Below are 288358 nucleotides of genomic sequence, written 5' to 3'. Positions count from 1 at the left end.
ACTTGCAAGTACTTAAATGTTATTAAAATCAATGGTGTTTAGGCATACGTTTATGTCCAAATAGCTGAGTCTTTATCTTCAATGCTAAAATTAATTTATAACATCATTAACTGAATCATGACTATTTTGGCTGAGTGTTATAATGGTTAAAGCTTGTATTTTAATTGACATTTGTATTGTTACTGATAATATTGAAGGATAATTTTGCTGTGTTTTTTATAGTAGAGTAGGCAATAACTGAAGTATGTTCCTGTTTCTCATCCTTTTCCTTAATTTTTACCCTTTCTTAAGCAAAAATAGTTATTTCAAAATGTCTTGAGTCATGAGTTTCCTTGCCTAGTGAAGTCCGTAACTGTGTCTGAAGTTTATTTCACTCCATAGTTAATGACTCAATTTTCCGATGTGGGGCAGTAAGAATTGCCCTGTTACTCTGAAAGACCACAGTGTTTAATAGCAAAATGTTCTTGTTATTTGTTTCTAAGTTGTCATTCTCTTGCAGGCAAAACTGTTGAAAATGCACTTATTTCTGTTGCTGGAGTCACTTTACTAAGGGAACAGGTTTTTTGTCTGTGTATTGCCAGGGAAAAGAAAGTAGCAGGAAAATATCAATGAAATAGTTCAGTAACATTTTGAGGCTTCCTGCCATGTGTACTTACAGTCATGAGAATTTAGTTAGAGACTTGAATGCTGAGGGGAAAAAAAGGGCTTTGTTTAAACTAGAACTAGCAACGCAATGTTTGGGATTCTAAAATCTTTCTAGTTTGCTCTTGGATGGGTGGGTATTGGACACAACTTTCTTTCTTTTCAAGTTGATTTTTTTTTTTTAGTTTGTTTAATTTGCTTCTTCAATAAAAAGTGCCAGCCTCTGTATGTGACTTGCCCAAATTTTTTTATTACTTTTTTGTTGATGCTTAAGTCATCCCTTGCATGGTTTCTTTTTATCATTTGTTTATGCTTTCCTGTTTTCCTTCTAATTTTAAATATTTACTTGATTTCCAACAAAAATAGAGGAAATAAAGAACATAATTTTGCAGTTTGCTAATGATTAAGCACTGCTTTAGTTGAACAATTATAATGCTTCAAATATGAGTGTTATGATGGAATTAATTATACAATGCTTTGGACTAGTTTTTGTTTTCAATTGTTATATGGCTGATGTTTTGTCTTATTAAAGAATAACATAGAAAATATTTTCTCTTCATATATATTTTGCAAATAAGAAACAGCTCATTTGCTTATAAACCTAAATGGCAATCACCTATTTTTTTTTTTTTTTTTTTTGGAAGATTTGATAGCCTCCAAGATAACCCTCCCATTGCCACAGGTTTTGGTTTCTTCTCATGTGCTATGTTTATCCTAGGAATTAGCATCTGTAATATAAAAAACATTTAACTCTTTTCTGATTTTCTGTTTGTGTTTGTTAGGTTTGGTTTTTTCTGCTGCTTATTCTTATAGAACATGTATTCAAAATATCTGCATGAATAATTATCCATTCTGACCTGAATATTTGTCACACTGTGAGAAGAAGTGGCTTGGCTCACATGTAGGCAACCTTGCATCACAGCTGTATTATTGCTCATATGGGTGATTTAGGTACAAGAGACCTGTAGAATCTATATGTAGTAAAAGAATACATATTTTGTACATAACTTGAAACAAATGGGTCTTAAAATTTCTGCTAAATTAAGAAATTGGAGCAGTAATGCTAGCAGTTCTTCCTGGAGTAGTTATGAGACAATAAAAAGTGAAAATCATCATTAATGTTTCATCTCAAACAACTATTAGTTGCTCATGTTTATTTTGACTTAAATTGCACAGTTTAGAATTGTTCAAGAGGGCTGCTTATTAGAGCTTACAGTTTGATAGCTTTGATTCAGAGTATCTTTGTGTCACTTATCTTCTGCAGTGCTTATAGTGGAATTTTATTTTGGAAGGCTGTTTTGAAATTTCTAAGGAAACTTGCTTGCACTAAGCTCTCGAAAACACATCTGCATACGCATTTGGAAATTGGTGTTGTTTTTGAAAGATGAGGCATTACCAAGTTAGAGTTGTTCCATAAATCTGGCAAAGGCACCAAAAAAAAAAAAAAAGTCATCCTGAGATACTTTGTTTAATTAAAAGAAACTTTGAGCTCCAAGGGGTAGAAGATACCTAAATTCTGAGTCTCTGTAAACACAAATCCTCCCTGAAAACTTTTTTCCAGACCCTGCAAATTAAATTCTTTTTATCTTAAATATCATGTCTGAGGGCCGGTTGTGTCAAGACTGTGTTGAATTTTTATTCTTTCTAATAAAGTGACTATGGATTGAGATTTTCTGCAGCAGAAAGAAGGAAGGTGAAGGACATGGGTAACGTATTTCAGGTCAGCAAGAGCTGAGATGAGGATTGGGCTGACAGTATTCCAAGATCAAAGATACTGGTTGTTTCTGCTTTTTTCAGTAGTGTAGTGTTTTAATAGATATTGAATATTTTCTATAACCACATCTCTTTATATTATGAGTCCTTTAAAATGAAGATGTCAGAACCAGAGTTAATAGTGTAAAGCTGAAATAAAGGCACAAAATCAAAGTAATTACTTTTTAAAACTGCAATTTGTATCTTGTTCCCAGGATTTTCTCTTATCTACATATAAATGCAAGATTTAGCCCTTACTTGATAATGCCTTTTTCCTTCATTTAAACTTTTAGACACGTTTTACTTATTTGTGTTATAAGCTTACTAAAAACCTTTCACTTTGAACTTTTTAATTTTAAAACAAAACAATAATAAAAATTGCAGCTGGCTTAAATGCATCTATTTAAATTATCTTTTTAATAATTTTAAAGACTGAGAAGTGTGTCTTGCTGTGTCAGAGCAAGCAAATCTTTTTGCTTAGACTTCATATTTGTTGTTGCTGTGTATGCTTTTGATGTTCAGGGTAGATAAGATTTCCATGTTGTCACACCTGCCAATGTCAAAAACTTACGAGTAAGGTTGCTACTCCAACCTTCATTATAAAAACTGATGCATTGAGACTAGTATGAAGTGCAAAGTTTGTAGCATGTTTTAGGGACTGATAAGCACTGTTTATTTTTTTCTTCTGCTCCTGCTGACCCTGTGATTTATGCCTACTGCTAACAAATTAGAATAATTAAGTCAGAAGGGATCTCTGTAGGTTATCTGATCCGACCTCCTGAGCAGAGCGGGTTCAGGTTCAAGGTTAGCAGCTTCAAGGTTAGATCAGGTTGCTCAGGCCCTTGTCCTGCAGAGCTTTGAAAATGTCCAAAGCTGGGGATCTCACAACCCATCTGGTCACCTGTTAAAGGGCTTAACTACTGTCACTGTGAAGAATATTTTCCTCATACCTACTTTTAATTTCCCCCCTCGCAACTTGTGAACATTGCCTCTTATCCTACCACTGTAAGTCTCTGAAAAGAGTTTGAGTCCATCTTTGTAATGATCTATTGTATGATGGAAGGCAATAATTAGGTACATGTATAGCTTTGTCTTCTCCAGGTTGACAGAAAATAGCTCCCTTGGCTTCCCCATGTATGTGATGTGCTTCAGCCCAAATTAACTTGGTTCTGACAGGCTCACTCCAATTTCCTTATAGCATCCTTCTTCCACTGAGGAGCCCAAAACTGGATGCAGAACTCAGGGGGGAGAGTTTGTTTGGTGAATTGGGTTTCTTTGGTGTTTCTTTTTATTTGTGTGTGTGTTTGTTTGTTTGTTTCAAACTTTGATAGTAGTTGTTCTGTTTGATCCAGCAAAACCAGTGTAGCACCAGAGAAAGCAGAGTTCTTCATTATACTTAGGCACAAGCCTCCCTGAAGTCTTGTTAACAATAAGCACAGGAACAAATGAAAAGTTCTGTGTCCCTGAACTTTAAATAGAACAAATGATCTTCACTGGAAATTGAAGCAACATGTAGTCAGAAAAAACAACCACAATACAACAACCCTGGTCTGCTTTCAACCCCTGTCTACTGTCACTGGGCTTTATGCCACTATTTATATTGTCTCAGATAATTCAGGACAAAGTACTGAACAATATTTTAAACTGTAGTAACTACCCATAACTTGTCTAGCTCTCATATGAGGAATTTCTCACTTGAAGAATGTTAAGCAGTTGTGAACGTAACATATTTATCAATTTAAATGAAATTGCTTGCATGAGTTATACTTCTATATCTCACCCTATATTTAGGAGTTAGACATCTTTCAGGCATGAGACAAGTCTAGTGAGTGACTGAAAATGCCAGTACATAACTCTAACATCCATTTATTTAAATAGGTATCTGAAATGAATTTTTAAATTAAGTTAAATTGTCACTGTTCATGTTTTTGAATTGACACTAATTATAAGTTATAAAGGGCCAATTGACTGATAACTGAGTGAGAAAATTTGACAGGAAAAAAACACATGGCATTGCTCTCCTTTAATCACAATTCATATCTGAGTCCATAAAAATTGTCCTCTGCCTGATAATTAATAAAAGGTTGTATTGACAGCTTTTGCTTAGTAAGATCTAAGGGAAGAGGCAGTGTCTTTCTAATGCAACGAAAGAAACAGTAACCCACTGAAGCACTGAGACTAGTCATGTTTTCCCCCAATATTAGTAAGTCTAGTAAAAGATGCTACCTCTCTAAATACCTGTCTTATACTTTTAGACTATCGTAGTTGTGCTCACAGTGCTACTGCCTTAAGTCCTTACATATATTGACTGTTTCTTATAAAGAATTCTTTTTCTCTGGACTCTGAGGACAACCGCTGAAAAGGGAACCACACAGGTCGTCCACTCACCCCTCCCCCCCCCCGACCCTCCCCACCCCCGGAGGGATGGGGAGGAGAATCAGGAGAATGTAACTCCCATGGGTTGAGATAAGAACAACCCAGTAACTAAGGTATAAAACAAATCACTGCTGCTACCGCCAATGATAATATTGATAAGAGAAAATAACAAGAGAATACGATACCACCGCCGAACGAGTTCGACCCCCCCTGAAGAGAGAGAGGGTGCCCTTCCGGGTAACTCCCAGTTACCTCTCTGGGCATGACGTGCTGTGGTATGGAATACCTCTTTGGCTAGTTTGGGTCAGGTGTCCTGTCTCTGCTTCCTCCCGGCCTCCCCTCGTCCCCAGCAGAGCATGAGACTCACAGAGTCCTTGGCCAGAATAAACATTACTTAGCAACAATTAAAAACAGTCGGTGTTATCAGCTCTCTGCCCAGGCTGGAAGTCAAAACACAGAGCTTGTACCAGTTACTAAGAAGGAGCAAAACGGCTCCTGGTAAACCCAGGACAATATGGCAGTGTGATCAGATTACTGTCATCAGTCAGTTGTGTGAACAAATTACCTCTAGCTTGGAAAAGGTGTGCTTTAAATTCTGTGCAATATAGAGGACATTGAATATTTTCTTTATGTTTAAAAATGTTGCTGATTAGATTTGTAAGGTCAAGTACAAGCTGTTGTTTCTAAAAATCAGCAATAATTTTTCAGTGCTTAACCAGAAAAGAAGCATTCTGTTCTTTGAGTAAAATGTAAGAACAGGTCTAACCTTTTTCCTGTTAAAATCATCTTGAAGTGGGCATATAATTAGATTAGAAATAATACTGCAGAAAAATGGATAAAGAAGGTTTAGAACTGTAACAAAACAATACTTATTCATAGACTAGCAGTTACTTGCCTGCAATTAGCGTGACTATTTCACAAAAAGCAGTTAAAATCAAGAAGACTGAAATTTTTCATTTAACACACCTTTATGTACACAATCATATGTAAACATAGTCACATGGATGTATATGTTTCCATTTCAAATTAATATATCCAGCAAACATTACAATTTTTTCATTATATATAGCTTTGTGATATGTGAGTCTTCGTATGGTTTGACCAAATGTATTTTCACTAAAACACAAAACCAGATACACACAGTTTTAATTTGAATTTACAGAGTTTGACCTTTTGGGGCCTTTCATGGCAGTCATGAAGTTGAGGTCTCCTACGTCCTAATAACAAGATATCAAGGCAGCTCAGTATATGAAATTCTGATTAAAATATGATTGTTTGCAGAACTACTATATGTCTGTGTTTCTGTGTTTCCCAGAAACTTCATCTTTTTCTGAAAACCTTATCTTCACAGAATTTCAGGTCTTGGGCAATTTTTTGGGTACTTATGTGCATGCAGAAATTCAGTCCAATGACACTTGTTCATATTCAGGTACAAACTCCAACATGTTGGACCAACATGCATATGACAACTTAGGTTTTTCCTTTATGCTTTTAAATTTTAGTGCGTAAGGAAAATCAACTTCTCAGATTTCCTAACGGTGAAACAAATGTACAAATTTGTACAGATTTTAGTTACTGTATTTTAAATACTTATTTTTCTCTCTAGTAGGCTTTTTAAAATTTTTTCTTGGTATTAATTAAAAAAAAAAAAGCCCTTCAGGAATTCTGACAATCATAGCAGGTTAACTAGGCTAACATATACCAGAAACCGATTTCTCCAGCAATATTTTAGCTGATTTGTTTGGAAGTAGTCCATGAACTGAATAGGGAGCTCTACAACATTGCATAAGTTCATGAAAGATCTTTTCACCAAAGCCTTTCCTTGTATTATGTGTTATTGCTGTATTTTTTTCTGAAGTAGTAAGGAGACAAATTTTAGTCTTTGCAAGACTACCATCAGCAACTGTGTTAACTTGTGTACTTTCAAATATTAAGTTTACCAAAATTTTAGGGTTTTTGTTCAGACAATCTGCAAAGCAAAGCTGTAGATCTTGCCTAGGTGAACATATTGCAAAGTAAATTTTGCAGTATATGCAGAAAAGAGCTGCTAATTCTCTACTGCCTTTTCCAGTAGAGAACAGGTTCCACTGCTGCTGGTAACAGCTTTCATTTGCCGATGAGAATCTTCAGGGATCTGTGTGGTTGATGCTGTTCAGAAAATACTCTTTGGATCCTCTTCTTGTCTCAAAATCAGTGTTGCCAACCTTCTTAGGAGCTGGAGAATGAAGCTGCTAAGCCACTGGCCATCATATTTGAAAAATCATGGCAGTCAGGTGAAGTTCCCAACGACTGGAAAAAGGGAAATATAACCCCCATTTTCAAGAAGGGGAAAATGGAAGACCCGGGGGATTACAGACCAGTCAGTCTCACCTCTGTGCCTGGTAAAATCTTGGAGCACATTCTCCTGGAAGGCAAGCTAAGGCACATGAAAAACAACAAGGTGCTTGGTGACAGCCAGCATGGCTTCACTAAGGGGCAATCCTGCCTGACCAATTTGGTGGCCTTCTACGATGGGGCTACAGAACTGATGGACAGGGGTAGAGCAGTTGATGTCATCTACCTGGACTTGTGCAAAGTGTTCGACACTGTCCCACACGACATCCTTGTCTCTAAATTGGAAAGACAGCAATTTGATAGGTGGACCACTTGGTGGATAAAGAACTGGCTGGATGGCCGCACACAAAGAGTTGTGATCAATGACTCAGTGTCTGGCTGGAGACCGGTAACGAGTGGTGTCCCGGAGGGATCGGTGTTGGGACTGATCTTGTTCAACATCTTTGTTGGTGACATGGACAGTGGGATTGAGTGCACCCTCAACAAGTTTGCCAATGACACCAAGCTGTGTGGTTCGGTTGGTACGCTGGAGGGAAGGGATGCTATCCAGAGGGACCTCGACACGTTTGTGAGGTGGGCTGATGCCAACCTTATGAAGTTCAACCATGACGAGTGCAAGGTCCTACACCTGGGTCAGAGCAATCCCAGGCACAGCTACAGGTTGGGCAAAGAAAAGATTCAGAGCAGCCCTGCGGAGAAGGACTTGGGGGTGCTGGTCAATGAGAAAATGAACATGAGCTGACAGTGTGCGCTTGCAGCCCAGAAAGCCAACCGTATCCTGGGCTGCATCAAAAGGAGCGTGATCAGCAGGTCGAAGGAGGTGATCCTGCCCCTCTACTCTGCTCTTGTGAGACCTCACCTGGAGTATTGTGTGCAGTTCTGGTGTCCTCAACATAAAAAGGACATGGAACTGTTGGAACAAGTTCACAGGAGGCCCACGAGGATGATCAGGGGACTGGAGCACCTCCCGTATGAAGACAGGCTGAGAAAGCTGGGGCTGTTCATCCTGGAGAAGAGAAGGCTGCGTGGAGACCACATAGCAGCCTTCCAGTATCTGAAGGGGGCCTATAGGGATGCTGGGGAGGAACTCTTCATCAGGGACTGTAGTGACAGGACAAGGGGTAATGGGTTCAAAGTTAAACAGGGGAAGTTTAGATTGGATATAAGGAGGAAGTTCTTTCCTGTGAGGGTGGTGAGGCACCAGAATAGGTTGCCTAGGGAGGTTGTGAATGCTCCATCCCTGGCAGTGTTCAAGGCCAGGTTGGACGAAGCCTTGGGTGAGATGGTTTAGTGTGAGATGTCCCTGCCCATGGCACGGGGGTTGGAACTAGATGATCTTGAGGTCCTTTCCAACCCTAACTATTCTACGATTCTGTGTAAGGGAGAACGTATATTTTCCACTTACTGTGCTAACTCTTAGCATCTGGGAGACCCTTCACTTTGTGAGGTGTAATTCTGTAGTTGTTTGTTGTCTTTTAAATGGCTTTTTATGTGTGACTAAGAGGTTATGAAGCTTTCTATGTTTTTGTTTCCCTAAAGGGATTGTGCATCTTTGGTTGAAACTATTAAGTATGTATCTTAAAAATCCTGTGTAATTTGTAAAAAGATACCAGTTTAATTAATTTATTGTTTGATTAGGTATTGGCCCACCTACATATATTCTTATCATTTCAGTGTAAAACTGCCATGGACAGGAACAGCTTCCAATAGACCAGGTTGCTCAGAGTCCCACCCAGCCTGGCCTTGAACACTTCCAGGGATGGAGCATCCACAACTTCTCTGGGCAACCTGTGCCAGTGCCTCACCACTCTCATAGTAAATTTCTTCCTAATATCTAATCTAAATCTTCTACTCTTAGTTTAAAGCCATTATTCCTTGTCCTATAAGTACATGCCCTTGTAAAAACATTCTATCCTATGTTTACATTTGTGGTGATCCTAATCAACAGCCTTTTGTGAAGTTCAGGGACCTTAAGTTAATAATTGCAGCCACACCTTTATCACTTTTTAGACACATTGCAAAACACACCTTTCTGCAGAAGCCATGTCACAGTAATTGAAAATATATACCTTTAACAACTTTAAAGAATTAGAGAAGAAAACAACCCAAAATGCTAGATCTGAAACAGCCAAAGACAGATGTAAAAACAGAAGAGCGGCTGTACTGGGTCAGACTTAAATTCTGTCTAAACCAATGTGTTATCTCTCACAGGAGCTAGCAGTCCCCAGGAATAAAAAACAAAAAACAAACAAACAAACAAACAAACAAAAAAACAACCAAAAAACATTGAAAGCATGTAGAGCTTCTTCCCCAAGTATTCTGTTAGCCTTTAGTGATTTGTAGTTTAGGAATTTTCTGATTCCTCCGTGTTTAGTAGCTGAAATAATTTTTTTGCATGAAGTAGTCCAGTGTCGACTGAAGCTTGCGTGAACTTTTAGCATGCAAAACATCCCACTGCAAGGAGTTTCACAGCTTAACTAGATGTTGCATGAAGAATCAGTTTCCCTTGCTTGTTTTGAAACTGCCATCTCTGAGCTTCTTTTGATACCCCCTACTTTTTGACAACTCATTACTGTCTTCAGCATTCAGATACTTTGACAGTGTGCACTAGAAATGCCTAAGATAGATGAATGAGGTGTTTGATGATAATAATTGTTTTGATATTTAGCATCTGGTATCTAAAATCTATGCATACTGTGTCTTTGGGTGATTTGGTCTTTGGGAGCCAGATGTTCATTGTAGTTCCTTTCAACGTGTTTCTGGTTTTGTCTCTGACATCCTACTGTAATGTATTAATATAAGCAATTTGGCAACTACTCAGGCCTTTAAATAAACTTTAAGAAGTTGGAGAACTATTGCATCTCTTGTGGTGCCAGATTAGTAGCTATCTGTATGTGTTTCCTTTCCTCTTATGCAAGGGTTGCTTTCCCCTTTTTTATTTTTTAAAAACTTATCTTTTATCATTTTTACAATAAACAAAATGCAGAAGAACATTTTTAGTTAAATTTTTAGCAAAATTAGTAGCTATTAAACTACAGTAAACCAAATCCAAAGTACATTTTTCCTGTTAGGTTTTATAAAGAAAATAATTCTTTCTTGCTTTATTTTCTTTCAAATACCTCCTTCATATTTTTTGTCAGGAGATGTTTGTTGGAATTGTGGAAGAACAATTTTGAGATGGCTGAATCCAGGAAACAATTTATAATTCACAGTTGCTGAGAAGAAATAAAAAACTTGACAGTCTAATCTGACTTCTTTATCATACATTCTATCAACTATAGACTCTCATGAGTTCTGGTTTGATTTTCCATCGTAATATTACAGTCAATAACTGATTTCATCACTATTTAATTTATTTTTCTAGTATTTTGGATAATTTTATTCATTTTTTGTTTGCTTTTACAGACAAAGAAAAATTCAAAATAATTTTGTCCTCCATCATTTTTACCTCATTGTTTCTAGTCAGTCAGCGTGAAGCACAAAATCTTGGGGCACTTAAAATATTTGTCAGGTTTAAGACAGTTTTCAATAATTAACAAGAAATTGAATTAGAAATGTGGAAATAGATTTTTATTATTTTTGTCTTATGAGACAGAGCTGTACAAAGGAAATGCACTATAGACTTCCATTTAGTCAGCCATTGCTTCTGAGCTGTATATCAGCTGCAGCCGTGTCCTACCTTTCCTCCATGGTGTGCAGCTAAACTACTGTCATTAAGTTTATCTACTGTTTGGTGGAAATCAGGTGGAAGTTAATGATGGGAGTCTGAGCAATTAGAGAAAGATCTGAACTAGACTTTTGTTAGGCTCTTCTGCAAGTAGAACTAAGAGGTGTAAAAAAAGGTAATTGAGTCTGAATGTAATTTCAAGCTAAGCCATTGCATAGAGCATACTATTGCTGTTCCACTGAATCTTCTTGTGTAGACATAGTTCATAGAATCATAGAATAGTTAGGGTTGGAAAGCCTGTCTTCATAGTTCTAAGAGAAAAGTTTCTTTCACCAGTGTGTTTTTGTGTGTTTTCACATCCGCTCTACTCTGCTCTCATGAGACCTCACTTGGAGTATTGTGCACAGTTCTGGTGTCCTCAACATAATAAGGACATGGAACTGTTGGAACAAGTCCAGAGAAGGGCCCCAAGGATGATCAGGGGTCTTGAGCACCTCCTGTATGAATATAGTCTGAGAAAGTTGGGGCCGTTCAGCCTGGAGAAGAGAAAGCTGCATGGAGACCTCATAGGAGCTTTCCAGTATCTGAAGGGGGCCTACAGGGATGCTGGGGATGGACTGTTCATTAGGGACTGTAGTGATAGGACAAGGGGTAACGGGTTCAGATTTAAGCAAGGGAAGTTTATATTGGATATTAAAGAAGAAATTCTTTCCTGTAAGGGTGGTAAGGCACTGGAATGGGTTGCCCAGGGAGGTTGTGAATGCTCCATCTCTGGCAGTGTTCAGGGCCAGGTTGGATGGACAGAGCCTTGGGTGGCATGGTTTAGTGCGAGGTGTCCTTGCCCATGGCATGGGGGCTGGAGCTAGATGATCTTAAGGTCCTTTCCGACTCTAACTGTTCTGTGATTCTATGACTCTATGATTCTATAGTTCATGGTAAATGAAGACTTTTACTACACTGATTTTAAACACAGTATGTGAAATAAAGAAAACAGTAATGAATATGACTAGCTAACAATGATATTGATTAATGAGGTAAGTCAAGGCAAAGTCCTTCAGTTCTAGATAGATAGTTTAATTTTATTGAATCTAGAATATGTATCTTAAAGTATTCTTCTATTACTGAAAACATCTGCTACGTAATTAAGAATTACTATAATTATATTTTGATTCAATACAAAGTTGATAGTTGGAAATACGTTATGCTTTATATATTAATTATTTCCACATTTTTTTATTCTCTAGTGTTTTGGCAGGATATAATGGTACTATCTTTGCATATGGTCAGACAGGCAGCGGCAAAACTTTCACCATCACAGGAGGAGCAGAATGTTACAGTGATCGAGGCATCATTCCCAGGACATTATCTTACATTTTTGATCAACTGCAGAAGGTATGGGGCATTGTTTTCTGTTTATTTTTAATGTCTGGTTTACAAATACTTTATTGCAAAAGGCTGCTTTTATAATAATGTTAGAGGAAGCCTTATAATTAACGCTGAAGAAAATATCTAAGTTGATATGATACGTTATGCCAGAGTCTTTCCATGCGTCAAATATTCCTTATCTCCTTACATTGATTTTTCTAATAAGTAAATTAGAAAATTTCTTATTGAATAGAGCCAGTCTTCTTAGTGACCTGCAGCCTACAGGTTGTAAAAAAAGCTAAAGTAATGTGTCTTATTTTTTCCCCGATATAAGGGGACTGTGAGACACAATGGTAAGTGGCTGATGATATGGTGGTTGGCAGTTGAGTTATAAGAACTTTTTGAAGGAGAATGTGGGAGGATGTGTGTATGTGTATCAGATTATAACCAAAATATTGTAGAATTATTTCAATTTGACATTTGTATGCAATGAAGTCAGCGAATAAGTGAAAGGATGCACCACAGTAGCACACTTACGAGTGTTTATTATGTTTACAAGAAGTTTCTTTTAGTGGAAATGTAATACTGATATGAGTAAACATAGCCAATCATTTTTGGGCTTTCATAACTACAGGAGGCTAAAGGGAAGAAGAGAGGAGTCTGGTGTAATATATGTTTTATTTCTTCATATGCTTCACCAGGTCTATGAGTCATTAAAGATTAATCTTCCCATTTTAACAATGCTTTTTAATTCAACAAATTTAAATATTATTTGACATTACCATAAATCATTACATTTGTACTGTTATACTGTCATTCATCTAATAGGGGGCACTAATTCTTACTCAGTAAGGGTATATGTCTCAATCACATTAACATGCCGTGTCTGAGTAAGGGTTAACATTAAGGGTTAATATTTAAGTAACTACCTTGGCTCTTTCGAAGTGTGGCTTTTAGAGGTAAATGTACATAGCATGTTGCAGGTGCACAAAAGCTTGCTTTTGTGGGAATGGGAATAAAAAAACAAAGGAAACCCATGATCATGTTGCCTTAGACCTGCTGTTGAACTCACATGACCCCACGGAGGACTTTTGTTGTGAGGGGTGCACAGGTTGATTGTGCAATTGCCAGCAACATAGTGTCAACACCAACATTCTTTCTTAGTGCTAACTATGTAATAAAAATAATATAGGATTGAAAATAAATACTTTATTTGCTGCCTTCTCAGCACATAATTTCTACAAAAATCAAAATGTTTGTGTTTCCATTTTCAGCCTGGGTTTTGGATGAAAGCTCTGCTTAGTTATGCTTATAGTGATATTTCTGTCTGCTTGTTTCCAAATCTTTGTGTTCTTTTCATACATTTTCTTTCTTGGTGCATCTTAGAACATCTCTTCTTGCTGTTTTATCTTTCCACCTGCCTTTCTTTTCATAACTTTCCCTTGTTTCATTTCTTCTTTTCTATGATTGTGCTTTGAAAAGTGCTGACATAGTGAGGAAAACATCTGCCTCCTAAGCCTAAGTAAGATGAAATAGGACTGAACTCAGGGACACAAAATACAAGACTGCTGAAGCTCTTGCTTACACTGAGAGTGCAATTTAAAACCAAAGAAACAAAACCTTCTCCAAATGAGAAGCAAATCAAGCCTTTTGTTTTTAATAACTTCTCTTTTTAATTTATTGGTCAGAAATTCCATAGTTTCCTGTAACTTCTTTACTACGGTTTTTCCATTCATCTGTAGCATATCTTTTTTAATGGTGTCCCTTGAAATAATGGACTGTCATTATCAACTGAAAAAAACCCTGGGAGAAATAACTATTCAGTGAAAACTAAAGGTTTATATCTCAAAGTATTTTGCAAAATAACTGTAGTAGATTGGATTATTAAACTGCTACTGTAAGTGTGATATGAGTGCTTTCACAGGGGCTTCATCTGCTGAAAAGAAGTGACTAATTTTCTTCTACTTTGGAAATCATAGCCCATTATTTTGTGGTTTATGTTGTTTGGATTTGGCTTTGGGGCATGAGAAAATTCTCTCTGCAAAATCCAGTTGTGTTAAGTTACATTTTGGCAATGCGAAAAAAGATGATTACAGAAAACAGCCAACATCATATACAGTGCTTAAGTGTTATAATAAAGAAAGTGGAAAGAAGTAAGTGCCCAATGTTTCTAAATGAAGTAAATCTTTGGTTTATTTTTGTTGTTGTTCTTCGTTTATTGGTGGTTGTTTTTTTCCCAAGCTTATTATTTCTATCCATAGTATGAGAGTTTACTTCTTTATAATAACATTCTTCTTTTTGTCATAGAAGTGAAGAATGGCCTGTTGTATGGTTCTGTAAGCAGGCTGCCATGTTCTAAGTGTATACAGACTTTTCTAGATACTAGGAACCAACAAAAAAAAAAGCCCAGACTAAACTCATGAGTGTGGGGGGATTTGGGGAGGACTTTTGTTTTGAGGGTTTGTGTATGTGAGTTTTGATTAGGGTTTTTTTTGTTAGTTTTTCCTTTTTGTTCTTGAGTCATTATACATATGGTAACAGAAAGCATAAAAGTATCATGAATTGAAGATGTAAACCATACTCAGGAAAAGAAAAAGAGAATGAGGAAGCAACATAAAAGCTGTAGTGATAATTTGTGTGCAGATCTAGTTCTGACTTCTCTTTATAACTCTAACTTCTTTCTTGTTTTTTCTTTTTTTTTTTTTTTTTTTTTTTTTTGTTATCCAGGATAGCAGTAAAGTGTATACAACTCATGTTTCCTACTTAGAGATCTACAATGAATGTGGTTATGATCTGCTAGACCCAAGACACGAGGCCTCCAGACTGGAAGATTTGCCGTAAGTAATAAAACTACAGAGAATCATCAAAACCAACAACAGAAATAATTTTCATATGCTTTGGGGACTTTTTTGAAATTGTGCTACAGATAGAAGTCTTAATTAACTCAAAATACTTTGTTTTCTCAATTTTTTCAACACTGCCTACATTTTCTTTTATTTTTGTACGTATAGAGCCTAGGGAAACCAAACATGAGTAAGTGAAGGTGAAATTATTAGAAATGTATTTTGATACTATGCAGACAAGATCTATTTCAACCACTCAAAATATGAGAGAAAGTATACTTGTTTTGATCCTGATATGCTTGTTTTGATCCTGGCAGCCTGTCTCTTTTTATGGCATGCACATGTGTGTGTATGGCAGAGACATATGTAACAGGCAGCATTTCCTTTCAACAGTAGGGAGGAAAATTCCCTGCTTCTATTTTGACTTTTTCCTTCAAGGATAATTATTTTTCTAGAATAAGCAATTACTAAGTAAGGTGTATAACAGACAGAAAAGGCCACAAGGAACTCCAAAAAATGATATATTTACTTCAGAATGGATGATTGTTACAACAGTTTTCATTGATAAAATAAGACCTAATACTTGGAGAAGGGTAGTAAATAAAGGTTTGTAGGTCATGAACACATAAGCCTTGTAAAATTAAACATCTCAAAATTGGTTAATGTATGGTGATTCATTTAAATTAAAGAATAACTACCTTTTATGTATTAGTCAATTTTAAAAAGTAAAAATTGACAGTGAATTTGGGATAAAGCACACTGGGATAACTGGTAAACTTATGTAGTGTATACTATTGCAGGATGGAGTTTAGCGAGATGATAAATTCTCTGCAGGGTAACTGATCTTAATAAGTGTTTAATGGTTTTACTGTACATGGTCATTATTATTTCTAGTTCATAATGTGACAAAAAAGTAGGTACTGTACACTAAAACTTTACATTAACCACTCATATTTAGCATTGTGGAAAAGTATTTAATTTATTAAAATATTTTTCATTTTTTAAGATAGCAATTTAGGGCTTCAAAAAACTATATAATGTCATTCTGAGCTAGAATAGGAGTGCATATTGCAGGAAAGTGTAGTTGTATGCCTAACTATATTTTAGTTACTTGGTTCGTGTAAGTAAATAGTAATCGCATATTTTAAAAAATATCAGGTGTTTATTACCTTAAATATATTCATTCTTCTGAGAATTTTATGTGCTGAAGACCTTTTAAGACTTAGTGTTAGTAAGGAAAATACAGAAAAATCTAACTTCCTCAAGTTTGTCTGAAAGCATGTATTTAATGAGAATATTAAAAATAATTTATGGGTTTTGTACTTTGGAAGGGTCATATTATGCATAATTTCCTGTTGAACTCCACGGTGGATCATCAAGTTTTTAAGCACCATACAAAGCCAAATGCAGGGGTTTTATGCTTAGGTGACTATTAGCAGTCTGTGTTGATATTCTCCCAAGTATGTAAGATGGACAAGAGTGTTGAAGGAATGTGTCATTTTAGAAGAGTAAGCAGATTAGCTATTCTCATGAAGTATGCAGATTGCTTTGGAACAGTATTGTTATCCATATTCATGCAGAAGAAAGGGGTGCAATTTTAATCAAAGATATGTACTTCTGCCTAGCAAACTTTATGTTGAAGACCTTCCGTTACCAGTTCAATGGAATGAGTAAACACAAAGTGCTGGTATTCAGGTAATAGAGGTTAGGAAAATGAACAACAGACTTCTTGATAGTACTTGAAAACAAGATATTAAAATTGTATTTGATGTTCAAGGCAAAGTGAATAATGTAATTTTTTTAAGTTGTCCATTGTATCTAATCATGGCATGATTAGATTTGGAATCTGAGCTCCTGAAGTCAAGGTTTTGTATGTAGCCATCCTTTGTATATTCTGTTAACTATTAAATTTTCATCTTAATACTGCTTAATGGTTTCATTAGTCTGATAGATGAGAAGGGAAGAAGGACTCACAAAAAAATCATGTTTCTAGAAAGAAATTCCTGACAAATGCGTGAATGTAGTTTATATGTCTATGTCTATATGTATATGTATATGTTTATACATTCAAATAAAGAATTACACAATTGTGTATGCATATGTAGGTATGTACACATATACATATTTATGAATGCATAAATATGTATTATGATTCTAATAGGTACAGATTTGAAGCTGTTATTTTCACAGGAAAAAAAAAACAAGTTTTCATAATGTTTAGTTCTAATGGTATTACATGTAGCCCATAGAAGATATCATTTGATATACCTTATTGTTTCATAATACAATATGCCTTAGTTTACAGCTGTAAGTTGTTTTGTTATGCGAAGCTGACAGTGTTTTAATTTTGTGACATTGCAGCGGAAACGCAACATATGCAGATGCAAATACATCTGAAGAATCTTACTTGCTGGAATGCAAAAATTGAATTTAATACTGACAATCTAATTTTGATGTAGCTGCAAAGAGTTCTGTGTTTGTACAAGGAAATTATGATTGTTTTCAAACATGTAAAAAGTATAAAGCTATTGCTATGAACTATAGCTGGTAGAAGACTGAATTCTTACTGACATCTCTAGTTTTCATAAAAGATTTGCAGGACTTCTCAAATTAGGAAAATTTTTTGAAGCTCTTAATTTGCTCTGCAGTTGTGCAAGAGGCCTTCTCCTCTAGCAGATTCTTTGTTGTACAATGTATTTGTAATTTACATAACTCCATGATACTGAGTCAAATCATTTTCACTTTAGTTATAATCTATCAGCACAAACTCTTTTTAACTAGTTTGTATTATTTATTAAGAAATAAGATTTTTTTTGGCACTGAACAATAACACAAAAATTAAGATTGTAGAACTGTTAGTCATAGATTAAGTTAGGACAACCAATAAATTACCATTTTACGTGTCCAAACTATGGAATGTGAAGGCAAACTAAAATTAATGCTCTTTCACCTTAAAACTTCAGTCTTTAAAACTGCAGTAGTTGAGGAGCTACTTTATTGGGAGCTCACATAACCACTCATCTGGAGGATGTGGCATGGGAAAGATGGAATCTAAGCTTCCAGTCAGTGTGATTCCCCTTTAACAGGGAAATACATTAGATGTATGATGATGACTTTAAAAAAAACCAACCCCCCCCCCCAAAAAAAAAAAAAAAAACAGTTAATTTATATTGGATCCTCTGAGAATTCATTTTCACTTTATGCTCCAGAAAGATGAAGTCTATAGCTTAAGTGAACTCAATTCCATGAAAAGGAAGACACTTTAAGAGCCAATTAACTTCAAGTATCAACAATGATAACTATATCAGTACCTACTAGGATCAAGCAGTACTGTTATACTGACCCCAGGGAACAGAAAATATTTTCACTTAAAAACCTTCCTGTAACTAAATATTAATTAACTACCTCAAATGAATAACAAAACAAACAAAAAAAAAAAAAAAAAAAAAAAAACCAACCAGACAAAAAGTAGCTAAAGGAATATTTTTCAATTTAGAGGAAATATATTTTATATTTTTTATTTGGTCTGACTTTTTTTTTTTTTTTTTGTTGCAAATAAACCTGTTTGCTGTCTCCAGTCTCAACACTGTTAATGCCAGCTCTTCCCCTTTTCAGTGGCTGTACCAACTATGTAATCTAGAAACTGGCCACCACCCATAAATCTTCAAAAACTGTATTTTCAGTGTTTTGAGAATTACTAACGGTTTAAAATTTCTAAGGCTAATAATGATATTGCTCACTTTTTTCATATGAAATGCATTTTGAAAAATGAAGAGTGCTCAATGTGTTACTACTAAATACTAAGTAGTACAGATTAAGAGAATACAAAGGTTTGTACATATATGGTTTTCTGACGTTAATAAAAAGACAGCTGAAAACTGTTATGAATCATTTTTCAAAGATTTTGTTCATTACATTTCAAAGAGATGTGTAAAATAAACAATATGTAATGTATGCTGAAGTTATTCCTATCCAGATTTTATGTTTTTACATGAAAAACAGTAGGAAGAAGTGAGTGAGACTTTTCTAAGGTCGCTTTTCTAAAGGCGTTGGATGAGTAAATTGATTCAGTTTGAATCATTACTGTGCTGTTCAAGGCTACTTTTGAATATCAAAGTATTTTTTAACAAACACTTTTTGTGAGTGACATTACAATGCAAATTGTAACAGATCTTACATAGTTTGTTTGTCCATGACCCACCAATTTCATAGTTTTGGTTCTAACTCCTTGTTCTGCAGGGTACGGTGAGGGGGCAGTGAAGACAGTGCAGGGCTTTTTTCAGATCTCGGTAAGAAAGGCCTGACAACAGATGGCTTAACAAAGTAACTGCTTTGATAAGACAGAATAAGAAGAGGAATATGGATGGCAAGTAAACCTTACATCCCATGGGATGCTGCCCCCACAGCCCTCTGCATTCTTGCAGCATTTGGTGGAGCCTAAATGATTTCCCTGTGGTGCACTGCACAGAGCAGCTCAGATCCTGTTCTTGGAGAGACAGGATCCCTCCATTCAAGCTATGATATGATTCCTTACAAGGAAACAGCTCAGTTTCTAAAAGGCATTCTTATGAGAACTTCTTGTGGCATCTTTTGATAAAGGCAAGGCCATGCAGGGGTGTAATGACCAGGTGGGAGCTGCCTGTAAGTCTTCTGCTAGGATGACCTGGCTGAATTTATCCTGCAGGCAAGGGGTCTGTGCAGCAGGACAGGGGCCTGAAATGCTACACTGTACATGCAACATGGCAAAGGCTGTGTCTGCTCCCGTTAACTGTTACGTAGATCTCTAACTCCTAAATGTAGAACAAGCTGACAGTCAGAAGCAGTACACAAGCAAGAACACGCACACTTTTTTTCTTGTCTCACATGTAGAGTTTGTTGGAGATTGTGGGAAGGATTTCCTATCACAATATGATGTGTCAGAAGAACAGATTACACTAATACTCATCTCATAGTTCTGTCATGTCTCACAAGCTAAGGAGATTATGCTCTAGGTCTGTACTTGAATGGGAAATAAAATCTCTGGGCTATTGAAAGCTGTGCTGAATAGCTGAGTAACTGTAATCTTGCCTCTTGAAACAGTGTTGACTTTGTCCTCTGATGTGGTATTCAGGGAGCTATACTTCTGAGCTATATTTTTTTGGATTACATATAAAATGATGATTATTCTTTATTAAAACCTGAAGCTCCCTGCTACTTTAAACAGGATTAATGATAGCTATCCATTAGTTTATTCGGTTCTTCTGAACAGACTCCAAGATGCATGCTTTCTGCTTTTCTCTTTTATCTTTGTTCTAAATTTATTATTGGCTGAATAGGCTTCTCCTGAAGCTGAAGTATTACCACTATATTCTGCTGATGTGTTGTCATAGAAGGTAGGTATCCTCATATAACATTTATTTACATCATTATTTTTAAATACTTATAAAATTTTTGAGATTATTTTAGATTTCTGCAATTTTAAACCCCAGACACAAATGATAGGAAACTTGAATTTTTAAATTGTTCTTTTCCAAAACGTTTGAAGTTTTTTTTTATTAGTATTATGAGGTGATATTAATTAATCAAAGGAAGTTTTAACTTCATTGTTTCCCAGTAACAGGAATATTATAAATGAAAAAATTCAATGCATAAGGCTCTTTTGCATTAATGGCAGCTCAGTTGAAGCAGGAAAGGGCCTGAGTTAACAACAGTATAAAAAAGGCTGATCCCATCCTACAGGTTCCCCAGGCAGTCCCAGATTCCATCCATTAAACCAAATGGAAATGATTCTTTGTTTATATAGGCTGCAAAACCTTGTCTCTGCCTTCTTTTAGTCATTATGGATAACTTAACAGAGCTTTTCCACTCCAAGTTAGGGCTATGAGATTTAAAGATTTCACTAATAGAATGTTCCATAGAAATCTATGATCATAGTATACATTATAGCACTATAAAATATTTCTTTTTTTTTATTTTGGAATGTGTTTCTGAGAAAGTTTTGACAGATGCGTCTCAAGATTTGCAAATTTAGGCTTCCATCTGGAAGTCCTCCAAGGAGCTGCAAGGCCCCAGTATAGGAGGCTGTCACTGGTTTGTGATGTCTCCACTGTCTTCTTTCTTATATGATAGTCCTCCAGGGCTTCTTGTCCAAACTAATATCTTGTCTGGAAATTATTTATAACATTGATCAAAATGTGGTCTGAAAAGATCCTTAAAAGTTTAAATACTATGCCAAGTGTGCATAATAAAACAACATTGTCTTCCTAAATTATAAAAAGAGGTAGATGACACTCACCATGTAATTTCAAAATATTAAAATTAGTCAAAGCATCACACTGTAATGGGAACCACTCTGGACTTTAGCATGCGATGCACACACTGATGAAACTGCAGGCAGAAAATAACTTGACATTATCAAAACTGTTATGTGAGAGCAAAATTCTGCTTTTGGGTTTATGCTATGAATGGGGAAGTAGATTTTCATGACTGTACTGCTGCTCTTAACCTATCACACAAAAATAAGGCCTTAGGTGAGAAGTAATCATATTTAGAAACACATTTGTTATGATTACTAAAGAAACATTATGTTTGCTTTTACATGTATTTCTTCCTTTCAAATAAGGAGTGTATTGCATTTTGTTCAGATTATTTCTGTATATTCATTCCAATGGTCTGACCATCAGAGTGTGAATTAATTCCTTTATATTTAAGAGTAATACTATGGAATGCTGCTTAGCTGTGAAATTTTATTCTGTCCGTTTTGGGGAAAGAAAGCAAAGCAGAAAAAAGCCCAGCCTGTGTGCTGATCTTTTGAGGTCCCTTCCAACCCTTGGGATTCTGTGATTCTGTAGTAATTAAAATGCAAGTGCTAGAGATAGCAACTCAAACCCCATACTCCCTCTTGTGGTTAATCTTGAAGATTATGGGAAAAAAACCCCACAAACCAAACCAAACAAAAAAACAAACCCCAAACGTATATGTATATATATGTGTGTGTGTGTGTATATATGTAAAGTATCATCTATACTTTATAAGTATCATCCTGTTAGGGTGGTGAGACACTGGAATCGGTTGCCCAGGGAGGTTGTGAGCGCTCCATCCCTGGCGGTGTTCAAGGACAGGTTGGATGAAGCCTTGTGTGGGATGGTTTAGTCTGAGGTGTCCCTGTCCATGGCAGGGGGTTGGAACTAGATGATCTTGAGGTCCTTTCCAACCCTAACTATTCTATGATTCTATGATACTTAAAGAAAAAAAAAGTTTTTTTAAAAAAATCTTTTTAAAAAGTTATGAGTTGCTTGTTGTAAACTGTCTCAAGAACATATAATTCACCTTGAAGAACATGTCATTCATCTTCAAAATTCACGTACTGCAATTTTAATAAAATCTTTACTCTGTGAGTTTTCCAAATCCAGTGATGCAACTACTTGGCTTCCATGTTGGATACTATGGAATGCCCTAACAAAGGAGACCCTAGTGACTACTCACTAAAGCCAGTAAAGTTTAACTCTCAGTAACCTGATCAAAAGAAAAAAAAATCTTATGTAAAAGGGTTACTTAAATAAGTGAAAAAGAGTTTCAGTGTTACTTAGTAGCTTTACTGGAACCTTTGTCATATCCTTGATACTTCCATCTAACTTCCTTTTTCTGACCTTTTAGGCTTAAAGTACAACTAAAAGCATTTCTAACCTCAGTGACAATGAATAAAATTGTTTGCTTGTTTTTAATTTAAGAAAGGGATCATTCACAGTTGTAGTTACTACCATTTGAGAAGAGTGAAAAGAGAAATAATCTTGACAAATGCAAAGTTATTATAAAAATATTGGCTACAGATGTGTTGATTCTGAAATATATTCCATGCCTATTTATTTATCAAGGTTATGGTATGCTTTATTATAACCGGTTTGGGGTTTAAGATGTCACCTTTTACGCATAATCAGAATGAAGTATTGTCATGGCACGGAACTAAGATTTCCTTAAAACAGTCCTAGTTTTCATTTTGTGTTTTTCTTCCTCCACGTAGAAAAGTGACAATAATGGAAGACCCTGATCAGAACATTCACCTGAAAAACTTGTCTCTTCATCAAGCAACCAATGAAGAGGAAGCCTTAAACCTACTCTTCCTCGGAGACACCAATAGGATGATTGCTGAGGTGAGATTGCTGCTGTAAATCTTACTTAACACCACCAGAGTTAAAATTGTCAGAAAACTCTCCATGTAAGATGTCTAGTTTGGAAGTCTATGGAGATAAATTAGTAATTATCTTCTTTCTAAGTATATTTCCACAGGGAAATTAAATAAGCATTTCTCTGATAATAGCTGTCACTTTGCAAAAAGCTTTCTCTTTTCCCTTAGTGAATCCGATTGGTGGTTATTGATGTCATAAGTTACTGCAATTAAAATAAGTAAGAAAAAAAATTGCTCATAAACCATAGACTGACTTTTGAATGTGACTTACATCAACATACGTATGCATTTAAAGATTAGAAAGCATGGTTTTACAAAGCGTTGTCAAATAGTCCCACAGAAGTACTAAATTGCCTTTGAAGTAGCTAGTATCAGAGTTAGCAGTTCCTACTTTTTTCTTCTTATTGCATAAACACATTGTGTCATGTGTAAAAAACCAAATGGTAGTCTGAAACACATTCAAAATAAATATTTGACGATAATCAGAGACATGGGTCTTCTCACTGATTCTGGAAAATTCAAAGGAAGTGTTTCCATATCCAAAATCTGTAGGGTTTTTAGGTTGGGTATTTTTTTCTTATCTTCATCATTGGAAGTGGAATGTAAATATTAAAAGTGTACTGTTAAATGTGAGCACTGTCAATGTGTCTTTACTAAACACAGCTAATTCTATTTTAGAAATTGTAGATTTTCTTCCTCTGACCAAAAATATATATAATAAATTAATGACAAGAAAGATATTTAACATGTATGAAATAGTCAAGTAGCTATGTGTTCTTTCTTTCTAACCATGTACACCTGGACACAGGGGAAGAAGCGTTTCAAGGGACAGATCACTGTCCCTTGAAATAATATGCCTGAATATGCCTCTGTGATACAGAGTATTCCTCATGCTTTTTTAGTATTTCTCTTAACATAGCAGCATAAGGTAGAGCCAGTAGCTTCCCAAGAGCATGCACAGATTTCAAAACTGTAATCTTTATGTGAGATTGATATGTCTGAACGCTGCAGTTACATGTACTGTTAGCATTTGCCTTTACTGAAAAGCTACTTAATTTTAATGAGGATGGGTATGTTTTAGTGTGTGGTTTTGTACCTATAATACTCCATTGTTCAAATTTGGAAGGCAGCTCATGCTACACAGCATTTATTGCATCATTTCAAATGTCTGGAAGCAGTAACCTTTTGGCAATGCTTAAGTATGTTTATTTCAAAAAATAATGAAATTTCTAAACATTTAAAGATAATTGTGGGGACTGACTTGTGACCTCTGAATTAGACTCATTCCTTTTGTATTTATTTTTATTGTCCATTAGTATTCTTAGACATATATTTAGAAAGCTACTGGTAATATGTGAATGCATTGGATGAAATTTGAAAAATAGAACTTGAATATGTGAACATATGAGATTAAATGACACTTTTGCCAAGAAGGCATATTATCCTTGTTAGAGCTGCATTCCAGAACCTATTACAATTTTCTGCTTTCCTTATTGCTGTCAGTTGTTAATTTATTTCCAATCTGACAAACCTGTTCTATAGTATTATTAGCACCAAACAGCATTATCATTTTAGCACAGGTGCTTTCATTTCCATGGGTGGTAAAATAATCACTGGTCATATGTACTACTTTGAATAGTCCTTAGAGTGCTTTGGGATTTGTACAGATAAAAGGCAGTGTATAATGTAAAGTTTAATAATATCCTAACCAGGGAATATTAATTGCTTACCTCAGTTAACCATGTGCTAACTGTGAAACTGCACTAGTAGTAAAAACTGCAAAGTACTAAAGTAGTGCTTTTAGAAATCAGGGAAGTGTCAGATTGTACCTATTCTGATACTTACATTTCCGTAGCAATAGGTTTTCAATTTCAACTGTCAAGTGTACTTAAGTACACACCTGAAAAGCCCCTTCACTTGTACCTTATTAATCAGAAAAGAAACCAAAAATGTATGAAGAACTTGCTCATCTACCAGATATAAAAGCAGGAATCTCCTGTTTTTCAACTTACATAGCCTTCTAAATAGAATGGTTCTGTTGGAACTGATGGGGTTTATATTCATTACGCAGATGTAGACACATCTTTCAACAAAGAGTCTCTGCTCCCTTAAACTTGCAGAGACTTATGACATTCTCTGCTATAAATTAATAACGTGAAAATATCAGAATGTTCTACACATGAGTTTCAGCCAGAGACAGAAACTGTGTTATATTGCTTTATTATCATTCTTATAGGGTACAATGTCTCTTACCTTACCATCTAAACTGTGAAATGACTGAAGCTTTCAGAACTTGTTCCTACAGGTATCAATCTGATTGTACCTTGAGACTGGAGAAAATTAATTTGATATCAGCTTTGAATGCTAGCCCTGCTTTTCTCTTTCACCTTGCCCTTCTTTAAAAATCTCAAAAGTTGGGAGGGAGAAGGAGGAAAAAGAAACCCTCCTTAAAATGTAATTTTGTACATTTCCACTGGGACATTCTCTGGAAAAAAAGTCAGGGGGAGGTGCTCAGAATCAGTGTTTCTTCATTTATGCCTTGGTTAGTTATGAATTCACTCACACAAGAATATCATGTTCTCCTGACGTCTAAATATTTTGATTCAAAGAGTAAAAGATTCCACTAGAACTGTATAAACTGTCAAGTGGAGATGGTTTGCAATATGGGCTGAATGGCTACATTTATCACCTGTGAAATCTTTTTGTCCCAGCTGTCTGGAACTTTTTTCTGTAATTTCTGTGTCTGAGTGTATTTGGCAGCTGTAATCAACAGCAGCTTCTGTTAGTCTAATGGTGGTTTTCAAACAGCTTTTCATGTGTTTTTCTCCCAGTTAAGAAACTTTTTCCTTCTTAGGTCCTCAATTATTAAGAACTCAATTTAGACCAGTAGCATCCTATTTCTGGCTATTCTTCTTAGTGAAACCCATGTTTATAATAGCAGCTGAAAAAAATTAAGGATTTGAGAAATATATACATTCTTGTACAGGGAAGAACTCTTACAGTGTTTCTTGGTTTAAGGTAGAGAATGATATTAAGATGGATAACTTAGGCTCCAGCAAGTTTTTTGACTTTTCATGACCTTGTATTCCTGGACAGAAACATCCAACTTGAATGTTTCTTGTGAAATGGCTGTGCTGCCGATTCTCATTTAAGTAGAAATCACCTTTTTGCAACTGTTGTATAAATAGATATAATGGTTTAAGTCACAAAGCTTCTGTACATTTTTCTTTTAGTTTCAGCAAACATAGGTATGTTCTGGTCCTGAAGAAAAGGGAGTCTGGGTTGTATGGTTTGAAATAGCTCTTTACATACTTTCCAAGTTCAAACGAAACACTGATGCTTCACCAAATCATGATCTTGAAAGAAATGTTACTGAATTCCTCTTTTACCATGACACAAATGGGCAGCAACAGATGATTTGGCATTAATTCCTTTGTAGTGTTCACGTGATATCACAAAGCATCTGAAGTCTGCTTATGTGGTTTATGATGTCACAGAATTCCTGGAAAAATTATTTACTTGTAAATAACTGCAGCTCATCATTTGTTCTATATAAGTTTCACAATAGCAACCACCTGCTGAGGGCCAGGACACTCCCCTCTTTCTCTTTTTTTCCTTCATCACATCAAATTAGTGTGAGGATGATTTCATATACATATGGTTTGAATACTGCTAACAATGCCAAAATGCACTCTGAAAGCCACTAGAGGAACCTTGTAGTAGGCCCTGAGACACTGTCCAGAAAATATTGTTTGTTTTCAGTTTTCAAATTTTCTTTATGGCTGAATGGTGGTACTCAGAAGTTGCCTATGTAAGGCAATAAACATCAAACAAACAAACAGGCTCATTTTTGGGCTGAAGATGCTGGCAACTAGTTACTTCTGTTGGTATGTGGTTTGCATCTACTTGTGTGGTAAAAGTAGCAAAGTGTGTGGGATAATGACTGCAATTAACATTTCAGGATCACATCCCATTTAACAGTTTAAATTTTTATTACTTTATGCTTCCTGCAAGAGTTCTAATTGAGCTATATACCGGAGCTGCAAAGTGGAGATAGAATCATACTGTAAAAAGGAGTATCAATGTAGTAATTAAAGCATGGTTCTACTCTGAAGAAGGTCTTTATAAAAATAGCAGTTTGGGATGCTAGCCAATAACTTCCAGATCAGCTTCACTTATTAAGAAGTTGTGGGGAGAAAAGCAATGGACCCTTCCAGCAAAATCTGATAGAGCATACAAAACAAATTGTGGTTAATGTATAGCTATAGCCAATAAGGACCTAATAGGCCAGATATTGCCCTGAGTTTTTGGAGCTCAAAATCCTGACATAATTTTCTTTTATACTTTAATGTATTTTTTTTTTTCCCCGTGATGAGGTTAAGCAGGTGTGACTAAAAGCACATTTTAAAATATGTGAGTGTTTGCTGCATTGTGAAACTTAAGTTTGCTTAAGAATGCTTTTTCTGAAGAATGATGATTTTTTTTCTGCTTCTTTCACGGCAACCTATACTTTGTGCTTCCATAGCTAGACCTGTATTGATATTTGATCTGGCTTAAACTTGTCTGCAGTATAGTATGACTGATGCTATGACTGTAGTGCAAAATGTCCTCAAATATCAATTCTGTTAAGGAGAATGTCCTGAAATATTAATCCCATTGTGGATTTTGATCTGGAAAAATAAAATATCCTTTCCTACGGCACAGAACTGCAACTAGTAAAATTGTAGCTCTCCTAGTAAAATAAGTGAAGCTGGCTCTGATTATTCATGGAATCAGAATTGCTGAATAAAGTACAATTTAACAGCATAAAATATTTTCTTAGTATAACTGCATTTTAAATATGTTTGGGACTCTTTTCTTGCTTGACACTTTTCCCTGAGCCTGTTTATTTTCATTTCCATGCTGCAAGTCACTGTCCCATCATTTGTTCAGCGTAGCCTCTGAAGGTAGTATAGCACATAACTGCACTCATTATGAAATGATCCTCAGAAACTAGGCAGTTAAGCAGAAACAGTGGCCTGCCTATATTTTTCAAAAATTTCTCATCTTCGTAAACTAATGATCAAAACTCTTCTCCCTCTCCCTCTGAGCTCGGATTTATTAGGTAAAGCCGCCCAAAATAAAATAGTGCTAAGACTAATTTCATTACAGAATTTTCACCTGCAAACATTTGTGGTTGCTGCACACCACCTATTTGTTCACGTGCTGTATGCTGCCATTTTCAATTATCTAGCAGAGCTGCTTTCTACAGCTTCACTGTGACTGAATTGGGAAACTGAGCCAGGTTAAATATCTATGGTTTGCAGACATATTTTTTTCTTTCTTTTCTCTTTTCTTTTCTTCTCTTTTTTTTTTTTTTTTTTTTTTTTTTCCATTGAGCTGGATCAGTTCCTAGGAAAAGTTCAGTTGTGTGGTCATTATTAAGGTTGTGAAAAAAGTATTGGGAAATTAAAGGGGAGACAGTTCAACCAAGAGGTATAGATGTTAATATTATTCCTGGTAAAGGATTGTTCAGCTTGCTGTTAAGCAAGCCTTTCTGTTAAGATCTGTCCTTTCTGGATGTACTGCCTGTTAAAGTATCTTGGAACAAGGATAGTTGCTTGGTTTCTTGCAGTACCATTTGTCCATATCAAAGTTATCCAAGTATTTGGCCAGATTTGAGTGCCAGGTAAACCCTTTTGGGTTCTTGCATATTTATTATAGACACAATAGCTAAAAAAATTGTATAGGTGATTTCAGTTGCCAGATTATTGAGCTATACAAAGCTAAAATTATTTAGTAAATAAACAGTAAGAGCTGTTCCTTTCTTTGCCTTGTAGACCCCAATGAATCAAGCCTCATCCCGATCTCACTGCATTTTCACTATTCACATCTCTAGCAAGGAACCTGGATCTGCAACTACTAGACGCTCCAAGTTACACTTAGTAGACCTTGCTGGATCAGAACGCGTTGCAAAGACTGGAGTTGGAGGTCACCTATTGACAGAAGCCAAATATATCAACCTTTCATTACATTATTTGGAACAGGTAAAATTGAAACAGTGATGCAATTTCTCCCTTTTCAACATTGCTATTTAGCAATGTGCAGTGTTTCAGAAATCCTGATTCTAATACTCAGTTAGGATATTTATTGCATTTTTTAAAAATGTTTGAGTTGATAGCTCTTAATTTGAAATAGGATTTTAATTTAGGGAAAACTTAACAATTAACCGGTAAGGTTATGGTAGGTATAAAGGGTAGTATTTTAACAATAGTTTTCTTATTTTATTTTCAATGCTTAAGATATTTACAGTAATATTTCTACTAATAATGTTGTTTTGTAATTTTCTTTTCCTTCCACAGCTGGGATCAGAATGTAGGAATCATTGAACTAAAGTGACTGGGGTTTATTTTTTTTTTGGTTCAAGCATTGTGATATTGTATTGTTTTATTCCTCAACCAATGTGAATCTTCAATCTTTCAGATAAGAGTTACCTCTGTTAGTGTATTTGTGGACTACCACAATTAGTTTTGTACCAATAGGACTCTCAGATGCAACTGCAATAATAATAATACATTTCCACAAATCTTTATCATTCAGCTGTTGTTACTGAGAAAGATTTAGCATGTTGATTTAAGGCATACTAAAATTCCTATCATCCTTTGGTTGTTGTTTTTTATTTTTACTCTTTGGAAAAGGCAAATATTGAGAAAGTAGGTTAATCCCAAGTAGTCTGACCAATTGTTTATTTTTTTTTTAATGAAACGAATAAATTAAGGTAACTGTGGTGAATGGAAACATTCAAGATGACATATTGCAATAGAAAGATTTGGTCAATAAATTATCATTATTATAAACAGTAATTATTATTATTATTGTAATATTGCTGTTGCTGCTGCTATTATTATTTTGTTATTGTTGTTACTATTATTACCATCATCATTATTGAGGTTTAATTATTTTTCCTTCACTGATCTGATATAGTTTTCTCTTCATGACTGGAAATATATGTTGCATCTTAGGATCCTCAAAATTTTTTATGAATGCGACAAGTGTGATGGTGAAGGCTGTTCACACTCGCCTTCTTTTCTAGTACTCATCTCTTCTTTACACCACCCTGATAGGCATGGTTTGTATACAATAGCATTCCTTCTTTTGAGGTATTTCTTTTTGGCTTAGTATTTGTGGCATTGCTTAAAGACATTTATGCCAATTTATAAAAACAGTGCACTTTACATTTATGTCTTCCTGATCTCTTGTGATCTTTTGTATTCTAATGCAGTAAAACATCAAGGGTAAGAAGCACTTGAGAACCAATGAAATCTCTTTTGTGGATGCTGTGATATTAAGTTGCAATCACTGAAGAGTTTCAAGTGTGGATTTCAGACATTACACCTTCTAAGACAGAATACATAATGTTGTTTTCACAGTACAGTAAACACTGTTCCAATTGCCAGAAAGTAGTTCTTTTTCTGAATTCTGATGGAGAATATGGTATCGTTTCTTAAGGCTTCTTTAAAAATTTCTATATACAACATTAGCAGGTCTGTGAGCCTGTCATTTTGTGGGAGAAATAAGGGAATGAGAGGGAGAAGAAAAAATGCTCAAAACTAAAATTTAGATTTGTCCCTTTTAATTTAGACTCCAGTATAAGTGTGGCTTACACAAATTTACACTTGAGGAAATTAATAAAAACATAAAATTTTGTGGGTGTCTGTATGTCAAAATTCTTTAAAATTACAGCTAAGAAATAGAACTGATTGTTCCACTTACTGTGAAGAAACTTTTTCATTTTTGTGTTGTCTTTTTCTGTTAACAAAACCAAATCCTTAGATTTCGTTTAATCTACAATCAGAGATATTTCAACTGCCAAAAGAAGAAGCTTAAGGCACAGCAGGTGGCAGTCAGTCATTTACTATTACACTAAATCTTTTTCGTACTCCCCCCCTTTCTTCAAATTTTTATCTTACAGAAAAAGTCTGTATTTCAGTTGTACTCATGGGAAGTACAACTGGCTGGGACTACGTGTTTGTAAAAACAGTTTTCTAATACTGAATAGAAGTCTACTGAAGACAGTAAAAAATCTTTTTTGTTCAGTGGGAATTGGGCCATTAGTTACTGACCTTGCAGTAACCAACATTAAAGTACAAGGATTCCTCAAAATCAGCTTATTTACATGCTCTAGCAGTTAGTTATCTACTGGTGTTTTAGCTTTGAGTTACGCCATTTCTAAACACCTTGCATAATGAAGTAGTCATGTAAAATTATTTCTGTCAAGATGACGATGGGAACACAGTTTTGTGTTATCACACTTGGTCTACTTGTTAAATATCCATAATATGTTAAAAAACCTTGTATACAGAGCTATCAACTGCATTTATATCTTGTATATCATATATACATCTATCATATATACGTATCATATATGGAGAGGTACCTGATAACTCTGTACCTACAAAGGCATGCACCCCAAAATCCCGCTCTTTCAGAACTCTCCTTTTTCTATTACAAGTTCCTTGACTGGATTGTAAAGGTTGATTTAGTGATTTAGGTGAGGTCTTATTAAACACATCATCTTGTGAGTTGCATTGTCTCTCATATGACAGTTCAGTGGCTTCTGCATTATGAGAGCTGGCCACTTCAGTGCCAGTGTGGGAGGGTTCAGATTCTTCCTGGGCTACAGGTTTTCGGCATGAACTTCTGAAAAATGAACTTCTCTGTAACGCAGCTCCCATTTTTAATGAAAATAACATATTTTCCCTCTGGCTCTTTTCCCTTCATGTCTATTCAGATAGTAGTCCCTGTGTGGCAGAGACTGAGAACATGTTTATTAACATACACGCTAGACTTTGAGGTTTCTATGCAATATTATAAACTAATGGTGATATATTTCCGTCTAGCAAGTTGTAATAAATAAGAGTTGAAAATCTTGGTACAAGAATGGGTTTCTAAATTCCTTTAAAATATAGTTATTTACATATTATGTAGTTGACCTTCTTAGGGCTGCCAGTGTAAGATTTATAGAAATAAGACCATTAAAGACCATTGAAGACCATTAAGAAAAATGGTCAACAAAAAAAATGATACCAAGTTTTCTAAAATAATGTTTTTTAAGTGCAGCATAAACAAAATGTATGGTGTGGTGTGTTACTGGTGTGTAACATTTACAAAAAAAAACAATTCCTAATCATTTTGGATAGCTTGCACAAGTCATATAGCTACAGTTTTTATGTGTAGTTCTTGGCCAGATAATAGTTAAAATATTTGTATCGCAACAGATCATGGGATAATCTAGCTTTTTATTTAATAATAATTAGGTCCCATAAAGTAAACAGCTGAGAAGGAAACTGAGAATAGTAGGTGTACCATTTCCTTTTTTGCCAAAGCATGCGTATACTAAACTGAATTATTTCTTTCCATCAGTACATTGCAATCATGCACTCTTTTATTTGAGTTTTGTTTTTCAAGATGCTTTCTCAGAAATAAATGTATTGATCCCTCTAAGAACCATATGCTTTAAGAATGTGTAATATTAAAAGCATGCTTTAGCAAATGTTAAGGAAATTTTTACTTGAATGCTATTCATACTTTATTACTGTGACAGAAAAATATGAGGAATATTTTCAGTAAGTTCCTGTGTCTTAGGAAAGTCTGTGGATTTTGGTTTATGCTGCTCAGTTTCTATGTTGCTGAGAGGCTATAAAGCTAGGGTATGATAAAATTATATTTATTTGGTCTTTCAGGTCCAGATCCTACGAGGACGTATAAGCACTCTGAAATTTAAGTTGAAATTATTTCCATAAAATCAGTTTGCAGCTAACTGGGTGTATAAGTATAGTTCTGTTGTATCAGAAGTCTGGATTCCTGAGCAGATTTTTTGTTCTTTTTATGTATCAATCATTAATAGACATGTAAAATTAAATGTTTTTTCATTTTTTTTTTATTACTGTTTCAGGTAATAATTGCCCTTGCAGAGGAAAACCGGTCCCACATTCCTTATCGAAACTCTATGATGACCTCAGTGCTAAGAGACAGCCTGGGAGGAAACTGCATGACTATCATGATAGCAACGCTCTCTATAGACAAACGAAACATATATGTATGTTATTTCTATCTATTTTCAACAAAAAAGCTTTCACTTCTCTAAAGATCCTGCTCTTCTGACTTTTATTACAGTTTGTAATTTAAGTGTATGCTTTCATTTTTATCCTTACAGAAAAACATTTTGAATTTGTTTCTAGGAGATAATTTTGTCAGTGGAAATTTCAATAAGATGTAGATAAACCCTTTAACCCTTTAAGAAATGTGCTTTTCTCTAAGTAATCTCAAGCGACACTTGGGAAACAAAATGCACTTAATAATGATTTTTTTTTTTATTATTTACTGTTTTCCTGATTAATAAATCATTGAGAACATAATGGTAATATCTATAACTGCTTACTTCTTTGGAGTCATGATTTCATTGAGTATGACAGAAAACTGGAGAGTTTGTTGATGGGGGAGAGGGAATTAGATGGGGTGATTTGAGATTTTTTTAAATATTTCTAATACTTTTATCTCCCTTCACTAATTTCCTGTGCTGAGAGTGTATATAGTGATGCTTTCTTCTCTTTGTTTACCAAAAGAGCTGTAGCATTTATCAAGTGCTGTAGTGAATGGGGCCAAATCTGGCTGGTGACAAGCTGTGTTCTGCAGGGTTCCATTCTCGGCCTAGTTCCGTTCAATATATTGATGAATGATCTGCATGCAGGAGTTGAGGGCACCATTAGCAAATTTTCTGACGATACCAAACTGGGAGGTGCTGTTGACTCTCTTGAAGGACAGGAGGCCTTGCAAGAGGAGTCTAGATGGATTGGAACACAAAGACAAATTGTGACAGGAGCGGCTGGAGAGCAGCCCTGCAGAAAGATCTGGGTGCTGGCTGGCAGCAGGGTCAATAAGACTCATCTCTTTTTCACAGCTTCTTTTACTTTTACATATACCACCCTAGTCTCACTTTCACAAAAAAAAAAAAAAAAAGGTAATTTTTTGCTTTTTCCCATCATTCAAAATTTTTTACCTTCTGAGGCTTTCTTACCCTTTAGTGCCAGTTGGGGACTCACTTGAAAAACAGTTGATCAGGGGATTGACTGGGTCAATAAGAAATGTACTAGGATTTGACATTTTATATGTCACTGTCATTAATATGCTACGCTAATTTCCCTTGAATATCCTTGGTTTGGAACATGAAATAACAGATTATTTCAGTAAAATATGCAAAACCCAGAAATGTCGTTTGATAACTTCATTATCAGTCTGTTCTACTTACCTCAGGGTGCAAAGGTAGGTGAATTTTTATTTTTTTTCCTGCTCATTGTTTATTTTTCCTCCAGGAATCAATATCGACCTGCAGATTTGCACAGCGAGTTGCTCTTATCAAGAATGAAGCAGTTCTTAATGAAGAAATTGACCCCAGATTGGTGAGAGTTGTCTTGGGGGAGAGGGAATGGGATTGCAATAGTTTGTGTATTAAAACACTAAGAAACAGTGTCAGTCCTTCCTTGAGACTGGTCCGAGGAACCAATTAATTTCTGCCTCTACCTTTTCTTTTTCTTTTTTTTTTTTTTTATTTCATATGTAGGCTTTATCATAGCAAATCACACAAAACTTTCTTCCATGGCCATAGAAGCCTTTGACTGAGGCTGAAACGCATGCAGGCTCCTACATTACTACCTTTACCTCATCCTGTGGAGCTATACTCCATGAGTTTGGTATGTCTAGCTCTGCAGGATCATTTAGCAAGTAAAGCAAAAGTGGACTTGTGAGAGTAGAAAACCATCCCCTCTTGTGGAAAAGGCAGGGAAACACAGGTACCTAGATTTTATATGGCTCTGTGCTCATTGAGGAATTTTTTTCCCATCTTAACCACCTAAAGTATATTTCCAGGGTGCAACTTGGTTATTCGGTGAAGAGCTTGACTACGTTTTCTTTTCATTAAATCAAATGCCATTTATTTCCAGTATTTATCATCTGTAAGTTGAATGAATGCTTTATAAAGGGAGTGCATAATACCTCTTGACATATCTGACTTGTGTAAATTATATTCTTCATAATGGAGACTTCCTGGCTGTGTATCTCACTAAGAAGATGAGCTTGTGCCCAATGTACTTTATAAGCAACTCAGCTTATGATCAAAGCATTTGTTTTAAAATGAAAACCAAATTGCTGAGCTTGAATTAATTCTAATTTCCTCTGGCATTCAATATTATGCTTCTGTAGATTTTTTTTTTGTTTTAATAATACTTGAGAATCAGTCTTTATCCATACACCGAAAATTGTATTTATGTTGTTGTCTCACTATGGTTAACCATCCTAACAATTTCAGCATTGAACAGGGATGGTGCTGTCAGTTCAGCTTTTTCCTTTTTATACTCCAACCCCAAATTTTGTTTTATTGACTCACTAACTGGCACAGACTGTATCAAAGTGTGCCACCAGAGTGAGGCAACATAAAATCAGGTTAAAATGTTTGACCTGCAATATTCTTGAAGCACTCTTGCAACATCTGTACTTAACAAATAATAATAATTAACAAATAATAAATAACAAAATAATTAACCTTAATGGATTCTTATATAAAATATTCTATGTTTGCTTTTCATATTTATACTAGTAAATGTGTACCCAGTAAGTTTAGAATTAAAAGAAATAATCATATGTATGTTTAGATTATTTTGAATTTTGATGTAAAAATACTCAAAGTTAGGAAATCATGGTTAAATTTAATCATTAAAAGAAATACAAATGTTTGAAGGAATTTTAACATCCAGTGCAAATGTGTCATCAGTTTCGACAGCCTTGTTCCTAGAAAGTGCATGCAATAAAGAATTATTAATTTTTCCTTGAAAACTTTCTTCTCTTGAAAACTTAGTTTGCACAGTGAATCGGTGTATTCATACCCATCTAAAAATATCATTGGATTCTTGATACATTTGAGCCATTATAGGGTGATGTATTAATAAAAAGTTCAATCATAAAGTATCCATGAACTTGCTCATTTATGTTTTAGACTTAGGGGTTTCCATATTGTCCCTGCTTTGTAGAATTTGGCCTTGGGAAGCTGATGATTTGCAAAATACCATTTTACACAGACACTTTTCCCAAAGGTACAGGCTCCGATAATGAACTATTTTAAAATGAAGTACAGTTCTCCAAGTTGCTATTGCAATCATTACTATTCATTAATGCAATTTAATGTTAACTTATAATATTTATTTATCATTAGCAATGGATACATCCTATAATTATAGTATGCTATAGTTCTAATAAGAGTGAAATGTTACATGCAAGTGAGGAAAAATTAAGATTAAAGTACTAAGATACTGTTTTGGAATTTCTCTTTCTTTAGAAAAATCACTTTTGGTGTGTATTTGTCCTTTCTCTAACAAAAACATCACTTATATTGCAAATGTGTTTTGGTTACTAACAGGCAAAACTGGTAGTCAGAAAGTCATTTTTATTCCTATGGCAAATTATTTTTTCTTTTGCAAATAATCTTTTGAACTCCTGTACAGCCATGTCTTCTAACACATAGAATTTACAGAGTTTGGAAGACTTATCTTGTTTTTATAAATGGAAAAGGAAAAAAAATGAGCTTTGTATATTTAAGGCATTTGGGCTGTTTTTAAAAAGGAGATGTTTAGAAAAAGAGAAATTCAAAATTTCTTTCACTCAGCCTTCTAATGTGAAAATCATAAACTAGGTATTAATCTGTTGGTGATGCTTGGTTTCTGCCTTGGTGTTTGTAGATTATTGTCCAACTGAAAAAGGAGATCCAGGAGCTGAAGGATGAGCTTGCACTGGTGACTGGCAAACAAAGAACATCAGAACTTTCACAAGAAGAGCTACTTCAGTAATGGCTTGCACTGTTTTCAATTTCTTCTTTTGTGGTGATATTTTCAATCAGCTTCTTTGGTAGCATAAATATTTTAATTCGTCTCAGAATTTTAAACTTCTCTGAGTGAGAATAATAACGTGAAGTTAGGTGCCAGGTTAGGATGGCAGTTTTCCATGAAAAGCTATATGAGGCTGCTGGCAGTGTTTTTGCAGCCTCAGCTTTGAGGAAGTGGAGTAAACGCAAAGGATGGGAATGCCTGTCAGATGCCAGGCAAAAAGAAGTGCTGTATAATAGTGCAGAATGAAAAAACAGTCTTTCACAGAATCGAATAGACAGAGTAAAATTCAAGAAATATTCTTTTTGCTGAGAAGGATCCTGCTGCACTGTTAGTTTGATGTAGGCCAAGAGAAATCTTGCCTTTCTGATACACAATCAATCAATGTCTTAAAAGCCAAATATTAGGGGTTTTTTTCTACTGAGCATGCAGTTGAAAACACATGATTAATTCACATAATTATTGTAATATCTTACAGATTTTTGTAACAGATTGATAGAATAGGTAAAAACTTTCTGTATAATCTAGAAGTGTTTATTTAGGTCTAAATGTTCACAATGACAAATTCAATATCCAGTTCTGAAAATTTAGTTGATTCTGTAGGATGAACCTATTTAATATCTCTACCTCACCTGTGTAAAGAAAGTAGAAACTGTCTAGAAACTTTGGTTAGTATATTAATGGTAACTACATTGAAGCTCTGAGAGATTTTAGCCTTAATTTGATTTCTCTTGGAACTGATCCAGAAGAAAGCTAAAAATGCTAATAGTTTCCCCCGACATCCAGCAGATTCTGGAGACATGAGTACAAGCTTCAACCTTGAAACTTGAGTTTCTCATGTATATTGTTGTCATTAATTCTTAGTTTTGATTGTTTTATTTAATTCAGAAACTAAAGACATCTCTATCAAGGATGGGGAGCTAGGTAGCATTATGTATATATTTTGTGTACATTGTTAATCTGAGTCATTTTCAGCATAGACAGTTACCAGTATAATCTTCTAACCAGAAATGTCCCCTCAGTTCCTACTGGGTTAATATTTATTTATCATTCTGCACCAAGAACATAACAGGGTAACACTCAATGTGACAAAATCAAGACATAGAAAGAAAATCATAGAAATAATTTATTTATTTATTATTTATTTATTTATTTATTTAACATGTAAAATTAAATGCCCTTATTGGATGGTTTCTTTTTACCCTGACAGAACTAGTCTTTAAGAAGAGGAATGACTCTCAATGACTATTCAGATATAACTTAAATAAGATATATATAGTCATTTAATGATGCACTTCCCTAACATTAGTATTAAAATTTGTCACAGGAATCTTCCACTGTAGTCTTGTTTGTTTTTCAGTTTTTATATGTAAACTAGGGGTTTAGAAATAATTTCGGTTATTTAGGCCACACTCATGAATCTTACTTTCCAAGATTTCTGTTTGCCGTGAAAATGGGAGTCTTACAAATGCAAATGGGTTCGCAGTTAATGAAAGTGCTAAATATGAATATGCAAAGAAAAGCTAGGATTGTATCCTCTGCATAGAGCTGCACTATAGCGTACATCTGGGAGGCCTTGTTCCAGAAATATGTGACTAAAAAGTGTGTCAGTTAGTTTTCCTTTTTATATATGTAGCACAATATATAGTGCATTACATTATGTGGAAAGGTTTCTTCTGAGATCATGGCAAGTAATTTTGCAGCCCATTCCTTCACAAATTAGCAGGTAAGATACTTTAATGAGTTTCTACCTGTGAGAAGACACAGAAGGAGAAATAACTTTCAAGTACCTCAACTGAATTAGGACAACACAAAATTTTAAGTTTTTTTAAGCGTATAATTTATCTTTACTTAGGCTTACTTGGCATGTGTGTTCATTTTTTCAGAAACAAGTTCTTTCTTGGTACCTACACTGTGCAATTAAAATATAGAATAAACTTTAAGTACAGCTGACTGAGGTACAATACTTTTCTTGAGAACCAATAATAAAAAAGGACATCAAACAATTAACTTCATCGGTCATAAATTCTATGTGGTTACCTTGTTCAAAGATGACAATTTTTAATACAGACTGAAAATGGAAAAAATAATTGAATATAGAGTTTTTATGGGTAACAGTTTCAAGCAGAGAGCAGAAGGTACTGCTAGAGAGTAGCTGTCATACCATGAGTCAGACTGGTTTATTAGTGCTATGTGCTGCAGTTGAATAGAATGTTGAGAGATCAGGCAATCTTTTTTTTAACAGTTAAGCGGAGTGTTCACAGGTAAACAACTGATGTGAGCTAAATACCTTAATGAAAGTATCATGAAATGATAGTACAAAAGCCACTACTTCAATGAAAATATCTTTCTGAGGTTTTAAACACGTATGCATTTTGAGCTAGCTTTAATAGGATGAAATATTTGTGACCATGATGGCTTACATATGCCTGAGTCTCCTGTCCGTAAGTGTCCTGAGCATGTATGAAAATCAACAGATAATATCTCAGTGTTCTGTCTCCAGTTAGAGCTATCAATGCATAATACAGTAAATCTTTATGACAGTTCTGTTTATTGAGACTGGCCATCTGAGTTTGGAGCTACTTGTTATCTGGAGAGTTTGTTCAAATTAAAGAATAAATACAGAAGTAAGTAGTCCAAATAGACGTATTGACCTGGATGAAGGCTGATAAAATCATGTTTTACTATTACTGGAAGATATTTATGTTGTTGTTCACATCTAGTTTCACATCTCTAATGAAACCTAAGTAATATTACTTATCAGGAGACGTATGGATCAGATTGTTATGACAGACAGAAGAGGAAAAGAAACATGCCATAGGTGATAATGCGGCATGTGTTGCACTTTATTTGGAGTGGTTTTAAGGGACTGGTGCTGTAGGGAATTCGAAACAGAAGAAATTATTAATTTTTTTCTATGATTGTTGCTTTTTTAATATGCCAGAGAGGAAATTATAATTAGGGTCAGTATGGATTTCAAATGCTGTTTAGGCGTTTCTGCTTAGTTAGGATATCTTCTGTTTAAACTTAAACAAACTGTATCTTGACATGTATATGTATTGTATGTATATATAAATAATCCAAGTTTACATAGTTCTTTTAAAAATCCTTTAACAAAAGTCTTAATCTGATTCATTTTATTACAAAGTAATTAATAAGAAGTGTTACTGAATATAGTCTCATTAAAAAAACGGTATGTGTTAATTCTTCTGATTCACTATATGTATTTCAAACGAGGTTATACCAATATTAATCTGCTTGAAAGCATTTTGTGCCAAATTTTTATTTATTCTTTGGTTTGGAACACAGATGATGAAAGGTACAAAATATGTTAATAAAAAATCTAGGCACCAAGTATATATTTATTTTGTTGTCTCAGCATAAGGCTCTCTGTCAGGCAATTTTCAGTAGAAGGTGGGTGCCAAAATGAAACTGGGTCCAGTGGTACATGTGTATATCCGATGATATTTTTAGTCTAATAAAATGGTTATAGTAATACATAGGGTTTTTTCTGTCTACATGTGTTGCAGGCAATAAGTGTTAGTGATTGCCCTGGAAATAAGTATTAATATTACGTTAAAACTATATTTTATATGTTTCTTGGAGTAGTAAATCAAGAAATGCCAAACATTTCCTACAGTAATGAGCTTCATTCCACTTGTTTACTTTCAGGGATCTACTCTCTCCAGTTAAAGTTGCTAGATGTTGGAAGTTAGTATGTTAATAAGCTGTGGTTCATTCTTCATCACTTTATTTTTTGTTTGGTTTGTTTTTTTTTCCCTCACTTAAACAAGTATGTTCAGGGATTTTATTTTTTTTTCCCCATTATTGTTATTCACATAATGGAAGGGAAAATATATCCTGTCAAATAGGCTTTCCTCATAGCCACTACAATTAATGCCACATTGTTATTCACCAAGTTTAAAACAAAATGGAAAACACGCTCTTGATTTTTATGCTGAATGCTAAGTTATAATACAATGCAGTTTTTCAGTCCTGTGACTAATGCTACAGATGTCTGGGATTCTTACTTCAGTATTACGTATTAAATGGTAATGTCCTATTTTTTATTTTACTTTTTTATTTTCATAAATATTATACATGAATTCTGCTGTTCTCATTTTGTTTATTTAAAAAGCACAGCATAAAATGTTCAGCTAGACTACATAAGTGGTTCAGAATGTAGTTCATAAAATGCTTCCAAAATCTGAATGGCTTGCTTTGGATCTTGCCATCTACTTCCTCAGCTGTAAATGGCTGATTTCTAAGTATTTATTTGAGTTTGAGAATTAGCTTCTTGTTTAGAGGAGAAAAAAAAAATATAAAGGAACACTTTGGACTATTTTTTAAAAATATAGAAAACGACATCATACATCCCAAACAAAAGGAAATCGTACTCTTACTTGCTTCTGTATTATGCTTTAAAATAGAATTAAATGGCCTTCGAATGATTTATTGGGAGTTTTGGGTGGGGTTTTTTTTGAGAAGCATGCCAAAGTAAACGGGCAAGTCTTTTTTGTTTGAATCATTTGGGATTTTTTTAACAATTTTTGTTGTTGTTGTTGTTGTTGTTGTTATAATGATCTCACTAGCAATTTACAATGTGTGCCCAGAAAGTCAGGATTTCAAATCATGATCCTGTGTTCCAGAGCACCCACGCTTCCAGAGTTTTTGCCAGCTGGAATTCTCTAGGAACAAGACTGGAAGTACTGGCTTAGCACTTTAATTTATTAATAACTTTACCTTATTTCTTTCAGATACATATGTTATTACAGAAACTTCTATTTTTCACTTCAACAGTCATATATTGTTCATCTCACTCAAGTCCTGGATATCTCATTACTTCTTTCTGTCTTTCATTTTCCTGTTTCAACATTGTGACATCTGTATGCTATCATGTTATTAACAGTATCACACTGTTGTATGATATAGAGCTTTAACAGTTACTCATGCTTAAGCTATTGAACAAATGGTTTCATTTACAAAGCAGAGCAAATGTTCTTATTTACTGATGTCAGTGTTCAATTTCATTTGCAAGGTGGAAGAAAGAAGCATATTACCTTGCCTTATGTCAACACAGCTCTGCAGACAGTGGATTTGTGCAGAAGTTAGCAGATTGACTGGCATAAGCTGTGTAGGCAAAATCCAAGGGGAAAGAAGCTACCTTAGTTATAAAGTAGTCTTAAAATGTCTCACATTAGCTTCTAGCTTAGATGCCTGGTTTAGAATGCTATTAAATCAATGTATTTCTCTAGAGGGCATTTTTTCTCTTACATGATACAAAACCTTTAGTGACAGCACAGGAAGTTAAATTCCTAATTGCAGGTATGTAAGCTGGGTGCTTAAAATAAATGTAAATAACTTTTCTGTGGTCTTACTATTTTGTTTCAAGACCTCTTGTCATAGTTTAAACCCACTCAGCCACGCAGTTTCTACTCCCCCGCCCCCTTTCTTTCCTTCCCCTCACCACCCCCCACCCGCTCCCGGAAGGGCGGGGAGGAGAACCGAAAGAATGTAACTCCCACGGGTTGAGATAAGAACAGCCCAGTAACTAAGGTATAACACAAATCGCTACTGCTACCGCCAATAATAATAATGATAAGGGAAATAACAAGGGAAGAGAATACGATACCACCCACTGAAACAAGCCCGACCAAGAGGAGAGAGTGCCCTTCCGGGTAACTCCCAGTTACCTCCCCAGGCATGATGTGCTGTGGTATGGAATACCTCTTTGGCTAGCTTGGGTCAGGTGTCCTGTCCTTGCTTCCTCCCGGCCTCCCCTCCTCCCTGGCAGAGCATGAGACTCACAAAGTCCTTGGTCAGAGTAAACATCAGTGTTATCAGCTCTGTTCCCAGGCTGAAAGTCTAAACACAGCACTGCACCAGCTACCAAGAAGGAGAAAAATTGACTGCTACTGCTAAACCCAGGACAACACTGGAAAAAAAAAATCTTATTTAAACTGATCACATTTTACATCAAAACTATTGAGAGATAATTTAAAATTATTTGGCAGTATTAGCAAGTTTGGTTAATTGAGAAGATTGGGACAGTATGTACTATGTCCTGTTTTCTAATATTCAGAAGTCATCTAATATTGTGTGGTTTCAAGAAAGGTAATGAAATACAGGATAACTGATATTAGTGAGGTATATGGGGAAAAGATAGCATAGCTAAATTTTATTATTTAGACATTTGAAAAAGTCTTGACAGTCTTTGAGCCAATTTCCAAATGTATATGTTCAAAAGCAGCTTTTTGAATCTCACTGAAATTTGTTGAATGCTCGGTCAGCTGAGTTGCATCTGGAAGTGCTGCTAAATACCTGCTTGCAAATTTTGGCACTTTAAATACTTTTTGAAAATCACTTTCTTCTGAACTTTTATGTCTAATTAATAACCTGTAAATGTCACTTTATGCAATTTTTTTCAGGACTGCTGTCTTCTATATTTTAGAAATGTCTCTGTGTTCATCCATATGAATACTTTTCACTTCCTTAAGTACCTGTTATGCTTGTCCTACCTTTGTTTTTACGTTCTTGCTATCTTCTACTCAGAGATATTTATTTTTTTTTAAATTTTGATAAACTGAAGCTTAGTGTTTTTTTGCAAGTTGTAGATATACTCCAGTGATTTGAATCTGACTACTCTCATGGCCACAAATATTAGCTGGCAGTAAGTAGCATTTTGTTATGTATGTACTTTTGGTCTGCTATTATAAAGTGCTATCGAAAAAGGAAATTATCTACTCAGCAAGCTACTTGTCATGTTTCTTTAAAAAAAAAATATTGTATATGAAGTGTTAGTGCAGGCATTTTTCTCCTGTATAAGCCAGTCTTGATCTCTTTATAGTCTATGCCAAATCTCCCGTTGACTTACTTGTGCAAAGATTTAGATCTGTGTGCGTTTCATCATCAAGCTGAATGATTTTCAACTGTGTAGAAACTCTTTACATCTGTTTGCCACATTGTAGCCATCTAATTCAGAAGAATCTCCTCAAATAAGAAAGAGCAGAAATGGCTTTGCCCATATGCTTAACAAAAAGGAAAGGGGGGCTTCATATCTATAATAGGGCTTGTATGCTTCTCTACTGTGCAGTGCAAGTGTTTAATGGTAATCATCTTTAAGTATGTTACTGTTTGTTTGATTACTTTACAAAATTAGAAGCCCTATTTTCAAAATTTTATTTTCAAGTGTTTTAGTACCCTTACTTCTTATCTACTAAGGGAATTGTGTGAAGGCTTAGGTAACCAGTTCCACTATTTAGTTACCTTAATCATTATTGTTTCATCTAGTAGTTAACCCACTTTAGTTAAATTAGAGGTTAAGCAGGTATTTCTGGAATATAGAATATAGCATTGTCCTCTGCATATGTCAATTATATGTTAGGCAATTACTTTCATGTTCACTACCCACCAGTAATGTATTACAGCTCTTCTCAGGGCAAGTTCAGATGTGTTCTGTGTAATTTATCTTTCTTTTCATGTCATTAGTGTGGCCTGAAAACATGGAAATAATGCCTGGAAATACATTCCCTTTTTCCTTCTGTCCTCCGCAGCATTATTGACAAAATTTGCTGCTTAATATCTCCATGGTCTTCCCATACTGATGCACACTTGAAGCTAACTTATGCAGATGGCTCTTATTAAATATAAAGGCAATCCTGCTTCATATCATGTTTTTTAGCATCTTTTTAGGAGATATGGAGTTAGTTACTTTTTTTTTAGTAACATAGACATAATAAAAACACTTAAAGATAATTTTAAAAATTAACATATAAAGAAATTGGTATGAAGTATTCTACCAATAGAAAAGCTATTGCAAAAGTCTAGGTAAACAAGCTTTTTTAATTGAAGCAACATATCTGATTACTGCAAGTGTTTCAGTAACTTCTTTGTTTGCAGCTTATTATTTTTCATAAACTTGGATTTCCATTTTGCTTGTCAGAGTTCACATCTAACACACAAAATTAATTGTTCTTTAAGTGAACTTAATTTCGATACATAATATAGAGTGTCAGTGATCAGGGCAAAAAAATAGTGATCAGTTAAAAGGGAAGCTCTCCCAGAAATGAATCATGACACAGAAAGCAAGGTCAAAATGAGTCCTTCCAAATCTGTGTTTTGAGACCATGCATCCTGTATGCTATTGAGAGCTCTAAACTTTAAAAACATACTCTCAGTTGGAAAGGAGTGCTTTTCTGATGCATTTCAGCTGTGTAATTTGCATCATGGTTCATGCAAACGTATGACTGATTCAAAAGTGGATTTTCTTTTTCTAAATATGGAAGTCTGTTATTTAATAGATGGGTGAAACTGAAGTAGCACAATGCTCATCTAAGCATTCTGGAGCTGGGCTATCAGAAAAATTGCATGGAATCTAATGTAGTGTGGATTGAAAGCTTTTGTGATTTATGTGTGGTCTAAATTGTAATCAAGGTTCATTAAAAAAGAATTTCTGAAGGGCAGAAAGGAGCAGAAGAGAAATAAAGTTGATAATATAAAAGCTGCGAGCTGCAGTACAGGGTTTGTTTACATTATTTGCACAAAAACTGTAAAGAGAGAAATGCTAGACCAAGAATTTGGGCCTGATTCACAGTTACCAATCAGAGAGCACTGTTAGTTTAACATCTTTCCATACCGACTGTTTATGACTGGTTTACGATGAGTTTTCTTCCCAGCATCAATGTCAGAACAGACTCATGCTTGACACAGGTTGTGTTTGCAAAGTGATTCAAACTCAGCTGGATCAACACTGTCATACCTTTCTTTTTTGTACTAGGTTAACATATGAAATACCACTATCAAAATGAGTTTTAAATTAATCTCATAAATGACTTGATACTGTTCCCTAGGCATTCACTTAGAAAATTTTTGTTTGTGAAATTTTTCACTCATGTTTTCTGGTTGTTTGGGGATTTTTCTGATGAGAACTGAGAAAGAAAACTCTATTCTTTGTTTACTGCTGTTTTCCACAGAAAATGGGTCTTTGCTTGATACTTCCATATTCTTCCTCCTTTGGGGAATTTCTGTTGGGAAAACTATTCTTCCTGATACAGCAGGATTCTGGCAATAGGCTTCAGCACACCCTTGATCTTACTAGTATAAATTAGGACTGCTGTTCCCAGGGAAGAACCTCACAGCTCTAAAAGGAAAAATAGAGGTATATGAAAAATCCCCTTTTAAAGCTTCATCTACTGTAATAAAATTAATAATAAATATTTAATGGTCTGTAACTTCCTTTACCTAACCGACATACAAGAGAAAAGGAAAAAATGGGGAACTATTTTGGTTATCCAGAAATTAAAAAGAGACATCTTCATCTGATTTTAAATATTATTTTTTTTCTGTTATGTGAAATTACCTATGATTATCCATGCTCCAAATTTGATTAGCATAAGTTCTGCATGGAAATGTTATTGAGAGCCTTAGTATGCTGGAAGTAATGAAGAATGCATTAGCTGGCTTGCTAATGCTATTAACTGCAACAAATAAAATACTATTAGTTTAATACTTGCTTCTACACAGAAATAGATTTTTGGCAGTTATAAAATACACTTTTAGAGCTGCTTTTATGTTAGTTTAGAACTTTCAGGGCAAGTATCTTGTGGTTAGATACTTCTATTTCAGATCAATTTAGCCTTTTCTGATGTAACTGACCAGTATAACAAAAATACCTCAAATTTATAGAGTTTAAATTGACCATCTTACATTAAATGAGTATCAAATTTGAAAATTAAGGTACATGCTGCATATTTCCACTGGAAAATTCAGCTATTTTCAATTCTGTGTTTGCAGTTAACCCCATAATTTCACTGAATTTCAGTTAATTAACAGTTTCCATCATTGCTTTTTCCCGTCAAGCTGAGTGCAATTCCCCTTTCTAAACTGAGCAGTGAGAAGACTGAGTATTTTTTTAAGGTGTCTCCAGTGTGAAATAGGATTCCTGGTGTGGATCTTCAGGCGATGGTATGGAGACCATCTCTTTATTCAGGTTTCTGCTCCAGTGAGTCATTTTTTTTCCCCCCTTCTCCCATGATTGTTTATAGTCTCCTTTATTCTGCGAACATCTCTGGAAATGGATTGGAATTAGTGTTGTTTTTTTCCAGAGAGGACTTCTGACAAGGATATGTAGAGTGACAGGACAAGTAGGAATGGCTTTAAGCTGAAAGAGTGTAGACTTAGACTAAATATTAAGAAGAATTTTTTTACTTAAGGGTGGTGAGACACTGGAAGAGGTTGCCCAGAGAAGCTCTGTCTGCACCATACTTGGCAGTGTTTGAGAGCATGTTGGATGCAGCTTAGAGCAACCTGGTCTAGGGGAGGGTGTCCATGGGGTTGCAACTAGATGAGCTTTACAGTCCTTCCAACCCAAACCATTCTATGGTTCTATAATTCTATAAATCACTTGAAAAATAATGGTTCAGTTAACTAAGATCTGTTTATTGAGAAATTTCAAGTTTCATCTGTATCATATTGTCAGTTCATTTTTTACCTTTGTTTAATAATTCAGTGTAGTGGAAGAATTCCAGAATATCCAGAGTGTTGTCAGACTATGTTTATTATAGAAGAGTTCTGGTAATTTTTACACAGAAACCTAAAAAAATGTGAAGGATGCAGTGATTTCTTTTGCTGGTATTCATGAGGGTTATCATTGTTGCCCTTTTTTTATTCTTTGTTTTGGTCTTGTTCATAGTGTTTAGACTAGATTGGTCTATTTTTGTTCTAATTCTTAAAGGTGAAATTTTACAAATTTATCAAAAAATGCACTGAAGATTCTGCTACAATTGGCAAGGAGGTTGAATTGGTTATAATTTCTGATTTACATCCTGCTATTTGAGACTTGACTCAGTCTTCTAGTGCTCAAATATCTTTTGGCTTCTATGTAGTCCTTTGGAATAAAAAAAATTAATTGGGCTGTTGTGTTTTTTCAAGAATGCCAAACACATTAAAGGTAATGTAAGAGAAAGGAAATAGCAGCTCATATCTATAGCTACAGCTTGTCTAATTTGTTAGTCTTAACAAATTAACCTTGACTCCTGACTGGTATGATAATAATTTTGAAGAAAATAGAGCATTATTTTACAAGAATTTATTTTTTTTTTCTTCTCTTGAAATATTTTAATTTTGCTCAGTGTTATTCTGGTAATGGTAATAGTGTAAGTTAGTGTAATTTTTTGATTGATTCCCATAGCCTAAGTTGGTCATAATCTGAGTATGGGTAAAACTCTGGCAAACAAGGTAAAGTTAAAATATCTCCTATCCATTTTCTATTTCAAGATTCAAGGTCCATTTTTATAAATTATTTCATGTATTCGTTCTAGACAGTCTTTTTATAAAAACTTTCATTTTTACTTCTTTCCTCATACTGAAATCTGTAAGGTGCTTAAGGCAGTGACAAATACTGACTTTCCCTGTGTTTGTATCACATAATGAGAATGTATCACATTCCAAAAGAATGTATCACATTCTCATTAGTAGTATTAATTCCTCTCTCTTCCCAATGCTTACACAAATGCCTGCCTCCACATATAAAGGATTAATTCTCCTGCTTATTGTGCTTAGTGCATCTGCAGAAAATACGAATAATCTCTTATCTAATCTTGGCTTCTGTTCTGGTGGATTCTTCATGCAGAAAAAATCATGTAGCAACATGTAAAATTTTGCTCTCTTTTACCCAGTAATTTTTATAGTCTCTTAACTCGAGAAGCAAGTCAATGCCAGTTAATTCCTCTGTAACTAATATTTTTCTTTAACTGTCTTCCCTTTAAGACTTCCACATGTACAGCTCACATTTACTTCAGGGAGTGTTCTATAAATTCAGAAGTTGTGAATTTTGCACATATGAGTGGTATAGACAACATACCACATATGAGTGGTATAGACAACATACCTCTTGTCTGTTGACTGAAATAATGAAAATGGGAAAACGTAGTTTATCTGAAACTAACTGAAAGTTGCTCTCTGTTTTTCTCATCTTTTCCTCCTGCTTTGAGAATTGACAGTTCACAATGGTGAATTCTGGAGGAGATGAATAACCAAAACTCTCTGTTATGTTTTCCAATTTTTATTCCAGTCTTAAAGCTACTGATTTTTGGATATTTATCACCTGAAAATAATTCTTTTTTTTTTTTTTTTTTTTTTGTTTGTTTGTTTGCTGTGTGTCTCACCATTTAACCCTCCAGCAGGGAATTGTTACTAGAATATATAGTTATGTGAAGAATCTTAATAATAGAAGTCTTACAAAGCACGGCAATATCCCAACCACCTACTTCAGGGTCAACTTTAGATAATTATAATGCCTGAAATTTCTCTATGTGGTTGAAACAAAGTGTTTCAGATAATCAAATGGCCACAAGATTCCCAATCCTGTTACTGAAGAGGATAAACGACTATTACATGACTTTCGGAAGTCTTGTGTATTAATTGAGCAACTCAACTATTCCAAAAGAAACACTAGGCACAGAGATGGTCCTGAACTCCTACCCTTCTCAGGCAGCTGGGTACTTGATGCAGGCATTGTAGATAGCTTGGCTCACTCAGGTTCAGAACCTAATGTAATCTTTGGAGGGTAATATTCTAAATATACATTTAAAATCATAGAATTATGGTTATAAAATTTGTCATGAACCAGGAAACCTTTAATCTGAAACCGGTTTATGGAGTTTGAACTTGCACTTACTATTTTCCAGAAATGTACTTTAGTAAGTGGGCTGAGGGCTAGTTTTGGTTTAGAAATCTTTTGCCCTTTTTCTTGAGGATGCTCTGCCATGCATCCTGGAATGCAAGAACTGGAAAGGTAGTGAAAGCGTGCAGGAGAAAATCTGTCTGTCCACATAGCTGTGACATCCAGCCCAAAGGCATGGTATATTATGCCTGTGTAGCTATCCAGTCTGAATATTTTATTTTGCATTTGAAAAAGCAAGAGGATGATTTTCAGTGCTGGATTGTCTTATGAAGACTGAATTGCCAAAATAAGAATTGGTTTTCCCTAATGGAAGATGAGATGTTTGTTAAATAAGAACAAGTTGCAAGAGAATAAAATACTAACTACATTTCATTAGTCAGAAGAAGAGCAGTAAGTCTTTTTTGATACAGATATTTATAGATTTCCAAGATAAGTTGCTGCGCTTGGTGATTGGAGCAGATAATTTTCTGTATGGAAGCTGTTCTATCTGCTGACTCTTGTAATAGGAAAGGAAGTTGAGTTTTCTTTTTGCATGAATAATCATATATATTTAAAAATTCTATGCCCAAAGCCTCTAAATATTTAGTTTTCTGAGAGGGCAGGCTTTAGTTCTTTTAAATTATGGGGCGGTAGAAGAAGAGAAGGTTTTAAAATAAATGGGGAAAAGATTACTCATTTGATGCTTTCAGTTCTAGAAGTATTCCTTAGCATGTACAAGTGTGTTCTGATATAAAGTTATAGAAGCTACAATATCAAATCCAGATTTTAGTATCAGGAGCAAAAGTGTATTTAAATTGCATGGAGCTTGAAAGAAAATAGCCTACCAATGTAAGTCATCCTGGGAAGTCTTGGATTGTATTCCACACATAACCTCACAGAGCTGTCTGCATGTTTGTGGGTTTTTTTTTTTCCTTAAAAATTCTTTGTATTTTTCAGGTTAGATGAGTTGATTGGAACATTTCTTAAAGACAATGATCCTCACAGCGCTTTGGATGTTGGTACTGACATGCGCAAGATCAAGTATTGCTTTGTTCATATGAAGGTATTTCTTTTAAACCTAGATGGAAGCACAGCTGGCACTGAAAATAACTTGAAGACATTCAGGGTTGAAAAGTGTTAAAAATAATACAATACAGTTGGGAGGCATTGGAAAAAGATAAAACAATTGAACTGTGACATGCTTAGAGGACTGATAGGAATTTGAAATTTAGTTGGAAAAATTCAGTGGCATTTTGTGGAAACCCCAGCAAGGATATCTCTGTGTATTCATATGTATTCCCAGCACTATGAAGGCTTTATTTTGGACAAACTATATTGAAAGAGAGAAAATTAAGAATAAAAACATTGTATCCCTGAATCTGTTACACTAACTATCCTGACACTGTTGTAAGCTCTCTTAAATCACTGAGCAAACAAAATACACTTAAACTAGTAAAAACATGTGAAATTAATAAGAAAAGCGATAGAAGATAAGCTTTTCTGTAATTTGGGATATAGTTTTCCAATATAATAACACACACATCCCCGATCTTAATTTATTGTCTTTAAATAATTAGGTTTTAATTACAGTGTTAATAATGAAAGTTCTGTAATACCAGAGAACACTGGAATTTATATGTAGAAAGAGTAAATTGTACTTTTTGTAGTGAAGATAAACAAATATAACTCATCCCAAGTGCATATACGCACTTAAAGTGCATGTAACTTCAAGTCGATGCATGGCATGATCTTGTTCTTTCAAGAGTCTAGAAAGCCTTACCTTTTCTAGCACAGCTAGATGCTCTTAGGGAAGCATGAATACGTAGGTGGAGCTAAAGTTAAAGGAGTGTGCTTTTTTTTTTTTCTTCTGATAGGAACTAATAAATCATTCAAAGATTTCTGATAGAAAATGGCTCTCACAACACTCTTCTGAAGAAAAAGATACCAACAAAGAAGCAGAAGAACTGAAAAAAATGAAAGAGCTTCTACAGCAAAGAGACAACGAAATCAGTATCCTTTGTGAGGAAAAAAAAAATGGTTGTAAGCTGATCTGGCTGCAACGTTTTTTGTGTGTGTGAGAGAGGCATTAGCTGCTGGAAGGAAATTTTCTCTACTAACCCCACTGTGTTAAAGCAATTACTCAGTTCCCAGCTTTTATGTGGAAGGTCTCCTACTTTGCACCTGCTTCTTTTTCAGTTGTGACTCAAACCAAAATCCTGCATCCAAGCACCACTTAGCTTTAGAATGGTCCAGCCAACATCCAAATACTGTGGATCAGGCCACGTCTAAAACACTCTCCTGAAGCAAATTAAACTATTTTTTAGAATAGGAAACTGCTGCTATATAAAGACCAATTTATTACCTTACAAAGAATAGAACTTCCTGTTAGTGTTATTTTTAGCCAAATGAAGTGCTGTTTTGGGGATTATTGGGCTATTTCCTTTATAACAAATATTAAGTTTGGTCTTTTTACGTGTAACTTTAAAATTTAAATTAAAGCTGAAGTTTTTTGCATATAAAAATACTAAACTGCTCAGATATCCATTTCACTACCTCACAGGAAATACGAGTAACTGCACTGTTGCACAATAGGTTGGAATTATTTTTAGCAGGTTGACAGAACTGTGGGAAGACTACAGCATCACTATGCCCCTAACTTTGTGACTACTTGGTGGCTAAAGTTTGACTATGGCAGAGAACTGAAAAAATAGTTTTGGTTTTATTTTGAGTTTATAGGTAACAGATTCTTTCACAGTAAAAAACAAACTCAAATGCATTCTTTGTGTTCAACAATTCTGGATCAATTTTCATATGTCAAAGGAGAATGGCATTTTACACTGGGACGTAGCATGCTCCCAGTCTGAATTGAGGTGGCAGGAAAACTTTCCTATTTCTGCTCTATTACAGAAGATAAGATATCCATTTTCCAAGAGCCACTTTCAAATAAGCTTAGCTATAATATTCAGTTAACATTCCTTTAAAAAAAATAATCTTCAATTTTAATGTTATTTTTGAGAAAAGCAAAGCATCTCTATCAGACACACTTGCATTTGATAGATATATACTGCTTTGCAGAAGTACAATAAACTTGTGCAAATCCATGTTAGAGTTATGGAGGAAGAATGTAAGAACTAAGACTTTGAACACAACACTGATTTACAGAGTCTGCAGCTGCTAAGTGACTGTACATCATCATCAGAAAATTAATAACATGTCTAATGTGATGAAGTAGTGGGAAGCATGGAAGCTGTTTAGTCAATAACTATGAGGTGCTTCTTGCCTGTGGTAGCTAAGAACTCTTGTAGCAACTGAACTGTAAAGTGTTTTGTTGTTACTACCTAGTCCAGTTAATAATAGTCCCTGAAGACTACTTAGATTTTCTGCTGTTCATTTAGAAGATTAATTAGGATTCAAATGAATAGCATAGCAAGAAATGTATCACAGGGACTTCTGTGGTTTTGGCTGAATGCACACGGGATTCTTTATTATAAGCCCTCTATAAACTGTTAGGCAAAATTAATTTATACCAAATGTATTTCCAGTAAATACATAGTGTTATTGGAAGAAATTTCCTAAAGACCTGTTCTGCATTTTAGTAAACCTTATTGTGAAAAGCTTGTAGATGTGATTCACTTGCCAAGCAATCTGTAAGTTAAGGGTTATTTTTCTTTTATTTGGAAATTCTGTTTATCACAGAATTTAAAAAATAAAAAATAAATTAAAAAAAAAAGGAATCTCACAAAATGGCAATAAGATGCTAAAATTTTAATTCCTATTTGTCTGTAAATGCTTTTATCAGACATTGACTGAATGTCAGTTCTGGTCAGTGTGTGAATTTGTTACCATTTAGTAAAAATGAATCTGCTGTTTGGAAAAACTAAGGTGGATGAGAGTATGCCATTCACATATAGGCTTCCATACTCTGAATTGTTCCGCTTGGTAAGCTAACTAACTAACTAACTAAATGAAAGGCTTAGGGATAAACAAAATGATTGTTATTTTATAATAAAGGGGTCCTTAATGATTTCCTTAATATATCTTGCAGACATTCTGGTAAATATGCTAAAAAAAGAAAAAAAGAAAGCACACTATGCTCTCTTCCAGCTTAATGCTGCCTCTGCTGGTATACCATGTGCCGTGCCTTCATCAACAGATGATTATTATTTGTCTGTAGGTAACTGATAACAAGTTTTTATCTCTTTGTCCTGGGTTTACCAGGAGCCGTTTTGCTCCGTCTTAGTAGCTGGTGCAAGCTCTGTGTTTTGACTTCCAGCCTGGGCAGAGAGCTGATAACACCGATTGGTTTTAATTGTTGTTAAGTAATGTTTATTCTGGCCAAGGACTTTGTGAGTCTCATGCTCTGCCGGGGACGAGGGGAGGCCGGGAGGAAGCAGAGACAGGACACCTGACCTAAGCTAGCCAAAGAGGTATTCCATACCACAGCACGTCATGCCCAGGGAGGTAACTGGGAGTTACCCGGAAGGGCACAGTCTCTCTTCGGGGGGGTCGAACTCGTTTGGCGGTGGTATCATATTCTCTTTTCTTGTTATTTTCTCTTATCATTATTACCATTGGTGGTAGCAGTAGTGATTTCTGTTATACCTTAGTTACTGGGCTGTTCTTATCTCAACCTGTGGGAGTTACATTCTCTTGATTCTCCTCCCCATCCCTGTGGGAGAGGGGAGGGGCGGGGCGGGGGCGTGGGGGTGAGTGAACGAGCTTTTGTGGTTGGGTTTAAACCATATTCAGTAAAATTTAATAGGTGAGCATATCAAATACTGTTCATTGAAAATAATAATTATTTGGGACAGATGGTTGGCAAGAGGAATCTGCCACAATGATGAAGTATTGTATTTAGTTAATAAGAAAAAGGAAATATACTTGATTTCCATCCCGTTCAGATAATGGGTTTTAAATGCATATCTGCCTGGGTAGTATATTTTTAGGTAAGACTTTTATGTGATTCGATTGCACATTATATGGTTTTCTCATTCTGAAGGTAGCTGGAAATCAACTCTCTTCTTTCCAGTCCTCTTTTCAATCACTTTTGGGTCAGGGTCAGGTATGTCATTATACATGGATATGAAAATGATGAAGCCCTCAATAATCAAAATGCTTCGCATAAAAAGTGAAAGTCCTTCCTTAGGTTCACTTTTAGCTAATTTATTTTTAAAGCTTTTGGTCATGTTGCTTGAGTTATTTTTAGATTATGTAAGGTATCCATATATCTGTGCATTCCGTAAAATGGCCTGACATTCAGCTGCAAGTCAAGTCCAGTAGTGTTGGCAGAATTTAGACTTACAATCTTCTGTAATATATATCTGTTATAATGATATGCTTTTAAAACATTATTTCTTAAAATGCTTGTGGTGTTGTCCTCAGGGAGTACGTAGATGAAAGACAAATAGCAGTAGAAACACTGTTAATAATACAACACATTCAGCCTTGCCAGTATCCCTTAAATCCAGCCTCAGGAGACCAGTTGTCTCTGCAAGAATATAACTGAGTGTCCAGGCCCTTTCATGCCTTTGTGTCTCTGAAAATGACAGTATTTTCTACCTAATATATAAATAACTTTATTTTTTTCCTTTTCTTTGTTTAATTTCTTAAAGTTCTGAAAGTAACAAGTTTCAATATTTATCTTCATACTGTAACATTTAGATTTTAGTTCTTGTAGACTGGAGGTTATATATTTTTCAAATCAATTGGTAGTGTTTTCACAATTTAATTCTCCATGGTGCCAAGAGTAAAATTTGAGTAAAATTCACTGTTTAATACTTGTAAACATATACAGACAGTTCATCAGAAAATGTTGGAAAAGGTCTCACTGTGTACTTATACTTTATATAGGTATTTAAGAACATACAGTAATAGTTAATTTTAAGGCCAGAGGGCTGGAGGGGAAAGAAAAAAAAGAGTGTGAGAAAAGTTCTGAGAGTCAAAGTCAGTAAAAAGAAAGCCAGTATTAGGACAAGCAGTCTATATCATGATTGGAAAAATAAAAAAACAAACAACCCTCCCCCCGCCCCAAAAGAAACCAAACCCACAAATAAACCTCACCAGGGAACTATTAATAACAGATCAATATCAAGTGAAGAAAAAAACCCTATATCCATATGAAACATTTCCCTTTCTTTGTAAGCAAGTTACTCTTTTGAGATCCTTGGCTGCAAAGTACCATAAACCGTCAAGTAGTTATTACTATTTTTCTGTCTTCTTGTAAATCTATGACAGTGCAAAGATACATTGGGGCATTCCTTGGCATCCAGAAGCTCTTAGCTCTGCTGATGGCTACGATATAGCTCTCTTTCCTATTGGACTCAGACATGAACACATTTGTATGCTTCAGACTTGATTAATCCTGTTTGCTCTATCAAAGAATAAAGCAAAATGTCTTGAGAGAGCACCATCTGGAAAAGCATAATGGTCAACCTACATAACAAAATAAGTTATTTGCAAACAAGTAATTTTAATACTCTGATACCCACCAAATACATAGTCTGACTTAAGGTTTTGCTTTTAACCTTCCAATTTCTATATGGATTTGAAAATCTTTCTCATCATGATAAGTTTTTGACAGCCTATTGCAGCAATCAGATTGTCAACTGGCTGGGGAGGCTTGTGAAAGAATGGGAAAGCAGTTTGATAGAGACCATTGCAAATGCATGAAATGTTCTCAGGAGTTAGGAGTTACCATAGACCTCATCAAGACTCATAAGTGATTCTTCTAGTATTTTCTTGCACTCTTCAATCTATGGTTATTAAAGAAATTCCAGATACTTGTATTGTAACCCCAAATGTTATAAATACTGAATCATGCGCCTTGAAAGACGAGCTTAAATATTCAAATTAGATTCCAGAAGAGGGAGTTTTAAAAAATATGGAGATATTGGTAATTACTGTTAATATTTTGGAAAACGTATTCTGCATACTAAATTTTCAGAACTACCTAAAACCATTCCTAGAACCTGATTTTACAAGATTTTAAGGGTATGTTTCACTTCAGCCAAATAAGGATTACCACATGATTTAAGTTTGTGCTTAAATCTATAGAAACAGCAACTCAAACCTGCAAATTATATTGACCAGCTAGCATGGATTGTATAAGTGAGTTTTTATAGTGCTTAATTGGAAAGGGTTAACTGTTAAACATTGCCATTATCTTTCCTTACATCATCTGAGCTAGTTATTTATTACAATAAATAACTATATTCTTGCAAATCGTTAGTTTCAAGATCCACATAATACAATTTCCAGTAACTGTAGACACATTTATGTTGCATAGTTGCATGTTTTCTCTGTTTTCTAATTGAATTGTTCAAATAAAAAGATTTAATGGTGTCTGTAGGTTCTGGAAGAGCTTGTGGTTTTGTTAGTAAAGAAGAACATGCCTCATCCTAGGTTATCATGTATAACTTCAACATATTCATAGCTTACATTTCTGTATCCTGTTTTTTATGTATTTCATGAGGATTTTTTAACTGCGACTTTTCATGCTGAGATTCAGACAGGACAGCTGGCAAGTAGAAACTCAGATTTTGTTAGTGTTCTAGTGTCAAGGGATTTTTTTAACTATTTAAAGGTTGCCAATTATCTTTTAAGATTGCTTAGTAATTGAAATAACAGCCAATTGTCACAGTTGTAATTTTCTTTGGGTACTATAAAACTTCAGTGGGATTGTGACCCTATTAGTTATTATAGAGGAGATTGCATGCAGGAATGGGATAGAAATTACCGTACACAGCAAGCAGGAGGGAAGTTAGAAGGAACAAATGAGTATACAGCAGTTGTATATCATGAGCTGCATACATGTGAAAGAACCAGAACTATGTCTAAGAACAGAATGCTGAAGTAATTAGAAATTGAAATCTTGAATGTTCGTAGTTATCCTGATTTCTGTAAAGGGGAAATCCTTTCTTAAGCTCTCCACTGTTTTAGATATGTGATTCAGGAAGAGAATTAAGAAGTCATTAACATAATCAGACTAGCAAAAGGCACTACACAATCCTGTGTTTATTGATTAAACTGAGTGGTCAGGATGAAGCATAAAATACTGCTTTAAACTGAAAAAAAACTCAAAAAAAAAACCACAAGACTGTTGAAAGAGAGTATATTAAAAATCTTTCTTCATGTTTTATATCAGTCCATGATAAAAATCAGGAGGAATCCTGCAGAAGTTTGTAATGGATTTTTACAGTGGGTGCTTCACATATTCTTTAGAATTGTATAACACTGCCATTCTGCCCCTTACCATACTGGATACTAGGCTAGATTGATCTTTCATGTCATAGAATTACTGAAAGGTTAGGGATGGAAAGGACCTTAAGGTCATTTTGTTACAACAGTCAGTAATAAAATAATTTCATGCTGTTTCTTTCATGCTAGATTTGCTGATGCTTTTGTGTCATAAAGTCTCCAGAGTTACTCATCTGTTACCCAGTTAAGCAGAAAAAGTAGTTTATGCTGCTAAATTTATGAAAACTAGATGAATTATATGAATAGTCAGCTTTGTGGAGGCAAATTTTATTTCTCTGTGTAGGAAAACATGTATTATCTCATAGAACTGCTAGCTCTGTATAGTGTAACTTATTTTTACCGTTTTCCCCAAACACAAAGAGAAACAAAGCCCAACACCCCAGATTTTTTTTCAAAGTAGGTCTTTGGGTCCCATTGTATCATATTTTCCAACTACTAATAAATACTAAGTTTCAAGGAGTTGGTTTAATTTTAAACAGGTTTTTTTTCTGAACAGATATCTCTTTAATTGCTTGTTTAACTACATATATAAATGTATCATATCATATATATGTATGTCATATATAAAATTATGTCATTAGTAAAATACTGTCAAACACAAGGTTTGATACTAGTGGAAGACCTATTAGGAAGGACTGAAACTGGGCATATGGATTGCTGCTGTATTTTGTGTTGTGATTTTTTCATTGTATATTACAGCCTGTATTAGGATGTTTTCCTTGATGATTACAGCAGAGAAACACACAAGTGCAGTGTCCTACTCATGCCCTAGGTTTCGCTGATTACATTGGGTTACACAGTATTGAATTCTTCAGCTAAAATTAGACCAGTTTATGTGCTGATGGATTTGTTTTTCTTGGATCCCAAAAGACATTTTTTAAGAGGGAGTGGTAAGTAGGCTGCCTGCAAGCAGTGGAAGGCTGCCTGCTGCTGACATTTTGACATGCCAGCTCCCATTACTGGGGAGGTTTTATGGATTGCATAAGACAGTTAGCTTAGAATGAACCAACCAGAACTTTTTATCTTAGTCCAAGCATTACACCACAAAAGGGGAGAACTTACTTTTCAATACCCATCTTCATCACAGAACACTCTGAAGTATAAACCCGTATCTACATGAGTAAGAGTGAGCAAAATACTAACATACTCAGTAGCTGCTATTTATTGCATCATAGTGTCTTTCATAAATCTGAAACAGACATAACTCGCTGACTACAAATTTAATTTATGTTTCAGATGAACATTCCAGAAAATGCAAAGATAAGTTATTGACATAATAACCTGAGCTTTACAAATTCCTCAATTATTTCATTTTTAATACAATAATTTATTTAATCATAAAGTCTCTACTGCAGGTTTAGTTCATAACTCATATTTGGTAGAGATATTGCATGTGAAGTCCAAATTCAAATGTAGAACTATATATAACCTTTCTCGGGAGATGGTGTCAATTATTACAAATTACAAAGTTTCAGGATAAGTCAAAATATGAATGAAGGAAAAAATCCGACTTCATCATATATGTCACGGGAGCGCTAAATATTTTGTTGCATTTTACTTTTATCATATTATGTCACTTCTGTACAGATAAGTCTTATTTTAGAATAGGTCTCAGACTGCTACTTGCTTCTAGCATAATTCTGTAAGAGACATATCACACCATTTTTTCTCCTGCTGGATTAGGCTTTTTCCTGAAATATAAACAGTTTGGTTACTAGAAAACAGCGTGAATATTGTGACATTAAAAAACCACAATAAATCTTAGTAGTATATCTTAGTTGTATATGCTGATGGATTTAAGAGGGATTATTTTGCTCTCACAAAAGGTTTTATTAGAAACATGTTTGCCAATTTTTAGCCATTTTATCTTTTATTGAGAAGTTGTAAGTTTTTTGAGAATTTGTTGAAGAACATAGCTGCTATGTATCCCATTCAGGGTTTAAAATCACTTTTTGCTAGGCTTTATGCAAGCATGTACAAAAAAGAGCATTCCTACTGAAAGGACTGACAAGCTGACTTTAAAATGAAAGGTGGGAGAGATGGTTTCTATAAACCGATGGTGATCATGAATAGTGGGAAAGTAGTGATGATAACAGACCAACTGCTCAATTCTGAAAGCTAAATATTTTCATCTTGAAGTAAGACTTCTCAAAATATTTATCTTGGCTATTTTATATATTTATGTAATAATCTGGGGGGGAAAGCTTCCTTCTATTGTTGGAAAACCCACAGAAAGCTCCCTGATGGAAAAAACTGACTGAGGTTTTCCACCAGAATCTATATCCTACAGTTCAGAAAAAGGCAGGTCTCAACTCTCCAGAAAAATTAAGTGCTTTGCAAACTTTTATGTTTCTTGGAGCATTTTCTGTGTCCCATAGTGCTTTGGAATATTGGGGGACAGACTCTTGGCACTGTGCTCATGGCAGGTCTTTTGTCAGCGAATAGATCTACCCGTTTTATTACTATTTGGTCAGCGAAACAGCTCATTGGTTCATTTAGGGTATTGTTCATACTTACTCTTGGTTTTTCTCATTAGTCAGAAATGAAAGTATGTGCTATATTTTCTGTTACAGGTCCAGGAAAAAGTATAAATTCAATTTTCTTCAGCTGAACTTCTACCAGTTCTTAGTAAACCATAGTGAATATGTCATTGCTACTGTTAAATTTTTTTTAACTAATATTTAAAATAAGATGTGTTGTTTTGCTAATTTCTTAAGTATTAAATGTCTTCTATAGGGTAAAGTGATTATTTGCTATAATAAATTTTTCGTTATTGCCAAGTTTAAGGACCAACCAGGAAGTATCAGAGTTCACTGCTTAAGTTTTAGGCATTTTAAAAAGCCTTCAAAACAAATTCAGTAAATGTTAACAGTCAGCATGTGCTTTTGAACAATTTTATAGGAATTTGCTTCTGGTAAGTTTAACAAAGTTATTTTCTGGTATCTCAAGCCACCAAATATACAATGTATTGCTATGGCTCCAATTTATGTCATAAATATGAAAACATATTTATCTTCAGGCACACATTTTGTAGCATGTAATTGTGGCAATTTTTTAATTTGTCATGTGCTTTTAATGTTTTGTTAACTTTGACTGTCTTAAAGATCACAGTTTTATTTACATTTTTAACACTGTGAAATGAACAAAAAGTAAAAACTAAAATTCAAAATAGTTTCTAGAACAAACTCTCTTTGAAAGTACATTGATTGCAGTAAACACCAAGAAGACTAACTCTGAATTTATAAGAGACTTGTCTAACTTCTGGGTTTTGCTTTTTTTGTTTGTTTGTTTTATTGGGTTTTATCAAAATCTATTTTTCTATGTGTACTGCTTCCAAGAGCTTTATTTTGTCGGAATTCACAGTGAGTCCACTGTGAGTTTTCTTGAGTGCAGACTTCGAACTGAACTCACTGAGATTAGTGTACAGTAGAAAATGAAAGCATTAAGAAGTTTGAGGCTCTGTAGAAACATCTATGTAAGCAACAACAGATGACTATTCTTTGTTGCCAAGAAATATAAATACATGTTGTAATATTTAAAGTTAAGCGAGCTCTTGCAATTGGTATTCCATGATAAAGCCCTGAGTGTTACAATTTTTGTCATCCTAACTGTTCATAAATATGAACAGGGTTATTTTTAAGCAATGAAGCCCAGATTTTGCTTTTTGGAGCTAAGTCTCTATTTGCAACATCAAAGGCAGATTTTCTAAATTGTAAGGATTTAATGAGAGTAGGGAGTGGTTTATTACAGTATTTTCATTAATTTTTTAGAGATGTTGAAACTTTATTATCTTATATGTTTAGAATGCTGTTATGTAAAACCACGTATTGCTTATATGACCATCAACAGCTTTTTCCTTCTCCACATTTATTTACAAAAGATTTCTGGTTTTTCTAAGATGCCCATCGTGTCTTTCTTTCCACTTCTCAGCTGGGAATCTCTTCTGATGTGGAAAGTATGTTTGGAAGCTTGTTAAAGATGCTTTTTGGCAGTTTTTACTGCCCTCCTCTTGAGTCGGTTTAGATGGGGATACTTTCCAGTGTTTTTATGCTAGTTTACTGTTCTCTTATCCAGATTAGTCTGCTGAAATGTAACCTAGTGCTCCCTGGAAGTTCTCTACTATTTCAAATTTTCTTGGCTTCCTGATTCATTAGCCGTATTTTGGCTGTCTAAAAATGCTATTGGATACTTCAGACTAATTTGTTAAAGATGTTTTTTGTGACTGAAGCTCTTCAGCTCTTGATATTTTTGAGGTAAAATATGCTTATGAAAGTTTCTGTGTACTTGAAGAGTGATTGAATTCCTTTATAGATTGACTGTCAGGTTTGGCAAATGCATCTGTAAAACTTCCATGTTGTTATTACCATGGACATCAGTCCCAAGAGCCTGCGTGCCTTTTAATAGAGCCAGTACATGCACATCATGTATGCATGCATACAAAATACAGAAGATTAGAAGGTCTTTCTATTAGTTTAATCTTTAGATATTTCTGTGTAGATACTGCTAATTCTGCTAAATAATAGAATAGTCTAGATCTCTGATTTGCTTTTGTTTGTGTATTTAATATAAAAAATGCCTTTTCACATCTTGTTCCTAACAGAAATAGATACTGTCTTCAGAGACTAGTCTCAGCATATTTCAATATAAAACCAAACTAGATATTATTGGAAATATCCCACAAGCCCCTACTTTTTCCTGATATTTGCAATATATTTAACAAGTTAAATTTCAAAGTTTCAGGCCAGTTTCATGCTTCTGTTATTGTACAATTTTTCCATTGTTATTGGTGGAGCTGTGACTTTTTTCCTCAGTAAGAATGGGCTTTCAAGTTTTGAATGCTTTTGCTGAAAAAAAATCAAACATTGTGCATTCACTTATCTCTGATATATCATCTTTCTGTCTTTTACAGTTTTAACTCTTGGAACATCTATTTAGTAACTGTGCGTTTGTTTTGTTTGTTTTCAGCTACTATTGTAAGTTCAGAAACATAATTTTTAAAGCATAAATTATACTATGGGGGTAATGCAGTATTTAGGTTAATTTGAGAAAATTTGGGCCATTGTTTAATTTTGTCCGAAAGAGTAAACAAATTATTGGAGAAGAGCCATACAATTACAGCGGAGTTGATATTTGTTTTTCCGTGATGTTATGCAGTAAGTTTGGTAGCCTCTAATTCTAGATCAGGTAAAAGCTCTTACTGATTTTCACTGTAGGGCTGGTCTTACAAATCCATAGCTGCAAGCATCTACTGGGCTACACTGAAAAGAGTCTTTTGAATGTATGGCTAGATGTATATAACACGTCAGTGAAAGCGATATAAAAATGAAGTTTGAAGTGGTAACTCTAATTCTCTCTCAAAATCACTGCCTTTAAAACAATGAAGTCAATGTGCAACTAACTTTTTCCAACAGAGAAAATGTTATCCAGGATGTCTCCAAGTGATAAAGTGACAAAGTGATAAAAATCTTTTTTTGCAAAGAATATATTTTTTGCAAGTGTTTGTGTATCTGTTTTACCCAAGAATAAAAGTAAATGTATTTTCCATTCCCTGTTTATTATGTATTTGCTTCCAGAGGACAGGCAGTAAGAGAAAGTACCCTAAAATGTTATTCATGGTTTTTCGTTATGCTGATTGATCGGTTTTGTAATGTATACTGCAGATTTCCAGGAGATCTCATTTGAGGCCTTTATATTTAAATTGCCTTGACAGATTGTGTAACTTCTTTATATTTTTATTTTTCTTAAGAATTTCTAAATATTTTTTCCTGCGAGGTTTGTATTCCTGGGGTAAAATCATAGCAGTACTTCAGAAAAGTGTGTAAACTTTAATATTGTAAGGACACACACGTTCCTGTGCCACTGCCAAAACAGACAGCACCCCCTTCTGGGCATAAAAATGCTGGAAATAACCTGCATTGGTTACTTCATAGGAATGTCTAAAGCCCCAACCCAGACTGGTGTTTGATACCTTGTGGCTGTTTGTTTTCTTGTCGGTGTCTATTAATAGTGTTTAGCTAAAGTATTAAAAGAAACAATTTAGTAGCTCTTCTAGGTTTTAGTTGCTATCATAATTCTGTATGTGTACATGGCCAATCACTTTTTATTTTCTGAATGTTAGAAGTTGCATCTGCTGCAAAAGGCAAGATCTTTGGCCAGGCCATTGTTTCAGAAGTGTTTTCTCTGTTGGCCTTCTCATGAGGTGCCCTAGAGCTTTCTAGTACTAGCTTTCCAAACTGTTCCAAGTCTGCTTTTCTCTGGATTTTTGAAGGGAGGAATAGATTGAAGGGTGCCAACTATTAGAGGACATATATGTTTGTATATTCCTATGAGTGAACTTGTTACCTGAGGTTTTTAATATTAAATCATTGCATTTATATTTAGATTTAAAAAAAAAAATCTTGGATGAATTGTGTCTTGTTTTGGTCTTTTGAGTAAATAAACTTGCTGGGTTTTAAATTCCTATCATAATGTCTAAAGCAGTAGAGGGGGGGGACTCAAAAAATGAATAAGTGAAAAGATTATAGGCCTTTTATTTTCTCTCTCATACAGTTTCTGGGCTTCTTTTATTCAAATGTCAGGATTCTGATCTGTTTTGTGGAGTACATTAAGAAACCATGTGCTAATTGCAACTAGCAAATGTGTTTCTGAATATTACTTTGTGTCTTTCTTGTGAAAATACTGTGGCTGCCAGGAAAGTAGTAGGAATAGACAGTGATATTACAATTGATATTACAATAGTTTTTGTGCCTCACAGTTGACTAGCTAAGCTGTGGAAGGAGAAAATTTATTTGGAAGTGTTAAAAAGGCATGAATGGATTTGAGTTATTTTTAATTACTAGGGAGGAAAAAGACAAAGAGACTTATGGCTTAGGATGTATTCCTAATGAAGCTGGGGAGAGACTGTAGGCTGGAGTGAAGCAAGATACTAGAGAATGAAAAATGAACCCAAGAAAATTGTTAAATGAAAAATGGCTAAAGAGAAAGTATGGTAATACGTGTTTTGAAATGACACTTGTAATAAAGCAAAAACAGTACATGGGAAGTGAATGCTTGTGTTCGTTTATTTATCTGTTACCCCTAACTACCTGAGCTGGGGCATGGTTTAGGTTTAATGGAGCTTCACTAAATTAGGGGGGGCTGCAGGAAGAAGAGTTTAAATTTTGAAATGCTGCTTACTTAACTGTGATACCTTAGGCAAGTTTTTTAGCTTTAAAGATAAAGAGGTTGGTCTGGAGCAAAACCAACCAGATTAATAGCAGATTACTTTTTCCTTTATATATACTTTAAATCACTTGGTTTAGAAAAAATGTGCTGTTACAGTCGGAGATGGAAATTTGTTATCATACAGATTGTGCAGGGCAAGGCCTAGTGAAACAAAGTCCAAAAAAATATAATTCAGTCATTGACAGCCTGTTCAGTTCATCTGATGAATATCATGTATTTCATGCTTTTCTATTACAGCAGCCCATGTGTACACTATCGATGCTTTCTCATAAAATTTTCCTTTTCTATCTTCTACTGAGTGAGGAGTAAACATTATCAATGCTAAATATAACAGTAGCTATGTTATTCCATATTCCAATCAATGGTCTCTTTGCAGACTTTTCAGAAGTTACTCTTTACAGTGCAATCAGGTGTGCTAGGTGGTACAGGAAGAGAGGAAAAATAGCAAAATACTAAAAATGGAATATCAGGTCATGGATGGAGTAGTCAGTGTGTTAGTTGTTTGGAATCCGTTTGATGCTATTTTTTCTGACAAATGTAAAGTTGAATTTATTATTACTGGACTTTAATACTTTGAATAGTCAAATATATAACACAGGCATACAGTTCTGAGTCTAAATTGAGTTTCTATGTGGCTGAATGGAATGCCCATCTTGGTTGGATTGAAAAATTTCATAAGGCTTTTTTTACCCAAGCATTTCTGCCAAGTGCATACAGGAAGTGGATTTGGCTGTTGTATCCAAACAAGTAACTTCATTTCCTGGAATCTGTTTTTTTGCAAAATATGGACTTTAGGAAATAAAGTGCAAAGAGGGATGTTAAGCGGTAGAGGAGAGATCACCCCTATAAGCCTCTGAAAAGAATTCTGCCCAAAACATCAAGCTCTATTTTTTTTTTTACATGTAGTCACAATAATGTAATTTTTATTTTTTTTCAAATTGGTAGTTTCTGTATATAATAAAATTAATATTAATATTTTATCAAGCATAATTGTGCATTAATAACTGAAACTATTATCTTTACTAGGGTCCATTTTGCAGTGGTCTATTTTATGTCAGGAGAAAACGAGAGCATTTAGTGTTTCTTGGCAAAGTTGCCATAAGTACTTGAGATACAGGAAAACGTGTTGTATTGTTATAGAAAATATTATAGAAATAATTAAAAACCCCCAAAACTGAAAGAGAATAAATGTTGTCAGGTATAATTTTCAGTTAAAAAGGAGACATGAGTTTTTGTAACATTAAACATACTCTGCTGGTCAGCTGCAATTTTTCATGTTCTTGCCTATAATATAATCACAGCCTTCACCTTCCTCTGCTCTTGATCTTAGGGTCAACTCATCTTTTTCAGATGACAAGATCTTTCAATGAGATCTTTTTCAGATGCTTGAAAAGCAGTAGTTCAAAAGTTGTTTTGTATCAATTTTCTTTTTTTTTTTTTTTTTTTTGAAAGGGTTATTGCAAATGGGGTGCTATTTGAGAATTGCTAATAGGGAAAAAACTTTGAAAAATGTAGTAGCAAGGAGTCATACTGTGATGCATCAGGCAGCAATCTTGAAAAATTTACTGTTTTCTTATAAACTATATTGCAAAATCATGAAGCTTAGAGAGAAAAGTAAGTACTTAAAGAAATATGTAATGTCAGAAAAAATGCTATGAAATTCACGAATAATAGGGAAACTGGAACATACCTTTTAGTAATAGATTTAATTGGGTACTAATATACCGACAATATATGAAACAACTTAGTACAGCTGCTGATTCTCAGTTAAAAATGAATGTATTTTTTATTACGAATCCTTTCTTCTGCAATACCTCCACATTTTGATCACCCATATTTCTGCTATGTATATCCAGCTTTAGTGCTGTGGGGAAATAATTCTAAATACTGCAGAAATTTCCTTGAGTCTTCGAGTGTACAGAGAGACAGTGACATCAGTTTGAACAATGGCTGCTGTTTAGAAAGAGAAGAATGTCTCAGTTTTGTATCATCAGGAGTGTTAGAACAACTTTACATAGGGGAATCCCAGCAGAAAAGGTCAGAATTCCAGGCAGACATCCTTTTGATTTTCAGCAGGTTTATTTAATTAACTAAAGCCTAAAGTTCATGGCTCTAAGATATAGCACATTTAATATTGAAGTAAGCTTGTATGACAAGGAATTTCCATAATATATTGTCCCATTTTGATCTTAAGGAAAACAAGTAGTTTAAAGCCATCAAATAGACATGTACTTGGCATTCAGGAAGAATTATGCTATTTTTCTAGATATGGTCACTTATTTAAACAGATTTCAAGGGGCAAAACCACTCTTAATTCCGTGTCTTGACATAAGCAGATTTAGGGCTACAGAGGTTATCTTTTGATCCTTTACTGTGTATTAATTATATAGTTCAGTTGGTTACAAATTTTTGTTAAAAAGGAATTGAAAAAAAATGGCAATTGTGCAAATATGAACTGGAATTTCACTCAAGTATTTTTCATTACATCATTTTTTTTAACTCAAATTCCATAATATAGCTACAGAGACCACTGAACTTTCACTAGAAAACCTCTGTCATATGATGAGTCAGAGAGACAAGGGAATCTTGCCTCTGTAAGCAATCACTTTTGTCATTAATATCACGTTAATGAGAAGAATACTTATTTTTGACATTAATATCACTTTTGTCATTAAATATAATTAAGGCTTTGTAATGATATTAATGAGTGTCATCAGTTTGGGTTAAACTGTTTTTTGAACCACCGAAACAAAAGACAATAAGTAAAATGCAGAACACAGATTACTTGACTATTTTTATTATTCTCTATTTTAATACAATAGATGTATTAGGCATCTTAAGAATAATTAGTTTTCTCTTTTTATGCACTGTCCAGACTATACTCAGAATAACTAAAGATGACAGTAAAACTGTAGGAGTGGACTCTGATTTGATTATTGATTACATTTTCAAGTAATATGAAATGTGTTGCATGTTATTGTGCAGTTGTACATGTTTTATAAAAATAATTTGTATTTTGAACAATGAAAGTTGCCTTCTAATAGTAGAGATTTGTTTTTTTTTACTTTTCCTTGTCAGAAGGGAGAAAGATTTTGAATCTCTATGCTTATTCATACATATGTGCCAGCTGTGTCTCTGATGTCTGTGACCATACTTGGGAGAGAAAAGATGGCACTTCATTTAGTTGCAGAATCAGGAATTTAGCTTCTAAATTAATTTATTTTTTATCATCAGTGTTGAGGATGGCAAAAAATGTTTAATTGTGTAGTGTAGATATTCATCTAATAGTCAGTGATCTGCAACCACTACAATCTTTCGCAGGCTCATGGAATTTAAAAGATGTGTTTCTATAGTCATCCTCCAGTAAGACAAAATGAATAATAGTCAAGAAATTGCTACAGATGCACTGATAGGCTTCTGAAAAACAAGCATTCTGTGAATTATTATAAGCAAATAGATGTTTCCAAATCCTAGGCTTTATTTTACCACACTGCAATATCAAATTCCTGTCTGGCTTTTATTTCGTGGTGAATGGTTGCTGCGCATAAATACAAGGAATGATTGTTTTGCTGAATGTAGATATTTGTTGTTATGGCAGCAGGATCTACCGTTTATGGAATAGGTTACACCAACCTGTAACTACAGGATAGAAGACACTTCCTGCCTCTAGGGACAATTTAAGATGGAAAATTCATCAAAAACTTAAATGAATTGTACCATGGTGAAGTGTCTGGGATTAAATTTCGAGTTAGCATGTACACTTTTGTTTCAAAATGATATTTGTAAACCCTGATGTGATTATTTTCTAATGTTTTCTCTAAGGACAGAGAATAATGTGAATAAAACAGATGTTTTGGTCAGCTTAGCAGCAATTATGAGGTCTTAGCTGTCTCTGCATATTCATTCTCCATTTAGTAAGACAGTTAAATTCATTCTCTGCAGTGGACCAGCCCTCAGAGAGGGTATCTTAATCATTTCAGTGGCCCAATACCCATTGTGGGATTTCACCTGCACTCTGGGAAATTATTGTCCAGTAATTTTAGAATGCTCACAGTTCTTTTATCTCTAAGCTCAATACATAAAAGCTCCTTATCATTAAATAGTAGTTCCTTCTTAAAAAGCATTGAGATATATTTAAAACAGTTAACCTTCTGCAGTTGTCCTTTGGCTTTACAATGACAATTTTTAATCCCTGTTGTTGTGAAATTGCCAGAGAGAAAGTACTGTCATACCTAAAGTAAAGAAAGAAGGATATCATCCTATCAGATGATAGGAGCACTGTTGTCGCAACAGGAATTTAGAAGCATGTAAGTAGATATTCAGTAATAATGATTAATATCATATTAATTTACAACTAGAAAGAAAAAAATCTTGCAAGGCCTAGTTGTCAGAGACTTGTTGTTAGTTACATTTATGGCTATAAAAGCGGTATTTCCATTCAATATACATGCATGTTTTTTTATTAAAGATGTAATTTTGTTAAAACCTCCTCATTCTTCTAGACTATGTTAACACTGATTCCAAAGCAAAAACTGGTGTAAAAAAAAAAAAATTGCTTACAGCATTAAGAATCTTCTTTCTTATTTTTTACGGTGTTGTGTTTTTGTGTTTCCTTTACAATTCAATCCTTCAAAATAATTGGTTTTTTTTTTCGTTCAAGATAAAATATATATGGTCAAAAGAGTTTTAAAAAGAAGTAAAAAACCTTTATCAGCTGAGGAAAGTGCAAAATAATGAGATGAAGTCTCATTAGATGGTAGGTAAAGTTTTGTAAGAACGATTTGACAAAGTTTTGAAAAGCTGAAGTGAAAATTTAAGAAAGAAGTTAGCCAATTTATTTTTATGTATAAGTCCAGGTTCTATTGTTACCTCCTTTTCTACTTTGGCTCCTATTTGAAAACCATTACAGGTAAAAATTAAATATATATATATTAAAGGTATTGGTAATAATAATTCTCTTTCTACATGCACTATCAACTTATTTAGGCTTACTAAAATGCACCCTTTCTGTAACACAAGGGGCATAATATGCTTAATTCCACAGAGAAGTCAATAACTTAAGAGTCAGGGTAGGTGCATGCAGGCACCTGAGCAAAGTCAGGCAGTACTCCCATTTTGACTGTGCTGAACTTCTGGAGCTTATCACATGTCTAGAAGTTCTCAGTTCTGAGAAAATTAGTTAAAACTCCCGAAGGCTCAATTTTGTGTATATATTTAGAGTATAGTAAATACACATTGACTGCTTTGACCACTGTTATTTAGAACATCAGCAATGGCATGAGAAAGAGGGGTTGCTGTCTGTAATATAACAATTACACGACTTGTTCAGGAAGAGAAAAGTACTTCTTCAGTAGCAGAGTCCTTGAAATTTATTGTAGTTGTTGCTGAGGAATAACACGCCTAATTACTTTTTTAAATCTGGACAACAGTACACAAGAGGCTACCATGCTCATTCTCAGAGGCAAACTCCAATAAAACTTCAACAGAGCAAGAATCAGTTCCTTCTTTTATGAAGATATTCTACTCATTTCTTAATTGCCAATATTCAGCTGCCAAAAGAAAAGCAACAGGACTGGTAAAGCTCACTCATCTTGAATGTAAATAAATAGCAAATTTTAAAAGTTCTAGGTTGTTGATTGGTAAGAAGAGATAGCTTACCACGGAGTGTGTCTCATGGTTTCTTCTCTCAACTGGCTACCTCAGCATACCCCATTCTGTTGGTTCTGGATTTTCTGCTGGGGGAAAAAAAAAACTCAACAAACCAAAACAAAACAGCAGCTCCTGAACTCCTGTAGTTTATAGCCTGAAATTAAGATTATTTGATGATGCACCTATTACAGATATTTTTCCTTGTCTACCTAAGATGTAGTGCATACAGACTTCTACTTCAGAAAACCTCAGTATCTTAATAAAGAATAAAGTTAAAGTGTAATATGACATTAAAAGTGTAGTGAGTTTCCAAAACCAGATTGATGCTAAACTGCTCAGAAAATGAAATATGCCTCTTTCATGGTTTATGGTGTTACTGGCAAGATTGGTAGTGGAGACAATTTTTCACGCACCAAAAATACATGAAGATCTCTACAGATGTCCCTAAAAAAATTCACTTGCATTTGGTCCAAGTTGTCATGATTCTGTTGATGTAGGTTGTCATTTGGTAAAGCTCTTGAAATATTCTTTTATCCCACCATTCAGAGTCATTTTTCTAAAACTGAGAAAGATATATGGACAAGGAGAATTTAAATACTATATCATTCAAATCAGCATAAAACATGTAAATGAGTGTCCTGGGTTGAGCAGCAGCAGTCATTTTTCTCCTTCTTAGGAGCTAGTACAGTGCTGTGTTTTGATCTTTTGGCCTTGGAACAGTGGTGATAACGCCGATGTTTTCAGTTGCTGCTCGAATGTTTGGTCTGGCCAAGGACTTTCTGAGCCTCATGCTCTGCCAGGGAGGAGGGGAGGCCGGGAGGAAGCAGAGACAGGACACCTGACCCAAACTAGCCAAAGAGGTATTCCATACCACAGCACGTCATGCCCAGGAGGTAACTTAGAGTGACCCGGAAGGGGTAGAGGGACTGCAGGGTTGGAGGAGGTATCGGTTGGTGCTTGGCTGGGGGGAGTGGGGTGAGTTATTGGTCGGCTGGTGTTGAGGTGTTGTATTCTTTCCTCTTGTTATTTCCTTTAGCACTATTATTATTGGTGGTAGCAGTAGTGATTTGTGTTATACCTTAGTTACTAAACTGTTCTTATCTCAGCCTGTGGGAGTTGCATTCTTTTTGATTCTCCTCTCCGTCCCTCCAGAAACAGGGGGAGGGCAAGAAGGGGGGGAGTGAGTAAAAGAGGTTTGTGGTTGGGTTTAAACCACGACAATGAGTCAGATTTTGTTGAGAGTATTCTGGCTTTTTTTAGAACATTTTTGTCTCATTGAAAAAGGGAGACAAATTTTTGAACGTAAAAGTGCTTTTTCAGGTCTAAACCAGAAGCTGCAGATGTTGCTACTGCAACATGGCAGATGTATAAAAGATGTCAAAACAGATACTTTACAGATAATTTTCAATTATTCAGTCTTGATTGAGCACAGTAGTCTAATTTAAAGTTGATGGGTGACTCAAGTGCCTAATGTATTGGCCTGTTCTTATATTTAGTGAAATTTTTATGAATTCATCAGCTCTTTAAGGGAACAGATTTAAACTCCTACAAAGAGAGGAAAATGCACAGACTATTTCTAATATCCAGTGTCCCATGTAAACTACACAATGCAGTGGAAGATATATGTCCTGGTTTATGAGAAGTTAACCTGAAATTTGTGATTCTGGCATAAGCAAAAGTGATTCTTATTTATTTAGAAGTGGCAGCACTGTTGGGTGGGTCTCCTAAACATCTTGCAGGTATGACTTCATATTTTCCTTTGTATCTATCCCCTGACCTTCTGTGAAGCCTACCATGCTTCATTTCAGGCTCTCTGTGCCTACTAATTAAGGACTTTCAATGTGTGTATGTATTATACAATCAAATACGATCTGACAGGCAGATTTAAAGGAATAAATGGTTACAAATAGCAGCTGAATTGTTTTTTCTTCTCGAGACATACAAGCTGTCATACATGAAATGCAAAATATTTCTGCAATAATATTAGTATCAGAATATGAGGAAAAACTTGTTTATATAAATACATACACTACTTCATTCCTCACTGCTGATATCTGCAAATACTATGTTCGTACTAAGTAGCCTCAATCTGCACCCTCAGCTCCTCTGCTCCCACTATATATTTGAAAAATCTTCTGTCCACTGGTTTTTTAAAGAAAAGTTTTAAAGCTTAACTAGGTATCTTAACAGTAGATACACTGTCAATTTTTCATGCTAGCACAGATATTCTACAGGATCTTAAGTCCATGCGATGTAATATCAGAAATTATTAGAACCCATAACTAAACAAAAACAGAAGCAGACCAAAATGATCCTCTTAACTGGGTGTAACACACCCCAGGAAAATATGTACTGTATCAGGGGAAGGTGATGATGCTATTAGCAGTTTTCTTTTATTCTCATTAGCATTGTGCTTTGCAGAGTTTGACAGGTAGACAAAGTAGTATACTGATTTTCCAGAAGAGGAAAATGAGGGAAAGAGATTTCAATAGTTTCAGACCTTTTAGATTTAGATCACTCTGAGGTTCAATCTGATATCAGACTTGCCACATGTCAGTAAGGAAGTCTCAATTTGTGTTTCTGACTGTCATTAGGCATTAAAAGTCAAGTGGCTTTTGTTAAAGTATAGCTGCTGAGAACCTACTGCTGAGTTAATATGAGAAATATTTTTCTTACCTGTATTGTTACCTGAGATTTCTTAAAATAATGAAACTGAGAAAAGTCAACATAATGGAATTCAGCTATCGTATCCCGTTTGGAGTTTTCTTGTTCTACACCTTGGACAATCTTAAAATACCCAATTTCATCTTGTTTTGAATTAAGTTTATATTTAATTTAACTTTTGATTTAGAACTACGGTTCAATATTTGCCTTACTACTCCTACAGAGAAATATTAATTAATGTAAAAAAATAATATATCTATTCCTAGTGGAGATCTTGTAAGTGGTTGGTTAGGTTTTTCTTTTTGGAAGCATGTCAGTTGACCTTTATATGAATTGGCTTTTACAAGCTGGCATTGTATGCAACATTTCATTTTTGTTCTTTTATTTTAATCTTGAAGCAATATCACATATCCTCTAGCAATATACATTGCCATAGAGGTGGTACTTGTCTTTGATTTGTGTCTGACACACTCCTGTACAAGTTTATTTTTTGCTGTTAGGCATTTACAATGTTCAACTTAGCAGTGATTTCTCTTTTCTTTGCAAATTATTTCAGCATATATAGAATAGTTGGTCTTGACAATTAATTTTAGGTGAATAAAATGATGCCTAGGTAAATGGCCTGTGTACGAATTAACTCAAGGGTTTGCACAGTAGAAATTTTCACTTGCAGAGTGCAATCTGACCTGCCTAGGTCAATGTTCAATACCACAATAAACATGCTCACAATCCCAAACTGTTCATTTTACTCTCTTCCTCACCTGTAATAAGCAAGCAAACTCCAGAGTCAGAGAAATTAAAGTATATCAGTGTATTATTTAGTTTATTGAGTCTGAATATTCTGGTTTTCCTTTGAGGCTTTTAACTTTCCAAAGACTTTATTTTACAGCTCAACACTGCAGGGAAACAACGAGCGACTTTGTTTTATGTCTTTCCCATTTTTTAATTGCAGTCTAAAGAAGGTAGCCATTTGTAATATGCATGCTTTTCTTGAAGAATTTAGCTGAGCTTTACAGTGGGGAAGGATTTCTTTTATATTGTTTTTTTTGTTTATTTTTCTACTTTTGAGTATTTATTCTCTGTTGATTCATTATTCCCAAACTCTGTTACATCTACTCTTTTCCATCCTGAACAGATGACTCTGATATCTTGAGGGATCTTGGTAAAGATGTATAAACGATGCTTAGATGCAAACATTTCTAATACCTTAGTTGTATTAGAAAGACTTAAGAGATAATTTGTATTTAGTTTCATTTGGAAGTATTCACAGTTCCTTTGTTCATATTTGATAACAAATGAATTATTTTTATGGCAGTGATTATTCCAGTTCACATTGTAATGACTTGATGGCAGTCCTTTGTAAACAATTCACCCTACCTACTATACTGAAACTCTTCAGACAATCCTCACTTGAATGAGAGCTGTCCTTGCGCCAAGGGGACTTTTTTCTCCTATTGATTTTAGTGGCAAAATTCTCATTCAGTGAATGCTGAAAATTCTCGTCTTATAGAGCACTTGGTAGGAATGGAAACACAAAATCTTTCACTGTGAAAATGTAGTTTCTGCAAAGCAGATATGTGTGCAGATGCCTTTCTCATCACAATACATGGTCTGAACAGCTGTTCTCAAGAGTTTGCTTTTGTTAACAGTCTTAATGTTCCTCCCTCAGAACAGCTCAACTTGCAACCTTAATTCCTCTCTCCTGGAGAGCTGTTGCCCATCCTTTTGCAGTTTAAACTGTCAGCCTCTGGCATAAGGGCTGCTGGAACCCCCTTGGAGCTCCCATACCAGGATCAAAACCTGGTTTCAAGCTAGGGTTGCAAGGAGGCAGTGTGATTCTGTTTTCTGACAAAGATAACAATTTCATGCTGTTGTTTGACAGTCTTAACTGAAGAGCATGTGAATGTTTTCACACATTAAACTTTAGGAGGTCTTCTCCCTCTGAGCAATAAACCCTTTTTCAACAAAAAAATGAAAAAAGAAGAAGGTGGCCAGACTTAGTGCTCTGGGAGTGTTATTTACAGTTTGAGCGCTCTTGAAATCTTTATGTAAAAAAACTAAAATAAAGTCCTCATAAATTGTCCAGTTCTTGTAAACTGTGCACTAACGCAAGCTGCAGTAGGTTTTGTGGGTGCTGGATACATTTAAAAAACAGTATGGTCATTTAAATAGGTACAACCATGTTTGATCACTTATGGCAACAAAATAAGGTCTAAGTTTATACACTTGCATGCTCCGACCTACTCAGATATAGTCCTTGAGTAATCCCAGTGGATACTATTTAACTTAAAAACAGCATTCAACCCTATAATTTCTCTGCTGGCAGTTAAGCATCCAGTGCCACACTATACCCTACATGTTCCTTTAACTTATTTTCTTAATTAAAGTTGGTGAGGCACTAAACAGTTGTTGCCTAAGATAGCTTGAAATAGCATTTGTATATGTAACAGCATAGAATAAATGATCTCTAATTTAGTTACTGATAGAATAGGGTGTGTAATATCTGCCAGGGGCTTTGCTGAAATGTAGGCTTCTACCAGCTGTAGGTGTGCTTTGATCTTTTCATATCATGTCAGAAAGTAATCAGCCACATCCAAAAGCCTTACTTCAGTGTATTTCGAAGTCACACCAGTTTAAAGATTCTAGTCCATTATCAATATTACATCAAGCTTTCTGTTTCTTGGTCATTTCTGATCTAGTTCATTCTGCTTTCTGACTTACCCAGTCCCAGAGGGACAGCTGTAATTTTCACATTTTATGAAAGGAGACTGTTGAACCATAACTTTTTCCTTGATGTTGAAGTTGGTGGAGTGCACTGGGTGGGAATACAGACAGATATCAAACCTTTAATGAGAACATTCTTAAACATTATAATTCAGAATGTGGATCAAGCCAAGTTCTCCCAAGCAGAAGCTGTTTGAATCTGCTGTAACTAGTGATGGCTCTGCTGTAGATTTCACTTTGTGAGTTGGGCATATTTGTGAGTGTTTTAGTATTAAAGCCAATCTCCACAACCTAATAGGAAAGGTATAATTAAAATTCATTTGATACTAATTTTATCAATTTTTAATGCAACCCTGTCAACTGAGTTTTCATGAATGTGGTTGTAAGAAAACCTTACCTTTTTGCCAGTGATCTGAGTTATTTTTATGGTACTGATTATTGCAGTTCACATTGTCATGACCTGATGACATGTTTCCTGGTTCTCATCCTGTAGGATATGATGCTTTTTCCTTAGATAAGAATTTTCAAATATTTATTTTGTAACACTACATCACAGTACTGAAGAAGGAGAGGAGAAATTGTTTGGCCCTTAAGAGTAAAAGAAATCATTTTCTACAAGTCTAACAGTTTTAGCTGAACTGTTCGGCTACCTTGCCAAAAATGTGTTATCATCAATGGTTTCTTCTCTCTGTTTTGATTTTATTTATGTCATGTATATATTGCTATACATAGGTTTCAATTTACAGAAATAGGTAGACATAAACAGAAATTCAATAGCACCTAGTTTTAAAAGAACCTGTAGCTTATTTGTTTGAATTGGATCCCAGAAAAGCAGCATGCCAATAAAGCTAGTACTTCTTTGCACTTGGAGGCCATTTGAAAGAAGGTGAAACTACTATAAAAATGAGATATTATTTATGAAATGTAAGTGGCATGATTGAAGATACCTCACCTATGGAGAAGAAATAATCTTCATTACTAAGCAGAAGGAAAACACAACCAGTCCACTAAGTTTCCAATGTTTCTTGCAGTCTTTTACTAGTATTAATATATCTGTATTCCGTAATCATCCTATCTCTGTCATTATCCACACACTGCAATGTTCTCCTGTAGCTGTTTTATGCTCATATTATGCTGAAATACAATCTTAATAGTCCTTTTTAAGCTCCTTTTCTAGGATACTATTTTCAGAATGTGATTGTTTGCTACTTCTTATATTTCTGTATTTGCTTAAAATGGACTGCATAAGCCAGAAAGTTTTCCCTTCCTGAGAGTTCTGGGCATCTATTTTTGTGTGCTTTGTTTGGCTGTACAAGTCAGCTGCCTCTTAATGTAGTACTGGAAAAGGATTATCAGATTTCCTTTCATTTTGGTTGATACATTTCTGACAGGCAGAAGCAATGATCACTGTAATAGTTTTGTTTTCCAAACTTACTTGTACTGTTTTCACTTCTACTGTCAAAGGCAGCACATTACCAGAAGGGTTAAATTCTTTAGATTGGGGTGTTACATATGAGTAAGGGCATTTAATTGTTTATTTTAGGCTCAGCCATGGCTTTCATCCAGGCTTTCTGCACGTAATACAAAATTTTCTTCAACAAAAGCAATTCTGGAGGGTCAATTCAGACTGCATATTAAAATTAGTGCTAGTGTTAGGATTAATGTGCTATAAAATTCTGCTTGCAAAGCTGCCTGTTTTAATTCAAGGCAAGCAAGAAGCATGAACATTAAATTCTCAGGTCATCATCACAGAAAAAATACGTTTTCTTAGATCCTCTCATTCCTTTGGATCACAGAGCAGTGCAAAGACTGCATTGTATCTTTCTTTGATTTTCTTATTCAAAAAAGGTGGAGCATTTCTGCATGCTTTGCCATTCACACATTCCTGGTGGTTCTATTTTCAACTCAAAATTTTAAAATTATCAACAGATGTGCTGATTCTTTTGACTGAAACAGGGAGCAAATTTTTCTACTGTTTTTGAATACAGATTTTTAAACTTTTACTGGTTATTGATCCCTGAGTGCTACTTCTTGTTACCAGCCTTCATTGTAAACAGTATCTTATACCACATAAATCTTACTGAAACCAGTGGGGAATAATCCTGGTATTAGGATGTAAGTATGAGAAGGGAAAGCAGAACATATTTGGAGTGACTACAAAATGCAGCTTCCAGAGCTAGACCCCAATAAGGTGTATTATCCCAATATTGCATATCCCAACCTGTTTAGGTATGTTCTGTTAGTGTATTATCCCCAGTTTCACCAAATGGCAAAGCAAGTAGCACAGTAATAATTGTATGCAAAAAGTGTTCACAATCATAGAATCATAGAATAGTTAGGGTTAGAAAGGACCTTAAGATCATCTAGTTCCAACTCCCCTGCCATGGGCAGGGACACCTCACACTAAGCCACGTCACCCAAGGCTCTGTCCATAATTAGCATATGCTTTGTGCATAATTGTCATAAAACATATCAAAACCTCTTGTGCAGCAGAGCACCTAGGAAACTTCATAGCTTTTGTGCACAATGGATTTGTGTGTCTCAATAGCTCTGAAGAAGGAAGGAAGGAGAGAAAAAAATTCCAATTTAAGGAATATAATTTTGAATTTAAGTTGCACCCATGAGGTTGAATTAGACATGCAGCTATTTTTCATGTAGTCTGAGTGTGAGATTCATCCCCTTTTCTGCTCCTGGACTGTCTTCATTACTGTAATTTATTTAAGTGAAAGTCTCATCCTTTCTCCTTGGTTGTTTATTGACATATATGTACTCATGATATACAGATGCTGGTGTAATCTTTCATTCTCCTTAGCCTTTGATTTTAATTTTTTTTTTTGTTAATTATAATACCGTTGTATTATTTTTAATGCAACTGTATTTTAATACAGGTTATTATTTTTATTTCTTACTCATCATCTTGAAATCAGAACTATCAATAATACAAACAATACAATATCAATAATACTTTATGATAGTGATTTTTAAGCAGATTTGAAGGCCAAATAGGTCTTGACCTTCTGGTGAACAAAAGGAAAAAAACACCATGTTGAAAATATGAAAGTGAGGAACCAATCATTTTTGTAGGTAGAACACCTACTTTACTTAAAAAAGCATGAAAAATGTTCATTAATATGTCATTAAAAGAAGCCTGAATTTTTTTCTGTCAAGAATGCTGACACTATTCAAGGTATATTTAGAGGCCAATATGAAACAAGGATGAAAGAAATAAGGAAGCAAATTGCTTCAAACAAAACAGTTTGCTGTTGTGAAAATACTTCTGGCACACACTGTTTCACATTTGAAATTTTCAAAGTTTGGTTTTGCATAGCAGCTTCTTAAGTTGTCTTGAAAAATTACACAGCTCAGACATTCAGACTTTAGAGAAGTGAAATGAAACAAAATTAATTTGTCAGATAAATCTTTTTTCAAAAATGATTTCCCAGTGGTGAAACACCAAATTTGTAATCTTTCTGCTTTAAGACCCTTGGGCTGACTTGCTATATTTGTCTAAACAGGAGTTAAATAAATGCAAATTGTCTGTCTTTTGATGGTTCTGAAGTAGTTCCCTTTTTCTTTTTTTTCTCATGAGGCAGGAGAAAATATGTCACTTGGATGTCAGGAAGCTTTTGAAGTTTTCAAGCAGGACCGTGCTGACAGTGTAACCACTGAGGACAACAAACAGCTTCTAAAACAGAGGTGAGCGTCACAGCAAGATACTGCTAGAGGCAAACATCTGAGAGTATGGTATAAGTCTCAGTAGGAATGCGTGAGTATCTTTACACCAGACATTCCACACTTCTATTGATAACTTGGTACTGAGTGGTGGCAGAATAAAAAGTCTGAATAGAATATGAAAGTGGCATCTTAGTGCCTGTTTCCTCTGGTTTTATTCATCTTCATAACCATGTTGAAGCAATGTGGTAATGGCATTCATGATCATGAATTATCTAGAGGAAGTAAGATTCATGTGACCGAATCAATTACTGCACTTTCCATTGTCAAAAATGCTTTACTGGCTTCAGCACCGAGTTGGACTGTAAGCTACAAGATGTTTAACATATGCGTTTGTCTGTTGTTCCTAACTTGTTTGCCAAGTGATTTCAGCTTCTCTCTGTTAGTTTTGCACTCAAAACCAGAAATAATACTTTCCACCTCCACATTTATTATAAATAGTGACAAAACAGAATCTTCCAGATGAGATTGTGAGAATGGCAAAACATTGAAAACATAAATTTCCATGAAGTGGACTTTAAACATCTCAGAAATCAAACCACCAACACTTGTCCATGTTGGCTGGATAACAGTACTCTTTTGGTGTCAGTTTTTCTAGTGTTAACTCTCCTTGTACTGCAAGAGAAATACAAGGTTATGAGAGTGGATATGCCAAAAGTAGATCACTCAATCTACACTTGTAGCTAAAATTTCTCCTAATGGTTGGGGGTTTTTTAGCTTCCTTTTTTTCTTTTTTTTTTTTTTCTGTCCCGGCTTTTTCTCCAAGTTTCTTCTGCTTTCTTCTGGTTTCTTAACACAGTTTTCCTACTTAATGGGCACAAAATACATTACTTTAAAGGTCACTGAGTTTTGTGCTTATTTACTTCAGTAAAATTGAGGCAAGAAGTGATCTCCACATCTTGTGACTTACTCAAGATCTTGCTACATCTCACTTTTCTGAACTGGTTAACTGTCTAGCTGGGTCTTTAACATAGCCACAGGGACACCAATTGTGAACATATTGGATGTGGGTAAGAATTTATCCAAGTAAATTGAATGTTTAGTAATGCCTTTCTTCTGATCAATAGGTCAGATGATCATCACTGAATAGATGATTGCACTGCAGTCTTTTCTGGCACTGCTGCCTATGGAGCAGAACACTTCATGGTCACAGCATGATAATGAGAGCAATACAGTCCTGAGCCATGTCCTGCATATCCTCTAGTTAATCACAATCCTCCCATATTTTGTCTGTCTCTTATTACTATGAAGCAAACCAGTATTTCCTTCTGGTTTCAGAACATGTAATACAGATGGGCAGAAAACACGAAGTGTGATGCCAGATTTGCTTTCTCTAAAGAACAAAGAGATTCAGGCTAATGCCTTGGGTAACCCCTCTCTAAAATGCATCAGCTGGTTGCTGAAACCAGTGCTAACGTGAATGTTGATACCCTGGTGGAATACAGCTTTCCCCTGCTATTTGCAGTCATTTTTAGCAAAGATGCCTATTTGTCCAAGTTTACTGAGTTCATTAGAACAGATTTATATGAAGTCCAGTCTGTAATTTGGAATGCAGCCTCTGAACTACCAGTTACACAAAAGCTCTGTTACCCAGCCAGTGTTCAAATTGCACAGAAAGAAGTGTGTGGACACCACATGTTTAAAGGTTACCATAACTTTCCTTTATATGTAGGCCTCTTATGTTAATAATTTTGTTTATAGTTGCATAACCACTTCTGTCATACCACAAACAGGTTTTGGTTCAAAAAATGCTTATTTTTAGCTGTCTTATTTTTTCCTTTGGATATTTTGGGTAGATTTTCTTGGCTTGCTATTTGTCATAAGATCATAGAAGAGTTTGAGCTGAAAGGGACCTTTAAAGGTCATCTAGTCCAACCCCCTTGCTATGAGAATGGACACCTTCCACTAGATCAGGTTTCTCAGAGCCCTATGCAACCTGGCCTTGAATGTTTGCAATAACTGGGCCATTTATGTCTCTGAGCAACCTGTTCCAGTGTTTCACCACCCTCATTGTAAAAAAATTAATATATCTGATATGAATCTCCTCTCTTTTAGTTTCAAACCATTGCCTCTTGTCCTGTCGCAGCAGGCCCTGCCAAAAAGTTTGCTCCCATCTTTCTTACAAGCCCCTTTAAGTACTGAGAGGCCACAATAAGATCTCCCTGGAGCTATCTCTTCTCCAGGCTGAACAACCCTGACTCTCTCAGCCTGTCTTCAAAGGAAAGGTGATCCAGCCATCTCATCATCTTCATGCCCCTGCTCTGGACTTGCTCCAGCAGGTCCACATCCTTCTTATGTTGTGAGCCTCAGAGCTGAAAACAGTGCTTCAGCTGCAGTCTCATGGAACTAGAGTAGAGGGACAGAATCTCCCCCTTCAACCAGCTGGTGACCCTTAATTCCTTTGAGGTACACTGATGCTTCCCTCTTGGCTCCTATTACCTCAGGAGCCCCAGCTCATCTCTGTAAGACTTCGAGTATGCATTATATCATTCTTATTACATACTGAACTGCCAGTGAGCCTCTTCAACAGCAAAACTGTTGCTTGGGCTGTGACATTATTCATATAGATGTGAATATACATAGTCATATATATGCAGTATACTTTTTTTCCTGTAACTGCCTGTGTATAATTGGTTAATTGAATCAAATACTGAAATGCATTTGTCTTGTTTTAAAAAACATATCTAAGAGAAATACTGGTTTTGACATTGAACTTTTTACCTACTACTTCAGAGCTCTTTATAGGAGCAATACCTCAGTACTGTAACTCAGTGCCATCTCTGGCTTTCAAAAGTGGAGAAGCTTATGTAGTTAAGGATAATTTCTCTCTGAAGCTCTTTTACTGACTTACTGTTTGAGTGAAAGACAATACATTCAGGTTATGCCATTAAGACAGTTGCCTATGAGAAGTTTCTTTGTAAGGTGATCTACAGCTTAGTTCTCAGTTCATACATAGCAATTCTGTTTCATTTTTCTTCTGTACATTAAAAACTGTTGACCTGCTTAAAAAAAAAAAAAAAAAAAAAATTATGCTCAGACAGAATCAGATTTCGGCAATTGGGACTTCCTATACTCGACTTCCAGAGAACTTAATCATATCCTGTTTCTCAGCTCAGTTGTGCTCTCTTAGCATTATTTGTTTGAGAAGAAAAATGCATCTCATTTTCTGGTTGAAATCTACTGAGAAATCTTCCCAGCTGAGCCACTCTGATCTATTATTGCACACTGCATGAAGCTTTTAAATCCCATCCTAGTCAGTACTTCCAGTACTAAAATTCTACTGAGCTTACAGATCTGTAAATCTAGTTTCCTTTTTGTTGTTTTCCATTAATTTCTTTCATTTTCTTCTTTCCTTGCTTTCTGTGATTCAGCTGGCTAGCGGATAAATTATTTTTTTCAGGAACTATGGATGAGTTTCATAGAAAGGATGAGTCTCACTTAGGTCACTAGTTATGATTACCAATAATTAAAAATAAGTGAATATTCATCTACTTCATGTCTACAGTCTCTCAGACAGCCTCTGAGTTAGTCTTGGTTTATATTGTATGTTAGAGATCTTTTTCAAAATGTTTTTTTCAATTACCGGCATTTCCATTCAGAGTGAAATCTTTGCAAAAACACCAAATTAGTGGCTACATTCACTCTGGGGTTTCATCATGGAATATTTATCTTGTAGGTAATACACATGGACTCTTTTCAGCTAACAGTATAATTGCTCAGTCATCACTATTTGTAGCAATATCATCTTTATGCTAGATAATATCACCTTTTTATTAGAGTGTCAGAAATAGTTTTTTCTCTTTCAATATTAGTATCAGATCTTAACTGTTTATCTAGTTTATTTTGTTTGTGATTCATAGTCACAGATGGAATTTGTTGGGCTGTCATAAATTAATGCCAAATTTTAGTTTCTGTTATTATGCTAGTTTATAAACCATTATATTTGACAAACAGATGCATGGCCAGTTCAACTCTTAGCAGTAATCTATGAATAAGGCCTGGATAGGTAGCTGGCTTCAACTTGTCTAGCTAAATATCTCTGCGAAAATGAATCATAGTCAATAGCAGGAGATCTGCCTCAGGAATTACTAAGTAATTGATGAACGTAGTATTTGGCTCATGAGAGCTGAAGGAAGGAAGGAAAGAGAGAGATGCTTTGGGCTGTTTCTCTTTGGTCTTTACACAATCTTCAAGGCCTACTTGGGTGCTCTAAGTTAACACCAGTGAAAAAGACTTGCATAAAAGTCTCACAGATGCTTCAGAGGCTGCTGCCTTCTTTATGTGAGAAACATAAGTACTGAGGAACCCTTTAACTTCAGCCTTTTAGCCATGTTGAATTCAACCTTTAAAGCAAATGTTCATGAGCAGATACGAATATGGGCACCTGAAATTCTAGTTTGTTCCAGTTTTACAGGGAAATGGACAAATTGAGAAGTGGCATCTTTCCAAAATCCATCTCTCCAGTGAAAAGTGTTTTGTCATTATTTGAGTTAGACAGAAATACAATTTTTTATTTCCTCAGTTATTTTGGCTAGAATAAGACTCTTCCAGATGAGCTGAAGGTTTGGTTAGCAACTAAGTATTACAGTTCTGCCTCAAAATTCAGCAAGGTTCAACTTGTACACAACCAAGTAACAATTCACAATTTCATGTCATATATAGATAAGGACTATCTATAGAAAAACAGAATCATGTAGTTTTGTCACACTTTCCTATATTTGTTTGAGAAGTTTCTTAATGACTGAGATGCACATTATCACGCAGCACAAACAGTGATCATCAGCAATATGCAAGTTACAGGCTGAAATTTAAAAAATCTTGGTAAGCAGAAGTTCTAATAGTTTCAAAAACTTTGTTTTGACTTGGCTTGGCTTTCTTTTTGTTTTACTTTTATATAGCTGTATGTTAAAACATTGCAAGCAATGTGGCATATTAAAATTAATATTTTAGTGTAATGTGAATAAGAGAATCCATTTGTTAGAATTGAAATAAGATAATTTTTGAAACTTAAAAAGTAAAATAAGTTTGTTTTGTCTATCTAGTATACCTATTTGTTGAATGGTTTCTTTCAGAAATACTTTCTTTTAGACCAATCTTTTCTGACGGATTTTTTTTTTTCCATTTATTTCTACTTACAAATCAAAAAGTAGTCCTGAGTAATTCTGTGTTTTATGGTGAACAACTAGATTGACTACTTGTTCTTTAGAGTAATTCTGTATCATTATGCTTGCATTGACAGGTTTGCTGAAGCTAAATGCCTTGGAGAAAAATTGAATGAAGTGAGAGATAAAATAAGTAAGTACATTTGAGAGATAAAATAAGTAAGTACATTTTAACTTCAGTTTACCTTGTAGCTGATGAAAACATGGCATCCAGAGGATATGGGAAGAGATTATAGTTTCTAAGAGAAAAGAGTCAATCTATTACTAAGGTTTCTAATAAGCTAAATTGTTAGCTGATGGTAGCAGTGATCATTTTATGTACCAGTTTTGATCGCTTTAAATACCATAATGTGAAAATTAGCTCCCTTCTTTACTTGACAGGATCTCTGAAATCTATCAAAAGGAGAAGTTAAGCTATTAATACTAGGTTTTCTGAATTTTATTTTGGGATAAAAGGATTCAAAAACATAATTTCAAATTGCAATATCTAGGAATTAAGGATTGTATTTATCTATGAATTTTTATATCTTCTGATAAAGAAGTTTTCATTGTTGAATTATTGAATTGTTTCTATGCACTTTCTTTATATGCATTAATTAGAAAAATTCTGAGGAGTGCCTCAGCTTGCTGCTTTTTTGTCATTTTTTGCTTTAATGCCTAAACAGCACATGCTTGCCTTCCAGTTTCAGATTGTTCAGAGCCAAAAATCTCCTATATATACATGCAACCCCAAGCTAGGTCTTATCTGATCCTTCTAGCAGCATTTGATATATTCCTTATTGATTTCTTGAGTTCTGTTTATTCCAAGCCTGTAGCTTCTTTCCTAGAAATTGGCTACGCAGGTTCTCTATCAGATGTGAAATGCAGTTTTGTCCTCTATTCCTGAAGTCCATGGAGATCAGATCCTCCTGAATGCACACATTCAGGTGAACCAAGTCTCTTCAAGCTTCCAGATACAGGCTGCAAGGTACTAGAGTCAAAGTTAATCTGGCATCCTGGTCCAGTGGTGCAGACCTTGCTTTTAGTTTCTCTCTTCTTCCTCCTCGGGTGGCACCAGCATGGACAATGAACTCATTTTCATCAGTTCTTGTTTTATAACATGAGCTGACTTCTGAAAAGGACAAAAGTCTCATGGCACTCCTGACAAATGCCCTGTACTTTCACCATAGCCGTGATTATATTCTCTGTGGCTATGAATGGTAGCTACTGCCAGATTCCCCTCCCAGACACCTTTGGGTATGCCACAAGTTGCTTGGAGATATGCACTATATTTAAAGTTATGTCAGCTATGTGGAAAGCCTCAGACATGTTGGCACGGTGTTTTCAAACCACAGCACAAAGAATGTTTGGAAGGGATCCAGAACCACAGACATTAGGTGCTGAGCCTTGCTGCAGCAGTGTTCTGAACACTGGGTTATTTCTCTTAAGACCTGACACTTGAATCAAAATTGACTTCTCTCAGTTGGCTCATTTGTCTCCTTCAGATTGGTCAGAACATGAATGTCAGTACAGAACTTGCACATGGATCTGCGCAGGTTGGCCCATGCTGGAAGAATTTCAGTATCCTCCTTGCAGCTATGGGTCTCTCCAGAGTTCATGTGAGCTCACTTAAATCCTGCTAAGTAGGCTTTTTTGCCTGGTAAACTTGGAAAAGCAGTTTAAACCTACTGTGGAGGACAATGGCAAGTGACAGGAAGCATCTGCAAGGTGAATAATGCTCACAGCTTTTGGGCAGCTGTCTGCACAGGTGAGCATGAGCCATCACATCAGGATATAACTTCTTTTTCTCTGCTGCCATCTTGAAGCCCACATTGTCCTGATTTCCTTCTATCTCCTAGATTTACCCATCTGTGATAAGTCTAAATGAGGTAGAGCCAAAGTTGACACTGAGTCTCAAATTTCTTTCCTTGCTGAAGTTAAAATCCATTTTGGAGTAGGCATAGAGAACACCAGCAATAAGCAGCTATACACAAGCACATCTTTCTCAGTGCCTGGGGCTGTGACTGTACTGCTTGAAGAACGAAGCCTTACATACACCTTCTATAAGTTACAAATATCTTAGGGGGAGAATAGACATTTGGAGAGTGTGGGAGAAAGTATAGGAAGTGGTGGCACACACGCCAGTCCTGAAGGTACTGTTTGTAGTGTCATGCTGTGACAAGATTTGCGTGTCCCTTGAGATTTGCTGGAGTCTACTGTACCAGCTCTCAGATATAATGTAACAAAGCAATGTAGAGTAGCCCCTCAAGGCTCTTTCCATGGATCCCAGCAAAATCTAAAAGAAGTCCTTGGTTTGCATTGAATCGCTGTGAGTTTTGCCCCAGTAACTTAGACAAAAGTTATGATAGTTATAGTGCAGTAGAGTATGGATTTTGCTCCAGTTAAAAGCTTCTGGTTTAAAATTGTGTTTTAGTTAAGTTCTTCAGTGTTAGAAATGAAAAAGTGAAGTATATCTGGGGAGCATGAAAAACGCAAAAATCTGAGCACATATTCGTATGTGTATGTAACCTAAAAACCCAAACTGATCCTTGAACAAAACAAGCAGGTGTGTAACAAATCAATAGTAGGGCACTGAACTTGACAATGCTTATATGCTTCTTATAGAAAATTGTGATAGCTTGTAGTCCACATGAATGTTGAAAAGCTGCTTTTCTTTTTTTTAAGCTGCCATTGTTCTAAAAAAAAATTGCACAAAATTACATATTTTGGGTTTGGTTTGGTATGTAAAGAGCAGTTACAAGTGTTTTCAAATTGAAAATTCTCATATTTAAACTTCTTTTGATCATAGTTGTTAATAAATCTACCTGTTAGCCCCTCTCTAACAGTTATTAAGTCTTTGCATCCAGTATGATGCTTTCTGGCTTATTCAATACAATTACACTTGTTTCTATAGTTTAGCAGCCTGAAATGATTTTTCAGTTTTCACTTCAGTTTATCTTATCATAGCGCACATACTCAGAAGACCATTAAAGATGCTAAGTAAGGTTACTAACCTGCCAAATTTTTACTGAAAATGTGGTAGGAGAAATGAGAGTCATCTGCAGCCCGCAGCTAGATCTTTCATTCAGTTCTATTGTTGTTTCGGTTTCCCTAAGCATTCCTGGCTGTCTTCTTGTGCACAATGAAGAACAGATCCCATCAATATTACTTTCTGTTATTTCTAAGCTACACTTAATAGTATAAAACTATGCACCACAGAGGCCATAGAGCTCATTTCACGGAGTCTGATTATATTTTGAGATAGTAACGTAACAGTTGGCTGTAACTTTCATGTCATAAATACCCTTTCATTATGACTTCAGAAATGGTAGTGTTTTGCAGTGAAAAATACACAAAATGTTCCAACCACTTCTCAATTACACTAGCATTTCAAAAACATCAGGAAGTTAGGGCTGAAAAAAGGAATTTGCAGTAAGATTTTCATGGTAGGCTTTTGCTGATATTATTTGCATAAAAAGATTAAGGAAAGCAATGTCATGATGTAAGCTGGAGTTAAAGTGTAGAATGACTATGATATCAGAAATGAGACATTTTGGCTAACATGCCTCTTTGTTGCTATACCATATATTCCTGGATTCTGTCTCCTTTTATGTTTAATAACACTGCAGAGAATGCAGAGATTTTTAAATTCTTTTTGTGGAAAATAATATGTATATCTTAGTTTTTTCATTATGTTTACTTTTAATAATGATGTCCTAGAAATAAGAAGGTGACTTTTATTGTAGGCTGAAATAGTCTTTTTTTGACACTGAAAAAAATGAAGAAGACGGATGTGTTTTTTAAGCCTGGTCATATTACTGATCCTGTTTGCTGTGTTATCACACAAACCTCTGTATAGGCACACGTAAAGGAGCAGATGGCTTTGGTACAAGCACTGAGGGGCACTTCTTTCTGAAAGTCAGTATACTGCATAAATACACCATCAAAAGGCAGGGAAACAAAGCATGGATTTTAAACCTTTAGACATGTCCGGATTGGTTTGATTTTGAGCTGCTCAAAATTGTTTCTGTATAACTGACATTAAAAACTTTAAAAATGTGTATTTCACTGGGTAAAAAAAGTGTTATTTTCTCATGAAAAAACATGCTGTGCCACTGCAAGTGTTACTGTATTTTATCATTTCCAAAGAGTTAGGGTCTCTGAAAGGAACTATGTATCCTTTTGGTATTATTGAAGATGACTTAAGGAAGAAAAAGTGACACTGAAGCCAAGGATTTGTTTTCAGAATAGTAATGTATGGAATTTCTTCTTGCAAAAAATTGAGTAATTGTGGCTAGCACATTGTGATTGGTTGACCTCAGCTGCTTGCCAGGCACCTATCCAGCTGCTCTCTTCTGTTCCTCAGCAGAAGAAGGGGAGAAAGAAAGAAAAAGCACATAGGTTGAGATAAAGATGGGGAGATCAATTACCAATTACCATCACAGGCAAAACAAAATCAAGTTGGAGAAAATCAGTTTAATTTGCTGCCAATTGAAATAGAGCTGGATGGTGAGAAACAAAGACAAAACCTCTGAAGTCAAAACTTCTCTCCTTATCAGGGTTAGCAGGAATTTTATTTCCAGGACGCTGTTACCAACAAGGTAGTTTTGCACCATTACCAAGAACATTCTGTGTGAAAGGATTCTGACAGTAAGAAGAATAAGCCTACATCTGAACAAATTGCAAAGCATTAAATAACAACAAAAAGGTCCAACTGCTATTAAATTCATCACACAACAAGTTAAGGTCGGGGGAATTAATAATACTGTTTTCAGTGTAAATTAATCTGATATATTCAGTCAGAAATTAGTTACTAAAGAAGTTGCCTATATAGAAAAATGTGCTATGTGTTAGATGCATTTAAGATTAGTAAAGATTTCCACTTCATCCCTATAAATGCCTGTTTATTTTGAGGTATTATGCCACTATTACATTTAGGTTTTTTTCCTAAAGGAGAAAGAAAACATACTAAATGGTATTTAATGCCCAAACGGAAGCAGCTGTTGGTTTTAGTCTTTCCAGAAATCAGCTAACATTATGATTGAAGCAGGGAGAGGAAGGGCAAATTCATGTAGGGGCAATAACTGTGTGAGGAAACAGACACTCTTGGAATGAAAGGGGTAGATGAGTGGATGTTGATGATGTCACTATACCCACAAGAATGATGAGATGTTGCGCTGCTCTGCTCATTTCAAGCTTTGATTTTAGTGCACAAGATCATAGTATACCAAAGCTAATTATAATCATTAGTGAGGTCATGTGCTAGTATTGCAAAGCAAGATTATTAAGGAGTCTTCATTTAATTTGCTTGCAAATTATTCAAATAATTTTCCTAATATATCACAGTTAATGGAGTGCTACAATGAAATGGTGATGACTGGAGTGAGGACAAGACATCACAGTGCTAAAGGATAATACTGATTCTGATTCACTGCCTTATACCTTGTACTGTCATCTCTATGAATGCAAAGTTGATGTTAAACCTAATCGCAACCTAAATAATGTAAAACCTGAATTTATAATTACCTTTTCCTCTATGTCCAAGAGTCTATGCATGTATACATTAAAAAATTATTCTGTTACGGTCACTCTCCCTCACCATGGAGATAAGCCAAATAAACCTACTTTTAAACTCCAAAGTAAGAATAGTTTTGTGCAAGGCTTTCCTTTATACCTGCATAACTTTATGAAGGGACCTGAAAGCAACCTTTTGCATAGATAAGAAGTTAAATAAGATGATGTTTTCCAAGCAGAGGTGGTCTGAGAGCACTCTATTGGCTAAGTTTCACATCTATACTGTTTTAGGTTCACATGTAGTCAATAAATTACTTTGAAAAAAGAGAATCAGTTAAGAATTAGAACACCAAGGACGATGTTGGGACCATGATTATATGGACTGAAAGAATTGCGGGAAGTCATGCATGGGCAAAAAGTATTTGTAAACCTTTGGCTGAAAAAGTACATGTGCTTAGGAAAGATAGAATTTCTCTGTTGCAGAATTCCATGCCTTATGTGGAACCTAAATTAAATGAAAATTCTGAGATTATTTGCTATATGAAAAAAAAATCATCAACATCAACATGTAATTTTCTTAAAGCTCAATACCATTTGATAGTATTATTTATTGATGTTTATGTTAAAATAAGTGTTCTGAACCAGAGACATTAGCTTACTGGACATTGTTTTAGCCATGAGTGAAGTGAGGTTGTAATAAGGGAGGAATTATTGTGCTTTGAAACGCATTCCATTCTTCAGTATAATATTCTGATATTCTTTTATGGAAAAAACATTGAAACTTCGTAGCTGCTGATTACTATAATTCACTCTTCTAGTTTAATTCCAGAAAGTATCAAGTACTTACACGGACTTATATCTGCATATCTATCTTACATGCTCAGTGAATTTTACTGCAAATGAATTTTACTGGAAGTGACTAGTGCAGAAGAGAAATGGCAAGATTGGATTTTAAAAGGGATTGAGAAACTCTGAGAGGAAAGGTTACATTCCAAACTCAAAACTGGTTCAAATGAGATGCAAACAACTCAGAAATAAATTAATTCTTTATGAAGATTTAATGAATAGGTAACTCAATATCATTCCACATTTCATTCTTCAGGTAGCTTAGCATGAATTGCTGTTTTCAGCAGAGATCTTTAAAGCCCATGGAACCTGAAATCTCAAAATCCTCACTAAAACAAAACTCTAGTGGAGGTCATTTTGAGTTCTACTTGTGTAAGGATTGAAAAGAAAATTCTGAAAATATTTCCCCATTTGGCTTTATGGTTGTTTTAGCTGATAAAGGGCAACAAGCATAGTAGCAATTGTTTTAAACAAATATTAGCACTAATATAATTAAATTTATTGCTATATAATCCACCTTTGAGGTCTTTGAAGCTGCCTCCTTGAACTGCGTTCAAGATTTTACCAAGCTTTATGCCACTGAGGCTGCTCAGCCTTCTGATATTGAGAGTAATCCATTGTTGTGCACTCAAGCCTGTCACTTTAGGACTGTCCTCTATTTAAAAGGTGGTTACCTTTAAAAGTTTTCTCATTTTTGATATCTTTAGAAATGTTACTACAGGTATGATGTGGTCTTTCAAGTGCTTTTTCTTATTTCACAAGCAAACGTTTTATTGTATGGAAGTGTTGTATACTGCTTTTAAACATTACATAGATTTCCATGTCATGAAAGACACAACTTGCAAGAGCAGCAAGAGAATTTTCTCTTTGCTATTTATCTTATTCTTTCATCAGAGTCCATTCCTGATGTGGAAAGCTCCCTGAGAACCAAGCATTAACATATTCACCAATTCTTGGCATTAAAATACTAAGGATCCCAGATTTCCCTCATGGACAGAAATTGAGCATCGCAATGTATCTAACACGCTCAGGATATGCTATGTGCCAACAGGGCACTCATGCAACACATTCTGTGCAACCCATCCAACACGTTCTGCAGGTGTCAAACGTACTGTGTGTGCCCAGATGACTTGTATTAAGCCTGCTCAGTGTCACTCTGTATGCATTCTGCATGTACAGTGATTTATGTGTCCAGGATTTCTGGCTGCCTGGCAGCTGCTACCCTAGCTGGACTCCTCAGTATGTGAGAAATTCCAGATGAACAGCCAAATCAGTGATCTTGAACAAGCAGTAGTTTACTATCAGAAGCAGGAGATTTGACAAGTACACATCAGTGTAGACTGGAAGCTTTCTGAAAAAAAAGAAAAGCCTGCTACTTCACCACTTGTATTCCAGCACTGGGATATACATATATAAAAATAAAGCCTTGAAACGCTTAGTCCCCACTGATTTCTTCTCTCCTGGGAAACTGCCATGTTGCAGATGTTCTCTGCTACTTAGCAGAGAGTCAGTCTTGGTCTCAGGACACAACAACTTTTGTCAGAAAAAGGAACACAAGTGGTATTTCTGCTATGCTTAATCTCAGGTGTGTAACTATGCTGTTTATCCATAAGAGGTGTCAGTTACAACTAACGAAACAAAACACATTAGACCTGCAAAACCTGCAGCCATCAGTGAGAAAAACAGAAGAAACAGGCCATGGGACAAACAGTCCCCTAGATGTAATTTCCCAGCTGGAATGTTGTTCGATGTGGCCCAGTGCCTAGAAGCCCCAGTCTGTTTCTGATCTACAGGTCAGTTTCAAAGCAGTTTTGTAATAAAGGAGGCATGTTTATGTGTCTACCAAAAATAGCAGTAGCTGTTAAAGCTGAAGCCATTTAGCATGGCTGACACACTCTTCAGATTCTTTCTCCTTAATTTCTTGGCCCAATTGTTTTGCAAGCTAATGCTGAAAAAAACATAGTTCTTATGTGTGTTTGTTTTGGACAAATATCTAATCATCGTGCCATTGTGACTGCAGTTTTGGAATCTAGTTTTTAAGTGTTATATTTTGAATTTTGGAAGCATGGATCTGAAAACATGGAAAACCAGCTGAGTTTCTGCAGATTTTATTTTCTTAAGCCAACTGCAGTTTGTTCTTTGTTAGAAATGTTATTTACTTTGCTTTGCTACATCTTATTTTTATGCTTGGTTACAACTCCTTCCATTTTAAATTATTTTCTTCTTTCCATGATGAAATATAACTAACTTTCACCCTGATTCTGTTAAGGTTCTTTTTCTACCAATGTCCAGCTCACTTCGGGCATGATTTCTGTGGCTCAATTTAGCCAGGGATCTGTAGAACACAATATAAAAATGCTGTGATCTCTCGCAGCATCTTTCATATGATCTCTGTCAAGGTGCCGTAATGCAGAACAGCTGTTGGGCATCTCACACAGGCCTGACAGATAGCTCCGAAATGTAACTGGTTGCCACCATCTTGGGGCAGACTCAGCCTCAGACTGTGATGAAAGTTTCCATGACCTATTTTCTTGTTCTAGAAGCAGCCAGTTGGCTCATAATAGAAAGCAAAGAGTGACAGGAATATATTTTCCTTTCTTGCTGGCAATTCAGTGAGAAGTTCATGTTAATGACTTTTTTGTTACTTTGGTGTTCATGGTGTGTCAGAGTAATTAATTAACTGCCTTCTTGTAATCCACAAATCCTATTTTTTATTTACATGAGAATTTTTCCACAGAATCTCAGAGGTGACAGCAGCATGAGCAGGGCTCACACTGTGTTGGAGTAGTTGCCTTTGCTTAGTGTAATTCTAAACACCCTATGATTATTCAATTAATAATAATGCAACACTTTCAGCTGAATGAGAGTCTTCAGAAATCTGACAGTGAGATGTGCAACCAAGGAGGAAAACCAGACAAGAATATAAACTCTATTATAATAGCCTGTAAAGCATCACTATGCTTTTCTGAAATCAGGAGAGACAATCCATCTTTGCTATACTTACTGCAGGAAATGGAAACATAGTAAGTCTAACTCTTGCCTCACTTGTGGGGTACACCTAGATTGATGTCTATTCAGCTACTGCTCCATCACAGGTCATGCTTAGGCAATTCAGAGAAGACAGAAAGAAAGATCTCATTGCTGTGTCTGTCAGTCCTTAGTTGGACTTATTTGTCTTCCCTGCTCTGTTAAAGATTAAACTAACAAGACAACCAAACAGCCCTAAGTTTTCTGGCAGCCTTTCTCCTTTTTCTCCTCCTCCCTATAAGAAGAGGACACCATCTTCGGTAATATAAAATCATGTCTGCAGCAGCACTCAGGAAACTTATTTTGGAAGGTACAAGTCTTTTGGCTTCCGGGAGCAATGCATATGTTTATGCCAATGCTAAATATCGTCCATTGTTTCAGAGTAGCTTGCATATGTTTGTATTTGCTTTCAAACAATAGGCAATGCTGCTGGGTGACCGTGCATAGGCTGAATGGGTCATTAGAATGAGAAAACAACATTTGTCAAATGACTTATTCAGAAAATACCAAACTGAATGAATTAATTTTAACAGCTCAGTTATGCTCCCCTGACGTGTTATTCTTTAAACAGAGTAACCTTATTAGTGGAACAGTCACTCCAGGCATAAGATGTTAATGTTTTCTTTGGATGTTGGATGTGTTGGAATCTACATGTGCAAGAAACATTTTCATTTTCTAATTATTGCAAATGATATTCTGTTCTTTAGGAAAAGAAGTATTTTCAGGGGAACTAGTTATGCTCAGGAAGAACTAAGTAACCACGTTTTACTTAAGGTTTTCACTAGGTAACGAAAGCAAATGGGCCAGGCTTATTGGATTAAATCAAGCTATGAACTATATGACTATAAACTTCAAAGAGTACCTCGCAGTAACAGATTTTCTGCATGTAGGCTGTCTACAGAGTGAAAAAAGGTAGTCATTGCTGGATTTATATGCTGCATTTTGCTGTTTTATTAGACTAATGAGTTTTTAAGTCAGTCTATTCAATTTGTTCTTTTAAAGGAAAGATGCTAGATAATAGTTAATGCTATATTATAGGGCTTTTTAAAATCCTACAGTCTTTTGTACAAGATGCTTTCCTTTAACATGTTTGTCTTTAGTACTGGATGGTAAGAGATTTTATGAGTGAAGAATCAAACCTTCAGACTCTAGAGAAGTAGACCTTAGCTTATTCAGAGAGGCACTGTTAAAGAGCAAAACCCGTTCATGAGCGCAGAAATAGAATTTTTTTTTCATAGGATCCTGCGGTTCATTTACACATCTGTACAGCATTCATGCAGAGTTGTGGTATAGGCAGACATGCTTACATGTATTAAAATATAATAGCTACTTATTTCTAATCAAACTAATTCCTTGACCATGTAAGACAAGTGATGTCACCACAGCTGGTAGTGAATACTGCAAAAGGATTGCAATCAACAGAGAATAGCTGTATTTTGAAGATGTTCTCATGTGCTTTAGTTAAGGCTGAGGGAAGATGACATGATTATGCCATTTTGTTTAGAATCAGGTTGTGTTTTATGTTGTTGAGCAATTCAAGAAGCAGACCTAGGCTTATCCACAACAGTAAATATATATTGTATCTTTACGGGTAGCTATTTCAGATTTTTCTGGGGTGCTAATATGTGTCTAACACTTAAAAAACCATTTCTTAAAGGCTTGATATGCATGCTACAAATAAACGAGCGCTAAAAATATGTTATACACCCATTCTCACTCTGACCTTGTTTCTGCCATCTTGAAAACTTGACATGCCCTCAAAACATGGTAGCATATGTAAACAGATACAGCACCATGATTTTTTTTGTTTGATTTTTAATATTGTGTCATATCTGACAGATTCCTAACATCAATCTAAGTGTGTCACATCTGTCCCAAATTCACATATGAGCTCCATTCTGAGACAATTTCTTTCATAAAAGCAAAATTCTAAAATGTGGAACTGAAGGATATATGTGAGGCCTGGAACTCTATGCTTAATTTTCTCTTGGGCAGTCCTGTCCATAAAAAGTATCACAAAATGAAACATCATCAAATTGTTGCATAGAAATTGCAAAAACTTTCTACTAAAACTATGAAGGCAATATTAGAACAGAACAGAACCATGTCCATCTTATACATGGATATGTTCACTCTCTGTTTAAAATATTAATTCAGACCAATGTATTATTACCAGAAAACTTGTCTTTGGCTTTGCCTATTTGTGCTTTAAGACCCTATATATTTATTTTTTTAAGCTTCTTAAATTCAGACATTAAAAGTAAAAAATAGAACCTGCATACAAAGCTGTTGATTTGACTTCCTTTTCCTTATTCTTCCTCTTCACATTAATTTCTCAGAAACAATAAAAAGATAAGCTGCATTTAGTCATATGAGCATCAAGAGCACTAAATATACAGATTATGATTCCTTATCCATATGGCATTGCTTTTCAGCCATGCTTTTTGGGTCAACTTAATATATAATTCATGAACAAACAGATGTGATAAACAGCAAAGCAACAGTTTCCAGATCTGCATCATTTCTGTCTTTTTTCCAGCATATGAAAAGGAGATAGATACAGAGAACATTTGTTAACTTTGAACAATACCTTAAGAAGTACTCTGGCATCTAAGGTATAGCTTAACTGAATTTTAGGCACCTAAATTTACGAGAGCTGTCTGGGGTGGGGGAGGGGAAACCCAACCAAAACCAAAAAACCCCACGCGAAAATAGCCTTATTTGCTTTAATTCTTTAAATACAACAAGCTGCCTTCAAACTGCCTTTTCTAGTGCGTACAGAAAGACTATTTTACTGACTTTGCAGTGTGCGCTTGCAGTCCAGAAAGTCAACCATATCCTTGGCTGCATCAAAAGGAGCATGACCAGCAGGCTGAAGGAGGTGATCCTGCCCCTCTACTCTGCTCTTGTGAGACCTCACCTGGAGTATTGTGTGCAGTTCTGGTGTCCTCAACATAAAAAGGACATGGAACTGCTGGAACAAGTCCAGAGGAGGGCCACAAGGATGATCAGGGGACTGGAGCACCTCCCGTATGAAGACAGGCTGAGGAAGTTGGGGCTGTTCAGCCTGGAGAAGAGAAGGCTGCGTGGAGACCTCATAGCAGCCTTCCAGTACCTGAAGGGGTCCTATAGGGATGCTGGGGAGGGACTCTTCGGCAGGGACTGTAGTGATAGGACAAGGGGTAATGGGTTAAAACTTAAACAGGGGAAGTTTAGATTGGTTATAAGCAAGAAGTTCTTTCCTGTGAGTGTGGTGAGGCACTGGAATGGGTTGCCCAGGGAGGTTGTGAATGCTCCATCCCTGCCAGTGTTCAAGGCCAGGTTGGATGAAGCCTTGAGTGAGATGGTTTAGTGTGAGGTGTCCCTGCCCATGGCAGGGGGGTTGGAACTAGATGATCTTGAGGTCCTTTCCAACCCTAACTATTCTATGATTCTATGATTCTATGATGCTATGATTCTACGACTGAGCTGCCTATCTCCTACCCACTGGGAATCCAGAAATACTGTGTATTTCTGCTGAATTCTCTTGAAGTGTGCTTGCTACTAAACATGCATGCTTGACTAAAACAGCCTGGGTACCACTGAGTCCAACTTAACAAAAAACAACTGGGTAGTGACAATCAGCCTTGGGACAATAGAGTAAAGGCCTGTGCATTTGTTTCTAAATTCAGAAAGCATCCAGGTTCTGAGTTCCAGTTTCAAGGAGATGTTGAACTGCAGTCCAGAGCCCTTAGGGCTGTTAGGCAATACTAGAATATCTAGGATAACCATGTGGACTGTTAGGAAATTATTTGCACTAGCCCCTTCCCATACTCTGCTTTCTACAGAAAGTAGTCCTGTGCCTTTGAGTGAATGGGAGCTGTGGTATATGCTAGCATTTCCCTCATTTGGATAAATGGGATCTGGGGGAACACCTCAACAATTAAGGCCTATGCAGCCAATGAAGCTGATGCAGAGGTCCAGAATGCTGTCACCAGAGAAATAAATTTTCTCTACAATTTTGCCCTGTAGCCCTATCAAAGCATTTTCTTCTGCAAAAAACAAAAATGTATAAAAGGCTGTTAGGAAAGAAATGTGGGATAAAGGGTGCTGTGGAAATGCAGGCCAAGCAATGAACTGTTACAGGAATGCCCATCAACCAGAAAGTGTAAGTAACCATTTTGTCAGGAAAAAATATAATCTGGCCAGAACTAACAAGAAGATATGGGATATGGGGAGGAGACTTAATATGGAAGTTAGAAATTAATTAATATATAGAAATGGGGACAGAGTTTAGATGACTATATCAAGTAGCTCAAAGAATAATCAGTGAAGTAAAATACAGTCATCCTATAGCAATAAGTGGCAGAGACTGCTGCCTCATAAGCTTTCTTATGAGACAGTTGTCTGTAAATTTGATCCTGCTTAAAGGTATTAAATATGTCAATAAAAAAATGTTATTGTCTCATCTGAATATGTCAAAGGGAACATGCCCCTGACAGATGCTTTAAATAGTAAACTCAAAATGTGCAGTAATCTACATCGTAGTAAAACATATGCAATATCTGTGATATTTGAACTGCAAAGAATGAGAGCATGTTGGGGAAAATGTGCTTGTTTGTTCATGTGTTGAGTTTAAGCTGCAGTTTGCAGCTATGGATTTGGTGTGGAACTCATGGTTGTGCTTCTGATTCTGAACCTGTCTTCCTTTCTGGGAAGCAGCATTGAGCCATATTACTAGAGCAGATTACTTTGCCTCTGGATATTGTCCTTATAGAGCTGACTGAAATGATTTTGCCAGTGAAGAAGAATGAGGGTTGCAAAGAAAAGTCAGAATTTGCCCAAGATATCTCTGTGTAGAGAAAGGCTGAACAGTTTGACTGCTCTTAGTGCTGCAGGGTTTTGAGTTAAAAGTGAATGTTACTTTTTTATTCCATGACTTTTCTTGTCAGATACTCTTTGTCATAGGTTTTGTTCTCATACAATTTCAGCACCAGATTTTCAATAGTCTCTAACACATCTAGTAAGATTTTCAATAGCTATCTCTGAGTATAATCCATTTGAGAAATTTCTCCATTCACATATCTCCATTTGGGTTCAGTGTCTCCTACATTCAGAAATCCTTTGTAAACTGTTACAACTCTGACCTCAAGCTCAGTTAAAGATCTGTCTCTACAAGACCCACGGAAGTTGTGCGATTACCCTCCTCTTTGTCTCTAAAAGCCTACCTCGGTGATTATTTGCCAAGTTTAGAGCTTTAATTTGTGTTCATTCAGCAGGACTCCTCATCTGACTCAGATACAGCATCCTAGCTGAGGTGTGAAGCTTTCAGGATCTCCTGGAAGGAAGGACTTCTTAAGCTAAACACATGCTTGGAAAATGTAAAATAATAGAAAAGTATCAAAAACTTATGAGATGAGAGGTCATTGACAAATGCTCCAGGCTGTCGATTATTAAGTCAGAAGAGACCCTGCATGAAGTTAAAGGTCTATCCACAACAATAACAATAAATATTCTCAAAAGGAGGGAGTTAAGATAGTATGTGTACTTTTTGCTTGTCCAGTATTTTGTCCTTATAATAGTATTATATGGAAGGTCCGATAAAACATCAGAGAAGCTTTAAAACCTGTAATGTAGACTCAAAAAATCTAAAAATACTTTTTAAGATCCTTTTTATTGTAGCATACTCATTTTTGTATTGCCCTGAAGCATGTGCAGTATTGTCAAAGTATTCATCATCTGTAATAAACACAGCTCCTTGAAAAATTCTGGAAGAACACAAAGACAAGAAGCTGAAGGACATCTGTGCTATTAAAGTTATGGATTTTGTCATATTTAGTCAGCATATGTATGCTTTCCTCTGCTTTACATCAGTCTTAATTAGACTTCTCTATTCCATTTTGTCTTCTCCATTTCCCTTCTTGCTTTTGTCTCCTGTCACAAAGCTGAAGTTCTGTGTTACCAGTTCATCTCTTTTCCATACTTCTGGATGGTACATGTGTTCAGAAACCGAGGCCAAAACCAACAGATTTATCACAATCTTAATGACAGCTGGCTGCATGCTGAGTGAATTCTTAAATTCCCCAAAACTACTTTTTTTGCCAAAACATGTGGAGTTGCAGCATTCGACATTTTACTGGGACTGTTATCTACAAATGAAGAATGACTCCACTGGAAAAAAATTATTTGGTATCAGCTGCAGACCTATTTTTAGCCCCTTATTTGGTGAAACATCAGAAAACATAATTAGCCATATGTTGAGAGTTGTTCTCCAAGTCTTAAATTCAATTTTTGCAAACCACATTTAAGTATTACCTTGTCCACAACTTTACACTGTTGGACTCAGAAGGCATGGGTTTTTTTGATGAGAATGTGCTTCTTCATATTCCTTTGGGTAAATATTTGTGTTTATGAAGGTTGTAGAACTGGAAGTACTAAAGACTGGAATCTTCCATTTGTTTATATGGGAAGGTCTGTGAAGGCAACAGTACTGGCATCATCCCCTTCTTCTGTCACTTGTGAACTTCAAGCCTTGCATTGGGGTGATGGAGTTCTCAGAAGCTGAAGTAGAGCAGGTCAGAAACATTCATTCTCTCCCACAAGTATTTGTAATAAAAACAGAACAAGATTACTTTAATCAAAAACATGCACTGCAAATGTTAAGGTTTTGTCAAAAATTAGAGTTTCTACATGAAAACATTTTTGTTTCCGAAGAAAATCTAAATAAACTTTCAAATTTCAAACTGGATTAAAACAAATTGAAATATTGAATCATATCTGTCTAAATCTTGGTATGGAATTAGTCAGGTGCCTCATGATACCATTACGTTCTCTGAACCAGAATTCCTGTTTGGACTACTTTTCCCATAATACAATTGCAGTTTCTCCTCCAGGAAGTTTTGTGTGAAATGAAGTTCAGTTTTTGCTGCCCAGAAATGGCAGTTTGGACTGTGTGAACTGGATGAATGTCACCTTTCTATTTCTATTCATAGAAGAAAAACAAAACTTTTTTTGGTATAAAAATGGTAAGACTGGATTTTTATTTTTCTAGCCGAAGGAGGTTTTCTTTGGTTCCTTTCTGATTACAGTGGTCTGTTTCCAGCTTCTCATTCTTTCATAAAGCTGCCAAATATAAGAAAAGCAACATTTCTTACATCATCATGGTCCATATCATGCACGAAGCAGAACTGTAAGAAAGCTAGAATGAGGCAGGGGAGGAGTGTCTGGGACAGTTCCACACTGTTGGCTGGCCTAACAAAGCTGGCAATAAAATTAAGGCTTCTGCAGCCTTTGTGCTCTCCGTCCTAGCTGTGCTGAAAGTAAATTCAAGGTAACTGAAAGTCAGGCCTCTTGGCTGTAATCATTTAAAGACAAGTCCCCATATTCTTGTATTTCCACATAGTAATATTGATTGCAAGCTATGATCTATCTGTTCGATCTTACTTTCACTGAATTGTTTAGCTTTTTTTTTTTTTTTGCTGACCTCATTGCCACTTGAAATGCAAACCATTTAGATTGCTGATAAGCTGTTTCTACTATGGTTAAAGAAAGAGAAATAATGCTACTAAAACCATTTATTGATAAGATTGAGAACTTGGATGTCACCTTTATTTTCTGTTGGATCTTGATGAACAGGATGTTCTCACTGCTAGAACTTTTGCCTTTTGCAGCTCATAGTTCTTAAGAAAGGGAGTTTCTGAGCCCTTACATGAAGATAAATACATGGTTTTCTGGGGCACCTAGGTTAATAGTAATCCATTGAGATAAATCGCAAGATTACTACAAATTGTTTCATAATTGTCTCATGACTCAATATTGAGTTAATAACATCGCCCTGTATGATATAGTACAATAGAATACAGGGATCTAAGTATCCAGAATAACAAAAGCAATTTGAGGAAAAACCTGGTGTACTTAATCCAATTTTGCTGAGTATTGACATCAACTGAGTTGCTTTTTAAAATTTGCAGAGCACAAATAGCATGTAGGGTTATGTTTTTCCTTTATTGGTTCCATTAATATCTATGAATAATGGCTTCCCATGTGGTAATCTAATTACAGTTTGAAATAATTGGTGGACTGGGACAGTGTCATAGCTCAAAGAGGAAATTAATAAAAGAAGGGTAAAGGTGAATTTTATGGGGCATGGGAGCCTAACTAGGAATAATAATTAGGAGATAATGAAATCAAAGAAAAAAATTCCATTCAAGACCAGTGACATCTAGACAGGGAGTTGTGTTAAGCAGCAGAACTTGCATAAGTTCTATCACACATGTTATTTAAAACTGAGCTGTACAAACAGGAGCAAATGTATTGTAGGGAACCGGTTCTTCACTGGCAAAGAGGTGGACTGAGTGACCTAATATCTGATTTCCACTGCTAGCGCCTATAAGTCTGTTTGAACAGATACTTGGAATTCTGTACGTCTTCTAGCCTCACTTGGACTTCTTTTGTATCTAGCAGCGGGATATCATTATCCTGTAAAAGTGCTTGACAATAAACAGCTTCATTTTCAGTCTTTTTTACTGGATAAAGTTAAATCTTAGGATATGTAGAGCCAAAATGTGCCTACTTGTTTACTTGCAAAGTCAAGAAGGAAAGAACTCAGAAAACTACTTGTCCTGTAGATCACAAAAATATGCTTAAATTGGCCAGCAGCACAAGGGTTTTCAAATAGTGGGAAATAAGCAATGCCTTCATTGACTACTGACATTTTGAATTCTAACTGTCTGCACTTCGTGTCGTTTATAGACAATCTGAAAGGAAAGATAACCCAGAGGCACATTCAGAAGGCAGCTCTAGGTAAGAATAAAACGTTTCATATGCAGTAGGTTACAGCGGGGGCAACAAGCTTTCTCCCAGGGCTGAATCTGCTTGTGGAGCAGGTTGTTTTTCTATGATAGTTTTTGCCACAATATTTCTTCAACAGTCCATACCATAAAGAACGTGGTCTCTGTGAACTTTGCCAGAAATTTGGCTCAAAAGGTATCTAATGATATGTGTGGTATGAAAAATAATGCAAAAGTTTTATAGTTTTGGGGATTTGGTATTGCCTTGACTTCTTTTCACAGTGACCAAAACAAGAACAGAGACATCTAAGCTCACCTACTTTTTAGGGTTTTGTTTGTTTTGTTGTGTTTTTTTTTTTACTTTCTGATGACTCTAATTTGAATTCCAATTAATAGACATTGATTTGTCCTGAGACTGAACTTCAATCCATGTTGCCACAATCTGTATAACATCCTTTTTAATTTTTCTCATTCCAAGAAAGACTGAGGGCATATACAGGTCATTTCTTTTGCATCTAGTTATAGGAGTTCAGAAGTTATTTCTTGCAGTTTTTGTTGACACAGCTGTGCAGCTAAAAGTGTCTATGTAAGTTGTTCACATAAGTGTAAAGTCATCCAAATTTGGTTTAAGATGCTTTAAGCTGACTCCACTGACTTTGTACTGAAACAGCCTAAGAGTGTTCATATGAGAATTCCACTTTGGGGACAGTAAATTTCATCTAAAATGTGACAGAAAACTACTTGGGCAATAAGTTTAAACCCCCTCACTTTAAATCCATAAAAGAATCCCAAAATATTCCTTCACAGGCCTTCTTCACATAAAAAATGGAGCTAACTCAGACCAGATTGCAGTTGATGGTTTTATTTCTGTGTATATATAATACAGTGAACAATATTTGTCTCTTAATGAGAGAAAAATTTTGGGGTCTTTCTTCTCTCCTTAAAGTCAGGAAAATAAGTTACAGCAGAGTAGTAAAAAATAGTTTCCCTTTTCTCTTTCTAATTTAGCCATGCATCTCAAGCATTGTTGATGATGTTCTTTTTTTATTTTAAAATCAGCATTTAAAATTAGTGCTGTCTGTGTCAATAAAGCCCAGGAGTCAAACTGTGGTTAGTTTCATCAGTATGAGAAGGGGAAGTGAAGGAGGTGCTGATCTTCCTGTGTCCAGTGACAGGACACAGGAATGGTGTAAAACTGCATTGGGGAAGGTTCAGACTTGATATCAGGAAACGTTTCTTTACAAAGAAGGTGGTCAAACACTGGAACAAGCTTCCTCAAGAAGTGGTTGGTGCCGCAAGCCTGACAATATTTAAGAAGCATTTCAACATTGTCCTTAAGAACATACTTTAACTTTTATGCAGCCCTGAAGTGATCAGTCAATTGGACTAGATCATAGAATCATAAAATCATAGAATAGTTAGGGTTGGAAAGGACCTTAAGATCATCTGGTTCCAATCCCCCTGCCATGGGCAGAGACACCTCACACTAAACCATGTCACCCAAGGCTCTGTCCAACCTGGCCTTGAACACCGCCAGGGATGGAGCATTCACAGCTTCCCTGGGCAACCCATTCCAGTGCCTCCCCACCCTAATAGGAAAGAACTTCTTCCTTATATCCAATCTAAACTTCCCCTCTTTAAGTTTGAACCTGTTACCCCTTGTCCTGTCACTACAGTCCCTAAACTAGATGTTTGTTGTAGGTCATGTCCAACAATTCTGTTCTATTCTAGTCTAGTCTAGTCTAATTATCTGAAGTTCAATCTAAAGTGATATCTTCGGTACAAAATGGAATTCTGTCTTTAATTCACTCCAGGTTTTAATACTGCCTGTTTACCAATTTTATGCCACTTCAAGAAGTTACATCAAGACAAATCATAGCAATTCTATTTATGAGAATTCTTATTCAGTGTTTCAAAAAGTGATGTATTCTGATTGTATGTTTCATTCTGCATGATAACAAGGTCTTGTATACCGATTTCTTACTATATAGAAAAACGGTTGTAAATGCCGTTTTCAATAACTGTTTAAGCTGCTTTTCAGCAAATATGTAAGTATCTTTTTTTCATGTACGTAGGAAACAAGATAGTAGTGACTTTACACATTCACATTGTAAATATTCTATTAGCATTCCACAACATAACCGGCATGCCATGTGTTTTTGCCTTTTGTTTTGAGCATTGCTATCTACTTATCATCACTAAGCCTGAACATTACAAAGTATTTTCCAGACTCTTTTTCCGCTTTCATTATTCTTTTAAATACTCTGGATATTTCAACTTAATATTTATTCTAAGAGTTGGGGAGTATTATTTGCCTGCCTGCTTTTTTTGATGAATGTTCTTCCAAGGAGTAACAGGTGTCAAGTCTTACAGGATCTTCTTGATGATCAGAATGTCACCAAGATACTTTTAAATGAAAACTGCATGGTAGAAAAGCCTAATTAAGTCTGTAGAAATCCCAACATGAAATAAAGCACACCATTGTTTCAATTAGAAACCAAGTTAACATCTTCCAGGTACCTTTTTTCTTTTTTTCTGATTTTCTTTTTTTTTTTTTTTTCTTAAAGCTTTTCATGGTTTAAACTCTTTAAGCAGTTATTCTAGTTAGATTTTAAACAGTGTAGACCTGTTCACCTCCTGGCTATGCTTAAGATGTGGATTTCTTATTGAAGGAAAGCTCCACTGTTTATCCCACTGTTTATCCCACTGTTCATAGCTATCTCTTTTAAAACACCATATGCTGGGAGTTAGCAAAGGACACAAATAGATGGGAGGTTTCATTGGAGCAAGGCGGTGTTCCATGTGTTTCAGTACACAAATATTGAATACTTGGTGTAAAATTTCAAGAATTAACCCTCAATCAAGCATTACTGTAATATGCTTTTAAACAAGTATTTCTGTAAAATACAGGACCTGATTCCTCATTGTCTTGCTGCAGTTTGACATTGATAGAGCATGATTACAGTCAGTCAGGCTAATGCAACATTATTCACCAGCACAAGGGGAAGACTTAATCCTAATTTGGACCTGCCTTGTGACATAGGAAATCCTATGACATATTGTAATGGGAAGATGCTTCTATGGGGATGCAGCTAGCAAAAGTATGTTTTGTACAATAGCTTTCCATAAGAGACACAATTGTACGGATACTTGCACAGTTTTGCCTATTCAACTACATCTTCATCTTGAGTAGAGGCCTCTGTTGGGTCAGCTCTGGAAGTTAGGGAGGACTCGAACATACTCCTGACTGATCTGTCAATATCAGCAGAAATGTTTAGTAAATCTGAAAGTCCCTCAGGCTGTTCAGTCAGCTTCAAACACATCCTGACAAACCTTCATGCACAGAAGATCATTTATTATGTGCAGTCTGAAATGTGTTTTCTAAATTGATAATAGTAGAGTCTGCAGCCAGTGGTGCAGCATCTTCAGCAGAGCATGACCTCATTATAGGTAATTGCAGTTACTACATAGGTTTAGTTGAAATGCAGCTTTGCAGCTTTCCATTTCAAATATTTTTCTTATTCACCTTGTTCTCCACAAGCCTCCCTTCTCTTTTTATGTAAGTTTTGAATTCTAAGCTAGTAGCATCTGTCAGTTCTTTTGAGATTCTCCTGAAAACATCAAGAGATGGCAAAACCTCTCTGCTTTTGGGGAGGTTTGTTTGGACCAAATTAATCTCTTTCTGTCCAAATGCATTGTCTCTGAAGGGCTATTTGAAAAGGAATAAAATAAAATAAAAAATTCCAATCTAACTTGGGTAAAGGTAGCAAATATCGGTCTTCGTAAGGAATCTGCATCCTTGATATGGATTTCAGCATTAAGGACCAGTTTTAACAATGTTTCATTAAAAAAAAAAAGAAAAAAATACAGTATTTTCCAAGGTTTTGTAACTTCCATTTTAGAAATATGATTTTATATTCCTGCTGTTATTCAAAGAGCTGTTCTAAAGTTCTTTGAGCAAAATTCCTTTGAAAAATCCTATTTTTTATAAAAAATAAAATGACTAGGTGAGTCAGAAATAACAAATATATTTGAAGCCCTGAAAATGCATACCAGCATTGTGTGACAAATGCCTGAGAGCAAGGATTTGGCATCTGTTATTTTTGTATTTGGATTTCTAAAACATATTTGTTTTAAGCAAAAACAGGGAGCTTTCTCCTTGTCTTTGTTCCCTCTATAGCTTTCTACATCATCTTTTCCTGCATTTTCAAAGTTATATACCTCTTCTAAAGATATTTGTATCAGTTTATGCCATTATTCTTGCCTTGCTGTGTGTTTCTTTATAATGTCTTTCGTTCTGCTTCCTTACCTTTCCTAGACGTGAAAGAGCAGTGTGCTCAGTAGCAGAATAAGGCAGGGACAGACAGTACTGTATAATGCATCAGGGCACTACTGCAGGAATAATCCGGCCACTGTTAGGAAAATTTCAAAGAAACTATTCCTCCAATGCACTAGTTTGTGGTGCTCCAAGAAACTGCCACTACAGTGTGTCCTATACTTGCTGGGATGCAAAATATATTGTCTGACATATTTCTGCACATTTGAAGAGGTAGAATTGGGAATTGCTGCTCCCACTTGTCCAGAGTGAGATACCATAGAGCCACAGAATGGTTTGGGTTGGAAGGGAACTTTAAAGATCATCTAGTCCAGCCCCGCTGCCATGGGGAGGGACACCTTCCACTAGACCAAGTTGCTTAAAGCACCAGCCAACTTGGCCTTGAGCCTTTTCATGCCACTAGAAAAGCTGGGCCACCATTGTTTATATCTGACGTGGATATTAGATATGTTTAGGAAGTGTATGATAGTTCCGTCTGCAGCCATAGCAGCATCTTACAGCCACATATAATACTAATTAGGCTAACAGTTAATAATTGTTATGTACTCATCTGCTGTGACCTGTGTGAATGGAAAACACATAGAACTTCCATACTGCTGCTTTCCATCAGAGTCAATCTCTTATTTGAATAATTCCATATTTAATTAAAATGAGCGCAGTTTCTTTCACTGCTTTACATCTTGTAACTGAGATGACATTTAACTTTGTTCATGTGAAGCAGAAGGGTCTTAATCTCTACCAACACCATGAATTGAAGAAACACAAGTGTTTTCAGCCACAAAATGACAGAAGCTGAGGGAAGTGGCAGCCTGTGTTTTCCCACATAAACCCAACACAATCCATGAAGAATAATAGATGGCCTGTTTTAAGACTATTGTACCTGGTGCTAAGAAGTTATATCTCATGTATGGGCTAAATAAAGTACTTTAGAGAAATAATCTATTTGAAGTCCAGAATTGTAAGATTTTTACATTTTTTACAATAGATAAAGCAACATGTTACCAGTGCTGCTAGGCATCCAAAGTTGCTTCCTTTAAAGCTATGGTGGGCTCATGTATTTCAGGCCTGTAAAATACATTACATCTAGCCAAATAAAAAAGAAAATAAAAATACAAATAAAAGTCTGCAATGACCTCAGAATAAAGGAAAGATTTCTCTTAGAAATTCATCATTTTGATATACCCAGTGTTTCTGTGTATTATGTTCCTCTATACATTTGTGGGTGAAATGTCAAGCAACAGCAGTGTTTTTGTGCATGCAAAGCACTGATTTTATTCCTCAGGTGACCTCTAGCGGTATCATGCCCACTCTTTGCCATAATATATTTTATTTCTTGTATTTCTATTTCAAAGAGGAAAAAAAAAAAAAGAAAAAAAAAAAACAGAAATATTTTGCATTAAAGTTTACTTTCAGAATTTTGAGACGGACAGAAAACTAGTAAGATTGTGTATGTTAAAAAGGATGGTGGTTTTTCAGTATTGCTAGACAAAGATATCAATAACAAAACCGGTTGCAAATTCAGACACCAGTGTCTCTTTGCCTTTTTTTAGAAAAGAGTTTCACTCTTCTGAATACTTCTGAATTTGCTTTGTACAATTATTGTAACATATGAACCGCTTTTAGAAATACTTACCAAATCATGTTTTAAGCAAACGGTTGGAATCCTGATGGACAGTTAATTTTGAAAACATGTATAAATAGTTACATAGGGTATTTTAAGTAGGTTAGAGGAACTTTATACCTTCTTGTTACTTCAGTTTATTTAAGTCATTTAGTTATTCAAGATTTGTCTTGGAGAAAAAAAAAAACATAGACTTCAGCCTGTGGTAACTGTGAAATTACTCTCTTGGTTGTACATGCTATTTTGCTCTCCAAGTCAGCACAGTATATGGCTAAAACTCTGAGCACTTAAACAGCTTTTACATTTTTGTACGTACCAAGTTCATCTGTAAAGATGATCACAGTCTGGAAAAAGAGCCACGGATTCAAAGCAGCAGCTAGCAAGTCAGTGATGATTTCCTTTCTTAAGGTTTCTTCATAGGTAATACATTTTGGGTTTTCCCCAGTATTAAGTAAGAATTAATTTTAAAATTGTAAGAGTATGTTCTAATAATAAGACACTTTTACACCTGCCCCTTCAGGTCTTAAACCCATACAGACCTTTCCACAAGTTTTCTTCAGTTTTTCTAGGGTGTTTTGTAGTTTCATTGGTTGCTGTGTTTTTCTGTCACTCTTTTTAGAAGGTTTTACTAGGCACAATGCTAAATTCTAGACATGGCCATGAGTTTTTCTTTTCATTGTATCTTCTAGAAAGAGCATACAGCATCTTTACTGGAAATCTCTGCAAATATGTTCTCCGGGACTGTCATAAAAAATTTGAGATTACTTGTGTGCTCTTATTCAGCTTCCCATGTGACCCACTCAGTTTATCAGAGATAAAAAAAGAGCGAAGACATCTTTGTATCAAATGATGTTTTTGTTAGGAGTCATGAACTTGTAGCAAGCTATCCAGTTCCCAGTTTTATTGACATTGACTTCAGCATTTCACAGTTGGAACAGCTTGCAGTCTCTGTAAAGTTTCTTGCAATAAGTATTCAAGTATTTCTTCTGAAATACTGGAAAGTTCAGTGTGAATTGCATTATTATTTAAAGATTCCTTCTGGTGATGAACAAGTAAGCAAGACAGAATCTGGAGATGAAGTTCTCAACTCTATAGTTTTGTCTACTAAAATTAAGATAGATAACAGAAAAAAGATGCTATGAGGATAGTCAGATGGTGAAAGAGGTCATCAGAGATATTTGCATGATCTCTGCCCATGGAGTTTTTTATGGCATGTCTGGAAAACCTAGTCTGATTCAGTTTTCATGTAACTTTGCCAGGTATGATTTTATCTAATATTAAGAACAAGATAAATGATCCAACAATAATCTCATGTAATCAAATGGTAAAATATATTTATTAAGTGTAAGCAAGAATTTGAGTTAATAGGGGTTTCCTATGTAAGACCCAGCTATGTTACCATTCCACTAGATCAACTGGCATGTTCGGAACATATTGAACTTGAAGCTGCCTTTTTTTTTTTTTTTTTTTTTCTTCCCCTCAGTATATTGTACTTCTCTATTTGGAAATCTAGAACTTTTAGCCACAATGGTTTCAGAAACTTTCATGTCTTGAGGGCAGCTGACGTGAAGGCAACACCTTCCATTTTATATGCTATGTATTTTCAGAAGTAAATATATAGATGACTAGTTTTAAACAAGAAACTTAGAGGGAATTGAAGTGTGAGTCTGTATTTAGCTAAAACAGCATATATAGGCTGGAAAAAATAGATCCACTTTCCAGGAGTCCATTGGAAGTCAGTTAGCTTGAGTCATTATTAAGCCTGTAAATCAATAAACAATGCAATGATACAAAGAAAAGCAGTATACTGATGGACCCTTTTACTAAATCCAGTGATTAAAATAAAAATTAAAATCAACAAAATACACATGTCCTCAATCGGAACATATATATTGTATATATGTATTTTATTGTATATTGTATATATATTATATCTATATAGTATATATATGTATATATATATGCAGCAAACAATGTATGTATATTGTATATATATTGTATCTTGTATACATGCACTAACTTGTAAAGTGCTGAAAATAGGATAGTTTCTTTCAGTGTATGCTCATGACCAACTGGCTGAAATTAAAAGTCTGTTACATTGGGAGTAGGGGTAAATTGCTCTAAAACCCACAACGTAAACTCTTTCAGGCATTTTCATCTTCTACTGAATTTCACTGTGCAGACCCATCTTTGTTTCTGTGCCTGGTGAAAAACACATGTTGACACAGCCCGGAGGAGGAATGAGAAAGAAGGGGAAAATGACTTGTAAGCTGATCCTGAATAAAGATGGACAGGCAGTTCTTTTTTAAAAACCCAAATGGCAGCATATATTCCAATTTGAAAGAACTAAAGCCCAAGTTTTCCAAAAGCTGCAAAACTGATAAATAAAACAGTAAAAATATTAACTGGCTACTGAACTCAATTCTATATTTGGTTACTTCGAGTGACTATAAATTTAAGCAGATAAACACAAGCCTATCCAGTGAAGAAATGAAACTCTTTCACGGCAAAAGTACAGCTGGAGGACAGGGCACAATGTTATTTGAGGCACAGCACAATAAATCCCTAGGAGTTTGACTTCTAGGATACACTCAGGTTGAAAAATATATGAGCTCCCCAGAGAGTATAAAGTTCAGGGTCAGAGAGGGTTTCTCACAAAGTTTTCTGACTGCAGACAAGAATCTGCCACAGAATTTAAAGTTTTTGCCAGCCTGCAGTAAACCATAGTGATAACACTTGGTATCTCATGCTAGAAGTAGTGTTTTTCATACATGCTTGCCAGGTTCTGTAATAGTGATCCCGTTAACAGGTGCCATCATTTCTTTCTGGTACTGTGTGATTTGGTGACGTGGAATGTGTTATAAAATTTGCTACTTCCTGTGCTCCAAAATTGGCCCTTTCATTAGGATAATATCATTATATCTTAGAATGCCTCTTACAGTCTTCCTTATGAAAAAGAAAACCATGAACCTTTATGATATGAGCTGTCATCTCATGCAGATCTCACCTTCCTCTCTAAACAGGCAGATGGTATCAATTGAATCCTGTTCCTCACCTCACCAAATTAATTGTATCTGACGATGAAACAAAACCAGTTAGCCTGAAGATAAATATAAAAGTTGCCATTTCATGATCCAGTGTAGCATTGTCAAAGTCCCTTCTTTGCACCGTGTGACTTAGTACTCAGCAGAAGACTTCACAACATAGTTTGCCATTTAGCTGTACGTGCAGTTCCACTAATGTAAAGGAACTAATATTCCTCATGAGTACATTGCTGACTTCTGCTAAATTAACTCTGTTGTATAGATTTGAGGGAGGTATGCCGACAAAAACCCCTAGTATACACAGAAGCAGTGTTTTACTAAACATGCATGTCGTACCGCCCCTGCACGCCTGAAACCTGAGTCTGCATTATCCAGGTTCAAATTGCACCAATTGCATCTGTTTCCCAGGAGAAGTCATGGGAATAAAAAACTGCATGTGATGTTGCACATCAACTGAATAGCCATTCGGCCATTTCATCTCAGTTGATTCACTAAAAGCATACAGCTACACTGAACAATCAAATTTCATATAACACACTCTCAATCAATGAATTAAAAGTCAGCCCTGAGTGAACAAAACAGATATCACTTTGTGTTCTTCCACACTGTTGCAGAAATTATATCTGATAGTTAGTCTTTTAACAGTAGCACCTCTGCACTTTTTAATGCATTACGAATTTTCAGTTGTGTATGGTATAAGTTGGTCTTGTAAATTTTCAATTTTTCATAGTTTACGTATTAATACATAGATAAAATGATTTGATGTTTAAATAAATATTTTCTGTTTCAGCATGGGAAGCAGATATATACAACAAAAAAAAAATCTTTTGGAGGAATAAAGATCTGTAGCAAAAATGAAGTATACTTTCTTGGGTATCTATCTTTAATTTTGGGGTAAATATTATACTTTCTATGTTCTACCATCTATTCACTCTATTCCTGTCATGTAATTTTAAAATAACTGAGCCTGTGTATTGAAGAGTGCTAAAATGAGATACAATGAGCCAATAACCTCTGCCTTGGCTTCCTAGCTTCAGCTGTAGTTGAAATTATTGGGCTGCTGAGGGGAGAGGTGTGTGAGGCAGCAGCAGCAAGAATCCGGGGCAAAAAAAGGCCACTGCAGGGGTTCAGGAAATGTAAAAGGGAGAGGGGAGTAAAGAAGTAGCAGGAAAAGAGGAGAAGGCAGAAGCAGCAGCAAACACTTTTAAATGCACTCCATCAGACCATAAATCTCTTGCTCAGAACATTAGGAAAGAGCCATATGTTACAGTAGGCAGATTCAAAAAACTTTGGTCTTCAGAGCAGCATGCAATTCAGCTCATAAGCATGCTGTTGCATGACCAGGCATGACAAAAAGCTGAAATGGAGACTGCAATAGCATGGGAAAAGCCACTAGAGAACTTCCAAAGCAGTGCCCAAGTAGGCATGTCCTGGACTTTACTTACCAGTAGACTACACCTGACACTTTGATCAGATCTCTTCTGCTTCTGTGACTGGAACACAGTAATTGTTTAAGTTTTAGCCATTTACTTGACAAAATGTCCAATGCTGGTTTTGCTGCCGGGGCCTCATCAGCTTGTGGTGTACTCACCTCTTTCCATTCCATACATATACAAATTTTTGCTGCTCACTTTCCTCACAGTTGTGTTTCTTGCTTTACCACCAGCATATTGCTAGAGATAATGTGCATAGATGGATTTAGGGTTGAGGTTGCTGGGGCCTTTGTGTAATAGAGGTACCTGCCTCATATAAAAGGGTTTATTGTTATTTCTGAAAGTAACTTGCAACCAAATAATCCCTTGTACAGTATATAATCACTAGCAGAAAAACATTTTTCTTAGGATTTTTATATCTAAGTGACAAAATTCTGCCTAAGTTTGGCTCTCCTTTCAGAGCTAGTGCAAAAATATTTTTCCATTGCTAGATGTCCAAACAGATCAAGGAAGGAAGCTGCAATATTATGGCCTTGCATCGCTCTCTAATGACTTGAAGAATTTGATGATGTTTCCATATAGGGAAATCCTCACCTCAGAAACAGCATTAACATTTTAAGATGTTACTGTCTTCAACTTTGTATTTTTTCCCCTCATTATAACGAGATAGAGCTGCTAGCCTTTGAACCCAGACACACTAACAGATTGTGCAAATAGGTCAAATGCACTTCTGTGTGCTCGGAAGAGTCCCCTTAACGTCTTCTGAAGACAGCTCAAGCCAAGTCTAGCTGGCTTTGGATGAAAACACGAGAATTGTGCATTGGCCGCCTGTATTAACATGCTTAACCTAAGTACTCTTAATGAAATGCTTTTCAGCTTCATCTGTATTAAGCTACAGGGTGCTGCAACAAAAGGTTAATGGTTTCAGCTGACTCACTGACAGACAGAAAAGGGTCATTACTGCCCTCTTGTTCCAGACAGGATTCCTTTCCTTTAAGAGAGGGTGCACTCCTCAGGCCTCATGACGGGTTGACATAGAATTTATTTCTTGGCAGAAATAATAATCAGGGTGGAAAATTGTGTGTATTGTACAGCATATCTTTTGTTTCCTTCATTTTTCTTCAGTTAAAAAGCTTAAACATGTTTTCTTAGGAACCTTAAACTATTCTCATTCATCCTAGAAACAGAAACTGTTGTAATACTAGTAGGTAATTTTACATTTCCTTTCACCACTGACCATATAATCCATGATGGAAAGACTGTTTGGCCATCTCTCAGAATAAGCACATTGTGTATTGCATGCTAACTAGCTCTATATACAGGACAGGAAAATACTAAACTGCTTTCTTAACTTAGGATAGTCTTAAGGTATTTCATCAGTCCTCCTTTACCTTGAAATATTTCACATGTAGTTTCAGGATATTTTCCTTATTTATACTAATTGTCTGAATTTCTTGCCTACAAAGTTAATTTCTCCTTCAGGATTTGTCTTTTACTCTTCTTTCTGCTACTCTATTTCCAGGCACCAGCACAGATACTGTTGTAGGCTCTTTTCACAACAACTTTGCTGTTCTTGTCTTTGTAGCCAAAACTGTCAGGTTTAATGCATTTGAGAAGGTTTTATGCCTAAAATGAACTTTTAAAATAGATTGGGAAACTCACTTTTATTTATAACTAAAATGAATATTCCAGTCCTTACTAGAAAGAAAAAATAAATAAATAAAAATAAATAAATCACTAATAATAGAATGGTTTTTATACCTAAAGCCTTGAATAAGGAATTTGAAGAAAGATTTCCAGAGCAGAGAAACATCTGATGACCCCCCATTTCACTGCCTACTTTTTTAAAAAAATAGGTTTTATTCTAATTTAAAGTCACTTCTTTTCACATCATATGATCATTGCTTACATCTGATCATTTCTCCTATAGCTGTTTCAAGTCCTTCAGAAGAGCTAAATATGCTTGATCCAGTAGAAGAGAAACTTCGAATGCAAATTGAAGAAGAAAAAAAAAGGTATTACTTCTGCCTCAAACTTCTGCCACCCTGTGGAAGATAAATTATATTGACAGCATGTTCCAATTACAGTTCTGCACACACAGGTACCCTCAGGATTTTCTCTGACATTTAAAAATGTCAGTTTGTGGCTCACTAATAGTTTTTAAATTTGTTTATATGCTGTTGGTTCTCTGTAAGATGCCAAAGTACATGAGTGGGGAAAATTTATACTTGGGCTATTGGCTAAAAATAAATTAAAATAGCTTCATGTCCTCCCTGAGGATTAGTGTTAGAAACTTGTTGTTTAAATCCAAATTCATTGTAAACCTTTTTGGTAGATTCAGAAATGTCCTGCCTTTCTTGACCTAAGAAAAAGCTTTAGGCTATGCAGGATTGCCTAAGTGTAAATAATAAGCAGAATATATATTGCTTAACAAATCCTTGCTCTAATGTCATTGTAGCCAGGAGGATAAAATAAAATAGATGCAAGGATGTCAGTTCTGAGTAATTTGCAATGTTATGTACAATGTGTGAGGAAACTTCTGGCTATTTCATACCACTGATAAATTTGCAGCTATATGGTAGGCAAGAAGCCTCTTTAATGAAGCTTCCATCTGAAAAGGGAATCACTCTCAGCTCCTATCTGAATCCACTCTTTAGCAACCAGTTACTTATTAATGGTAACATGCTGAGAAAACAAAATAAATAATTGACATATTTGATCTGTATTTTAATTGTTAACCAGTATTGATTCTATTTGAATTTCACTAATTTATCTTATTAATATATATGCTTTGTGGTATACCTTTTTAGTACTTATTGTCCAGTGAAGCTCTAATAAAAAATGAGATGTCTCTTCCTATCCCCACTCTGTCTGTGCCCCCTGCATCTCTGATTATATTATGTAGTTTAAATCTGCAACTATTGTAGGTAGGCTAAAGCTTTGTTCAGATATGTGTTGGAAGACCTGTAATACCCTTTCATCTTCTCATGTTAGTTATAGAACAATGTTCAATCACTTGAAAGGGCTGAAAATAGAGATTGAGCACCTGCAGCTTCTTATGGGAAAAGCAAAGATGAAGCTGCAAAAAGACTTTGAAATCTGGTGGTCTGAAGAGGCAAGAAATCTACAGGTATGAAATCACTTCATATTTCTTCCATTTTAATGTAAATGTAGCACCTCCAATAATTTCTTAAAGAATTAGTTAATTTGATAGATAGAAAGCAGTATTAAGGATAAGATTCACCTGTGCTTGTGACAATGTAAATCAGACAAAACCAATGTGAATTATGCTTGTATGAAACTAACACAAACAAAGCAAAACCCTTGCTTTCTGGTCTATTTTCTGTTTTGACATTCCCCCAAACAACTTGATTGAAACCCAAGAATGGTCCCCAAATGCCAAAAACTCTGATGGAACATAAAACAGAGGACATTGGGAAAGTTAGTCCTTTTTACTGCTATCAAAACTATGATTTCATCAGGTGTATGATGTGTGCATTAGAAGATGGCAGCCATAACTATAATTTGGACAAATCCAAGCAAATATAACTGGGTTTTAGCTTCCTTTTTTTGCAAAGATTCCAGTAACCTTTCAGCTTTCCTAAGCTTCTGAAGGGTCAGCAGCTCTCAGCACAGAACATGTGCCCAATACATTCTAGCTGAGGCCCACCACTGCCGTCCTCGCTTGTTGAAGCAACAGAGTGCTCTAATTTAATGACTTGTTTAAAAACAAACTGAAGAGATGTCATTTTGAACAGTCTATTAGAGGCTCATAACACAGTCAGTCTGAAAGCTACACAGTTTCACAGAGGAGGCAATACAAGAAGATGTGGAGATCAGCTGAAACAACATAGCTTTGTTATACTCCCTATCTAACACCTTTTTAATGTCTTCCAAGTTGTGACATGATGTCTCACAGCAAAGCACATCCATGAAATGCACATCATCTTAATGAAAAAGAGTGCTGAGGGCACTCCATCCCGTATCAGTTATTATTAACCAGAAGAGAAGATTTACTCCTTGGGGAAAACTTGTAAACAAAGCAGTGTTTAGCCAGTATTTTGTTTAATATTTATGAGTATAAATTTAGACTGAATTTTTATGAAAACAGCCTATAGTACTCACTGAACTTAACATGAGGATCTTAGTTATCCATAAAGTGCCACCTAACCAGCTTCACTTCAAGTTATCATTGCAAAGACATTTCTGACTAAAATCCCTAACTGTATCAGTGGCAAAGAGGATAATGTTTTAGTCACCCTCCTATCTAAATATTTAGGCTTTTCAATGCACTGCAAGTAATATTCTTGAATCCACTGGAGCACGTTTTTCTCTATCCTTTAACAGGAGAGGTCCAGGATTCAGCCTCTCATGAGTCATCAGTAGAATGTTAGAAAACTGGAAAAAATAATTGGTATTGATTTCTTGGATCTTAACCTATCTATACATCTGAGCTCCCTAAGAAACTCAATTTGGTGAACACATGCTGTTATATATTAGAAACCTGTAACTTGAGCTTAAAAATATTTGAAACACTTTTCTCTTTGTTCAGAAGTGTTTGCTGAAGTGAAGAAAATGCCATGTGATTCTGGCTCTGTGTTTTCTGAATGAGTCATTGCCTACCTTGTTACTGCTGAGACCTGTAGACTAATATTAAGCACTCTAAAAAGAATCCTATCCTACATAATTTTGTTTTTCAATCTAAACCCAGCAGGAAAAGCCAGGGATGGTTAGTTCACCAAATACCACAACTGTTCATCCCCAGTTCATCAAATCCTCACAGGATCTACCAACTAAAAGGTAAAATGATCACTTCTTTTCTTTACTTGTAAGAAAATGCAGTCTTAGTGGAAGTGCAGTTCACCAGAATGTTTTTGCAAATATCACATTCACATGCCTCATGTCCAGTTACAAGAGAAATGACTGTGTAGAAAATACATTTTTATCATTCAGTTATTTTGTAATCCTATTGAAGGTAGCTTATTGTAACTCAGTTCTTTTGACTTGTTGGGCTTGGGAACCTTGAAGCCTATCACTATGAAATGCAAACCTGTTATCAGTCAATTTTGCTATGTGAGGAGAGTATATCTCCTTTGGAATGTATTTAGGAGGCTTCAAACAAACAAACAAAAAGTTTTAAAAATTGTTTAATATATAGCCTAAATAGGTTTGCTGTAAAAAATGCCCTGGTGCTACATTTATGCAGCATATGATTCCATAATGACATTTGCAATTCCACGATTCTATATGCAGCATGTGATTCCACAATGGCATTTGATATTTTAAATCACTAGTGCATCCTGCACAGTAGGAAAATGTAATAATCTTGGTTGTTTAATCATCAGCCATTTCTGATTTCAAACCCTCTAATTTAAATTTGCAGTAACAGATCTTTCACAGCCTTAAAGCAAAATACACATACCTGAATGTGGAGGTTTCCATATTCATTGACAATAAATGGAGATGCTTTCTCTCCTTTCCTGTTCTGGTCTTCCTCTCCCCCTCTCACTTGCTCTCTTTTTCTTCTCTCTCTCTCCCTCCTTTTCATTATACAGTTAGCCTTTCTCTGAAGAGTGGCTTTATCTACAATTTTATAACAGTACACTGCATGAACGATGCTTCCTCCTTTGCAGCAAACATATCCTACATGCCATTAAATACTGAATATTAGATTTTCTTAAAACTGTAAAATTTGTTCTAATTTTTATTGCAAATCTTTCTTGTACCTATAGTAGTAAAAGCTTCATAAGCATCGCACAGAATGAAAGACGCATTCCTCTGAAGTTGCCTAAGGCATTTTCAGATGTCTGAAATGAATGAAAATTCTTATTCTGTGTTCTCTCAAGACTTAAGCACTATTAACTATTAAGCTCATTAACCTGCTGGGTAGATTCAGATTTCAAGACTATATTTGTCTTTGCATATATCTTTCATATGAAAGTGACAGAAAAAATTAAATCTTGTGTCATATGAACATATTATTTAAAATTAAGAGCAACTGTGCAAAGTGGAGAAAGAATGACCTAATTCTATATTTTGGAGAGTAAAGGATCTAATCAGCAATCCCAGAATCACAGTACAAAGGAAAGGAAGAGGAACTTAAAATAATCATCAAGAAGTTATTTTATTCAAAAGAAATACCTAATAAAATTCCTCGACTTGAAAGAGAATACCCTACTTGTCCGTAGTGTCTCTACCGTAAAGGTGTGTTGCTAACTTCAACTCATACTATACGTACATTTATGTCTCTTAATGCGTTCTTGTCAAGTCTGCAAAAAGACTTAAAATTCATGTTGGGTTCAGCACTCCATGTCTGCTCCATTTCAGGATTCAAGCACAGTGTCCTCTCCCACAGTGGCTTTCATTTAAGAAATTTATCTGTCTTTGTCTGTTCAAGTTACTTCTCTCACTGAATGTTTAATTTGACTACTGTGGGACTGTTCTTGTATTCCCCTTGAATCAAGCAAATGTTGAATAGTTATTCGAATCTTCTACAAAATTTTGAGGTTTTGTCCTTCTCTCAGAAGGAATGCATTCCTTTTTAATTCAGTCCTATCTTTCTTAACCTCACTTTTTCCCTTTTACTGAATCTGATTTGTCCTATTCCTGCAAGCCCCACAGTATATTCAGTCTCGAACACCTCAGACCTCAAGCTTCCTCTTCAAAATCTTCCTGGCACTTTAGATTCCATTGGAGATATTTTCAGATAACTCTTCATATTCTCTGATGACTTTGAGCATCAGATTTTTTTAACAGTTTTTGTCCTGGATTACAAAAATTTACTTGCTATATTAATACTGTGTGAGACAAGATAAATGTTTACATATTTTGAAACATTTCTTGTTGCAATCATTTTTCATTCCTGCCAATTTTCTGCAGTGTTACATGATGATAAAGTATAATCTAGGAATAACATCATTGATTAATAACATTTCAGAGGTTTTCTTATTCAGTTGGTAACAATTTAACTTGAATAATTTGTCTACGAATTTGCAAGATAGGCCAAATTTGATTTTGTAACTAAATGCTCAGATTTTAAGCAGCTTGAATCTTGCCTGCCTTTACACAGAACATCTGTTCCCCTCGCATCCAAGGCTTATATGGCTGAAGAACTGCAGCTGAGGGTTTAACATTGCAGTGGTTGCACACCTTCAAATTTTACACTTTCCTTTTTAATCCACCTGACTTTCCACTATTTTTCATCTGGCAAATCAAGCATCATCTTTCCCACTCCTCTACTCTATCTGCTTGTCTGTGGCCCAACAGATGCCCCAACAAAATAAAAGCAGGTTACCCACTGGGTGAAACTTCAGGATATAGGTTAAAAAAAAAAAAAAAAAGAACTGAGACATATGAAGCTGACAGACTAAAATCTCTAGAAAAAGCAGGAATTTTACTGAAGCTATCAGGAAACAGTGCTTTGAGACTTCTTATATTCAACTCAAAGAAAAATCAAATGCATTCATACTGAAAATGGGAATTATACATTGTCAATAAAACCTGAATAATATTACAGCTTAGGAGACAGGCAAAAGGACAGAACTTTTATACCTTTTATGTCCATCCAAATCCAAAATATGATCCAGGAGTTCCTATTTACACATTACAGGAATGTTGGTTGGAAGGCACCCCTAGACTAACCTCTTGCTTGAAGAAGGACTATCAGCACACTACTCAGGTCAGCTATGGTTTTGTCTGACTTTATTAAGCATCCTGAGTGTCCAGTCCTTCAGGCTTAATACACAGAGAGTCATGATGACTTTCCATTAAATTTAGGTTAGTACTAGCAAAATTCCTTATTTATTCTCATCACTGGAACACCATATAACACTCAAAGGAGGAGAGCCCTGGCTTCTGAGAACAGGCTATGAGCAGGTTGCTTCTGAGTGTATAAACCACCACACAGCAAAATTACACTCTTTCATCTTCTTATCATTCAACATATCTTGCAATGCCACAGAAACATTATCAGGGCTTTAGTGTGAAGGATGTAAGTTATCACCATACAGGCCACCTCTGTAGCACAGGGATTAGAGAAATCTCTAAGATATCTAAAACATGGATTTGATTGCTATCAAGCTGAGGGGCTTCTTTGATAGATTAGTACTTTAACAGTTAACCTCTTATATAGAAACAGCACTTTAAGTCATTAAAAAAAATAGTTATAAGCTTCCTTATAAATCTGCTGAACTTGCAGGAGAAGAGTATGAATCTCACAGACAAAAATGTCTGGCTATAATCCTACAGGCAGAGGGTAGGAGTTTAAGTTCCATTTGTGAGCACAGTAATGTTAATTTCCTGATTCTGAGCATCATCTCATTCAATCTAAGGGTGTTTTTTCAGTATCACCTTCCTCCGGTGCCCAGTTCTCCCAGAGGAGTGTAACGCAAGTTTTGGCATATTGTCCTGGGTCCAGGAATCCACTGGAAAGTGAGGTCCCTACCACACCTGTCCTGTCTAGATTTTTTAATGGATATGGATCTAAGTCCACTTTAAAATGGGGATTTAACAATTTTAAACAATAATTTTCGTTTAAATTCAATGGAAAAATTAGTTCCAACATATAAACTACTTCAGATTAAAAATAAATTACTTCAGCTGACTTACAGTATTTATTATTTATAATATTATATACTGTTCATGACAAATAAAAAGCAAAGAAGCTGATTTCAGTGAAAAGAAAACAATTAGAAAGGATCATGTTAAGTCACATTGCCTTACATTTTTTGCAGGCTAAGAATAGAGTCATGGACAGTTGCTATGATTCAGTTGATGTGTAGTAATTTATTAACCCACAGTTATAAGACTTGGATGCCTAAATATCCCAGGGCACAGAACAGGGTTCTTTCAGAAATTGAATTTAAGACCCTAAATCGCTTAGTTTTTAAGAACTGCCAAATTAATGGAAAAAATGTTCAGGAAATCCTAAAGCAGAACTATGGTGTGAAGTTCCCAGATATTGTTAAGCCACATAGTAGATAATAACATCGCACATCCTTTCTCACTCTTGTAATATGTATGCATAATAAAGTACAGAATATTATTAACATTAAATATGATATTGCTTTAGTTCAATTAGGCTGAGTCTTGAGGTTATTTTAATCCATTTAGGTAGGTACAAATGGTATTGGACTCAAGGAGTTAAAGAAAAATATCGGTAAACCTGGAGTTGCTCATCTGAAAATGATTTACACTCTTGGGCATAATATCTTCTGCAAAACTGAACCTGGCACAGTGTAATACAGTAACAATTTCTTTCCTTTTTCAACTTCTCTGCCAGAAATATCAATTCATCAGCCAACAATGAACAAACTACTGCAGAGTTAGAAAGGCAAGAACTTGCCAATCCTGCCATCTACTGGAAAAATCCTAAAACTGAGTAATTCAGTGTTTCGACTCTCAAAGATTGGCACCGCATCGGCAGCTTTCACAACCCCAGGGGAAAGGAGAGTCTCTAGGACATCCCATGGCAGAAATTTGCCTTTCTAGTGGATCAGTTCCTTGACAACGATACCTACAAGGACAGGACATAGCTGATGCAATATTGCATCAGCTGTTTGCAATATATTTGGCTATCATCAACAAGCCACATCCCAACATACTCACTGAGTTTTTATTCACACTCCCACTGATTTTGGTAATAACTTTGCCTGACTAAAGAAAGAATGGAAAATGAGCTAAGGCCTCACTTGGCTAATAGTCAGTTTGGGAGCTAAATATACCGTTACAAACTGTACATCAGATACATCAAAGTGCTTTATAAGCCTGCTTAGAAGGCAAATACTAAAAGTGTAATCTTTATGAGTTTATTTGTCATTCTTTCATAACCATATTTGCTACATAAACCTAATCATCACATGGATTCAATCCTCTTCTAGTAGACAACAAGTGCTTTATGTAGATTAAAAAGTCTTGAAAACCAGCTTCTTTGTAGTTACTTAGAATGTATTACTATTTCCTTCAGAAGGGCAAGATTCTTTCCTCATTTCTGCCTCCCATTCCAGTTTTTCAGAAACCGGAAGTGTCAGCCCTAATGAAGATACAGCTGGGAAAAACAATTCAGTCACTTCTAATAACCCTACTTTAAAGACAAGGTCAGAAGCACACCTGAGCTATCCAGAGGAAGCAGCGAAAAAGTAAGTAATACAATGGCTAGATAGTTCTCTTTCAGTCCTTTTAACAAAAGTCTCCTTGAAAAACAAAAGTAAAACTGAAACAGCAGATTTTCTTCCAACTTCCAAAACAATACCTTATTTCACACTAAATAGCTGCATTATCAGCATTAAAGAGGAGTGTGTTTGTTTGGCCTGAGGCTTTTTTTTTTGCAGCTGGTGAATTCTCATGCGTCTTCTCAGTAAGAAAAAAGGTCTCTGAAAGAGTAAATAAAAACATTTAAAAGAAGAGATCGAAGTTGTGTAAGTATTGCAGAATGCAGGAACTATGAAGAGATTTTTTTCAAACATGTGATTTTGTCCTTAAAATATTTTGAATCTGCCTCCTGCAAATTATTCTAGTAAAATAAAATTACACCAGCAGCTGGGGGTGTTGAGCTGGGCAAAGGCTGCACCTCATGTTTTCTCAAAATAGGTACTGCTTCATGGTTACATTTCTATTGTGCTCAATAGTTCTGGTTGTTGAGGCCCTTAGGAAAATCTGGTTACTATTTTTCCTATTGCATTAGTAAAAACAAATCACAGGGGTTTTTTCTTTCATTTTCTAAAACAGTTCATGTCTAGAATAGAAAAAAAAAAAAAAAATTCATTCCGAAAACCTAATGTGTTAAATCAAATTTGTGCTTAAGAAAAAAACAAAAGAAAAAGAGATGCTAAAATGGAATTTAGACAGTACCTTCTTAAATATATTGTGTATTTTTTATTTTTTACAATGTTGCTAATCAAGTAAAAATCAGTAAGAGAATAGTCCTTTGATGGTGTTCTGATATCACCTTGGAAATTACATATAAAGAGATATTTTATGAAGCTCATGATAACTTCTGTTTTTATTTTGGTTCACTAATTAAGCAACTGAGGACTTAACTGTAGTACAAAGAGAAGGATACCAGATTTCTGTTTATGTCAGATGCAATTGTATTCTACTGCCATAGTCAGTAAAGAACAGTGGAAATAACTATCATTACAAAGATAGAATACATTAAAAAAGGCTCTCCCTTCAGTTCCACTTATCCTTCCATATTGTAATTTATACTGCCGTATCTCTCATCTCACTGTTAGTGCTTAATTTTTAAACAAGGCTAATGACACGGGGACAAATTGTTAGCTTTCTTGACTGATTAGAATAGCTTCATTGTACTACTTCATCTTATACCACTGGAGAGTCTAGCAAAACCAGACTTAACTCAGTGATTTAACTGCAGAGGTACAAGATTTCAGCAGGTACTGGAGACTCAGCAGCATAAGTGACTTGTGCCTGTCAGCAAATGTCATGAATGTCATGTGGCTGTTTACTTTTATGTATACTTAAAAACTTAATTCCCTTACAGCAAGCAAAAATACTACTGATCTGTTCAAATAAATTGCAGCAATTTTCCCTGAAACAAACACATGGCATAGTCACATCCATCATTTCCTTAGTAGTTTATTAGGCTTTTCTGCTTGGCAGTAACTGACTCAGCAATAAAATATTTTTAGCCCTTCATGAGAGGTTCTATATCTGCACATAACCCTACCAAACTAAAAAATATCAGCCAATTTTAAGAATCTGCATAAGAGCATTGAGAAGTCCTGAGTCTGGTTCACCTCTGAACTGGGCTACCTCTAACCATCTATCTGAAAAGCAAAGTCCTTCATGCTGGAAAAAAGAGAGGAGATAATGCAATAAAAAAGTAACCTTCTTACTCAGTTTGGTCCACAAATACACTTTCTTATTTCAGGATCCCACCAAGTTCAAGTGCCTCTATTCCTCTGACTGGAGACAGCCAAGCTGATGCTGACATCCTTGCTTTCATTAAAGCAAGACAGAACATCCTGCAAAAGAAAGGTAAATCCTGCCAAGAAACGGGAAGCCAAACCAAAATCTCCAGCATGTTAAAGCCAAAATAGCTTTAGTCCACATTTATACTGATGCAAGTGAGAACTGATTCTGGCTTAAGTTATATTACATTGTGTTCTGAGCTGTTCTAAACATTTGAGGTTCTTCACATGTATTTATTTTAGTAGCTCAATGCTGCAGTATAAAACTATGAAGGCTGTCTTTTCTGAGCCACTATCAAGTGAACTTTCTGGGACATGCATATCTGTGCAGCCAGCACAATGTATTTCTTTACACTTAAGTAAATGCATTTGAATGTGGTTTCTTGATGATTAAAATACTTCTACAATTTTCCATATACATTTTCTTTAAACTCTCTGGCCTGGTTTTCAGCTGGTACAAATTTAGCTATAGCACTTGACACCAAATAAAGATGATTACAAAAATGATGGCACTGTAGCCTACCTCATAAGACATACTGGCCCATTGTGGCTTTCAGAATACCCTCAGCAGGTATTTCACTATATCAAGGTTTAGTGAAACTTTCTATGGGTATTCGTCACCAAATCAGATACCATGGTCACCATCAGGTGCCATGAGAGCATAAGCAGGCAGTAAAGTTCACTCTACAGTGCAGGTAAGCAAAATTAGCAGGAAGCAGAAAGCAATAAACACACAACAGTGGCATAGTGAGGTAACCTAAAAGTAACTCTTCATGATGAAGAAAAAAAGACTAGTGATTTTTTTAATTTTTTTTTAGTGATAATTTTTAGTGGCAGCAACCAATTAGAAGGTGAAAGCAGTAGTGGTTACTGAAGCAGTAACTTTTTATCAGCACATGAGTGCTGATGACAGCATTATTCAGCAAGGTGTCAGCACCAGGCAGGCAGATGGTGTTAGCACCATTACAAAGTATCACACAGCTTGTCAGAAAGCTGTCAGGTAAACACATAGTGGCTGAAAAAACAGCTCCCCTACACTCATCCAAATCTAACACATAGCACTCCTAGGCTTTGAGATCCCTTTTGTCTTTATTTAGAAGAACTGTTGTCAGGTTTCTTCTACAAATGAATTAAGCTGAATTTACAGGCAGCTCACCAGAAGAAGGCTAGAGATAAGTGTCTTACAACAAAACATTTCAGGTCTTTAGAAGGTCCAGATCTGACTCATTCTGTGAAGAACAGTAACCTAACTAACAAGAGCACATCTTGCCCTGTGACCATCTCCTAAATCATACTGTATCAGGAATGTCTTTCTCAAAGGCCTTTTCTGTCCTCATTGTTTTTCAGCCACAGGCTATTACCTAGCATCATCCATCAGTTTCGGAAGGGTCTAGGCATTACCAACATTGATAATTATTAGAACCCAAATTGTAAAAGGTATTCTTGCAGAACAAAGGACAGTCAACACTTTTTAAATTGATCTGAAGTTCAGTTAGACAAGATGAGCTATGTGCTGCCCTAAGTAGCTGGAAGGGAATGAAGTAGCATTTGATCATCCTGGCAGTGCAAGGCTGGATGACTCCACCAATCACTAAGCATAGGCAGATGAACAAAAATGAGAGAGGCTGCATAAGTACAACCTGCATATTACAAATGTGTAGGGACTTGATGTGTCATAGATAAGAGTTCAGTAGCAAGTTGTGAGAAGGATTTGGAGTCAACCTGGCATATAAGAGAAGGCTTTTCTTCCTTGATTGCTTGTGAGAAAAGGAGAATCCTACCAGATCTGCAGGATGGAGCCACTGACAGCAGGAACTATTGATCAAAAAAAGTTTGTAAATTCTGAGTTAGCGATATGGATGAAGAAGATAAAATCTGTAGATTAGTGCTTCTAAGGAAGTACTTTGTCTTCAGCACCATAGTGAAACCTGAGGACATTTATGAGGTGCAGTGGTAGACTTTCTAACTGGGAAAAATAAAATGGGTTGAGAGACTCCACTACTCCCATATCTGTGATAGCATTATGTTTCCCCTTTTTCCTGTGAGCACTTCACTCTTACCTGACTTGTTTCTAGACTAAAAGGAGACAAGAGGCATAGTAACTGCTGTAGTGCTTGTGCATCACTGTCTGGATGGAGTTTCTGATAACAGTTGCATCCAAAGCAAAGGAGAACCAGAGTCTTTTCTTTTTGGGGGTGGGAATGGGGACTTGGTTTTGTTTATAAAGCAAAACTGTCAGAGGTAAAATAGAGTTAAGCAGAGAGGAAGAGTAGCAGAAAATATGTATTCTGTCTGCATACTTATGGGGAAAAAGTTATGTGTCACCAATTTCACACAGAACTTTTCCTCAATAAATTTCAAAAATATACAAAATAAACTGGAAAGAAATTACTTGCCTAGAGCCACTAAGCTGAAGCAGACAGCTTCATATAGAAGCTGTGCTGCATTCCAGTCCAGTGCTCTGTTGTCTTCTTCCCAAACTCTCTTCAACTGAGATGTTCAGTAAGTATTCCTATATTTGTATGCAAATATATTCATTCCCTGCATGATTATTATACATAGTGTCTTACAAGAAGCATGCAAAAGCATAGGTTCAGCCAAACTAAAGTCGGCTAGGGTTAAAAAATGTCAACATGCTCTTTTCTATATTGATCGTGACCCTTTCAAAATCAGTATCTTAGAAGAAACCTGAGAGCCTACTTTTCATTAATTGAAGAAAGAAGGAGGAAAAAAAAAAAAGGATAACTGAGTGCAGAAGACCACAGAGTGGAAATTAAGTTTCATAAACAGAAAGCATGGGAATGCTCGATATCCTTAGTGACCTAATATAGGGGAGTAAATGAGAGGTCTCAGTAAAGATTAACTCAGGGTTTGCAGGTCGTTACCACTTGCTTTCTAAACAGAGCAGAATTAAAGCAGGTACATTCAGAGGGCCTTGCTGAAGTATTGTAATAACTACATTGGAAAGCTTTTTACAAAGGGCTACACTGCAAACATGTTTTTACTGCCTTGTTCAGCCTTTAGGTAGAGAAATGAAAATGCAGAAGAATAGAGGAATGGTTGTTTGGTTTAGGGTTTTTTTTGTCTTGAAAGTTTAAATTTTTTTTCACTTTGTTTTGTGTTTCTGAAGTTTGTTTTAAAACTGACAACACAACCTGAAATACAGTATAATGTATTCTTTATCTCTTTCAGGCTTGGGGAACAAATGAAATTCTTGCTACAGTTTGCTATTTCCTTTTAGAAACAGTTAAAGACCTTTATTCTTTCCCTTCCTCCTCTGCTTAGAAACAGGTAGGAATGAGTACTTTGGATGTACAGGTTTAATTAGTAAAGCTATAGAAATTATTTTCATTTTACAGCAAAATCAATTTCTCCAGGGAATGATATTTGAATATTTGCACTCAGTATCTTCGGCTTGCATTAAGATTAAGCAAAACTAATACAACCTATCAGGAGTTCGCCAAATATGTTTGTTTATTAAAAATTCACTCTATGTGTTCTAAATGTTAAAATTATCTCATGTATTAATGCTTCTATATCTTTAATCCGGGAAACACTTATTACTACCGCTGGTAGTTTTGCTTACACCAATTTGCATGAGGCTTTATTAAATACATCTAGGTAGCATCCAAAGTTGTTTGTGCAAAAACAGTTGCTATCTGGGTTACTAAAATCTATAAAATACCATTTGAGACCTTTTCCTGTTTTTTTATTTTTTTCTCCAAGGAATAGTAATTTTCATGACAGATGATTAGAATACTGAGATTGTCTTGTAATATGTAAATAAATTTTTATTAGGAAGAGTTGAAAATTTTCCAACTGTTTTTTTCATTTGAATACATTAAATGTTGTCAAAATATACACCCTTCCAGAACATACAAATTTCAGAAGAAACAATGACATTTAAAAGGCTTCAAGTAAAATAGGGCACATACTTCAAAGCACAAATGAGATGTGAACATTTAAATGCAGTTATGTCTTACATACAGTTGTTCACTATTGACTCAGTGATACTTTATTGCATAGTATCTGGTTATGCAGCAACCTATTTTATATATCAGACTAATACAAATAAAAAAATGTAATGCAAAATACAGTCTATTTCTCCTAGATATACATGCTTCCAGATTGAAGCCATCATTTTTATGCTAGTGCTAAGCCTATAGTCATGCATGTGGAAGGTTTTGCCTTATTCACATAAAAATACAGCAATATTTTGGAACAAGTCACATATCATTCTCAAGGATGTGTATTTCCTTAAGTTGTTGATACTTAATTCCGTGGCAAATCCATACTTATTCAGAAGTACATGGTGAACTGGTATGTTCAAACATACACAAGATATATGTTTTTCAAAATAACAACTAAGGTGCAATAAATCAAGAAATATTAAAGTTATGCCTTTTTCTGTATTTTAATTTTCTGTAAAAGTCTACTGCTATAAAAAGCTACCACATGAATTGGTTTATGTAGAATTTAGGGCATACAAGGTCCTGAAGTTAGATCTACTGTTGTTTTGGGTAGAGAGAGTTCAAGGATTTGTTCAGAGGTGGGAAAATCCAGAGTTCTGCTTTGCTGGAGATTATATTAAAATGTCCTTCTTCTACCAGAATCTTTATACGTCTGTCTTTATTTTTCTTCTTCTGGCTCCGTTACATATAAATACTGTATTAAATACACACTGAATTAGTGTTTATGTAGCTTCCCTGAGGAGAGCAGGGTCACCATCCTGTCTCCATCCAAATCAGCTAGCTGGAGAAGAGCCAGAGGTTCCAAACCATTGCTGGGTAAAGCAGCTGTCTTTTTTGTTTTCAGTAAAATCTCCATTATGAACTTATTTGAAGGTAGCCAAAAGAGAATTATTGTTACAACAGCTCACTTTTTTTAACAGAAAGCATTTCCAGTGGCTTTCAGTAACTTATTAATAGAAGGATCTCAGCACTATCCTGGTATGATCTATGTGGCGCTGCTACTACTTGTTGATTACTTATTCAGTGTTTTGTTCTCAGTTTGCCACACATCTAGTTCACAGGGAGAAAAGATTGCTTGCCCTCCTGCTTCAAAATTCTCCAGTCTTTTTTTACGATATTGTTAAATCAGGTGAAATTCAATCAGCAGAGTAATACCTGATTGTCAGAATGGTCTGAGAGTAAGATTATACCAAACACATAAGAAGAGCTCAGACAAAATTGCATCCAGTAATAGAAAACCATATAAATAAATATAAATCTTTTCTTGCTTCTTTTGGAAATTTTCATAATATCATGTGGACAGAAACAATTGCTCATTCAATACATAATAGTTTTAAGAAGTAAAGCGTATACCTTTTTAAGAAACTGCATCCACTCTTCAGAGGTTGCCTGTTGGCTTCATAGGAAAAATAAGGTTGGAAAGGACCTCAGCAAGTCTTTAATCCGACCTCTTGCTCAAAATAGCATCAGTTGTGAGATCAAACCATGTTGCTGAGCATCTTGTTCAGTCTGGTCTTGAAAACCGCAAAGGATGGAAACCCCATAACTTTCTAAGCAATCTGTTCCAATGCTTCACTGTCCTCATCATGAAAAAGGTCTTCCTTATATCCAGCCTGAGTTTTTGGGGAGTTTTGCCTATTGCCTCTCTTCCTCTCAGAAGACACACTATCAAAAGCCTGGCTCTATCTTCTTGATGGCCTTCTCACAGGTGCCAGAAAGCTACTGGGTTTTTATCTGTCTTCTTGTCTTCATGAAAGCATTTATTGCTTCAATAATGTTTCAATGGCCACAGATGAACAAAGTTACTTGCTTTAGTAATCTCTCTTCATGTAATTTCTAGATTAATTTGAAATAACCCAAGCATTTACCACACTGAGAAAGTAAGTGCCGCTGCATCAAAAGGAGCGTGACCAGCAGGTCGAAAGAGGTGATCCTGCCCCTCTACTCTGCTCTTGTGAGACCTCACCTGGAGTATTGTGTGCAGTTCTGGTGTCCTCAACATAAAAAGGACATGGAACTGCTGGAACAAGTCCAGAGGAGGGCCACGAGGATGATCAGGGGACTGGAGCACCTCCCGTATGAAGACAGGCTGAGGAAGTTGGGGCTGTTCAGCCTGGAGAAGAAAAGGCTGCGTGGAGACCTCATAGCAGCCTTCCAGTATCTGAAGGGGGCCTATAGGGATGCTGGGGAGGGACTCTTTGGCAGGGACTGTAGTGACAGGACAAGGGGTAACAGGTTAAAACTTAAACAGGGGAAGTTTAGATTGGATATAAGGAGGAAATTCTTTCCTGTTAGGGTGGTGAGACACTGGAATCGGTTGCCCAGGGGGGTTGTGAGTGCTCCATCCCTGGCAGTGTTCAAGGCCAGGTTGGATGAAGCCTTGTGTAGTATGGTTAAGTGTGAGGTGTCCCTGCCCATGACAGGGGGGTTGGAACTAGATGATCTTGAGGTCCTTTCCAACCCTAACTATTCTATGATTCTATGATTCTATGATGTATAATTTTCTTGACTCCTACGTAAGCAACCTATAAAACAATATTGCTAAGTTTAGAGATTCTCTTGAATATCTGACTTCTGTCTATTCATTATGATATAGCTGCTGGTTGATTAAATATTAGTATGGTAGATACGATTTATTTATTTTCTCCAACCAGAATAAATCCAAATCTCTTTTTTTGTGGAGATTTCTTTGGGAAGTAGCTTTACAGTGCTAGGTATCATGCAGATATTTCCAGGATTCATTTATGACAGACACTGTGGATCATCTCATCACTTATTTCAGAGTATTTCCAATCCTTCTATGTAGTTTATTTCAGGAGAAGCCAGGCATCCGCTGGCCTCCTAAAGTCATAGCTTCTGGAAGGGTTAGTATATGACCCACACTTACAATAAAGGCCAAAGTATCTGTTCTCATTTATGCTGAATCTGCCAGGGCTCTATATACAGTCTGGAAGCACACTAGTGAAACCCTTGAGCTCACTAGCTGTTGGATTGGGTGTTTTCATCACTTCGGGCCACTGCAGCTTTCCAGAGAGCTCCAAGGAAAAAATGACATAACCTTATGTTGAGTTTCTCTTTCTTGGAAGATGGACATGCCTAATTCAGTCTCCCTTTTTCACTCCTGCATTTTTTATGAAAGAATCTTCAAAGTGCAGTTATGAAGTTCACACATGTAACAGTGTAAGTATATGTCATAATATCTTCCCAACAGAAGATTTGATTGGTTTTACCTGTGTCGTGGTTTAAACCCAACCACAAAAGCTCGTTCACTCACTCCCCGCCCCCCTTTTCTTTTTCTCCCTCTTTCTTTTCTTCCCGCCCTCACCCGACCCTCCCCGCTCCCAGAGGGATGGGGAGGAGAATTGAGAGAATGTAATTCCCGCGGGTTGAGATAAGAACAGCCCAGTAGCTAAGGTATGACACAAATCACTGCTGCTACCACCAATGATAATAAGAGAAAATAACAAGAGAAGAGAATACGATACCACTGCCGAACCGAGTTCGACCCCCCCAAAGAGAGACCATGCCCTTCTGGGTAACTCCCAGTTACCTCCCTGGGCATGACCTACTGTGGTATGGAATACCTCTTTGGCTAGTTTGGGTCAGGTGTCCTGTCTCTGCTTCCTCCCGGCCTCCCCTCGTCCCCAGCAGAGCATGAGACTCACAGAGTCCTTGGCCAGAATAAACATTACTTAACAACAACTAAAACCAATCGGTGTTATCAGCTCTCTGCCCAGGCTGGAAGTCAAAACACAGAGCTTGCACCAGTTACTAAGGAGGAGCAAAACGGCTACTGGTAAACCTAGGACAACCTGGTTTAACGAATCATAGGATGCAAGTGGTTTATGTTACTGGTATAAGCTGAGAGCACTTCAATGTAATGAAATGTTAAGATCTTGTAAGTGTTCCCTGTACCAAATATCCAGCTGGTGAGTATGGACACCAACAAGATAAAAAACTGGGAATTCCTAGTTACATGCGGCATGTTTGGTAGCTCTATATAGAATTTGTTTGTCTTTTCAAAGTCCATTTTTAATAATGATATCAATCGAACTTCTGGGTTTAGATTATTTCATATGAATAATTTTTGTTGTTGTTTAAATCAATGTTAAATGACCTTTTTCTAATATTACTTTTCTGTTTTACTTCCTTCAGTGTTTGCTTTGAAACCTCACCAATAAGGCAAGCAATGTAAACTAGATATTTATAATAGTTGTTATCCATGATTTGATTTGACACCACAACAATAAAATTGAAGACTTTCAACTAAGACTTTGTTTTCCCTTTCCTTGAGTGAAATCTCAGCGGCTGCGCCTGATTTTTTTATAAAGATTATCTTCTGTTCATTCTTTTGGACATCTGAGGTGTTTCATTTGACACAAACCTTGAACTAAGCAAATACTTGTATATGTGGTACAGCAGTGGGTTTCCCAAATGTATTTGTACAGATAAACAACACGAACAACAAGGTTTACCTTAATAAAATAACTGCAGAATTCAAGAATTCTTTTTATTATTTTTTTTCCCTGTGGAATCTGTCTGAGAATAATGCTGTTCAGATCTTGGAATTCTTGTATCTTTTATCTGAAAATGCTTCATGTTTTCACCTATGTGACTGTAAGTCAGGAAGTCAAAATGAATGCTTTGAATTTGGAGTGAGAATAAAACAAACGCAGAAAACTGCCAGATGGCAGACTCATGAAGAAATGCAATGTAACTGTTATTTATATTTAACACAGTTCTAAGAGAATTTCCTCGACTCTTCTTTGAAATACAGGGGTTTGAAAGTCATTCAAGGAGCAAAGCAAATTCAAAACAATTCAGTATTTCCATGTACAAACTGTTCAGGCTGGAATGCATAACCTGTGAAAGAATTGGTTCCTGGATCTTTGCATGCAGTTTGTCATCAGTTTTGCACAGAGACATTTCTTCCAGAAAAACTAATTCAAAAACTCACTCTTCATCAGAAGCTTGAGGATGACAGGATCAGGCAAGATGTCTTTCAACCATTTAATTGCTTATTTTAGAAACAGCTTATTTGTGTCTAAGTAAATTATACTCTTACTGATCACAATGGTATTTTTTCTGGCTTTTGAAATACAGAGTGATGAAATCATGTTGGTTATTTTTGGCCTATCTATGTTTTGTTTATCATCTATCAGTGTTTAAGAATTGTTAGGGACTCTAACAACAATCAGTGAAGCAAGGGAAGAACCCTGAATCCTTTGATTTGCTCCAGGTAATACATGTAAAGTGATTAATTATCTTGATTGTAGACCAGGATATCATTTTGGTAGCTATCCTTCGCAGAAGAGCTCAGATTTTCTTTGGGAAAAGCTGGATCTTATACATATTACATCTATATCAAATCTTACAAGAACACTGAAGGAGGAAAACAGAAGTGAAGGAATAATCAAGGAGGTCATATTTAGCTCTGAATTCAAAATATGTTTTGTGAGAATTTATTCCTTAGCTTTGAGACCAAATGCACTCTTAACATCTGCAGGGGGCACTGGAACAGCAGGGCCTCTAAGTAAGTCAACTTCCAAGTTCAGCTACTAACAAGTTTCTGCTTTCAGCATTTTTTATTTCTAATGTTTGTGAACTCAGGTTTTGTTTATATTTTTAATCAGAAGAACATTAAAAGAACAACGAATGAACTTAGATTAGACAGTGTGTTTTTTCATCCCATCATCAAAAGGAACCTGCTAGTATTGTTATTTCAGCGTATTGGATCTTATGTCTTTTTACCTGAAAGCTAAATTTCATTTATGATGTGGTAAGCCATGCTCCTTCTTCCAGTTTCAAAGCTCACTCAGAAATCATAAGTCTTCAACTTGCGTCCAAATGTATATATTTGGGAGGTTTTTTTCCCGTGGCAAGACATAATTTCTGGCCTACTGCACAAAATATTGTTTTATTTTATTCCAATGTTGCAACCTGAAACCCAAGGAAATAAAAACAACCAACCAACCAACCAAACCAAAACAAAACAAAACACAACAACTGTGCAAACAGAATATTGATGATTTCTACAACTTGAAATCTACAGGTGCGCACTTCTGTAGCTTTTTCATGGGAGTAAATATGGCAGTGTCAGCTACTTCACATTGTTGTCTTTCACATTATCAGAGCACACTACTTTGCTTAACTGTACGAAACTGTGCATGTTTATGAAAGTACTTTCTTAAACATGTGCTTTATCTGTAAGGTCATTGAGCTATAAAGTGGTTCAACTGTAACTGTATGTTTACTCTGCAGTTTCTTATACACATGCAGTTGATTTTTTTTCTACTTTTTGCATCTTTCTGCAAAAATACTGCTTTCTACGTCAGTCCCAGGACACATCACATATTTCATGTGTCTCTTGAAGTTCTCTCCAGCTGTTCATTATAACATCCATTAGCTGATATTTTGTTTGCCTTTTTTTTTATGCTTTTCAAATAACAGTCATGGTGAAGATGATAACACTTTCTGAGAAAGTTGGTTAGAAAACATTTCACTTGGCTAACTGAATAGGATACACCTTTAATGTTGAAGTAGTTTAAATAAGAGCACCTGAAGTATAGAAGTAAGCACACTTTGACAGTTTTAGTGACTCAATTCACAACATTCTCAGAAAATTAAGCAAAAATCAATCTGAATACTAAGTAAAGAAGGGGCATTTGTATCTGGAAGATTTTAACAGGAAGAGAGTTAATAATAAAATTGCAGCCCTAACTACATGGGCTTCTTGCTCTGTGTGTTTGTTTTCTTTCAGAAGCAGTGTGGCATAGATGACACTTGCCATAAAGCTCTTCCTACAGAAAAATATGCAAGCCCAGCTTATTTCCAGTGCATGATAGTAATTAAGGCTTCCATGAGTGAACCTCAGATATTTTTTTAGCTAACAATTAACCTTAAGCCCTCCTTGCCTATTATGCATTTGGATTTAAAGAGCAATAGGGAGACCGAAAGCAGTAGTCATGAGTGGCTTATTCCCTAACTCTGTGGACTAAAGACTGGAATGATCTGACAAAGAATTCAGGAGAGGGAGCCCAGGTGGTGAGCAGACTGATCTTATAAAGGTTAGAAAAGAAAGAGAAGGTCTATCTTGTGACCAGGCTGAATTCAGGATGTTTATGAGCTTCATTGTACTGCTTTCACTGGTGCCAGCAATGTTTGTATGGTTCAGACGTCAGCTATGGACTTTTCCATTTATTCAGCTCCATACTTTCCTTTGTTCTGGGGAGTCTGCTGTAGTTAGAGAGCTTATAGTGTTTTCTTGTAAAGAAGTCTAGTGTTTAGAGTAAGGGCTTACTTGTCAAGACTTTAAGAGTCTATCTGTAACTCTGTATTCATATGATTCTTGGTAAGACACTCAACCAGTTTTGCTTCAGCTTTCCAGCCTGCAGAGCAATACCAGTCTCAGTGGCCTTGTGTCAGGCTTCATGCAACTGAGATACTTGGATGAAAGCTATTTTAACAGAAGAAACCCACTATGATTCGCATTCTTATTAAGCCATAAATGCTCTCCATTTATTCTGGATAGAGAAAAGATGTGGAAGGATAAAATTTGCCTATTAGTCTCATTTTGTACAGGCCTCCATGCTCTGTAAAAAATTCTCCAGAGCAGTAGATGAGAACTTGGGTGTGTGTGAATCCTGGGTATCCTGAGTAGCAGACATCCTTGACAGTAACATATTAATACTGAGCAGGGACTGGGAGCAGCAGAGCAGCAACATGCCCCTCCTCACCATACAGAACCGGCAGATCACCTGGACTTCACTGCTGGTACTGGGGTATCTCTTTCACCTCCTCCTGGACGCTATGGTGTTCCAGCTGCTGGAGAAGCAGTCAGAGATCCACTTTTGGGACCAGTTTCAGCTGGAGAAGCTCAAATTCCTGCAGAACTACACATGCTTGGATAGGCAAGCCCTGGAGCAGTTTCTACAGGTAAGGGAAACACGCTCCCATTATTTTGGTTCCAACATTATTTTGGTTAGAAGAAATTATACTGTTGTGGCCACACATGTCATAAGTTGATCCGCTGTTTATGACATTAAAGGACTAACTGTACAAGAGAATGGCAGAGGTTTCTCAAGCCCATTCACCTATCTTTTAATCTTGATCAATTGCACTTCTTTTCCCAGTCATGAACTCCCAAAATATGCAAATATACTTAAGAACCTTCCTACTACTTTGCAATAATTTCAGCTTCAATGTTTTTGTCTCCCTTGTTCAGTATTACATGGGAATCATGCATGAGGACAAAAAGCAAGAATCAAATTTACAAGAAGTAGGTCGCTCTTTCAAGGTTCTCCAGTCCAAACTTATGCAAATTCTGCCCTTCTTTTGTACTGGGAATTTTCTCCTGCCTTTGAAGGTGGTCCTGCACTTCCAGGCCTCTAAAGAAAACATAAAGCCAACCACCATGAACTGTGTTATCTCTCACTGATAATAAGATACAAAGGGCTGTTGTTCAATATGGGTCATCAATTAATGACATCTTCAATTACACTTTAATCTATTCCTTAAAGCTGTCTGGAGATAATATACTAGACCTTTCTTGGTATTATCATAAACATATTCTCATTCTAGTATTGCAAGAACTGGACAGAAATTCTTGAATTACCACTTTTGTTGTGTTCAAAGTATATCCAGTTGCAGAGCTGGGTGCCCAAACAGTTTGAACTCTTTCTACCATGTCATTAAACCTGATAGAAACTCTAAGGAAGTAGGCTGCAGGTTTGCACTGCGTCAGAGGACTTCCACAGAGGTATATGCTTTTGATCAGTAAAAAGACCAGATTCTGTAAATGGATTTAAGCAAACAGTGAAGTTCAGATCAGAAAGAGAAGGTCTGAACTTCTGTCTAGAAGGACTATGTTCTGATTACTAATACTGTGATATATTTCTTGTGGAACATTTGGTATTGTCCAGAAAATTACTAGAGTTTTCAAGAACTTACATACATAAAAAGATGCCTGATTTTTTCAGCTTCAGCAGCTACTGATATTACCTGTATTTCCCTTATCACTGGGATAATGATTGTAGAGCAGAAAATCCTGATTCTCATTCTAAACCAAATTGGGATATTTCATAGGATTGGGAGGTTTACTTAAGTGTACTAGAAGCCTCAGAATGGGTTCACACGTGTTAAGATTCTCCTCTCTCTGGCTCCAGTAGATCTTCCTTAGCACTGCCATGCCACTCAGAGAATCATGGGGCTTTTTTGCATCTCTGTGGAATTAGATACAATTCTTTCATTTGTAAGTTGTTCCAGACAAAATCGGCTGAGGGCACCAAATTATCATCTACAATGTACCAAGCTTCAAAGTACTTAGACCTGATAGTTCTCAAGGTAAATGTAAGTGCAGGTGCTCTCTGACTCACCATGCATTTATAATATCTCTTAAGAAATTGTCCATCTCTTGCCAATAGTAGAGACTGGATGTCTTTCCATATTAAATCTGTAACTTTAATTCAGGAAAGCAATCATCTCTCTGTATGTTTTAACTATATGGTTTAGGAGGCCTGTTCATCATGTCAGAAGTTCCAGTCTGAAAAGTCACAGTATACAGGCTGTGGTGAAACAGACACTAGATTCAGTATGCTCAGCTGACAATGGTATGGTGCTGGCAGAAGATAACCAGTCTCCTTCAGAGAAATCCTGGGGGAGAGCAATGAAACACGAGGCAGCCAACAAGATATTTGATGCATAAATAAGAGCAGCATATCTTTTGCACATAGTAGTTTTGGTCATCTGGTAAGAGCTATCGGGAATAGTAGAGAATATTCATTAGCTAATCTTTCAGACTAGGAGAGGTCTAACATTCATTGAAAATTGCTGGAAAGTCATATCCAAAAATAGCAATTCATACGCACTAGTACTTACATGGAGGAAACAGAAATTAATATGTTCCCCATCCCCCTTCCCACAGACACAATGATACATTTACACGTCTAAATAAAACCTGCAGATTTCTATTGAGGTGACTAGACTTGGAAAGGAGAAAAGAGGAACTGCCTTTATTTTTTATGGTATAACTTCACTTTATTTTCCCAGTTTGATCACTTTGGTGTCTCCATCCACTCCCTTCCCCTTAGCCTTCAACTAGTTATGGAACCTGTGCTCCTTGTCACTTCTCCAGTGACAAGAATTCAAGATTCTGTCCAGTTGTTTCCAAGTTTTGCCATGTCAGCACAAGGCCATTTTAACCAAATCTACCCTGTTATCTACTCTGTTTTATCGCTCTGTTTGCTCAAGATGGAAAGCAACATTTACTTCCTTTTTTTTCTGACATTCTTCTTGATTTGGTCTAATGGGTTGCTCATCTTTGCTCCTTTGACCTCTTCTGCCTCAGGTCCTCATGGAAGCATGGGTAAAAGCGGTCAATCTGGAAGGAAATTCTACAAATCCCAGTAACTGGGACTTTAGCAACTCCTTCTTTTTTGCGGGAACTGTTATCACCACTATAGGTGAGGTACTCTCTTTCCTTATAAATTGGGGTTTCCTACAGATGTCCTGTAATTTCCCAGAAATGTGCAACTGGTGGTCAGAATACACCTGCAAGACAATCTTGACTATTGTGGGTTACAGTTTTCTATTGTTTCCCAATTGTACCTGTTATTCAGATATATCCAGCGTATTACACCTGCAAAAAACAGCTGAGTGCCTACTTGATACATGTGATATCATTTTGTACATGCATAGCACATATTGAGGTTTCTTTGAAACACTCAGTTGCACTCACTAGAAAATCAGAGACCTGTAAAAATTTACAATACTCTTTATGAGTAATGATTTTTTACATTAAATTTTCTGTTAATCATAGTGAATGCACAGGTCTCCATCAGAAGCTATGGCAATTTGTAAGACAGATTTAATTGCAGAAAATCATAGGTCCACTGGTTCCTGAAGTTTAACGTAGCTGAACTTCCAAGTCTAGGAACTCCCCAGGATGACCTGCATCCTGACTGTAATGCCTTTTCATGTAGCTCTTCTTACTTTTTTCCAGGTTATGGTAACCTGTCTCCCAGCACAGTGGCAGGGCAGATCTTCTGTGTGTTCTATGCCTTGTTCGGAGTGCCCCCCAATCTGGCCTTTCTTAATCAGCTGGAGAAAGGCCTCAGTGCTCACCTGATTACCTTGGAAAGATGGGTGCAAAAACCAGGCCGTGCCCAGGTACAGGGTCAACCTACCCTTTATTTCTACTGTTTTAAAATTAATTATATTTCTCCTCTCAGATAGGTATTGTTGTTGCTAGATTGGGTTTCCCTTGTGCATGCTTATATTTTTCTGAACCATAGCAATTAAATGGCCCTCTATACCAGGAAATTGATATACTCTATTTATCCGGCTTTAAAGCAATTTGATTTTGCTTGAGGGACTCTAGATTGGCCTGTTTAAAACCTGACTCAGCAAAACTGTTAAGCAAGCACCAGCTCAATTTTAAGCAAGGTCCTTAACCTTCGGAGACCTCAGTAAAATACACGCACATACGCATATTGCTGAATCAAGTTCTTATCGATCCTATGCTAACATCTATCCAGATTGTAGCTCTACACTGTGCAAAACCAACTTATTTTTATTGGCCTGCTAATCTGGTTTGAATTACTTTCCCTGATTGTGCGAGCAATTTAACACTTCCTTACTTTTCTTGAAATATAAATAAATACTCCTTCTTAGTCATAACTTCTTAGTGAGTCATCGAACTAGTCGAGATATATTGGAATAAGGGAAGCACGAGTAACAGAAAATAAATTAAGGTCATTTATAGAAAAGTTAGTGCATGTTTCCTAGTAAAGGTTCAATGAATTGACCCCTTTAGTTAGGGAAAAGGGAGATTAAATATGTTAAATATGTTGAAACATTTCAGAGCTCTGGCACAAGTTTTTTTTTTCTCTTTTCATTGTAAAATCTCTGAGTCACTGCCTACACTGGGAAAACTATAAAGGTAATGTCAAATGCAGATGAGAATTATATGAGCAAGAAGTTCTTTAGCTGCATAACCTTTCTGCTCTCATGCAGCTCTGCCACCAGGAGGACTTTCATGCTCATATAGCTGCATCTTTCCTGAGATTCCTCACAGATGTGATTTTTTATTTTTTCTTTTCACTCCTGAATTAACACTTCATTTCTGGCAGAATGCCTATGTACAGACAAATTTTTGGAGCTGTATCTAGTTGTTCTTCTGAAAAGCCTCTTCCAGGAAACTGGTTCATCTCCTTTTAAACAGAACTTAGTCATGCTTTGAGAAATTAATTACAAATGGTTCTTTTTCATTCCTGACTTACTGTCCCCTATGTTACAGGTTTATACAAAAAGCCAGAGTAAAAAGTAATATTGTGCATTTCGGTATAAAATTTATGCAAACTTTATCATCTAATTAAATGCTATCACAGTTCTGGAATTAATTAAATGAGAACAGGTTTCAACTATAACCATGTTGATCAGTAATTCTCAAAGTGCTTTGCAAATGAGGTATGTATAGAAAGCTAGAAAGACATGATACATAATACAAAAGTGATTTGTCAAAGTCACCCTGTAGGCTCACGCCAAGTTTCTCAAGCTCAGCTGACTATTTTATATGTGAGATAATACAGAGAGAGGAAGAAAACATGATACTTGGCCCTTTTTACTTTATGAATAGTGGTTTGGCTTTTCATCCAGTCACAATAGGCACATGCATAGAAAATCATACCCTGATTTGAATGATTTTGGGGACATTTTTCAATGATTGCAATGGGTTTTCATCAGCCAGTACATCACTAGTCAAAAGTTCACCAGAGTGTATTCCCTTTAAAAACCGTGAGTTCCTGATCCTCAGTCCTAAACTCCTAGAATCCCCTGTCATGACCCATGCACTGCTCACTGCCCGTTCTGTGTACCTAGCCACTGCAGCCACATATGCTGAAACGTATCTCCCAGAAGGCAGACATTTGTACTGCGAGACACATATCTACCCTGTACTGACAGAAAACAGTTCTGATCTGAATGCTGCTTAGTTAAAAATAAAAGCAGGCTAATTGACTTCACTTAGATTTTATAAAAACATATTTTTGGCTGAGCTCTTGCAAGCCGCTTTATGAATCTTTGGAAGCAGTCACAGTGAAGAGAACCCTAATTTGTCCTTGCCAATCTTTGTATCATGAGTTATGCAGTACTTGGTGATTTTCCTCAAAGACAAGAGCCAACTGATTAAGAAATTATCTCCATTTCAGCTGAAATTGTAAAGTGAGTATTTTATTCTTATGTTTGTCATAAGTTCGAAAATATGACTTGAGCATACTTAAAAACTCATTGCAAAAAAGCTTTTAAAAAATCCTCCTTTTTTTCCTATTTTTGAGGGTTTTTTGATTCATGATTGGGTACATTATGTGCAGGGTAAACAGCAAGGTCAGACTGCAGCGCATGGAAGCATTGGTTTATCCTTCCTTTTTGGACGTTGCTCACTGCTGGAGCAGGTTTGTGATTCAAGAGCAAAACAGACTCAGCAATTTCCACTAAGCAACTGATCAGTGCTATTTATCTGCTGCCTTCTCTTATTTTTCAGGTGGTTCAGACACTGGCAGTGGCCATCTTCCTGACCACTGGGACCTTGCTTTTTCTAATATTCCCACCATTGGTCTTCAGTTATGTAGAAGGCTGGAGCTATGGAGAAGGCTTTTACTTCACCTTCATCACTCTGAGCACCATTGGATTTGGGGACTATGTAGTAGGTAATAAAGAAGGTGAACTGGATTGAGTTTTGTTGAAATTAGATGCTCTAGTATAAAGCTAAATACAGAGAGCATAGTTATCCATCCCACTATAAATCTGACATCCTGGTTTAGCAGAAGGTGTCCTTGGCCATGGCAGGGGGATTGGAGCTAGGTGATCTTTAAGGTCCCTTCCAACCCAAACCATTCTGTGGTTCTATGATAATATACTATACAACATAGGCATTTTTCCCTTGGCAGTTAAGCTGAGAGTTACCAAATATGCCACTGTACATATGCCACTCGACACCCATTCAGCAATGTCTATGCCCAAGCTGGTAAGAATGTGATCTGAGTGACAGGTGGAATATAAGTGAAATCTCTTTGTCAGTATTACACCTTTGAACCACCGTCTCCTAACAGTGATATGTTTCAGCAAATACCTACCATTCCCAATAAGAAATCATGTCAAATATGTAATGATCAGTACTTAAAATGGGGAAAATACTACTGACAACCCCAGAACGCCTGTGAAAGAAGACAAACCCAGTGAGATTACACAGTCTTTAGAGTCTCTATGTTGAGCCTCTTCTCTAGGCTGAGACACAGAAATAAATAGACACATGTGAAGGGCTATTTTTCCACCCACTTATTTGAACAAATGCTTTTAACAGATTGTGTAGTGTGTTTATTTGTTAAAAACACTAGAGTCTGTTGCTTCACAAGTAGTAGCTCTCCTTGGGACATGTAAGCATGTCCCAAAAGGAGAGAAATCCCCATCTCATGCTGAATCTGGGCACTGTGGAGTTTCATGATGATCTGGATGACAGACTAAGTGCATGGCTGCAGTGCTGTCCTGTGCCTGTATCATCTGCACTGATTGCGCATTCTGTGGGATTATCAACTCAGCGATTAAGATTCCCGTAACCACTTACTTAAAATGGCTGCATTTCCCATATAATATTCTCCAGATGATTTTTTAATCCTGGTTACTGAGGTATATCATCCTACAAAAAGCAATCACTATATCACTGTGGTAGGAAACTGTATCTTTTTAGATCATCTAAGATCCCCTGTGTGTTTCTTGAGTACAGTACGACTAATATGGATTCAAAATTGGATTTCCAAGTTGATTTTTTTTTTTCTTTGTCCATGGCTAAGAACACTGTGTTTTGTTTATCACTGAATAACATTAGATATGGCTATTTTTATTATATAGCCTCAGTTTCAGAGATTTGATGCCAACTGTGCTAACCTTCACTTGTGATTTGAAACATAAAAAGAAAAAAGGAAAATAAAAATAAAATTATACTTATAGATCACACAGTCTTATTAAACTTTTTCAAGGTGTGGAGAACATATTTATGAGAACTTCTGTTTGGCAGACCTAAGCTGTCAAGATTAATACGCATAGTTTCCTGGATTTTTCAGGCACAAACCGCAACAAGCACTATATCCCAGTGTACAGAAGCCTAACTGTGATTTGGATTGTTTTTGGGTTGGCCTGGCTGGCTCAGGTCTTCAGCGTGGCAGCTGACTTGACGGAAAAAAATTTTCAGCTAAAGTGGTACAAGTCTGACTTAAGCTTGGCAGAAGGAGCCACCACCAAACTGGAAAATGAACCTGAGCAGCCTAGAGTCCACATCCCCAGCTGAGCAAGGTACACAGAAAGAAGTCTTAAAAGTATGTCTTTCATCTGTATCTCACACTAAGCAAGCCAAGAGGATAAAGGACTAAGCCACAAGTTGTAGACTGTTTCCTAAGGAGCAGATTTCCTAAGAAGGAAATTTCAGATGCATTGAAATTTTCACACACTGTGTAGGTATCAGCCAATTAAACCTCCAAAGAAGTAGCACCCATGATCAAACAACTTTCCTGGGATTCATTTTACACTTTTCGCTCAAGACAGCTTCCTCTGAAGTAATCAATTATTATCCTTTCTCTAGTGGAATTCAGTTTGGAATAAATACATTCTGGAATAAATCCAGAGTGACTGCCTCCCAAATCCAGTGAGAAGTTATGTCACCAAGAATCTCAAGTGGAAAAAGTCAGGTACAGAAATCTTTCTTCATTTCCAATCATAAAACAAACAAAACCACAGAGGAATATCAGCAGTAATAACCACCTGCTAAATGACATCCATCCAATTAAGATTCATTTGATATTGTCTGAATTTAGCAGCTTTCATATAAAATGATAACATTTCTTTAGTTCCTGGGCTAAAATGATTCTCTCTTAAATTGTGCAGAAATCATGTGTCTATCCAGCACTTCCTGGACTGTTACAATCCATTTCAGAGCAAACTGACAGCTCAGAGCAGGTCCTTATCATTATTGCAGTTAATTTCACAACCACTTGACAACAGGACTTTAAATCTAAATGCAAGCAGACTTCCTTTATTTCCAGCCAGATCACAAATATTATCAGAGTCTGGCATTTGCTTTGGGACAGTTCATTATGGAGGTATCATGCATGTAGATTCAATGTTGTCCTTTTACCTCTAAATAGGCTGATGATAGGCTTTTGTGTTAAATCTGATCTTCAGCCACGCGCATAGTGTCAACCATGAGAAACGGAGTCTGGTTTTGTCACATCTGTTTTAAGTTGAACTTAACAGCAGCCATCACCAAAGAAGCAGTAAAGCCAAAGAAAGACACATAAGCACATTATAAGCAGGCCAGTCACTGAGATGTAACTGTAGTCATACTATGTATTAAACTCTAGAAACTTGATAAAGCAATTAACCATTCGTTGAGTACCATGCTAGGTAGTTTATAACCATCACTTACACATTCCATGGCTTGTAATTATGTACATACTGCCATTTATTATGTATGTTTATAACTCACAGTAACCGTCAGTTAATCCTTTTAAACTCATTTATAAGTGGAACTTTAAGTGTGACTGAATTAGGACTGGGCAATGTAGCAAGCTAGCCTGTGGCTGACAGGCTACAGTAACATCTCATGCCAGCCTTTCAGCAACTGCTTTGGTATTTCATTCTGGGGAAGTGTGCATAAAACATGTAGACAGATATAGGTCACAAATCTCTTCTCCCATACTTTCTTACTTCTGAGGATGGTCACAGCAGCAGCTTGTTCTTACACCTGACTTGATGCTTGCTTTGTTTTCTAGTTGCTGACTCCTGCATAGCGCAGTGTGCCAGCTATAGTTTGTTCAACTCAATTCAAAACTGAGTTTTCAAATGCGCATCCCATCTAAGATTTTCCTCATGTCTTACCACTGGCTGCCTCACAGATTTTATCTCCTCAGTGTTTGCACTGATCTTCCTTTATGCCCTCAGCTATTCCCATAAATTTATGCAATGGCTTTGTTTGTAGCTGCTTTCACTAAGAGTAGTCAACTCTCTCCTGTCTGGCTTTTTGTATCTTTGCAAATCTCATGGGAAACTCAGTATTCTCTATTCTTCACACATAATGTTTGCATATGCACTTGTTAACACATCACCATCACTGTACTCTGTACCTGCCTTGTGTCAATGCTACAAGACATTTTAGACTAGTTTATGTAAAAGACAAAAGTAAAGTTCTACTGACATTTACATCTAACCTGCTCCCTTCTCCTTGCCTTTTTCCATGCCTTCCTTACTTTATCTAGCCACAGCCAGCCACAAAACATGCACTAGTCTGAAGGTGATGCTATACAGTATCTTACACTATGCTGCATGCCGTAACAAATGATAATAACGTTTACAAAGGAAAGTATGCATGCACCACTTACTGACAAAGTGTTTGTTAAGTTCATTCTTGCTTGATACCTGACAGCAGGGAGTTCAGGTTGGTTTTACTGCAGTCCAGAAAATTGCTCCTGTACCTGATACTGACTTTGCAAAGTAGTAGCATGATGAGACTATGCTACTTAAATCAAGCATGTGTCCATCCTGAAACAGCAAGATACTGATTACCTCTCCTATGTTACACAAGTGATTGAAATTTCTTGCTCACTTTGTCAATTTTTCAAGATCCTGTAAAGATCCTAAAGGTCATGCACATTTGTAATCAAAGTTACTTTGAGATACATGCTGAGAGCACTGGTCCAGTTCTTGAGCATGAATGGATCAAGTGTTTTCTAGTACCCTTCCTCTAATAAAAAGGTAGCCAACAAGTATCAACTAGCAAGCTAAGAAAAATAATGTGGAAGAACTGTGCTATCACAAGGGCTTACTGGCAGTCAGAGGAATACCCCAAAGGGACTCTTCCACTCTTCCACTGGAGCAATTCTGCACAGAATGGTGATCACACAACCTACTGTGAGATGCCCAGATGGATACCAGCACTTCCGAAGCCTCTGACTGCAGCTCTGCACCCTCTGGCTATCCAGGATGCAATAGCACATTCTCACAAGCAGCTACCACTTGCAACCCAGTGCAAGACAAGAAGCAAATGTCTTTCCAGACCTACACTTACCCTTCAAACCTAGTCAGCAAGCCCTTGATCATCCTTAGATGTATTGGTACCTTCCATACAACACCAAAACATCATCTACTAATATTTAAGCCATTGTCTGGAGATGTAAGTAAAAGGCTGACACTCAAGTGACAGTTCTGAGAACACTCAAGAAAATCAGCCATTAAAATATTATATGATTCTATGAAGTTTTGTTGCTGCCTCCCCAAATTTCTTTCTAGCAAGCACATGCTTGATGTCCTGGGTTTTCAGTCTTGCCTGTAGTGACAAACCCTGAATCTCACCTTTAATGTTTTTTATAGTATATCTTTAGTATAAAAATTAAATGCTACATATTTAGTCCATAATGTTTCAGCATGATTATCTTACTGTGCTTCGTATAATCTGACTTTAATGCAGTTAAAATGTCAAATTGTAGTCCAGATGTGTCTATTTCCTGATCTTAAATGAAACTTAACTCTATATACTTTTTAGTATCTTTGCATCTTTTCTTTCCTATATATGTTTTTATAGAAGGCTTTTTTCTTTTCTATTTTAAACATCATTCTGATAATAGAAATTCACTAAGACGAAGCTTTAAGAAAAAAGCATAAAAATTGTAAGGTCAGTTAATTAAGTAACTTTGTTACTGCTAGTCTAAGCCTAAGCCAATAGGGACCGCTTGTGTGCAAAACATAAATTTGTGACAATCTGGACAGTGAGCACACGTGTTAGGAGGAGTGATCCCCCATGCACCCAGTGCTGAATAAACAAATACCTATCTAATAGTTACATTGACTATTGAGTTTCTTTATGATGCTTTTCTTGGCATCAGTTCAGTGGTAAATACATTGAAAAGGCAGAGCTACACCCAAGCAATAAGCAGCATAACTTTTGGAATTTTTTAAGACTATGTTCAGGACACCTTTATATTGGAATTGGTCTATCCTTTGCATATTAAGTTTTGCATCTTGCCAGTAAATACAGGAGTTTATCCTAGTCAGTTTAAAGTACCTCCCAGAAAAACATAAACCAGCACAAAACCAGAACTGTTCCAGTAGTGCAACACCTGATTGATGGCTGCCTTATCTGTGATAGTACCAACGCTCCCCCCGGCAAAAAATAAAAATCACAGGGCACTATGAGATGACAGTACCATCTCACAGCACATAAAGGCATCTTGTTTAGAAAATTAGTGAGTTCATTTCCCTTAATCTTTTATTCCATAACAAAATAGGTAGTACACTACAAACTTAATATACATTTAAAGTGATTTTGTTGTTTTTGTCTACAGATGAGAAAACATTTTATGTACCTTATACAAGAAAATACTTTAATCAAATAGGTCTCAAGAATTAACTAGATGAAGTGCTTCTATCTTTCATCAGAAAACCACAAACAATAAAAAGACTTGACAAGCGTGCTCTCTTTATAGTTGTTTATATGAAAGGGTCATTATCAGAAACATTTGTTTACTGCCTTTTAAATTAGCTTAGCACTTGTGTGAAGGAGGAAACTAGATTTGCACAAGTTCCTAGTACAGCGATCTGTAACTGATATCAGTCGGTTAGATTAGCAATTCGGCTTGCCCGGAAAGGAGTTGGGTAACAACCGTCCTCTAAAGGACGAACATGTCCCGGTGCCTATAGTTGCGCAGAGAAGGGAGCCTTGGGCCGGTTTTGCGCGCCGGAGAAGACTGGCAGGAAGCGGCGGACGAGGAAGATGATGATGAGTGTGACGGCGAGGCTAGCCGCTGCTGGGGAGCGGCAGAATCAGCTGCCTGGCCCGGTACAGTGCCTCTCCTGGGGTTGGGAAGGAGCAAAGCCGGGGAGCTGGCCAGGGGAGGCTCTGGGGGCAGGCCGGATGCCCTACCCTGCCCAGCACATCCCTCCTCCCGCGGGCAGCCCCGCTCCCTCCCCGGCACCTTCTTCAGCTCCAGGGCGGCGGCTGGCGGCAGCGGGGTCGATGGTGGCTGCGCGGTGGCGGCGGCAGAGACAGAAGCGGCGTTGAGGGGTACCGATGCTGCTGGTGGTCTACGTGGGCGATGTGGGGCTGGGCGCCGGCGTCCTGCAGGCGCTGGAGCGACCGGCAGAGGCACGAGCAGCTCAGCATCCCCTGCGGCAGCGCTGGGAGCTGCTTGCCAACCTGCGGGGGCCCGCCCTGCAGCGGCTCATCGAGGTGAGCCTGCGCCCCAAGGGGCCAGCGCTGCCGGCAGTAACCAGAAACAAAACCCAGAACTCTTCTATGCCTGCACATAACCCTGTCCCGAGTAAGCTGTCCGCGGCGGGGGAAACTTCTTCCGGGAGGGCTCCGGGCTTCGCTGGGCTGCTCTCCCGGGGCCTCGACAGCCGAGGAGCTGCCTCGTCCCTGCGGGATCTCCGCAGGTGGCCGAGTTCGCGAATCTTTCAGCGGTGGCCGAACTCCCGCGGTGTGGTGATTACTCGGGCTTAACTGCAGGTGGGTTAGGTCTGGTTTGCTGCTGAGCCCACTGAGAATTGTGACACCCTACTAGTGGTAAATCCTAACAGGAAGACTTTGTTGTGGTAAGTTTAATTGGTGTGTCATGACAAGCTTTTTCAGTTTTCTGCTTGTTGTTTAAAGGGAAGTAGAAAATAATTATAACACTACTTAAAGTACCCTTAAAAACATGTCTGAGGATGTTTCCAGGATGGTTGTGAAATGTAAAACTGAATGCATTTACTGAATGTAAAGCATGACTGAATGTAATCTTACTGGAGAGTAAGTGGGTGCATTTTATAATGCAGTTGTGAACAAAGTGGGATAAATGGGTTTCCTCCTTGTTTATTTTCCATCTGAAAAAGAAAACTTACAATACTGAAGTGGCTTCATTATTTATCCAAACCGTTCTAGTTCAGTCGATGCTGGTGGTTGAACATTGTACTGCTTGCTTTGGTCCATCTGCCTAAGATAGATGTTACCAAACAAGAACAGAAAAACAGGGTTTTTCTGTAAAAGCAGGATTTGGTAGTGGCTGAAACCACAGCAGCTGGCCACCAGAGTTCAAAGGGTCTAAAAAGGACTTGAATAAGGGTCTCATATAGAAAATCTTGTAAGAAGTTCCAGCAAAGACCTGGCAAACAGAATTATGCTGATGACCTATGTCAGGCTCTCATCCCTTAACTTTCTAATGGTAAGTGCTCTGTGGCAGTCAGCAGTACATTGAAGATATTATATAAATTTGGACCCTCATATGCTACCATGGTATCTATTCTCATTATTCATTGTGTGTGTCACACACTGCGCTAGCTGTGGGATGTAAATAGAAGTAAGAAACAAGTAAGAGAAGACCAGTCTGGCACTTCATAAAGGCATGTCTGAGCTGAGCTTTGCGTTGTGGAACAGTGAATGCTTGACTTGCCTCTTGCCCTGAGACTGGAAGGGTTTCACTTGCTGAATGACAGCAATGAGGTGATAGTAGTGGAGAGAAGATAATGATCACACCTGAGTAGATAGTAGGTAGAAAGGTCTTTCTAATATTGTTCTGATAGTTTGTTTTTCTATATATACCTCTACTAGCTCTTGATACTCTCTTATATGACAGCTGACCAAATCCCTTTAGAGCAGGCATTGTTATAATAAGCGATGTGAGTACTTGGTTGAGACCTGAGCAAGCCCTAGGTGATGAAGTTAAAAAGTTTTATTTCATTTTATGGAGTGTCTGTGCATACCTTTGTACTTTGAAATAAACATAGTCTGAGTTTGAATGGCTTTGTGTGCTTTTTTTAATAACTTTCAGAGTGAGAAATTAGCCTTAAAAATATAATCCACAGGATTGCTTCTCTCCTACATGCTTCTCTAATTTCCTGTGGAGTAATTACTTGGTATTGGAAGCACGCTTTAAATAATGGGAGTTTTTTCTGTGTGGTACTTCATTATTGCAATTGATTCCACATAATTTATCAGGCAGTGCCATCACTGGCCCTCTTCAGATAACAAATTTGTATTCTAAATACGCAGCTGATTATTTGCTAATTAAGAAAGACATAAAGTGTGTTTGTGAAAACATAAAGCAGCGTGTGAATTTTAGCTGCTTTGACATTACTGGCAATTCCTCATTGTTTTCTTACTGCTCTTTCGTACTTCATAATTCCAAACTCTGTTTATTTTAAGTGCATAGGGGCCAATGGGGAATAAAATCCCAGTTTGCTAAGCAATGTACAAATGTCATTTTACAACCTGTTTATTGCTCAGTTCCTAGTTACCAACCAGGAGTGGAAATCCACTGTTGCAGCCCTTGCACAGATAGAGAGCAACAGAGAGCTCCTCATTTGAGGAGCTAGCAGGAGAGAAGGGCATGAGGATGGACAGGAGGAAAGGCAAGCAGACTACTGTAGTAGCAGAATGAATTCTCATTCAGTAATTTCTAGGGCTCAGATCCTTTCAGGGGTGAAATAATTTTCTGGTTAATAACAGAAATGACAGAAGGAAATGGGGATAGTGGACCAACAACGGAAACTGAATGTCAAGGGGAGAGTGTTAGTGTGCATCACCAGTAGTGGTAGATCCCGGCTTCCCACAGCTGTTTGGTTTTTGTTGCTAGATTGTTTTTGCCCAGAACTGGCTGGCTCCTCTCCTGTCAGATGCTGAACAGTTTCACATTTCCTACATAGTTGAAGGTAGCATGTGTGAATGCTTTATGTATAAGCAAACAAAACATGCATGCTCATGTGTTTACACATACATAAATGTGCATATGGGGAAGACTGATTTCTGTTTTTCTTGGCTTTCTTTACTTGTTTAGGAAAGGACAACATAAGGGATGACAGGGACTCTGGCCACGTGTCCCTTTACTGTGCATCCAAGTGATATCTACTCAAGGACAACATAAATTTGGTTTTGTTGACCCATCTAACCCTATGCTATTTTTCTGACATAAACACATGTTCACCAAATGCAAGATCAAGAGAAAACAGTTCCTCAAGAGTCATTAGGCTACATAGAAAGAGGGCAATGTTGGGCTTTTAATTATAAATACGACGGTGGTCTTCACATGCCAGAATTACTGACCGTAAGGTCACATCAAAAGATTCTCTTAATCATAAAACTCACAGAAGGAGAAAACAAATGTCATGATAAGGCATGTTTCAGGTTATACACCCTAAATACAGTAAACAACAGCAGCAGGACTTGGCTCGGGGAAAAAAACATGCAACAGTCTTTGTCCAGGCAAAAATTATGTTGTTTCCAGATTTGAGAAACATCCAGAGAGTGAGGTTGCACTTTCTGTACAGGCATGTCCCTTACAGCCAAGACCCTCTTTGTCCTTTTAGGGGTGGAGGGCACCTAGACACACACCTAGACATCACAGTGTGATACCCTTCTACTGCATATATGTCTTGGTTTTACTGCCAAGGGAAAGTATCTATAGCTCTGCTCCAGCTGAGCTGTCCCCCAGACTTGCTCTTTTTCCTTCATTGTTTTCAGTGGTTACAGGCACCAGTGTGGCTATTGTTGCTGTACTTATTAGCATTTCTTTAGTCAGATGATTGGCCCTGTAACCAGGCTTGGAAGAGTTTTCTCCCTTTTATGTGTTAGGCTGTTACCATGACATTGTTTTCATGCTGCCCTTTTTTTTTTTTTTTTTTTTTTTCTATAAATTTATTGTTGTAATATACATATTTTCCTAATACAGCTGTTTCATGTATTTATTGTATCGTTCTATCCACATTCTATTATTGTAGGTGTATAATGCTATTTAAACCCAGTTGCTTGCATAAACTGGAGAAAACACAAACTTGGCTCAATGAAATATTTTAAATGTAGCAGGATTTAAAAAAAAATGTAGTGAAAAAGACATAATTGTAAAGGGCAGGCCATAAACTAAAAGCCTGCAGGTGGGTCTAGATACTGTTATCTCCAGAGTCAACAGTTAGAACTACCCAGAGTGTTAGTTCACTTTTACTAGAGCAACAAGATCCCATGTGACTGGGAGATCCTCACTGATACCTTGGCTTGCACTGACATTGAACCAGCAGAGATTTGTGCCAGGTGTCAGGAAATACAAGCCTCCAAATACAGTTTACTAAAATCATCTTGCTTGCACATGGTGCAGCAGTGAGGGACTCCGAAGGGGTGGGCATCAGAGATCGTCTGTTGGTGATAAGGGACTTTCAAAAAATAAAATTGGCTCTGGGTGTTGTGGAGCAGTGACATCTGTATAGAACTCACTTCAGTCAAATATCCATTGTTTAGTCACAAGTGAAATAGGGTCAATCCCCTGTAATTGTTCTACTTTCCTTCTTATCCAAATGTACTAACTGCTCCAGTTAAGTTATAGCCAATTTGTCATTCTCCAGACCTATTAACTAAAAAGAACTATGGGTACCTTACCAAGAGTGTGAATTCTGTGCTTATAATATCCTATTATAGTATACCTTTGACAGAAAGTGTTAAAGAGTCTTTATTCTGCAAAGCATTAGTCATTTAGTATTCAGAAAGGAAGTTCTTTTTGGAAGGTAAGAAGACCTGCTGATGAACTGGTGCTTCTAGTTAGTTGACTCTCTCCTAGGTCTTCAGGTCAATGATGTAATGTTTAGTACCTGTGTTTAAAAAGAGAAGGTGGAGAGGAGGCACAGGAACCTATTATTTATGTACCTCTGCCTAAAAAGAGATGTTAATTGATACTATCAAATTCTCAGTAACAGCTGGTTAGTCTTGGTGGCAAGTTACAAGTAAGGAAGTACAAAAAGCTGTAATTAACCAGTAGCTGTCTCAATAACCAGACAGGAGAGTTGGAGACACATGGCTAGCAGTGGATATCTAAAGTGAATGTCAGTTAAACTGGTAATGCAGTACACATGTGTCATGGTTTAAGCCCAGCCAGTAACTCAAACCCACACAGCCGCTCATTCACTCCCCCCACCCTTTCCTTCCTCTCCCTTCTCCTGGAGGGATGGAGAGGAGAATGGAAAGAATGTAACTCCCACGGACTGAGATAAGAACAGTGCAGTAACGAAGGTATAACACAAAACCACTGCTGCTACCACCAATAATAATAATCATAAGGGAAATAACAAGGGAAGAGGATACAACCCTCACCACCTGCTGACCGATACCCAGCCCTACCCAAGCAGTGATCTGGGCCTTCCAGGTAACTGCCCCCAGTTTATACAGTGGGCATGACGTACTGTGGTATGGAATACCTCTTTGGCTAGTTTGGGTCAGGTGTCCTGTCTCTGCTTCCTCCCGGCTTCCCATCCTCTCTGGCAGAGCATGAGACTCAGAAAATCCTCAGTCGGAGTAAACATTACTGAGCATCAACTAAAAACATCAGTGTTTTCAGCATTGTTTCCAGTCTGAAAGTCAAAAACACAGCACTGCACCAGCTAATAAGAAGGAGAAAAATTACTACTACTGCTGAAACCAGGACAACATGGTACATGAGAGAGACTTAGGGGTATGGCTGAAAGATAGAGTGATTCCACAGCAAATAGAAAAGAATAAACCTACATTTTGCAGGAAAGAAAAAGACGTGACTCTTAAATGTCAAGAGGGAACTGAATTCTATAGGCTGAGTCTGCACTAAATTTCTGGATACTTCAATGGGTGTTCTGGTAGAATCAGCAACCTCACTTCTTTTTTTGTAGTTGATAGGGTTTTTAACTGGACACTAAGAACAAAAGAAATCTTTTGACAACATAATTCAAGCATATGGTTTAGGTTTTGCTATTATCACTCTAGCTACATTGGGCTTGTTGGTGCACAGCTGTGTAAATTGGTGAGAATTTTCCAGGTCAGATGAGGCATTTGTTATTAATCACTTGTGGGAATACAACCCCAGAGCAGTAAAGGGGTAAAAGGCAGGCAGGATGAAACAGTGATTGTTGTGGTTTCTTATGTCCCAAACTGGGACAATGTTGTGTTTGGATGTCCTCGCAAGAAGAACCAACAATAATTATTCTAATTTATGGTAGAAGAGAAGGGGTATTGTCATCCTAAAAGAAGTTTGATAAGTCAGATACAAAACAGATAAGGGAGTCAGCAGAAAGCCACAGCTTCCTCTTGGTGTTACTAGTGAGCTTGAAGTAAAGGAAGGAATTCCCTGCAGAAGGATGCACAAAAGTAGGTTTTGATTTTGTAGTGGGTTATATGTAATAATCTAACAAAGTGTGCATTTGCAAGTATTGGCTCATGATATTCCTAATGGAAACTTCAGAGCTTATGGTTAAGTAGAAAGGAGCTGGAGGCCAAATTTAGGTTTCTAAGGCAGGTTTTATCACAAAAGTAACAGGACAGACATCTACATTTAAATAGACTAGTTTGAATGGAAGTCATGCTGGTTTTTAATCACTATGATAATATTTGACCACACAAGCAGGCTTTGCATGGTGCTAATAAGAAAGGGAACAGTCTACTTGAAGAGCAAATGTGTCAGCTTGCAAGGAAAGTTTCATTGACTCATGAAGGCCTAAGAATTTAAGATATCTTAATTTATCCTATAATAGTTATAATAGTTTCCATAGAAATTTTTATCTGCAGTTTAAAATAAGCATTGTCAGCTGAAGATGTAGTAGTTGCTGTGAACTGTAAATTATTGGAAGGGGGAAGTGCAGAGAAGTGAAGTTACTTTATGTTGAGTAGCTTGTCTGTCAGTAGAAACTGAAGTGGAACTGAGTTCTGTTTCTTTCTGATTATTTCAACCGCCCACTTTTTCCTTCTCTATACTACTTTCAGTTGCTCACATGACCTTTCAAGTTCCCAAAATATCAAGCCCAAGCTCTGCAATTTCAAGAGTTGCTGTGTTTGAGCAGTTGGTAGTATTGACTGATTTAGGTCAGGCAGATACATGGTTTTGAACCCTGGATTTGAGCTGCTGCTTCTACTAGGTGCCTTTTAATGCATTAGGTTTTGGAGAAGATACTGTATAAATTACTAGCCTAATTAAGAGAAAAAGGAAAATCCTTAGGATTTCGCCTCAAAATAGGTGTAAAACAAAACATAAGTCTCTGGTTCTCAAAAAGGCATGCTAAGGGAACCAGGCAGATGTAACAACGTGTATGATTTAGTTCCTCTTTAGTAAATCTTGAACCCACAGCCCAAAATATACTTCAAGTGTTTTTTCAAAATAAGCAGTGGAGACTGTGAGGTATACAGGAATGATTCGTGTCAGCAACTTAGTTCTTGTCGCCATTGCACTTTATGTGGAATCAGAACCCCTTCTGACCATTGTACCTTGTGTGGGATGTATAGGAATGATCATGATTATTATAAATGTTCCTGTCAATACAATGATGAGAGAGAAGAAGAAACCAAGGAATAATCCCTCTTACTCAACCGTTTTGTTTTTCAGAGGGTGCTTTGTTTAACTGCTTGGAATCGCTTTGTTGTTTAAAGAGTGCTTTGATTAACTGCTTGAATGCTTTAAGGGATTACATAACTAAGAGATAGCTACATCCTGTTACAGGATAAGTAACCAGATAAGGAATGGAATTTATGGGGCTAAGATGGTGGTTAATTGCATGTGAAAGACATCTCCCCGTTAATGTATGACCAAGAAGTTCACCGGAGAAAGACCACAGCAACAAGAAAAGAATAATGGAAAGGGGCCTCGTCGGCATCCAGGTACAGAAGAAGGGATTGGCTGAGACCCCGGACCAAGAAGTATAAGAGACTAGACCCCAAAGACCCCGGTGTGCGTCTCCGGTGGAGCGGAGACTCCCTGGCTCACCCAGCGCTGCTTGCTTATTGCCTCTCGATATTAATCAATTGTAATAAAATAATTGAATCGGATCATGGCTAAGATTAAATTTTTATAACAGACCTATCAGTGCCTCTTCAATGGGAAAAGCAGGGATAATTTAGCTGTTCTGTTAGGGTTTATTAGCTGCTTTCTCCTGTGTTCTATTATAAACCACTTTTAATTCTTCTATGAAAAAGACCACTAGCCAAAAGGGGAAGTCTAGAGGAAAATGTCAAATTAAGGCAAGTATACACTGATATCTTCCTGAATGCTCATTCAGCCTTTGTAATCCAAGGACTTCCTGTGCCAGAAGTAATTTCTGTGTATTAATAGCTTTCTAGGGATTTCTCTTTCATGAATCCACCTCTATGAGCACATCTCTAGGAAGGCAAGCGCCACTAGTCCTAGTGTCCTAGGAAAAATCAATCTTTAATTTTCTATCATCACTGTTGCCACGTCAAAGGTTGGTTCTAGATATTATAATAAAACCTTTTTTTACTTAAGGATACCAGGTTTTAGTTTTTATCTGTCCCCTCTATGAATCCTCCTCTTTAAGGATGTCACAGTAGCATTTTCATTCTAACAGTGAATGAACTTGTGTTTCTCCTGGGAGTGTCTGTTTATTCAAGTGGCTTTGATTTGCATGAGTATGCAGTGTTCCCTGAAAGGGGCTTTTCCAGGTGCCCAGTAGTTAATGGTGTTATCTGGATGTTTGATTACAAGATTTAACAAGGCTTACTTCAGAAGGCTATTGAAAACCTACTGCAAACATGATATAAGTAAGTGCTTCAATTCCAGACAAAGGAAACAGCTGGCATGCTATAAGCTCAATGCTTGCTCTTTGCCAATGAGTAACAATACCTTCCTTCTCATTGAGACCAGTGCAGGATCATCAGAGCATTTAGGCTACTACTTCAGCCTACCCACAGATTCTTAAGACAAATGCAGTACTTCCTGGCTGTAGCATCACCTCAGGGAAAGTTGAGACAAGGACCCTGAGATGCTGTGCTGTTAGAAATCACTGCAAAGCTGACACGGGTGCTTATAACTGAGCAGTATCTTGGTCCTAAACCATGCAGAACTGAAGTGTGAAAGGATGTGAAATTTAATGACCTGGTTGCTGCTGCTGCTTGCTTCTCATATGCTGTCTTGTACAGGCTGCTTATTTCACCTTTCTGCATGAAGAAATTTCCATTTCTTTGAGCCCATTCAGCTACAGTTTCTTACAATCCTCTAGGGTTTAAGTTTCTGGCTTTAAAACTTGATGTGTGTGTAATATTGTCAACTGCTGAGCTTTTATCAGGAGGACATCAAGCATGAGAATGGACATGCTATATGTGTGCATTAGAGTCTCCCTGATCAAGATGATGACAGCTGGACTATTGCTGTTCCAGCAGCTACATGTTCAAGACTAGCTACTTAGAACAGTGGAGATCATAGGCTACAGAAGGAAAGTCTGAGAGAAATAACAAGCTTTTTATTTTCAAACTTAACCACTAGTTTCTGGAGGGGAAAAGATAAAGGTCATCTGTATAAATTTCTAGTGTCTCCTTTGACATATGGTTTAGTTAGGGAGTTTTTATGTTCATGGAGACTGTGATTCCTGACTAGGCGATTGGCTGCAGCAGTTCTTACACTTGGCCTGTAAGAAGTGGGGTTGGAAGGGGGTATTAAACACAACTATATAAAAAAAAAAAGTCACACTGGAGGCTTCCTGATACAGCCTTTTCAACTCCTTTTTTTTTTTTTTTTGGGTGGGGGGAGGCAGGGGCAAGTTTGATTCTTTCATGTCACTTATGCTGCATACTCATTCTTCCTGTCAGTTGCCCCACACAAGTTACAGCAACAATTCACAGAAGGAAGCAAGCCGTAATACAGCTTCTGGCCCTTACCTTTTTTCTCTCTGCTCTATCTTGTGCAGAGAAAAGCACATTGTTAGGCTTTAATAGATTGTAAGGTAGCCCCGAATGGTTTAAATTGCCTTGAGTTACGAGTAAACAAAGACATTTTGGAGAATGTGAGTATCAAACAGCATTTCTTACTTGAATAAATGCATTGATCTCTGAGCTGCTACTTGCTTTTAATGTGAGAACTAGTATGTCTGGAGAAAAGATATAATGGTCCTTGTAGTTAAGGTGCTGCCTGGGTCTCTTGAAATAGATTTTAATTCACAGCCCCATATAATATTAGTAACTTACAGTCTGTTGCATCAGTAAAATGGGACAAAGCTTCTGTGCTTTGGAGGCCTGAAATGTTGGTTTGCTTTTGATGGATATACAAACTCTGACTTCGTAAATCCTGCAACTGATGCAAATCTAACCTGACAGCAATTCTTTTTATTATCAATGCTGATAGCTTTATCAGCAGCCTTATTGTTAGGATAGGGTCAGCATTATTTGATATCCGCATATCTTGCCCAGAGGTGATGAATTTCATGTATTCTTGGCTACAGTTTACATTCCAGGATAATCAACTCTCCAGGTTTCTTCGTCAGCGAAATGTTTAGTGTACATGCTGTGATTAATGCTGTTTTGAACACAACTCAATTCAATATCATTAACTTTATTGGCATGAGAAGGTATAGTCAGATAGTGGGCACTGTTAAGATAATCTTAGATATCAATTAAGATATCTTATTTTGGCATAACTGCACACTTCAGCATAGTGAATTCTGAATCTTTCCCAGGTGGATTGAACAGAATTGGGCATCATGCTAATATAATCCACTTGTTCGTATTTACATCCCTGATGTGGGGACAACAATGCTCAATACTAGTAGACTGGCCATCCTGTGTAGTCTCCATCTCCTACCTCATGCCATATACATATACCTCTGTGTAGACAAGGTATCTGTAAAATTTACATGTGCATGTGTATTTGCTGTTCTGGGACTTCTGCCATGAGAATATCCCATCTGGGAATGCTTTCTTTTCCTAATGAATATGTCATAAGGTAGTTCTCATAACTAACTGGCTAAGCTTTCTCTAAGTAGCTCTTGCTGTCCCATATCTTCCACACTTACTTGTATGACCTACGATCTGCATGTACAACTTTTTCTTATGCTGTAAATGCCTAGTGCTCTTTCCTTAAAAACAATATGCTGGCTTTCGGCTTTTCTGACCTCTCAGTTCTTTGGTCTCTAAGGTCCAGGATATCCCCTACTAAAAGGGAAACAACAGAGTTGGAAGTGGCCGCTCTTTGCAACTTTACCAGCCAGTGCTGTAAATGCCAGTCATGCAAACTTGCCATAAGGGGCCTTGTGGGATCTCACTTATTTCTCTTTACAGGGTATTGTCCAAGCCTACAAGAGTGGCATAACCCTCCAGGGAAACACCACTAGCCTGGGCAGGTGGGACTTCGGTGGGTCTTTCTTCTTCTCCATCTCTGCAATAACAACCATTGGTAAGAGTCTGCTGAATGAAGAGCTGCCTTATAGGTGGGATGGGAGTGGGAATGAGGACGTGTACTGTCAGATGCTGATCTGGTCCTGTGGGGCCACATGTAGCTTGATAGATCATAGAGTAGGTAAGAACCCATAAACCTAGCCCCAGAAAAGCTTTGTCAGTGCTAGGGCAGTAGTGATCTCTAACTAGATACAGGGATTAGTTGCTTGGTATGTATTCCCACTAAGTTACACAGCTTTTGGGGCCTGAACTTCACAGTGTGGCACTGCCTGTGCTTTCCCAAGCCTAGTGCTCTCTGAGAGTTTTGAGGTGAATTGTGCATTGCAATGAGCCTTTCCTGTCACAAGGAGAGGGAATGGCTTTGAAAAACTCTTTCCACTGGTTGCTGAATCCTTGGAGGCTATATTTATAAATTATTCCTTCTTATTACTACTTGTTTTGGATGAAGACTTGCTTGCGTAGGTGAAAGGTTTCAGCAAATGAGTAATACAAAGCCTTGAAGGAATGGTGGAAATAAGTGGTGGGGAGAGAATGGAAACAATAAGATGTATTTAAGTATGCTCTTACTTAAACCAGATGCTATTAATTATTGTCAGTGCACGTCCCCGGTCCCCAAAACAATTAATAACCTGACCTGACCTGACATCTTTTTCTTACTGCGTGGCTCAGTATTATAAAAAGGGGGTGGGTGGGAAACGTGGCGAGGTGGTTGCTGGATATCAAAAACCTTCCTGATTCGTGTTGAATCTGTCAGATCTCTTCAATTTCAAGTACAGTTTTAGACCAAGAATTTTCTCTGCGCACCCATGTGGAGACCCATGTGGAGCATTCTTTTGATTTCTCTTATCGTTGTTGAATATACATTGACTTCAGAATATTAAGCCTCCAGACAAGAGGTCAGAGAGAGGGTGGGGTTTGCTGGGGGGCAGAGGGTGCGGTACCTTCCTTTGACTCGGTGCAGCTTTCTGCCCTGCTCTTTTGCACGTGTATTGTTCTGGCAGGGTTGTACTACAAGGTACGGGTTGTACCAGATGATGGCAGTGGAGGCTCATTAGACAGGGCTACACTGTTTGTGGGTTTCCAGTTTAGAGCCTGGGCTTTTGCTTCCAGCCTTCAGTACAAAGCAGCATCTGCTCAGAGCTGCTCTGCGTGTTTCAGTAAGTTAATCCTTCGGTATCTAAGCTGTCAAAGTAACTGCTTTCCACAACAGATTTAAGTTAACAACATTCGGGAAGAATCAAATTTGCTATCTTACAATACAAGAGGGTTTTGTGATGTTGGCAGAGATCTAGACTAAACATTTTTGGGTGTTGCTCCATGAAAGCCTAAGTTGCTCTTTCTTAATTTCTTTAAATAAACTCTGTACCCTGATAGGTGGGGGGTGACAATGACTGACTTGACAGGAGGGGCAAATAAAAAGAAACAAATATTACAGCTCTCTATATCATGGCTTTAAAGCTGATATTGTGACTCTAGGGCCTTGTTCATGATTGTTTGATCGTGGACTTGAGAATGATGTACAAGTCACCTCTATGAAGCGAACATCAGACAGCTGGGTCCCAGATCTTGCTTTTTCAAGTTAAATTGCTAAATGGATACAGGTTAGTGTCTCAACACTCTGTCAATAACAGTATGTTGAAGAGAAAAGTAAGAGATGGCCTCACAGAGCCTCACCTTGAGTCTGTTACCCATACTCTTCCTTTATGCAAGTTCTTGAGACAGGGGGTGGTGCAGCCTCCTTGACCCAGACATCACTGGATGGCTGAGGAAGGATAACTGATGATATACGTCAAGTAAAGAGAAAAGGTCCTTAACCAAGAATTCAAAGTTCAGAGGAGTGATTCACAATATAGAGCTTCATGTACAAGGCATAGCTATTGGGTAAATGACATAGTTCAGAGAGTCTGAGAAAGGTTTGTTGAGGTTTTTGTGTCCTTATGTGGCAAGGAACTGCTTAGTCCAGTATGTAAGTATGGAACCATTGAAAGCAGGTCGCACTTCTCAAGATTATTGTATAGGAGTTAAAAAGGCATTCTGGCAAATGAGTTCAGAAAGGATTGAGTTAAAATGATAATGGAGAAAAGTGTCTCAGGAACTTGGGGGGTACTACATAAAGATTTTGTTGAAGAATCTGGGTGGATTCTACTCCATGTGGTTAGGCAGTTGGAAGTCCTTTGTCCTGTTTGTCTCTTCGACATTCTGTCTCTGCAACTAATGCTGTCTGTGTCTTGCTGGCCTCTTACACGATGCACATGATTTTTGTGGCTTTTGCACCAGCTTTTTTTCCCTTAATTTTCTCAAACAGCATTGCCAAAGACATTATCACTTTCACCTTCATCACTTCCCTTTGAGATGCCCTTTCCGCTCTGTCAGCTTCTGTTTTCTGCTTTAGGTGCTTTAACCCTCTTCAGAAGGCTTGGTGTGTTTCTCCAGTTCTTAACAGAACACAGTTTCACTGGGATATGGAAGGGGATGTTAGCTGCTTCCCCAGTTAACATCAACTGAGGAACATCAGCTTCTTTTCCTACTGACAGTTTGAACCCCCATGTCTCATCTTGTAGCATCTTCTGTGCTGTACCCTTCTTCCATTTAAATGAGAGCATCATCTATTTCCACTTGTGACTAAAAGCAGTATGTAAATTTTGCTTAAAAAACAAGAGTTCTAACCTGAAGGCTGGGCACACTTGGTACCCTAATCCCAAAGGTTTAAAGAACAGACATGTATGAACCAAAATCTGCTGTTTAAGGAAGTATCCCAAAGCCTGTGTAGTTTCTATCCAGTCTTATAGTTTGAATAAAACTGCATTTTTAACTTTTGATCATGTGGTTGGGCAGCCCTGGCCTTCTGCTGATTTCTTCTCCCTGTTGTTGTGTTTCTGTGCTTTCTTCAATGCTGTATTTTATATGGCATCCCAGATCTTGTATGTTATCTCTATTTCTGCAGATGTTTCCATAGGAACCCTCTCTTCAATGCTGTGAAGAATCATCCTCAGAGTTCCCTTAGAGCTGTAGTATTGAGCATGATTAAAGAAAAGCTTATTTTCTGTCTGTTTTCTCTCTGGGAACATCTTCATCCCTTCCAACACAAAGTCTTGTCTTTCTGTGTTTACTCTCCTCCTAGTTAGTTTGGACTAACAGGGCAAAGGTCAAAGCAAGCTCAGAGTGGGGCACAAGATGAAAGTTCCTAAAGTCAAATGACTACAGGGTGATGTAATTTCAGAGAAGGTGCTAGGGAAAGGATTTGTGATGAGACTGAGGTTGTCTGTGCTAACCTAAGAGTAGAAGAAAAAGTGCTGTCCTCTCTAGCCTGAGCATCCCCCTTTATCTTGGGTGGGTGGATGCCATTACCTAGTGCTGCCCTACTGTTCCCTGATATTTATCAAAGCTCATTTGTATGAATTTCAAAGACCCTTTTTTAAACACAATATTGGACAAGTAAACCGTCTTACAGTGAAGAAATGAAGGCGAAGACCTTACTTTCATGCTTTCCTTCTCTGGTTAACACAGTATCATAGCTCCTGACAATAATCCCCCGAAGGCTTGAGGGTAGCAAAGAGGCAAGGAGCGGTCTATAGAGTGAGAGGGGGTATTTAGTACATTGTTACAGACATGTTGCCACAGATGATTCCCATGAGGGGAAAAAAACAACAGCTAGTTCAGGGTTGTAAAGTCCTGGCAGTGTAGGGCTTTGGGGGAGCAAGAGTTTCTCTAAGACTTGACTCTCTGTAGTGCTGCCTAGCATGTGATGGAGCAACCAAGAAACACCCAGGCTTCTGCCCATTGCTGGCTGGCAATCCACTGGGAAATCCAGTTAAAGCAACTTGATGTCTCAAAGTAGTTAAAGCATGGAATAGCAGCCTAGAACTGTTTTTAAATCTGCCGTGAACCTCAGGTTTGTGGAGGAGAGTTCTCTGCTGAAGAGCCCCACACCTTTGATGTGTTTGATCTCTTCCCTACCCTGTGGCAGCTGGCAGACCTGCTCTACAGCCTTGACCAAGTGGTTAAGTGGCACAATGGTCCAGGAGAGGTTGTTAGTGGATCTGGGGATAACACTGTCAGTAACATCCTCTAAACTGTCTCCTTAGCACTGGTGAATTTGGTCTGTTTTCCTGCCACCTCATCCTCTTGAGACTAATTCTACAGCTTCCAGTGTATACACAGTACAAATGTAACAAATAGAAGACTGCAGTACTCATCCCAAGCAGTTTTCTGGCCTTTCACTCACAAGAGTGTGCAACCAAATTTTGCTGTTGCCTGGAACTTCATAGGGCTAAAACTGTTAAATAACTCTGTTCAAATGTGTGTTTTCAGCCTAACAGTGTTAGCTATTGGTCTCTACTTCATCACTGCACCAGCTAAAATGAATAGCTATGGCTACCTCCCACACAGACCCTGGATCAACCTGCCGGGGTACCAATGAGCTTCCCCATATATGATACAGTCCCTGAGATTCTGCTACCACTGCTTTTAAAATAAACTGGGTTATTTTTGTTGGTTCTAATCATAAAACCGAGATGCCAGTGCAAATACTGGGGCTGTTTGGGGTTTCAGAGTCCTGTTTCTGTGTAGAACAAGTGAGAGGCCTCAGCAAAGTCACCCTCCATGGATGATGAATTGGAAACAACTGTGACTTCCCGTAAGATGCGTTCTGAGCTCAATGGCTGTGTTCATCTGACAGGTATGAGAAATAGTTCATCAAAATCTCCCCAAAAATGTGCTTGGATGCTTAAACCACTGAAAAAATGGTTAGAAAAGTTATGCTGCCTCCAGATTTTCTGTAAATCTAATTTCTGCTTTTTCCACAACTAAAATTATTTGGTGAATTTTCAGATGGTTCTTAGCCTGTGAAAAACAGTTTCTTCATTCTAAGCACTTTTTGCTTAAAATACTCTTGCATCTGGGCAGTGAGAACAAGAGCCAAACAAACCTCCCATTGTGGGTAGCAGGAAGTCACAGTTGTCTCTGCTGAGCTGGGGGGCCCTACAAGAAGGATACTACCTTGCAAATGAAGAGACCTTTTACTAATAATCCATTAATTACACAAGTCTCCCTCTCTTAGCAGAGCCTCTGAATCTCTTATGCACAGGAATATAATGGGCAAGCAGAAAAAGACTTTATATGTGTTAACAGGACATGAGGTAAAACATCTAGAAATAAATATGAACATTTACAAATAAGCCACTCTTGTTGCTTCTGAGGAATATTAAGTTACTTTGCCCTTTTTTTTCAAAATGAGGAGCCATACAAACATACACTCCAGCTTCTTCAGTAAAAATGCTTATGCTTTGACCTTTATTAAGTTTTTGGTGAGCATCTCTCTGTGTCTCTTGGTGCAGGCATGTACTAGGTGACATCCCACTAGCAGACTCACGGGGACGTGACACACCTACCAGTGTAGTTTTAATCTTTGCATTAGATTTGAACCAAGTTTGTAGAACACAATGGTATAAGACACTGATTACCCTCATTCTATTTATTGGAGAGTGTAAGTCCCACTTACCCATTCCTGCTTGAGTTTTATAACATTCGAGGTTTATATAAAACTAGGTTGACATCTATTTGTCTAGTCCAAAATCAAGGGGGTGTCATCAGTCAGATATAAATTGCTGACTATGTTGCATGATCTAAAGTCTCCTGTGCTGTTTGACCAAACTTTGTAGCCTGTGTAAAATGCTAGTGGAACGCGGCTTTTTGCCATATTTACAGCAACTCTTCACTAAGTCTTCAGGAAATTGTCTTGAGCTACTAAGCCTAAGGGGAAATGGAGCCAAACAAATCAAACACCATATCTGCTTTGCACATGGTGTGCTGGGCTTACTGTGCATATTAGACCTTCTTACATCACTGAATTTGCTGCTCTAAAATAGATGTAATGTACAGCTTGACCTTAGATGCTCTCCAGTTAGCACTGTGCAGGGTTCTTAAAATCCTGAAGGCTGCTGTGCTTCACACAGTGACCTGAGATTATGGACCTTTCTTCCTCTCTTATTTGATGTTTTTCTCCAAAAATAACCTGGAAAGTGGTGGGTAGAATGAACTGCCTGAGCCATTACACAATCTTTTAAAATTACATATAGAAGATAGGGGGAGAATAGCTGCTGTAAATGTATATGACTCACATTCGGACTCCAGCCTCACAGTAAATGCCCCCCACCTCTTTCTCCTGAGTCCAGAGCAGCCTGCAAAACACCTTCATTCCATAAAAGAGAAAGGCTGGAATTAATCCACTGAAATGTGGCACAGCCAGTGTGAAACAGATCATACCAGGCACATATCTCTTAAATTCACTTAGATAAGTTCACCTACTAGACATAGTTGCCTGCATGTGCATGGATGGGGTTTTGAGCAATCTGGTCTTGTGGACTGTGTATCTGCTCATGGCAGGGAGGCTGGAACCAGATAATCTTTAAGGTCCCTTGCAACCCAAACAGTTCTATGATCTGTGCCTTTCATTTATCACGCCTGCTAGTCCAGAAATAGTGAAAGCTGACAGAAGTCAACAATTCCACATGGGGAGAAGAAAAGTGCATAAATATCACGAAGTTGCTCATAAGTGAAGAACATGGCACTGGAATAAAAGCTGCTGTACAGTCTTAATTTAGCCCCTTTGTTTGACACAAAGTGTTTCAAAACAACCTCTAGTTATGTAACAGCATCCCATTTTTTCAGAGGATGCTCTGCCCCCAGTTGGGACACGCTGCTAGGGCCATCACTTTGGATGTATATTATATGTTATTATTTGCATTAAATCCATGGGCTTACAAATCATTCAAGCATAAAGTTATTGGAGGGAAAGTCCTCCAGACAGTAAAATTTTGAATTTGGGGGTGTAGGCATGAGACGAAAAAAAAGCCGGCATATATACTGTGAAACAGTTTGCTGCCAGACCTTTTCTGGAGGTAGTTTGATGGTGCATGTGCACAATTAAATGTTTGCAGAATTGTCCATAGGGAGAAATTCTGTTAGCACAAAACTTGGCACAGAACACATAGACATCATAAGCTCCTAGTCACTATTCTATAAGTGATAAACTAGTGACTTACTGCAACTGGCGTGAGACAGAGGTTAGTGAAGGAATGGGACTCCATCTAATCAACCACAGATGTTTGCAATCTCACCTCCTGGGGGTTGCTCATTTGCCCTAAGACTACACCACCTACAAGCATGGTAGGAAGGCATCAGTGGCAGGAGCACCTCTGTGCTTGCACTTAACCAACAGCTGGGTGTCACTGGGAGGGGATAGATTATGTGTAGTGAAAAGGTAAACTCTGACAGATTGCCAGCCTTGTATATGGATATACACAAATCTCTAGTGAGTAGAGGTGATTTTGAAATGCAGTCAAGGCCATAGGCTTTGGCTAAGTTTCTGTTGATATGCTTGTCATGTGCTAGCCTTTTCCCTGTCTTAAAAAGTGTCCTGTGAAATAGACCAAAATTGAACCTGATCTTCTGGTAGTATAAACCACTTGAAATTATGAAAATGCAAGTGTGCAGATTTACAGGGCATTTTTAAAACAAGATATGGGGAACAAAGATAAGTATTGCTGCAGTGATGTTGAAGGTATAATGGTCTAATGATACAAGCAAGGTTGTGATTGCAGGACAGTATCTTTATTAAACCAGTTCATATGATTAGGAGAAAAAGGACAACATTTCAACCACTTCTTTTTCTTTCTTTCTATAGGTCTGAAACCAAAGTATTTTACTCCAGTTAAATATAATTTCTCTGGGTTTACTGACTCTAGGCAAACATTTTGACAATTTAAGCTTAAAGTGTGTTTGGTACTTGTGCCACAAGAGGAGTATAAACAAGGCAGCAGTGTTAAGTTCATTAATTTTGTGGGACAAAGGTAGAAAAAGTGGTTGTTATAATTAAAACACTATTGTGATTCAGAGACCATCTGACAGTCATGTAGGGTCATTTACCAGCAAACCGTATGCCAATAATGCTTACAAAAACTGAACTAAATTGAAGTTTTGCATTTACGTCAGACCCCAGCCGGGACAGTGGATAGGGAAGAGGAAATTGACTGGTAAATGGGAAAGGATCTAAGCAAAATTGGCAGGGAAAGAAATGTTATTTTCCAACATGAGTAGGATATGGCAAACAATAGATGTAACTTAGTTATTTACCAAAAAGGTCCTTTTCGGAGCAATGACCTTCTCCTCTAACTTTTGTAGAAGATAGACGTTCACCCTTCTGTGGGAGAAGGGCAAGCAGAGAATGTTTTAGCTTTAATGCCTCATTTCTTTCCTGCTTAGGCTATGGGAACCTGCGTCCCAGCACTGCTGCTGGCTGAATCTTCTGCATCCTGTTTGCACTCTTTGGGATCCCCTTGAATCTTGTACTCCTGAATGAAATTCGGCAGCTGATGTTGTTGGGGGTTCAGCATTGTGGCCATCGTCTAGAAGAGGCTTTTCATTTGTGGGTAAGCGATATGGATAGGTATGCCTCACCCTCAGGTTCAGGAAGGAAAAGAAAAAAAGGGCATTGTCTGGTATTTGGGATTCTGTGACTAACAAGGAGAGCTGCCTACCTATTTGGCCAAAAAAGCAGTAATACTCAGGAATAACTGGAAGCAGATAAATTTAGTTTATGACAGCCTTATGAGGTGTTAGGTAAGGTTGTTTATTAATTGAGGGAACTTCTATGATGAATGGCTTCCCGTACAGGAACAGAAGTGCCAGAGCCCTAGATCCAAGCCCTAGATCCAATAGACCAGAATATCTGGTCTGTTTATCATCACTTGTAGTTAGAATTGAACATGTAAGTTATATGGGAACATTTGCGAAATAAGCTTTAAACTGGCATGAATTTAGGACTCATGAAGGTGATGAGCTTCACATGCACTTCAGTCAATATGAACTCACGAAGTTCATGTTGACTGGAAGAGCCACACTGTTTATTCTAGTGGAACATAGAATCATAAAATAGTTAGGGTTGGAGAGGACCTTAAGATCATCTAGCTCCAGCTCCCCTGCCATGGGCAGGGACACCTCCCACTAAACCATGTCACCCAAGGCTCTGTCCAACCTGGCCTTGAACAACGTCAAGGATGGAGCATTCACAGCTTCTCTGGGCAACCCATTCCAGTGCCTCACCACCCTTACAGTAAACAACTTCCTCCTTATGTCCAATCTAAACTTCCCCTATTTAAGTTTGAACCTGTTACCCCTTGTCCTATTGCTATAGCCCCTGATGAAGAGTCCCTCTCCAGCATCCTTGTAGGCTCTCTTCAGGTACAGGAAGGCTGCTATGAGGTCTCCACACAGCCTTCTCTTCTCCCCATTGAAAAGACCCAACTTACTCAGCCTGTTTTCATACAGAGGCTGCTCCATGCCTCTGATCATCCTCGTAGTCCTCCTCTGAACTTGTTCCAACGGTTCCATGTCCTTTTTATGTTGAGGACACCAGAACTGCACACAATACTCCAAGTGAGGTCTCACAAGAGCAGAGTAGAGGGGTAGGGTCACCTCCTTTGATCTGCTGGTCACGCTCCTTTTGATGCAGCCCAGGATATGGTTGGCTTTCTGGGCTGCAAACACACACTGCCAGCTCATGCTAAGTTTCTCATTGACCAACACCCGAAGTCCTTCTCCGCAGGGCTACTCTGAATTTCTTCTCTGCCCAACCTGTAGTTGTGCCTGGGATTGCTCCAACCCAGGTGTAGGACCTTGCATTTCACAGGGTTAAACTTCATAAGGTTCATAAAGCATGTTCAGGTTCCTAAGATGGTCTCGAACTAGGTCCTCTCCTACAGTGAGCCTAAGGTCTTCATTCTCACAGTCCCTGCCTCTGCCTTCCAAGACTTGGGTGGTGTGGTCAGAGCATTTGCCAGTGAAGAAAGAGGCAAAGAAGTCATTAAGAACCTCAGCCTTCTTCAAATCCAGGGTAGCCACTTCCCCTGATAGCTTCTGGAGAGTGCCCACCTTGTCCCTAGTCTGTCTTTTATTTGCAATGTATCTATAGAATCCCTTTATGTCATCTTTCACATCCCTAGCCAAGTTTAATTCTAACTGGGCCTTAGCTTTCCTAACCAGGTCCCTAGCTTCCCAGACAACATCCCTGTATTCTTCCCAAGCCATCCGCCCTCGCTTTTATAAGCCTCTTTTTTCCTTCAAAGTTTCCTCAGCAGCTCCTCATGGAGAGGTCTCCTGGCCCTCCTGCTGCACTTCCTTCTAGTTGGGATGCAGCACTCCTGAGCTTGTAGCAGGTGATCCTTGAATATCAACCAGCAGTCTTGGGCCCCCCTGCCCTCTAGGGCTATATCCCATGGAACCTTACTAAGCAAGTTCCTGAAGAGGCCAAAGTCTGCTCTCTTGAAGTCCAGGTCAGTGAGCTTGCTGCACACTCTTCTTACTGTCCTGAGGATCTCGAACTTGACCATCTCATGATTGCTACAACCAAGGCTGCCCTGGAGCGTCACATTTCCAACCAGCCTTTCCCTGTTGGTGAGCACAAGGTCAAGCATGGCATCTCTCCTTGTCAGCTCCTCTATTACTTGCAGAAGGAAGTTGTCTTCCACACAAACGAGGAACCTCCTGGATTTCTTATGCCAGGCTGTACCATCCCTCCAACATATAGCAGGGTGGTTGAACATCATGAATGTCTGTGTGTTTTTATGGAGTCTAGCATAATCTTAAACCAGAAACTGAGCTGGACTTTCCCTGACACTCTTCTTGTGACAATCTGATTTTTTTTCTCTTTATTTTTCTTTTTATCTCCCTGTTTTACTAGAAAAAAGCTTCCCTGCTGATTAAGACCTCTGCGCTGGTGACTGGCTTGTTGTTGTTCCTTCTGCTACCTCCCTTGTTGCTCTCTGACAAAGAAGGCTGATCTTATGAAGGAGGCTTCTATTATTCCTTCATTACCCTCAGCACTATAGGATTTGGAGACTATGTGATTGGTGAGCAGTTTGCATTTCATTGCTTTCACCTACTAAACATGAAAACTACATGTGTGAGGTATGAAGCTCCCAACTTGGCAGTTTTATATCACTAGCAACCCACAGACCTGATGATCACAGAATCATAGAATGGTTAGGGTTGGAAAGGACCTTAAGATCATCTAGTTCCAACCCCCTGCCACACACTAGACCATGTCACCCAAGGCTCTGTCCAACCTGGCCTTAAACACTTCCGGGGATGGAGCATTCACCACTTCTTTGGGCAACCTGTTCCAGTGCCTCACCACCCTAACAGTAAAGATAAATCACAGTAAATGATGTGTTGTGGTAGGCATTTGACAGGTTGGAGAAGACATGATTGCTGAGATAGCAAAGAAATAATTTCCCAGTCAATGAGTAATATTTCGGTATTCAGGTTATCTGCCCCTTGAACAACTGTAACACCAGACTGAAGCACTACATTTTTCATGGCACAGTCACTGGTGGCCCACTTGGTGTGCTCCAGTGTCAGCAGTGGTTAGTTTTAAGCAGATGTTACTCTGCATCACCATTAGCAGTGACTGTTTCCTCTGTCAAAACCCCTTTTTGGACAACTGCTTTCTAAAAGACAGCTTAAGTCTCTTAGGTGTAGACTGTCAGGCACCAGGCACAGCCTAGTTTTAATTGCCAAAACCCTTTGCCAGAGGAAATGGGTTTGGATCTACTCCCGATGCATTTGCTGAAACACAGGACACACCTTTCTGATAAAGACTTTCTCATTAAAAAAAAATTGATTAGAGAAACACATGTATCCTTGAATCCCCGGGGAGACAAAAAGACTAAAATATCTTATGTCTTGCACCTATCAGTCACTGTGGATAAAACATTCTCCTTGAAAGACCCAGATATCCCTTCTTTCTTGTTTTCATTTATTATTTAGATGCAAGCAATTTTAAAACCTTTGAATTTAGCATCAGTGAAAGCTGTTTGTTTGAAGGATGAATATAATATTTTTTCTGGTTGAAGTTTACCTTGATATAGAACGTCAGCCCAAAGAGTATTTACTACAGAAGCATTTGGTAGCTCCCAGACATTTATCCGTGGTTTGCTGACAACGTCAAAATGTCTTGTGCTCCCTTTATATTGAAAACTCATACATACAATATGTATTCCATTAAATATAATAATACCAACTAAATGGCTGTAAAAGACTGGCTGTTTAATATGGCTCTGCTGACCAGTTATTACTTATCACAATCTTGTAGACAATAACAGTTCATGGAGCACAATTTGGGAATGGCTAGTCTGTGCAGGTAATGACAGGACAATATTCCTACAGATAATAAATACCTAAACACCAGCTTTTATATGGATGTCCCATTTCAACACAGCCCTATGTGTAGTTCTTCACTGGCATGTGGTATGGGAAGTGGCTTCCAGGTTCATGGAGGTACCACCTCAAAAAAGTCAGCTTCTTCCATTCTGTCCCAAAAGTGTCAGGTGTTCTGTAGTATCTGCTGTGCTCTAAGTATTCAGCTGTAAAGTGACAAACCTTCCAAAGGTAAGAAGAGCTAAATAATGATACTTGAGAAGCACAAGAGAAAAATCCTATGCAAAGACTTTGCTGCCGCTAATTTGTATTCTATATCTTACCTGTGTTTAAGGGTACCCCAGCCTGCTTTACAGATACAGCCCAGTCACTTCATAAGGCTGAGCTCATTTCTTTGCTTTGCCTGTATTTACTACTACTGACACTAACTTAGTACATACAAGATTCTTTGTGCAAAATATTGTGAAACACAAGCGAAAATATGATTCTGCTCCAAAGTGATCACAAAGTACCTAACTGAACAACCAGGCAGAGGTATCATAATTTCAGGCTGTCTTCCAAGGCTTAGTTGTTCTTGGAGGTTTTGGGACTGCTCAGGCCCCTTCCCTCCTGCTCTTAAAGACTAATTTATACCTGGCTTAACAAAATACATACACTGTTATATAAAACCCACTTAGCTCTCTGCCTGCAGCGGACCTCTATTACATACTAATACAATATTGTGATGATGAAATGAAAATGGGAAATGAAACTGTGTGCTTAATTGTGAATAATTTCACTTTGACACAGATGTAATCTGGGATTTATTTTTCTTTCTTACAGGTAACCTTTACAATTCCTAGGTAGTCCAAGGCTGTTGCTGCTACATTCATGAAACATGCTTGCATCATCTCTTTGCATGCTAATAGATGGCACAGTCATGTTTTATACAGAAATCACTAATATTAGGTCATTATTTCCACTGTCCTTGCTTTATATGTAGTATCTGTCTCCTTTGAGTCATTCTTGATATAATCTAGAAATGGTTTGGGTGATTCTCTTGTAGGGATGAACCCAGACCATACCTACCCAGGCTGGTACAAGAATGTAATCTCTCTGTGGATCCTCTTTGGGATTGGCCTGGCTAACACTGGTTATCAAACTTTGATCAACTTTCTAGAGAGCTCCAGTGACTTCTGTCAGTGCAACAAGAGCATGGTAGAAAAGTTCATGGATGGCAACAGAAATAGTACAACGGGACTTCATGATTTGGAGATCTGCAATGACAAAGACACAAAAACAAAAGGACCAGATGAACCCCACACCTACACAGCTCCTGCAGAAGCACTCTAGAGAAGAATCACACCCTTGGTGTCTCCTAGGTTTTAGTGCACCAGAGATTCATCACTTAGATATTTGAGAACAGAACTGCCCTGATGTTCTTGCTTATTGAGCTTGAAATGCTTCTATTCTGAACAGAGTGATAACAACAAAATGTTTCATTTGCAGCACCACCAAGAATTACCAATGGGAATTAGCCAAACCTTAGCCAAAAATAGATATTCCCAACCTTCCACCTCAATATATGAAGCAAACTTTGATATCCATATTCAACAATAGCTGTTGTCCTTTTCTTTACATGCAAAGTTCTTGTAGTCTCTAATTGTAAGTATAGCATTTTGCAAACACCACAACTAGAAAAGCAAGTGCCATTTAATGCAGGAAATTTTGCTGAGAGAGTTAATGAAAAGTACTATATAAAGCCACGTGGCAGTCACTACAAATGTGCTTCATCACCTATATGCTTGTGCTTGCCAAAGGTGGTAACATGCTTTTGATAATTAGTACATGGATGGCAATGTGGCAGAGCTCATACAGGTGCTTAATAGAAACATAATTCCTTTTTTTTTAAATAATTTTCTACATCAGAGTTTGACTAATATTAAAAAAAAGACTAGGTAGTTAGGCTGTTCCTTACTCTAGAACTTATGCAGGCTCATCCTTTATGAAGTACTATGTAGACCAAATGTCACCAGCTAAATGGGACAGTTCATTTAGATAGATTTTTATTTTGCCACATTTTAGAAGCCATAAAACAAGGAACAGAGGAAGTTTTAAGTACTAGTGGTTCCAACATTATCCCATGGCCAGTGCTAACAACGGCAACTTTAGTCTAGAAACAGACTGAAGTGTCTTCAACTGTGATCAAGAAATGCTATCCTGATGAACTTCTTATGTCACAAATGAATAGTGTATCTGTTCTAGTTCACATCTCTTATATAAGCACAACTATCTTTTTATCTGCAGAATGCCATATTCTGCCAAATGTTGCTTTTGTGTCAATTATGAAACAAAACAGGTTTGTGTTGGTTTGTGGGGTTGTTGGGTTTTTTTCCCGACTTCCATTAAATTCTACAAAATCTTTTGACACACTATGCCATTTATAAAGACCCAAAAGGGTCAAACTCCTGCTGCCGCTTATGTACCCATATCTAATTTTTTCATTTTTGTATTCCTGTTGTGCTATGCGCATCTTAGAGCATTAACTTTGAAAGCTTGATCATAGCAGCAAACTAGAAGGAAGCATTTGGCTAGGACTTCAGATTCTGCATTGGATCAAGACTTCGTATGGATGGTGGAGAAAAGACTGAAAACTTGGATTTTTGAGGATTGCTCTCAGGAATTACAAATATTCATAGCTGGATTTGCAGAAATGCAGTGAGTGAAAAGTTTACCATCTTCAAGAATGCAAGTTCTGAAACGCATTATGAAAAAAAGTATTTCCACAGTAGGACAGTCTGAGTGTTTATATGTGGTGGTATTGATTACAGAAGAAAATGCAGGGAAGGAATCTGCTGGATGAAATCTAGTCTGTCATTTATTAGGCATTTTGTCATCACCTTTTTCCAACTCCATTGTAATAAATATTCTCTCAAATACTGTTTCAATATGCAGCAGAGATAAGGAAGAAAGGTAATGGAAATCTCAGGTCATAGTCAGGAAACATGCAAAATAAACACATTTGAATTTTTTGAAGATTGGGTAATTTCTTTAACAACCTTTAGCATCAACTTTTCTGTTTCATATGTTTTGTCTTATTTTCACTGATGCATATGCAATGCAAGTTTTACTAATGTTCATAATGGACTGGCCTACAATAATACCAAAATGTATTTCTTTAAACTTCAGTGAAACACAATTCCACAGCATAAAAAGTGATACCCTTTTATGCATATTTTTTGGAGGTGAGAAACCTAGTAAATATAACTTCATTGTAAAACCTGGATGACCAGATGGTTGGAGTAGGCAGTAGGGCAGTTGGTGTTCCTACTGTCAAAGTGTATTTCAGCTTTATCTTGAAGTGTCACAGGCTCTGAGGATTTCTACCAGCTCTGCTGTTTGATGGGAAGGCTTAATCTGAGAAGATTTTCTTCTTTTCAATTTGAATGCCTGTTATATTAATCACATCTGATTGCTATTCTTATATATTTGTAGTATGTGGATGAGGTTTTCAAAAGAGCCTTAGATGTTTGGGCACCTTCGTCCCACTGAAATGTAAACAGTCGCACATCTTAGGACAGCTAATATAAGCTTCTGAGATCTAAAAGGAAGAGGAACTTGAGTAGTCCTGAAAAAAAGGAAAAAACAGTAATTCTTCATGGATCTCAGTGCTTCCACTGTGTGTCAAGGTTCATCCACAAACTGAAGCATACAGCTGGGTCTCAAGGTGACTCAATATCTGCCCCGGCAATCCTTGCTGATTCACTTCCTTCCACAGCTGTGCTGTTGTATTGTGCAGCAGCTCACCACCAGCATAGTCCTGCCACTGGTACAGCATGCTTACAGGAGGTACATCTGAGCTGCTTACAAGCCACATGCAACTTCAGAGCTGTGAGTTGCCTGTTTGGGTCCTGGATCACCTAAAAAAATATGAAATAAGTCAAATACCAACTCTGCCTGGGTTCTCTGACACCAGATTATCTTGTTGTCAGTTATGAATATCCTTAATGTCAGTTCCTCAGCTAGCTTTTGATGTGGACAATAGATATTACTGTATCTAAGTCCCCACAAACTGCTGTGCCTCTAGTCTTTCTGTTCTTTCTAAAGCTGTGTTGTGGTTAAATGACGTGGATGAATTTGTTCCCAGAGGGATGAGCAGAAAGTGGAGTTTTGCAACATCATAAAAACATCATCACTGATCTGTCTACTCTACCAAAATATGAAAGGTTATCTGCTCAAGGGTAAAATAAAGAAAACAAAAGCATGGTGCTGTTATCATTCTTGTCACAGCTCACTTGCAGTCTTCTGTAATCTGCATTGGAAAATTACAGATGCTCCTTGGGGTTTTTTTTCATATAATATCTCTTCCTGCTCAGATAAGAGTGCAGTTTCATTGGTGATTCATTAGTCTTTTGGGTAAGACTTTCACTGCTCTTATTCTTCACATGTCAATTCTTCCTTACTATCAGTTTTTTTTTCTTAGGAGGACCAGGGGCTGGGATCAGGTTTGGTTAGTAACGGTAGTTGTAAATATTTATGTAAAATCAGTGTCCAGAGGCTTTTTCCCAATTACATAGAACATAACATGCTTCTGACCTTTGTACAGTTTCCTAGTAAATCAATCCCTTAAAGCAAGAAAATAGGCCTCTCTCTAGCTCCCCTACTCCAAGGACAAGTCCGATTTTAGCCTCAGTGTTTTTTGCGCTGGCTCTTTCAGCTAGTCCAAAAGAGATGTTTACCACTTGGGGAGAGAAAATCCAGAAATATGTAATAAGTTATTACAGCAACATAGTACAGACTGCACAGTTTTTAATAATCTAGTTGACTATAGTATTTTAAGTTCCTTACACTAGAACAAAAAAGCCCTTTTTTCCATGATGGTCTTGGAGTCAAAACTCTTTCTTCCATGATGGTCTTGGAGTCAAAAAAATCCAGGATACTGCTTTTCCCACAGTGACTGTCTGATGAGATCTTACCTAACAACTGATATCCCAGCTGTAAATTGAGCTCGGACTCTTAGCCTAGAGAAGGCTCAGGGGGATCTTACCAATGTATCTAAATATCTGCAGAGAAGGTGTAAAAAGCATGGAGCCACACTCTTTTCAGTGGTGCTCAGTGACAGGGCAAAACACAGTGGGAAAACTGAAACACAAGAAGTTCCTCTTAAACACCAGGGAGCAATTTTTCACTACGAGAATGACTGAGCACTGACACAGGTTGCTCAGAGGGGCAGTGGAGTCTCCGCCCTTGAAGATACTTAAAAGCTGTCTTGACACAGTCTTAGGCAACTGTCTCCAGGCGATCCTGCTTGAGCAGGGATGTTCAAACAGGTGACCTCCAGAGATCCCTTCTAACCTCAACCATTCTTTATTTCAAGGTCAAGCCATCCTGCTCATAGTCTACAGCCTGTGATGTCTCCAAACTATCTCTATTAATGCTCAGGTTGCACTCCTAGCAGGAAGACCTGATTCTTCCCAGAAAAGAAATGGATTTTCCCAGTCTGAGTGAGCTCAATGGGCTGGCCTATAAGTGTTTATTTTTCATAAAAAGTTACAGAATTTTCCTTTATCTATGCAGCTATTGCCAAAATTTAGGTTCTATTGAACTTGGAAATTTGTAGACAGTAATAATTTTTTATCTTACAATCAAAGAACAGCTTTATACAAAGGGTGGTACAGAGCACATACAATTAGGTGGGGGGGAGATCGATCCTTCAGATGTTCAGAGATCATTGTGCCATTCAAAAAATGTGCAGTAATGTTCAACTTTTCAGCTTGATGAAGTTTCCCATCATTGTTATGTATCTGACTACAAGTTCCACCAAAAGGATTCAAAGACACATCTCTTACATGTTTCAGGTAAGGCAAACCTCATTTTGGTTTACCCTTTCTAAATTAGAGGCTTACACTGGTACAGGCGGCTACTTACGAGTTGACTCAGGGCAAAATTTTAGTAAAATTAGATCTTATGAGCTTGCTACCTCTGAAAATAAAAATTCTGGCTGATGGAAGAGAGGGATGCAATAAAAAAAAAAAAAAGGTCTTTTTCAGTACCTTTGTGATACAGTTTTGTGGTAGTGTCACCCCTTCCTTCCATCCTGGCTGTGTGAGGTAACATCAGGGCATATGATTTTTATGACTGCTTGAGCACCTTTGTTGTTTTAGGAAGTTTCTTCTTTTTTTTTTTTTTTTTTTTTTTTTTCAATGTGTCACATATGTCTGTGGAAACTTACAGTTGAAATGGAATTAAGTTTGAATGTCTAGGCAACTATCTGTCATGCTGCGCAGTTCTGGGCAAAGTTTCAAAGGATTCTCAGAAAGATGAGTGATTACAATGGAATGATATCTATGCTCTTAAAAATTGTCATCTCTCAGAACTGAGATTCAAACAGCTGGTTTGGTTGGGGTTTTTATTGGGGGTTATTTTCAGAGATAAACTGATACACATGTTTTAAGCTAGCACTAAGCAGGTAGAGGTGATCTCTCATACCTCTGAGGTCAATGCATGTTGTAAAAGCCACTGAAAAACTGTCACTGTTATTGGAGAATATAGCAGCAATATGGTTTTCAGAAACTTTGCATACTGGAATAGGACAAGGAAAATGAAAACTATTTTAAGATCTTCAATGCTGCACAAGGTTTCAAAGGATTATTCTATTCTAAAGTTGCTGATGTTAATATATGTGCAGATATGGTTTCCAAACCTTTTTATTCCTGTTTTGAGCTAAGATACCTTTATTTTTAAGGGAAGTTGTAGAAGAAGACATTCACAGTAAAAAATTGATAGATCCATACTGCCTGGGACTAGGTGCTGGACCTGCCTCTTTGACAAAAGCAGTGTAGTCTAAGTTAGAGAGGCTTTGAGGGTTTTTTTTTTTTTATTTTTATGATAATATGTAACTTGTTTCTTCTCTACTACTAACTTAAACTTACTGGAACGTAAGATTTAGTTCTTGAGTAACATAAGTGTCCAAAATCTCTAAATTAAAACAAGACCATGCTTACCAAAGTAAGCTATAACAGATGAAAACAAAGGGAGAGAAAATAATAAGAAAGAATATGTGGAGAAGGAGAAAAGCCTGTGGAGTTTGTTACTCTTTAATAAGGAGCCTGCTATTCAAACTTGACCGGGTTCATACATTTCTTTCAAACTTGACTACGTTCATACATTTCATTTTGGTGATGCCTTTAAAAACCATAAATTAATCGGTCCATATTTAGTCAGTGATTATGGAAAGGTTTCAGACAGCCGTGTATCTGAGTGAATAGAAAGGCCCAATGCATAAAGTCAGGATTGTACAAATCTGCCACCAGAGGCAAAACTGAAGACACAGATGTGGAAACAGAACAAGGAGGCACACAGTAAGCATAGGGTCAAAAAGAAAGGATGAGTTGAGACAAGCAGACATCCAGTGAGGAAGCATTTGCCCAGCTGGCTATGATAAATAAAGAATGTGTAATTGAGGGAACTTTCAATATAATGAAGAATTAGGATTAACCTGATTTAAATAGCTACTGATCAAAAAGTCATGATCGTACCATAATTGCTATTATTCTATAAGGAATTCTATTACAGGTTGGATTTCCAAGACACTATTTTTAAAGCATTTAAGTTCTCCTCCAGATTAATGTTGGTAATTCCTTTTCCTGGTGTTCTTTTGGATCCACAGATTGGTTAGAACATTATCCTAGTACTAAAGATGACCTACTCCTCAACCAGATAAAGAAGGGTGCTTTCCAAATGCAAATTTAAATCAATAAGCTTTGGGTTAAAATCTATAAATGTTAATTTTATTATGTATAGTGCAGAAAAATATAATCCCAGACAGCAAATGGGATGAATGACTGCTTGATGTACTGGAACTATCATAGACAGTGCCTAGCAGCTTGGTTTTACATGGTTTTGCAAAGCACAATGCAAAGTTTAATTAGTTATGGGCTTCAAAATAAGAGAGAATTGCTCCTTAATAAGCAATGAATGTAAGTCAAGACTTTACTTGAACATAACCAGCTTGAGTGTACCCAAAATAATGCTCCATCTCAGATCTTTTTTAATAAGGAGACTCAAGCATCATCACCATTTGGACAAGAGGATGTTTGAAGTCTTAAAGCACTTTCAAGACCAGAGATTAAAATATCCTGAGTCATAGTTTTCAATTACTTTGAACTTTGCCTCTTGAATTTTGAACTGTTGTTGCAGTGCACAATATTGTGTCTCTGTGTGTTTGTGTGAAAAGAAGAAATATTGCTGCCAATGTTCCCAAGTGTGTTAAGGTTCCCACTAATTCTTACAGCACACTCCCCACAGGGCTCCAACCCTTTTCCCAGCAAATAAATCAATTTTTCAATATTTCTTCTTCATAAAGCATTTCTTTCTCATCCTTTCTTCTTGTCTTGCTTCTGCCTAATCAATATCGCTTTCTGATGAGTTCCCTCACCACTCGCAGGCCAAAATCAGCTTTGTTCCTCTTGCATTTCCCCTGTGTTCTCAAATCCTTCTCCTGTGCCAGAAAGAAGTATGTACAGCAGTGTCCTTCTCTGCTATGCTGAGACTAGGATTGTATAAAAAATAAAGAGAAGGGGCAGGAGCAGAGGATTTGCAGGGACTACTTTTCCTGCTCCTGTTCTCTTCTCTTTATGATGTTAACTCTCAGATTCCCAACTCTAGAGAGAGTTGAGATGCCCCCAATATCTGCATCAGTTCCAATTCTCTGGTCTTTTCCATGAGAGGTCCAGACAGTGTCAGATGGGTTGAAATTCACTGGAAAGTGTATTGTTGGCTGCAGCCATGCTCCAAACTCCTTTGGCTTGTGGGTAATTTGAGGAAATTGGCAACACTGGAGATCTTCAGGAAAATCCTGAAGGAAGGTGGTGATGGCTTCACACAAGTTTGTCTTCCTTTTGAGACAGTGTTAGCTGCAGTAATCCAGGAAGTACTGTGCAACAACAAGCAAGCCAGGGAATTGAGAAATAGTCTTTCCCAGGGATCTCTTTTGAGATCCAGCAACCCTGGGTGTTCCTGCTATTTGTTCCATGTTACTGCCATCTTTTGATCTCAGAACAGAATGTTTCAGCTGAGCAGCGAGTTGAAAGCACACAGATTGAATATGAGGATATCTTTTGATGTGACATAAAATATAATGACAACTAGTAGCCACAAAAGCATGTACTGCATAGCGTTTGTTTTGTGACACTGGACTAAAACTTTGGAAATTTCAAGACCTGTCACTGAATTCCGGCATGATTTAAAAAATAAGGATATTTAGCACTCTATCTGCATCACCCCTATATACCCTCTAATTCTCTGGGTAAAATTACAATATTCCTTGCTGTGCATGAAGTAAGTGACAGTGGGATTCAATGAAAGGAGCTACCTGAGCCAGTAAGAGAAAAAAGGAGCTAAACAGCTGGACAGGACCCCATTCTTATTCAGGCATAGCGAAGTGACTCTGTCTGGTCTACATTACAAGTACAGCTCTGTCTTGAAAAATACGAAATAAAGCACGTGGAAGTAATTTCTGGGAAGGACTTTTCAAGTCTTTGCACTGACTCAGGTAGGACAGGCCAGCAGTATGACATGAATGTCATCTACCTAAGGTTCATGGGCAGGCCATCTCAGCCACTCTTGAAGTTGTTTCATTGTTCATAAATTAACTTGGCTGTAAAGTAGGGGAACTACTACCTGCCATCTGTCTTGACGAATCACTACATGTGTAAATCTTTATGTGGATTTAGCCCTTAAGGAATTACTACAACAGGAAAAGAAATTATAGTCTAGTGCTTGAATAGCAGCAGCCAGTGGTTTGAACAATTCTTGTCACAGATGTCTTCAAGTTAGCTCTCACTGGTCTGGATGCTTGTTGGTTCTCAGGCACTACATCTTGGTATTAGGTGGACTTGTCCTGCAGTGGAGCCCTTAGCCCTAAGAAAGGTAAACATGTTCCACAGATAATGTATGGGAATGCTTAGATACAGAACTAGGAGTCCTCTTTTGTTCTTCAGCAAAAAATTGTCCATGTGAGCTTGTAAAACCAAGCAGAAATTAAAAGAGAAAGGATAAAGGATAAACGAAGAAATGTCTGACTGACTCAGAAAGGAACCTTCCACACAGCACTTGGCCACAATTCCTGTGTCAGAGACACCTACATATGATTTTTCTGCTTGTGGAATCCCAAGAGAGACACCTCAAAACAGCCAATAGCCAAATGGTTAGGGAAGTCATTTAGGTCAAAGCAACACAGGTTCATATTTCTGTGTGATTAAAATCAAGGGATTTCAATCTATATCACAGCAAAAGCCTAGGCTAAACCAACAGTAGTCCTTCTCAGCCTCCTGAGTTAAATGTTTGTTGCAGGACTAGAAAGAAGAGAGCCAGTGGTTGACTCTATAGTTCACTTGCGAAGGTACAGGGGCTGTGAATGTTAAATAGTTACGTCAAGCAGGACAAATGTACCTTCAGAGACTGAAAAAGCTATATAGCAGCTGTGGTTCAGGAAGGGCAAAGGCTTCAAATCCTGGCCCCAAACCCTAGTAAGCACCTGCTGGGTAGCTAGTAACAATTTTGAGGTCATTAGCCCCTACACAGGGGGGCTGAGACACCTACAGATCAATTGCCACTGTATCAGAGCCCTGAGGACACCGGCTACCATGCAGAACATGGTTAAGCTTTGCTGATCTTAGTTAAGTTACATCAGGCCTGACTGATTTGTTTTAAAGGGTGTAGCTGCACGTACAGCTGGCACAACTGTGCAATACCATTACACAAATAAACGAGCGCAGAAAGGAAGTCAAACTGCGGGTGGGAGAGCAAGTTTCTCACCTCCAGTCTTCCACACTGCTTGCTTTGCAATAAAAGGGAGCCATCAGAGACTGCCAGTAGGAGCTGCGTCAGTCTCCCAGCCTTGCCCTTCCTTATCGTATTTACGAGCAAAGCCAGCTGATTAAGCAGGGTCTGGTGTGACTGACCTTGTATCTGGTTTGAGACCTGCAAAGCAATCTGTTGATTCACTCTGGACAAACTTTCAGCTTTGCAGCCCTAATCTAGGGCTTCAATGAGATGTGCACAGGAGGGTTACTTTAGGTCTTGGGTTGGATGTCTGTTGACTCACTGTACAGTTTAAGTTGCTGTGGGTCAGGGCACTTCTGAGAAATGAAGGACACAAAAACTCTGCATGCACACAGACACACACAGCGGTACGCAATACGGTAGGAACAGGATTTTCAATGCAATAGGTTATATGTATGAAAAACTGTGACGTAGGGAGAGAGAACATAGGATCTTGCTGTAGGAGCATGTGTTTGTGGAGTAATTCAAACCTTATCTGCACAAGGAAGTATTTGCCAGATAATTTCAATTGGTATTGCTATACCAGGAAACCCTCCTAGCAAGTATAAGGCTCGTATTACTTTCCCAAGGAAATAAAGGCTTATTTTATTGGAATAACAGTTGTATTCTGGACCAACACATTTAGGCTGGCAAATCTTGGAAGGAGGAGTAAGATCTCTCTTTAGCCTTTCACTTCGCCATAATTCAACTTTTTCAGTCATGAAATGTAAAGAATGTTCCTTATTCTGTAGCTCCCAGAAGTACTGAGAAAAGTCACTACTGAAGATTTGCACAATAGTTTCAGAAATAAGATCTCTAATACACTTTACTAGTGCAGTGGAGTACTGTCAGCATGCTGTGAGCACTCTCACAATCCCTTAGAGTAGCTGCTGTATCTAGCTGGTAACAGCATCCACACAGCTGTTGCAGAAAATGAGAAGTGGTTTGTGAGGCTGCCACTTTCCCAGAGGTAATCTCGTTCCCATCTATTGTATCTCTGTGTAGAAAAAGACGTCTAAGTGCTGAAGCTTCATGAGGCACATCATGCTAAGCTCTAGGTAGTGCTTGTGTCTGTAGGCATGCAGTGGTGAATTATAGGTGCAAGGTAGCTTTGGTAAAATCTTTCAGTGTACAACAAACATAGGGAATCACCATCACTGCACAGATAGCACAGGGCAGTTCCAACTTTCCCTTATCTCATCCAGCTCTAAAATTTTGTTTCTGCTTCCACTGTTCTTTAAAATGTTTAGTCTGACTGAAAAGGGCACTGTAATGTTGCAGATTGGTTTGTTAAAGATTAAGCAAAGAACTAATCTCACCCAATATTATGCATGTCTATATAAATTAACTGAAGGACATCAAGGGTATGATTTGTGTGACCCACTTTTAGAATAAGATTAATTTCACCTGAACACTGTGTATACAGTTGCATACTGAGATGTCAGCTGAATCACATCCTAGAAGTCTTTACTCACCCTGCATATAGGCCTCTGATTAGTCTTCTATGTTGATGGAAATAAAGCAATCACTTTTGCTTTTACTTTAGGTCAGTTTCAATTTTGGCAGATGTGTAGTGTTTTGTTTGCAAACACTCCCAGGGAAGGGCTCAATCCAAGACAATTCTTTTCTTTACAAAGAGGTAGAAACTCAAACATTTTTTTCTTTACTCTCACATTTTGTAAAATATTTATAGTTTTTCTACCCCAAAATATAAGTGCCAGACTCAAACTACTTATTTCTATACCCTTTGTTTGTTTAAATACCTCTTTTTTCTACACTTCACCCAAGATATTTTTTGGTTCTATGCTTGGTTTTGATGAAGGTGGAAATTTTTTAGAATTCTAACAGCCCAGTCACAGTGGGAGCTGGAAAAAGCAGGGACGTATCTACCCTGTGCAACACAGGCGCATGGACTAGCACTGACCTATTCCTACCTAAGCTGGTACTTCTGAATGATGCACTGCAGCTGTCTCTGGAGAAACTAGCTTTGGTTTAAAAGCAGCAGGCTTCCTTGGAAAAGCCCCCCTATCCTTGTGCTGCTCGCTGCAATGCTGCTGAATTAGATGTCTCTGTGCCCATGCTCTGCTGTGTGGTGTGGACATACCAGCAAAGATCACTTGACCCTGCTGTCATTACCACGTTTCATTGCCTCGCAGTGGAGAGTGCTGTTCTTAGGAGTCTTAATATGTTCTAGGGAGCCTCCAAAGAGGAATCATAGGGAATATTTAAAGTCAGCACTGTCTGTAAATTGTTTACAAAAGCCAAGTCTCACTTCAGCCATTTCTTATTGAGAAATTCTCAGTTAAACTGCAGTTCCAATCTGCACACATTCTCCCCCTCATAAAAGTCTAGAGACCAAGATAATGGAAGAATACTGAATATACACCAGACACTCCATGGCATAAATGAGCATATTTTGATTAAGGTCAGTGGATCATATCTTCAAACAATAGAGATTTGTACAGACTTACCTCATCCAAGAAGGTAGGTGCACTGTCATATTTTCAGCTGGAATTGAAACTTAAATCATAAACTAAGAGATTTAGGTAGCAGGTCAGTCAGTGTTGTCCAGTCTTTCTCATACTGGAGGCCAGGTGGGAGGTCTGGGCTCCTTCCACTTAAGCCCCAAGTCAAGAATGGCAGTGGCTTATATGTTCCTGATGCAGAAGGATTTCCTCTGATTTTCCATCTCCTTTGTGGATGCAGCAGCTGCTACATCCCTTGAGGCTAAAGAGGCTCTCTGTACCATAAAGCAGGCACTAGATCTGGACAAGACCACTTACCTGTTTGAAATAGGTTGGTCTATGTTGTTTTTCAGGGAATAGTTCTTGTGGGATGTGCACATTTTCATTTGCATGTTATAACCTAAATATAGGGCTGCTTGTAGGCATCCCAAGAGCCGCTTCCAACCCACTGATAAGTCCATCTGTACACTGAGCAGTTTCTCTTTTCTTAATCAAATGTTTTTAAATGGTTTATTATCTGACCACATAATTCAGTTCCGAGCTGTTAAGAAGTTGGACAAACCTGTCTTGCAATGTTAGTTTCTCCAGTCTCTCTGAGGTTAGATATACAAGTTACAGGAATAGATCAGTTCTAATTCTTTCTTACTTTCCTGTGTTCCAGATATAGACTGTTGAAAGCTTTTACTACCCCATATCTTTTGAGCATGGACTTCTCCTGCACAGGATAATCAAGACTGAGAATAAGGCCTGATGGGTGTCTCCCTGTGGATAAGGAAGATATAGCAATTTCAGCACCAAAGATTAAGCAAGCAGGCGAGAGTAAGCTCAAAGATAACAAACACTATCAGATACCAAAAGCAAATAACATCATCTGCAGACCAGTTTGGTTTTTTTCTAGTAGATGCATTAAAGGGTTCGGCTTTTTCTACTTCTTCAGCTAAAATGTTTTCAGTATTTTTCTTTAAAGATCTTCTTAATAGAGTTGGAGAATGAAGATATCAACATGTTGGGCTTGTTTGATTGCTGCCACACAAATAAGCAGACTTCTGGCATTAATGCAAAGTGCCATTTTAATTGGAAAGATCTAATTTACCATTTCCTGGATCTGTGAAATGTGATTTTAAATATAAATGAGAGTCAGACCCAAGGGGATGATCCAGATTGATTCATCATTTAAATTAACATAAGTGAGTGGATGTTCTTGTGTCAGTTTCTATGTGATTTTTCAGGTGGATAGATTGGGAAGCAAACAGATGAAAGAGCAGGTTAGTGGGTGAGACATGAGCATAGCACAGAAGTCATGGTTGCTTGGATGGGACAGAGCACAGAGGAAAGTAGCTGCAGGGTGCAGGGATGCCAATTGCACCATGAAGGGCAGTTGTGTTTTTAGATCCATCCCCCTTCTCTTGATCAACCCACCAAAAGATATATTCCTGAGCCTGAGATAGGTTCCTGTGCCTCTTTTGAGATTTTAGCTATGGGAAGTCCTGAGTGCTCCCTCGCTTGACACATGCTCTGCTTTTCTAGGGAAGACCTCTCCTTCAGGGCAGTCTAGGCACTACAGAGCATAGAGCACCTGATGTCCTGAAGGCATTGCCAAAGATGCTGTGTGTAATGGAAGCTTGGGTATGGCAGAGCAGATAGTCAGAGACAACACCAGTGATGAAATCTAATAACCCTGTCTTCTTGCAGTTTAATAGTGTTGTGAGGTGAGGTTGTGTGGCAGCATTGTCCAGCTTTAGATTATGCAGGTTATCCAAGAGGTAAAATGTTTCATTTTCTTTTGAATGGTTTCCATACAACCACCATAAACATGCCTCACTTTCGTTAGTGCTCCATTTATTGCTGCCAGGCTCAGGGCTGCTGTTATCCCACTGCTAATTGTTACCAGTCTCAGCAGCTCTGACACAAGGACAAAACACCCTGGTCACTGGAGCAGGCATCACAGAATACATTTTATATTACCTTCAATATTACTGTCTTTCCCCTGGAACTCGATGATCTTAAGGTCCTTTCCAACCCTAACCATTCTATGAGTCTATGATTCTTTATGTATAACCTTTTGCAGCTTTGCAGCCTAAAGGTTACCTGATCCAGGCTTTTCCCTATCTTTGGTGGGAATTTCTTGATACTCTGGGGTGAAAGGGGTGCTTATGAGAGGATCTGTACAAGCTCTCTTGTTGTGGAGAAGTCATATGTATTGGATATTTGGGTTTACTGCCTTAAGGTGATTTGTGAATGCACTTTCATTATTACAGAGCTGCCCACAAGAACTGCCCTGTATGATGTTTTGTATTGTACAGTTGTTTGTGAACACTGAATTATGCATGGGTTAGTTTATTATTCCTGGGTCACTCATGCACACTTGCACAGACAAGCCAGGTATCAATTTGGATTGTAATTTCTGTTATAAAAACATGCATGCCTATATGTAAACCTGCACGAAAAAGATCTGCATTCATAAACAAAATCTCAGCTTTTTCTTTGCCTGCATTACTTGAGGCAGAAAATATCTCATGTTAACCTCAGTGGTGGGTTGTAGAAGGATAAGTGCAAACCAGTGAACTGAGTGGTTAGCTGGTACTTCAGAGATCTGAATTCTCTTCTCTGCTTTCATTTTGACTTGCCGGTTGACCCTGGGGCATCTCTTTATTTGTCTTGTGTATTCAGATTGATGGCTTTCACTCACAGTCTCTACTGGATGTAAGTACTCAGGTCAAGAGAGTAAGGGTTTCTAGGGATGTCTGCATTACAGTCTTAACCTGTGCTCTTGCCTATGCATTTGCCTAAACCCACTACTGTCTCTGCACAAAAATCTTGTTTGTGTGGCTTGGATGAAGTGATAAAGCTCAACCTATTCCCAGATGGTAGTCAGTGGATGCCTGTGAATGCCTTTTATGATGTATTCTTGGCCTGACAGGAACTGCTGACTAAAATTACTTTTATCCCAGAGGCTCCCCCTCTCAGAGATCATAGTACCTGCTGGTTGCACCAATCAGGAGCCAAGTAAGCACAGCAGCACCAAAATTATTTGTAAGATACACAGCAATCTTCCATTTCTCTACCAGCCATACAACCTTTGTCATCCAGTTATTGGTCAGTGTACGTCACTCATGTACCAAAGTGAAGCATCCCAGTGTGACTGGCTCCAGGAATTTCCAAGTTGTCTACTTTCTCCCTCCATCTCACTCACAGGAACAGTGGAGGTGCTTCACAGGAGCAAGAAGCCTGCAGAGTCCTTCCAAAACTGGGACCCATCCCACCCACAGTGACAATTTTCCTTATTTGTAGCCCATTTGTGTTATTGAGTACGAATTGCTTCAACTATTAGCACAGAATTTTACTGGTTCCATATAAAGGCTTTTTATCTCTCAAACTTTGGGATAGCTGAATGTCGTGAAAGTCAAGTCTTTCACATCCTGTCTAGTCCATGACTGATGCTGGCTTGACTCTCTTTTCTTGGCAAGACAGGACAATTTCTTAATGCATCAATAATATTTTAAGACAATAAGATTTATCACTCTCACTTCTATGCAGTTTTTGTCTGTAATTATTGCTGGAAAATATCAAGTATTTAATGTCTGAAAAGTCATGTTTTTTGCTGCCCCTAATTTCTCAGCTAGTGTTTGAGGTTGCTCACTTTGCTGCTCCAAAGCTGTGATTGTTGATTATAATTTAGCTGATGAGTTGAGATGCAGGAAGATCTACCAGAATACTTTTATCTGTCCACAAACATTGGTTTTTCCTGACACCATTAAGTAGGGGGCTCAATAATTCAATATACAGATCTGACCAATGATGTGTTCTGTCCACAAAACGAACATCTGTTATTCACCACAGTAAATGAATCATTCTTTTCAAAGTCATTTGCCCATTGGATTATTATTAAACCCTTATCTGGAGTATAAACCAGGAACCTGAATGATGACCAGATGGTTAAGAAAAGTAACTGTTGTTTCCTCACTCCTCCTCCTAAGTTGTTGTGCAGAAAATTGGTATTGTAGCTTTTTTTCAACTTGTGTACTCATTGTGTACAGGCCCTCACCCTTTCCTGCTCTGAACCAGAGTTTGTGTGGTATTACTAACACTTAAAAATTACAACAGCCAAGAAGTGCTGCTTCAACAGAAAAAGGTGGAGAGTTAAAATCTTTTGTATTAGAGGCAAAGCGAGCTCCTGAATTGTGCATTCAAGAACACAGCAAGTTGCACACGGATTGGGTTGCTAAGTTCTTCCAAGACAGAAACATACCTATCAAATTGTCCATTGGGTGCCTTGCATTTTGTGTCCTCTTGGAATTACTCATGGTTAAAAACAAAGACTGGAGACTCAGATCATGCTAGCTGTAGCTCTGTCGACATTAGTGAGATTAAACCTGAGGTTGCTGTTTCTTGTCTTTTTCTTTTAGGTCACAGAGCCTCTTATGGCTGTGATAATTAAGCCTCAGATCAATTCTCTGAATTGTCTTTCATTACAGCTGTGCACTGAGTCCTGAGACTTTTGTTAAACTAATTTTCAAGATGCTGAGAATTCATTTTATCTCTCTATCCTCTCTTTTGCAAGTACACATTATTTCCTGGGGGCCTGGCTGGCTCTAAGCGACTTGAAAGCCACAAAGACACTGCTACAGGTAGAACTAAGACATCCTATTTCTATGACAGTTCTTCAGTCTTTAAAATATTGCTTACCCTGCATTGTGGTTTTAAAACATATGTGATCCAGATTTCTTTAAAGACATGTCATGACAATTTAAAAAAAACCCAGACCATTAGCCTGATTCCATGCCTTGAGAACCCTTTTCATTCTGCTTTGTAGGCCAGATCAAATCCAGTACTCAGACAAGTTGTTCGTGGGAAGAAAATCCCTCATTAACCTCAAACTAGACCTAACCAATGAGATTTTTAATTACAATTATGTCAATGAAAACTAAATTACAAGTAGATGACGTTACAAGCACCTGGCAGCAAGAGTCACATGGGGTGAGATTCACCCAGTGTAGACACATCTGAATACTAGGTGCTCCTGATAATTAATAGAAAGAAGATAAAGATATGGCTAGGTCATGATTCACTTCATTCCCAAATTGCTGATGAAAAGACAGCAGACAAATGTCACTATAAAAGTATCTATTTCCATTAGCTATAAACTGAGCTTATCATGACTACCTCAGTTAGACTCATCATATATGTCTAAAGTTGACGATATAAACTCCCCTAGAAGATGAGATCCCACACAAAATGTGAGTACAAATGTGAAGGTCAGCCATGAAGTGAATTCTGTAGTGCTAAAGCCCACAGTCAGAAAAGAAACTATGTTTTCAGGATGTTGGAGAAGTCACCACTTGCAAGACCCTAGGTCGGATGCTCTAGTGCCTGCAGGAAGCTTGCACTTAAAATGCCAATAACCAGATTTGCAAGATACCTGTCAGAAAAGAAAGGTATGACATAGGCTGAAGGAGCTCTGATTATTAACCAAGTTGGTTAATTGAACAAGAATGAAGGTCAGCAGCATAATGCCATGCAGGAACCTAGCAAAAAAAAAAAAAAAAGCCCTTTAGTTAGACTAGGGCGTGTTTATGACAGCCTCTGAATGCCTCAATGTCAAAGATGCAGACATGAAAGCCTAAATCTAGCTATTCTAACAGGCCTTTTATACACACATATAAGGGCAAGAGTAGTTAACAGGGCGGAAAAGGTCTAAACAAGCAGTTCCCAAATGCCAGACTTGTGGACCATGCTGTGAAAGCAAGACCTGTTACAAAGTCTGCCACACAAGCAGAAAAGGGTCTGCTGCACCTATTTTCATGGGGAGACATGCATGGTGCTGAGCACACAAGGAAACCAGTGAGCCAGCTGCAGACTGTGCACAGGGATCCCTATGAGCAGATTTGGATGCCATTTTGGGACACCAACATAGCACTTGCTGTCCTGGAGTTCTGATTTTAGATCATTTCTGTAAGTCATAATTAAGAAGGAAAAAGAAAAAAAAAAGGCAATAAATCAAAACCTGTGTGTATTTCTTAAGAACCATTACTTCAGTGAGAGACTGTTACTGCTGTGAGAGACTTCCTGAGCACTACAGAGATTTAACAAGATATTAACAAGAACTTTATGAAATGTTCATTAACACCACCTACCTACCAGGGGAGCTAACAATTTCACACCCTTTTTTATTCTTAGCTGCACATTATACCCTCTTAGCAACATTTTAAATATAACTTCAGAAAGAACTGAATCACACATAATTTGGACAATTAGAAGTGACAAGCTGTTTTTCTCATCTACATAAATATGCCTATTTGGCATACTTTGCTGTCCAGCAGAGCTCTTTTATTCACACCATTCCAGTCTCCAAGGAAGACAAGCTATTATTATTATTATTATTGTTCCATTGAAGAAATGGACATCTGTGCTTTCAACAAGATAAATATATTACTGAACGCACCAGAGTTATTTTATAGACCCTGAATTTATTGTTATGATGTAGACGCAGGAAACTGAAGAAACAAGGTCAAGCCAAGCAAGTCCTTGTGAAAGGCCTCCTTCCTTGTCCAGAGTTAGCCAGAAAAAATTAATCAGCCTTCCTGCCTGTAGCATCTCCTATTTATAAACTAGGTCTTGTAATGACATTTGGTTCTCCACTTAATAAACCTTTAAGGAGTTTGAGAAGGTAGCACACTCCGTATCAGAGGTAATATAGGTGTTCTCTAGACAAAGCAGAGGCCCTGAGTTGAGGATGTTATGCAGTCATTTTTATACCAGATAGACATGTTTTCTTTCCACCTATGAACAGTCAAGGTTTCTTGCTGAGCAACTTTCAGGCAAGCTGAAATTCAGGAGCCACAAAGGTTGGCAAAGACCCAAATACCTAAGGATGCTTTAAGCCTAACTCCTATGACCTTTCTCCCTGGAGACCTACCATAAGGCATAGCCTTAAGCTTCTGTAACATGTTTAGAAATGAGTCACTCTGTGTTTCATTTTTAAAAGGAAACATGTGCCTGAAAAGTCAGGTAGGTGGTTACTGGATATTTCAGAAGTCCTTTCATATCTAAATTCTGTTGAATCAAACAACTGTCAGATGACTTAATGCTTGGAAAAATCCTAGAAAGAAGATTTTTACCGCTGAATACATTTATGGTTTTGGCCTCCACTACCCCATAAGTGAAATGAAAGCTATTATAACTGCCCATTTTCTCGGAGATGATAACAAGATTTTAGTAAGAAGTAGAGGTCTGGAGCATGAGTGCTCCTAAATAAGGTTAAGTAGAACTGAGGGAGGTTAGAACCAGCTTACTGATGTTGTCTCTTGCCATAGGGAAAAGAGGAGGCAGTGAGCTGAAGCATTTATTTTTCTGGACCCTTATTTCTCTATTTTGCATACTGGTTAGCTTCTTGCCTTTACATGTCCCTGATCCTCCTTGCTCTGCTCCTCCCACCTGCCACATACACAGTTTATCTTGTCCCATCCTCTCAGATGGTAATGGGAGGTTAATTATCTAGTGGGAGACAGTGTGACTCCTTTCTTCTATCTATCTCTCTGGGTACTGACATCGTGCATATCATTATCATATCTACTTCAAATAGCATGCTAGGTATTTCAGGATGTGAAAAATGTTCTTTATTTGCTACCAGCAAATCCCATTCTTTTCCACTTCATCCAAATCTTTTTTTTTCCTGCATTTATTTTCTAGAAGTGAACCAAACATGCTTTCATTGTGCACACTATTAGTAGAAAAACAATTTTCTTAAAAATGTCATGGTGTTTTCCTGTCCTTTTCTGTCCCTTGGGGATAAGTAATCCCTCGTGAAAAATCTGACCCTATTATGAAGGAACTGTAAACACAGAAGAAATCAATAAGTGTCCACTTGCTGGTGTGCCAGACAAATCTAGATAAAGCACATAAAATAAAAAAAAAAAAAAAAAAAAAGCAGTTCCAAAATGAGAAAGCTTAGTGCATTAGAATTATGGAATAGAATCATAGCATAGTTTGGGTTTAAAGGGTCCTTCAAAGGTCATCTAGTCCAAACCCCCCTTCCATGAGCAAGGACATCTTCAACTAGATCAGGCTGCGTCACTGTGCTTCCTTGTATAAACAGCAGTGACTACAGAACTACAGAGATCTGTTTGGTACCCAGAGTTTCTCCCTTTCTGCAAAGCATTAATTTTATTCATCTTAGTTCTTCACAGAGGAAATATTTTTTCAGTAGTCCAACAAGTAATCCTGTTAGTACTTTGGTTCTGTAATGTAGTACAGCTGAACCTCTGAAACATTGATGATCCTTCACTCTCACTGGGGGCAATGGGAATTGACAGTCCTGATTATTTTGTAGGATTCTTTTCAGACTGCAGAGAATTCATTCTAACAATTACAATTTGTCCGCTCAGCATCAAGTTGTGGGTTGGTTTTTTTTTTTTGTTGTTGTTGTTATTAAACAGAGAATTCTAACCTTCTTAGCTATGAAAAAAATGTATTTAAAAGCAGGTGAATTTGAAGTAAGGTATTTGATTCTGTATGTGGTTTGGGAGAGGTGGAATGGGAACTGCAAGCTTTGCATCCAAAAGGAACAGGGAAATGAAAGAGGTTACATGATGCAGTTGTGGAATGGCAGAGATCTGGAAAGTAATGCCTTGTAAAGCACTGAGATTCTCAGTCTAGTCGCTGAATGTGTGTAGGAAGAAACCCTATGTTGGGTAGCCACACCGTGACTAGGTATACCTGCCTCCAACAACAAATGTATGTTAACAATATTAATTTCATCACTGTTAAGAAGACCCATCAAGGCATTGTGCTCACGAACAGGCTTTTGGACAACAGTAGCTTTCCTGCTCCCTCTTTGTTTAAGGCATGTCATAATTTACAGCTATACGAACAACAGTTACTGCAGCCCTCAGGCAACTGGATTGCAACTCCAGGTAATGCACAAAGGATGGAGTAAAAGCTACACCCATTCTCTACCATATGTATTCTACAAATGGCTTAAACCATCGACAAACCCTACAAACTCCCCCATGTCATATTTCTAATTAGGTAGTCTGCATAGGGCTGTGAAGTCAGGGTCTATTCCTTATATAGTTGCAAGCAATTTATGATTTTGTGTGATGACCTAGACACTGAAGCCTGTGGCACAAATTATGTCAGGTTCCATTTCCTAAGAGCTTGTGCTGGTGGAGCTTGTGCTTACTTCCTGATCCCTATGGCAGCAGCACAGTCAGGGCTACATCTTGAGTGGGGCCATCTGCCCTAAGCCATTTATTTGGGTCCCAAAGAGGCTGAAGGGTGCCAAATTCACAAACCTGGAAAAGCTCACTCTACAGCTGTGTTGTGAAACATCTGTGTTTTCTTTTTGTGTTGAGCTACAGTATGTAGAATAAATCATGAGTTATTAGGTTTGTGACTTTTTTCCCTTTTAATGTTTTTTTTTTTATTAACTGAATTTACAAAAAAGGGGAAATATTTTTCATTATGTGAGGAATAATCTGACCAGTAATAGCCTAGAGAGATACTGTCTATTTGGGTCCATAACTCTTTTTCTGCACACATTCACAGCCTCCTGCTTTCCCTTCTTTAGCAAAAATTTTTAAATTAAAATTATGCCAGAAACAGTCCAGATTTTCAAAAGTGAAAATTTGCTTCAGAACTTGGACACCCAAACCTCCCCTGGAGAATGTATTGCCAGCTCAGAACAGTCCCTGATAGGGCAGGGGACCTGGTAAGGATAGACACAGAAAAGGCTGAAATCTCATTTCATTCTCTCCTCAGTCTTCCCTGACAAAGTCTGCCTTCAGCCTTCCAGAGCTCTGTGCCTTGTGGCAGAGTTTGAAGGAGACAAATATTGTTAATGGTAGAAGATGATTAGGTTACAGACTGTGTAAGCAAATACATCAGCATAAGCATGGAGGCGTGTACAAGTCCTTGGGATGGGATGGCATGGATCCAAGTGTTATGAAGGAGCTGGCTGATGTCATTGCAAGGCCACACTCTATCATATTTGAAAGATTATAGAAAGTGAATGAGGTCCCCAATGTCAAGAAGAAAGGCAAATGTCACACCCATCTCCAGACAGGCCAGAAGGAGTATCTTTCTTAGCAAGAACCTTGCCAGCAGGACAATTATTTCAATTCACTATTCATGAGGCTGCATTTGAACTGTGACCAACTTATAGGAATGAGTCCAGAAGAGGACCGCAAGGATGATTAGGGGCACATGGTGTGGGAGGAGACAGTGGGACAACAAGTTTGATTTAGTCTCAAAAGGAGAAGGGAAATAAGACAGCTAATTGCCATCTTCTGCTATCTAGAGGAGAGGCTACATGGGAGACAGAGCCAGATTCTTCTCAGGGATGCAGCAGGAAAGGTAATGTATGAAGTTTGCTGTAAGACAAACTCTGACTGAATATAAGGAAAGAAAATTCAGTCCTGAAAGTAACTATGCACTGGAACACGTACCTAGAGAGGCTGTGGAGTCTCAGTCCTGGGAGATTTTCAAAACTCTGTTGGTCAATGCCTTGAGCAACCTCACAGAGCTTTGAAGTTTGCCCTGCTATAAGCAAGCAGTCTGGTCAGATGGCCCCAAGGATGCCATTAGTCTGTATGAATTAGCCTGTGGTTCTGTGGCTCTAAAGTGTTGGGGCTGGGGCTCTCTTTCCTGTGTGTGTTCCCAAAGAGTAAAAGAGAACAAAACAATCAGGAAAGTATACATAACTGTTAAGTCACAAAATAATTCCCTTATTCCATTAGAACAAACAAGGAAAGTAGAATAATTAAATGGACCTGACTATTCTGTTCTTAGCTTACTGTTGTTTGGAGGGGCACGATTCCAGGTGAAGAACATGGGTACTATCACTTACTATAAAAGTGAGAGTGTTTTTCAAGGCACCTTCTGTCTTTTTAGCAAATCCATTTACAATGACTGGAATTTCTTCCAGTGCATCTGAATGCTTTCATATGTAAGGAGGAAATCCGAAGCAATGCTGCTGATGGCTCAGTGAGATCGTGAGTTCTAGTGTGTGGAATGCAGTATCATCTGACACATCTGTGTGTTGGCCTTCTGTTGGCATATTCTTTTCCTGCAATCCCAACATCTCATTGCATCATCAGTCAAAGCTGTTTTCTTTTAACTCCTAAGCTTAACAATGTCTAAAAACCTCCAAATCTACATAAAAGATGCTAACCTTGAAAGTTTCTTCTGATACTTTCTTTTGATGCTGGAGCTCATTCATCTTAGGATCTTTCCACTGTGAAAGTGAGTATGCTGGGGAGAACAAAATCACATGATAGGCAGACAAACACTTATTGATTAAAAACACTGCTCCTTAATGCATCATCAGTTTGGTATGGACATTTACTAGCAAGCATAAACTTACTAATATAGCGAGGCCAATACCAGTCTATAGCAAAGACACGGAAAAAAAGCATCTGGTTACACATTTCTATTACTTTCATGCAGCACACAGCAATTTCACCACTTTCAATTCCACTTTCAAATTTCCATTCTACAAGAATCTGTAGGAACATCTTGCATGCATGCACCACCCACACAAACACATGCATACACATGCACAGTGTAAAATAGTCCATTAATGGTTGTTATTCATGTGCTGTTTGGTCTCATACATACAGCCACAGGTTTTCCAGTCAAGGTGATTACTTAACACATTGGCAGCACAAGTGATGCCACACAGGTGACATGTGCACCAATGCCAGTGCAAAAGTGAGAAGTTACCTCTCTAGAAAAAGCCTGAGTATCTGAAGGTAAAGATAACTATCTGTTATCTTCTTCATGTGAAATAGAACCAAACTCCTTCATGCATCTTGGTGAGTTTTGCTTGTGTTTCAGCCCATCTTAGAGACCTGAAGGAAAGAGTGAACTGAACATGCAACAGCCATATTCCCAAGGATTTTTAATGCCCTGTGTCCCTCTCAGTCAGTACTCCGCAAAGCACAATAATAGTCTTAGGACGCTCTTTTATGACAGGCAGATCTGTCTGATGTTCCAAGTCTGCCCTCTGCACCTTCTGCAGAACAGTGCCTTACAGCAGGTGGCTCACCTCAGTGGTGTCCGATACCATCCTGCTTGCCAAGAGGACTTTTCCCAATCCACAGTTCCTCCTGTCAGCCAAAGCTGAGTTCAGGCCTCACTAAGCAGCTTCAGCTCCCACGTTTTCTTATGAAGAATTCTGCTTCCAGAACGCTCTCATTCTTTTCTGTCATGTATAGAGCCACACCCATTTGCCTCCCTTGAGAGCCTTACACACATCCTAACTCATGCTTCGATTCATCCTGCTTAGCTAGCGTGCCTGATCATACAATGCTGTGTACTCCGCCTTATATTAATACCCAGACTTAAAGGCCAGAAAAGCCCCTTTAGCATTCTCCTGGACTAGTAACAACTCTTCTAATAAAAGGTTCATTCCATTTTTTTCTTGTTCATCTTATCTCTTGGCCCAGAAACAAGCTACAAACATTTTTTGTGTATAAAGCTGTCAAAACCCAGGCATCTTACACAAGAGCAGCTGCTGAGAACTTTGTCCTTAGCTGGCTGGCAGTGCAATGCAAGAGCAGAGCTCAGTTTCCTTCCCTCCTGGCTGCAGCACAGCTTTGATTACACAGACCCTTGAACCTGCAAGTTTCCAAATGGCAGCAAGATCTCTACTTTGCCTTTGGTTGGGTCATCAAAATTTTAGTGACATCATTGCCATGCACCTAACCTGGGATGCCCTGCAGCTCTGAAAAGAAATCTTTCAAGGGGGATACTTGCATATGGGTGCCAACAGGACAGTTACATCAGTTTTAGAGGAGAGGCTGCTTTCTGTAATTAATGCTACAAACAAGAGCTGTCAGTTCACTTACAATGTCCTCAGCATGGCTGATGGTTGCCTTAATACTACGTGTTCTGTAGCTTTAAAGTTCCCATTCTTTGCAAGCTTTTTTTTTTTTTTTTTTTTTTTTGACTCTGATTTGTGGAAAATATCGTGTCTTACTTCTTCTCTTTCTCCTCCCCTATACCTTCACACTACTTGTCATTTATCAATATCGAACCCTCATTACCCTGTGCATAACCAGATAGCAGCTTCATTACTCGTGAGTGTAAGTCTGACTCCTGTGCCTTGGAGTTTCAGGTGACAGCACACATGGACAGCCCCTCCAGCCGTGAACTTCTTTCTCAACTGAAGGACTAACTGATTCTCTCTTCTACACTACTATACAGAGTTTAATAAAAAATGTAAAACATCAGTTTGCATAGGTGAGGATACATGTGTAGAACGCAATATTGAAGCCAAATATGGTATGTTTCAAGAAGCAGAAACAGCAATATATGCAGCAATTTCTCGTGTTGAATGGCATCCATACTCATGTTCTTTGCAGATTGAACATTTGTTATTTGGTTACTGTAGAAGCTGTTTATGCAAAAATATGCTGTTGCTTATATATTTGTTTATCAACATATTTACTCAACTGCAGTAACTTGCTAGTGTTCTGTGTGGACATTCTTGTGCTGTAACAAGGCCATAAACAAAGAAAGCTGTGCTGGACAGCATGTGTCTGTATTCCTTGCATAAATCTGCAGGCACTTGAGCTTTCAGGAAGTTTGACCATTATCTTGACATAAACAAAACCATCAGATCTTATGCATCATCATTCTAAGCTCTCCACTATTTTCTTATCATTATTTTCAGTCCTTGATACCACTGTGGATACTCTTTGTTAACAGCCTTTTCTCAAGCACTGATTCTGCACTCTAATGCTCTTAACACTGTTAGCAAGTCCCCTTATCAGGCAGAGTCTACAGGCTTGGGTGGATGCAAACACAGTATGCAAAAATCATCCCTCAGGGTTAGAGTGCTAGTAAGAGATGGTTCCTTTGAGCATTTCCACCCTTATGGAGCACCATGCTGTAGAAAGCTGGAAACCCTTATAGCATTATAGATTAAGCCAGTAGTATAGAATTAAACAGGGTTCAGTAAAAATTACTTTTAGAGTAAAAGAAGGAAAAGAGGAAATTACAGTCATCAAGGTGTGAGATGACAATAGCCTGTGTAAGTAGAGACATTTGTGAGAAGCAGCAAGATATCAACTCAACTGGCCTAACAAGATAAACAATCACATTGAATATGATGTCCACATTAAAGGTCCATATGAGCAAATTATATCAGAAGAAATTAAGGCAAAAGATCCAATATATTAGTTGAGATCAAATAAGGTTAAAATGGCAGCTGGACATCAAAAGCAGAAGTTCAGTTGGGGGAAAAAAAAAAAAAAGATAAATCAACAGGGATTCAGTAATCTTTCCAGTCCTCTTCACTAATGTGGTCACTTCTATGTGGGCAACGCATGTGTGCAGCAACCCTGCACAGCAGTGTAAAAATGACTGGTCTGTTTATGGTAAATCTGGGTGTGTTTCAGAATAAAGAGGTGATCAATGATGGTTGTTTGAATGCTGATGCTTCTGTGACTCGATCTGCCTTTTGCTTCGCACTCATACATAAAAATACAAAAACAAAACAAAAAACAGGCCAACCTACGCTGGGGGCTAATTCCACTGCGTCAAGGGTTCGTACTAATTGTAAATGGCTGCTTCTCAGTCTAAACCAATGTTCACAGAGGAGGTACTCTCTGCCAATATTTTTGCAATGCCATGATGTGTGTGTGCTAGCTCACCATTCAGCCTGAGAAAACAGAAATCCAGCAGTAAAATAGAGACCACTTTGAGATGTTTGCTCTTCTATTATGTCTACTGGGGGAGAGGGGTTGTTCAGCTGTAGCAGGGTGCAGGTATGTACTCTCTCCATAAGCATAGTCCAGCCTGGTGTGCAAGTTCCTGGTTAACTGACACAGACCCACAAAGGTAACTGCAGCTCACTTCCCTTTTCCCCTGCTCTCCATGAGCATTTTAACGTCTTCATAAGCTGTTTTGAAGTGAGAACTGGCACTTGCTACATGCCTGTTTATCCTGTGACTGTTTTAAGCAGCAGAGAAGGTGCACACCTTAGCATCGTTTCTGAATATCTGTTGCCAGAGTTTTCTTCCATCGTAGAGCTCTACATCCATATTTGCTGGCAGTTGAAGACTGATTTGAAGGCAAGGGGCTTTGTTGTTGTTTAAAACTTTGAATACTGTTTGTGATCCTGTCCATTCAGGGAGTTAAAAACTCTGGTATAAGGTAGTGCTTTTGTTCTGATTTATTTTGGGCCTACCATTGAACTCTGGCCATCACTCCCCTTCTTTTTCTGAAAGCCCCTGCAAACTTTGTTTCTGGCAATGTCTCAGTACGTGATTGCATAGTTGTTTTAGATGATTCCCACTACTCTGCTCCCTTTTCCAGCACACTGCTTGCTTGCAGTTAAGAGGGTGATTTTGATTTTCACTGTCTCATGTGTCAGTGTGCAAGTCTGAAGGGGCCTTTTTATCATTGTAATAACAGCCCTCAAAAAAATCAATGGCACTTTCATTACTGGTAAAAAGCATCCATTTTCTTTTTCCGCCAAGGAATGGATGTCTTATTGAAAAATGATGTTACAATAGAGGCTGTCAAGCAGCAGTTACAGACTAAAGACACATCACAAGAAAGCTCTGTCATGAGACTGCCTTTAATAGGCAGCCAGCAGTATTTGGCTCCCACTAACACTAAATTCTCTTATCGATAGACTTGACATCAAAGGAACTGCAGTCTTCTAGAGTTTCTGAGCTTGCCTGAACCTCACTGTTCTGGTAACCTCTGTCCTGATAGCAGCTCTTGCTATGAGTTGGAAAGTTGGAAAAGTACTGCTGTTCCAATTTGATATATGAAAAGGAGGTTCTCAAGCAAATATGTACCCAAGGTGATGTGTCAGTGTAGAGACTGAAATTTCTCAAGTTTTAGGCACTTGGCTTGTCTCACAGTAGATACATGTAGATTTAACAACAGGTGCCAGAGGATCTTGCTCCCTCACCACTGTGTGGGAGCACATTCCTGCTCTGGTCTCACCTGTGCTTCTGGGTTTCTTTCCCATGAACACAGGGAAAATAGGAATAGAAGACAGAGGAGCGAGTCTGGTGCATACTCAGAGTTTACACTATTAAGGGGCTGAGACACATCCCAGCCCCAGGAATATGAACGTTTTTTCCAGGAACACAGAGGCAGGCTAAAGCACTGTGGAACATTATGACTACCCTAAGCCAGTGCTTTTGCTTCTTCCCTCCACTGCTTTATCCTGTCCCTGACAAGAGTGCACCAGTTGAGCTAATGGGTGGTCACTATGTGAACCATATTGGAAGACTCCAAGGAAATTAAATGACAGTTTAAACCAGCATACCTGTGAAACTATTTGCAGTGTAAAACTACAGCTGAAATCAGCTAGCTCCTCTTTGGGCTTTCTCTGTGGTCACTAGTGAGAGATAAGCTCTTTAAGTTTGATGGAGACCAGGAGTCTCCATCACATTTACCTGGGAGATGGATGAGAGTAACGGAGACCCGGAGTCCTTATCTCCCTTCACTGATTATAGAGGAACCCCAGACAGTGAAGTGCTCAATGTTACATGATACAACCTGCCTCAAAACAAGCAGGGAAGCCAAACTTCCACCATCTCGGGCATTTTTCCTCATGCTGTCTTCATATTAAGGAAATAACTTCCATTCTTGCGCCAAGAGACTTCCAAAATAGCAGAACCACATTCCTAAGTGTAAAACTATTTTGTAAATCTGATCAGCCAACAAAAAGGTATCTGAACCCTATGTGCAATTACCAGCCCTGACAGTGCAAGGGGTTTTTATTTTCAGAAATTATGCATTTTTTAAGATAGGGGCCTATCCCCATCCCTACCTATTACAGATAATCTTTTAGAGTCTGCCTTATCTTCTTTTTTTTCTTTCTCTGGGTAAGCCTTTTTCAGTCTGTGAGCCACACTTCACCTCTGAGGTTGATTACCCAGCATCTACTCCACCTTGAAGTGTGCTGCAAAATGTTCCTTCATTGATTCTAATGGAGTCTGGTCTAAAAAGGAGGGGAAATTCTGCACTATGCTGTCTTCTGGCTGAGCTGGAATGAGAAGGCTGCAGTTCCCTGTCCATCAATACCAGTTTCTGTGCTCTACAGGACCATGAGTCAGTACACATTTGATATTGAGAAGTCATGAAGTCATGGGCCGGTTTGTTGCAGGAGAGCGGATCTTACCTGCAGAGCTACTCTTTCAAAACATTTTGAACATCTCCGAGCCATCAAAGAGAGTAAATATTAGATCAGCACCTTGCATCCTGAGACTGCAATGCTTTTGATCCACGACTATGAACCCTGAAAGTGGAATTACCACTCTTAGGGAAGCCCAGCCTGAGAAATGTCTGCCAGCAAGGCAAGCATGCTGTATTTTCTTTTGTGAGGATGGTATTTATATTCACAGACACTCTGGTCCAGCTGTATCAGAATTTGCAGTGTTTATTTATATAAACTGCGAAAGGACCACCCAGCTGTTGTGACCACATAGTTGTCAGCAGCCCTCAACCAAACAAAACAATTTTGCGTGTTAATTGACCACTTAATAGCATGCTGTGATTTTCTGTCTTTGCTTTGCTCACTCTCCCTGTGAATTACAGACCAAGAAATCTACTATAGTGTAGGTCTATTTTCTTGGCAATTTTTATCTAAGAGAGATGCAATTTAGCTCACACACACTGCACCAAGCACTGTTATAGCACAAATCAGATTGCAGATTTATTTTAGCTAAGTTATTCTATAGATGGAGATTATACAATAGATACATTAAGATACAAGTACCAGGTTAAAATGACCTACATGAATTTTTTCATGCAAGATGAAGCTATGAACTAACCATAACAAGAATAAATCAGATCCCACAAGATTCATGATTTCAAGATTCAGTTTCATGGTAATAAAATTGTGTATCTTTCAAAGGGCTTACTGTATTTAAATAGAAGTTATGATGTTGTTTCTCTAGTTCATTCCAACCCCCAGTACTGGCACAGATAGTTTTAGTTTAAATCTGTCTTCTGTGGCATACATCCAGTGAAGAAAAAAAGCTAATGTCAGAATGTCCTTATGCAGAATCACACTAACTAAATTTGTGCAGCATTGTACAATTTGTTAAAATGATACACCTTCCTGTTTAGAGCTTGCAATTCCCTTCTTACTCTCACACCAGATATGCTTAATTAATGTTTCTTGTGTTCTATTTCAGCCTATTTTTAATGAAACTCTCCACGTAAAACTATAACAAAATGCAAGATTACTCTCGAACTGGTAATGGGAATTTAGGCTATTTATAGACAGTCAAAAAGAAGTAATTAACAGTATGCAAGAGATCCTTGATAAGTCTTTGCCTCTTTCTGACAAATTTGCTCATGCTGACAAGATGACCATTAGCAATTTCCTTCTTCTTACTTCTCTTGTAGTTGTAAGAAATGAGTGTGCAAAGGCCATCATACATCAGTGCAAGCACTCTGGCATCTATGCTAGGTGAAGGTGGCCTTGCCTTGTCGTGGTTTGGGGAGCACCATCCCCACACCTCTCCAGATTGATCCCTCACTCGTGCTGACATACCTACCCATAGGGCCATGCCATGCTCTAGACCACTGGATGGGGATGAGTTGCAAATAGGTGCAAGTCCTCCTCCCCCAGAGTTCTGTTTTTACTAGGGTTAATTTCAGTACTGTGGTTCCCAGAATAGTCCCACAGATGGTTGTGTTGACACAGTGGAGGGGGCTGGTATGAATGAGCAGCTGGAGGTGGATGGGATGGTGGCAGGAGCTCCACAGCTCCTTCTGTTCCAGCAGTTCATTGCTGAAATCCCCATATCATGGCAGTGCAGACAGGGCAGATGGTGCCAGTGAACCAACATCCAGTCCCAGCTGAAGGTGAGGTCTTGAGAGTCAGTGCTGAATTACTGTCTGGCCATGCTGACTCAGTAGAGAAGAGGAAAAGATGTGGGCTATTCTTGTGATGGTGAGGCTACCTATCAGGCAGAGGTCCTGAGGTGAAAATGCTACTTGTGTTTCAAGGGCTGGTACCATGACACAGAATTGTATTACAGTAGCATGAGCAGCAGAATGCCATTTTGCCAGACAGCTAAACGCAAGAGAGTAAGATGGGCCTGGTTTCAAAATGCTTCAAAAGTCAGCAGGAGATGATAGAGAATACTGTGTTTGCCCTCAATTCTCCCCATATGTCAGAGAGGTCAGCTGTCTCCTGAGGGATAAAACGTAATAGCTCTGTTTTCCCATTTCAGGATTTTCCCAGTTTTTATCACTTGCCTGGGGAAGGTCTCTGCATCTGCTGGTGACCCCCTATTTAGCCAGATGACCACTGGCATGCCGTGTTACTCTCAGTGTTATACTGGCACTGAAAACACAAATGCCACCAATGTCTGAGTAAGGTCAACCAGTTACCTAACATGGGGTATGGAAGGAACTTTCCCTCAATTCAACCTGCCAAGAACTGTTTATCTATTTAATCTTTCTCTCTCTTCCTCTGTCTCTCTTTCTCCTGTGATGAAGGGTCACACTCCTAAATCTTCTGCATATTGTTTATCTAATATAGCCTTTACAGGGCAATAATGTGGGGCACTAATAATGCCTTTTGATGACCTGATTCTTCCTATGGCACAGTTTGTAGCCTTCCCTACAGAAGTTTGCTGTGGGGTATTTTAGATACATCTGTGGTAGGGCATGGAGCAGGTGGTGTGTGGAGACTTTTGGAGAACAGATATCTTACAGGGTTGCCTGCAACTGCAGATGTATTGAACAAGGTTGTTAGCCATGAACCAGGTGCTTTTTTGCATATTAAAGGAAATAAAAGAGTTCCTCAATATTTCCTCTTGCAGTTGCTTTCTTCCATCCTTAGCCCTTCACAACACAGCAAAGGATTATCTTGCGTTCCTGAAACTTTATTGCTGTTTTGTCTTCTGGGGTGACAAAGAACCTTTCATGATTAGCACTGTTTCCTGCCTACAATATTCCTTTTCTTCATGATCTCCAGTAAAATCCCTTTGGAAATTCCAAACACTTGTATAACTCACTGTTAGACTCCCCCTTCCATGCCTCAGTCTTATGACAGTGATGCCCACATGACTAGCTCATGGGTTGGTCTACTGAGTACACTAGCCTGCACCACAGCTTTTCCACAGTTACGGTCTTCACATTGTGGTTTGGAGTAAAACTCTTATCTGCCCAAAACCAGAATATCTCTGAAGGTCTTCCAAGGTCTCTCTGAAACTGAATCTTCTAGTATTAGTGAGGAAACAGAAACATAGTTTCATTCCAGTGCAAACATCCTCACATCTGCTATCCCCACAGTCTCTCCTGTCTGCCAGATCCAAACCAGCAACTGTGCAGTCATGCTAGCATGGTCTTCCCGCTGAGTGCATGAACTTTGCTGAGAGGGAGCAGATCTGAGCTCAGATTTATGTACCATGCCAAGGTCATTACTTCTGATTTAGAACTGGCTCATACCTAGGCAGCTTGGGGAGCGAGCAAATCAGGCCTGGGACCACTTGCACCCACCTGTCCAGAGACACCCTGCTCACTGCTAGCAGGCAAAGGCTAAATCTACAAAACACTGTTACTTCATACCGCAGACTTTAATGTCCAGCTGTCCTGACAGCAAATCCTGCCCCAATTAACCAAGACCAATGCAGCTGGAAGGTTGAGTAAAGAGCCTATTAATGTTACTTATGAGAATCACATATTGAAGGGGAGAAAGCGGAGTATGGCATCTAATGTCATAAAAAGGAATGTAGTCTAAGCAAGGGAAGGAATATAATCTACAGATTGAACTTGTCCTAAAACTAAACCCTTAAATTATGCTAGGCAGAAAAGTTTGTCTGTGGATCTGGGATCATTATAGGAGCTTCATCCATTACCTGTGCAACTTAGCAGCAGTAAAGAAACCTGTTGCAGCATCACTGGGGAAATGCTTGCTTACTTAGGTGGAAAATTATTGGCATAGTTTTCTCGTTACCTAAGAGTGGTCTGAATTCCTGAAAGGGATAAAGAAAATCATCTTCATTCTTCCCAGCTGCACCAAATAAACAGCATTCCTCTTCCATTTTTGTTATTGCTTACAGAGCAGGCAAAAAGACCCATATCCTTCTCCAGCTTTGATGCTTATGAAAAACTGGAAATTGTAGGGACACACCCTGCAGCTGCCTTCAGCCAACAGAGAGTCAATTGCCCCTCCATTTGGCAGTGAAGAGAAGGATGATAAAACCTTATCTACATTGAAGAAAAAAACCCTCACCAGAGTAACAAACATTGCATTGAGGAGAAGAAGGTTCAGTGAGCAAAGGCTTCTTAGTGCTAGGAAGTTTTGCGGCTTTTACTGTATTTGTATAATCAAAGCAATCAACCTTTCCCCACAGTTTATCACAAATATGAACACAGCAACTGAAAGTGCCACACAGTTAATTTTGGCTTGACTTGCAGTATAGTTTATGCTAGTGTCAGGCAAATTTATTTAGGGCTTCTAACGGCATAAGTATTTCTCATGTAAAACACAAGATACTGCATTTCTGACTAATATATTTATAATCAGTCTAGGGAAGACCAGAACATTTAAACTTGAATCTAGAAAATTGCAAGCATGATTAACACCTGTGTAGCTCCCTCTTTTCACTTGTGAATTACAATGTAATTACAATGTATAAATCGCCTTAAGGGCATAGTGAATTCTGCAGACATTTGTGAAACAAAGCCCTTAGGATACTGAGCTCCAGGACTGAGTTAAACCTCAAGCCATGTAATCGGGTTGAATATTTAGTTTTTGCCTTCTCTAAATCTCAAATTTATGGAAACAGCCATTGAAAACAAACACCGAACTGAAATGCATGAGCATCGTTACTCATTCACCATAAGGGCTTTGTGCCTTATAAATGTAATCTGAAGTGAATCCAAATAACACCTACCTTTGCTTACACACATGAGCGCAGATTTACCCCACTGCCTCATGTCATTTCAGCTCATCCTTTTTTTGAGCTGCTGACCTCTTTGAAGTGGTAATACTTCCATGGTAATACTCTGTCTCCAGAAGGGAAGGTACTATACAAACATCAATAACTTAACTCCTAATGCTCCAGATAGCAGCAGAAAGGTAATCAGTCTGTTCTGTTGGCTTTAGCTCCATGGGATCAGCTGGGCTAACTAAGACAGTGTTGAGCTGAAGAGAGGAGGTTGGGAGGTTGGGTATGCTAGAAATCTTGGGTCAGACCTAAGCAATGAAGTTTTCATGCTTTTAGTATTTGCCTTCTTATTCCTATCCCTCCAAATAAATCACATCTTGAGGTACCCAGTGGATTTCTGTGGGTTTACTTTTGTCAGCTGCAGAGGGGAAAGGTGCAAGATTCCTCACCAGTGAGTACTGTGCCAACACACATGCTAGGGTCCACTTGATTATTCCCCAAAGTGCTTTTGTCAGCACAGTTAGTTAATAGGTAGCTAAACATATCTGAATGTAGGACCATTCTACTGCTATAAATACATCCTCAAGAGGAGTCAGTATGATACATGGATGCATTATGCCCTAAGTAACACCTAGAATAATGTCACCAAAAGCTGTTTGCCAGAATCAGCCAGAAGATGAAGTTCATCTAAGACCCCACTGCTGCTGAAAGCAGAGGGCAACCATGCCTCTGCCCATACTTTGGGCCAAGATGATGCTCACCAGGTGATGCTCAGTTGGGAGCTGCTCCTGCTCGAAATAAGTTTGACAAAAGAAAAGGTTTTGTGTCTCCTAGATCAGTGCCCCTGGCCCTGCTGACGGTGTGGGCACACAAGGACTAGTGGCATCACACAGGTGGGGGCAGAACTGCATAAAGTTCAGCACTTATATCAAATTAAGATAATTGGGGAAGTATATCTGAAGTCAATAAATAATATCGATTGGTGAATGAATACAAGCAAATTGCTTTCTATTCATGACAACTATCCACACAGAAAGACAAATAAGTGTCAGATAGATACGTTATTTACAGCAGGGAATTGATTCAATTCTACTTCTTACACAGTAAGAGAGGAGTGATAAGACACATTAACCCATGTATTCATGAACAGAATGTTTCAAGTTTAGTTTCATTGAAGCAGAAACAGAAATGCTTAAAATGCCTTTTTTTTTTTTTTTTTTTTTAATGCAGCCCAAGATGTGGGTGGTAACAAAGCATCAAAAAGGTTGCAATTGATTTGGAGCATATGGCTAAACTCTTTGTCAGGGAAAAGGAGCAAAAATGTTGTTTTGTTTGCTGAAAAAAAAACAAATGAGAAGACCAAAGCAATTCAATCTGCTAAGTGTGAAATGCATTAGGAAGATAGGAGTGTTGCATAGCTGAATGCTGCGCTGTCACTGCCAGACACTTCTCTTCTGGCTCCCAGTCCTGGAGCTCTGAAGTAGGCCTGGCAGTTCTGTCCCTATCTTGATCAGTGCCACAGCTTTAGCTTTGGGCTGTAGGGATAGGAGTATATTGCTCCAACTCAGTATAGACAGAGAAGAGCTGAGGGAAACTTTATAGGTATTTTGAGACAGAAGGAAAAAAGCTTTTTAGGTTTTTTGAAAGAGAAATGCAGGCAATATATTACTTATTCAGATATTTGATTAATTTGCTGAGGTGAGTAGCTCCAGAGATGATACCATCAACACTGGATCATGGGGAAAATATAGCATTCAGGAGTCTCAGTCCTGAATGGCAAGAGCTACCAAGGGAACCTCAAGTCCTCAAAAGGACTTGCCCAGGAAGCCTGCAGCTCCGTTTACATGAGCAGCTGACTCAGAGAGGGTGGCACCAGGAGGGACAGCACCACCCTTGAGTGGATAAAACTGTGTTTGACAGATGGACCACTTGGCGGATAAAAAACTGGCTGAATGGCCACATGCAAACAGTTGTGGTCAATGGCTCAATGTCCTGCTGGAGACCAGTAACAAGTGGTGTCCCTCAGGGATCGGTGTTGGGATAAGTCTTGTTCAACATCTTTGTTGCTGACATGGACAGTGGGATTGAGTGTGATCTCAGTAAGTTTGCTGATGACATCAAGCTGTGTGGCTCGCTTGATCCACTGCAGGGAAGGAATGCCATCCAGAGGGACCTTGACATGCTTGTGAGGTGGTCAATGCTGAACTCATGAATGTCAACCAAGCCAAGTGCAAGGTCCTACACCTGGGTTAGAGCAATCCCACGCACAGCTACAGGTTGAGCAGAGAAGAGATTCAGAGCAGCCCTGCAGAGAAGGACTTGGGGGTGCTGGTTGATGAGAAAATGAACATGAGCCGGCTTCAGTGTGCACTTGCAGCCCAGAAAGCCGACCGTATCCTGGGCTGCATCAAAAGGAGCGTGACCAACAGGTTGAGGGAGGTGATCCTGCCCCTCTGTTCTCGTATGATCCCATTTGGAGTATTGTGTACAGTCCTGGTGTCATCAGCATAAGGACATGAAGCTACTGGAACAAGTCCAGAGGAGGACTATGAGGATGACAAGGGGGATGGAGCACCCTCCGTATGAAGACAGGCTGAGAAAGTTGGGTCTTTTCAATGTGGAGAAAAGAAGGCTGCGTGGAGACCTCATAGCAGCCTTCCAGTATCTTAAGATTGCCTACAAGGATGCTGGAGAGCGGCTCTTCATCAGGGACTATAGCAATAGGACAAGGGGTAATGGGTTTAAACTTAGCAGGGGAATTTCAGGTTAGATAAAAGAAAGGAGTTCTTTACTGTGAGGGCAGTGAGGCTCTTGGAACACGTCGCCCGAAGAAGTGGTAAATGCTCCATCCCTGTAAGTGTTCAGGTTGGACAGAGCTGGACAGAGCCTTCAGCAATATGGTCTAGTGTGAGGCATCCCTGCCCATGGCAGGGAGTTGGAACTAGATGATCTTAAGGTCTTTTCCAACCTTAGCCATTCTATGATCCTAGGATTCCATATGGATGGCATTCATATTTGGAAACTGTACCTCTATGGTAAAAAATCCAAAGTTTCTCCTATGTACCCAGACTCCCGCATCACCAACACTGCCTCTGCCACTGTTCTTAGCAGTCCCCTTTCCCACATACCACCATCACTTCACATATCAGATAAGCCTTGGTAAGAGATGAGGACCTGCTTTGTTAAGTCTTTACATCTGCTTTGTTAAGTCTTTACATCCGCCAGAGCATGCCTAGCTTATTCACAGGCTGTCTTGCTTCTAGTGAAAGAAGGTCATTGTCCTCTTTTCTCTGTTTTAGGAGAGAAGAAGGATCTGAAAGACATCTAAGATGTCTAAAAGCAAAACCATAAGGCTTTCTAAAACTGACACATGAAATTCACACTGCAGTTAGGAAATCACTGTGCTTTCTGAGAGAAGTTAAAATTTCTTTGTAAGTGAAGCCACAGAGATGAAGCCACTGACTGCAGAACACGAAGCAACCCTGAAAACTTTGTTACTCTCGATGGACTGCTTTGAACTTCAACTTACTGGGAATGAATTGAAACCAAACTTACTCTGTAATGTAGGCTTTGTGATCTTTGATCAAATGTACTATTAATGGAAAGGGCAGTGATGGTCTTTCTTGGTTTAGGTTTGCCTCTTTTTTGAACACACAAAATAATATAATTAATGTATAGATCATTGAAGTTACATCTGATAATCCAAGTGTTGATCAAAGTGCCATGAGTGGTAGATCATAGCTTGGAAATCAGTGTATGGCCTAATGAAGTAGTACAGGAGGAAACCATCAGGGAAGAGGGACAGATGTCAACCACGACAAAGCTTGTGAAGTCATGCCACCATGAGGTGTCAGGAAGCCTACATTTATTCCCTTTCAACTCATTCACGAAGGTTTTGTGTTCCAGCTGATGGGTTGGAAAGTTATTTCTGTGGACCTTTTGCTGCTTGAATCCCTCTTTGTCTGCTTTGCTCACAAAAGGCTTCATCTTTGCTCACAAAAAGCTTCATCTTCCCCAGGATTTAAATGTTTGCTGCTGTATAGTGTTAGACAAAATGTTTTGAGGAATCCATGTTTATGAATTAATAGAAGAGAGAGATTGTAACAATTCTGTAGTTCAACTTCTGTAAAATCCAGCCAAAGAATTTCATCTTAGTGAAAAAAATTATCTCCTGATTAAGCCTCAGAAACTCTTTCTATACTATAATAATGCAAGATGCTGGCACACATCCTTCAGAAAATAGAAGCTTAAATCTTTCCCTGGGCAGATCCAACCTGGCAGTGAATTATTTCTGCAGGACGTTACCTCTGCAGCAGGTTACCTCTGCAGCTTAGCTGGGGAACAAAGAGGAAAACAGGCATTATAGTTCAAAACAGTCAAACAGACAGGTTTGGTTTGGGGGTTAGGTTTTTTTCCCAGTTTGACTGAAAAAACTTGGACCAGTCCAGCTTTGGAGAAAAGTTTTGGAGAAAGTCAGGAAAACAGCTGTGCTTTCTGTTCTGATACCAGCTGGAGAATCCTAAAAATAAAGCTCATAATCTGCCTTTATGATATTAAAGTATATTTTAGGTAATTAACATGCATTAGAGTTTAATAAGTTGAAGCACTTTAGCTGATGACCAACTTCATACAGTGTTTTAAAATGTGATTTTCCTTTGAAGTGTAATAAATAGGAAAGAAATTGTGAGTGGTGATAACCTGCAAGTGTGTTCAGAGTTCTAAGTGGTCTCTCATGTGCTAATGAAAAAGCTGAAATATCAGAACAACAGCTCAGGAGGGGTATTACTTAGCTTGGAAGAGATAATGCTGGTTAATGCTGTTTAATGGTACATACTTGTCAGTATTACCCAAATACCTGGCAGATAGAAGTAAATACAAGCCATTTCTAAACTTAGTTGGGATCTTAATTGTTCAAAAGGCTGACACCTGCTATAGTAAATAACCAATGTGACCACAGGGAAAACTGTTTGTTTGCATTTATGTATTTATAGAGCACATACCTCAGTGGTATGCAAATATCTGGTTTCATCACATTTCCCATAACTTCATTTATAATATATGTTGCTTACAGCACAGCCTGAACTCTTGCAGGTAATTCAGCTGAGCAAACTGTCCTGCTCACAGTGACTCCTAAGAAAGAGGCCTTACAGCAAGCAGCCAGGTGATAGAAACACAACAGAGCAAGAGGCTATTTTTATTGTTCTGAACAGTTGGTATGGCTTATTTCTTTACCCCACAGAGCTTCCAAAGTTCTTACTCATGTACTACAGAGGAAACCTAAAGTACCATTCGTATGGTTTAAAAGCAGTTTCTTTTAAAGTAAGGTGAACTCTAAAATAGTGGTCTACAATAAAGAGAGGTACATCTTATCTTCTTTTATCCTCTATCATCTATATTTTATCGTCTGTTTTATCATTAAACCCATTCAAAGATTCTTTTTTATATAAAAACTGATGCATGATTTTAAGAAACAAATGGTTAAGCAGTTCTTTCTAGACAATAGTGCTGAGAAATGGTTTGCCATAGAGTTATTTGGGATTAGGTATTTTCATTAAAAGAGAAAAAAACACAGAAAAATAATATTTCTGACCTCAGACCATGTTAATTCGAATTCCTGCACACATCTAGTTCAAAGGCCGTTTGATTAGGGCAATTGAGCAGGGGATTAGTTCCCCTGGTCTTCTAATCCTTGCATCACAAGGATTAAGCTTTGATGATTTAGCATCTCCCAGCTCAGTTTCTGCATCATTTTAGTACTTCTAGAGTGGGAGACATAATCCTTGGCCAGCTCCAGCATCTGGGAGGTTCATAAATTCATTGAGAAATCTCACATTCACTGGGGAAAGCATCGTTAATGCAGAATTAAAGCTGCCCACAGTTATTTCATGCCCTTCAAGCCTGCTTCAGGTCTAAGTCCCGCGTATGAAAAAACAGGAAATCAAAGGATTAAAGGGCATGTCTATGAAAACTTGACACTCACCCTTCCCTGTCCATAGCACCGGAATTACCTGCAAATCACCCACCCCATTGCCTTGCCTGGAGAAGGTGTGATTAGCCAGTAGGATTAGTCACAGCAATTCAACAGAGCTGTGATTCATGCTAAAAGGTAATCTTGATGGGCCATTCCCACTATGAATGGGGGAGCAAATTCCTCCGCAGGACCATCCTTAAATTCAAGGACGGCTTCCTGTATCTTCAAGAGCTTCTACACACCTCGGTTAATCACTGTGCTGAATCGGTCCTTTAAATAAAGATGTCAGCAGCTGGCCTGTACCTGTGTGTGCATGACAAGTTTAATGGCAGGTCATTGCAGGGTTAGATTGTGTCAAGTGCATAAAGGCGAAATAACTATGAAAAAGAAGCAAAGGGCTTATCAAATGTGGGAGATCTGGTGTCCCGGGGTTGAGGTGCGCCAGGAATTTGGCTGCAGGGCATATGTAGCCACCCCTTCTGTACAGTTCAAAGGCACCCTTCGTTATGGGAGCTGTTCACTGAGCAGGGGCTGCACAAGAGAGGCAGGGTAAAGAGTTGCCTGAACATGTGCTTTAATTCTTCATTCCTTATGTTCATAAACCTGTTCTTTTCCTGACTTGACACTTTCTAAAAAGGCATGGGACCTCATCAGATAGTCTTTGCTATGCTTCAAGAAAATTATTTGAACCCTAGCTTCCTAACCTTATTTGTTTTCTCTAAGCAGAGAGAGAAACATGATTGATGAAGTTTAGACATCCTTTAGGCAGCCAAAACTATGACAACTTTACAGTAGAGATGCTATGGCAACTACTTAAATATAAAGGAAGCTATGTGATCTCCAAGTGATTCTTCTGTTACTTATAGGAGTGGGGGCTGAAATATTTGGGGTTGCTGCTATTTATTCCCTTAAAGGGACAGTGATACACACTGGCTGGGATAACTACTGCATGACTTGAAAACTTTGAGCTACATCCTGCAACAGTCTGTGCAAGTGCACCTCTGGTTCAAATAGGATCACATCAATGATGTAGGCCTCCCAGACCTGCTGTGTCATGTCTGGGTTTCAGGGCTCCTGTCAGGGGACAGGCAGAACTAATCAGGGTTTCCATCTGGGTATGTATCAAACAACCCTAGACAGTCCACCAATAGCTCAGGTAAAGAATCAAAGTCTGAACATCTTTAAAACAGCTTAACCCATGATATTCCTGTATACCTAATCCTAGGCTTCTCTCTCTTCATACACTTCGTTTGTGCCTGTGCTATTCTAATCTTCCATTTTCTTCCCATTAAGGTACTAATCACATGCTTCATCCCCCTCATTCCAACTGTGTTTAAATCCTCTCTTTCTTTCAAACACCCTAAAACTATAAACTTCTCCCGTTTGATCCAATATCTCTGTACTGGCTAGAGAGTTAAACTGCATGTAAAATTGGACTGTACAGTGTAGCACAATGCTTTTGGATATAATCCAGCCTCCATAGGAGTAGGAATTTTGGGTACCCAGCATGCTGGTGCTGCTCTGCTACTACTCCAATATCATTAGGATTTCCAACATAACAACAAGCACCTTATTCTTCCAGGACTTCAATGCTAAACGTTCCATATTATGGTAGCAGAGAATATTTTTAAAGATTTACCTGAAGGAATAAGGTGAATACTGTGTAGAAAATGATGTTGCAAAAGAGTTTAACTGAAGTAGGCACTAGAAACAACAGGATAGAATTTATCTTATATAAATTATAGATAATATCTGAGGATCATTTCAGTTCAACTTCAGAATGAGAGGTGATGCAAGGACTCATTAGATCGAGCAGTTAATTTTTCAGAACAGGTGACCTTCACTCAGCTGAGTCTTAAAAGAGAATACTTGGCTGTGCTGAGGTTAATTAGAGTTGGTTAATGATCTCCTAGTACATTTATAGAATATGATAAGCATGTGAATTTAAGACACCCCTATAAAACAGATGACTGCTATTCAAGAAAAGTTTGGTGGTTTCCTCTAAATGAACAACAAGGGCAGGTCAGCAGTCTGCATGCCATGAATTAAATCTCTCTGCTGAAAAGTCTTTTCTGATCTGACCTTTCTGTTTTCTTTTCCCCTATGAAACACCTCCTCTTTGCTTACTAAGACTGTTGTCTATCCCTTTAAACCTCTCCCAGAACCTTGTTTCTGTAACATTATCTACCAGATACAAGCTTTTCAAATGGTAGAGAAGTACTTGGGTATTCACTTGGTCTAGCTGTCCAGCTGAAAAATGTCACCTTTGTCCTACCTTTCCCCTCCATCCATTTACTTTGTTGCTTTCATTGACTGTCTGATGTCTAACCTTTAGGCATACCCTTCCAGACACACAGCTGCACTTGACCTCTTCTGAGAAACATCAACACATCTAACTGAATGATGTGTTATTTTTAATAATGAACATCAATGGAATTGCTCTTACATCTTCCTTTCAAGAGGCTTTCAAGAGAACACGTGCCTGATAAGGGTGGAAAAGAAAATAAGCACTTATGCAGATTCTAATGTTCTGCTGATCAACATTTTGACAGTACCTGTGAAATGGTTATAATTGACAAAGTCTGTACCTCTTTGCTTTAGAGATACCTGTCATGGAGACAACCTGAGGCTGATGTGGGTCAGAAGAGTAGAAGACATGTAGGATTACTGGGACTCAGATAGCAGCAGATAATCATGATGGTCAGAAAGGAAAGGCTTAAATAGGCACAGCTCGAAAGTGAGGATTCTTATTCCCTGCAATGCTCAAGGAAATTACTTGTGATTTTGCCATGTGTGTTCCCAGAAGCACATAAACTGCTGCAAGATGACAGTGCCTGGACAAATTAAAAAGCCTCAGTAATTTCTGTCCATGCATGTGAGTAATTCGTGAAACTTGACCTATAATCACTCAGACTATCACTTCTGCCTTTGACCTTTGTTCCTATTCTGTCTCCGTACTTCAGTTTATCCTCACAGCACTCGTGTAGGACACATCAGTATTCTTCTTCCTTTTGCAGAGGAGGAATGAGGCATTGAGACATCATTTGCACATTACTGAGCAAGAAATAATAATATGAATCAAGGTTTTCCAAGTCCCTGATAGCTACTCAAACCATTTCTTCCACTGTGTCTTCCTGCTTTCTCTGATGATTAGGTGCTGCATCTTCTCTGTATATTAAATCCTTTCTTAGGTGGCCTATGTCAAAGCAGGACTTTTGAGTACTAAAATGCAATGCCTAATTACTGAGGAATCTCAGAATAACATCTCTAAACAAGTTTAGAGAACTGTGATACTCAGTACCTAAACTGTGTGTGCCCACCTCCAGGAAGGGAAATGCTGGTGCTGAGTGAGGTGTCCCACACAACCAGCAAACAGAGCAGATGTTTAAAGTTGAGGCTGACAACAGGCATGGTATGCCAGTATTCAGAGCACTGAGCCATGAAGCAGGAAATGCTGAGGAAAGGGATATGTCTCAAGTTCTCTTTCTCACCTCCATTTAGTAGTTTAACACAGGTGTGGAGTTAGGTACATCTGTGAGGCAGAACCAGAAATCAGCTCTTGAGCTTTGACATCTCAGTCATGCATTTAAATGGAGACAAATGAGGTGGAAGTACAGCCCATTCCAGTAGTTCCTTCTTGCACTTTCTGTCCTTCTTGCACTTACTGGCCACTTTCTGGCCCTCTGCAGTGTCATGAGCATTGAACCCAGGATTCCTTTTCTGCAGAACAGCCAGTTCTGTAGAACAGATCAGCAACATAAAATACCTAATGAATTGTGGCCTGGGAGACATAGGTCCTCCCTGCCTTCCTGAGTTCCCAGACATGTGGTGGTGTACTGTGAGTCCTATTGCCCTGTTGTTCCTTGCCACGTGAGCTCTGTAGGCCTGACCATTTATCCTCAAAAAGAGAGAAGGAGAGGTGCACCAGGCAGTTTAAATGAGATTTGAATTATTTGGCTAAAGTAGCTGGGAAATTGTCTTAAATTGCTCTTTATGTGATTAAAAGCTCTTACTGCGTTAATGATAATACCATCAGTTGCTGTTCAGGAAATGTAATTTAGTGAGAATTATGAGATCTGGTTCCTTTTTTTTTTTTTGTTCTTTGCCACAGATTTCCAGCATGACCTTAGCAATCAAATCAATTCAGGTCAAATAACAGTGAGCTTGATACTTTAGGCATTGGCTATCACAAGAAACTGGAGTACACCTGCACCTGATTAGCTGAGTTTAGCATTTACCCACTTTTTGTACACAGCAAATGGACAAGCTTACCCGCTTTCTTACATTTTATGAATGTGCTGATCAAACACTAGTTTATTCTGAAGTTAAATTGAGATTATAACATTTCTGTATGTTATAGGAAGCCAAATGATGTTTGCAAAGCAGCCTGAGACTCTTACATGCATTAAATTCTGTATGCAAGTTACTTAATGCACATAGCTTAGGTAATAATTTTTAACCTCCTGAAGTTTCACAATATACACCAATATGTGATGTGGATGCTTCCTCAGGAAACTGACATTCACAGTGTATTGTCAGTCTCTGATTTTGAATCTGTTGTAAGAACATCTGGGGCAACCATGACTTCAGACAGATGTTACTATTATGGAAATGTCTTGACCTCATCTCTGTGAGAAGATCAAGAGTCATAGACAGTGCCACTGCTTAAGACATAGCAATGCATCAACAGTATAATTAATGATTAATGTCCTATTTATATTGTGGTAATGTTTCCAAACCACAATTATATATCAAGACCTGCTCCTGCTGTACAAACACGTGCAAACATGATTTCTGCCCCGAAGAGCTAAAAATCTAAATCAGGATATAAAAGCAGTTTTCAGGGCCTGAAAAAAAAAAAGTCAAATCTGTGACAATAGAAGATTGTGCAAAGCAACTCATCTACACTGGAACATGAAATTCATGGTTTCTGTATAAGGGAAAGTGATTTTAAGCAACATAAAATGTTATGTAGATACTCCTATTTCGGAATATTACTGGCTAATTTAAGTGTAGAGATTTGCCTAAGTGCTTGCCTACGTGTTATATATTTTTATCATTATCTTCATATAATTATCTAATTAAAAACTTGGTAAAGTTTCCTTACGTAGGCACCCAGAGGGAGTACAAAGGTAGGCAATTATGCAACTGATGCAGGGAAGTAATATCAGCACACTCAGTTATACTTCGGAGGCTTCCTTACAACACACTATATGCACCCAAGTTATATATCTACATTTTAGGAGTTCCTGATTTCCACGTCTTCCCAGTTCCAGTCTTTCTGCCCAGAGATTGTTTCCAGATGTCCAGTAGCCCAGTTGAAACAGTACTACAGCTCTGCCTGGACAATCTGACAAGATGAAAACCAAAGAATCTTAGAATCTTCTGGAAGTTTTGTACAGGTCAAATCTAGAGAGTTTGTGCAGTTAGTCCTTTGAGTTTTACTGCGTTGGATGTTCATAACACAAATACATTTCTGTTAGGAAACTTCCATTAAGGAAAAAGGGAACCCTCCCTAAGCTAGAATATATACTGCCCATGAACCTTATTTTATAGAAGAAAAATGTCTTTTCATTTTACAGTGTTGAATTATTCAAAGCCCAAAGCTAGACAAGGGAGAAAAAAATTATATATCAAAGTAACTGTCTGAATGCTGATTATGTCCTCTTTGGAAAGGAGGGGGAATTATCACGGTTTTCTTCCTACTGAACTATGCAATCAAGAGCAAAAGGAATAGCCAGAGTAGTAGTCTTGAACTACAGAGTGAGTTTTGTTGGCACTCATCTGTCAAAGGTGTGATGGCAGTATCCATATCAGATTCCGCATACTGTTATAAAATCACTTCTCAAGTTATATCAGAATTACTTTTTCAGGGCATCCTTATGCAATCACATAAAAACCATTACTTTTCAAACAGACAGAATGACGTAGCCTCAGCTCACCCTCAAAAGAATATTATGAATTCAGATGGATCAAGAGGATGGGAAGAACAGAACACCGGTAGCTGTTCAAACAGGCTATCACATCAGAGCCAGGGGGCAGCTTCAGCACAGCAGTGCAGGGAGCACATCATCCTGATGCTGGCATGCCACTAAATGCTTTGGGTTCCTTGTAGGTAAACAGCATGTACCCAGGACATACCCATCTAAGTACAGAAGGGTTGTAGACAGGTGAAAAACGTACACTGTGAGTTGAACACACGGGATTAAATTTTGCCTCGGGTGTTTGCAGTTAAGACTACTAGTTTTATTGCCTGTGGCACAGGGTAGAGAACTGTGAAAGAAACTAGAGCTACTGTTGCTCTAGGCTGTTGCTAGAGGACATTCAGGCAAGACAGGCACTTGCAGCTGCTAAAAGTCTGGACACACACAGACACACACTTAAGTAGTGTTTTCCTCAGACTTCAGTCTGAGTGCTCAGCAACCTTTTCCACCATGTCACCGCGTGTCTCTGATGCACCTGTGGTTCCTACACTTCCTCAGCCAGCCTCCAGTTCCTCCACCTTCCCATCCTTAGCCCCCCAGCCCAGTCCCCTGCCCTCCCAGGCCAGCTCTGCTGCTGCAGTGATGGGGAGGCAGTGGAGCAATCCCAGGAGTGGTTGCCCCACTGCACTGTGCTCAGCGGTGTGGGACAGCTGATCTGTGGCATCATGCTTCATCCCAGAGCACGGCCCAGCTCATTGCTCATGTCAAACATATCATTGCTCATAAGCAATGTCCGATACACTTTAGATAGGGCTACTAAAGTCCGGACTTTCCCAAAAGGTTGTAGTAAGCCTTGTGGATTGGCAGGGTTTATCATGCACCTATGTTGCTTCTGGACCTTAACAAGTGTTTTGAGCATTTATCTTCCACACAGAGCCATCTGGGGAAGCTAAATTGGGAATTTTTGCACTGCTTTCCGTTATTTAGTTCGCATGTGCCCTAAGGTAAGTGAAAAGAAAGTATGTCTTGCAGAACCAAAAGCCCAAACAGTAATTCTGATGTTAAGAGCATGTTCACAGGTATCTATCTGAGAATGTCTTTGATCAATATTACCATGTATTTGGCTAGAAGATATCCAAACTTTATTAAATGCATTTTACTGAGAAATGCAAAACCAGAGTGGACAATCTGATTCCAGACTTTTATAAAGATTGATTACAGTTGTAGATTCTAATTGCATGTTAGAATTGGCATATTCCTGACCAGTACTGTCTATACTGATTAAGTCCCTGAGAAGTCTCATAACCTTGCCTAGCAAATAGAAACAACATATTTGTCACCACTACCCTCCACTCATTGATTTTCAACAGCTCGGGATCCTTAGCCAGCATATCAGATTAGTGCATCAGTGGCTTTCCACTAGAAGAACTCAGACATCAAGCCTCAAACCACCTTTATGAGGTAAAGAAAATACCTTTGCTATATACGTAACCTGGGGTCATGATTAGCTAATAAAGTTAACTATCAGGATGATAAATTTCTACTTCCCCCTTTGGACATTAGGAATGGTGAGGCTGGAATTGCAGTAACCAGTTGCATACCGTCATTGCCCAGCTGCACTGAATGTCCTGTCCTGGCATTAATATTCCAAAATGCTCTTCTATTTTCCTGGCTTTTAAAGGCAACTACATTTCAGCACAGAAGTAAAATAGCTGCACTGTAACAGGGCTAAAATCAGGCATATATATTGTCTCCATAAATATCTGGAAATATTTTTATGTTATGACCATGAACCTTAAAAGTACTATCAGGGAAGATACTCCAGGATTTAAAATCAAAAGCACCTGAAAATACTGATAATATGAATGAGCTGAATAGTATTTAGGAATTATTTTCCTCAACGTTCAACAGTGACGCTTGTAAGAAAGAACAGATGAGGAAAGACGGAAAACCAAGTTTCTGAACTAAAGTACTCTGTGAAGTCAAGCATCGAAAGAAAATCATGTGCTTATTTTCCTCTGTTGCTTTCTTCTGCCCAGGAACTGCACTGTTAGTGTGTGTGGGGGTGGTGACCTGCAAATCAAAAAGAGCCACCTCTGTCCCAGCCCTAGGTTAAACCAGGTAGTGTTGACTGGCCTTCCTGACCTTACTGTTCAAAAAAATGGGATATTTTTGCTGCCTGAGCTCTGTTAGGTACATAAGCGCTCCCTGTAGAGAGATATTTCTGCAGGAGTCTTGCCTTTCAGATAGGTCCCCACAGCAAAGAGTAGCTGAGGCACCCTTGGCTTTGTGTAAACTAAAGCCACTGAATTGGACTTGGGTTTGGTCCAGGTTTTGTCTCATTTTATGTTTGCTTGAGAGCTGAGAGGAGTGTGAATAGGAGAAAAAACAGGAATCAGTGGCAAGTTAGGAAAATCAAAAGTCTGGAAGAACATCTCTGCTTGAAGGAAGGGCTTTAAGCCACTGTCAGCTGAACCCAGGACAGCCACCTAGCCTAAATCCCTGTTATAACAGAGGTTCTTCATGCAGTGTAAAGTGGTAGCCAGGAACACCATGGCTCCATGGAAAAATTGTATCATAATTACTGGTTATTGCTTCCCTCTGCAGAGGTGCACTGTCAGGCTTTCGCTCTGCCTTGTCCCCAGGGGTGGTTTCAGAGCTGGTTGTTGTGAGGATTAATTGACTGCTTTTATGCATAAAAGGGGAGAGGAATGGAGAAAAAAGTGGCAAAAATACCTGTGGAAAAAGACTAAGCATAAAACTGAGAGTCGTGGGGGATGCCTGTGGGCTGAGCAATGGTTATAGCTTGAAAATCTGAGATCCTTTGTGCAGAATGAACTGAGGGGTCTAGGGTAGGCTAAAGCAGAAATCTGACTTGGAAATGGACTGTAAAGAATAGTGTGAATGTGGTGGTCACTTGCTGTACAAATATGGTGCATTGCCATTCTTATTAATGAAAACATAAAAAAAAGAAGAAACACTAGGCAGGAAGAGCCAGGATCACAGTACATATTAGGAGCAGAGTGATTTCCAAAAAACAGATGAGGAATCAGTGGCCATATACAATTTCATACCTACTCAGTGCAACTAATGAACACTAGTACTGATACAAATCAAGTATTTGTGCATCAAATCAAACACCTAACTGCAGACAGCTTGCTTTTTTGGTCCTGGAAGCTCTGAATTTGTGAATTTGTCCTGGATGCTTGAAGAGCTTTCAGACTAGACTGTGCCTACATATGTGTGTACAGCTCAGCAGTGCACCAACCAACTCCAACACCTGAATCTCACAGTAGAGTTACATTAAGGATGGTAATCTATTGATGTATTTACTGACAACAATTTTTCTGTCAGAGATAACATAAAAAAAAATGACTTCTGGATTTTTACAAGAAATAAAGTGTAATATTAATGTCAAAAAGGCTGTTTAGACAGGAAAGTAAAGGAATTGTTAATGTAAAAAAGAAGATTCTATAGAATAAAGACAAGCCCTTCAAGCTAGAGTGACTTACCTTCATGATGCATTTTAATACCGGTGGGACTTTTTTTTCCTTCAGGTTTCACTAAACAGCCATAGCTAAAAGGGGTGGACTCCTGTAGATAGTATCCACATGGCTTGAAGTTATGGCAGAACACAGCAGCATCTATGATAAAAATAAATACATTAAAAAAAAAAAAAGGCTAAATAGTGGCATTCAGACTAGTTCTTTAGTGCCGTCATGGGGACATCCATGCTGATCTCTCACATGACATCTACAAGAGCAAAAGAAAGCTCCCTGTGTAGTAAGATGGTCTATTATCTCCTGTTATACCTCCAGTTATCTTGGTTTAAGCTAGAAAGTTTTAAATCCTTGCCATTTTTCTTTTCTTTTTTATTTTATAACTGTAGGCAGTTGTGGCTCTGAGTGAAACTGGTAGGAATTTTGAGAACTCTTCTGTAAGCCTGAATTTAGGAAACAATAGCAGATGAAAAGCAACAACTTTCAGCCCAAAAGTGTTTCACATTGCAAACTGGATACGAAACTGTGTCCCTTAAATCAGTGGATTCTCATAGGCAATGTCTCCCTGTGAGCAAGGAGGAACAAACAAGCAGACTGGAACAGAAACACTCTCAAACAAGTTATGAAAGCAAAGAGAGTGCTCAGGAGCACAGAATTACTAGAGGAGCAGGCATAGGAATGTATTCAAGGTCATACACGCTTTTGTTCATTTCCACTGGAATATTGTTTTGCATGTCTTCATGCATCAAGGAATATACCCAAGTCATGGGATACCAAACCACAACAAAGGTGTTGGTGTAAGTAGAATTTGAGTATCACAAGATATCAGTTATGGTTTCCTAGCATTTTTCAGATATTAGAGATTTGTCTGTCTGGCATAGACATGACGTGAATATGAGTTGGTGTAAGTCGGAAGTAAGATAATGTCATTGGGCAGGGTATAAAAGGTGACCTCATGGTACAGGATGATCTATTGGTAGTTGACCTATGAAAAAAACATGAGTACCAATGTTCAAAACCACATACTGCCAGGTTCTAATCCATGCACGTATTTCCTGGAAACTTTGCCAAACATTTACAAGTAAAATCAGTCTTGGTTATAATGACTTCTCAGATAGACATACAGACACCAGTGAAGCAAAGCAGTTTATTATTTTTCTTTTAACAATATCTTTATTTTCTGTGATACTTTCATGCTCAGCATAGCTACTTAGAAGTCTTTATTAGAAAAAGGGAAAGATTTAAAAAAAGAAGAAAGCATGGATACAACTAGGGTCCTTAATCCTTATTTAGTCACTAAGTTCTGCTTTTCGAAACTAGTGAAATCTCATGCCTGCTTATGTTCTGGACATGTAGCACACTTGGAGTTTAGCTATGAACCCAGGAATTTAGGCATCCATTCTTAAAAACAGTTTTTTTGCATGTGTCCAGCTTGAATGACTGTTGCACAGCAGGCAGATAAAAGGGTGAAGATAGTGAGGTGAAGGCACTGGCTCAAGTGTCAGGAGATCTGTATTCTGTGCCTGGCTCTGCCAAGCCTTCTTTAAATAGTTGCATCATCTCTGTGCCTCATTCTTTCCCATCTGCAGAACAAGGAAAACAAATCCCAATTTACATTGGCATTGTGACCATTTAATTCATTACTGTCTGTAAAGGAGATCAGTCCTCTGATAAAAGGTACTAGGGGCATGCAGAGTATTTCTGTAATACAAGTATGAAAACGGGGATACTGTCAAGGTCTGCCTTAGCTAAAGGAAGGACTCCAATACTAGCTGCAGTCCCTCTGAGCTGAAAACTGACTGGGCTTTTGGTATGTGGCAGGATTTGCAAATTCTTATCAACAGGAATAATATTTAGCACTAGTGAAGATTTTCTTTAAAGGTAAAGTTACTGTTTTAGTGATACAGAACACTTTACTACCCAGCTTGTCAGTGTTGTGTGATTTATGCTGCAAAGAATGTACCTCATCTCTCCTATATATTCCTACTGGTTTCTGTTAGTGAAAAGCACACCAAGGTACTCTAGGGCCTGTAAGAAGTCCATCACAGTTTAATGGCTCTTTTTATTTCTGACTATTGAGTTCCATAAAGTTCTAGTGACAGCCATTAAGTCTTTCTGATGCCTTATGGAAGCATTGTAAAAGGAACATTTAAGGCCAAGTGAAGCAAATGAGAAGTTTTCTGTTCAGTATGCACCTCAAGTGACAGTCAATTTAGGACACACAAGTGCTCAAGACAAATGTAAGTTATAATACAGGGGTTGTTTTACAAAAATAAAATATCCAAGTTTTGGACTGTGGCTGAAGTCAGTTATACTTCAGGCATATGTGATTCTTGTTGTGGCCTTTGAGTCCTACTACCATGTACCTCACCAGTTCTTTATCCCTTCAACATCACATACCATATTTCTATTGCATGCCTCCCTTTTGGTATCGGCAGTATTTTGTTATTTTACCAGACCTGAGGTAACAGAGGCTGTTTAAGCACCACAGACAGAATTGCATCTTGACCTGGTCACAATTTTTCCACCAAAACACATTTTCCAGAAAATATCTCTTTTTCACTGGTAACTTTTTTTTTTTTTTTTAACTCTCTTCTGTATTTTTTTTATTTTTCCTGAAGATACAATGACACTTTGAAAACCTTTGGCAGAAGTCTGACAAGTTGGCTACCTGGCTAAAGGTGTGACTGTCTGATGGGCTCACAATCTGGCTAGCTTCTTAGGTAAGTGGCTAATTTTCTTGGTTTCTCTGCTTGTATCAGAGCAGGCATTTTGTCTGGCTAGTGGAATGGGTTGTTCCCATTTGCTGAAAACTTGGCCACTGGAATTTTGTCCTAAGTACAATATTAGCAACCTGAAGTTTTACACAAAGCAGAAGCTGGTTTGGTTAGGTTTTTTTCTTTCTGCCCCCATAAATTACCAGTAATATACAGCAGTAAGTTGTGCCCAATTGTAAGTTGCTGCATCCAAGTAGAAAGGTCTTGATATCACTTTTGACTACAATTTGTGTTTCAATGTGTGTCTAAGGATGGTGGCAGTAGACTGCAGTCATTTCTGGTGTGATCTAGAATATTACTTATTTCCATTAACTGATTGATTTCTTCAAGAGTAAAAAACATGAAAGCTACTGTGTGCCCTCCTTTTTGCTCCTTATCTTATGATCTACCAAGATATTTCAAAAGTATCCTGGCTTAGATCCTTGACATTAAAATAGTGTTAGAATTTTTCCTCTTTCCCAATGCATGTGAATGCATGTGATGGTCTTGTCCATTTTTGTCTGTGTAATGAAACATCAGTGCCCTAGAGGCACTGGTCATTCATCTGCTTAGGTCAGCATTCTTAACACTGTTTTGTCTTCTTCCAGGCAGGCTTTTTGTGCACCATCATCAGCAACACATGAAACAGCATGCTTTCTTAGATCTTTTTCAAGTGACTCCTTTCTCTACACAGTTTCTTGAATTTAAATATAGCTATCTGACAACTGTGTTGACATACAGATGTGTACAGTTGTCATATTTTAGAGGCAAGGATCACTATGTTCCCAATGAATTTGCATAAATATTTTTTTAGGGGGTTGACTCTGTACATCTTAAGTGCAAAATATTTAATGGCAGTCAGTTTAATACAGATTTTAAAATTAAATTTCTCTTTCCCAGCCCAGGAATGTATTTTATTTCTAATTAATGTAACTCTCATATACTCATGCAGACTATTATATACTGCACACATGCAGTGCAATGACAACTAAAATTTTTTTACCACAATCCATCTCCTTGGATCTTCTGGGCTTTCCTGTGTCAGACAATATATATAAAATATGCACTTCTTCCTCAACATTTTGTAGAGGAATTATTGAAACTAGACGAATTTTCAACAAAGTGTATTTGGGTTATTTATCCTGATGATTTTGGGTGACATGGTCTAGTGTGAGGTGTCCTTGCCCATGACAGGGTGATTGGAACTAGATGATCTTAAGGTCCTTTCCAACACAAACCATTCAGTGATTCTCTGATTACTAAAGAAAGACCACAGAAAAGTGTCCAGGAATGAGCCTCCACCTGATGTGTGATAAACCCCGTGAAGGGCTGGAGCTGCAAACACTTACCCAAAGTGAAAGTCTATCAGCAGACAACTGCAGAGCTGCTCTTTAACCACATGTGATGATTATGCCATTTTTCTGGGAGGTGAACAACAGAAACAGAGGAGAGAGTTGAATCTGAATGGCTCGTGTCCTAAGTGCTACAGCCCCTGAAATACTGAATAAAGGGGCAACTGTCTTCCCAGCAACAGTTCTGGGAACTATTCCCTCTCTACATATTTGTATTTCTGCTTCTGTAAAAATTCTTCAAATGAAATATTTTAGGTTATCTAGAGCATGACATGTCAAATTAAATTATTTTCTAATTTTTGTTTGGCAAGAAGATTCAAATTCCGAATTTTCCTCCAAATTTTTATTTGACAGACAAGCCACAGAATCAATTATTTGGACAACTATTGTGTAGATGTATCTGATGAAATAATTCAGAGCAAATTGGACTGAAGAATCACACTGGTTTTCCATGTTTCTGTGAACAGATAACCTCATTGCTAAACAAATATTTTCAACTCTTTACCTTCCCTCTGGCTTACACATTTCTATAAATTTTCAAGGACAACCAAAACATGCAAATGGAGCTTGCCCTTTTCTGTTGGGATTTCTATGCTAACATGTGTTACTCTCACCAGACCTGGAAAATAACCTGTGTTTCTATGGATGTTTTTAAAAACATGTGAAAAATGTGTGTATTTTCTCATTATGTTGCATGCACCACTGAGGAGACAGGTACGTGCTATTGCTTTCTTTTGTAAATACAGAACATGAGACATAGGTAGGTAGATTGTTTTCTTGACTCTACCCAGGAAAAGCCTGTACAAGTAAATGAGACTGTAGAGTCAGATGTTCTGTTACCCTCAATAAATTTAAGGAGCTAGCAGCCCTCAGAGGCTAGTTTCACCCTGTTTCTGCTGACACAGTAGCAGATCACAGCCATAGGAACAGTCATAGCAGTGCAAACTAAGAGGACAAGTCTAAATGTCTTCTAGAAGGGGTCTAAAGCTGTCTAAACACTGAAATAATTGTGCTTTTTGAGCTGAATAGGCAGCAGCTGCTGAACTGATGCAACTGTAACAATCCAACAACTGCAATGTGTGTAATTTTAGCTTCTATTGGAATTATGTCTGCTTCCTCAAACCTCCACCTGCATTGCAAAGCTGACCATTTGTCCAATTCCTTTGCTTAAAAGACTGACCTCAGGATTTGTGTCAGATAGTTACACAGATTAACTGAGTAGATGGTTTTAAACAAACATCCACCCAAGTGGTTAACATGTGCTAATCAACCCAGCAGAGTAACAGTCATGTGCCTGCATCTTTTCCCATCCAGAGTTGCTAGAGATCTGTTCCTCTGAGTGGTGCAACTTCTGCAGTGCCCAAAACAGGTACTGACATAAACTCTGGTTTCTCAAAGCATTCAAACCTGTGTTTAAATATCACCACAGCAATCAGATTTGAACCTTGTATGAAGAGTTCAGTTAGAAGAATACAGGAATTTCCATGAGAAATCAGGTTGAACATCCAGCTAGTCCAAGCCTACCTGAGACTGTGGTCAGACCAGAGGTTTATAAGGCAGGCAGAAGAAGCCTACAGTAGATGGATGGAAATTCATCTATGCTAGAGTGGTTTAAGCACTGGGCTACAAGATCATAGATAACTTCCTGTTCTTTTAGTTCAGTTCGTAGTCTCCCTTTTCCAGACTACCTGACATATTCCATACTTTTCTCATGTAGCTCTTGCTTGCCTTTGATCTATGAAATAGATCAGTCTGTCTTCCTGTAGAGGCTTTGATCATTTATCCATGCTTTTCTGCTCCCCATTCTGGATTTGAAGCAGCCTTCGCAAAGCGGCTTGCCATGGTCCTCTGGCGGTCCCTGGGCATCCTATCTGGCATCAGGCATAGCAGGGTGCCTCTCCACTTTTGATTCCACTTTTGACTGGTAAGCAGAGGGGTCAGGGAGAGGAACAGAATTTCCCAGACCCTTTTTGTCATCATGTGTCATCTTACTGCTGCATGTTATGATCCTGAAAACCATTTGTAGTTAAATATGTAAAGGGTTTTTGAGTAAAGTGTGCATTATTGACAGATAAAATTTGAAGGGTGCTGTGACCCTGGGAAATAAATGAGGTTTGGCTTCTCTGTCACAATTACTAAAATTGCAGATAGATCAGCTCAACGAGTATGTACAATTTGAGTTCATTTTGCATTGGTCTCAAAGCAAACTCATGTGAGACCTTGAAAGGCATATGCTGAAACTCTGAGTAGGGTTCCAGGCACCTTGAGCTGATTAAAGTTTGGGCAGACCTAGTCTTAACTTCTTTCCCTCCTTCCGAGTCTCATATTCTTTCCTTCTTCCTTGTGCTAGAACTAACATTCGTATGTCTGCAATATGATCTGGCTTATGACATTATCAACTTAAAGATAATAACTTTTAAAAGGGTTTTTTTGTTTTGTTTTGTTTTGTTTGTTTTTAACTGCTAAGGCCACTTGAAGGCCTATGGACCATTTACATTCTTCTTCCATGATAAATGGGATGTAAAAGATTCAAAGACTTTAAATTCACCTGCCACAGAAAGACATGTCTCCCATCTCTTCCACTCAGCTCTAGGAGGATTTAATCTTCTAAAATTCCCTGTTCTACTTAGTGATGTGCCTAATTAATTTCCTTAGTGTTTGGAGCTGCACTGCATAAGGGAGCACTGTATCTGCAGAGCAAGTTCTTAAAGCCAGACCCAGACCCTACTGTTGGCGAGAGGCCACTGGAGTGGGAGAAGCAACAGACCTATTTCTAATAAGCATTTTGTCCATCAGAAGAATGTCAACAGACAAATTACTGTAACCTGCCTGCTGTAACCAGCTCAGCCTTTCTGCAGATGAAAGCCCAGATTGTATTGGAAGTGTTTGTTTTGTCATTTTTTAAATAAATGAAGAAATCAGTGGTATATTCACAGCAGCCAGTAGAGCAAGTTGTCATTTTAGATGGACAGTCCTAGAACCCTTACTGCTGGCACTATGTGACTGCATTTCTGGCTGGTATCAGCATCAATCCTAGCTGGGTAAACACAGATTTGCCTGAGTCACAAATTTTAAGCTGTATCTGTTGCCATGCTTTCATCTACTAGTTTCAGGAATGTGGTTTCTGCACTGGATTCATCTAGAAATTCCCCCCCAAGACACACTGCTTGTCAGTATCTCCTTAGGGCTTGTCTTCAGTGCTAAATGCTGATTTTTCTGTCTTCTTTTTCTCTTTTTTTAACCCTGGGGTAGCTGATGTACATCAACAATCTGAAAATAAAAGGGAAGGTAAAGAATACCTGCAGCCACAAGAACAGTTGCAGGAGTGGGTAGAGCAGTATGACAGGGGAGAGATGCTGTCTGTGGGGTAGAGTCTTAGTAGAGTAGGACTTTGTAATCTTAGAGACACCTGGGAGCTGTCTACCATGTCATCTTTTTCATGCTGGTGCAAGTGTTGGGGGAATAGGACTGAGGGTAAAGGCTGTGCAATGTGCACAAGACACAGAAATTTTTTAAACCATGATTTTGGAGGCCTGACTTTTCCATTTTGAGCTGTAAAAAAAGGTCAGTTCTGTATTTTTCACACCATTTCATGCACAGGTTTGTCTTGTTTTCAACTACATTAGGGCTCTTCTGTACTTTCATCTTCATCATTTTATTGTATGGTACCTCTATCTGTCTGTCAAGGCAGTGCCCTGGAGAGGAACGTTGACTGGAACAGCATTGCCCAGCTGTCCCAGAGCCTCGAACAGAATCCCAAAATTTCACAGTGAAAATATAAAGGGCTGGGTGTGGTCAGGACAGCAGGTCCATCAGCAAGTCCTGACACATTTGGCCATGCTCCACTAGCAAGACACAGAAAGAGGACTTCCTTTGAGTCTCTTATGTAGATATTTAGATATTTTTTCTGTTCAATCACCTTCCCTTCCCAGGGAAAATACTTGCCTCTCATAAAGCTAGGATTAGTGCTGAAATCGTGGTTACTGTCATTACAAGGTGAGGTCTTTATGTTTAGCTAGGAATATATGACAATGACATACCTTTGTGTTTGAGATTTTGAACTGATATCATTGTGCCCAAGGGAGGTAGAAGACGAAAGTATTAAATCTTCTTGGTTACATTAAATTAATCAAATTAAGGCAAAAGTCAGGGAAAGAAAATGAAGTTCTTGAACATGTCTTCAGCCATTTTGCTTTCTCAGTATATTGACACTGAGAGAATATATATCCTCATTCCTAACTTTTCCTAAGTCTCTGTATTGTAGGATAGTTCCAGCAGTTGGCTTTTCAGCCTGCATGTTTGCAGGTCTCTCTTTGACTTCAGTTCCATTTTGCATGCCATCTTTCCTTCTTCCACGCCCTGTTCTTTCCCCTCAACAAGAGATGCAAATAGGTAACTGACAGCTTAAGAATTTGGGATCATCACTAGCTTTCATGCTTGGAGATCATTATTAAATGAGACATGAGAAATCTGCAGTCATGGAAAACATGTTGCTAGCTTGGAGTTCAGGAGTCTCCACAGATTTTATGCCTGGAGATCTGACATCCCTTAAGTGCTGAAGTTCCTGTCGCTTCTGACTGTGAAGACAACCTCAAAGTGGTCACTGCTCCTAACCTGCAGCCAGGCAAGTTTAAACAATCCTAGTCAGAAGCGTGAGTTCTCTCTTTGATCTCTGTGAGCAGTTTATTGTTTATCCTCAATTAAATATCTATTTTGGACTTGTTTTCTAATATAGGTCTTCATGTCACACAATTCAGGTGGAGACTCTTGACATTTTAACACCACTGATATTATTTTCAAGATAAGCTGAAATTTTTAGTTTGCAAAAAGTATTTTCAAGATGAGCTGAAGTTTTAGTTTGCAAAGAGACTGAGGCTCCTAGATGTGCAAGTAATCTCTAAAAGGAGTCTTAGGCTCCTAAATCACTGAAGTGCGTTTGAAGACTTAACTTCTTTACAGAAAACTGTAATGATTAGACAGAATACACCCTGATACATAGGAAGTTATGAGTGGCTTTAAGGATTTAGCTTAAGTCAGGAGGCAATTAACTAAAGCTAAATCAACACAGAGAATGATATGTCTACTCAGATTACCTCAGTTTAACATCAGAGGCTATACAAAAAAAAGACTTACTTGCCTAACACCTTTTTAGCTGTGTGAGTGTAACTTCCCAGCTACGGCACTCAAAGACAGTCCTTGAACAGAGCTAGCTGTCAGTACTTATAGTGCCTGACCTGCAAGACAGGAAGCAAGGAAACTTTTGGATGGCTGTTTTGAAACGACCCATATTGCAAGGCAGGGCTGATATCAGGGGACCTGGGAGCGTTAAAGGCAGAACCACCAAGTCAGTGCTGTGGCACTGACACAGTGCTAGGGACCTGGAAGCTCAAGTTCTTAGCTACTTTCCAGAACAATTAGCTGGACCTTGAGCAAGCTGCATATCACCAGTGGGTCCAACCTGCATTTTATCACAAGTGCACTGGAAATAATTTGGTGAAACATTTGGGGATTTATGAGTATATATTTTCTAATCAAACCTGCAAATTTTTCACTACACTCAACAGTTATATTTTCACAATCACCTTTTGTCATATTCACACAGTGTGTCCCAACATATTCAATTCATTTGGCTCTGCTAGTGCTTGGAGCTCACCTAAAAATTCATTTTCAAGGAAGAAGACCAATAAAAAAATTATAGTTAACCTTCACAAATATTCTCATTTCCCTCTGCCTTTGTGGTCTGAGTAGATAAAATTATCTTATGACACTCTTATGACACTTATGACACTATTTGCTTCACCATCATGTCACCTCCCAGAGATTTTATGGTTAATTCATATACACTATTTCCCTCCCCATAATATTTGTTAAAATTTTCCATCTGTCTTTAGACCATCGCCTTCCCAGAATAAGCATACTCTTTTTCTGAATTCTGTCCATCTAGCACATAGTGGGGAATAATATAATAATAGCATAATATATAATTCATATAATAAACATTTTTAAAGTTACTATTTTATATGTATGTTATAATTTAGTGTCTTTCCTGGTAAAAAATAAGTTTTAAAAAAATAGTGCTGAATCATCAGTAGTTCCTGACCTTGAGAAAGTGTAATCTGAAAGAAGAACTTATAAAAGCATGTAGGTATTCATTTACTCACTGGGTTCTGATTCAGCAGAACTTCTCACTACTTACCTAAATTCCTGTGCAACACAGCATTTAATCTTAGATTAACTCAATGTTTTAAATACATTCGTTTTCAAAAAAACACTTAAACTAAATATATCCGTAATTAAACTGAATTACAATTCCACATTGAACAAGATAGCCAACTAGGTTTAAAAGGAATCATGAAAAAGTCATTTTGGTCATGTTTCCACCCAGAAATTATACTGCTCCAACTACCTTCTAAATGCAGATCAAGATAAGTTTAGAGTGAAGTGTTTGGTTCACTACCATATGAAAAGCAAAAAATTCTATCTGCTTTTTTCAGCTTCATTTTTCCTATAGGTTTCAGTTACATAGTTGTGCTGGTAAAAGTCATGCCTCAGGCCAAAATGTTGTACTAATACTGAATAGTCCACACTGGAAATGACAGACAAAAGAATAACCTCATATGTCAAAGACATGAGTTTGTGAAAATAGAGGTGGATGGAAAAATACTTGCTGTGCCTGAAAAAATGTTCCTACATCTTAGTTAACCAAAGTGTTCCCAAACAATTAGTCTTTTTTTTGGCTAAACACAAATGCAGTATATCACTGTAACAAAACACAATAAATATGAGGATAGTAAAGACCAAAGTAGGGGACTAAAAGAAAATAGAGATTTATAGCTTTATCTATATTGTCAATAGCTTTCTGTTTCCATTCACATATTGTAAATGGCATAAATGTTAGACAGTAACTGAAGTAATGAAGCAGGAGCACACCAGTAGGAAGCAGCACTATAACACAGCAACCGCATATGATAAAGCTATATGCCAGCAGTAGGCAAAAACAAGGGCAGCTAGCAGCAGGCAAACACCAGCAAAGGACAGAGAGTACCCATAAAGGCATGTCTTCTGCAATCATCAGTGGACAGGATTAACATTCTTTTTGACGCTTTCTTTTTTAGGATCAAAATTTTCAAGTAAAATAACATACATTGACCTTAAAGTGATTTACAAAGGTAAAATAACAGTTTTTCTAGTTCTTATGAGGTTCTGGAACTGAGAGGTATAGTCAATGCTATTTTTTTAAGACTGATTTATCTACAGGACTCTGGGGATCTTTGATATTTTATAGTGAACATTTTATTTTTATTTATTTGAGTTACTGGAATCAGTCTCTGATTAAAAAATATAAGAGAATAGGAAGAAAATTTAAAGTCTAAAGCAAAGACTTTTTTTGTCTCCTAACACTTTATAGGGCATTAGAATTGGAAATTCATGAACTAGAAACTGAGTTTTAAAAGGCAGAAAAGAGTCCCCATCACCTCAGTTAATCAATGTGCATTTTTCTAGTTGGCCAGTGTCCTATATCAGTGTCCGCTCACTGGTATACTATTTCTAAAATTTTGTAATTATTAAATTTCTACTAATAATTTTGTTCCTAAAAAATAAACCAACAACACAGAGAATCCATGAATTCAGAGGTATCCTTTTGCTCTTTGTTTCTAAAAGGAAAAAGCACTGAAAATCTTTTTTATATTATGACTAAAGAAGAGTATTGCAGGGTTTTATTTTTTTTTTTGTTTCCCAAAATTTGTTGGGAAACTTTAAGGCTAAAATTTTAAAGGCCATAATATATAATAATATAATTTGAGGTAAATATATTTCATTTAATAAAAAACAGATCAATCTGAGGGAGATGCCCCTGGAGAATTAGGTAAGTAGACCGATCAATTCTTAACATCTTACACTGATTAATGTTCTTTTATCTGACAGGCAATATTCAGATATATAAACCTATAAGCCTATAATAATATAAACCTATGCCTATAGGCACATAGGCAAAGCCATATTCATGACTTCTAGTAATAGCTCTGTGGTTCCGACCACTACCTAAACTTTAATCTGATCACTAAGCATGAAATGTAGGCTGACTTCCAAAATTACTTTTCTTGGAATTCTCAGCCATATAGAAACTGAAAATCATACTGGGAAACTGTTTTGTAAACGGGCAAGTGTGAGGTGTTATATTTTAGACATATGAATATCTGAAAGATACTTCTGTTTCTGTGAGAAATAGATGAGAGTTGAATTCTCTACATTTAGGTGAAGTATCGGTCATCATAACCACCCAATTTTATCCTGGATTGATCATGCAAAAATGCTTTCCTTTTTTATTATACTACAGAAACTGGTAATACTGACAGAGAATTGACAGACTAAAACCTTAAGCCATCTTATTTTCCTTTGACCTGTGAATCAGAACTGTGTGTTTGTCTGTTTTCTAAAGAAAAAAAAAAAAAAATTAAAAAGGACCAGTGCCAGAAATCCAGCACTCACGCAACCCTTTGCTAACAACACAAATAAGTGGCCAGTGAGACTGGTGACACACTTCCTTTCTGAGCACTGACAATACAGAATTTGAATAGGGCATTGCATAACCTGAAGATTTGCATTCCAAAAAAATAGAGTAAGAGTTGCAATGATGTGCAAACTGAAATCCAGACACCCAGAGGATTAAATCAGCTATTCTCATAGGCCACTACAGTTAAAAAAAATTGCTAGTCTTGCTGTTCCACCCACCTTGCAAGAAGCAAGGACTATCTGCTGCAGAGTTTCAGTGACCCATTCCTAATTGCCTAAGCATTGTTACAGCTCCAGAAGTATAGTGAACACAGCCAGACATTTTCGGCACATCTTTTCATATATATTGATATGAAACCATATGGAGTTATAATCTGATGTGATGAAATACCATTGTGGAAAATGAACGATATAGAACGGTTTTCAGATTCCCCTCTTACCTATCCATAATACATATGTGAATCCATCTGTGAATGCAAAATTTATTTACACATGCAAATTGCATAACTGATTGAACAGTTACCAGACTTGTGTGCTCAGGTGGTGGATTATTTTAACATCTACTTCAAATTGTGTGGATCTAATGTAGGTGTTCTGCTGAGTTTATGACTAATATCCCTCAGGGGAGACCTATGAAGGAGAAAATTATCTGTCAAGAACATACTTAACCTGATTAGTCTGAGCCTAAACATTCAACCTAAGCCGAGATGGTTCCAGGAACCTTCTCTAAGACAAGCACCTCTGACTGCAGGTTCTGGATTGGCATCTCTTCCTTATTAAAGGAACATATTGTACAAGTAAAAGGATATTTTGCTGCATCTGGAAAAGAAATTACATGTAGTAAGTGTGTTTAGATGCTTAAATACTATATGTACTACTTTCAGACAGTATTGTGTATTTAGGGCATGACCCTGACTCAAGAGGCTACATATGGCAGGGTTTATTTGTTTTTCAGTTCCATTGCTTTTTATGTTTCTGTTTACCACTATCACGTCTAGTTGTTCCTCCTGCTTTACACATCCACTGACCGCATGCTTCCTCTAAAAGAGTATAGAACATCCATCTCTATGCAAAGAATGGACAAATAATGTTTTGTTTTGTTGGTTTTTTAAAGTGTGGTTTCTCCTCATATGCTGGACCTTGAGAGGGGTATGTACCTTCAGAAGTGACCAGCGTCCTTCAAATTCTTATCTAAAGGAATCCCAAAGGAAACCTTGGAGCTCTTACAAAAATTTGGACTGTCTGTTATTTATCAGATTTACAAGGACACCAGTCTTTGGCTATCAAGCCCTCTTAGAGCCACCAACTTTCCTCTCCCCTTCCCCTTGCTTTTAACAGTAGAGGTAAACATTGACTTAAGTTTGCTTCACGCTGTCAATCTGTAGTACAAACAGGTTAACTATAAATGCTGGTAAGATCTTAGCTCAGTATTAGCCCTGACATCAGCGCCTGATTATGCCAAGTTACAGGCTCTCTAGCAACTGACAACAAACATTTGGACCCGGCCTTTTCTGGGTGGGGAAACTCTAAGAGCATCTTTCTCGCAGTAACCAGTGGGCTGCTATATTTTCCCTGATTTGCCAGTCAGAGCCTTTAATGGGTGCACATTTCTCAACATCTTCATAGTTACAAAGTTCCTGATACTAATTTTTCTCTCATATGATTCTATGAAAAGACCCATACATTTCTTATATGGCTGGTTCTTGTGACAAGCCAGAAATCGAAGTAACCTCTCTTAAGTAACAACCCAGAGGCTTACAAACTACTTTTTAAAGCATATTTCAATTGTATCATTTTAATCATATGAATGTAAAGCATTGCAAAGCATCCAGTGCTTGGAACAGTTAAATGGATGGCCTGACAGATACAGCCTGTTCTAATATCTAAGGAGCAACTGAGTTCGGAAACTATTCCTAGGGCCTGTTCTAATATCTAAGGAGCAACTGAGTTCAGAAACTATTCCTAGGACATAATACAATCTGGGCTTCTCTGAGGGGAAACATTAGTATGCTTCTCCAAGTGAAACTGGTAAGTGTTCAGAAAGATGACAAATAAAAGATCTCAAAAATAACATTATACATGACAATGCATAACCTGACATCATGTTGGTCAGGTAAACCAGTGAGAAGGAAGGTGATAGAGAATATTTATTATCCAGCAGGAATAGGAAGTGAAATTCTCATCATGTTCCAGTCCTGATTGATTCCCTGGTCCTGTTCTTGCAGTCCTTTTCTTGCTTCCCTTTTCCTGCCTGCTTTTTCTTACTGTTTTTTTTTTCTTTTTCTTTAGTTTTATGACCTAGGGTAATTCACACGACTGTATCAGAGCTGCCTGTGCCAAATAATGAGTATGAGTTAATTTGGGGCCATTAGATAAAAGGTATAAAACCACTGCATTTCTATCATTACATTAATTCAAAGAGGTTATTTTTGGTGTGGTTTTTTGACAAATCCTGCTCTGTTTGCGCAGGGTAAAAGCCTTTTCAGCCCACAATCATTTTGTACTACTTCCAACTTGCTGAAATATATTCTGTCCACAGATAAAGACTTCCTAATGAATCCAGCCTGTTTTGAACTAAGAATGCTTGAGTTTATGATGTGGTTATCCGTACAAATGTGCAGACCTACATGGCTAAAGTTCACTGTTTTAAACAGTATATTTTCACATGTACTTGTCCCCAGCTTTCTTAAGAATATTATTTAAAGCATTTTAAACAAGGAAATTATTACAGCCACTGCACTCACAACTCATTTTTCTACATTTTTACCTTGAGTGGTATCTTACGCACACTATTCTATAATAAATATTCCATGACAGCAGAGATTAAATGAGTTGGCAACAGCAATGGGTCTACTCCAAAACTTCAGTTAACTTCAGCAAGTTCAAAGTGAAGCGCAGAGCAAAGAAACTCAGCCCTTTCTCAAGTCCTTTTTTTCGTGACTTCATGGGTTCCTCTCATTTTCTGTGATACAAGTTACTCCTCACCTGGGGCATTTTCAGGGTTCATGGTTCCTCTTGCTGGTTGAAGAGGCACTGTTAATCTCACTGCCTCTTCTTCCTTCAGGTGGCACCATGAGATTTCCTCTCCTCTTCCGCACTTCTGCATTTGCTTACACCCTTCTGAGAGCACAGGAAGCCACAGTTTCTGTGTTGGAATAGAAGTGCTTTTAAGCACTTTGGCTCTAAAATACAGGAACCCAAAGAATTTGTGTATTCTTTGACCTCCTTGTTATGTATTGTCTTTTTTTTTTTTCTTTTTTAATGTTTTAATATATGCTAATCCCCTGGCAATTTCGATGTTTTTCTAGGGAAAAGGGAACAACATTTGCTTTGTGAGGAAGCTACTAGGAGCTTAGTAACATGTATGGTAACAGATACTCATGAAAAGAGCCTCTCTTACCATAGCATGAACAAACTAATATTTCATCAATAAAATACAAGACACAGCTTTTTAGGAGATTAGAGATGGCGTTGGGCTGATCTGGTAAAAAGAAAATGATGGCTAAAAGGTTACAGCCATTTGGCAAGCCAAATAACATCTAAGAAATATATGAAATTTTTCCATTTTTAAAAGGAAAAGTCAATGCTGGTCAATATTCCTGTGGTTGTGAAGGCAGTGACATGATCCTTTGGTAAATGCCAAAAGGAGCCCTGCTGAGCCTGAAGCATTTTGAGTGAGATTCACTCTGTTGCTGCTCTTCTGCTGTACCCATCCCTCCTCATAGCAACTCTCAAGGTAAGAGCTGTTGCCAGCACTGTGGCTGCAGAGAGGAAGCACTCAAACCTGGATGTGGAGCAGGTGGAGAAGACCCCATGGATAGGCATTCAAAGCAAACTTGTTAAGCAGCACGAGTCTGCCAGCAGTGGCATGCCCTGTGCATCTCCTCCATGCATGATCTGACATGCTCAGTGTCAGATCACGTATAGGAGCTGAGAGGTGGGCATGCATTCTCAAGTGATGATTCCCTTCAACCTCCTCCCCTCTCATGTGATGCAACTATCTGGGAGCTTTACTATTCCAGACTTTTGACAGTTCAGAGGTCTGCAAAGGGTTGAGCCAGACTCGCTTTGTGTTAAGGAAGAAATATATCTGGGATGACAGAATAAAACCTGTCTGTATTTAAGACCTGGAGGATTTTAGAAGTATGGAAGGCTTGTATCCATCCACTGCATAAACAGGACTTCTTTTGACAGAAAAGACAGGTTCCTGTCTGGAATAACAGGAGAGGGAAAATCTGAAAGAATTAATGGACTGTTTGTTTTTCAGTGAGATAATTGTTGGTTTTTGCTTGTCCTACTCCAAGACACTGTTTTTGAAGAAACTTATTTGCTTTGGCAAGTGTGCTTGGGAGCCTTGACCCATGCATGCCATCACAGTCACCGTACTCAGCTGAGCTCTGTAACAGCAGGTTGGAAAGGCAGACCAATGCTCTGTGCAAGGTACTGTATATGACACAATGTTTTGTTAACTATCTCTCCATGTAGCAGACACTCAAGTGGGAACATTTCTGAATAGAAATTGCACTGTCCAAGCATGATCAAGGTACAGAGGCAGACCTCTCAAACAGGACAGAGTGGTAATATAGAAGCTTTCCCCTGCCAATAGTAGTCCCAACTTTCATTCTCTGTCTTCATAGTTCAGTAGGCACAAGGGCTTTGGTGGTCTTTTCTAGACTGAGAAGAAAAAATAAAGATCTCCACACTCAAATCATCTTTAGTTCTCTTTAATCAAAATTCTCCCATGTGCAGAAGTGTAACACAAGAGTCATCTCCTTTTTACAGCCAACCTGAGGATTAAGAAAAACTTGGTTGCCATATCCTGACCCTGCACACAGGGCTGAAATTCAGTATTGTGCTTTGCATAGTCCTTCTGTGAGAAAGTCAATACAGGAATAAAGCATACACTGGTATTGCCATTCTTATCGTATGTATCTGATTCCACTGTCTTCCCTGTTGGTCGGGCAAGCATTGGTATTACAGCAGAAGTAGGTTGTCCAGCTAGAAGATGAGCTAGCTGCAGGGTTGGCCGTAAAGAAGATCATAGAATCATAGAATCATAGAATGGTTAGGGTTGGAAAGGACCTCAAGATCATCTAGTTCCAACCCCCCTGCCATGGACAGGGACACCTCTCACTAAACCATCCAACACAAGGCTTCATCCAACCTGGCCTTGAACACTGCCAGGGATGGAGCACTCACAACCTCCCTGGGCAACCGATTCCAGTGTCTCACCACCCTAACAGGAAAGAAGTTCCTCCTTATATCCAATCTAAACTTCCCCTGTTTAAGTTTTAACCCATTACCCCTTGTCCTGTCACTACAGTCCCTGATGAAGAGTCCCTCCCCAGCATCCCTATAGGCCCCCTTCAGGTACTGGAAGGCTGCTATGAGGTCCCCACGCAGCCTTCTCTTCTCCAGGCTGAAAAGCCCCAACTTCCTCAGCCTGTCTTCATACGGGAGGTGCTCCAGTCCCCTGATCATCCTCGTGGCCCTCCTCTGGACTTGTTCCAGCAGTTCCATGTCCTTTTTATGTTGAGGACACCAGAACTGCACACAATACTCCAGGTGAGGTCTCACAAGAGCGGAGTAGAGGGGCAGGATCACCTCCTTCGACCTGCTGGTCACACTCCTTTTGATAATGTGAGAAGAAACAGAATATGTGAAACTCTCAGAGCAAAATGGGGATAAGGTGTGTGCCTGTTGTGTCCTCCACCCAACCAGATAAAAAAAGGCAATAAATCTTTCTAGTTTGGGGGACTTCTTAATACTGAGGACTTTACAGCTCAGCATTGTGAATGTGACTGTTTCAGCTGCAGGCTTTGCATGTCACAGGTGGCCTGTGCTGGTTTTGGTGGTTTTCCACATGTGTCTGAAAGACAATTTGTGAGTTCTGATATATTGCCTGGAAGTAGCCTCCCATGTGTAAGATAGTAGTGCTACAGAAAGATGCAACTTTTTGTGTTCTGCATTCCAGTTCACATGTAACCTCCCACTCTCATTTTTACCTACTTTACCAAAACATCATTTCGATACTTTTGAGAAATATAAATGTGCTGGGAGCGGAGAAAGTTCTACTGACATTTTCCCCTATGACTGTGTAATGTCTGCTTTTCTGAGGAACTGAGTTTAAAAGCTGGATCAGGTGTGCTGGAATCTCTTCTCCTACCCAGTCTGTTTAAAACCAGAAAAAATGGTGTAAATAGATTGACCAAAAAAGGCAGAGAACTGGATATGCAGCTTTGAAGTTAGTTCAAGAGAATCTCAGAGTCATTTTTTCCATTGTTATTTGAACGCCCTCATTACTGCATGGTACGGTGTATTCTTTGGGAAAGGAGTGCATATGGGGGAACAGATTGGACAGTGTTACAGTCTGAAGTTATTTGCTAGTCACTTTGCAATGTACAACTGAAAACATAATTCACTGCAGTGACTGAAAGATGCATACTGCTGCTGCATGCACTGGCAAACTGTTGAGCTGCTAGTAAGAGCTCTTCCTTATCACTGCACCTTGGCCCTGATGTGGAGTACTTGATGTGAAAAGCCTGTGTGGAACTGCAACAGTCACACATGGAAAAGACTTGTCTCCTTAGCAATGACAAATTGCACCTTTTATACTATTCAAGGAATTTTTATTCTCTCTCTCTTTCTCTCTCTGCCACCATGTGAAGGTGTTGAATCCTGCTATCCACACAGGACTGAAATCAGGCTTTACGTCTTAACCAAAATCAATGTAACAACGTTAGATTTCTGATATGGAGAACACCAGACTCAGAGGCAATCTCCACAAAGTGGAGACCAGAAGGAAAGAAGAGATTCAAACTGGATCTTTAGACTTGGGATGTCTCTTCAGAAACATATGAGTTTGCATCAAGATTAAATGAAGAAAAGACATTTTAGTTCAGTAACTCCAGATATGAAAGCTAATGTTTTTCTGGAAAATAAAGATGATAGCTGTAGTATCTGTTCATCATGTGGCCCTGTTGCCTACAACATATTTAGTGAAGGCCTCCAATGGCAGCCAGCTTGCACAGCCCTTCCTACAGGCTCCAGTGCCACCTCTTCTTATTTATAGTGACCAACTTACTGCTTTAGCAGCCTCTCCACTGTGTCTTGCCAGTGAATGACAACACCAGTTTGTCCTGCTCTTGTATACTAGTGACATTAGATATCAAATTCCCCTCTCTGCTTTACCTATGAGCCCCAGTAATGTCCTTCCCCCACTGCTCTGTTAACAAGAGCCAGATTTCCACACATTACCATAATAGATATTACAGTTGTAATCTTTCCATATTGCTCTCCAAGCATATTTAGATGCCGGTGTTGCAGCATGCCCTACAAGCAGTCCAACTATAAAGAAGAGCAAAGGAATTTAATCTCTCTAGATTTCATACGAGGCACTTGAACACTCTGACAGAGAGCTGCAAAATAACTCACTTCCCACTGCTGAGAATGATTATTTGTTAGTTAATGCATAATAGTGTAATGAGGGCCTTTCCTGGCATTAGAAAGAATTTTGAGGCAGGTCTTCAGCTCATACGTGCAGGTTTAATGATCTTGTCCCAGGTGCCTGTAAAAGGTTAATGTAGAGACAAGTCCAGAACTAAATGAGGCCTTGTTTATTAAGCAAGGCTGCTGTATTTGCACTAGAGAGTACAGCAGAGGAAAGACACTGCTAACATTTCTTTTATTCAGCTGGCTTAGACATTGCTTATTTGTCACATTTTAACAGTTCTGTGTCAATTACCAGTTCCTTTAGTCAAAATGAAAGTTGCGTTTTCATCTGTTTGTAATAGATACACATTGAAATAACATACAACACAGTTGACATCAACTGGCATGGTCTGGCCAGTTCTGTTAAGTGAAAGCAAAACAGTTTCTTCAACCCAGTTAAGGAAAATGATGTTTTTGTTAGGGCAGAGGTAGATGCCATGAGGTCTGTTGCAGACGTAGTACAATAACTTCAGCAAGGTAGCCCAAGCCTGGCCATGCGCTTCTGACACAATTGCAGTAATGCAAGACTTCTCTTGGAAGTGGGGGGAGAGCGGGAAGAAGGATGGGGAGTGTGTTTTCTGCTAGACATATTTCTGCACTGTAATATGGGTGGCAGTAATCAGATCTCTCTTATGAAAATTAAGGGCTTCAGGCTTCTTGGTATAGGGCCAGGGCAACCTTAAGCGGGGCAAAATGTTGCTGCTCCTCCTTTTCCTGTGAAAATTTCATCACAAATGACAATGATGCAAACTGCTTTACAGGATCACAGACACACCTCTGATTGTCACCGAATTGCAAAAGATCAGGGGTGAGAGTAGGGAGTGAAGCAAGGGTAGCAGATGAGGCAGACCTAAGAGCCAGGCTCCTCAGAGGGGGGAAACTGTTGTTACCAGTACCCCCAATCAGTGAGAGTTCTTGAGCAAAGCCCGCTGACCTGAGTAAGAGTTTGCAGATTGGTCCCATTATTTGCATATGCTTCTTTGTTCCAATGAAATCTTAAACACATGCAAGAAAAGCACTGAGTTTTCTCACCTGACTGAAGCAATGCCATCTGCAGAGTTCTCCCATCTCCTTACTAGTTCAATCTTTTAAAATAAATTAACTACTACATGTAGTTTTTATTTCCTTCTCCTCCCTTTTTGTTCTCTCTTTGGCAAAAGAAATAACTAATATTCAAAGGAAATGAGCTGTGAAACCTCTTACAGCCTGATAACCATTAGTTTCTATAACTCATGTTGGCAATGCAATATTCACTGGGGACCTCAGGCTGGCTTCAATGGTCCTCTTCAGTGAAAGAAGCAGCTAGGGATGTTCTCCTCTGTTTGGATGTCCTTAGAGAGCACTGTATCACTTCATCTTCATGGGGTCAGTGCTCCCTTCCCCATCCTTCTCTCCTCCCCACCAACTGCTCCACAGATTTTTGCAGATGTACCAGATCCCTAGGTTAGAGGTTGTTCTATTTGTATGCTATCTGCCGTCCCCTCAACTCTGATGCCTACCAGGCCTATCCCACACCTCACTGCTGGAAGCATTGTGAGTCTCACCTGAGTTACAAAGACTCCTCCATAAGCTCTTGAAGGAGAACTGCAACATGGGCCATTTGAACCTGCTCCCATTCACTCACTGCTTTTTCAGTTTGCCTGGACTTTGTTCCAGTTCTGAGGCCAACAGGCAGTTGAACAGAATAAAGACTAGAGTACTGCTGAGGTGCTACACAATATGAGGAAAACCTCCAGCATCTGATTTGCTTTACCACTTTAAGCATGGGCTATCTTGCAATTGACTGTGACACTCCACATACATCCTGGAAAAGCCACTGAGAGCCAAGAGCATGGTGCTCACCATGAGACCAGGACCAGTGTAAGTTATAACATGCAGGCAGCTTTTATGCTTATTAACAGTGACGACAGTCCAGCTGTCTAGAAGCGCTAAACTAGGTGGATTTTTTCCTGATGTTCTAACTTCATAATTTTTGTGCCAAGTTGCCTCCCTAGAATCATATCTGCTAGTGATCTGGATTTGCTTGCTACTTCTGCACTGGGTTTGGCATGTAGGAAGCACCACTGGAAGGCAACAAACACTGAAATTTAAGTTCCCTCCAAACCCTCTTAATATTCCTCCTAATAACGGTCTAGGAGGGTACAGACCATAAGTTAAAAAACATTAGCAGCATGCAAGCATTTCACTTGCAGACAGCAGTGGGTTTTATGGCTCAGACTTTGCCATCTTCTTTCCCAATATCACACATGATGAAAGAGGCAGCACAAAGGACCATGTGACAGGTGAAGGGGCTGTGGAGGTAGGCTATGCCAGGAACACTTGTTTTCTTACAAAACTCCTTTATTCATGGAAGGAAAAAGCACATGCGTAGAGACAGCATGGGACATGACCCAAGCACAAAAGCAACCAGTGTCCATAGAAAAAAACCTTTAAAATTCACACCCCTTCAATTGTATGTAGCCAACTCTCTTGCTCGTTACCCAATATTTTTTACCTCCATATAAGACCAACTTAACCTCACAAGCTGTTGCTGCAGGATTTGGAACAGGAGAATAAATTATAAGAATATGATTCCTTCTCAATGGTTTTAGGGTGTATAGCTGTCCTCGTTTATTATCCACAAGACTCTATTAACCCAAGAAGGGGAAAAAAAAAAAAGCCATCAACCCTCCCTCTGCTTTTCCTCTGCCAAAATTAATGTGGTGACTTTGTTTCTATAAAGGGAAGAGGTAGGTGGGAACATCTCTTCAGGGATGTTGACTTACAAAATGTGAACATTACATGCCACGCACGGAAGGGAGCTTGATGTGGATGTGGGAACTGCCTGGTCACACACAAGGTTCTCTGTGAACAACTTGGCATACAGCTACACAATCCAAGTGGGAGACAGGAGACGAACAGCTCCTTGAATTCTCCCCTGGAATATGCCCCTGTCACATTCAGGCAGAAGCAGTAACACTGGAGAAGACTTCTGCCCTTCATGACACAAGACTGGTAAAAGTTAATTTAAACTGGCTTGGGAAACAAGTCTCAAAGCAATGTGCAGACATTTATTCATATTAATGACACAAAACCAAGACTCAACAGTGATGTTTTACATAACCAAATAACAGATTGTTGCATTATTCACTGACTCTGTTACCATGGTGCTCAGCTAGCCTTGAGCGTACTATCTAGAAAGTAATGTGCTTCAGGTATCATGATGGTAAAACACAGGACCAACATTGTCCTAGATGGGTGTTCTTGTCTAGCTGTATGCTGAACTGTACAGATCACTGACATCGTCAGTGAGAAGGACTATCGTAAGCATTTGGTACTACCTGTGTTTGTCTACAAGACTGAGGCCATGGTGAAGCAGAAAGAGAAGGCCAGAGGTCTTTTTTGTAGAATATTTTGAAGGAAACTGGGTTTCATCATCATCCAGTGACTGCTGTGGATGGCTGAGGAAGGCAGTCACAGAAATACACAGAAAAAATGCTGAAATACCTGGGCTTCTTGATGAAGATATTTCTCTTGAATACTGCAGGTATCTCAGTGAAAAACAAATGATCCAAATGCATATTTTTCCTTGAACAGATTACAGCTATTCCACACAGGTATTGTACTCATCACCAGTTATTCATTAAGCAGCATGACTAATGTCTGTCATGTGGTGTTTGTTCACTCATTATCTGTCCATGGGTGAAGAAGTCTGGTGCAGTGGTATGCAGGTTGGTTTCTTTATTATTATTTAGTATGTGTTACTGTACATTCAGGGCACAAAACATGCTAAGTGTAAATACTTAGGTCAAGAATTGTGAACAATACCACAGAGAATTTTTGATCTACAAATATCTCATATTAAATTCTACATCATCCACAGACCGGCCTTATCCTTTCCATATACTGGACTGTACCAGAGAAGGCACACTGCTTGTCACAATAGCACACCCCTCAACTTACTTAAAACCATACATGGCTAGATGCATAGCACTTGAAAGCAATGTTGGAGGTGTCCAACTTTCAATGGATAGAGAAAAGTGAAAGATGCAGAGTTGACAGGCATTATTGAGAACAGAGACATCAACCAGGCAAAACCAGACTTCCAAGTGAAAAATGGCAGAGGCTTGAAGAGAAGGTCGTATTTCATACTCAGTACAACATGCAGTCTTTGCCACTACATGACAGGCTTCCTTTGCCCAAATAATGTCTTTTATTTGCTCTATCTAAAACATCTTCTGACTTTTATCCATTCATTTCAGGCTGTTCTAGGAAACATCTGTACAGCAAATGTGTCTTAGACATACAGCTTGGATGAAAGAGATTTCCTTTTGGGCCGGACAGCCTGAAATAATGACCTATGCAAATAATACAAATGATTGATACTTATGGTATTGCTTGCCACAGTGCTATCTGCTGATTCCCTCCTGATTTTTTAGTGAGATTTGCAAGCCTTTGAGTGAATAACCCCAGCCTTTTCATTAACTTAGCCAGCATGAAAAGCTGTGGGGCCTATGTGGCAGGTGCTGTGGGTTAACAATAGGGGTACTGTTTCATCCAAGGGAAACAGAGAGTAGAAAAGGGACATGAATAAAAGAATATAGAACCTTTTATGAGGTCAGGAGAGGCATTTTAGATCAGGAGGTGCAAAAAGAGGCCAGCTACAAAAAATATTCCTTCTTGCCACACTTACTTGGACAGCAGCATGAAATTATGCCTTGTAATTTGCTCTGCAAAAGACAAAGGACTCAAAGAGAAGTATCTAAATGCAAGAAGTTTGTTGATATTCAGAGGATCGCCTCTACTTGTGGGAGCTGTTGGCTACAGTTCCTAAGGGGATAGACTATTCCTCTGGATGGTCTTCCTTACCAGGCTCACCTCTTTGAAACTAAGAGAAACTCAAGGAGTCAGTCTAACAACAGCAATAACATTTCAACACAAGGAAAAATGGTATGTGATTTACAGGTTTGTTTGTTTTTAAACACTGACTGACTCAATTACTGACAGCACTAATTATCAGAATTGTGACTGGGAGTTTAGACTGGAAAGCAGAAATGTTGAAATGAAATTGCAAACAAACTTTTTATAAAATGCCTGGAACTGGTTTTGCTCTCATCTGTGCTTTATAATTGCAGTAGGTTCAGGGTCATTTGTGTCATTCCTTGTGCCTTTAAGATAGCGTTTCAGTGGTATAAATTGGCCTATAGAGACTCGGAGGCAGATGGAGAAGGGTATGGTTTCAAAATTTAATCAAATACCTTCCAGTTACAAAGCACAGATGTGTTACGGGGTCAGGATCACGCAGGTGTAATATTGCTATAATGTCTCAGGCTACTGCTGTTGCTGTTGGAATAATCTAACCATTTGCAGGTGACTCAGAAGAAGGTGCAAGAGCACCAAAAAGAAAATTATATCATAGTTTGCCTATGGGAACGGTTCTTCCTCAATTTCAGTCACTTGCCATAAGTATTTACATACCTTACAGTTTCTAAACTTTAATTTTAAATCAGCAAGCGAGGCAATGTAGCCAATGTGCAGAGGTCATGGGTCAAGTGATAACACCTGGGAATAATTTTACTGTGATAATTATGCATAATGAAATTCTTCTTTCCATTTTAATTAAGAGTTCTGCCTTACAACTGCATAAAACATCCTCTATTTTTGTCTTAGTAAAAAATGTTACTGTAGTTTCTCTAAGACACTTGTTATTTTAAAAATGTTTCTTATGATGCTTTCTATTTGATCCCTCCTCTAGCACATATATATGACTTTTTTGTTTGCTTCTTTGGTTAGTTTTTTGTTACTATTACAGTTTGGCAATCCTTTCCTTAATGTTTCCTTTACACAACTGGGGAATCCCATGCAAAGACAGTGATGCTGATCAGGTAACATGCTTGTGGATTTTGTTGTTTCTCCAGTCCTGTTTATAGGCTGCTGATCTATTTTCACTGAGCAGTAGACGTTTTAGTTGGAAGGACTGCTTAGGGGTCATGTAATTTTCTGTGGGTAGTCTCACACAAGAGTATCCACTGTGCATGTTTCAAAATTTTACAGATAGGTATCTCTGGATACCTCCTAACCAAGGCACATTCCTTTGCCTTCCGCATGCACTCCTTTTTGTTTTCTCATACTCTGCTGTGTATTTTCTACATACTTTCTTCCTCTTTCCCATTCTGCTCTAGTCTCCTTTCTCCTGTTTCAATTATGTCTGCGTGAGAAATTTCATCTGGCTCCTTTCAGCTTCTTGGTGTGCGGACACCAGTTGACATACCTATACATCCTTAAATCCTTCGTGTTAATGCAGTTGATTATGGACAACTCTATTTTTTAGTATCTTCTTCCTGTTGGGGGTTGTGTGTATATGTCTGGAGAAGGCAGGAAAAAAGCTATCTCCACAAAAGCAGTGTCTATATGATGAACGATAAAGCACTTTGCCAGGGTGCAAAACACACCGCTGTATCTTATCCTCCCACTGACTCGCTCTTCCCCTGACTCATTTAACCCTATTTCCAGCCCCATCTATTCCAAACAGTTGTGTTGCCTTCATTCTGCTTCGAAGCGTGAACATAGAGAAGCGTGCACTTCTGCACTGGTGTAAGCAGCAACTCCTAGGACAGGCTTCATGAACGGGGTGAGCTTCAACGCAGCTTCAGCCCAGATGGGGTTTTGAGCATCCTGTGGAAACTAGCTAGCCAGTGTTTCTCCTTTGCTCCCAAACCCGCGCACAGGCATGCATAGTAGCATTTATTGAAAGCACAAAATGCATGAAAGGGATACTCAGTGCCTGCTGTGAAGGATCTGTAACACACACTTGTGGAAATCTCGGGGATAGGGGAAACCAGCCAACAGCCCCTCTTTTCCTCCTCAGAGCTCTTGCTTGCCTGCCCCCTCTGCTTTGCCACCGCTCTCCTTTCATAGCGTTCCAGCGTCGAAAACGAGAAATTCCACTGAACCTGGCAGCACGAGGGAGCGGAGGGACGTCAACCCCTCTCGCTTAAGGCAAAACAGGGAGCGCGAAGCACGGCTCCGTGCGCAGGGACCACCCGCTCAGGGGAAGGCGCCGGGGTCGGGCTCACCTCAGCGGCCGCCACACACTCTCCCCACGGCAGGGCGGGCAGAGCGGAGGTCGCGACCCCGCTCCACTCCCTGCAGGCGGACCCCCGCCGGCCCCAGCCGCCCCTTATCGCAGCCGTGGGGCGGGGCCAGCCTCTGGCGGGTGCCGGGGCGCCCCGCTGGCCTTTCCCCCGGCGGCAGCCTCGCATGCGCGTGCGGATAGGGGGAGGAAGCGGGAGAGCACGAAATTCAAATTGGTGCTGGGGAGGGAGGGGAGAAAACAAGGGGGAGCGGAGGAGGGAGGAGGAGAGAGAGTGGGAGGGGAGTGTGGAAGACTGAGGGAACGCGGCAGAGGCTGGGAGAGGCAGCACGGCGGACGGCGAGGGGAGTCGGAGCTGTCAGGGGAAGGACAGGGCGGCTTCGGGCACCTACGGCCGCAGCGCGGGGCAGCCGCCCCAGCCCGCCCTCCCGCAGGCACCATGGTGGACAGGGGCCCCTTACTGACCTCGGCCATCATCTTCTACCTGTCCATCGGGGCGGCGATCTTCGAGGTGCTGGAAGAGCCGCACTGGCGCTCGGCTACCGACGACTACAAGCGGCAGAAGACGGAGCTGCTCAAGCAGTTCCCTTGCCTGGGCCAAGAGGGGCTGGACAAGATCCTGCAGGTACAGCGGACGCCGCCGGGGCCGGGCCCGGGGGGTGAGGGGCGGCAGCAGCAGGTGCTGCCGGGCGCCTCGGAGCGGAAAATACTGCGCCTTGGTGGGGCGGACGGGAGGGAGGGGAGCTGCGGGCTGCAGGGCAGGACGGCTCCCTGGGAGCACCCCACTGTAGCTGCGTCCCCACAAAGATCGGTGCCTAAAAGCTGCCCCTCTAGCGGGAGAGCGAGGAAATCTCTTAATTATTCGTAACTACTTAATGATAGAGTGATTAAATGGGTCCGCGTTTCCTCCTCTTCCTCCGAGAAGTGGTGAAGGCGGCCGGGGTTGATTTCAGTTTTTGCTGGCTGGTCCTGGGGCTGGAGGAGCGGGCTCACGCACGCAGTGTGCTCCCGCAACGCCTCCGGTAGCCGTGAATGCAGCTCTTGTTTTAGCACATGGGGTGGTTTCTTCTGCCTCAATGGGTCTTGTGTTACGAGGTGAAGCCAGGCGTCTTGATCCTGTTCTGTTTGGTCTGATGTCCTTCCCCTTATCTCTTTTTTTTTTTTTTTTCTAATTTTCATATTAAATAGTGAAAACCTGCCTGGGGATTGGGTGCGGGTCCCGAGGTCAGCCGGGGTTATCGGCTTGCGTGGAGGGATGCTCACAACTCTCGTGCGGTGGTTATTCTGATTTCAGGAGAATGACTTTCTTCCAAGCCATAAGGAGTTGATAATCGTCCTATCTTGCTCATCTGGCAGAATACTTCTTCAAAACTAATCATTAATCAATAGCGTGTATTAAATCATAGAGCAGTATAAACTTGGTTAGTGTCTCCTTATGGATGTGGCATCCATCAAAATGTGGTGAGCCATAAAAAAACAGTTTGCCCAGATATGTGGGGCTCCAGTGGTGAGAATGAGTAATTTGGGACTTTAATCCAGAGATGTTTATATTGACTGGTCATTGTGTTTTGGATTTCTTTTAAATTATTATTTTATATTTAAAGTCACTAAGTCTACTAAAATGCTAAAATACGGAAGACTGAGGAAATGGCTCATTAGTTGTATTGGTGTAATCAATACTGTGAAAGCTTAGAAGAGTTCTTGATCCTAAAAGTTTGTGGTTTAAATTCTCTTTCTTAATTTGGTGGCTACATTCTGTCTGTTCCAGATAGCAGAGCTTTCTGGTGGCATTGTTCTTCCTGTTACCATCTTAGTACCCTCTTAAATATGTTTTCATGGTATAGAGTAGAATAGCTAGATACATAGCTTGAGATTATAAAGGGATGTTGGAAAATGAAACATGCTGGGTTTTTTGAACATGATTTTCCTGGAATCTTGCTGAAATCTTATTCTAGGTTATATCCCAAACCTGTTCTCATATCCTTAAGAAAAGACCCTTGTTTGGATTGGGGTGTGTGTTAACCCTGGCATGTTTAACTTTTTGCAGACAAAATGTAAATCTGGATTCTGGCTGAAATTAGGATGAAATTCATACTAGTATGAGAGGATCATTAGTTGTTTTGTTTTCCTGCGATCCTTATCACAATTAATCCTGAAGTGGCAGAAAGATTTTTCTGAAAACTTCACTTTCTGTTTTCTTCCAGACTTGTAGTTTTGTTCCTGTTCTTATTCAACTTTTATATGAGAAGTGATTGAAAGAGAGGCGAGTGGCATTTCTTATAGAGGAGGATGGCAAGGTGAAATCTAGCCCAGCTGAAGCTACCTGGGATGGGGGAAATCATGTAAAGACATCAGGATTTCATCCTGTGAGAACTCTAAAGTATTTCAGAAAAAGTCTTTGTAGTTGTCCATCCTCAACCACTATCTATGCTGCTTCTGTCGGGTTCTGCTGAATCTTTAGCACATTGCTAACACATGTTCTCTTTTGGCAAGTCCCAATGATCCTGGTCTCATATTAAACCTCCAAATACATCTAGAATGCTGTAGGTTTGAAAATGTGCATCCCCATCCCCACCTCTGTTTTGCTCCTGTGAACCTCTTTAGCCTCTTCCATTGACTACTCAAACTTATTGTTAAGATTTTTAATTATTTGACTCATTTCTCTGTACTTGTCTCTTTAAATTTATTTTTAAATTACATTTAGTCTTTATTTTAAAGCTTTTTCTCTCAGTCTGTTTGTGATCCGTGCTGACACGTGCGTTTTCAGAGCCACATTGACCTTTGCTATTACTTTACTGATACTCTCTTTAATATCCCCATTTAAAACACACTGGACAAAGATCTACAAATATCACTAACTGTAGAACTTAAAATGGTTGTTGGTAGAACGCAAGGGTGCTAAGAAATGTTGTGTTAGCAATAACAATTCTGTTTCCAGAAGCAGCCTGAAAGGTGACAAGGACTGAGTTATTCAGTTATTGAGTTATTGCCATTTTTCCCCGTTCAGGTTAGCTTGTGTATTCATCTGAGCCTAATATGAGCTGTAAGTGCAATGGGATCTCTTGTGGAATGGCTACAAAGACCTGCAGTGTCATCTTAACCACTTAAAAAATAAGTGGGTTACTGGCACAGATTCTCAATTAATGTGCAAAACTAGTATCTTTGTACCAACAGTTCAAGTAATTTATAAAGTGGGTCAATTTTATAAATTAGGTCAAATACTGTCTAGAGTTTGTATTTTGTAATAAAGATTTCATAACACTTTACAGTAGAAATGCACTCCAATAAATGTTTATCAAAACGTGTTTAGTACGCTTTCAGAAAACTCGCATGCTGAGCATGATAGGATATGCTAAAAAGAAAGCCCTTTTCCCGAGTCCTGAGAAATGCCTAAAAATAAACTTGTTAAAAACAGCTTTTAGAAAGTCTCTTATGTGAAGAATCCATTTGCTTTTGATTATTTTAAGTACCATATTAGTTATTATTAGTATAAGTAGTAGAGAAAGCACTTAAACTCTTCTTGCAGTAATGCTATGTAGACCCTGATTTTAAAGATGACTTACTCTGGATGGTGTATAGGATAGCTGCTGCCTGCCCATGGTCTTCCAGATAAAGCTGATTTCTTAAGTGAAAATGTGGCTGAGATGCTTCCCATGACCATTTATGCAGGCCTCCAAAGCCACTCAGCCACAACCATGTGTTGGCACAAGGAACTATGTAATCTCACTAAGTACAATTACCTTGGAACAAAATATGACACTGGAATATCTACAGAAATAAGCATTTTTAATAGTAATGTAACTGCCATATATATTGGCATTGTGGACATTTTTAATAGTAATGTAACTGCCATATATATTGGCATAGTGTAGTATCTCTGTCTTGATAAAAGTCTATGGCTTGTCCTTGCTTCTTGCTGCTGTGGGACAGAGCCCTAGGACTCTTTAGGAAGAGAGGGAGAAGGCGAAGATCTACAGCGATGACAACTTTGCCTGCCCTGTTGTACGAATGAGGTTTGGAGAGTAAAGCAAATGTTAAGGCAGTTCAGTCATTTCACTCTTCACCAGTTCCTTACTTTTACTCTTTATTACTCCATCCTGATTGTGAAACATCAGTTTAATGATGAAGGAGCTATTCATGCAGGGAGGAGCCCTCTTGACCTTCATGTTACTGTTCACATGAGCAAAGGTTAGCTAACACTTGGCCACATCTTATTTACTTGGAAATCCCTTTTACTGGCCCACCAGAGTCATCAAAACCTCAAATACTTCTTATTGATGATAAGCATCAAGAGTGATGAAAAGAAAGTGAAGAATCTGAGTGAAAATGGCTACTTTGAAACAGAGCAATAAAACAAAAAGAGAAATTGTTGGCTCCATTTAGGAGACAAACATACTGGGTATGAGAACAAAAAATTGAGGTCTTTATTTGGAAAGCATACAAGACTCTAAACAGGCCTCAGAGAGAACTTTAGAAACCTAAATGTTTAGATTTAAAGCCCAGTGCTGTGAACAAACATTTAGAAGACTTTTAAGGAAAGCTTCTCCTGGGATATACATGGCACACAGGACATTTATGCTAAAGGAAGTAACAGTCAAGTGGCTTAATAGTAATTTTTCCCCTTTGTTTTTTTACATCAGGATGTCTTCTTTAATCACAAATATCAACAGGTGCATTTACAGGATTTTGGTTTGTGTTTGAAGATGCCGAAGTTTGCTTCTAGACTTGTTTGTACTTGGAATTTGTCAATTATATTATGAAACTTTAATAATATTCTCTGATTCTGAGCACTTTTTCCCCATAATGCTTTACTTATAAGCTGCTACTTCAAGGTTTGAATCTTTATGCAATACTCTTAGGAGAGTCTGCAAGCTATAGTTTTCTTAAAAACGTGAGCCAGGTTTTAAACTATTTTTTGTTCAACATTTAATAAAAAAATTATGGCTTTTGATTATGCTTTGTAACATTTTTTTTTTCCCAGTGTAAAGTTAAGATGAACAAATTTTTCATAATCTTTCCCTTTCCACATGTTCTTCAGGAGATTCTAAAGTACTAGGCTTTGTTTGTTTGGTCTTTAACTTCCTGATCCATTCCATCTAGGGTATTCCTTTGTCGGAATGACAGATAACCTGTGTCTTTCAAGACTAAGACTTTTGTATGGACTTAATGGAGTAAAGCTGAGCATCTATCAGAGGTGGACAAGTGGCTGCCAATGGAAAATGTTTGACTGAAGAGTTGTTAACTATATTTAGTACATCTTGTATAAATCTTTGAGGTACAAATTAAGGCTTATGCCTGAGAAATAGGTATTGCTAGATTTGTCAAACATATATCTTTAATTATGCACCTACAAATTTCAGAAGGGATGAACTGAGATGAAAAATGTAGGACCACCGTCCACAGTTCTCTGTGACATCTCAGACTGTCTTATGGATATTGCCACTGCAGCATTAGGAGAAGAAAACGGAGGACAGGCAGTACTATGTTATACCACAACTTTTGCCTGTGTGCTTCTACATGCAAACTCAAATGTAAGCAGGCATTCTTTTCTGTGTGTGGGTTTTTTTGTGGGTTTGTTGTGTTTTTTTTTTTTTTCTTCCTGTTTAACCATTAAATTGTTTAAACTTTCTTGGGACATAGTTAAACAAAGCTGATAATGCATACAGTGCAACCCTCTCTGCTGATGGAGCAATAGTATTTGATCAGAAGTTTTCCTGCAAAAGAAAGCCTATGGGCTTTCCCTTTTTCCTGCAACGTACTTAATCCTTGAGTGCTTGTAATATGTTGTCTTGTTACTTTAGGACAGAACATTTGTATTACCTGACATGTTACCTTCTGCTACTAGGTGTTTTCTGGCAAGCTCTGCTTTAGAGGCAATGGCATGCAAGAAGATTTGCAGGTTATCAACAGCTTGTTGTCCTGAAAAGTCTTGGAACTCCTGCTTTGCTTCATAGTGTGTTTATGGTTATTGCAAGATGTCTTCTACTGCTAGTGAAGGTACAGTGCAACGATGACTTTGTGCAGATTTCCTTCTTAAAAAACAAATTGTGTTTAATTAGTATTAATAGCAAAACAACAATTTATTGTTTTGCTTTTCTCTGAATGCCATTGCCATTCAGAGCAATCGCATTTCACTCCAGTACTCCACGTAGATGTCAACATAGTAACATAGAAGCAGAAACAGGCTGGATTGTAAGTGACATAGGATAGTCTGATTAGCAGGAGAGCATGTGAGAATAATTCTTTTGTGCTTTGATGCTGTAGACCCGCTGATCACAGTGCCTGTATTTGCAGGGATATTTTTTTTTTTTTTGACTCTTTATGATCCTATGGATTGAATGCCTATGAGCAAGTAATTAAATTTCTTCTAAAGTTTTGTTTAGTCGAAAATCAGTTCAGCTCATAAGCTCTAAGCCTCTCTGTAGTGTGAAACAAAACATGGTAATGGGACAACTGGAAGAGTTGCGCTCTTCCTCTAAATTAAAACCCCACCTGAAGCTTTCCACATTGCTACTGACATTCTCAAGAGAAGCATGCTTAGATGCAGATTGAGCCCTAAATTGTGGTATGCAATAGACACTGCAGTTTTACTAGCTCTATTTATTGAAGGGATGGCTTAGGCTTGAAGGCATAACTTCATTTTCCTTTATTTTTGTCCTCATTCTGGTTCAGGTTCCTCAACAGCACTGCTGGTTTTAGTTACTAGATCTTTTCTTTAAAACACCAAGTTCTTTAGCAGGGAATTTCAGACTGGCAGTTTTTTGTGTCCACCCATGTTATTTTATTATGTCTTTATGTTAGTGCTCTTAGATATTACTGTGTTAGTTATGTACTTACCAACATTTTAATTGCAGGCAGGAGAGATGCCTCCTAGGCATGCCTTGCCCTAGCAGCTCTATTTACAGTCAAATCAGTAAGGAAGTTATAATATTTTTTTTCCATTGTGTTGTGTGAACTCCAGTGGATCAAAGGCACCATTAGGTGCAAAGTAGCTGCTGAAATGTTTTACACTCATGGCTCATACACCGTTCTAAGAGAAAGAAACATGAATGATGAGAAGGGAATTAGAAACTAATAATAGGTTGTATATGATAGCCTCTGAATCTGAAATCAAGTTCCTTTTCTTACAATAGGTCTATCTGTAGTTTTTCTTGTGATGGACCTGTCTTGTTAACTCCTGTTTTGGGATCAATAGCTATAGATCAGCCCATATGTAGGACTATATTTCTGCCTTAGTGAAAGGTAGACATGGATCGTGATTAAGCAAACTGGCAAATACTAAATTGACCTTGTTCTGTGCTGGCATCTTACAAATATTGTGTAAGGAGGTTCCAACTGCTGAGAAACAAAACCTAGATCTGTGTGTCTCTGAGGCTGCAACAGGTGCAAAAAAGTCCCAGTTGGACCTATCACAGGTCTCTGAACTCTGATCCTTCTCAACAACAAAGATGACAGTTATTTAACAATATTTTGGCTTTAAGTAATGAGATTGTCCGATAATGACAGCAAATGGGTGATGGCTAATGGAACTTGAAGATAATTCTGTAAATGATTGTGAAGGTCCTGAGGTAGAAAACATAGGTACGGTACAGTATTCTTGGTGACTTGGTTGAAATACCAAATTCATCAGTGATGACTTCTGTATGTTGCCTCCAAATGTTACCTGCATTTGTGTAGCCTATGCAAGTGCTCATATTGCTGCTCTTTTTTACTCCCAGCCCACTGAAAGGAGCATAAAAGCTTTGGAGGAAAGTTGCTTAAGAGTCATGCGTGATCTGTAATTAGAGAAACAGCAGCTGTAAGTATTTTTATCTGGCCTATGAGGGAAATGAGGCTGATGAGCCTCTTCCAGGCACCAAAGAAGCAGGAGAGGTGTTTGGAGCTGTATAAAAAAAGAAAGGGTCTAACCAAGCTCACTGGTGGCACTGACTTCTCCCTTGGTTTTTCTTGCATCAGTCTGACTGGAACCCTCAACCTACTGCATGCTTAGCTGTTACAGCTGCTGCTAACCAGCTTCACAGACTGTAATGCAGATATATTGGAATCAAGCTAAATAGTTGAACTATGATAACTTGCCAGTTGAGTTAGAATTTCCACCTTCAGGCTGTGGTGTGTACATGACTGTAGAATGACAGGGCAGCTCTGTAATCAATGCTTGCCTTGTTGGCATGAGGGGTTTTGGAGCGCACTGGAATTCGTGCTTAGAAAAATTACTCTTTCTTATAGCTATCAGTGCACTCTGAAAGCTTTTTACCTGTGTCACTAATAATTTGCCCCTTTAAAATAATACTTGCATTTTTCAGAGTTAAATTTTGGGGAGTTTTAGAGAAGAAGGCAAGAGAAAGGAGAAGAATGAAAAACTTTGAAGTTGCTTCTGTTGTAGCTACTGGGTTTTCTGCTACCTTTATTGTGTCTCTACATGATTTGTTATAGTAATACTAGATTTTCAAGGTAGTATCATAGCTGGATTGTGACTGTAGGATAACTGCTTTTTATGAAGTGCAACATAGTCTCTGCAGGGTCCTAAAGCTGTCAACTTGATTAATGAAATGAGCATAGATGTCTTTATTGTATGCTTAAAAGCAGGAAAATATAGTCCACACTCTGAGCATGCCTTGGCTTTATTTTCATGTGTTTTAAGAATGCTTGTTCATCTCTGCTACAATTAGGACAGTAGGTTATTTGAACAAATGTCCCCACATCTGGCCGCATGTTGTTTCCTAGTAGAGAAACACTTCAATAAAGTAGTTTCACACTAGGCATTGACTAGGTGCTTTCAGCTGAGTTTTGTGCATCTTAAGAAAAGCATCTCACTTCTTTAAGGTAACTGCAGCTTTTCTGTGGTTTTGGTGACTGACCTTCTTATATGCTGAGCAGCTTTTAATCTTGCGGGTTCTGTACTTAGCAGTGTGCAAGTGCTTCCTCTGTCTCAGCTTCTAAGAAGGTAATAGATGCCTGCTGAATCCTTAGAAGTGTCAGTTGCAGGAAATCCAGGCTAGGAAGGAGAAGAGTGTAACAAATAGAAGACAGCAGCTATAGTGTTCCTGCCATCTGATCCCTCTTCCCTTTCATACAATAGCAAGAAGATAACAGAGTGGTTATACATCCTCATACATCCTCAGGGGTGGGATGGTTAAGACGTGACAAAGCAGTCTGTTAATTACCTGCCACATGTCAGTGCTGTAAATTACTCTTTGCCTTAACTTGACTCGTGTTAAATGTTTAGGAGTGGCCTGCAAATATACGGGAAACTTTATGAATCTGGAAGTGTGCACAGTTTGATAATCTTAAAGTTGACAGGATTTTCAGTTTACTAAACTTGCTTTTTCAGTTATTCAAAACACTGTCTACAGGACATATGCAATGGCTTGTTTGCCATCAGATTTTGCCCAGGGACTAAATGTGATACAGGACTGAAAAGAAGAATTATTGAAGCAGTATCTGCTCTGCTTTTTGTGAAATTTATTGATCAGAAGCTCTCTTGGGAAGAAAGCCTCTTCTGTGTACTTCGTAATATGCTACAGAACATTATAAAATAGCAGAAGATCATATTCCAGTGTAGCATGTTGTGTGTATTTAGTTTTTAATGTTATACAATCCCTGTAAAAATAGGAGTGTGTGTATGCTGACACAACCGTATTTACAAATAATCTAATGCATAGCTGTTCTTACCAGCAAACTGATGCTATTGCCAGTTTAATTCACTCACCCTGCAGAAGAAACAAGATAAACTAGGCAAATTATTATGTTATTTATTTGAAAATATTTGTCCAGAGCAGCCTTCTCTTCTTCCCCAATCCTTCTCAGAGATCAGTTTTGAGCTAATCTAGTGTTGCAGGTATTTATAGTAACACAAAATAATTTGCTTCAGGTTAAGCCCTGGATAAAGATAAATACATAGTAATGAAAATCTTGAAGCAAATAGTGTTTCTGTGTCAGATTTTTCCCCCTTGTTGCTCCTCTTAACATAAACTAATCACCTTGCCATCATACAAAGCATCCTGTCCATGTTGACATTGGAAGCCTGCCTTGCCTTGCCTCTTCCTCCTGCTGTCTGATGGACTAATACAGGGAGAGAGACTAGATTGAGGTTATGTAAAGTTTTTGGTTGACCCCACAAACTTTTTGTTTGTTTGGCTTAGCAAAGTGAGTTAGTAAAAGTTCTACCCCAAAGTTCATAGCCAACAACGTGACTCTGTCTTGCTCCTGCTCTGTAGTTCAAAAGTCTACTGCTCCACCCAAGTCTGATCACTTTCAGTTTTGTTTTATTAATTTGGTGCTGCTGTTTTAGCAGCACCTGCTCACTTCCCCGACCCCCCTTTTTTTTTCCTCTTTTTTTCACTTGTGCAGCCAGTCCACTTTGTCAGCAACATCTAGGTTTTTTTTTTTTCAGAGAAGCAATAACATTTTGTATTGAAATTTGGGCATGAAATATAAAAATGCTGATGAACCCAAAAGCCTATAACATTTCGGTCATAACTACTAAGAAGCAAACCCAAATAGTTCTTAGGCTGTTCTAGCAAAGTGACTTTTGGTATATTTCTTATTCTGAAGCTTGTTCTTATGCATGGTTATATGTGGAAGAGAGCATAATATGCTGCTTAATGAAATGTTACTTACTGCTGCAATTCATTCACTGAGTTGAAAAGCCTGTTTAGGTCTCTGTAAGCAAACTTTTCAAGCTTGGATTACCAGGGTTTTGACTTGTCTTAATGAACTATTCTTATACACTGAAAGTGTGAGGGTAGGGAGGAAGTTTAAAATGAAACTCAGCTTCCTCTTTTACTACTTGTGTGTTGTATCAAGGCATTTCTGTCTAAATATTCCAATTTATACCCTTTTATGAGTGAGTGAAAATCTGCAGGTTAATTAGATTGCTGGGTTGCTGCTTCTGATGCTTGAGGCCTTGTTTAAACGGGGGTGGGGGGTGGGGGGTGGGGAGTTGCAACACTTCAAAGGTATGGTCCAACCCCTCCCCATCTAGTTAATGAATCTCAGTAAACTGTTTTTGTTGACACTAGGATTGTTTTGCTTTAATTTATATCTACTTAAATCAATTTCAACTGAACCGAAATACATTATTTTGGAAACTCACTGCTGCATGGGTTAGCATCTGCTTATGCAATTGGTACCAACTCTGTTGCAATAGTCTCATGTAAATACTGTCTGGTTCTAGCCCTGCCTAACATAGGTCACCAACTGGTGTGAGAGCTTGATTAAACTCTTGACTCTTCTGCTTCCACTTTCTTATCTCTAAAAGGGGGGCAACAGAATTTTCCAAAGCCCTTCTAAAGGGGAGTTGGCTACATTAGTCACCATGTATGTAGTCAGATAGGAAGGAAACCTAATCTGCTATTACAGATTATTCTAACGTCTTATTTTCAGCTGATGTAACAGAAAAGCTGTTGAAATACTTTCCCTGCTTCCAACAAAGGAAAAGTGTGTTACAAGCATATTGACTCAGAAGCCCTCAAAATTAAGCTGTATAAATGAAACCTATGAAATAGTCTGATAGGTTGTATTTCAAAATGGGAAATAAAAACAGCCAAAGAAAAGTTGGGACACTCAGCATCTGCTGAACAGCTGCAGTTCTCATGCAGCAGTAACCTTTAGTTAATTTGTCTTCAAAACATGTCTATGTGAAACTTGGGAAAGTGAAAAGGAAACAGTTCTATAATTGCATTAATCACAAGAGCAAGGGAATGCTGGTAAAGCACTGAATATGCTTTTCATCAGAGTAGTTTATTAACTAGTTCATTAAACTGGAATTTAGTCCTGAAATTGATGGGGAAGGGGAATCTATATCAACTGTTAAATTCTGTAGTCACGATCTGTTGTAAAGAAGTCAGCTGCCTCTTCAAAACTGGGAGTATTTACATCTGCCATACGTAGGAGGAAAGGAGAAATAAAGTTAAGCACCATTAGTTCATTCAAGTATAGAATCTGCATATATCACAGATAGGCAAGCTTTAGCATATAATTCTGCAATGACAAAATAATTCCAGTTAACTAATTTGCTGAATTATGAGTTTCACTTATTTAATTCTGCAGAAAACCACAAAAAGGAAATAACCTTGTTGATCTCTTCCCGTTAATATCCCTCACATTGTTTGTCCTATGAATTATGACTTATAGGAAAATTAACTGCCCATGCTATACATCATGCATAAGCAAGATTTAAACAGTAAATGCTGTAAAAATATTGACATGCCTGCAAGAGGTTAATATCCCTACAAATTATCACTTTTTTCCAGAGGAAACAGTAACACCTATTTTTACTGCAGAGTGGAAGTGCAGCTCCATTCATTTACTTTTCTTTTTCTCTTTTTTTTTTTTTTTTATGGGCTCTTACCACCAAAGTCTCACTTGACTTCACATTTCATCCTAAAATAGAAACTATTCAAAAACTCGACGGTTTTTTTTTTTTAGAATTAATTCATTCTCTAATTACAATAGTTTACCTTTAGTCTTCTTTTTCACACATCTGGGCTGGGAAGTAACTAATAAAGCATGCTGTTAGCTAGCTGTTATGGAAAAGAGGTTATCAGCAGGACAGCAAGGGTTAGAAATGAGGAGAAACTTAATTCAGATATAATGATTCAATTTGCAAAAAATGCTACACTTCAAAATTCACAGTGTAGCACCTTACAACAGTTTGATTTCTGATCAAACAGTGGCTTTAAATTCTTCAGTGCTTTCTCTGAAGGGCTTAATTGCATGCTTGATTTAATTTCTAAGAACTAAAACTGCCGATGTGGCCACAAGAGAGTTCATGATTACACGCTTAAGATACAGAAACATAATAAATATTTCCAAAGATCTGATCACAGATTTCTGTAGAGTCACGTGAGCAATGCTGTCTTGGCCTCAGTTTGTGTTGGTAAGGAGGAAGGGGCATGTGCTTAGGTCCAGCCTTATTTGGGCTGAACATCCTTTTGCATCCTTATTTTTGAATTTGCTGTGTGAAAACTGAAGCCTTAAACCTGGGACATTCCTTTCAGTAGAAGTAGTTTGGGAGAGCAATGGGGAGTTTCCAGAAGGATGGAGGAAAAAGTCAAAACACTGAATTTGTTGTAGACCATGAAATCAATAAATATTATCCAAATCCCCGCTGGGCACAGTGCAACAGGTTTCCACAAACACACATGAACACAATGTGAAGACTTAAAGTTCTCTGACGAATGACACTTTCAAACTGCCTATTTTTAAAATGCATTTTTGTAAAATAGAGGTTTATGATGGACAACTGCAAGGATAAATGTAAGACTTGCCTTGCTTTTTACAAAACAAACAGACCTGCTCTTCTTCACTCCCCTGCCCCCCCCCAGTTGTGTAGTATTTCTGATGCAGTCCTTGATTAGCATTCTGTTTCTGTTATCAACTGGAATATTTTCATGCAAAATTTGCGTAATCCAAAGAGGATAGCTCTTGTGTGACGTTTGCAGAGGTAGCCATCTATAAACCTTCAGTAGAATGGCTTGTTGTTCAAGTAATGAGTGCACATAATCATTACAAAATCACTAATCCCAATTTGTACTTCTGTTCAACATGGCCTTAAGATGAGGCTTCCCAAAATCAGTTAGGGTGGTCCACTTTGTAGTGTCACTTTGTACTACTGTAGTGTCCACTTTGTAGAGCCACTAGTGTACTCAGTAAAGGAACTGACATGTATTTTATGATGCTTGAGCCTTTTTTAAAAGACATTTAAAACTCTTGGTAAAGGTCTTTCAGGAAAAAATATAAATCAAGCTGGTGCTGCTAAAGTTTTGGTGTTCTATTTATCAGTACAGTTGTGTCTTTCCAAGTAATTTGTTTTACTCTCTAGCGTTTATCTTTCACCTACTCTGCATTGTGCCAATTGCTGAGGAAGAACTGCAAGCCTTTGAATGGTGCCACAGAAAAGGTGAAACTGTTTACTCTTTCACACAGCTTCTGTCTGAAGAACTTCATCTTACTAAGAACTCATTTTACTAAGGGGATTTCACTGTAAGACAATAATATGCTCCCCAGTGCATTATAATTTTAATATGGATTTTGGATCAAAAGATCTTACCTGTAATACCCTGTTCTAGAAATATTTACATTAAACTGGACCAATCAATGTTTAGCTGGTTCTTGGTTTAGACAGGGAAGTTCCTCTACACTACCATGCTGAATGCTTGATTAAAAACTATTGCGTACGTAAAGAACCTGTTTATATTACAGCTTAATTTCAGTCGTGTTTGTGGTCTTGTGTTGTACTTTCTGTTATAGTACAGAAAAAAGCAATTGCTGGTTTTATTTTTGCAGGACAAATTACTTTGACTGACCCGTAAGGGTTGTCTTATTTTTTTAGCCCTTGTCTGCCTCTATTCCCATTTCTTGAAGGGAGATGACCAGAACTGTAGAAATAGTGCTGGCTAAGTTTCACCAGTGCTTTGCAGAAATGACAGCAAGACATCAGGAAAGACATTTCTAGCATCTTGCTGTTCCTTCAAGTTCTTCCCCTTCTGTTTTTATTGATGTGCTTCTGCTCTTAAGTTGCCGAAACTGTACGAATGGAGTGATGAGATGTAACGGGGAAAAAAATAAGTATTCCCCTTGCGTTTACTGCTGTTATGATAGCACTTTTATGTCATAAAATGGAAAAGGAGAGGCAGAATAAATAGCAGTGTGTGACTAAGACATCTTAAAGCTAACTTAAAAATATCCAATTCTTGAAACGTATTTCTTCATTAAAATATGTTTCTTTGAAACTAAAGCAGTAATGATTTAGTGTATAATTGGCCAGGACTGTTTACAGGCCTCTCAAATCAACTGAGCAATAAATGCTTGAAAAAGGTGTGTTTATGTCGAAACCATGTCAAGGTCTGTAATATGACTAGATTTACAGGGTGCCCAAGTGGGTAATATAAATGAAAATTCTACTGCCATCTTTGCCATGAATGCCAACAAATGACTTCAAAAGATATGGCCATTGTACCAACTGATTGCTCTGTCATTACTTTTTCTGTAAGCTTACAGCATTTCTGGGGCTTATCACAACCCATGTGCTACCTCTATAGAACTTTATCTTATCTAAATAAAAATGGATGCCAAAACCTGTATTACTTTCAAGGGCAATGAGGTCGTCCAGTTTCAAGATATAGAAGTTCTGGAACTCTCCTCTGAACTTCGGGCTAATTGAAGGAGAAATTCAGTTCATAGTATCGGCTGAAGGAGGAAATTCCAGAAACTACATCCATTTTAAGCTGTATTTTGTTAGTCTGCTCTCTCTTGTGGAAGGATATAATTGAACTAAGTCAGATGGTTTTCCAGTTTTCTTCTACAGGCAGGCATTTTCTGTTGTTAAATCAACACCCTTTCCTGGAATGACTGCTTTTCCATTAATTTTTCTGATACTGTGGAAGCTGGGAGTGTTGAGTGGTACGTTGGTTCCCTACCCACTTGTTTGCCCTGCTGGAGATAATTCTCTGGTCATGTCAATGGTGATTGTTTCCCTGGTTATTTTCCATTAAGTTTAAAATTCTCAGCCCTTGTTCTCCATGTCAAGGGATAACCCCTCCCCCAACAACAATAACAAAAAACCCAACAACCAAACCACAGACAAAAAGCCCCAAACCTAAACACTCCCCTTTCCCCTCCAGCCAAAAAACCCCACCATAATCAATACACAGACAAAGAGTGCATTTGCATCTTGGGAAACATTGTCCCCTCTTAATTAGGTTTATTACTCAGCTGTAATTTTCCATGCAAAATTAAAAGATATCAATACGTTTTGTGAAGCTTGTGTGTTGGGAATGAAGAGCTGATGGTGCTAGTTGCCAGTGCTGGTTGAGCAGGTAATCTTCTTACAGTATGTTACAGCAGTACTATGACTGTTTCTCCAGGTAGAAGCAACCCTAAAGACTTGCTGTAGCTAGGGTAGAATTCATTGCAGTGATCAGCATTTGCATCTATATGAACTAAAGTGGTCAGCAGATTAATGTCTGGTTTAAATTGGGGGTGGGAGGGTGGGGTGGGGGAAGAAGAGAAGAATATTCAATACATCTGATTCTGGCACTGTAGAACTGCCCAAGATATTTATCCTTACTTCTGAATCCTGTTTCATCCTGCTCATACTTCGTCTAATTTCGATCAGCTTTCTAAGCAGGGAATAGCTGACACAATTGTTTACCTTCTGTATTTCCAAACAATAATGTGGAATTAATTTGACTGTAGACTCACAAATTGTTTCCACTGGACTGTGTCCTGAGGCCTCCTGACTCATAAATATTAGCCACAATTAAATTTTTATGAGTCTTTCAGATTCAAGCAAGTACAAAGATGGGTCTTTACATCTCCTCTAAATTCATGATTTATTGCATGGCCTTCAGATAACAAGATAAATCCAGGCTAGAGTATATATCTTCTAATTTTGCATTTAAAAACCTTTCTCCCCTTTCTTGTCTCTGACTGATTAGAGATATTCTGGTTAATAAAATGAGATTGTGCTTGAAGAGCATGGTTTGTCCTGCCCAGTATGGGTTAATTAACAGATGCCTTTCTAAAGGATCGTTTAGTCTGGTTAAACTATAATCGAAAGACAGAAAAAACAGATGAACACTGAAGACTGGAATAACAAGCCTTCGTATTTGTGACAAACGTGAATTCTCTACGCTCATTCTTTTTGCTAACTAGGAAGCATGTAGAGTAAGAGAATACAGTGGCAAGAAAAGATGTTTGTGCCTCCAGTACTGTCTTTAGCAAGTTCATTTGAAAAACTTTGCTCACAACATTTTTGGAAAGTCCTGGAGTCCGTATGCAGTAGTACACCAATCCATAGGAAGAATGCTCTTGTTTAAATCTTCTTTGTGTATACTAGTTATTCTGGGATGGGGTCGTGTTAATGTTAAAAAGACCAGCTAACTTGATATAACTTCAGGTGCCAATAGAAATTCATTGGCTTATCCAACAAGCTTTCTTTTTTTTTTTTTTTGCCGAGATATCTTGGAGCTTACTGTTGAGCAGTTCTAGTTTGTTTTGAGATATTTCTGTGTTATTTCTCAGTTCTGAGCACCTAAATAAACCTCGCATGAAGCTTCCTCTGAACTGCACTAAATAGCAAATATTTTCCAGTGTCAAAGTATGTGTGTAAGGTTAAGATGTTGAATGCTTTCTATTCCCTTTTCAAACTCAGTCATGTTCTTTGAAGGACACACAAAAGGTTTTTTTCACAGCACAGAGTGATGTATTTAGTCAGGGGTCTTCCCTCTGCAGAAGACCACTTCTCTGTTTCTCTGTGTTTGGTAGTATTTTATATGTCTAATTGTGTTTAGTGCTGTAACCTTCAGGTGTTCTTACTAGACAGCTTCTTCTGCTTTCCTGGCTAATCAGTAAATTAAAGGAATCAACAGCTCTAACCCTTGGCTTTCTTCATAGCATGTACTTAATTACTTTAATTGGAATCTGGTTTCAAAGTCCACTACAAGATGATGTGTCCCAGTCTGTGCTTTCTCCATCTAATAAAACTAGCGAGGCTGCTAAATAAATAAGTAAATAAATTTTAGAAAATGTTAAGAACACTGAAATCTAGCAATGGGAATGTCCCCCCTGAAAATAATAAAATAAAAACACGTAAAAAAAAACAAATTGTGACAAAATGGTCTAATTAAGAAATCAACACCAAGATGCATGTAAAAAGCCCTTTGGGTGTGCTGTATTTTAAATTAATAGAACCAAATGATGTCTGCTTTGTTGTCCAGTTATGTAGCAAAACTATGCAAAATGAAAACCAGGTATATATTTATGTGCATTCTTTAAATATCATGCTTAGATGTAGGGACAGCCCTATATGAATTTGCACGTGCTGGAGGCTCTATTAGGTAAGAAAAGGCGCTATTAGGTAAACTTAAATGGAGGTCAAAGTTGCTGACAGACCAAAATTAAGCATAATTAATGGAAAGCAGTAGAGTATTTTGGTTCTTTAATTCCTTTATGCATTGAGAAGTGCTGTTGCATGAATAGAATGAAACACTGAGAATTTGCCTGAGTGAATGAAGAATCAACAGTATTAGCTAAACTTCCTCTGTAGAGCAAGCTCGATCTTGTTTTATAATCCTTTGGATAAAATGTGATATTGGCAGTGCATTTGACGTGTATATCGTACTTTCTTTTGTACACTAAGATACTGGTGAATCATTTAAGTCACTTTTTGCAAATTTAAATAACTTTATTCTGATAGGAAAAAAAAAAAGGAACACTGGTATGTTGAAGCAATTAAAAAGAAGAGTTGACTATAACTTAAAGAATTCTTTCTGTGAAGACTGGAAAACTGACAAGATAACATTCTATCTGCTGGATCAGTAGGAGTATAAAAATACCATCTAATTCTGGATTAAATCTTGTTATTGCTGGGAAAGAAAACCCCACCACCCTCCAATGGATTATGTAAATCCAGTTTTGCCAGGACTCTTTTTTCCCAAGTTGGGAATTTTTAGAAGTTTGCCCTTTGGTAGGAATTGTATTTTAAGACTAAATTGTTGACTGGAAAGTGCAAAATACTGGGGTTTTTTGCAATAATGCTTACATTGCGTTTATAAAATGGTTGATTGTGACAGCGAGGGAAAAAATTGTCCCCTGCTATTTGTAGCTGATCTATGTAGGAATGTAAACACTCGGACTAACACTTGCTTTCCAGGCTTTTATTTTGATTTTTGTGCTAGTTCAACCGATAGATATGGGGGAAGGAATGCTGTGTATCTGTATTGATCTCTCTAGATTTTTGTGTAATATTCATGTATGCTTTTGGTTAAGTTTATTATTTACATCTGTCAACACCAAGCATGAAGCTTGTGGGTTTTATTCTTTTAGAAGTGAAAGTATTATTCCCTCAATGAGTACTTCCTATTTTTTGCCTCAATTTCAACTTTGGTCTTGTGGTAGGTGGCTATTGGCCATAACCTCTTTGTGCTATTAGAAACAAGCTCTTTCTGCCTCAGATTTTACAATTGTTAAAATTGACTGTGGAATTTCTTGGATTAGTGAGTGTCTTGGAGAAAGTAGCAACACTCAGTGTAGGTTAGCTGGGAAGAAATGCTAGGCACAGCAGTTGTATTAACTGCAGATTCACTCGTATATACTCAGCTGATCCAGAATCAGACTTGTGTAGTTAGCCTCTTTAATAAATGTGGAATTTATGAAATCCCACCATCCTTTTCTAATGCAGATGCTGCTGACTCACATCCTGCACCTCTTGCCCCAACCACCTTCCAACTTGACTCTCTGCATAGGTCAGTAAAGGACAGAAAAACTTTCACAGGTTAGCAAGACACAAGGGTGTTGCCTGTTAGACAATGTGGTTCACTTGTCTTATTTTTCTTTCTACAAAAAAGGTCGCAAACCATTCCCACAGAAGTGAAGTAGGAAATCCAGGGCTCAGCTAAAAGATTTCTCTTTGCATCTGGCATAGTTCTTGTCCTGACAAACATAAAATTCATATTGTGAACACAGATAATGATGAGAGGGAAATGTAAGGTCAGCTATCCTTCGTCCTGCTGGTTAGCATAGTCCTGCAGAGACTTTCAAATGGCTAAGGCAGCCTGACAGGCTGCCCTGCATGATGGCCCTGTTTGTATGCCAGTGTGTTTCACTCGACTCGAACTCTTGAGTCCGAGTGAGCAGTCAGGATAAGCCTGTCATTACACTAGAGATGGGGGTGAAAAGAACAGAGTCAGGTACTACACGTATATGCTTTCTGGTGACTTTGAGCTGCTCTGGAGGGGTGGATAGTTACCAACATCCTTCCCTGAGAAGATATTGAGCTAATGACATACCAAATGTGGCAGGTGCCAAGTGGCTAAGTGGCTGTCAGAAATATGCGTGCCCAAATAGAGTGCTGCTGTTTTGTATTTCAGGCTGTGTTTTCTTGTATTCTGATCCTCAAAAGACTTCCCCCATCCATCCCCATAGAAGTGATGAACTTCAATCTCTCTGTGCACAGATGTGTATAGCAGCCCTCCTAAGTATGGCATTGGTATTTCTGCTGTCTTGATGAAATCATTTAACCTAATGTATTCTCTCATCTTTTTGCAGCACTGCCACGTTGTGCCTCTGGCTACCAAAGTGGGCATTGCGGCACGGTCAAGGTTTTCTTAGCAGCTGTTTTTGGAAGTGAAGACTGAGAACAGAAGTGAAATATTTCAGTCTGAAAAACATATAGGTTAATATGAATGTTTTGGAGAACTCAAACAGAAAAATTTAATAAATTGTTATGTGCATATACCTCATATATCTAGACATGAAAAGTAAGGGGAGAGGAGGGAGGTTCTGCTCATTGGTAAAACTATTAGTTGCATAGTTGGTTTCTGTTTCTCTTTTCTTACCCAAATCCTAAGCTGCCAAGATATTCTAGTGAGGAAAATATTTTCTCTGATGGGCAGTATCCTCCATTCAGTCAGGACACATCGGTGGTGCAGAGGGAAGGCAGTTGGCTTTAAACTTATCTTGTTTTTCCTTTTCTCTAAGCAGTAGATCATGGCATTTGTTATTATATTAAATGTGTATTTGTTGCTTAACAACTAGACACACAATTTTACTCAAGAGACGAGTTATTAAAACTGTCAGCCAGGATTAATATATTCCTAGTTTGACTGTGAATCTGCTACTTTTGACCTAGCTATAAAGTATTTACAAATTCAGACTGCCTGTGGAAGAGCTTCTGCTGCTTTTAACATACAAGCAGATGTCAAAGTGCAATATGCCAACAGGGCAGGAAATTTCTGGCCATGGCCACCAGGTTGCCTGGTTGTTCTGTCAGTTTAGCTGTGACCACCCACAGCCTTTTTCCTTCAAAAGCAGTACTGAGAGTTCTCTTTATTTATATATCATCCTAAGACAATATTATGTAGGTCAGCAGAACTTTGTAATGCATATAGAACTTTGTTATGCATATCTGGCCTGGGAGTCTTAATTTTTTTATTACTGGAAAGATAAACATTAACAATTAAATATATTTTGGTTACATTTAAAAATCTGATTATTATGAACATCTGAGTGTTACTGTAACTTCATAACTGGAGCCAGAAAACCCAGTTAACTGCAAAAAACAGGACAAGTAGGAGCGTGTGTAGTTTGTTATGTCTTGGATTTTTTTTTTTTTATTATTATTTTTAAAGTAACTTAGGAGCTACTTTAAGCCTTCTCTTGATTTTTAAAATCCATGAAAAATGCCCATACAGCTTCTTATACCCCTTAACCTATTTGTTTTGATCTGCTGCTGCTGGCTTTGTTTGAAATCTGCCTAAAGGTGAACATCATTATAGAGTCTAATTTGATATTAGAAATTTAAACCTTATTATCCTGTACAACCTATTATGATTGATTAAGCTGCCAGTGTTGTATGTACCCATGATTAGATAACTACTGCGCAGTTTTCCAATTTCTTCAGATTATATTAAAAGATCTGGTTGCCAATGTGAAAAGAGATTGCTGTGGGAGCTTTATTCCTTGTAAGGTCTCTAAAGTACTTGGTAGATTTGTAATTCTCATTGTTTTTTTCTGTGCATTGGATCTTTACATTTTCAATAAAAGAACTTGAGAAAGAAGCAAAATTAGTCTATGTTCCTTCAGATTCAGAAGTGGGGATAAAGCGAAGGAGTCCTGAAAGGATACATCAGTTATTGCATTGGGATGCAGCAGCAGCATCCTTTATGTATCTGGTGGTTATCCTGAGAGTAGAATGAAAGCCACTGGTTCTGATTTCAGGCTTAATAAATAGTTCAATTGCATCTCCTTTCTTATGGAGAAGCACTTAGTGTTTGTGAAACAGTATTGCTCATACCACTGGGAGAAGCTTAAAACTGCCATTAGACTTATGTGTCAGATCTCCAGGGAATGCTTTGAATAACTTCAGCCTCTTCAAAAGAGACCTGGCGCTGAGCAATATCTGACTCTTCTTGTATGCAATAGGGTGCTTGTGGGGCAGGACTTGTTGCTGTAGTTTGTATAGCCTCTTTATTGTCTCATGTCTTTAGTCTGGCTTATCTATTTGGGGGTAAGTACACCAGAAGTCAGTTTTCTATTGCTCATTGTTATCAGACCCTGCTAACCCTTATTGATGTGTCTAGGATTTCATGCCAAATATGAAATTATTCCTGCTTAATATGCAAAACATGTCACTACTTTCTTGCGGTCCTTAACTCTTAAAATGACTGTGTATGAATTGATGTACCAGCACATGCTGGAAAGCAGCTTTGCAGAAAATGACCTGGGTCCTTCTGGATATCAAGTTGAACATGAGCCAGCAATGTGCCCTTGCAGCAAAGGTGGCTAAAGGTATCCTGGGCTGCATTAGGCAAAGCACTGCCAGCACATCAAGGGAGGTGATCCTTCCCCTCTACTCTGTACTGGTGAAGTCACACCTGGAGTACTGTGTCCAGTTCTGCACTCCCGAGTACAAGAGAGACATGGAACACACTGGAGAGAATCCACCAAAGAGTCACTAAGGTGATCAAGGGACTGGGGAGTGCACCAGTCCTCTTATGAGGAATGGCTGAGAAATCTGGGTCTGTTCAACCTGGAGAAGAAAAGGCTTAGGAAGATCTCATCAATCTGTATAAATGTATATAAATACATGTAAATACATTTAATATACATATAAATGTATATAAAGGGAGAGTGTAAAATAATAGTTTTCTTCTTTTCCTAAAGAGAGCCTTGTGCGTTTGTTCATGCTTACAGAGGCAGAAGGTTCTGTCCTATTTTTCCTCCTTCTGATAGGCAAGAAGCCAAACTAAAATGGTATATTGAACATACCTAGTTATGATATGCTTGGAGGCGTAAGACTGCCTAGAGACAGTCTCCAATGTGCTTGTACTTAGTTTTGTACCCTTGCATTACTTCTAAGGGGCTAAATGTCATTCTGTTGTCAACCACTTGACCATGCAGTGGTATTGGTCAAATTTCAAACCTAACCATCCTTCCTGCTAAAACCAAGACAAGGACAGTTAAGTTCCACGTTAACATCAGGAAGAACTTCTTTACTGTAAGAGTGACAGAGCACTGGAACAGGTTGCCCAGGGGGGTTGTGGAGTCTCCTACACTGGAGATGTTCAAGGCCTGCCTGGACAAGTTCCTGTGTGATGTACTGTAGGTTACCCTGCTCTTGCAGGGGGGTTGGACTGGGTGATCTTTTTAGGTCCCTTCCAACCCTTGGGATTCTGTGATTCTGTGATTCTGTGACAGCTGAAATGGGTCTGCTGACTATTGCAAGCCTTTCGGCCACCCTAGAGGTGGCATAAATGAATTAATATGTGGTTTCCCAGTTTGGGAAAACCTTGCTGCTATTCTAGCCTTGCCTCCAGCAGAAAATGCAGAAGTAGAATAAAGAGCTATAGGAATACACACATAAAACTTATATGAGTCAAGGCTTCCCCTTGCTATTTTCAAATTTGTTTTGAGAACTTTTGAGCCCTGTTATTACTTACTTATAGGGAGGCATGCAAGTGGCATGTGCCCTAAGCACCCGAGAGAACCTCCTCTTCTTTAACCAAGAACAGCTAGCTCTTGTGATAGCTCATAAACCTTGAATGAACCTGCTCATCAGAGGGTTAATAAATATGTCCCATAGACCAGAAAATACAAGGCTTTATTGGAGCAGTGCTGGGGTTTGTCTGTGGGGAAGTACCTGAAAATGGAGCAAACTGCTTGATTATGATCAAATGGAATACTTCTTTTAGTGTCATAAGAAGATGCATTAGTTTTATGTGTGTGTCTGATATCTCCCCCTGCGATTGCAAGTCTGATTACTTTCAGCAATCGCTTCAGGGGCTCTAGATGTTCTTTTCCTTTTTCCTTTGCCAAAGTGCAGAATTGGAGTGGTGGGGAGTGAGGGAGAAGAGGGGGCTTGATCCCTGTTAGGCAAAAGTTGTCTGAAAATGAAGTCCTGCTTTATCAGTACAAACTGTCATGGGGTGGGGGGCTAAGGCAGTGCATAAATTCCTAGTTAACTGTTTTCAGCTTTTGAATATGGGCATACTTGAAAAGGCATTTTCTAAATGACATGCATCAGGATACTAAGAACATTTGCACCGTGAATTCTCTTCTTCCTCTCCTTCCATATCCCTGTTTTCTCAACCAAAGGTGATTTAGAGGATGATCAGGGGACTGGAGCACCTCCTATATGAAGACGGGCTGAAAAAAGTTGGGGGTATTCAGTCTGGAGAACAGAAGGCTGCGTGGAGACCTCATAGCAGCCTTTCAGTATCTGAAGGGGGGCTATAGGGGTGCTAAGGATGGACTATTCATTAGTGATTGGACAAGGGGTAATGGGTTAAAACTTAAACAGGGGAAGTTTAGATTGGGTATAAGGAAGAAATTCTTCACTGTTAGGGTGGTGAGGCACTGGAACGGGTTGCCCAAGGAAGTTGTGAGTGCTCCATCCCTGGTGGTGTTCAAGGCCAGGTTGGACAGAGCCTTGGGTGACACGGTTTAGTGTGAGGTGTCCCTGCCTATGGCAGGGGGGTTGGAACTAGATGATCTTAAGGTCCTCTCCAACCCTAACTATTCTATGATTCTAACTTTTCTACTAACTGTAATTTAAACTGTAGTTTAAAAAATCCAGCACAGGCAACTTGGGGCAGTCTGTATCCTTGCATATGAAAATAAAGGCGTATCTGACATTTCCTATCCAGCAAAATAAAAAACACTGAAATATACTATTCACTTGTATAGTGTCCACTCATATTGTTTGAAGCCAAAATATTTAATTGTTTCAGTATGGGCAAAAGTTATGCTGCTGGGAAAGCAAATACCTTTTTCCCACTGCACCAAAGCTATCTAAAGCGTGTTTTGTGACCATCTTTATTCCTGCAACTGTTATGCATATAGTGCATCCAGGCTTATTGCAGTTATAAAGTAACTTAAAATATTAGACTGCAGATCATGGATGTTTGTGTGCTAATAACAGCTGTGTGTAAATAGGGACAGGAAGAGAGTGGCAACTTTGGCTGGAGAGTACATGATTCTCTACATGAAGTGTTTTTATAACACAGATATGCGGCTGTCTCTCACCCCAAAATGTTAGCTGCCTGGGTGTGAAGGGCAGCTGTGTGCTGCTCAGTCCAGCAGCTTCTTCCCCTTGGGTCTGAGCCCCCTTTATGCCTCCAGCCCTGGTGGCTTTTAATGTAAGTGTACATACTGGGAAGTACTGCTCAGTAGCTCAGAATGAAGGTGGAGTACTGCAATGAAATAATGGCCCGATGATAATGGAAACAAATACTTCAGTGCCTCTCTTATGAGATCAGTTGCTTTGTGAGGAAGGAATAATAAAAAAATATCCGAGTGTGCTTATTGCATGGAAAATGACTGGAGAACTGGTGTTTGATATAACGTTTAACACAGTGTTGTATTCAGTTCTGGTCAGCATCAGAAGTCAAGGCATCTTTTCAGGGTGTCCTGGGTTCAGCAGTAGCAGTTATTTTTCTCCTTCTTAGTAGCTAGTGCAGTGCTGTGTTTTGATTCTTTGGCCTGGGAACAGTGTTGATAAGGCTGATGTTTTCAGTTGCTGCTCAAATGTTTGGTCTGGCCAAGGACTCTCTGAGCCTCATGCTCTGCTAGGGAGGAGCGAAAGCTGGGAGGAAGCAGAGACAGGACACCTGACCCAAACTAGCCAAAGAGGTATTCCATACCACAGCATGTCATGCCCAGGAGGTAACTGGGAGTTACCCGGAAGGGCTGGGACTGTAGGGTTGGACGAGGTATCGGTCGGTGCTTGGCTGGGGGGAGTGGAGCGATTTATCATTCGGCTAGTGTTGAGGTGTTGTATTCTTTCCTCTTGTTATTTCATTTATTATTATTATCATTGGTGGTAGCAGTAGTGGTTTGTGTTATACCTTAGTTACTAAACTGTTCTTATCTCAACCCGTGGGAGTTGCATTCTTTTCAGTTCTCCTCTCTGTCCCTCCAGGAGCAGGGGGAGGGCAAGAAAGTGGGGGAGTGAGTGGACGAGCTGTGTGGATCGGTTTAAACCACGACACAGGGATAATAGATCACAGATTGTATCTGTCAGGTTCTTTGAGTGTCCTTTGGGACTTCTAGGAAGTTCATCTGCAGACCCTAGCAGAAACAGATGAGGTTACTTTGGTCTCTACTTAGACGAACTCTTGTGATCCATTGTACCTGCCTCAAATATTTTTTTGGTGGCATTGAGTATTTTCTTGCCATCTCTCAACGTGCTACTGTAGGGCTACTTCTCATTTCAGCAACTACTTTCTTAGGACAAATGACTGCCTTGGTGAGTACTCTATCCTTTTCTATCCAGAGCCTGTAGGCTATGGAAAGATACTGCATAAAGTTTGCCAGGAGAAAAATGTAGCTTTGAACTTTCATTTACTTTCAATGCTTCTCCTTTTATCTTCTGCTTGTGTGTTGAAAGTGCATTTTTAATTAAATTGTTTGCATCTTGTATACGCACAATACATTTACTTTGAGGGTATTTTTATTACAGCAGCAGTGTGGTGATATGTAATAAGTCTCAAGAATAATTAAAACCTGTATTAACTTGCGTATGTTTTCCATAGTGATTGAGCTTTGTGTTGAGTCCAAGATCAGATCTTAATCAAGTAGGAAGGAAGGAAGGGATGATGAGAGAAGGAACAGTTGGTTGTAGGGACCTCTGAAGTTCTTACTAGTTTAGCAGAAACTTCACCTGTCATGTTTACTAAAAAATGTATATTGCCTCCAATTTTAGGTATTTAGCTAAAGATAGTTTTTTGTGTCCAGCACTTACTGAGGGAAGTTGGATAATGTTATGAATCAACTTTTGGAAATATCTTCACCTCTGCTGTATATAGATGTAGCCTCAGAGTTTTGTTCAGGCAGTCTTGGTTTATACTGAAGGTAAAAAAGCAGAGTAACCTGAGGCTTTAACTGAATCACAATGTTAACAGAGCATAGGAGAGAACATGATAAATCATTTTTCTCTTTTACTTCAGGGAAGTAGAAATACATGTCAGAGTCAGCAAGGTGTATGATTTTGATCTGAAACTTTGACTCTCTGTACTGAGTAGTCATTAGTTTTTCTTTTAATCAACGAGTTTTCTGCAGTCTAGGTCTGGAAAGGCAGGGAAGGCTGTGGGTCTTCCAAGTCCCTTCCTGCGAAAGATGAAGATGGTTAATAATGCTTGACCACTTGAAGACCTGAACAGACATTAAAAAAATTGAGTTGCTGAACCTGGAAATGCCAGTAACTATACTTGCTTCCCCAAAACATTGAAATCAAACAGTTTACATTCATCATGGCATACTAGGGTTCAAAGATGGGATAAAAGAAGGGGCCTGATTCAAGGACAGTGATTGTAGTCCTGTGGCACAAAATATTGTGGAAAAGTGTTAATTTGTCCATCTTTGCTGAAAATTAGAGATTCACATTGGCTTCTAGATGGTTTGACTTTGCCAAAGACAGCAGGTGAATTAACGTTAATCACGCTAGCTTTGCCAAGGATTCTGTGATGTCCTGCTCATACCCAAGTCAAGCTGAGGCATGTAACAGTGTTTTGAAATTGATAGTAGTTTTGACGAAGTCCCTAATATTAAACCAAATTCAAGAACGGCACTGGCAGTTAAATGCTAGTTCAGTCTGGAGGAGTGTGTTTTATCTCTGGAAGAGTTCCATTTGGGTTAAACTGGTAAATCAAGTAACATCTTACCTACTTAAACCCCTCTATTTGAATGCCATAGCACCTGCACTACTTTTTCTTAGGTGAAGCAAGTTTTTAATTTTTCATTGCATTATTGTTAGCAAATATACTAGGCTAGCATTCACAAAGAACTTCAGTGATTATTTTGAAAGTATGAACAGTATTGGAAAACCTGAGACGGACAGACTTTTTTTTTTTTTTTTTTGAGGCTGCTAGTGTTTTCCAAGATTGAGTGACTATAAAGAGTTTTCTTACAGGTTGTGTCAAATGCTGCTGGACAGGGGGTTGCCATCACTGGGAACACTACTTTTAACAACTGGAATTGGCCTAATGCTGTTATCTTTGCTGCTACTGTGATCACTACAATTGGTAAGTATTTATTATGTCAACTTTCCTAACTAGTTTTCTATCTGCTGTAGTTTGTGTATACTCTCCCATTTATGTGCCAAGCTAGCCACTGAATAAAGTCCCTATGGCTGGAGCCTAGAGTGCGTGTTCACCTGCAGGTTCATAGAGGAAAAAAACAGGGGTTTTGGAACTCTCTCCATGGGTATGCAGAAATCTGTGCCTTTCCAATAAGTAATGGATTCAAGGTGGTATTGGGGATGACTGGTGTCATTCCAATTCCCTTAATTCATGCACTTAAATTTCCAAATCATTACATCCCCAAATGAAAGCATTACAAAGCATTCCATTAAACTACTACTTAAAGCATGTGCGTATGAGGCTTTTGTATAGCTGTACTGTTACTCAGGTTCATGCTTTTAAGCTACCAAAGTGTTTGCAGAACAATTTAGACTTTGTATCTATCAAAGAAGACAAAGTATAACAAGTGTTGTCTTCTAAATCACGCTACTGATTGTGCTTGTAAAACCCTCTGCCCTGAAAGACTTCTTCCTCCTTTGATATGCAGATTTTTCAGAGCTCAGCATCATCTGCCTTCTGCTTTTACAGAAAAATGTTTGCTACATGGTATTGCTACACCCTTGCTACACACCTACAATGCAAAAAATCCCCCGGGAATGCAAAATAACCAGAAAAGGCTGAAGGTGTACAGAAATCGAAGTCTTACTGTTAAACCGTATACAGTACTGTGGTTTTCTTTATTATTTGAAACTCACAATACGCAGCTTATAATATAACTTATGGCAAAAGCTTGAAGTAAGGAGCACCCATAAATAAGAAAGTTTTGGCAGAAGTTCAGAAAATAGGCTGCTGATTTTAGAGTCTGAATTTGTCCCTTTTGGGTTCTGTGACCAGCAAAGACCTAAATTCAGTTGAAATATCTTTCTATGTCACAGCTCACTATGCACTTAAAACTCTCAAACCTTTACCCTGGAAAAGTACCAGGTCACAAGTTAAATGTGCAAAGTGGATCTTTCATGTGGAACCTAGCTTCAGGATGAGTTTTGAGGTTTTCTTCTTTAAATTTGAATCAGTCAAGCTTTTAACAGTGCTGATTAAGGTTGGACAATCATATTAGAAGTTTTGAGATGAGCTTTATTTCGTATTTATCTCATATTGTCAAGAGCAAAGATGCATAAAATCTAGGAAACATTTAAAATGCAGTAATACTCTCAGCTTGCATTAATGGAAGATATGTTTGATAGAGTAGAATTGGAAGGCATCCAGATTCAGATCAACAGCTGGAGTAGACTAAAGCTCTTATAGACGGGGAAGTAGGGAGCGTCTGATACAGCAGAAGCCCACACGGTGTTATTTTGTGCATAGGTAGATTTGCCTTGAATTCCCTGCAACAAGAACAGGCTGTGCACAAACTTATCTCTCTTAGGTTACGGAAATGTTTCTCCAAAGACACCCTCTGGGCGTCTCTTCTGCATATTTTATGGGCTTTTTGGAGTTCCTCTCTGCTTGACATGGATCAGTGCTTTGGGGAAATTCTTTGGAGGACGTGCCAAGAGGCTGGGCCAGTTTCTGACGAAAAGAGGAGTAAGCCTGGTAAGGAAGGCCCTTGCTTGTTTACCCTTGTGCTGTGTATTTTTGATGCATGAATTAAGCTTACACTTCTTAACTTGCTTGCTAATCTTAGTAAATGAACACCTGCACAAATATAAGTTTTCCCAAATGGTGTTACATATAAATAACTGAAAATGGGATTTGGTCTGATAAGTTAGTTCTGCCAGAAGTTTTGACAAAATAAGATTTTGTAGAAACCTTTGATACTAAATAAAGATCTTGTAGCTTCTATGGAAACATGTATCTCCTTACATTAGTAACCTGCAGGACAAACATAGGTGAGGCTCCACAGATACACCCTCCAAGTTCCCCTGGCACGGAAATAAGCTGTCCTGCTTTGTTCCTACCTGCTTCTATGCTAGTATGAGAACTTCTTCCTGTGTAGTGAACCATCTGGAAAATAATGTTTTGCTATGAGCTACTGGCTTGTTTTTCTGTTTGTGGCTTTTTGTTTTTCTTTTGGTGGTGTCTTGGACATGACTGTCTGACTTCCCCATACTCCCTCCCTTTCCCCCCGCTAATAGGTAAGTTCTAACTCTGCATGGAGATGCGAGTCAATGCAGGGCCATGGTGCCTGGGTAGCCATGACACTGATTTAGGTCCTGGTTTCAGAAACAAAGCAAGAGCACTGCATTCTTGGTTCAGCACCTGAGGAGAAAGTACAAAAAAAGATAGTGAAATGCATCCTTTTCTGGTGAAAGTACAGAAAGAATGGTGAGTGCAGCTTTGTGCAGAGGTTGCATGAGTGGCAAAGGGTAGGAGATGTAAATAGGAGAGAAGCATCTTAAACACTTCTGAACCTCTGTACTCAAATGGATAAAGAGAAAATCAGAGGTACTGACTGCCTTTTAGACTAGAGTGCTATGTCTGTATCCCATGCCTATTTATAAAATATCAGGAACTCCTTAAACTTTTCAATAATGTGAAGGAAATAATCCTATTTGAGCAAGCAGTTATAATAATCATGCGTAAGGGGGAAAACCCCTTTTTGTCAGATTTTGTCAGTTTTTGTCAGATGATGCTTCATGCCATGGATGGGAAAATAAAATTTGGTTATCTTTCCCTGACTTTTTATTTTCCCTTTGGTTTTTTGTTCTGTTTCGGTTTTTTGTTTTGTTTTGTTTCTTTTTTCAGAGGAAAGCTCAGATTACATGCACAGCTATTTTCATTGTTTGGGGTGTCTTGGTCCATCTGGTTATTCCTCCCTTTGTCTTTATGGTGACTGAAGGATGGGATTACATTGAAGGCCTCTATTTCTCATTCATCACCATCACCACCATAGGATTTGGAGATTTTGTTGCTGGTCAGTAATTGTATTTTATGTGTTATTTCACTACATACACACAGTGTAGCAATTCTGTTTCCAAACTCTAATTAGAAAAGGTGCTTTCCCAAAACATTTTGCTGAATAGAAGGTCCAATTAAAGCCACGTACTGATCTAGTGGACTGAATCTTGGCTCTTCAATCTTTCTTTAGATACTTAACGCCTTTATTGGGCTAAATCTGGAGTTCATAACTCTTTCAGGTGCCCCAGGTCCCTATTTCAGACAAAGACCTATCCTAGCCACCATGATAGTTAAGCACCTTTGAATGGGATCCAGTTTACTAAGCAGATTGCATAAGTGGGCAATGCTCTCTGCAGCTGTCTAGAACTAGTCAACAGGAAATGTTAAGTATATTGGTATTTCCTTCCTGAATCCACTGTAGTGTTAAGGGCTTTGGAGATGGTCCTTGTAAGTGAAATTCTGAATCCTTTTCTCACGGAAGGTACTTATATCCATACCTCAATGGCAGGGAGAAGGCTTATAATTTTCAAGCAGGGAAAAAGTTCATTTTCATAGTTTACAAAGGGAGGATAAATATTCTGCCATTTTGTTTTAGTCCAGTGGCCAGAATACATGCAGCCAGGAAGTGGAAAACCTGGGACCAATTTTTTCTTTCAGAAGGGTTTCAGATCCCCATTTACCACCTCTTAGAACAGTGTTCAAACAAGGCTCTGTTAGTGTAGAAGGGAGTAGTTCTCAGGGTCATAACTTCAAAGGTTTATCAGCTGTGAGTCCTCTTTCAGCAATGTTCTTGTTTTCAATTCTTTCTAGGTGTAAATCCAGATGCAGACTATCACGCCCTTTACAGATATTTTGTGGAGTTGTGGATTTATCTGGGACTAGCTTGGCTTTCACTATTTGTTAACTGGAAGGTCAGTATGTTTGTGGAAGTCCATAAAGCAATCAAGAAACGGAGGAAAAAAAGAAAAGAGTCATTTGACAACCATCCTAGGTCTAAAAAAACCCTTCAAATGGGTACCTCAAAGGATGTCAACATTTTCAGCTTCCTTTCAAAGAAGGAAGAGACCTACAATGACCTTATTAAACAAATTGGGAAGAAAGCCCTGAAAACAAGCAATGACAAAATTATTAAAGTAGAAAATGTGAAACAAAATATGCAGAATGCCAGTATAGATGCCCAGGTGACTTACACAAAGACAGAGTCATTTGAGTATGATGAGGCTTCCCTGGACATTCAAAATGGTCATGTACTGAGACCTATGCATGATAAACGTATTGGAGAGAGTCCTCTAGAAGGAACCATGTTTGTAAACCAGCTGGACAGGATTAGTGAAGAAGAAGGTGAAGCATGGGATTCCAGAGACTATAGACCCTTAATATTTGAAAATGCCAATATAACATTTGTAAATGAAGATGATGATGAAGAAGATGATATCTCTGATGATGAGGAAACCTCAAAATCCTCCATGGATGATAATCTTGCAGAGGAATCTGAAACTGCAAAAAAACTGGTAAAATTCCCATCCTCTGATGAATCTACCTTTACCAATAATGAGCTAGAACTTTCTGTGCCTTATGAACAACTGATGAATGAATATAATACAGTAAGCAACGTGAAGGCTGCAACGTGAAGCATTTTTGATGATGGTTTTCTGAAAATGGTCAGTGCATATTGAAAAAATTTATGGAACAAGGAGAAAAGCATGTTTTTGCAGCTTCTCCTTTCTCTTTGAAAACAAATGCAAGTCCCAAACTAATAAACTCCAGTGTCCTTTTCCCATCCTAAATTGTTTTTTCTGAGCCAGTCAGCTTTGCTTATCTGAAAAACTTGTAAAATAACAGTTGAATTTGGAGTCCTGCTTCTTCTTGGGATTTTATGGTTCTTGAACAAGGTAGAAAAGAAAAGACTAGTTAATACACTGGACTTGTTCTGCGTTTATGCATTTCATTGAGGAAGTAGTTTGGGAGTGTAACTGTACTGTTGCAAGGAGACTGTTTCGGGCATCAAATGTGTTTGGTTACTCCATTAGCCTTTCAATTCTGAAAACCTGGATTTGAATCCTGCTTTGATCACAAATGAAAACAAGGGGTTTGCTTCTCCCACAACCCTCCCAAGTTTCCCACTACTAAGTTGTTACCATAAAATGGTGCAACCACTTGTTGTATTTAATGAGAAGCTTCAGATGAAATACCAGGACACAGATCTGAGCTGAGGTATGCTGGCAGACTGAGAAGGAAGCTTCTGAAACATCTGTCTAGAATATGTCAGTGCTTGTCAAATTATAGTGAACTGTAATTTCATAAATAAAATACTAAAATTAAAAATTCCAAAGGAATAGCTTGAGAAGGAGCCTTCTAACAAGGAAGAATCACCTGGGATGAAGCTCAACAATTGGGCTGCTAAACTGCACATCAGCCCTAGAACAGTTAACGAGTAAAGTGACTGGAAGACCTATTGATCAAAGCATGTATGAGCATATGCAGGATGCAGTGAACTTTTTTGATGTTGAAAGTGTCCTTCCACTGTCCATTTCCTAGAGGAAATACTTGAATGAACCTTATACAGTATCTATGTACAGGTGAAGTTGTATTGACCCTGTTTTGAGGACAAAATCACATTGGGAGGCACAGATATCTCCAAATGCCCTAATGCCTATCAGAAGGGACCTGTAGCACTGCTGCTGATCTGTGCAGTGGGATAGTCAGTATTCTTTCATGTTTCCTCCCTTCCTCCCTGCCTTCACACTAGACTTGAATGAGAGATGATTTTTTTGAAACAGTTGATTACACTTTGCTTATTTGCTTTGTTTCAAAGTTTGACCTATGTGCATATACAATGGTTATTCTATTCCACTTTCAAGAAGGTTGGGCAATGCCAAATCTTGGAAAAACTGAGAGGTGATCTAGTGACCTAAGGCCATAAGGCAGTTTTTTAAAGGAACTTTGGCTCTAAGCTCCTGAAAGTATTATTTTTTGACTTGGAGATGGGCTTTGAGAAGGAAATATGTCTCTTTATAACACTTCAGCCCAAATGGTTTTGGCTAGAAAGAAAATTATACCATGGCTTTATTTTTATTTGTTTTTCCATATCTATGTATTGACCCGTACAACTCTTTAAATGAGGCTCTTGATTACATGTTGGCAAAAGGTACTGACTTCAGTTGTATCCAATATACTTGGAACAGAAAATAGCCAAGACCTTTGAACATTAATATGTCAAGTGCTGTTGTTCTGTTTAGTTTTACAGTATTTAAGTCATCCCAGTATGTCCAAAAGTTTCTGAAGTTCAGCGAACAGTTAAAAGTTCTCATTCTCATTTTTAGCGTAATGCTGGCAGACTCACTTTGTAAGAAGAGCTTATGGAATCTTGCAATGCTAATCTTGAATTACTAGCTATTTCTAGTAACTGCAAATATTGGCTGCAGCTTCAGTTGCTGGCCTCCTCAAAAGAAGGGGGAGAAGGACATATGGGAAACTGACACTCTGGTTGGATAGCCGGTTGATGGGGAAGATTTGAAGTCATCTACTGTGAAACAAGGGACTGTCTTTACCAGTCATCTTTTCAGAATTTTTCGTGTATATGATGTTTTTTCCTTCAAACAGAAGTTGAACACTAGGCCACCTCTGTTATACTGGCAAAAATGTGGAGTCGACATCATTGGATTTGGTAGTTAATCTGTATTTTATGACAATATCACTGAACAAAGATTCTAATTTGAAATCAAATTTTATTATATTACTGCTATTTGAAGCAGGGCTGGCTGGCTGGATTTGATTTGTATCTGGCAAGAAAGAGAGAGAGGCCGTACTGAGAAGATTTTGTTTTATTTCTAATAGACACCCTCACCCCCATCATCTAAAAATTACTCCCAAGCCCTTCAAGTATTTCTGTATAACTGAAGGATTGTGGTTAACAGCTTGTAACTGTATGAAATGGTAGGTAAGACTACATGCATTATACACAGGATACTTGTGTAGCAAGTCCAGCATTCTCTTTTTCTTTTGTTTTAAAAAGTATACATTAACTTCAGAGAAAATGTGAAAGCACTCCATATAGTTTTTGTTGTTCTCCAACTTGTCTTCCATTATTGATGCAAAGATCAAAATTTTAGGCACAGGTAGAAAGCTACAAGACAGTGAAGGGAGAAGAGGCTTGCTGAAAGTACATGAAATGGATAAGCGTACTTCATTCTCCATAAAAAAAAAGAAAATAAAACCTCTCTTTAATACAGAAATAATACAACCCAGACACTTGGCTGGGCTGCTTTGACTGGGAGAGGATGTTGCACACTGCAACCCAGACTCTGCGTTCTCTGTAACAAAGTGCACTTGTATGCCAGAGCTGAGAATGGATGGGATCTGTTTCATATTATCAAGTTAGATGTGGTTCTCTGGCCTTTCCCAGTGTAGTCAGCATAAACTCTAAGTCTGCATAATAAGTATCATGGGATTTAAAGTAATAGTTTAAATTTAATAAAACAGAGTACAATATTCCTGCTTTTTTGGGAAACATGATCACACCTCACAAAACTGTTCTCAAGACATCCCACCACGTGCCTTAACGTAATCCTAACACTGGGAAAAAATTCCTCTTTACACAGGGGCCATCACAATTGGTCTCGTTAAGCCCTACTTGTTTTCAGTGTTTTGGAGGCTTGAGTTGGTGCATAGCTTTCACAGTGGTTCTCTCCAAGAAGCTGAACCATTTCCAAATTATGGTGCCATCTCAGATTTGCCGAAGTGCTAACCAAGACAGCTTTTTGCCTGCCTGTCTTCCACATCTTGAGAAAACCAGCTGCCTGGTGGATCCAAATTAATGTCTTTCTGCCTTCAGATTTATAAGTTCTGAAGTGAGTTAGAGGGATATCCAGGCTGGATTCTGAGTTATTCAGCCTCAGAAGTGCCTGTGAGTGAATTCCCCCGTGCTACTTGGTAAAGTCTTTTAATTATTTCAATTACCTGGTCCATCTGGAAACATTTTCTTCAGATGCCGTGTAAGATTTTGTTTGGTTAACTGATAATGTTAACAGCTGTCTTAAAGCTATGGAATTGGTTTTATAGGTGAGACACATCCCCTCCCAGAAAGAGAGGAAAGGGGATTTTTAAAAAAGAAGGTGGCGGTGGGGGGAAAGTATAATCCCTAAACCTAAAAGCACATATAAGGAAGGGATGGAATAGAAGTGGAAATACTTCTTTCTAGCTGTTACCTACAAGTAGATTGTGTTTTCAGTCACATCATGTGAAGCGTGGGTCTGCTTTCACAATATAAACTTACTAACATTGTCAAGGTGAGCCAGTGCTTAAAATAAAAAAAAAAAAAAAAGTTGAAATTTGACAACAGAAATCTATTCCTACAAAAGCTCTCTTAAGTGCTATAGACTGTGACCCCATCCTTCTTTACTTCATTGTGACAATTCTTGACTGTCTTATGCTGTTGAAGCTTATTTTTACCAGGGGGGCATAATTTTCAGATACATATCTCATATCAGGCAGACTAACACATCTGATACACTGGTACGAAATCACTGAGGAAATACAGAAAGTGGCATGTTAAATTTTTTTTAATGGTTTTGAATGGTTTGTGAATCTGTTGCTGGCGATGGATGTCACAAAGCATGCAGAAATAAAACCAGGTTGATATCAGATCCATGGTCACACAGTTGTATATGTTGAGATTTTGATTTTATTGTTTTTTTTCCAGTTGATCTGGGAGAGTATGTGTAGTGACAGACAAGAGTCACTGATGAGGAAAGCAAAAAACAATATAAAAGTCTGTTGACCTAAACAAAATACTGAAGAACTTTATTATAGACTTACAATTTTTGTGCCTCGTGGGATTCGTTCCATTTGCGATGGGTCTACCTTTTAAAAAATTAGCTTGTCTTTCATATGGCTTTTGAAGTTTGTACACTTCTGACTCCTCTCATATGCCTTTCTGTCTGTTCTTTGTTGCTGATTGTCACTGGAATCACACTGTATGTAAATATTTGCTAAGTCTTTGTAAAATGTAATTTATTTTAATATTTTGCAATAAAAATTTTACAGTTTATTCTCTCTATCATGAGTAGAATGTCTATCAAGAAATGAGATTTCCTTTTTACAAGTACACATGCTTGTAATGCACCTCACAGGTGAGAATTGTCCTGGTCCAAAGAGCTTGAAGATAAGGAGCTGATAAAGCAAGTTTTACACACACAGACACCTGTACTTGTATGGGGCATTAATGACTTCAACAGCATCTGGACTTCAATTAGATACAGCGTAGTAAGGTATTATGCATTGAGGATTTTGGACAGCTGTTGAAAGATAAATTAAAGTTGATTTTAGGGGCAGTGCTTTTTTCAAGGGGCTGTTTTTAAAGTAGAGTCAGGAAGTGCTAGAATTGACAGTACTACGATAAAATAAAATGGTGCTTTGACTGCTATCTTTATTTTATGCCAGAGCTACTAAAAGAGCTGAGTAGATCTTTATGAATTTTCACAAGGTTTCTAGCAGCAATGCTCACCATTTACAGTCCAACTCCAGCAGTTTCCTTAAAACATCTTGGAAAATAGATAAGTACTTATCTTAATGGGTAGCAAAAAGTGGCTTTGTGATCCCCATGGTGGAGATGGAGCTATCAGCAGAAACTGGGCCAACCTCAGCCTGAAGGCAGAGACTGACCCTTAGCTTTTAGGCAACTTTCAGTTGCTGAGGCATGAGCTAGG

At 38.0% G+C, this 288358-nt stretch overlaps 4 protein-coding genes, 1 long non-coding RNA gene and 1 pseudogene across 6 annotated transcripts in view; 4 read left to right on the top strand and 2 right to left on the bottom strand.

The window, feature by feature from the left end:
- The window catches only part of KIF6 (kinesin family member 6), a 138118-nt gene extending 7883 nt beyond the window's left edge, over positions 1–130235 (top strand). The window contains exons 4-22 of one of the 2 annotated variants that reach the window (XM_065680027.1): positions 12016–12163; positions 14864–14973; positions 22979–23108; positions 28963–29169; positions 33078–33221; positions 34495–34581; positions 36910–37013; positions 50672–50777; positions 51589–51724; positions 53760–53884; positions 79821–79927; positions 85203–85258; positions 103222–103272; positions 115624–115708; positions 116688–116823; positions 118405–118493; positions 123698–123829; positions 125584–125690; positions 128816–130235. In XM_065680027.1, coding sequence (XP_065536099.1) covers positions 12016–12163; positions 14864–14973; positions 22979–23108; positions 28963–29169; positions 33078–33221; positions 34495–34581; positions 36910–37013; positions 50672–50777; positions 51589–51724; positions 53760–53884; positions 79821–79927; positions 85203–85258; positions 103222–103272; positions 115624–115708; positions 116688–116823; positions 118405–118493; positions 123698–123829; positions 125584–125690; positions 128816–128832 — 2077 coding nt within the window. In that variant the 3' untranslated portion in view covers positions 128833–130235. The remainder of the gene's footprint in view (positions 1–12015; positions 12164–14863; positions 14974–22978; positions 23109–28962; positions 29170–33077; positions 33222–34494; positions 34582–36909; positions 37014–50671; positions 50778–51588; positions 51725–53759; positions 53885–79820; positions 79928–85202; positions 85259–103221; positions 103273–115623; positions 115709–116687; positions 116824–118404; positions 118494–123697; positions 123830–125583; positions 125691–128815) is intronic. The other variant, XM_065680028.1, reaches the window with a different exon arrangement.
- Positions 86218–86923, bottom strand: LOC136014531 (adenylosuccinate lyase-like; annotated as a pseudogene).
- Positions 130236–137316: 7081 nt separating the features above from the next.
- LOC136014252 (potassium channel subfamily K member 16-like) lies at positions 137317–144931 on the top strand. Its single transcript, XM_065679050.1, has 5 exons — positions 137317–137529; positions 139940–140054; positions 140594–140760; positions 143132–143297; positions 144708–144931. Exons 1-5 carry the CDS (start codon positions 137317–137319, stop codon positions 144929–144931), a joined length of 885 nt encoding a protein of 294 aa, XP_065535122.1.
- A 4383-nt stretch (positions 144932–149314) lies between these two features.
- KCNK17 (potassium two pore domain channel subfamily K member 17) lies at positions 149315–177215 on the top strand. Its single transcript, XM_065680030.1, is given in 5 exon segments — positions 149315–149860; positions 160670–160784; positions 169049–169215; positions 171525–171693; positions 174048–177215. Coding segments are annotated over 5 exon segments (1194 nt in total). The 5' UTR covers positions 149315–149404; the 3' UTR covers positions 174335–177215.
- On the bottom strand, positions 173395–251671 carry LOC136014890 (uncharacterized). The gene is made up of 3 exons (XR_010612915.1): positions 251197–251671; positions 223559–223690; positions 173395–174258 (listed from the first exon to the last, which is right to left on the bottom strand). It is a non-coding gene; the product is annotated as an uncharacterized LOC136014890 (long non-coding RNA).
- On the top strand, positions 251015–287707 carry KCNK5 (potassium two pore domain channel subfamily K member 5). Its single transcript, XM_065680029.1, has 5 exons — positions 251015–251356; positions 278645–278756; positions 280180–280346; positions 281499–281667; positions 282462–287707. Exons 1-5 carry the CDS (start codon positions 251171–251173, stop codon positions 283280–283282), a joined length of 1455 nt encoding a protein of 484 aa, XP_065536101.1. The 5' UTR covers positions 251015–251170; the 3' UTR covers positions 283283–287707.
- The last annotated feature ends 651 nt before the right edge of the window (positions 287708–288358 follow it).

Source organism: Lathamus discolor, chromosome 5, assembly GCF_037157495.1.
Source record: "Lathamus discolor isolate bLatDis1 chromosome 5, bLatDis1.hap1, whole genome shotgun sequence".
NCBI classification, from domain to species: Eukaryota; Metazoa; Chordata; class Aves; order Psittaciformes; family Psittacidae; genus Lathamus; species Lathamus discolor.
Note: the sequence above shows the minus strand (reverse complement) of the source record. Positions and strands in the feature narration are given on the sequence as shown.

Coding starts and splice junctions, on each gene's coding strand:
- KCNK5 (XM_065680029.1), top strand. CDS start 251,171: ATGGTGGACAGGGGCCCCTTACTGACCTCGGCCATCATCTTCTACCTG. Junction 251,357..278,644: donor GGCTGGACAAGATCCTGCAG/GTACAGCGGACG, acceptor GTTTTCTTACAG/GTTGTGTCAAATGCTGCTGG. Junction 281,668..282,461: donor ATTTGGAGATTTTGTTGCTG/GTCAGTAATTGT, acceptor AATTCTTTCTAG/GTGTAAATCCAGATGCAGAC.
- LOC136014252 (XM_065679050.1), top strand. CDS start 137,317: ATGCCCCTCCTCACCATACAGAACCGGCAGATCACCTGGACTTCACTG. Junction 140,055..140,593: donor AACTGTTATCACCACTATAG/GTGAGGTACTCT, acceptor ACTTTTTTCCAG/GTTATGGTAACCTGTCTCCC. Junction 143,298..144,707: donor ATTTGGGGACTATGTAGTAG/GTAATAAAGAAG, acceptor TGGATTTTTCAG/GCACAAACCGCAACAAGCAC.